A 288,358-nucleotide genomic window follows, 5' to 3' on the forward strand; every position below is an offset into this window, starting at 1 on the left:
CTTAAATAGAACTCTCATTTAATAACAAAATTCACTTGTAAAGACTGTGTTTGACTCTAACATGTCTTGATGATATTGTTAAGGAAGCATATTGTCTATAGACTCTCTTTGATAGAAAGAGTAGACTTCTATGAAACATGTTAATAAGTATTGTTTTTACATTCTAACATGACATAAAAATAATATAATTTTATTCAAACTAATGATATAGCCTACTATAATGTGTTACACAATTTGAGCATGTTCTTTAAAATAACTAATTTATACTTTAAATTATAAGGGATATTATCTTTGGTAGGTAGAAAAACTAACGATTAAATTAAACTAGTCATTAGTTTAGATCTAATGATGTGATTTCTGAGGTTTTCATAAATAGGAAATAAACAAGTCTATATCTTTACATTTTTTAATAAATAACAAGTCGTCAGTCGCCTAATTTAGTAGTCGGTAATGTTACAAGTTCAAGCAAAACGCTACAGTCAGTACATTGAAAGCGCAAAGTAACTAATTTTTTTTACTAACAACTAGTGGTTCAACTACGACTAGTCAAATCAATCAACTAGTCGACTATTTTGGGCGCTAATCAAACAAACAGGTAGCCGACTAGTCGGTTAGCTCAACATTAGACCCATCACTAGTAAACACAAACACAAACAAATATAACCTCAATTTTGATAGTTGTAAAAGGGCATGACAAATTTTCTTGTTGGTAAATATGATTATAATATTTAGGTAAGTTATACAGTTATAAAACATTATTCTTCAGATTATTTATACTTATTTTGTAGTAACATACACAATTTTTGTAATTGTTACAACTTATTCTTCAGATTATTTATACTTTTTTAGTAACATACACAATTTTTGTAATTCTTGCAACATTATGTAAGCTTATGTGTTGTTAGCAGATCTGTATTTTAATTTTGTACTAAATTAGTGATTGAAATGCTGATCTGATCCTTTATATGATTACAAACTTACCTTAGTAACTTAAAGGAAACAAGACCTAAGCCTTTTACTGCCAGCATTTATCTAATCGATAGCGGAGCAATAAATGATGTAATAATACCATGAAAGTATTATACAATAACAACTCAGTATCTACAGTGGCGCACCCAGAAATCTTCTCTAGGGAGTGTCCGGAATGCCGTTGAGTCGGTGGTATGTAAACACAGAGTTTTTAAAGTTTGCAGTAAAACCACTCTACCACCAATCCTCAGTAAGCTTATACTGAGTTAATTAAAATAATCCACAATAAATACAGTTTATGTGGTTTGTTTAACTAAAACAAACTTTAATCAACATTAACAAAATATTAAACTAAATAATTTTTAAATCAGAAATCAAGACCATAGCTACCCTACTCAGATAAAAAAGTAGGTATAGATATATGAAAGTTGACTACAAACTAAGTAATAGAGCTACAATAACAGGAGTCTTATTAAAATTTAGCTTGTTTTATATGCTTTTCGACATATAAAACTGTTTACTAACAATAACTTGCAGTTTTTATACCGATGACAGCAACAAAAATATTGCAACCAATTCGCAATATTAAAAATTCATAACTTGGATACTTGTGATTTGATTATTTATTAAATGGGTAAATCTTAAGCTCAGCGACTACCGCTCCGATCGCCGTAATTTTTTGCATTCTAACACAGGTTAACGTAATTTCACCGAAAAAAATAGTCCCGATTATCGCCGTAGCCGTTTACTCCCCCCCCCCAAAAAAAAAATTTTGGAAAAAAATAAAATTAAAAAAACCTGACTGACAGTGCATTTATTCGTTTTTTTTTTGGTGTTATTAGTTCGTAGGGAACGTAATTTCACCGAAAAAAGTAGTCCCGATTATCGCCATAGCCGTTTACTCCCCCCCCAAAAAAAATTTTGGAAAAAATAAAATTTGAAAAAACCTGACTGACAATGCATTTATTCGTTTTTTTGGTGTTATTAGTTTATAGGGTAGTAGTCCATATACTAATTCTAGTATAAACTCGTCTTATCTTATCAGTAATAAACGCGCGCCGCTTATCTTTTGCCTGTAATGAAACCTGCGTTAGTTCTGTCTGAGTGTTGTGTGTGTAAGCAGTCATGCGTGATCTAGGCTTGGACTTTGCAAGCTCGAGTTAATTTTTTTTCTAAAAGAGCAAGCAGCGCGAAGCGCTGCGCAGCGGGCAAGCATCGCGTGATCTGAATTTTGAATAGGCAAGGTAGGGTCTTTTTAGCGTGTGACAAGAACCATCGCAAGCCATGTCAATAACTTCACTAATTATTCCTTGTCCATATGGGTTTGTTTGTGTACGTCTGGCGGTCAATCGAAGCCGTCCTATAGGTCACGTGACCCGTCCGGCCAATCGGAAATCTTCCTGTTTGTCACGTGGCTACTGTCAATTCATCAAAACGTCCATGGTCGGCCATTGTTTTTAGTTTGATAGTCGAAAATCTTGTTATTTATGTGTTTTGTATTGCCAACATTGTACTGCCGTAAAACTTGTTTTTATATGTTAGCGATAATCGGGACTATTTTTTTTCGGTGAAATTACGTTAACCTGTGTTAGTACGAAAAACCTTACGGCGATCGGAGCGGTAGTCGCTGATCTTAATATTTACCATTAAATGTTTTTAAAAGATATATGCAAGTGTACTGTAACTGAGCATGTATTTAAAAAAAATTTTATTATAGTATGGAAATAAAGTTGTTATTAAAATACCATATATTAACTTTTATTCTTGACTGGGTGGTCCTCAAAATTCGGCATTGGTCATGTCGTGGAGCCCTTGGTCATTATCTTGAGCATGTAATTTTTGTAAACCACTATTAAAAATGTTTAAAAGTTTGACACAGAATTAATTGAGCAGGCTTCTTAATTTACCGTAACTGGCAACTGCTCATTTTAACGAGCAAACTGTCAGACTGCCCAGGGCGGTGTTGCCTTTTAGTAACAACCTGAATGACAATAAATTAACACAATTCAGAATTGCTCAGAGCTTGGCAAAATACTGACAACTGATCATGTCGGGACTACTCCAAAAGAAGCTTAGTATCGGGTACTCGTCATCCTGAGAGTACAAGTTACAGCAAACCGAAAGAACCCGGTACAGATTACTTTTACAATAAATACACTTCTTTAAATGTTTACCACCATTCCTGGTACAAAGTACTTGGACTCGTTTAGCAGTAACAGTTACTGAAAAAATGTTTGGAGTACTCTGTAACATATGATTTTAAATCAGTATGAGTACATTTTGCACACGGTTACAGGTAGTAGCCACAAGAACTAGTAAGAACTAATCTCACTTTCGTTGCTGCATGGTGGTGAAATATTTAGTGTTTTTAACTAAATTAAATTATATGCGCTGTGCTATACGTATTTCATTAATTTAGATAGTTATAAAGAAATCTGAATTTATACATTATTATAACTGAATTCAAAGTTCCAACATAAATGTTATTTTTATTCAAATAAAGACTATTAGGCATTCGATTATTTTGAAAAAATGCTCTTGGTGAACAGCTGTTCTCCCCTCCCCTCCTTCCACGGGGCGCCCCTAAGTATCTATATACATTTCCCTTGAGATTAGTGTTGGGGTAATCAACTAGTTGTTTCTTCAACTACTCTTTAGTGTTAAAAGTAATCGATTAGAGTGTTGATTTGATGAGTCATAGTAATAGAACGACTAGTAATTCAGCCCAATGTTTACTTTATCATTACCTAAGGCGATATAAAGCCAGTTTGGATGAAGTGTAATAAGTGGCCACCACGAAAATCAAATTAACTATCAATTAGAAATATCCCGTCTTTTTCAACCTCTTCTCCCGCTGATGTCTTCACTTACTATGCAAATGATTTTGCTTTGTTTGAATTAACTTAATTTAAACAATATTGTTATATTGTAAAATAAAACAGCTGGCAATTATTAATTATAAATATCTATAGGTCAAATGTTTTTATATTGGACGGTTTTGATATTTCTAATCGATATTTGATTCGATTGTAGTTGTGGCCGCTTATTATCCTGCAGTCAGTATTTTAATTATAGGTTATAGATATATCTCAATTAGTTCATTGATCTAGAGGAGTCCAAGGAATTAGAATTTCTAGGTGGGGTAAGATAACAAATTAAAGAGGAATAGGTAGAGTTTAATATGGTCAACATTCACACAAACATTTGAGCAAGAAAAATCTACTAACTGTATTTGAAGGTAATTTAAGAATTTTTTTTGTCATATTTGCCACAGTTTGTACCTCCATGGTGAAGATTATTAATTTCTTTTGTTATTTTGATGTTGTTTGCTGTTGTGCAACCTGTTTGCACACCTCAATGTTTGTTTAGATTTTGTTGTGTATTAATTTATAAAAATAGTCGTCTTCTCTCTTGTTATGCTGATTTCTTTCACTTGTAAATGTTTTTTTTCTGCATATTCAATTTAAAAGATTTTGAAATCAATAAAAAACATCAAATTTTAAGTATCAAATAATACTTATACATAAACGAATATAAAAAATCTTGAAATTTTACACATATGCAAGTAAAGTTGCCTAATGTCAAGTCTAGAATATTTTGAAATTGACAAAAGTGCAAAAATTAATTGTTAAAATACATACTATTAAATGGCAAAGGTGTTTTAAGAACAAATTTATCATTTGATAGAATTTAAACAATCTTACTTAATTACATATAAATTAAGTATGAAATTTAGCCCCTGAGGTAATTTTAACACATGCTAATTTAGTTCAACTGTGTGTTTTATGTTTATTTTATTTACCTTAACCTAGCACTTGAAGATGAATTCTCTGAATTTGAAATTGTATAGTACAAATAAAAAACAATAAGTGTTACAGTTGGTTTACACTTCTTAATTTAAAGTATAGTCTATTTATTATTGTGTAAGAATGGACAGAATACACATTATGTTGTTTTAGTTTACTTTGTAATGGGAATTTAAATTCTTTGTGCACTTCTATTGTCGGCCATTGCTTTGCTACGTAGAATAATATGGTCAGGTGAGTTTATAATATTTTTCGCTCTCCAAGCATTAGTGATCAGCCTTTTAGAGTTTTATATTTTACTCATCGGTACTATCTTGTTGAGAAATGATTTTCGTTTGACGCCACCAGCGTGATGGCTGGAGGCATTTCTGTCAGAACTTTCAATTACTAGTTCCTATTACAACTTTTTTTAATTGTAGGCCATTCCAAAATTTAATTGATTTTAGTTGTATTTTTAATTTACTTTTTAACGATTTTCCTTTTGAAAAACAACAAATATTGTGAAGTGGCTAAAGTAAAAATGTACGATAATTTGTCCTAAAGTCTTTGGATTTTACAAAGTACTATTTTATTAAAGTCTGCTCCTACCATTCTTGTACTTAATGGCTATTAAATTTAGTTGACATCTAGTCATTTAAACTTTGTAGATCTAAAATTAGTAAATTATTTTTAGCTAGTATTTCATTCACAAATCAAAACTATTCTGTCATAACCATAGTTTACAATAAATTACTGTGTGCTATGTCAAATGCCAATCAACTAGTTCCATGATTCATGTTGTCTTAATTGCTACGTATAACCAATGATTATACTCTCAATTTGTAGTTGTGGAGTGATTAAGATAAAGAAACTAGCCAATTCCAATTTATAAAGATGTACAAATTAGATATATCAGTTAATATTACCCAATTTCTAATAGAATTTTGAAATTAACAGTAGCCCACATACATTTCTAGTTTGAACTAGATTTTATTTTATATTGATTTGTAAACATGGCATATTAACAGTATTTGGGACAAATCTACTTCTTCTGTCATTTGTGCCTTGCCCATTAACAGAAAGTTTCTCTGAAGAGGCTAAAGCAGCTGAAAAACAATATTTTATGCTAATAATAAATTTTTGTAACAATGTACTGTAAAAATTAATAAATGCTGGATGTTCCTTAAAATGCATATTCTATTTTATGCATTCAATGGCATACTCATGTGCTCACCTTCTTGCATAATTAGTTTTGTGCTCATTCCAAGATAGTTTATTTTACAGTTTCACACCTAGAAATATTACATCGGGTTCATAAGGATGTTAGGTATGTTCATAATCTCCTCTTTATTCTTATTAAAATTTATCTGGACTGTCTTGGATGGATTCACGACTAATAAATTGTTTAGCAATATCTGAAGGCTGCTTTTTAAGCTGTTGGGGCATTTTTAAGAATTTCATCTGCTGTGTTGCTGATTATGAGTGGTGTGTAGTCTGCGTACATCAAGCTGGCGTTTGAATGTAGTCTGGATTATAATAATATGGCAGTCCTTTACATCACAAGGGTATTTTTAACTTACCAAGATGAACAAAATACTTTGGATAATATGGACTTACACAATATTAACTAGTAATTGGTAATTTTTGCAGGTTCTAAACACTCAGAGGAAACATCACAATCTTGAAGACAACACAAGACCAGTAAGACATCGCTTTAATTTGAGGAATAGTATACCGATTACTCAAACATTAAGTGCCTTTGAAAGGAAGACAAATACTAATATAACGAAACTTAAAGAATTTACTGCACTATTTAATTTTTGTGTCATGGCCTTACCATCAACTAGTGGAACTGTGTCTTCTGCATTAACATTTAATATTTTAGCGTGTTGTAACTTGTCCATGGCTAGAACAGCTGTAATGGGACTTCCTCATTATGAAGTTGAAACTCCTGTTTTTATGCCAGTTGGAACTCAGGTAAACTATGATTGTTAATTATTGCATATAAATATATTTCATATACATGTTGGCTAGAGTAAATGAAGAAGGCAATAACATAGTGCCTTTCATTTTCACAACTATGAGCAATGTGGCTTTATAGTGTATGAATTGTATTGATTGCTTCTAATCTTTTAAATCATAGCAAGCTAATTAATTATGGTAAAGAAAATGTATCCTCTGAAAAACTTGGGTCATGTGTCTTCTATCCATACATTTAGCAAGAACAGTTTTGGAACGAGAGTCAAGACTATATGTTTACCCTATATACTTTGAATCATCGAAAGCAAAAATTTGGCCCTAATTTTAAACTAGGGTCTTGAAACTATGCTAAATATTTTAATAAAGATAAAATTTATTTAATATTCATAACATGAATATAAGTTGTAAAACTGTGGTTATTTAGTACAGCCGACTCTCGATAATTCAAACATTCGATAATTCAAAATTCTTGGTAATTCGAACGAAAAGGCCGGTCCCTTGAAAAACTCTCGCTATTTCGAAAATTTTTCAATGCATTTTGATACACTCGGTATTTCGAACTTACTGCAGAGGCAGACTAATTTTGAACACGCAGTAATTCGAAGTCTTGTCGGCGGAACTCTCTATAATTCGAAATGACGTAAACGAAATTGAGGTTAGGCCGATACAGAACACGCAGTAATTCGAAGTTCACTCGGACAGAACTCTTTGTAATTCGAATTGAGAGTCGGCTGGTGGGAAACACGCATTTCAACTTATTCCTTTCATAACAAGAAACTTTGCATCCTGTGTCCCAGAGCATACTCTTTGCAGTGTTGGTTATGTTTGCGCCGTGTTGTGTGGAAGTCGTGTTTGTTGTGTGTAAGAAGTGTTTGTCGTGATGGCTACTAAGCAAAAATATAAATGTCTTTCTCTTTCGGAAAAGAAAGAAGTGATCGCGGCGCGGCGGTAGAAAGTGGTAAAGCGAAGTCGGAAGTTGCAAAAAACATTTCAAATCCCTGCGAGTACCTTGTCTACCATTCTAAAAAATAAACAAAAAATAGTTGAAGTGAGTTCCGTAGCAGGAAGAAAATGAACGACAAAAGGTGAATATCCTAGATTAGAAGAGTGTTTAATCACATGGCTTAGTCAGTGTAGAGATTAAAAATGTTCCTGTTGGAGGTTCGCTTTTAAAAGAAAAGGCAAAAGGCATATGCTAAAGAGCTTGACATCCCCAGCTTTGCAGCAAGCGAAGGCTGGTTGACTAATTTCCAAAAAACGTAATGGTATATTTTTTAAAAAGGTTTGTGGGGAAAGCGCTAGCGTTAGCGACAGTGTGTGTGTTCCGATTGGCGTGCAGAGTTGTCCAGCTTAACCAGAAAGTTATGAACCACACAACATTTTTAACACCGACGAGGACCGGCTTATTCTTTAAATGCATGCCGGACAAGACACTTACATTTAAAGACGAGAAATGCCACGGAGGGAAACATAGTAAGGAAAGGTTAACTCTTCTGTTGACTGTTAACATGGATGGTTCCGAAAAATTAAAGCCCCTCCTCATCGGGAAAGCAGCAAAACCTAGATGTTTTAAAGGTATCCAGTCATTTCCCGTAACCTACCGCTCGAACAAAAAGGTGTGGATGACAACGGAGTTGTTTAACGAGTGGTTAAATTCATTGAACAGCGACATGAAAAAACAAAATCGTGAAATCCTCTTATTCCTTGATAACTGTTCAGTTCATAACAAAACCTCCAAATCTCTCGAATGTGAAACTTCACTTTTTTCCACCAAATACAACATCCAAGTTGCAGCCTCTAGACCAAGGCATAATTCAAAACTTCAAAGCATTTTACAGACATGAAATAGTCAAGATTGTACTGGATGGAATTGACAGTAATGAAACTCCAAACATCTCTATTCTCACAGCCATGTTGATTGTTGAAAAAGCATGGAAAAGTGTGAGTCAAACGACAATATTTAACTGTTTTTCGTAAGTCTGGATTCTGTGTTAACATACCCGATGAAGAACTTCAAGTTGTGCAGCCAACACCTTGGGAATCTCATCCTGTAATAGGGAGATGTTCCATTTGAAGATTTTGTGCAAGTTGATGACGAAGTTTGCAGTATGGGGAACCCTTACTGATGCTGACATCTTGGCCGCTAAAGATGAAGAACACAAACCTGATGTTGATAACGATGAGGAAGACCAGGAGTTCCCGCCCCGCCTGTCACACTGAAGGAAAGCCAGCACATCCTTAGAAAAGCTGCGCCATTTTTCTCTCCAGGTAAAAGCATCGCAATAAACTACTGTAGTTAGCCTATCAATTTGTTAAAACTGATTTAAGAATGCCACACTGCAATTTATCCATCATTTTTTTTTACTTAATTTGATGTCCGAAAGTAGCGTAGACTTTTTTTAACCTTAGGGTCTTAGGGCTGTAAAAATCAGCTGTTTGTTTAGTTTAAAACTTCAACGTAAATACTGTATGTCATAAGTTATAATACAACCAACAAATTACGTAATTTTCGGCATTTGTTACGAAATACGCTGTGACAGTTGTTTTCTTTCTTTTCTTTGCAGACAGAAGTTGGGCCGGAAGTGTTCGACGCACTAATTTGTGTTAAACAAGGTCGTCGATGAGGCACAAATCAACAAGAAAAAGCAATCAAAGATAACAGATTTTTTTCAATTATTCATTTAGAAATGAATTTTCTTTAAGTTTTTGTTAGTTTTTGCCGTATGACATTGTGTGTTTAATAAAAAAACTCTTGGTAATTCGAATAGTTTTCTTTTCCTCTCAATAAATCGAAAACTCTCGGTAATTCAAAACTCTCACTAATTCGAATTTTTTTTGCATGTCCCGCCAATTTCGAATTATCGAGAGTCGATCGACTGTATAAGGAAAAAACTCAAGTTTCACATAATTTTATACAACCCAGTTATTTACACTCAATTTTTATATCAATGAAACATGTTGTATATGTACAGAATGTTGGTAAAAAACCTCGTCAAGAATTTTAAATAAGTAAATCATAATAAAATAAAGAAAATATTTTCTATTAAGTTGTTGTGAAAACTTTGTTTTTGTCTGTCTGTATACCTATATTTTTTATATTAAAAATTTATTTTATTATCTATTAATACCCTTCACACTAAAATTTTGAACTATTCATATACTCTACTATATTTTGTTGTCATTTATGAAAAAATATAAAATGTTTCTTTTTCATTTTAAAATGGTTGACATAATAAATATTTAAATTAAAATGGCATAATAACTATTCTTTGAGCTTGAAATTGTCTGAATTGGCACAATTTTACCTTACTCTTAATTTACAATCATCATTTTAATTTTATTTCTCTCATTGTGACAGTATTTTTGAAACAGGATTCAGCTTCTTCATTAATTTTGATTTTCAGATTTTATAATAAATTTGTAATGTATGTGTAGATCTAATAAATTAATTTTTTAGTATTTTTAATAGTTACTAAGTTGTCAATATTTAGGTCTAATGTGCTTGTTTGAAACAGGGTACTTTGAAAGGACTTTTACCTGAACAGCTGAAAGCACTAGATTGTCAGATCATCTTGGGAAACACTTACCATTTGGGTACTCGTCCTGTAAGTGTACTAAAGTATTTACACAGTGTTCTTTTACAACAAAATAAGTGTTTACAATTGTATAACTGATCTTACACATACATGCTGTAGTAGAGTTTTCCTTGTTTCCACTTCAAATATATTTACATGGTCTTTACACTATTATAGTAAAAAAGTGTGTACTTCCAACCCTTGTAATCTTCACCCGGTCTAAGTTATTCCCGGTACCCTAGTAACGTTTGCATTGATGCCCTGATCAAGATCAAGGAAATATATTTGTTGGTTTGAAAAGTCTTATTCATTCAAAAAGGGTATATTCCCATTCATTATAATCTACATCCGGTGCTGTAGTAGTGTTTCCATTGTTGCTCAGATAAAGTTAATAATAATTAACTTTTGTCTGAAAAGTCAACTCTGGTAAAAAGGCGATTATTTCCGCTCATTGTTATTAACTTCTGATCTGAAGTGTGTGTGTGAGGCATAGTTGCATTAGCGTTGTGGTCCCATTAAAGAAAGTATATAAATACACAGGTCTAAAAAGTTTTCCTCAGTCAAAAAGTGAATACTTACATTTAAAATAATGTTCATCCGGTCTTAGGTATTTCCGGCGCTATAGTAGCATTTGGCAGTCAAGGAAGTTGGTCTAAAATGTCTACTTTGGTCAAAAAGTGACTACTTCTGGTCATTGAGACCTACTTTCGATTTTGTGGTAGCAGTTATATTGTTATTTTTTAAATCTAAATACATGTTTAAGTTTTCATTTAGTGCATATAGTCAGTCTTGGCAAGTATAACTATATTATTTATGATTTTTAATTATGTAAGTTCTTCATATATTTTATGTATGTTTTGTGGTTGAATGAGAAAATAAATACATTTATTATTATTATCAAAATAAAAAATAAAGTTCTAGGGGTTGTAACCCCATTTCAACCCCTTTGTGTGGGTGATTTTCATGACAAATCGTTTATTTGTCTGCTTGGAGCATTAAAGATGTGTGTGTCAAATTTGATCATTTTTGAACATTAAGGAGTTAACAAACAAAATATAGTTATTCTAAAGGTTGTAATCCCATTTCTGCCCCTGTGGATGTCCGAGTTTGACAGTTGACCTTAAACTAACTAGGAGTTAGTTTATATAATTATTATATAATAATTATATAGGGAGTTATATTATAATTTAGTTTGTTTATTTCTGCGTTTTTACATATAAAACTGTTTACTAGCAGTAACTTCTAGTTTTTTTAACCCAGCAGGGATCACTTCTGGCTGGTTTATACCTACCAGTTGAACCCACCACTGGGCACAGCAAAATCCGATGTGCCACTTCAATCTGGGCAACCTTATGGATGTCCAGTAGCGGCACATCACTAACCGCAAATGTTGAGATTCTGGGATTCATGGGCAATTCAATAGGTCTAGCCTACTGTGGAGGATGGCTGTTGGAGTTGGTGGGGTTTGTTCCCTTACCTCAGAGGCTCTTGTTAACCTCAACAAGGTGTGGCACCCCCTGCCTACTTTGACTGGAGAGAGGCTGGTTCACAGCTGGCCTCCCTTCTTCCGGGATGACTTTGAGATGTAGTGCCCTAATTCTTCCTCATGGATCTCGATAGGAGGCGGCCCCTACTCCCTAACCTTACCCATCCTGAATATCCTATCACTCCGGAAGCAGCGCAAAGGTCCTTACAGGACTAAGTGCAATTTATAAGCTTCTTGTCCTAAGAGAACAAAAAAAAAAAAAAAAAAAAAAACTTCTAGTTTTTATACGGGTAACAATGAAAAAAAAAAAAATACTAGTTTATGGTGCTTTTCAACAAAAATGTAATTTTGAAAATTCATAACTCTAAAACTTGTGGCCCGAGTAAGACCAGATTTTTATACAAGATAGATACAAGTGTACTGTAATTAAGTATCTAATTATAGAATAGTATAAAAATAAAGTTTTTAAATTATCATCTTAACTTTTATTTAGATGATTACCCTGGCAGTAATCTAACAACAAAAGAAAAGGTACTATGACAATTTAGGTCATAAATATAACAAAACACCAAATATTGGTATTTAGGTTACCGATCTCTGAAAATCCGTTAACATGATTATCTACAGATGAATAGTTATACTAGACCACCATATAATGACTAAACAAAATACCTGATCATGCTTATTTTGTTGCTGGAAATGAAATGTTCAGGAAATATCAATAATATCTCATCATTATTTTCCAATGATATTGACTTTTAGTTTACAAGCTCTAAGAAAGCTACCCTTCTTAAAGAGTAAGCATTAAATGTCTTCAGGGAGCTGGTAAATAACAAAATAAATTTACAAACCCCCTCAAAAACGCTGTCTGACTGGAAAATCAATCATCAACATAATTCAATAGTTCAGGATATTGCTTAGGACTAGACTAAAGGCATTTTTTCACAATTTTAGCAAAATCTGCATAATACTGTTTTGGTTTGTGAAGTTTTTGTATTTATTTTTTGTGGCTGAAGACTGCTTCTTTTCTCATCCCAACCATTACCATCTTGTTTATATTTTTAGATAACGTGTCACCAAGCCAAGGAAAGTGTAAATATTGATTTGTTTCTCCAATCTACTACCTTTTCTGGTGTGTGCAGCACTTGTTGTATTGTGCAGAATATGATTTGTGTTTCTTCTGTGCGCTTTGGACTTTCAGATATATGTTGTTAAGTTTTACAACGACTTTGACATATAATTTTCTATTTTTATAATATACATTGTTGATAAATGCCTGAAATCCTGTTATCCTTTTAAATCTTACTCATAAACAATAACCTTAGAAGGAAATGTGTATTGTAGTATGTATACAAAATAAGCATGCAGAAAAATCCAAATTTGGGAGACTTACAAGAATACTAAAGAATATATAATCAAACTACAAAAATCTTGCATAGTAATTATTCAATAAGAAATAATTCAAGGAGTAATATGTTACTCATTCCATAATTTATTTTAAAGAACAAAACCTAAAAAGCTTGTACCACCATTGTTAAGTGAAGATAACAATAGGTAAAGAATGATCAATTTAAAAATTAGCTCTGCTTTTAAAATATTTCTATAAAGTTTTCTAACATTTTTTCCCATACTCTCAAAATGACGAATGCAAGGTATTTTATAACTGAAAGTCTTATAGATGTCTCTGTTATTGTTATTTTTACTACTTCTGAATTAAAAAAAATACAATACATAAAGAACTATGCGTAAAAGGTTGTAGGTTATGATTTAAAACAGGAAATGCGCTGGTAGAACTACCTTAGAAAGATATTCTTGTCATATTACATTTATTTTCAGTACTACATTATGGCTGGAATATTTTTTAAGATAGTGGAAAGTGGCTCTGAGTTTAGTAGTACCAAAGGCAAACATCTAAAAGATGTCTCGTAGGCATGTAAGTCTTTTATTGATTATCTCAAAGCTGTTGAAAAACTGTTACTTAAATAATTATTTAAGTAACAAATAAGTATTTAATTATTTATTTTTAATTTATTATTATAGTTGTCCCATGAGTACCAGCTTGGGTGTAGCAAAAACATTTCAACATTGAAAAAATCATAGATTTTCAATACTTCTAAAAAAGCACTTCATCAATGAAAATTTAATTTTTATAGTTGGTTTCCTTGATGTGAAACTGGCTTTTATTACATTCTGGTACATTGAACTTCATTCTGTACATAATTTTTCACTGTATAAAAGGTACCTATCCAATGATGATGTATTGCTAATATAACAATAATAATGTTTTTATATCTTGCAGAGTTCTAGCACCACAAAGCAATCACTTGAATAATAACAATATTGTTCCTCTGTTTCATTTTGTCAGACTTTTAATAAGATCTAATACCATTTACTTCTTTAAAAAAATTAAAAAATTAACTATCTTTCAACAGAATAGTGCTTTTGTAATCTACCATGTCATATTTATTAAATAAATATTTGCAAATTAAATTTGATGACTTTGGTACGGTACTGACTGATTTAAATTTAAATTGAATCAAGAACCCCAACAAGGTAGTTTTATTTCATTCTGGTTTTAAAAATAGGCACGCAAGTTATTACTGCAGGGGTGATATATTTTCAATCTGACAAAGGCGTGGCTGTCTTTGAATATCTCAAAAATGGTTTTAATTATCTAATAACCTAGCTTAACTATAAGTAGAAGGCATTCTGAATCCACATTCTTATAGCTAAATCTTAAGTTTTTAGTAAAATTATGACTATTGTAATTTAATTTTTAACTTTTTATAATTGTTTTATGTGTTATTAATATGATCACAACTACTTTTCCCCAATACTTGTTTTCCTAAAATATTATTTGAAGATGTAAAAGAGATTTTGTTATAAACTCCTCAATACTATTAACATTGTGTAGGGTCCAGAACTGATCAAGAAAGCTGGAGGACTTCACAAGTTCATGGGTTGGGACCGAGCTTTGCTCACCGACTCCGGAGGGTTCCAGATGGTTTCGCTCTTGACACTTGCTGAAATCACAGAAGAAGGTGTTAAATTCAAGTCTCCTTTTGACAAAGGTAATTTGTCTGTGTAGTGAATTATGTTCCATAATTTTATCAGTCTTTTTTTAAAACTTGTAGGGCACTTGGTGCTAATTTATTAGTGGTGGCATTTTGACTTGAAATACATTGACTCGAGACAACTATTGCTTGGAGTGTTTCTGCTCGTTTTGATTTTTAACACAACAAGATACAATGTCAGGATAGCTATGTAGTCTAAGAACAGGGGCCGGTCAACAAGCACAGGCTTGAAACTTGATCCTTGCATTTTTAACACAACAAGATACAATGTCAGGATAGCTATGTAGTCTAAGAACAGGGGCTGGTCAACAAGCACAGGCTTGAAACTTGATCCTTGCATTTTTAACACAACAAGATACAATGTCAGGATAGCTATGTAGTCTAAGAACAGGGGCTGGTCAACAAGCACAGGCTTGAAACTTGATCCTTGCATTTTTAACACAACAAGATACAATGTCAGGATAGCTATGTAGTCTAAGAACAGGGGCTGGTCAACAAGCACAGGCTTGAAACTTGATCCTTGGATTTTTAACACAAGATACAATGTCAGGATAGCTATGTAGTCTAAGAACAGGGGCTGGTCAACAAGCACAGGCTTGAAACTTGATCCTTGGATTTTTAACACAAGATAAAATGTCAGGATAGCTATGTAATCTAAGAACAGAGGCTGGTCACCAGGCACAAGTTTAAAACTTGATTTGACTTGTATCAGAACAAGATACAATATCTAAACAGTTATGTGGTCCCAGAACACTGAGACTGGTCACCATACACAATTTTGGATCTCGACCCTTGGATTTTTAAGACAACAAGATACAATGCCAGGATAGCTATGTGGTCCAAGAACTCTGGGGCTGGTAACCAGACACAAGGTTGAAACTTAATCCTTGGGTTTGTTGTGATATTACTTACTGTACATATATGAAGGTCGGGTATATTTTAAGGCCTGTGAGAAGGCTCATTAGAATTGTACTCAAGAACATAAATTCAAGGAGTTGTTTTATTATAGTAAGAAACCAAAAAGGAAGGTATGAAATAGGGTAATATGATATATTATATATGACTATACTACATGTCAAAAAGCCGCATTACCTCCTAGTGTTGATTCAGCGCTGAAATACAACATAAGCATATATTTAAATTAAACCATAAAATAAATAAATTGTATACTATTACATGTTATGAACCATATTTTTGAGGAAAACAGTGAATTTTTTCATGTAAAAAATAAAATTCAAATTTTTTAATTTTTACTAGTTTACTCTTAAAACCTTAAAAGATTTGCTCATATAAAACAATTAAAAATAAAGAAGATGAAGTAATTGATTTTATTTTGTGGCAGATGGAGAAACACTAATGCTAAGCCCGGAGCATTCAATTAAAATACAGAATGCAATCGGTGCAGACATCATAATGCAGCTAGATGATGTAATCAAAACTACATCAACAGGACCTAGAGTAGAGGAGGCTACTTACAGGTAAATTCAGGATGTTATAGTTTACTGTGAACTACTGAGAATAGTATTAACCCTGGATTGGTAAGGTGTCATCTTAATGACAACACAAAACAGCAGTTTGTGTGAACCGCGGCAACGGTTATTTATTATTTGAAATCTCTTGTCAGTGATGACTTGGTTGACCCTGATCCGGTGCGTGAGTGGAGGGTATAGGTGCTATCGCTATTGTTTCAGCACGTTCTGTGGTGTAGTCACTCCGACAAACCCTTACAGGGTACATAACCTTTATGCATATATTGCTTAGACCTGTTCACGAATACTTACTTGTTTCATTGTACATTTTAGTGATCAAACAGTAATTTGTGTGTTTTAATTACGTTAACAAAACGATATAGTGTTCTTTTTAAATTAAATGTTTTCAGTTGTGTGTTAGTGCTTTTTTTGTATTACTTTTATTCACTTTTCACGATCAATCCATTATCAATTAACGGGACAGGTTAAGGAGCAAGAGAAAATGACATTAGTCTTCCCCTCTCTGCGACAGGTGTCAGTTACAATAAGGGAGCTTTCACTTATTTTCCACCAGAACATCTGTGGGATTCGAACAAACAAAGACCTCCTAGAAATACACCTAGAGAGTGACCACCCTGAAATAATTTGTTTATCTGAGCACAATCTATCGGAAATACAGTTCGAGTCCTTCTCTCTTTTGGAGTATAACAATGTGTCGGCCTTTTGTTGCCAATCTCGGCAAAAGGGTGGAGTATCCTGGCAAATAGTAATGTGGTTTGTGAACGTGTTGATGTATCCCAGTTTTGTTCAGAGAGTTCTTGTCAATTATCTGCTGCAAAAGTTAAGCTTTGGAACGGTGAGAGTATTATAATTATTGCTGTCTACAGAATTCCTGGATATAACTGTGAAGAATTCTTCCGTTTGTTTGGTGACTGTCTTGATAGAGTTGTTCGGCGGAGTCATAGACTTGTTGTTGTTGGAGACTTCAACATAGATCTATTGAGTAATCAAGCATCCAGTAGACATTTCATTTATATCATGAAAACATTTGGTCTTAGACTTACCATAACCTCTTACACCAGGGAGTTTAAGGGTTCAAAAACTGCAATCGACAATATCTTTACTAACATTGATCCTAGCTTGATAAATAGCAATTTGGTGATAACTGCGTTATCAGATGATCATGACCAGGAAGCTGTAATCGTCCTCCCAGCTAAGACCATACCTTTGCCTAAGTTTAGAATGATGCGAAGGATAACATCCTGCAATATCCAAACATTCAGGCATTTTCCAAAAAATGAAACATGGAGGAGTGTGTTTAAATCAGGGGACTTCAATGATAGATTTAATGAATTTACAAATCTAATTTCTTACTACTTTGAAGCAACTTTTCCTCTGACAAAGACAAGAATACACCCTCTTAATTCTTCTAAAAAGATCGTCACAAAGAGTCTCGAAATTCTAAGACTCAAGGATCAGCTACAGTTTTGGTATTCCTTTACGAAGGACTTAGAATCTTCACGTCCCTCCAGATTAGCATATAGAAAATTAAGGCGTTCCTATAAAAGTGCAATAAGGAAGTCTAAGTCGGATCAACTCCTGAGTAGGATCTCTGAATCAGCAAATAAGACAAAAACCATTTGGACTCTCATTAATGACACCAAGCCTTCCAGAAAAAAAAATACTGTTCTCCCCACTTTGCTTGATTCTGATGACAATGAAGTTAGGGATCATGTCAGGGTTGCCAACATGTTTAACAACTTCTTCTCGACTATTGGTCAATACCATGACACCAGTGGAAATATTTCTCATGGCCTCAGTCGACATGCGAGTCAACACAAACTACTACACTGCAATCTGTAACCAAGTCGTTGTTCTTGTCCCCCACCACAGAGCAAGAAGTATCGCGTGTGATTCTTGCTTTAAAACCTAAGCCTTCTTGTGGAAGTGATGGACTATCGTCTAAGCTTTTCAGGCAGATCCATGATTTAATTTCTTCCCCACTCGCTTATTTGATTAATTTATCTTTTTCAGTGGGTGAATTTCCTAATTCACAAAAACACGCTATAGTCCACCCTCTGTACAAGAGAGGAGCGTGGAACGTTTGTAGTAACTTCAGACCTATTTCGCTGGTTACAACTTTTTCTAAGATATTTGAGAGAATATTTCTGGATAGATTGTTGTCTTTTCTGGTGAGAAATGGAGTTCTTTCTGCAAGTCAGTTTGGTTTCATTAAAGGAAAATCAACCACTGACGCAGTTGACTCTGTTATTTCATTTTTGGCACAGGCTCTGGACTCGGGCAATTCAGCTATGGGATTGTTTTTCGACTTGACCAAGGTCTTTGATATGGTTAATCACAAAATTTTGCTAAAAAAACTCCACCTACTTGGCATTAGAGGTGTATCGTACTGTTGGATTTCATCTTACCTACGTGGGAGGACGCAATCAGTTCAGCTTCCTTTTTTGGACAGCTATAGCTGTCAAAGAACAGCCTCGTCAAAACCATGTGAGGTAACAAGAGGAATCCCGCAGGGTTCAGTACTGGGACCAATCCTGTTCCTCTTGTTTGTGAATGACCTCCCAAACTGCATTTCTGGTCCCAATGCCAAAATTTGTCTTTTTGCAGACGATACATCCCTCACAGTGAAAGCCCCAAACCACTTGGACCTCATGACTCTGACTTCTGAAGAAACACAAAAAATATCCCAGTGGTTTCAGCATAACGAGCTCGTAGTAAATAACGAGAAAACGCAAATGATCAATTTTTCTATCAGAAGTTCTCAGGATTTGGAGCAAATTACATTCCGTTTGGGGGATGAAGAGATTTCATCTGGTAAGTCGCTAAAGTTTCTAGGCGTTCAGATTGACAATAAATTAAGCTTCCTCGATCATATTGAGCTCGTCTGTAGGAAACTAAGCTCGGGGATTTTTGTCATAAGAAACCTATCAAAGTTTGCTGATACCAGAGTGACCTTGGCTGCTTACTATGGGCTTATCTACCCCTTTCTCACATATGCTGTAGTCATTTGGGGATGTGAAAGTGTACATACAAAATTCGTTTTTAAACTCCAGAAAAGGGCGTTGAGAGCGGTTTTTGGGAAAACCGTGTAGAACTTCTTGTAGGTCGCTTTTTAGGGAGGCAAAAGTTCTAACATTCCCATCAATTTATATCTTGTACTGCGTGACATTTGTTCACAAAAACCTCTACCTTTTCAAATCTAAAAATTCCCAACATCGTCACAATCTACGTCACTCCAATATGATTACCATGCCTGCCCATAAAACAAGTTTTTTTGAAAGACATTTATTAATCAGCGGCATTAAACTATATAATGCACTCACAGACTCTATGAAAACAAAAACAAGTCCTTCTTTTGAGAGGGAGGTCAAGCGGCATTTGGTACAGCGGGCTTATTACAGTGTCAGGGACTTTGTCAAGTGCTCTGGTCAGACTAGCTTATATTAAGCTTTATGTTAAGACTAGCCACCTATGTAAGCTTTAGTTTATTTTATTTTAGCATTGACAAAAACTTTAATGCTATTTTAATTAATCTGACATTTTTTATATTTAATTTTATTAGGCTATTCTGAAAATCACTTAATGTAATTAATTAACTATTACATATTATTGTTGACGCTATTTTTCAGTGTTGTACTGTCTGACAATAAAGAATTTCTGATTTCTGAATTAGAAAAGCAAAAAATCCAGAAATAATTTATTGTTACAACTCTACAAAAGAAGGGTTGAATTGGACAAACAGAAAAATAAGGTGCTGAATTCTCTGCAACTTTTATAGAATGATTAATATCGTTTTGATTAATTCCCACACGACCTATGTGCATAAAAAGGCATCCGAAAGAGAGGTCCTCTTACAAGAAGATAAATTGCAAGGAACTCAACTGTGAGCGTCGTCGGCTTTGAATGTAACATCGTTTGCAAATGCCCAGCTTGAGCAAACCTCTTCGGTAAACCATTGCGAGAATTCAGTAGAACTAGCAGCTCATTCAACCCAGACCAGCAGTAAGGACGAAAAATATACAGCTTCCATCCTTAAAAAAAACACCAGATGACAACCCACTGCTGTTCTTGAGTTATGTGTTGAAAGCATTTAGGACAATTGTGCACGGAATACACAATCTAGCGTAAGTTAATAAAAAAATGTGCCCAGTATTACATTTAAAAGTTTTGTAAACAATAAAGCTCATTTTTGTGAAAAAAAATTGTTACAAATATTTATGTCTTAAAGTAGTCTCCCAGGCAAAGCTGTACCGATAATGGAAGTTTTTGGAACCTTACCAATCTAGGGTTAAGTGGTTGCATCCAATATTGCATTATAATTTAATATCTAAGTAACCTAATGACTAACTGTCTAAAAAATAGTTTGCCCATAATATTGTCAGTTAAAATGTCTTAAAATGTTTGGGAAAAGTAGAAAACATACTTTTGAAAATTGAATGTCATCACTGCAAACCTATATTTCCATACTTTTGAAACAAAGACAAGTTAACACGTTTACTGGGCCTCTATACTGAATGATCTTGTAATCTAACTGCACAGCACGCACACTATGCACCTACTGCAATAAATGTATTAAAACAGTTTTTTTGTGTTGTAAGATTTATAAAAACCCTTTTGTTTAAGTTACAGATTATTAAAACTCAAAACAAATAGATCCTGACTAGGAGGACCGTGTATAATTTACAGAGTACAATTAAAATGAAAATTAAAGCATACGAATTCGGCTCCATTGCCAATTAATATTTTAGAGATTAACGAGTAGAATAAACTAATAACAGAGCAAAACGCGCAGATGGAAGGGAGGGATTAATAATAATTAATTATAATAAATGGACAGAACTTTGAGAGAGACCGACATCATTCAAGTGTAATTACAAACAACGCATGGCTAACAGCTGAGCAGTGTGGTCGCTGAAAGTTTGACATGCTGCCAGGGTCAAGGAGAACATGAAAAACCTGAGTTTTTCCGTTAGAGGTGGTGATCGTAACAAGTTCAGCGTTATGGTGACTACTTTTAGAACAATAAGGAGGGTCTTTACTCTGAGAGATGCACGCCATGATGTCTGAAAGGGAGACCGTAGACCTTGAGGGTCATTAGGTGTAAAGTGAGATGTCTTCTCTGACATGTGGTGTAAGAGGCCTTAGAGTTATATTCAGATATAAAGCGTGTACCTGTGCATGAAACACAACAGTTATGGGCCTTCACTGTATTGTGACGTTCACGAGGTGTATGTTAAATGAATACAGAACAGGTGAATACACAGTGACCCGGTTGTTTACAAACAAAGCAGGAGGGGCTACCAGAGATTTCCGTCTAGCGAGAGCTCCGAGGGGCGGAATTGGTGAGCATTGTCACGTCTCTAGGAGAGAAATGGACCTTGTGGGGTGAGAGCGGTTTGGGCCTAGAACAGGAACCTTTGTTTTTATGAGGTATTGAGTGAAAATTAGCATTTTCAACTCAAGAGCATTCAGTGTTTAGTAACTGTATAATTTCCTGAGAAGAGTGGAGAGTGTGAACATCATCACATTCACTTAGTAAGTGTGGGCCGAGAGTTTTCAAGGTTTATGATGAACCTGTGATCAAGTTTTTGCAAGAGATGTGCAGAAAGGAGAGTGTTGTTTACAGTAATATCACACTGCAGGGCTTTAAGACCTTTGGTATGTTTGTAAAACGAGTTAATAAAATGTGCATTGGCATAATAGCTCCATCTGACACTCTAGTGTGGTCTAGTACGTGATTCAGATGTAGGGTAGTGAGGCATCTAGAGTTATGATAGCATTCACACAATAAGTTATACTATCAAGTAGTAAGGGGCAGTGAGATTTAGAGATTTCACTAAACTAATAAATAAATGTATTTATTTTCTCTTTCTGCCACAAAAACATACATAAAATATATGAAGAACTTACATGATTAAAAATCATAAACAATATAGTTATACTTGCCAAGACTGACTATATGTACTAAATGAACATGTTTTAGATTTAAAAAAAAAAATAACATAACGTAACTTAAAAAATAACTTAACATAAATTTTTTCAGTCTCCTTACATATAATATTGTTATAAAAAAAACTTGTAAATATACTAGATTATATAAATATCAGAAGAGAAAATTTAGGGCCTCCAAGGCACGTGGCCTGTTCGGAGGTTCCAAATATTAAACATTAAACTTGTTTTACAGCGTCCAGATTGTGAAAGAATGAATATTTTATTTAAACTTTTTCGGCCAATTTTCTTCTTACTATCAGTGCTTCTTTTCTTTGTTGCATGATAAATTATTGAAACAAAAATAATAGAAAATATGTCATATAGAAAATATATATATATATATATTTTTTTTTAGTTTACTGTATGTAAAAGAGCATCTAAGCGAAAAAGATGGAAAATATTTATGGTATACAAACATAAATGTTATTGCTGAATTTGAATCAGAAAGTCAATGTGTTCCAAAGTTAGCAGCCACTCTCTAAGTCTTTTCAAAAATGTGTCAATATTCAATAATTCTTTAATATTGCTTGGTAATTTGTTAAAAATTCTTGGTGCTATAAAATTTAATGTTCTTGTAAAAAATGTAGAATTTGGTTTAGGAACTGTAAATTGATTCCCGGATCTTAATTTTTGCTTATATTCTATATTTTTTTTTGGCATATTACCACTCTTGCAAAAGAAAATTTTCAGAACTTTATAAACAAAAATATATTTCAATGGTAAAATTTTCAAATCCAAAAAAAGCGGACGCGAATGGACTGTCTTTCCTTTATTTAATATTAACCTTACTGCATGTTTTTGTTGAACATATATTGCATTCAGATAAGTATCGTATGTACTGCCCCAAAAGATAATTCCATAATCAATTCTGCTCTGTATCAATGAAAAATATAGCATACGCATAACTCTTTCATTACATAACTTCCTAAGAAAATAAAAATACCTTAAAATATTATTAATTTTGTTTTTTAAATGATTTATGTGAATTTTCCAATTAACCTCGCTATCAACAAAAATTCCTAAATACTTTATATGCGTTACTCTATCAACTACAGCACAACTATTCCCAATACATACAGTTTGAACATCTAGACACTTAGCACATTTGTAATAAACTTGATTTTCGAAGTTAATATCTTTTTTGAGGCTGAAATTTATATATTTAGTTTTTTCTACACTCAGCAGCATGTGATTCATAGTAAACCACCACTGAAGTGCTTCCAAATCATTTTCCATACTGGACCTTATACTGTTCCAACTAGATTCTGAATAGCAGAGAGCTGTGTCGTCAGCAAAAGAAGTTATTTTTCCTTGTAAACTACCATTGCATAAGTCATTTATGTAGACAATGAATAATATTGCTCCCAGGACAGATCCTTGGGGTACACCTTGCTTTATTATTCCAGAGTCACTTAATACAGAATTAACTCTTACACATTGCTTCCTATCTTCCAAGTAACTCTGAAACCATTTGTATGCAATTCCACGCACTCCACATTGATGTAATTTATCCAATAAAATGTTATGATTCACAGTGTCAAAAGCTTTTGTTATATCGAGGAAAAGACCACTAATACATTTACCCTCATTCACATCTGTCTTGAAATGCAACAGTGCATTCTCTGTATTCATACCAGATCTAAATCCAAATTGATTATTACTAAAAAAATCAGTCATTTCAAAAAATTTTAACAATTTTTGTTTCATTAGTTTTTCAAAAATCTTTGAGAAGCATGAAAGCAAAGATATAGGACAATAATTACTGCTGTTCAAATCAGAACCTTTTTTAAATATTGGTATTACTACTGCATTTTTTAACTGCGTTGGAAAGACTCCACTGTTGAAACTCAAATTAATTATGTACAACAAGACATCCATGATTTTGGGATAGATATTCTTAATCGTGAAGGAACTAATTCCATCCAGACCCGGTGAAGTATTATTTTTAAGTGATTTAATAACGCTCACCAGCTCATGTGGTAGAACTGAATCAATAAAAATTGAATTTACTTGGTATACTTTTGTAAAGGAATTTTTATAATGCAGTAGAGGAAAATTTTTTTATTGAGGATCGTTTAAGTTTAGTTTACTCACTATATTTAAAAAGTAATCATTAAAATAGTTTGCAACAGAAAATGGATCAGAAATCAATGTGTGATTTATGTCTAGTGTTATAGTCTGTTTTATTTGTTTAGCTTGACCAGTCACTTCTTTCAAAACTTTCCAAGTGCCCTTGGAATTTCTATTGCAATTTTCAAACTTTCGTTTATAAAAATTATTTTTTTGTTCTTTTATGTATGTATGAAGTCTATTTCTAAATTTTAAGTAATATAGTTTCAATTTGGTATTGTTTGGGTGGTTCTTAACCAGTTTAAAAATATGGTTCCTTCTCTTAATTTTTGAACAAATAAAATTAGTAATCCACGGTTTCTTTAATTTATATTGATTTATCTGTCGTAATTCCACTCTACTTTGTATTAAGAAACTTTGTAAAGTTCCCACAAACTCATCAAACGCCAAAGACGCATTTGCCTGATTATAGACAAGAGACCAGTCTGCGCTATCCAACAGCTGATCGAGCCGAGTGTAATCAGTGCGGTAGCGGGGCAAGGACAGCAAAGGCTTGCCACCCTCTCCCCGCGCACCGCACACCTGCACGCTCACACAGACCATGGAGTGGTCTGTGATGTCCGCGTGCATCACAGACGCGTCTACAATAATCCTGTTCTTACTGGATACTCTCATATAAGCATGATCGATGCAACTTTCAGACTGTTCTGTAATTCGTGTTGGCTCCCGTATTAAACTCTCAAACCCGTTTACAGCCATCAGAGTTTTATAACTATCTACAGACGCACAGACATTGTCCAATAAATTTATATTAATGTCTCCAATAAGTAAAAAGTTTGCAATATTTTTAAAATTACAATTTGACTTATTAAATTGGTTCCTCAACTCATCGATGAAAATATCAGCTGCATTAAACACAAACCTATATACAGCAAGTAAATAAAATGTTTCTTTACAAAAAACAAAAGATATCAATAACGCATCTGCCGATTGTAACTCAAATTGGATACAATTTACATTGTTGATTAAATCGTTAATATAAACCGCCACACCTCCAGCTCTATAATTATCATTACATTGAGTTATTAAATTATAATTTGGTATTTTATAAAATTCAACTTCGTTTGTACTTATCCATGTTTCTGATAAGATGATAATATCAGGAAAGATACAATTTGCCTGCAATTCAGAAATGAAAATATCAAAATTCTGTCTCATACTTCTAACATTTTGATGAACAACTAAAATTTTATCGTTCATTAACTGAAGAAAACAATAAAAAAAGACATTTTTATCTATACATTTTAAGAAAAATTAAATTAAAACAAAACTCATAGTTATAATTGCTACATAAAATCTATAAAGTAATAATTAAGTATTTCACAAACACTTATCTATAACTGTATCAAAATATACATGTCATAAATCCTTGCACATTATCATACTGTTCAATTAAGCAGTTAAATGAAAATTTTATTATTTATTTACAAAAATCTACACAATCTTTTAATATGATTGCATTATACTTTATTATAAGATAAAAATAATTCATATTTCTATATAAAATATTTGTTAAGTGTTATGCAAATACATATGAATAAATATATAGCCAAAATAAATATTTGTTCCACATATAGTAATGTAAAAATATATATAAACAAAAAATTATATACAAAGATAAATAAAAATTATAAGTATACTTCTTTCGTTTTTAGGCAAATAAAAATTACAGTTTACTTAAGTCAGCTTGGCAAGTCACCTGAATTACATTGGTTCCATCGTCTTTCCTTAAGAAGATTTTGCCGCCCCTCACCCAGAGGTGCTTGAAGTTCTTTTCCTTCTTGATCTGCCGCGCCGCCCCCAGTAGCCGCCTCCTCGCCGGTGTCAGGGCCTCATTGACGTACACCATTTGGTCCATGGGCATGTTCATGTGTCTGGTAGATAGGTTTCGCTTGACACGACGCTTCCTCATGAACTCCTCCTTGTCCATGCGCCTAACAAACTTGACAATGATGCCAGGCGGGGGGCCGCTGTGACCGACTTTGCTACCAAGACGATGACAGGCGTCAATCATGGAGTCCGTAACGGTTAAGTCCAGAGCTTTTCCCACTTCCTTCACAACGCTGACGACGTCTTCGTTTGGCTGCACCGGAATTCCCTGTATTTCTATGGTATTTGCCCTGGAGTATTGTTCCATATCATCAATCCTCTGTTCAAGATCAGCGACCTTCTTATTTAAACTTTTGTTTTCTTGCATCAATTCATCAATTATTTTTAAGCATTTTTCCATAGACAAATTTTGCTGCTTCATAATTTTTGTATTTTCTTCAATTTTTTCAATAAGAATTCATAGGATTTGTTAAAATTTTTTTCTTGGGTTTTTTGGCCTTCAGCTATTTCCTCGATTTTTTTCATTATATCTTCGAGTGAAAGTTTCCCTTTCTGAGCTGCGGAGTCAAACCTCAAGCTCTTTCTTCGTGTTTCACTACACGGCTGACACCTCCAAGTTAGTCCATCGGCGGTGATGCAGTCGAGATCAGCCTTGTTCATCCGCATGCAGGTTCCATGAAACTCTTTGGAACAAACATTACATACAAGCTTGAGTTGTTTCGAAGTGATAGACTTTGTACAAACATCACAATTGGCCATTTTTAATATATAGAAAAGGTATTTTAAATTTGAAATAAGTAAAATTTAGATTGACCAAACTGCCAAGATAAAAACCCACAAAACACAAAACAGAAGCACAAATTTATAATGAAAAACACACGAGCTCAACGCGAACTTAAAACGCTGTATAGATTAGGCCGGAGCACTATCGCTTGTCGATCCGTCTTATCTGAGCGGCTTGACCGTCTTAACTGAGAGGCTTGTGCAGACAAGAGATACTGAAACTTAGTTACATTGTGAACTAGAGCTCCGGTGGATAGTAGAGTTGTCAATTAATAAACTAGATCCATTGTTGTGGGGATCTGTAAGTGTTTTAAGTCTGATTTAGGGAGTTTTACATTAGAACTAAATGTGACAGGCAGCTCATGAACGTGTATGAGTAGAGAAGGAGATTAAGCAATAGGCTCTATGAGAACTTCGCTAACGCTCGAGGTTTGCATGTATACATCATTAATATAATCCACATCCTGCGAGAGTGCTGCACGTCTGCAGTTTTATTCAATCCTAAAAGTCTTGCGTACATGGCCTCAAAGTCACTGTGCCTCTTAGCCTCTTCCCGCATAGCGGCACCATACGGTGCCACATGTTTTAGTTATCATTATATCTAGGTTTTACACAAAAAAGTCTCCTTAAATGCATGGTGGCATCAGTTGGTGCCACTAGAACAGTTTACAAACAATCAGCTGACTAAAAGTCTGCTTTTAGATCTTACTTTTTTTTTTGCCTCCATGGAAACACTGTTTACCATATTGTTGGAAGTTGTCAAGTTTTAACTGATGTTTATGACTCTTGGATGGTGTCTATAGGTAAGTAAAAAATACTTTTCTTATGTAATGGAATGTGTAGTTTAAGATTTTATAAGTTACTTGAACTGTTTGAAATTAGTTTGGTATGTATAAGCTAAAATGTAAGTGGCACCATATGGTGCCACTATGCATTAGGGGATGTCTTTTCTTTTGAGGTTATGTTTTAAAACTTTCTCGTTTTTTGTAAAAAACCACTATTTTTAAACTGATTTTTATACTCCTAAATCGTTTATTTTGTTAAAATTAGTGGTTAGTTTATTATAACCATACTAATTGGCTAAAAAAAACTTGGCAACAAAAAATGCCTCCGCTACTTCAACCTGCCTTATAGACTTTTTATTAGCTGATGTGTGAATTGACTATGTATTTTTTAATTTACTCCAATTCATAAAAAATACAGCAAACAATTTGTAAAAAATTCTTATCTTCATTCAACATCCTAACATTCTAATTAGAAACTTTCATATGCCTAATGTTTCATTGTTCAAAATTTCTGTTTGGTTAAGCCATTGTTTATTTTAACATTTCCTTACTGTGGTTGCATTTTTTTATATCTTATAGCCTTTCTTATATACGATTTGTTTTTCAGTGGTGTTTTCAAAATGGATAGAAGAGTGCGAGACGAGGATATTGCTTTATTACTCGAAGCAGCTGCGAGCGAACTTGAAATACCATCTGACTCCGAATTGAGTTATATTGGAAGTGGAGATGAAGATGATGACGGGATGACTGACAAAGAAAGAGTGGAGCTTGCAGAGTTCTTATCTGAGGAAGCAGGTATTCTTGAAAACACTGAAGATGCAGGTAGGCCAGATTACAATGACTTTGATTTGTTTGGAGTAGCAGAGAAGCAACCAGAACCAGAGAGGCCTGATGGTTTTGAAAGTGAAAAAAAGCTTACTAATACTAATAAATTTAGGCTTACTAATAAATTTAGAGTCAACTACTGGTAGCCCTATACCTAGTACTTCGTCAAGGCTGTCACATTCAACTACCAGTAGGCCTACCCCTAAGTTACAAAGTAATGATCACTTGTACTGTTTGGAAGAAAACAGAATATTAGATAATACCATACAAAAAACTAAGGCAGTGTCAAACAAAGCTTGTGGTCGCTTAGCCAAGGAAAGAGGCCTAAGTAAAAAAGAAAAGGTTAAAACGAATACGTTCAAAAATAAGAAACTTCCATTTTTTGGACCATCCATTGAGTGGGAGGCTGGAAAGGACAATGATACCCTGAAAAATCTTTAGGAGTGAGTGACAGTATCAGTGAATGTGACAGTAATTTATATTTTTTCAGTTTACACAAAGTTATAGTATAGTTAAAAGTGGACTAAAAGTTTGGTATAAGTATAAACTCTTCACAGGGCAATTAAATTTTATTTATATATAGACTATGTAAGATTTACAATAAGATATATGCTACTCACTCTTCTAGGAGATAAAACCACATGGTTGTAAGCAAAATTTTTAATAGTGAACTAAAGAGTTTTGGGACAGTCCACAGTTTAACCATTTACAGTAACACTCACTATTTTAATTGTAATTGCTATTTGAAAAGTAGTTTGTGAAGAACAAATAATAATAATATTTAATAATCAAATGGTTACTGGCAGGAAGTGGCCTACTAACATGACTCCAGTGGTAACAAGCAATTTGTGAGCAGAGTATAATAGATTGCATTATCGGTCAGCTGTGCCTGTCTACCTAATCTGTCTGCAGGTAGATCTAGTAGACAGACAATAACAGTTCAAGGTCAACTACTATTATCACTATCTTTAACTGACCGCCCACCAATACAATATCTCTGATTCATTGATTTATTTGGTGTAATACGTTGAGGCAGAATATGGCTAAACAGTGTATCATGCTTTACTGGTGTTTTTCTAAATAACTGTGTTTTTTGTGACACCTGCCTGTAAATCTGAAATCTGAACTATTATCTTTTCATTAAAATGGTGGTAAAAAATACAAATGACTTAAAAGAAAGGGGATTTTGTGTTTGCTGCTGTCCGTGGTTATCCTCCTTGGCCAGCTCAAATAGATAAAATTGAACACAAAAACAATAAATATAGATATTTTCGTGTAATTTTTTTTGGAACGAACGAAACTTCAAAATGCAATCAAACTAACATTTATCCGTATGAGGAATTTAAAAATAAATATGGTATCCAGAGAGAAAATAACGCCAAATTCAACCTGGCCTTGGATCAAATTCGCAAAGCCCAAAACTGTAATGGACAAAACTACCCCGAAAAATATACAAACCAAAACAAGTGGAAGCAAAAAAAAAGTCTTTGTCTACACCTAAGTCTCCACAAACACCTCAGATTTTTAACAACACCACAATGGAAACCAAGAATTTAAATCAAAAACACTTTCCTGACACACTACCTCTTCAAAGTACAGTAGTTGAAGATTCAGCTAAAATGAATAATAAACCATAACAACAAACCCAATCCTTCAGTTTCACAAAATGAAAAAATGAACATCTGTGAATCTTTGCTAGAGTCCGAATGGGTATCAGATGATGCGGTTCAAATCTACTATGATCTCTTGAACAATGCATTCCAAAATGATAAGTTTTATTTTGTCAGTCCTGTAATAACAATAGCAATAAAAACTCTTGAAGACTACAGAGAAATTATTCAACCCATTTGTTTGCAAAATAAAGACCTTATTTTCTTTCCAGTAAATAATTCGCCAGAAATTCAAAATATTGGTGGTTCTGGATCCCACTGGAGCCTTTTAGTGTTTGATAAAAAACAAAAGAACTTTTATCATTTTGACTCAGGAAGTGATTTGAATCTTGAACATGCAAAGAAGATCTCTAAAAGAATCAGTACTTATCTAGACCCAACAACAGTCTTTCCTTTAATCAAGGGGCTGACACCTCAACAAAACAACAGCATTGACTGCGGTGTATACATGCTCTTGGTAACTGATGCTATTGTTTTCTGCCTTAACAGGTGAAGTTTTTGCTTTACATCCTGAGATCCTAACACAAGCCTTAGCACTCCCACTGAATGGGAAATTTTGACAAAGCGTGCCCAGCTTGCATTAATAATTCATAAGAATCGGTACCTGAGTTTGAGTAAATCTGCCATACAGGAGCTGATAATCTCCAAATTTAGCAATAAAATCTTACAAGATAATTATGATAAGATACTTCTGAAAAACCAAGAGCTTGTCTCAGAGATATACAAATTAAACACATAACACTACAGATCTCCTTAAAAATCAAGTACAACATAAGTCACACAAAAATCATTCAGAAAATAAGTGGACCTTAGCAGTTTCTAGAAGAAACAAAAATAATAATGGTACTAACCTAAAAAAGCTACCTCAGCTACAGAAAACAGCAATATCAACTTCAAATAATTATCAAATCTTATGTAATCATGATTTACAACAAACTATAGAAAAGAAAACATTCAACTTACAAGAAACAAAAAACCAAACGAAATTTAAAAATAAAATAATTCAATCAAGACCAAAAATAACTTTTGGGAAAAAAATTAAATTGGCAGTTTATTCAGACAGCCAGGGGCATGAAGTGGCTCAAGGTATTGAAAGGGCAAATCAAAACGAAATCAAAGCCGTGGGATGTGTAATGCCGAATGCTCGTCTTCTCCAAGTGACAGAAGCAGCATTGTCATCAACAGATGATGCCATAGTTCTTTTGGGGGGAACTAATGATGTTCTACAAAGTGATGTCTCCTCAATATATAAATCACTGGAAAGTGATCTAATTACTTTAAGCAAGAACAAGCCTGTAATAATGGCCACAGTTCCAAGAAGATATGACCAAGACATATTTAGCCCAGTACACAACACTATTGACCTTCTTAATAATTACATTAGAGAACTGGTGTTTCGTATCAAATCTACCTATCTTATTGACTTAGACAGACTAAAACGATTTCATTTTACCAGACATGGCCTTCACCTTAGTGGCAGAGGGAGGACTAAGCTAGGCTATTTAATTATGGACATTCTGAAAAATGTATTTCCAGAAAAGGAACAGCAGAGTTTGGAAGTGCACATTGGTGATTTAAAAGGTGTTATGGCAAACACACATTCTACTGGTAAATCACACAATCAAGTTGAATCCAGTAACAAGTCAGTTTGTGAACTCATCAATGTAATTGAGGCTGACATGAATGACTTAATGGATGAGTTTAGTCATGACCAAACAGTTGGCTTTGCCCACTGTATCTCCGCTGAACCTCTGTGATGATAAACAGATGAGTGCAGGGGTTGCGCTGGTATTCAGAGACCGTTTTGGGAAACCCACCCAGTCACATTGTCTCAACGATTTTTTGACTTATCAGACATCCAGGTTTGGAGCATCTGTTTACGGTCTGGTGACAAAAAAAATATATCATCAAAAGCCAGAAAAGTGTGATTATGATACTGCTTTCACTAAAACTAACGGAAGATTTTAAAAGAAGAAAACTAAGAACACTGATCTGCTCTCCAATGGGATGTGTAAGGGATCACATTACCATAGAACATTTTGTGGCTAATCTTATTCTCTTCCAGAAAGCTTCAAATGCCTGTGTCAAGATAGTTACAACTGACGAAGCATCTGCTGGTAAACTTAGAAATGGACTGATGCACTCTGATTTTGTTGCAAAATTGAAGTGTGAAATTTCTTTACACTTGACTCAAACCACTACTAAAGACTCTAATGCTCTAAATACTTCTATATCAAATGATGTGCTAGAAGTCAATGTGGCTGATACTACACTGCAAGACACGTTTCGGAACATTTCTTCTGTAGATAATAGTTTAATACATTTAAGTAATCATGTCTTTTCACCTAACCCAACTATTAATAAGTTACCAATTTAGCCAATGTAAAACAGGAACTAGCTCAATCACTGAACTCCGCACTCTTTCTGGAAATCCATCTAACCAGCATTTCATAGAGTTTAACATAATATTTTTAAATATACAAGGTTTAAAAAATAAAATTGATGTCTTAGCAAGTTTTTTTATTAGTATGCCTAATGTGCATGTAATCTGCCTGTCAGAACATTGGCTTGGATATGATGAAATTAAATTATCATTTCCGGATAATTATTACTGTGCAGCTGCATATTGCAGACAGAACCACATTAGAGGGGGGACATCCATATTTGTAAATGGTAAATTTCAATCTAGGGAGTGGGACATTAGTGGATTTTGTGATGAATTAAACTTTGAAGCCTCTGCTATTTTTATTGATGATCTTAAAATATTGGTAGTATCTTTGTATCATTCTCCAAATGGTGACCCCAATATATTTTTATGCACTCTTGACACATTGCTGTCATATATTACGCAAAAGACTAATTGTGATATTATATTGGGAGGCGATGTTAATATTTGCTTTGATGTTACAAAAAACACTGCAACAGTTAGCAAACTGCTTAATATCTTAAGACAGTATGATTTTTACTATTTAAATAATACACCAACTAGAGGAAAAAATTGTCTAGATAATGTCTTTATAAGAAGACATTCTCTCAAGACAGCCTCAGTCAGTACGTTCAAATTCCCATTCTCTGATCATGATGGCATCACTGTCAACATTAGGATGAAAAATAGAACATTTACTAAAAACGATTACAATAATTCTAGAACTGACTATCCCATTAAATTGTTTATCCCTCAATGTGATTTTGAAAATCTATCTTCAAAGCTAGCTACTTATGACTGGAAAAATTTAATATATCTAACTAAATTCAATGGTGCGGAATACATGTTTGAGTCTCTGTTCACTGTTATCATTAACAATATAAATTTTTTTAAAGTATTAAAAAAATTAAAACCGAACAATTATCCAAAAAAAAAGAATAAAATGTGGTATACTGACAATTTAAGGAAAATGAAAGAAAAATTATTGTTTCTTAGTGACTTGATAAAGGGCAATCATAATCAAAATGTTTCCTTAAGAGATAGGTATAACGAATTAAAATATCAGTATAAAAAAGTCCATCAAAGAAGCAAAACTAGCTAGTAATGTAAATTATATAGAGCAAAGTAGTAATAAATGCAAATCGGCTTGGCATATTATAAAAAATAATAATGTTCAAGTTAATAATTTCAAAACCAACATTGATCCTGATACTTTCAATAATTATTTTGTAAATTCTGTAAATGAAGTTAAACGAAACATAGAATCATCTGTAAATAATGTTCAAAGTCATGAGTTGCTGCCAGCTATTGTGTCCAACCAGTACTTTTCTTGGAAAAATATAACTCCAGAGAACGTTTTGAAAGCCATTAAAAAAATGAAAAATTCTGACAGCCTTGATTTTTACGATATGTCAAATAACTTATTAAAAAAAATAGCTTTAAGTTTGGTAAATCCTCTAGCAACCTGTATCAACCAATTACTAAAAGAGGGGGTGTTTCCTAGACAACTTAAAGTTTCCAGAATTTGCCCAATATATAAAAAAAGGGTCCGAAGGATGAGCCTGGGAGCTATCGTCCTATTTCTGTTGTTCCAGTCCTATCAAAACTAATTGAAACGCTGGTCTACGAACAGATTGTTGATTTCTTGGAGAGCAATTATCTTTTAAATGCATCTCAATTTGGTTTTAGAAAGACTAAATCTACTGTTGATGCAATAGATGATTTGATTAGACAAATTAATCAGGTATTTGAAAATAAGGCTTTTGCTCAGGTCACCTTCTGTGACCTTAGCAAAGCCTTTGATTGTGTTAACCATTGTGATCTTATCACAAAGCTAAATTATTACGGGTTTTCAGATCCTACATTGAAATTTTTCAAGTCTTATTTACATGATCGACAACAGATAGTTACCATCAATGGGGTAAGGTCCAAGGACATAACAGTAAAATATGGTGTCCCACAGGGCTCTGTCCTTGGACCACTTCTATTTTTAATCAGTATAAATGATCTACCTTTCTCAGTGACAGCTAAAACAATACTTTACGCTGATGATACAACTTTTATTAACATTGCAAATAACATTGGAGAACTCTCAAAATTTTCAGATGAAACCTTAATAGGTGCTTCCCAGTGGTTTCGATCTAATGGATTTCTATTAAATGAAGAAAAGACACAAAATATAATTTTTAGCTTGAAACCTTATTTGGCCCCTCTTGATAACAGTTTTAGCTCCAATATAAAATTTTTAGGAATGTATATAGATAACCAACTAAACTGGAACCAACATACAGAAATATATAAGCAAAAGGCTTTCTAGAGTTATTTACCTGTTAAGTCGCCTTAAGAGTGCTGTTCCTAAAAACTATGTGAGGACTGCCTATTTTGCGTATTTCCAAGCAGTTTTTCGATATGGTTTGATATTTTGGGGCAACTGCTCAGGAACTGAAGACATCTTAATTCTTCAAAAAAAAGCTATTAGACTAATGACTAATTCTCAACCGCTGGAACATTGTAAACCACTTTTTATTCTGTTAGAGATTCAAACGGTTATCAATCTATATATATTTGATTTAATTAACTATATTCTAAAAAATCCAAAATTTTTAAAATTTAATAACGAAATTCATTCATACAATACTAGAACTAAAAACAATGCTGCAATTGGTTATCACCGCCGCCTCAGTAAAACCTTAAATAGTCACATGGTAACATCCCTGAAAATCTATAATTTTTTGGAACCTCTGGTAAATAAGTATCCACATAAAACCTTCACTAAGCTCTTTTATAGTTGGCTTTTGAAAACACCCTTTCTATAGTTTAGACGAGTTTTTAGAATTAAAAAAACATTACATTTTAGATATATAATAATTTTTATATGTAAATTTTGACAATTGTTTATTTACTATTTAATTTATATATCTAGGCCTAGTTTATTTTAAATTAACCTTCACTGACTAATTTATGCTACTAAAGCACTGTTTTTTCTTTTTTGTATGTTAGTTTAAGTTTAAATTATTTTGATAAAATTGTTTTATTTTGACCATGCCCTAGGCTGCAATATGACATTGTCAATGATTGTAAGAATTCGAACGACAAATAAAGATTTATTTATTTATTTATTTATTTATTTATAATGAGTTCACCTACAAACATCCTCCTTTCAAAGGTCAGGTTTCTGTCAACATTGATGGGGAATCGCCCATTGACTTTTTTAGTAAACTGTTTCCTGACTCATTGTTTGATCTAATTTTAAATGAAACAATTAGATATGCTTTTCAACAAGGAAAGATGAACTTTAAGCTGTCAATGCAAGAACTCAAAACCTTTTTTGGTATCAATATTATGATGACGTATATCCGATATCCAGAAAGCAGGATGTACTGGTCATCCATCTCAGGTCTACGAATGGAGTTTATTGCTAACACAATGTCCTGTAACCGTTTTGAAGAAATAAAAAGATATCTTCATTTTTCCAACAATGATGATGAAGAAACTTTAAAAAATGACAAATTTTGGAAAATTAGGCCTGTGGTAGAAAAGTTACACAACGTTCCATAGTGCTAAATCTGTAGATGAAAACCAATCCATTGATGAAATGGTTATTCCTTTTAAGGGGCGCAGCCACTTGAAACAATACATAAAAAACAAGCCCAAAAAAATGGGGGTTTAAAGTTTGGGTACGTTCCAGTTCCACAGGCTATGTGAATTGTTTTTGAGTTGTATTCAGGCAAAGAAAACTTACCAAGAACATATTTAGGCCCAGTTGGAGATATGGTACTGCGTCTTTGTCATGGCATTCAAAACTTAAACATTAAACTTTTTATGGATAATTTTTTTGTTTCAATTCCTCTTGTTAGAGAACTGAAGACACAAGAAATATTTGTTATTGGCACAGTCAGGCTTGACAGGATCCCAAATGAAGCAAAACAGTGCTTAGTAGCTCCAGAACTACTTAGTAGAGGTCAAATGTCGATTGTCACATCATCAGACAATGTTACTCTTTTGAGATGGATGGACACAAAAGCAGTTCACACAATTTCCACATATGCTGGGTCTCAACCAGAAGACACAGTAAGTCGTTGGGATAGGTCGAAGAAAGATACCATTGAAGTAAGTCGTCCTTATGCAATTCAACAATATAATATGTTCATGGGCGGAGTTGATCTTGTAGATCGGATGATTGCACACTACCCCCATGGGTTCAAGAACAAGAAGTGGTATTTAAGAATAGTCTTTCATTTCATAAATATTACAATTGTGAATGCTTGGCTCTTGTTCAAGGTCAGGACCAAACAACCTACTTATCCACTTTTGAAATTTAAAGCTGCCATAGCCACATCCCTAATGGCTCAAGCCTTCGCTTCCAAAAAAACGGGGAAGACCTTCAACTGACTGTCAAGAACCGGTGAAGAAGAAACAAGCTCCACCTAAGATGGCTGTTGAGGTTCGGTATGATGGAGTTGGCCACTACCCGAAAAAAAATTGATACCGTTCATCCGCCAAGATGTCACGACAGAAGCTGCAAAAGCCGAACACGATTTTTATGTGGAAAATGCGATGAAACCAGTGTGTCCCACATGCATGGAAAAATTCCACAGAAAGTGAAGATGATTGAGTATTGCTTGTAATACAAAATAAATGCAATTTTAACCTCAAAAATTGTTTAATTAAACTTTTACCTAATTACTTCAATTATTGTTATACTATGTGGCACCGCACGGTGCCAGTTTTCACAGGTCCCACCATTTGGTGCCAGATAAAAATAATAGTTGTAATGAAATATTTTTTGAAAAAAATATTTGTTTATAACTAGAAAACATGTAATTAAAAAATTATTACCATAGGATTTTTTTTGGAGCCCTAGAGAAATTCATGCGTGAAGAGGTTAGAGATTTCCGAATTGTAGGTCTAGAGAGTGCAAAATTGAACTTGAGTAAGAGTGGGTGAGGTGATACTTCAATTTTCGATATAACTTTGCTAATTTTAGTAAGCCATGCTTTGATAGAGTCATTCGATTTATGATAAGATTACAGTTTTAGTTCATGAGGCATGTTCAACGGCTTATAACCCTTTCAGGGCCAGGACCAAATATGAGATGTTGCAAAAATTTTTTCACATATCATATCCGCTTGTGACTAGTCAAAGGTGCCAGGCTAAATTGGCGATTTTGCAGTCTCTTAGATAAAAATTTATAACTTTTCATAAAAATTAGAGAATGACCTAAAAGTTGCACCAAATTATTCGTATAGATGTATACTATCTACAAAAAAAAAATATATATATGTAGTTTTAAGTAATTAAAAAAAAATAATGTTTTAATAGATTACATAAAAAAAATTTATTTTTTTATTTTTTTTGTAAATAACTCAAAAAGGAAAAATAATTTTAATGTGGGAACCTATTTTATTATATTGTACATTTAAAAAGGAACAACCATACAAAATTTTGTGTTATTTCTCTCATAAATAAATTTTTTATGACACATTTTGTATAAATATGCATAATTGTACTTCACAACAAGTGATAAAGCAACTGACTCTTAGACTGCAAGAAACATAAAATAAATATTCACATTATGGACCTACCGGTAAACAGATGATTGTAGGATCCATAAACAGTTTCAATACAGTTAAAAACACTATTTACCAAGAAATATTTACACAATTTTATTTGAAATTTATTTACACTTTTTCTATTTACAAATATGCAACTTACAATTTTACTCCCGTGAGATCGCAAATTGTCAGTTATTGTAACTACTACACACAATAGCTAAGCACGTAACTACTAACACTACTAATATTTACAACCACAAAATAAAATAATGAAGAAGAATCCAGCATACAATAGTACGATTACACTAAAGCATAAAGAATTAACAACAATAGATCGAGTCAGCTGATAATGTCACGTGACAATTACGAAATAAAAATGCATAGACCTCCAATATAAAAATGATATTCATATTAATTATCTAAAAATATACCAGGGAATAAAAAAACATAAAACTTTAATCATTTGACGTCGTATTTATTTAAGAAAACAACGAATATCAAGGCAACTATATATTGCCGCCTGGCGCTTTTCGCGTATGTCACCGATGGCAATATATTGCCACCTGGCACTTTTTAGACGCGATCTATGGCGGCAATATATTACCGCCTGGCCCGGAAAGGGTTAATACAATAAAACACAATAAAGAAAATTAACACTAAACAAGATAATATATACACTGTATAAGGCAGGCCGGTATATCTATCACAAACAATGAATAAATTCTAATTATTTAAAAATTCATAAAAAATAAAAAATTACAAGAAGTTTACAAAATAGAAAAATATGTCTAATTAGTAGGCTTAAAAAGAGTTGAAATTGCTTTAAGATTGAGTTCAGCATAACTAGTTGTGCAGCAAAATATCATTGAGTTAATTAGCCTCAATAGTAGACATGAGTAGCATTAAGAGATAAGTGTTACAAATAGAGAGACTAAGTAGCCTTTAATAAACTATTGATAAATTAAACTATTAGTGAATATGATCTAATTAAATAGGTTTCAATACTTCAGAGTATTTACATCTAATTTAAACCGAGAAATGTAAAGATCTAATAGTTTATTCAATTTGTCCTAATTACAGAACAATAAATTATTTTAAATCTTTAAAAAAATCAGAGTATATGTTTGAGGTGATAAATTTTGTAGCCTATTAAAACAAGTGCATCATCAGAGTGAGTGGAAGAGATAATAAATTCATTTCATAGTAACCTGGGCACGTGAAAATATAAATATTCGCTAGCTGAGCCTGTCATAGCACAGAAAGCAGTCCGAGCACTCACTTTAACCTTGCTACCATCATCAGAGTGAGTGGAAGATATAATAAGTTCATTTCACGGCAACCTGGGCATGTGAAAATATAAATATTCGCTAGCTGAGCCTGTCATAGCACAGAAAGCAGTCCAAACACTCACTTTAACCTTGCTACCATCATCAGAGTGATTAGGAAAGATCATAAGTTCACCTCATAGCAGCCTGAGCACGTGAAAATATAAATATTCCCTGGCTGAGCCTGTTATAGCACAGAAAGCAGTCAGAGCACTCACTTTAACCTTGCTACCCCATCGTCAGAGTGAGTAGGAAAGATCATAAGTTCACCTTGTAGCAGCCTGAGCACGTGAAAATATAAATATTCCGAGGACTTACTTTTACCTTGCCTACCCCATCATCAGAGCAAGTGAATGGGTTATCTGTTTTGTAGCTAATACAGTCAAAGCTATCACTAATGTCTTTAATGGAAATATAAATTTTTCAATAGACTTTTATTCACTTATTTTTAAATTATTAATTTGTACCTATTTGTATGTGTTTTTTGATACAAAAGTGATTAATATCTAGTGATTTAGGTTTCTGTATTTCTTGTGGGTTTTGACATGGATTTTAACACAGACATAAGATAACGACAGGAAACTCTAGTATTTTGGGCATAACACTCGTAATTTCTCTTGTTTTTTTATTATTATTACTTAAACAAATAAGCACTTAAATATAATATTGTTAATACATTTTTATTATGTTGTTTGTACTTACTTGTATGTGGGATTAAAGACTAGATTTGTACGATTTTAGATTTTTATCTGTAATTTATCTTTTAGAGAGTAAATGATTTCCAAAAACTAACAAATGTTTAATGTCAGAACAACAAGGTGGCTAGACAGATGTTTGGCAGCCCACGAGAATCCAGAATCACAGAACATTTTCCCGATCGTGCAGGGAGTGTTGGATAAACAACTGCGGGTTGAGAGCGCAAAACAACAGATGCAACGGAATGTCAGAGGTTTTGCCATTGGTGGGTTAAGGTGAGCAGTTTAGTTTATGCATAATTTACTATCATTTAGGCCTAACCTTGTTTAACACAATAAAGAAAAATATTTAAAATGAAATTGAATAATCTTAGTTCTTAGGATTAGGCGACATTTGCCATAACTTAAATTTAAATCTTCCATTGCTTTGCTTTCATAATTAAATTCTTGACAGATGTCAACACCACTGTGGACTAATATATCAAAATCTACAAAGAGTTTTGGTTTAACATCTGTTGGTTGAAAATGGCTTTCCATAGCACGGCCAAAATATTTCAAGAATTTAATTATGTGGTCAAATGTTTCAACACTGTGAATCAGAAGACTTTAATGTTACAAATGTAATAACCCCACAAAAACAACTGTATAAATGTGAATTTTAAGTAAATACATAAATAAATAACAAAAATGTTAACTACAAAATATTTAGTAAAATTAATAAGCATCTCAGAACACTGTTTTTTTCTGTAGATTTTTAATAGAGTAGTGAGTTTTTTTAGTTTAAATCCTATTATAATGTAACGACATGATGTACCGAGCCGGCCAATGAAGTTAGTCAAGATATTTATAAGAATTGTTAATTACATGTTTCGTAAATGTTTTAACCAGAATACTTTTAGTTTTTTCTCTCTGTTCTTAAATAATATAGATGTGAATTTTTGTAAAGTTTAAGTGGCTGCAAAAACGAAATAGCCAACAAACTTAGCCAAGATATTTAAAAAAAACCAATTTTCGTACCAAGTTTCAACTTGTTTGGGACAGTTATTGTTTCCACAAGCCACATTATTTATAAACTATTACACAGGGGTGATTTTGGGCTCTAAGGGTTGTGTTTGATGAATGTACACATAAATGTTTGGTAAGTTCTATCATAAGAACAATTGTTACAAAATGTAACTAAAATCTCTATGTACCGAAACCATTTGCAAAGAAAATGTTGATAGTAAAGGAGAAAGCAGGTTATAATTGTTTCTACCTACATGTTGTTGAGCACAAAGTACTGCAATTGCTCTTCTCTTTTGAAAAAAAGCCAGTCCCATTTTAACTTGACTTTGTTGACACTATATCTGTACAATATCAGTATTTTGTGCTAAGTCATGCAAGGCAATGTGCGGAGGAATAATTGGATGTATGATTACAAATTGTTAAATTAAGGATGCCTTTAAAGAAAGAAAGGGGTTAAGTAATCTTCGATATCAATAATCTTTCACAAAAAAACAAATGTTTCAGTTTAAATTAAATGTTAAAATCTTATCCTGGAGACTTTTTGAATATTGCATATACTTTATATTTGAAAGAATATAATTTTTAATTCAAGTTCAAATAATTATACTATTTATAAGTCTGGACTATATTACATTCATCAAGTACCTAGTGTAATTTTTTAATTGAGTCGATAACCCAGAATTTGGACAATTTCTATTAAACTACCATTCATAAGACAATTTTAATTATTATTAGTCCATGCATTCTATTTTAAGCAACAAATATGTCAACACTCATTTTAATTTTATACCTCAACATTTACACTTAAACCTGTACCCATAAAAAAAAATAGCTACGTCCCAAATTTATTTAGAACTTCATCATTTGAGGTTTCAAAACTTGAATTTTAGAAACACAAAATATTCAACGTACGACAAATGACACTTACAAAGTGATTGTCTGCAAATAATTTGAACTCCATTTGACGCATCAGCTGGCACCACTAGCTTGGGGCTACATTTAAAATTTAGAAAGATAACATATCTTTATTCGACCCATGTCAAATTGTCAAACCAAAAAATATAAACAGTTATGAAAGGCGAACAAAATTTAAATATCAACTGAGTTTTGTAATCTAAATTTAAACATTCTGTTGCAATTTATAACTTCTTGGTGTATTAAAAAAAGAGTTAGGAAATAGCCTTATAGTTAAAATTAACACTAAAACAACTTACTGGAAGCTTAAAAGGTGCATAATGCATGTAATATAATTAATTTTACATCAAAATATAATTAGTTTAATTTTTTAGATTTTTTTCTTATTGGCTAGTATTCTTACAATTTCTTTTAATTTTTAACTTACATATTTTAAGATGTGAGTCGGTTAAAAGTGTAGTTATAAATATTTTAACAGATAAGCATTTTATGCAAATTTTATTTATTTTGCATAACCGATAATAAATAACTAATGCTGTAAGTACTTATACACATACAAAAGGCAAGTCACCTTCAATGATAGTCCCGAATTAGGGTGCTAATTTGTGTGTTTGTTGGAAGATATGTGTTATCACATCATACTACTTGTTGTTCTGTTGATTGGTAATAGACTAGTTTCTCTTGAAGCCAACACTTCAGTAGTATTTCCAAATGGCAAAAGTTTATATATGCTTACAATATATTATTTTTACCCAAATATTTGTATATACACCACATATTTTACTTCTGATTAAATTTAATCATATTAAAATGGTGATAAAAATAAGAAAACAAATGTTTTTAATTTTTTTCATACGAGCTATGTTATATGATTTTTTGTATATGCTGTGTACAATTCACATTGTGTTTAGTTGTAATTGTAACATTATTAACCTAACAGTGTTTTTAAAAGGTATTTAAGTCAGTTCAATGTTTTATTTTTCTGGACTTGTGGAATGGAAATAATGTGCACTGTATATTGATAAAAGAAAGAATTTTCCTTTCCTTTAGTGACATCATAAAAAATTAAGCATTAAACATATATAATTTAAATTGATGTACAATAATTGAACATCAAACAAAAATAAGCAACTGATATGATGCCTCAGAGTTTAAATTTTGTGCTTACATGATCACAGTTTTTACCTAGCTTGATTACTTTATGTCAGCACCTGAGTGTATGTTAATGTTACAATGGCAGTGGAGGAGAGGCTAAGGATGACTTCTGGCGCATGGTCCACCTGTCCACTACCCAGTTGCCACGTGACAAGCCACGCTACGTCATGGGTGTGGGATTTGCAGTGGACTTGGTGGTGTGTGTAGCACTGGGAGCAGACATGTTCGACTGTGTCTTCCCTACGAGAACCGCTGTAAGAAATTTGTGTTTGCTTAGTTATTAGCTTTAATCTATAATTTACATCATATTTTTGAAGTGAAAACTTCTTTAGGCGCGTTGAGCGTTTTGGTAGAGGGTAAAATCCTCGGTTCGCGTCACCGACATGCTAATGATACTAACCTGCATGAAAAAGTCAGTCTCGCTGTGTTTTTTAAAACCGTAGACTTGGCCGCGGACTACTAACCTGCATGAAAAAGTCAGTCTCGCTGTGTTAAAACTGTCCCGGCGGAGTATGAAAACAGACTGCGAAAATCAGTGACCTTTACGGCTTCCTCTCGCGATTTAAAAGTGAAGCCAATGTCGTACAATTCTGTAAGATGCGTCAAATTAAAGCTCTTAATATTGGCAATCTATTGGTTACATTTTTAAATATAAAAAAAATTTCAAAATAATTTTGATTATTGTTTACATTTTACATAGCGTTTACAATGACAAGAAAAAAGTAGTAAGCGAGGATTTTTTTTATTTTTTGGTCAGACAAAATTTGTCAGCGAGAAAGTTGTGTGAAAATAGATGAATATTTTTTTTGTAATTTATCATTTTTTTATTGGAAGTTTAGTTTAGCCTGTAGTAGCGTATGAAGTGATGAGTGAACGTTTCTGCCGGAACTGTAGTTGGCGCATTGGCTCACTGATACCGTATTAACTCAATAAATTAGTTTATTGTGCAATAAAAATACCTTTACGAAAGAACCAAGTTAATTTAACTAATTTATTAGTTTTAAAAATATTGTGGGTTTAATTGTTATTGCAATTATATACTTTATCCGTAGCAATAACTGCATTATTTACAACGGTGTTCAACTCACTGTTGTTCACTCGGTGTTTACTCACTTGTATTCTATGTTTATTAATATTTAACCTCTTCATCATGAAATGAGTATTATTACGGTATAAGATTTATCTTACTAGCGTGGTAAAATAGATTTCTAGTTATTTGATAATATTTTTTCGTGGATTTTAAAATTGGAAAATTAAAAAAATGTTATAATAATTTTAGATTTTATGAAATATGTTCATTTATTGTTTTTATTAAGATATTGTTAAGATAATTGTATATTAATTATTTTTTCAACCAATTTGTATTTATATTTTGTTTATGATTTGTTTAACCCATCATATGTAACTAATAAATAAAACATAAAAAATTTCATATAATTTTTGCATTTAGTTTTAATTACTCTCAACTTAATAGTTCCGTTTTCACTTCTATCGGCAGTCCCACGACTGCTACTGTTTTTTTTACTGTCCTCAAATTGCTGTGCAAGACATGGCTGGATTTGCATGAAGATGGGATCGGAATATTGAGTTGTATCAATAGAAATGAATAACGTGAGTGAGTGAGATTTTATACAGTTCAACAATACAGTGCCAAGTTTTCCCCTTCTAAATTGCTTTCCTGCAAAAAACATTGAACCAAAACAAAGGAAGAAGTGCTGATAAGTATTTAGAATAGACAGAGATATAACATCTTACTTTGTCAATAGTAATAATCTAAATAAAAATAAAAATAACAACTTACTTTTTTAATGTGTAGGAAAGCACATGTTTTCTTTGCACAGGAAAAAACTGCCAAATCACAGTTATAATAAAGCACTTATCGCAACAGACAGTAACAACAAGCTAAGCAACTTTTGGTAAAAACTTAAATATCCATCAGTTTACTGTATAAAATAGTCCCTATTAATTTTCAAGAATCTAGAGGACAGTAATAGTAAACCTGAAAATTGAACGCGGTAGTCACTTCCTGTTGAGAACTGTTGCTCCCCACCACCACCCAATCAACCCAACACAGCAGCAGCAGACTTATCTACCAGCTGTCAATTATCAATGTACTGTCAATAACTGACCCCTGTTGCACTGGTGATGCGGGAATTTTGATGAACGATAATATATATATATATATATTTAATATTTATTTATTCAATAAATACAGTATACCTTCTCCAAACTCAAAATGCCCTCAAGGTTTCCTTGTGGCTCCTGTGCAGTTGGGGTCAAATTCTCAGGAATAAAATGCACCGGCCCCTGTAATAGGTGGTACCATGCTGGCTGTCAGAATGTTCCTGATAAAATTCTGAAAAGATGGACAGGTGATGAAATAAAACATATGGAAATGTAGTATTTGCAGAACCACCACACCAACTAATTCCAACTCTTCTACAAGCCCAGACATCCTGTACACTTCTCTAAATGAACTAGAAAGCAGCCTGAATGAAAATAATACCCTAAATAATTTAGAAAATAACGATGAGAAGTTGCAAATGGCTGCAAAAATAGGAGCAGCTCTTCTGGAAGGAAAATAACATCTTAAAAGAAAAAAACATTAGACTAGATGCTAAACTAGAAATGTTGGAGGAAAAGATTGAAAAACTGGAAAATGAGGAAAATAAATACCTTAAAAAAATAGAAGATCTACTACAGAATGTTTCCGAGGTACAAGTGCAACTTGAGAAGGAAAAAAAACTTCGCTTAGACACACAAAATATTTTTGAAGAACACGACAGTAAACAGGGGCAACTCATCGATGACTATGCAAAAATTATAAACTGCTTGCAGATCACAATTAAAAACCTTGAAAAAGAAATGAGACCTCAAGAAACCCAAAAATCAGAACTGCCTACATACATGAGCAATGAAACCCAAACAGAGGCACTCTCACACTGCACCCCTCGGACCACAACCTGCTCCTCAAACTTACTAGTTGAAATTGGTCAACTGAAGTCAAAACAGGACAGCCCTGGAGAACGCAGTTAAGGATCTGACATCACAATTTCAGAGTATACGCACGGAAATACCCACTAACTCAGAAAACCAAGGCACAGTTATAACACAGAGTCATAACTCAATCACAAACAATATGCAGGTTAAATCAAACAGAACTTCATCTGGGAGGGGAACCAAAAACTGTTTCAGCGTCGCACTACAAGTGGCCAAACATCATTGTAGAACCATACAAGGCCTGGGACCTATGACAAGCAATAAGCCAATAAAGACCAACGTCACTGAAGAAGGAAGCTGAAGCTGGCAATGAGAACTGTCCTCTAACGGCCCAAACTACAACACTGAGAGACACTGGAGGCACCATGAAGCCTCCCAGTTTCTGCTAAACTCCTAGCACCCAATGAAACATACTTGGACTTCTTCAATAAAAAATGCAGAACACTACAGGGCAACATCAAGAGCTGCAGCGGAGGCTAAAGAAAATGCAAGAGAAATTTTCTAAATCTCAGCCAGCTGATAATGGCTTAGTTACTGACACGTTACTAGCAGCAGCACCTACGTCAGGACAGAGCCCCGCCTTTTTTAGACAGAAGCTTCAAAACAAAAAAGCCGCTACAAATCACGGCTTATCCTAAATTCAATGCTGAAGGAGCACATAAAACACTAACAGTATTTCACCAGAATGTGGACAGGATGACAAATAAAGTAGAAAGAATAAACCACGATTTAAGCACCAGGAAACCGGACATTGTCATCCTCACACTGAGCACGGGATGAATAAGGACTGTCTAGAAAATACTCGACTACCGGGGTACTCCCTCGTCAGCAACTTTAGCAGAGTCAGCCACCAAAAAGGAGGAGTTGCCATTTACAAAAGTAACGAACTGGGAAATGATATAACAAGCCTTAATATTGAAAACCGCAGTATGGAACTCACATGCGAGATCGCATGCATAAGTCTTAGAGTAACAAAAATCTAATTACCTCTATATTCTTGGAATCTATAGGACAAGTAGCCATCTAGACACCACTCTGGAAATCCTAACAGACCTGCTGGATGACCTCCTAACGCAGAACAACCCAATACTGATCATGGGTGACATCAATATTGACTCCATCAAAGAACATACCCAGAAAACCAAATTTAATGAACTCCTCGCCACTTACAATCTGCACAGACTGACACTCCCAGCGACAAGGATTACCCACAACACTGCAACCTCAATTGACTGTGTCTGCACAAACATGGCACAGCATGACATTGATGTGGAGGTTGTCCACACAGGCCTCTCAGACCACACTGGGCAATACTGCAGCATGGCAATACCAACACAGGCAAAAAAGGACACTAATCTCAAATCGCAGACACTTCAACAACAGAAATCTTGAGAACCTTAGGCAGCTTCTATCGGCTCAGGACTGGACAAGTGTGACCTCAGTGAGCGGTATCGAGGAAACCTATACCAACTTCTCCAACATTATGACTTCAGCCCTAGATATAACATGTCCATATAAAAGATCTCGGGCAAGGCACAGTACCCAACGAGGAATAGTAAATGACACAGAGGCCCAGACCTTAAAAAAGAACTTTTTCAAACTGCTTGGCAAAAGTACATTCAAACCAGCAGAGATGAGGACAAAAGGGATGCTGTAAAAATTAAAAAAAAAAATATGACTTGAAGCTCAGAACCCTCCGACACCTGGCTAGCGAAGAACATATACATCAAGCCAATAACAAGAGTAAAAGCTCTGTGGGACATTGTTAATGGCGAGAGAAAACCAAAAGGTGAACATACATCAAACCTGCAATTGCGAATCAGAGGGAGATTAGTAGACGACCCTAAAAAAAATAGCTGACCACATTAACACCTACTTTGTTAATGTTGCTAATGAGACCCTTAAGCAGAATGACAGTGTAACTCAAATGCCCCTAGACATGAATGACGTCCCAAGCTTACAAACCATGTCATTACATTCAACTACGCTCAAGGAGGTCCAGAAGATCATTGACTCACTAAAACCCAAAACCTCAGCTGGAAATGATGAAGTGTCAGCGAAACTAATTAAAATACTGCAAAAATGAACTATCTCCCATTCATTGTTCATATAGTCAACAAATCTTTCGCCCAAGGAATCTTCCCTTCTGGCTTAAAAAAATTCCAGAGTATATGCCAAACACAAGCAAGGTGACAAGCTAGAACTTTCAAACTACAGGCCAATCTCACTGCTCTCAACCTTCTCTAAAGTAATTGAGAAGGTTGCCCTCACCAGACTACTGGAACATCTAAAGTGGAATGGACTATATTAACAGACAGGCAGCATGGCTTTATTAGTGGCAGATCAACAGCGACAGCCCTCATTGATTTAATTGAGCGCACTGTAGACCACCTGGAAGCTGGGGACACTGTTATAAGCCTAATACTGGAACTTTAGCAAAGCCTTCGACTGCCTGGACCATGACTTGATAATAAAAAAACTGAATGCCCTTGGAATACATGGAGTGGAGGCTAAATGGTTTAAAACTACCTCAATGGAAGAAGTCAGCTGGTAGAAGTAGAACACACGCTGAAGAACACTATCACCTCAGTCAGATCAGACCTGCTTCCAATCCAAAGAGGATCCCACAGGGCTCAGTGCTTGGCCCCGTATTGTTTTGTCCTATTCACAAATGACTTACCACAGTACCTCCAAGACTATGCGTACAGTGTAATTGTATGCTGACGACACAGTGCTGCTAACAGGAAAGAAAAACACAGAAGACCTGGAAATTGACTCATATATTGCACTGAATGTGGCTGCTGAATACTGCATAAAAAATGACCTTGTACTTAATGAGTCTAAGACAAAGCAGATTGTTCTGGGAAGAAACAGAGAGAAAGTCTCTGAACTCCCCAACATCACAGTGACCAGCGAAGTGAAGCATCTGGGGATCATCATAGATGAAAAGCTATCCTGGAATGGACACCTGGATAGGCTTTTGTCAAAGACTGAGCTCAGCCATCTTTGTAATAAGGAGGATTAAGACCATCAGCACTCAAGCAGCCAGCAAAATCGCATTACTATGCACTGTTTGAGTCACACCTAAGGTACGGCATTGTGGTCTGGGGAGGCTCAACAGCAAGAAATATACAGCGTGTACTGATCCCTACAAAAGAAAGCCATAAGAACAATATCTGGGCTAGGCACAAGAGACAGCTGTAGACAGGCTTTTAAGGACTTAGGGATCCTCACAGCACCCTCCCTTTATATCCTAGAGACAATACTTCATGCCTCTTCTCGAAACCTTCCAAGACACTATGATAGGCATGCTTACCCAAACTAGAAATGCCACAAAACTATACATTTACCTCTACACAGGTCAGCACTCTATGAATCAAAGCCTACATACGCTGGAGCAAAATTTTTTAACAACCTCCCAGAAGCACTGAAGAGTATCAGCCGCAATCTGCTTAAGAAGAGACTGACAACCTGGTTGCTGGACCAATCATTCTACAGCCTGGAGGAGTTCCTGAATTGGAGAGAACATTAACCACAACTGCCTAACCTGGAAACTATTATTGACAAATTGTAGAATGCTTATACTGTTTGACACCAATTCAGATCTTGATGATCTTGTATTAAGTTCTATCCAATAAATCAATAAATCAATAAATCAATAGACAATAGACAATAGACAATTTTCTTTATTTCACATATTCATAGAGAACAGTACAATGCGTCAATACATGAGATAGTTAAAGAATGTTAATAGTTGAGAGTTACAGGATTTAAAAATTCTTGAATAGAGTAGAAAGGTTGCTCCTGGAGCCAGACTGTGAGATGTTTCTTGAGGTGGCGTTCTGGTTTTTCTCTGAGGTGGACTGGTAGTTGATTGTAGAGCAAGGCTCCCTTATAGGAAGGCTTGCTTGTAAAGAGTGTTAGATGGTGAGGCGGCAGAGCAAAATCTGAAGCATGGCGTGTATTTTGGTTGTGTATGTCTCTTTGTCGGGTTTGATTGGTGAGAACAGCATGCATGATTGCCTCTTGCATGTAGAGCGCTGGGGCCGTCAGGATCTTGAGTTCCTTGAAGGCATCACGACAGCTTTCGAGGTAGTTTAGGCCTGCTAGACATCTTATTGCCCTTTTTTGAAGTTTTAGGATTCTTTGCAGGTTGGTAGCAGATGTTCCGCCCCAGGTCACAATTCCGTACCTGAGATGAGATTCAAATAGTGCGTAATAGGCTATCTTTGCAGTTTCCAGATTGCTTGTGTGTTTTACCCTTCTTATTACATAAGTGCTTGAAGAGAGTTTTTTACAAAGTAATTCTATGTGTGCTTTCCATGTGAGCTTTGAATCCATTGTAATGCCCAGGTATTTGACTGTATCCTGAGCTGCAGTTCCAGGGATTGGTAGAGGTAATTCTTTGTTTTTTGTGGTGAAAATTAGCTGTATTGTTTTTTTCTCATTAAGGGCAAGGTCATTTCTTAGGCAATATTGTTTTGTGTAACTAAAAGCAGTGTCAGTAGTTCTTTTCAGGGTTTGAATGGATTTATTTGCTATGGTGAGGACTGTGTCATCTGCATACATTGTTGTTTCACAGTATTCCTTTAGGTAGTCTGGAAGATCGTTTGTTAGGAGGAGAAATAGTACCGGCCCCAGTACTGACCCTTGTGGTACTCCTCTGGCAATGCTTGTCATGTCAGAATAGATTTTTTTCGCTTGTTTTGTTCTTCATGCTCAATTTCAACTATTTGCTTTCTGTCACTTAGGTAACTATGGAACCATTCTCCCGTCTTCCCATTTATCCCTAGGGACTTCATTTTGTTAAGGAGATGGTCATGGTTAAGGCAGTCGAATGCCTTACTGAAGTCAAGAAACAGGCTAGTGACTGCATGTCCGTTGTCGAGTTGGTCAATGATGTACTCCGTTAACTGTATTAGAGCAGTAGTTGTTGACCGTCCCTTTAGGAATCCATGTTGCTGGTTGGTCATTAGTTTGTTTTGTTCTAGGTAGGATAATAGCCTATCTAAGACAATTTTCTCATAGATTTTTGAAAAGGTTCAAGATCGGTCTGTAGTTCATTAAGTCATTCGTTGATCCACTTTTATGTTTCGGGTAGACCTTGGCTATTTTTAGCATAGTGGGGAATATTCCTTGTTGAAGCGATTTATTTATTAGAGCAATCAAGGGTTTAGTGAGTTTAGTGAGTATCATGTATGTATGTTAAATTTTCAACCAATAAAAAGGTAATGGAACTTTTTTATAATGATGATTGAATTTTCTAGACTATAAACCAGTAACAATGGTCAGAATTCATAACAGTCACTTCTTGATTTTTATGAGTACAAAATTAATGTTAAATATATTTTCTGAATAGAGTGTAATGCACAATAATAATAATTTCACAAAGAGAAAAAAACTTTAGCAAAATTATTAAAAAACCTAAAGAGTATGCTGGAATTTTTTTATTAAAAAAAAAAGAATAACAAAAGAAGAAATGTGTAATTTTTTACCATAACATGTAACTTCTCTGTTAACACATTGACAGTCACTGCTACTATCCCGGCTGTCCTAAAGTCGGTATATGACAGGTGTTGCGGGAAGGTATTAAGCATATCTTCTGAGTATAAGGGTGGTATACATTGGTGTTAACAACACAATGAATTTTACTTTTATACCAATGAAGTTACGAGTAAAACTGAATGTTTTTAGATATTCAAGTGAATTATGAAGAGTGCCAATAAGATAAAGATTAACGTGCAAGATATCAACAATTATTCTATCTTGGTACAATCTCGTCAGTCAAGTACAATCACAGCTGAAACACTACTTCCTTACCATGTCAACAGAACCACAACTAATTCTGTTTTAATTAAATACTGTTGCTTCTACAATCAGCAAAACATCTATCATGCAAAACCTATTATGACCAGTTATTGTGAAATGTTTTAAGGACTTTCTAAAGATTTCCCACTCTTCCCCTTATACCACTAAGTAAATTTAAAAAGCAAGTAGATTTTTTTTTACTGAAGTAGGTTTTTCGAGACCTGCATATATATTTTGAAGAAAACAGGATTTTTCCGGACATTTGCCACCATTCAGTGAAATAACAAATCAGTAGCACCAGTAACAAAATTGTGTATCACTGAACAATGGCAAATGTCCGGAAAATCCTGTTTCCTTCTCAATCCTTCCATTGTCAAAAACATACTTCAGACAAAGAATATATATTTTATTCATCAGGGCAAAATGTGGCACTTTAAATATACTAGACCAAAATGAATCTAAACAGACTGAAGTACTCTTAATATGCTTTCTGACCAAAGTAAGCTTCTCATTCCTATGTGTGTATATGTCTTCTTCATCAGGACAATAAGGCAAACTCAACTGTGACACAGGAAATATGTTAGGCCAGAAGTAAATTACTTGGGCTGGAAGTTGACGCTTTTTAACCAAAGTTGGTTACTGTATATGTTTGTATGTTTTTTTATCAGAGCAAAGTTATCTGTGATGTAAAACATAATTAATTCAAATTAGAAATGCTCCTACACATGCAAAACTTAATACAAGAGCCAGTCACAATTTCACTTAACATCTGATCCTCTTAACCGTAAACACTGAAATAATATGCCTGATTTATGCCCTTCTGTTAAAATATATCATAGAGCACTCCATGATATTGTATTAAATTATCAGTGCTTTCTCACGAAAAAGGCTACAGATTACAAATTTGAAAATTGTGTGAGAAGCCACGGATAACTGCTAGTTTTTTTATATGATTCTACTGTTTGTAAATGATGTAACGATTTTGTTACATAGAGGTTCGGTTGTGCACTAGTGGACAATGGGCAGATCAACCTGAAAAACAAGAAGTATGAACAGGACTACCAACCGTTGGCAGAAAATTGTGATTGTAGTACATGTCGCCACTACACCAGAGCGTACCTGCACAGTATTGCCACTCAGTATCCTGTTTCCTGTCACCTGCTGACGGTTCACAACATAGCTTATCAGGTAACTAATAGCTCCTCAAAACTATTTAATTCCTTAACTGTCCCAACCACTGTTTGACTACACCAGACGGTCATCATATCTGTATGTGATAATGAGCAATGTACAAGGGTCGTTTTTTGTTTATTTTTTTAAATTTTATTTTGTAACACATAATTTTACATAATGATGGCCCCAACAAGTCAACATGACTTATCGGTGAGGTCCATAATGAAACTTAAAAAAAAGCAAGTTACAAAATTCCATTATAGTTTCATTAATTATTGGTTTTGCTCAGTTTAGTTCATGCTTTTACAAGAAAATGTTATGTTGCTCTTTGTGTGGCTGTGGTGCTTCTATAACTCCAGATTTTTAAATATTGGCATTTTCTATAAAATTATGGGGATAATACATACATTATTCAGAGTATAAACAAATAGTAAATTATATAACTGGATAGCAATATATAAAATATTGCCCATCAACAAATAGCATTCTATAAATAGTTAAATATAAGCAACAAATCTCTAAACATTCAACAACAATATTAATAAATAACAATGAACCATCAAACAACAACAACAATAACAATAATATGTAACATTATATACATCCTAGTTTTTAACAAAATCTGATTGATCGCTGAAGTAACTAAAATTTGCCCACTCGTTCACTTCATTTGTCTATGCATGTGCGTGTGTGTGTTTAGATGTTAGTCTAAATGTAGCCTAAGCTAAGTAGTCAGCTCATTTTGTGTTGTGGTAATCCATCTCTGCACTGCCTCTCTAAAAACCCTGAAGTTTCTCAAGCTTTCAATTTCATCTGGAAGTAAGTTAAAATAATATGGAATATAAAGCTCTGGCAACCTCTCACCAAACTTTGTGGCCATTCTCGGTATAGAATATTTTGTGGTGAGTCGTGTGTTGAAAATCCTTGTCCTTTTTATTTTGTGTCCATTTTTATTAAAATTATCTATAATATTTCTGTATATATATAACTGTTTGGGATTCATTAAAGTTTTAACCATTTCATTGTTTCCAAATAGTATTATCAAGCATCTATTTTGCAAATTTTGTATAATGTTTAAATGGGATGTAGCAGCTGCACCCCAAATACCAATACCATATCTAATGTTAGATTCCACCAGCGATTGATATGCAACCATCTTTATCTTATTATTGGTAACTTTATCACTCAACATACATATAGCAGCAACACAAGGATTGAACCTTTTATGAAGATCGTAAATGTGTTCATTAAATATCATTTTCCTGTCTAGTCAGTCCCAAGTATTTGAATTTTTCCACTACCCTTATATTATCACAGTTACAATTAACGTTAATATTAGATCTATGTTGACAGTCACAGCCATGTAACTTAGCAATAATTTCTTCATTGGCTGACATGTTCTGGGGGCAAAAATGCATCATGGCTGTCTTCTGTCCGTTTATAATAAGTTTTTTATCATGTGCCCCCTTTTAGTTAAAATTTTAAAATCTCTATTTAGTTTCTCAGTTGCACTGCCTAATTGTCTATGTCCACTTATAATTACTATATCATCAGCATAGGCTAAAATTGTGCAATCTGTTATCTGCTCAAATAAACTATTTAAATAAATCAAAAACATTATTGGTCCAAGTAAACTACCTTGAGGCACTCCTAATGTTATGGTTTTTAATTCACTATATATTGATTTATATTGGAGTTTTGATGTGGACATACATTTTATTTTGAAACCAACACTAAAAAAGAGCCAAAATGGGGGGCATAAACCTGATGCTAAATAGCATGAAAATAAAATAACCTACTTCTATAAAAATTGACTTAGAAAATATTTGAGTTATGTAACATGTTATAACATTGTGTAAGGAATACACAATTAATAAATTATTACAATTAGACTAGGATTAGGATAGTCCACTCTTTTAGTTCTGGTCTATTCTTAAATTCCTTAGTTCCAGCAAATTATAAAAATAAATAAGCCAGTATGATACATAGTAAAATACAATATCTCATTATATTCTGTTATATTTCCATTTTGAAATAATGTAAAAAATAACATCAAACTATAACATACATAAGATATTGGAGATAATATTCTTCATTCAAATAAATGTTAACTGAAACTAAAATAAAGATAAATTAATTAAAATTGCTAGTACTTTTAGAAATGTGGATTCTAAAATTATTAACTAACTAAATAATTTTTTAAAATTACATTTTATAAAGAATAAAGTAATTGTCTCATTTATGCGTGTTAGGTTCATGTCTTGTTATCACATATATTCATTTTCAACTTTCACAGTAAATTTTATGTTTTTTAAATATGATTCAAACCAACTTAAAAATATTCCTGTTATACCTATTCCTTCAAGTGATTTTAACAGTTCTTTGTGTTTAATTATATCAAATGCTTTACTTAAATCAATGAATAAGGCGAGTGCATGGCTTCTACTATTCATAAAACCATTTACTTTGGTTGCAAATGATTTTAAAGCGTGTTCAGTTGATTTATTTTTTTGAAACCCATACTGGTTGGGGTTCAATATGTAGTTTTCTTTCAAATATTTATTCAGATAATTCGAGACATACCTTTCACATATTTTTTCGATGGTTGGTAATATAGCTATAGGTCTATAATTACTAAACTGTTTCTTATCTTTACTCTTATATACTGGCCTTATTACAGAAATTTTTAGGCTATCAGGGAATACTCCATTTTGTAATGAGGTGTTTATCATTCTAGCTATCACGTGTGCAATTTTTTCAGAAACATATACAACATCTTTAGCTCTAATTTTGTCACTACCTGGGGACTTAATTTTTATAGTATATATTATATCCTTTATGGTTCTATAACTGGCAACGGGTATATAAAGATATTTATTTACATCATGATCTGTATGGCTTATCTCGCTATTTGGCCTATGGGGGCATGTATGTGTTAGGTTTACAACTCCATTTAAAAAGTAGTCAGCAAAACCATTCACTATATCATATTTGTTCCTTGTCTTGCTCATAGCATCCATTATGACTTCATATACGTTTTTCTTTTTTTTCCTTCCAAGCAGTTCATTCACATCGGACCATAATTTTGTGGTATCCCCTTTAAAATGTTAAAATTGTCGGTTATAGAAACGATTTTTTTATTTTTAATAGTATTATTAACTTTATTTCTAAAATGTCTATATATATTCCTAATTCTCAAATTAGTCGGGTCACCTTTCCACAACAATAGCCTATCTCTCTCTTGTGTCATTTTAATTAAATGATTATTCATCCAGGTTTTCATTCTTTTAGGTCTAGTGATTTTTAGGTTGACCTCCTTTTTAATTAAACAATCATTATAAACTGAAATAAATTTGTTAGTCAATACTTCAAAGCTATGATTTATGTTAACAATTTTATCTGCTCCTATCAGCTCATTCCAATTTACTTTGTTTAATTTTGATTTAACTAGGGCTTCATTGTACTTGTAAACATGCTCTCTTCACATCTCTCCCATTCTAGTTTCAATGTGATTGGATAATGATCTAACATTTTTGACAAGATGATTCCAGTTTGAATTAGGTTTGCGTTGCTTCTCATATATATATATATATATATATATATATATATATATATATATATATATATATATATATGGTCCAGACATGTTGCTGTTAAATTACCCGCTCTCACCTCTTCTTGAGTGTTACAGAATATGCCTCTCTGTAATCCTAAGGTCGACAAAACAGTCTCATACTGCAGTGTGCCATACATATTATCATTTATGTCTATGTTGGTATCACCTTTAAATATTAAATTGCTGTATGATTGTAATCTGGTTAATACTGTTTCAAGTTCATTCAGTGTTGTTGTTGTCTGTAAACTGTGTGGATACAAAATTTATCTGCGGATTGTGTACTTTTAAATTCTAATTCCAGTGTTAAGGATTCATAAGAGTTTCTATGAAAATTTATTGGTGTGTATTGTAATTTTTTTGAATTGTAAAAAATCATCAACCCTCCACCCACTTTATTATGCCTTAATTTGTAAATCAGTTTATAATCCAGGTAATCTAAACTGAACAAATTTACTTCTGATTCATTACAAAAAATTTCGGATAATATTAAAACATCAAACATTTTTATACCCAAGTTAAATTTCAACTCAACTTGAAGACTATCCCAATGCTTCCTTAAAGACCTAATATTTACATACATTACAGTGATATTCTCCTTTCCAGAAGTGCCATTATCAATTGATGTTTAGAAAGTAAGTTGCTTTAATAAAGAAAAATACGCATAACCTCTACAACTTTTGAAAGAACAAATCTTAAACTGATGAGTTTATCAGTTAAGAGCTTTGGTACCCATTAGACATAAAATTTACGATATCCAAGTTTCTCACCCACAGTTTACCAAGCTAGAGTTTACAATAAAAACTACAAAAACTGTTGATTGAAATTTGTCATTTTTGACCAACGTAGAATTACAAATTTATTTGAAATTTAAATGAAATTGGATACAGATATACATGAAAGAGTAATAGATTTGTGACAAATGGGATGTAATTTCAAAGTCAGGATCCTTTACACTTAAGGAGCAATACCCAGAGTTCAGTGGAAATGTAGCTAAACTCAACATCCATACCCAGTGGTTGTAGATGCAGTTGAATTTTCATTGTCAATTAGATGAAGTTCCCTATTATCTTGTCTGCTGCAAACTACAATATTCTGTATCAGTAGAAATTGGATTCTATCTATCTTGAACCGAAAGGCAATTTTCTTAAGTCAACCCAGCAGGGATCACTTCTGGCTGGTTTATACCTTCCAGTTGAACCCACCACTGGGCACAGCAAAAACCGATGTGTCACTTCAATCTGGGCAACCTTATGGATGTCCAGGAGCGGCACATCACTAACTGCAAATTTTGAGATTCTGGGGTTCATTGGCAATTCAATAGGTCTAGTCTACTGTGGGAGATGACTGTTGGAGTTGGTGGGGTTTGTTCCCTAACCTCAGAGGTTCTTGCTATCCTCAAAAAGGGTTTGCCACCCCCCCCCCCCACCTACTTTGACTGGAGAGGCTGGTTCAGAGCTAGCCTCCCCTTCTTCCGGGGAGACATGACTTTGAGATGTAGTGCCCTAATTTCTCCTCATGGATCTCGATAGGAGGCGGTCCCTACTCCCTAACCTTAACCATCCTGAATATCCTGTCACTCCGGAAGCAGCGCAAAGGTTCTTACAGGACTAAGTGCAATTTATAAGCTTCTTGTCCTAAGAGAACAAAAAAAAATTCTAGTGGGTTATAGATTATGGATTCGGTTTAATTATTTGGATTTATCTCTACAACCACTGGACCTTTTTATTTGAATCACTTAGTCCTAATTACATATTCACAAGGAATTTTCTAAAAAAACTGTAATAAATAAATTTGTAAAGCAGTATGTTAAATGTGACATATAATTTTTTCATGAAAGTAAATACGCATTTCACAATCATGTGTCTTGGAAACTTTCCGAACAACCCTAGTACTTTGTTCTAATTCAAATTAAGCCTGAAACAAAGTATGGTAAACTAAAGTACTGCAAGATAGTATAGAAAAGTGAATCGCTGTAAAAATATTATAGTAACTTATAAAAATACAAAAGTAAACCATCATAGAGAAGTGAGCTATTAAGTTGGTTAGTGTTATACTAAATTTTGGTACATTTTGGTCGATTGGTTGTTACAACATTAACCTTTTTACTGCCGACGTTGCGATTTGTTCGAAAACTGCCGACGTGCTTATTTGCGCACGCTGCCGTTTGTGCAAAAATCGCCGACGTGCACTATAAAAGCCGTCTCGTATTTGTTTTATACTGGTTTTCAATGTTGTCCAAATGCATCGAAATTCAGCTGTGTTATTCATTACTATATGGATAACACACAGAAAACAGGTTTTATAATCTATGGAAGCCATTTTTGTTACTGAACGTCTTTTGTTATAACTCGAGTTTGGTTTGATGAGGTTATGGTCGATCTCGTTAGTCGTGAGTTCCACTTGTGTTGTTTCGTGTTTTACACTTTATTTGACATTTGATTTTAATGCATACCTTATATATAAAAAAAACAATTCTGGTAAACAGATGACACGATTGCAGTTTACAACAGCTATTGTGGAAGAACTTGCTACCAATTGGTTGAGGGAGAAGAGCGGTGGTCCAATTTTTGTAGGAGGCGGAGGTGATGCGCAACCTCAATTTGGACTTGAATCTCTTCCTGAAAGAATGCTAAAAAATTGCAGTGTTTGTAGTAAACAAAGTACAAGTACTGGAGGGAAGAGGAAGAGAACCAGGACTGTCTGCAAAAACTGCAAAAAAGGTGTTCATCCCACATGTTTTGGGGAACACAAGTGCTAATCAGCAGGCCTATGAACCTAAAAATGTATATATAAATTTTTGTAAATATTGATCAAAGTGCCTTTTAACTTTAATTTTCTATTATATATTATATTTTCATATCAATGGACAGTGATTTATGTATTATAAAGTGATATAGTGTTATCAATAAGTGTTATCTTGAAATTCGAGGATATTGCACCAATTTCAAAAATTCATCACAGCTTCAGTATTTTTCAAGGTATGTTCCTAAAACTTTTTGGGAATGTTTATACATAATTACCATGCAATAAAAATTATAATTATGGTGGTGGTTTAATATTTAAATATAGTTGTTAAAGTGCAAACTCAAAAAATAATTTTTATTTATTTAAAATTTTTGTTTCATGACATAATATATATATTTTTTAATGACAGAAAATGTTTAAATTATTTTTTGTAGCAAATTACAACTTATAAGGAAAAAAACAAGATAAAGTTTATAAATTTATGATAAAAAATAATGAATTCATGATTTTTTTTTTAATCATTTTATTTTAGTCAATTTCAGCCCAGCATTTTTAGCAAGTCAGTAAAATTAAAGTCTGGCATTTTTCAACAAACTAAAAAAAAAGTGTCCGGCAGTAAAAGGGTTAACTAACCAATCAGCGGATATTAAGTTGGTTAGAGGATTAAGAATAACTGCCTGAGCAAGACGTGTGTTTTAGTAATCAGCTGTTTTAAAATAAACAAAAATCTCATAAGATTGAAATTTTGGAAGGCTTAGTCAGATGGGTTTCACATTTAGAGTGTAAGAGTCTTCAGTTGATACCTAATATTTATATAGAGAATAATTTTCTGAAATCTTCACACAAAAATCAAGAAATAATTTTGATATTGATGTGAACTGAAATAAAACTGGCCAAAGTCAAGCTTTGAAATGATTCAGCAGATCATTCTTCATCAACAATAAGATTACATATATCTTACACATATATTTATTTTCAGAGCTTGACCTTGACCTTGACCTTGCCTTGCCAGTTTTTTTTTACTATGTTCATATTGTTGTTAATTTGTTGCATATCGTAATATTGGCGGAACCAATGTTTGGAGGATTTTAATTTGATTGTTAAAATTCATCCACATTGGATATATGAATACTCACCCTGACAGAACTGGGTTGTACTACAATCAATGATCATATTAAGAGTCACCGAATTTGTTGTGAACATATAAACTTAATATTCAAAATACATGAACAAAAAAACAACATAACATGAAAAAGACAGTTAATAGTTTATATGTCTAAGAATTAATTAAATTTATCTTATTACAGATGAGGTTGATGAGAGGAATGAGGGAAAGTATCAAGGCTGGAAAATTTCCCGAGTTCGTACAGGACTTCATGGACAAAATGTACAGTGATGGGCAATACCCCAAGTGGGTGATAGATGCTCTCTCAGCAGTCAACATACACCTGCAGACCAGGCCGCAGGAGCATACAGAGACATCCAATAAAAAACCATGTACTGAAATATCTGTAAGCTGAATTAGTAAACTATACATTCATAAACAAAATTGTTTGTATCTTTACTGAACCAAAAATCTTCAATTTGAAAACAATATATTGAGAATATTTGTTACTTTCTTTTAATAGATATGGATTTTTTATCTTGTTTCTTTGTTAAATTTTTATCCCTTGATCCTAAACTTAGGACTTGTTATCAGGAAACAAAAATTGATTCAGAAATTTTTAATGACTATTTTATTAACTCTGTAACAATATCAAATGTAAATAATGTAGCGAGTAACTGTAATATAGCTGCCATCCAGTTTTTAAATAGGTATATATCTAACATGAATACCGTATTGAGAATAACGTTTTCCACTGGAAGCAGATTCCTTCAAAAGATGTGCTCAAGTATGTTTCTAAATTGAGTTCATCACAAAGTGAAGATGTTTATGGTTTCTCCAACAAAGTAGTCAAAGAAATAATAGATATTATTCTAGAGCCCTTAACACTTCTTTTTAACATGATGCTTGAGCAGAGTGTTTTTTCCAGATATTCTTAAAGTTGTCAAAGTTGTACCTATTTTTAAGAAAGGAGATAAATTGTGCCCCTCTAACTATCGCCCGATATCATTAGTTCCTATATTTAGTAAGGTCTTTGAGTGCTGTATAAAAGACCAACTGTACAATTACTTTGCTGAGGGAGAACTACTATGTAAGGAGCAGTTTGGTTTTTTACCTGGTAAAAACACTATCAAAGCAGTTGAATCAGTTGTTGAAAAAATCTTAAGAAGTTTTGAATGTAAAGATATATTATCAGCCACTTTAATTGACTTGTCGAAAGCTTTTGATAGTATATCTCATGATCTGCTTTAAAAAAACTTCATTGTTACGGTATACAGGGTAAAGAATTGAATTTAATGACCTCCTATCTAAGTAATAGGAAGCAAATGGTAGCTCAAGGTTCTGACGTATCAAAGCTCAAATCAGTTCAAATGGGTGTCCCTCAGGGCTCGGTCCTGGGGCCTTTTTTGTTTATTGTAGCTATGAATGATTTTGCTTTTAGTGTACCCTGTATGTCCATTTTATATGCGGATGATACAACTTTACTCAATTCTGGTAAAGACCTGATTAGCTTAGACTTGGTGCAAGGTAATGCCATGAGAGTAGCTTGTGATTGGTTTAGAGCAAATTTCTTAAATGTAAACAATAGTAAAACAGAGAATATTTATTTCAGTTTAAGAACTGCTGTAACAAGTGGAAGTAAATCAGTTAAACTGTTAGGGGTACATTTGGATGACAGGCTTAGTTGGGATACTCATACAAGTAGTCTATGTACAAAGCTATCTAGGGTAACATACTTATTACGTAAATTAAGTTTATGTGTAAGTAGAGAAATGTTAATAACATCATATTTTGCCTTTTTTCACTCACTCTTGTTATATGGAATACTTCTTTGGGGTAATAGTAGTGGAGCCCAAAGAGTTTTTTTGTGGCAAAAGCAAGCTCTAAGATTGATTAAGAATGTGAAGGGTAGGGAATCTTGTCGCCCGATTTTCAAAGAGTTCTCCATAATGACAGTACCATTTATGTATATACGAGGGGGTACCCAAAAGTAACCGGAATTGTATTGCTGGCAGCCGGCAGCGTGTAGTACACATTCCTGCCGCTAGACGTGTGTTGCGCAACCCATTGCGAGCTCAGTGACCCCAGTTCCGTTGTCCTAGTGCATTCTGTTCGTTCGTAGTGACTGTTTTCGCTAACCCTGTTTTGTTCTTGTTTCATTTTTTGTCATGGCAAGTTTAAGTGAACAAAGTGCAGCTGTGAAATTTTGTTTTTTACTTGGTAAAAATGCTGCAGAAACTATTTAAATGTTGAATACAGCTTACAAAGATGATGCTATGGGGAAAACTCAGGTCTACGAGTGGTTCGCTCGATTTAAAAATGGCGACATGTCGATTGAAGACAAACCTCGTTCTGGACGTCCATCAACCTCTCGAACGGACGAAAATGTTGAGAAAATTCGTGAACTTGTGCTCACCGACCGTCGACAGACAATTGAGGAACTATCAGAGAGTAGTGGGTTAACTTGGAGCTCGGTTCAGCGAATTTTAACAGGAGATTTATGACTGAAAAGGGTTGCTGCCAAATTTGTTCCTCGACTTCTGACTGACCATCAAAAGGCACATCGAGTTGAAACTTGCCGCCTTCTAAAAGAACATCTCGAAAATGATCCCGATTTTCTGGAAAAGGTGATGAGTCATGGTGCTATGGTTATGACCCAGAAACGAAGCAACAGTCAAGCCAATGGAAGTCGCCATCTTCACCTCGTCCAAAAAATTGTCGGCAAGTCAAATCAAACATCAAAACCATGTTGATTTGCTTTTTTGATGCTAAAGGCATTGTTCATTCTGAGTTTGTTCCTCCAGGTCAGACTGTCAACCAAACATTTTATTTGGAGATTTTAAGAAGATTGCGCAACAGTGTTCGCCAGAAAAGACCCGATTTGTGGCAGACTGGAGACTGGTTCTTCCACCACGACAACGCACCGGCACACACAGCCATCTCAGTTAGGCAGTTTTTAGCCAAAAACAGCATGGTTCCGCTGCCCCACGCACCTTACTCGCCTGACCTCGCTCCATGCGACTTTTTTTTATTTCCACACATGAAAAGAGACTTGAAAGGTCAACGATTTGACAGCGTTGAAGAGGTTAAGAAAAAAACGAAGCTCGAGCTTGCAGCCATTTCTAAAGATGACTACAAAAAATGTTTTGATCAATGGAAATACCGTTGGGACAAGTGTATTAGTTGTAATGGAGATTATTTTGAAGGAGATAAGGTCGTATTGTAAAAAATTTGATAATATATAATTTTTATAAAATAATTCCGGTTTTTTTTTGGGTACCCCCTCGTATATTGTTGCTTAATGAGAGTTAAAGAAAATCTAGACAAATATGAGGTGCGTCAAGACATCCATAACTATAATACAAGAGCTAAATATATGTTAAATTTAATACCAGTAAGACTTGAAAAATTTTAAAAAAGTCACTGCTTTATGGAGGTGCAGTTGTTTAATAAATTACCTGATAGTGCATGGACAACGAGTCTAAATAAATTTAAAATAGTTCTTAAGAATTGGTTTAAGGTTGCACCTTTTTACTCTGTGGATGAATTCTTAGTCTGTGATACAAGTACCATAATTTTCTGATAGTCTGTTTTAAATGGTCTGATACAGCTTTTTAACTATAAATGTTGTTTTAATTTGTACTGTTTATATGTTAGTTTTAATTGTACCAGTTTGAAATCTTTTAATTTAAGCTCAGCATTCTAGTCAAACTATTTTAATTTGTTATATTCATTTGTCAATGTAAATTTTGTGATAAATTATTCATTTGTGTTTCCTATTTGTAAGTATTTAAATTTTAGCACTGGTGAATATTTATTATGCAATTTTTTTTATAGTTTGAGCAAGTAAACCACTTATGTATAAACTTACTACAGAAAAAAAATATTTATTACTGTGTTATAACCACCATAGAACTTTAATAGATTATATTTATATTGTCTGACAATGTCTATTGTACCTTTGTGTATTTAATAATAGAGCTTCTTGATTCTTGATTCTTAGCAACTGGGCCTCGGAGGTCTGACTATCTTCAAACAGCAACTCTATTGAAAAGCAGTATTTTGCAGTCAAACGTTATACCACTGGATGCTTTAAAGAGCAAAAGTCTTAACTCTTTTAAGAAAGAAGTAAAAGAATATTTGTAATCATAATTAATTAGTCTTAATAATTTGATTTCTAGAGATTGTAATATTATAATTGAGAAGAGCTGTCTTGAAAGGTAGCACAATTAAGAAATTTATTTCTCACTAGGAATTGTAATTTTAATTGGTGTAATTTACTTTTTACAAGATTACAAGTGTGTTTTCCATGTAGATAAATATCTGCACAATCTATTGCGTCAAGGCAAATGCAGAATTTTCATATGCACATTAGTCAGTATTGAATATTTTTTATGGATATTTCATTGCAAATGACTAATTTGGAAACATTGTAAATTTAAACCTAGCTGCTTTCTTTTGATATGCTTGCAATTCTTGGCAAATGACGTGTCCTAATGAAAATCAGTTAGCAGAAAGTCTTACTGTGAACTGTGGAACTCTTATACCTACACTGGATATGTCATGTACAAATTTATAGAAAACCAATAAATCAAATCAGTCTTTATTGCCTTTGAACAACATACAATATTTTATAGCAACAGTCATTAGCCTATCTCCTCATTCACACACAATCATACGTACAAAAAGTTCCTCATCCAGACAAACATGCAATGCCTATATCAGATCCTGTTAAAACGTGTTTTGATTTTAATTTCCCAGGCGGCTTCCCATGAACTTACCTACCGTGTAAAAAGCACCTGACACCAATAGGCGTTTAAGACGAGATTAAAATTTTTTGGGTATCTGCCAATGTTTTAAGATCCTCAGGGAGCCTATTAATCAACCTAACTCCAGCCTGCGATGGCAAATTATGAGACGCCACCGTTCGATGGGGTTGACTGTGATAGTTGTCCCTGCCTCTTGTCTCGTACTGGTGAATGTTCCCTCCCTGAGCCAATGTGTTCTTTGATTTACAGAACACAGCCACCTTGAAGATGTAGAGGCAGGGCAAGGTCAGTAAACCAAGCTTCATAAAGGCATCCCTGCACGACTCCCTTCTCTTTAATTTTGAAATGATTCGTACAGCTTTTTTTTGAAGGCAAAACACTTTCCAGTTTGTTGTTTGCACAGCTGCCCCAGAGTCTTACTCCATATGCAAGGTGCGGATAAACAAAGCCAAAATAAGCCATTCTCAGGATGTCGTGAGAACAGTGTTTTGCCAGATTCTGCAAAGCATACAAACCTGAAGTTACTCTGGAACAAACACTTTCAACATGATTGTCCCAGGTCAGACCTTGATCTAGGTTCGTCCCTAGGAATTTGATGGAGTCAGATTCCTCTAAGAGATTGTCATCCACCAGGACACCAGGTCGTGCACTACCTTCACGCTGTCTCAGACAAAAATCAATTGTGTTTGATTTTGAGCCGTTTGTTTTTAAATTTATTTCAGAAAAAAAATTGGCTACATGAATTCACTGTAACAAATTAATTAATTTCAAGCTCCTGCACAGAATTTGCAGTAATGCAGAGAGTCGTATCGTCAGCATATTGAATCACCTTTCCATTCTGGATCGATGAGTTCAAATTGTTAATGTAAATATTAAAAAGCAATGGCCCAAGGATCGATCCCTGAGGGACGCCATTTGCCATTTTCCTGACATGACATTTGAAATCTGTACACACTGGTCTCTATCCTTCAAGTAGATCCACCTGTGTGGCAGACCCCGTATTCCACATGTCTCTAACTGATGCATCAGTGTCCCATGATGCACGCAGTCAAAAGCCTTAGAGAGATCGAGAAATATGCTGAGCACCTTATCCCGTCTCTCAAAACCATCGACAACAACATCCAAAAGACTTAAAACCGCATCAATTGTTGATTTGTTTTTACTGAAGCCGAATTGTTCAGGACACAGTATGTCAAATCTTTCCAGAAAACTTTGTAGTTGATTCAAAAACGCCTTTTCAAAGATTTTGCTGAAAATTGGCACAGTTGCGATTGGGCGGTAATTTTTGGTTTGATGAGGATCTTTTTTCTTAAAAATCGGGGCAATTTTTGCTGTTTTCAAATCATCCGGGGAAACTCCAGATTGAAATGAAGAGTTTACCACTTTTGTTAGTGGAGTCAAGATATGCTTGGAGCATTTTTTGACTAGCCACATGGACATACCATTGTTGTCACAAGATTTCTTTGAATTTAGTCTTTGCACAATACCAGTCATATCAGCCTCATCGACAGGGGTCAAGATCATAGACGATATACCAGTTCTCTACCGAGATTGCGGGAGAGGGGTTCAGTGAAGCACGGATCACATGAACCAACTGAGGCAAAATATTTGTTAAATTCGTCAGCAATTTTTTGAGGGTCATCTAAAAGTTGGTTTTCAACAAATAGTGAACATTGTTTTGATTTTTGTATAGGATGTTCTCGTTTTACGGATTCATTAATTATTTTCCATGCTGTTTTTGAATAGTTCTCAGTATTCTTTAATAGTTTGTTTAATTCATAGGCTTTAGCAGCTTTTATAACTTTCTTATATATTCCTCTATAATTTTTTTAAAATCTTTGGAAATTTTCATTGTTTGTATTAATAAAAATGTAGTGATAAAATTTGAGCTTTTCACGAGATGTGAGAATACCTTGTGTAATCTAAGTATTCTTATGTCGCTTACTGCGTACTTTGAATTTTCTGTAAGGACATGAAATATTTAAGTAATTGAAAAAGCGTTCATTAAAAGCATTGTACATTTAATTTGGACACTGAATGTTACTTAAAAAATTCCAACTTTCTCGCTTAAGGCGATAAATTAACTAGTTAATATTTTGAGGGTTTAGAGCTCTTTTGACCGTAATTTCTGTAGGCCCAATCACCGGATCAAGTCCATTAATCACAAACTCCTGAGCGAAGTGATCAGAGATGGCAGGATTGAACACAACAACGTCAACTTTCGGGATGTTGGTGATAACGTTGTTGATGGTTGTACTCGTCGTGGTACATACTCGTGTAGGAGAGTTCACTGACCAATTTAGACCAAAAGATTGAAGAAAATATTCTGCAGCCGCCGGGTGTGGGGATCAGTCCAGTGTGTTTATATATAAATCGCCAATCGAGAGAAAATGTTGATTGTTTGAAAAAATTAGTTAGCAGGCTCTCTAGTTTTTCAAAAAAGAATGAAATACAACTTCCGTTGTTGTTTGAACGGTATATTCCGACAATATTAACTTTTTTGGATGAATTTAAATTGATTTTAATACCAGCAGCCTCAAAATCAAATTCCAGAGTATGAATTAATTTAATTTTTTTCAAATTTCAAGGGGGTTTTTACAAAGATTGCCACACCACCTCCCTTAAAATTGGAACGAAGGAAAATATGTGCTAATTCATAATTTTGTATTTTGAAAAATGCTGATGTTTCGGTTGTAAAACAGTGTTCTGATATTGCAATAATATCAGGTTTTCGCTCATCGCACATGAGATCCAACTCTTCTAACTTATTGGTAGCGGATTGAGCGTTAAGGTGAATAATTTTGAATTTCAAAATTTTTGGAAAATTTTGAGTGGTTTCTGAAAACGTGTTTAACAATTTTGATGTTCTTGATCAAAAACACGATAAAAAGCGTAGTAATACAACTAAAGAACAGTGCAACAACCACTTGGCAACAAACTGCCTAGTGAGTGGTCGCTCACAGCTGACTAGCATAGAGAAACGAAGCAATCTACTACGTCTTATTTATTATATGTTCCATACCACCGGTAATATACTATATATAGTAAAGAATATAATTTAATTAGAAAACACGATTCTTCACAATCTTTTTGGTATATCATAAGTGATAATTTAACTATGTTTTATACTACATAAATAATCTTTTGTGAACGTCTGTAAATATGGACACGAAGATTTTATACAGATACCAAGAACGTTTATATACATATATATATATATATATATATATATATATATGGATGTTGGGATTGAAAGGGTTAAAATGCTTAGCAAAATCTTCACTCATTTTACTATTGCTTTTAACCCCGACCATTATATCAAATGATGTGCCATATGTATGAATTATTTGTCAATTTCTGGTTTTTTTAAACGCTTAAGCTATTATTATGGTCATGATTCAATAAATGCCTCGTAAAACATAAATAAATTTGTTTTTTATTATATAGTGAAGACAAAAAATGCAAAACAAGTGTTTTGGTTCTGGTACACCTATATAAAAAAATCACTGATTCCATCAACTTCCATCCAAGCCAACCATCGTTAATTTATAGTGGGCTCACCCACACTTCATTGACTCTCATAAGTGTACATCAGACGTCAGGTGCGGGAATAAAACCCATAACTCCAAGACTAACTCCGCCCTCCGAGAGTAGTGCCTTACACCTCACAGCCATCCTGACTTGATGTCTTTCATGTGCAGGTAGTTCACTTAGTGAGTTCTCAATCACAGACTGACTGATTTGGTAAAATAATAAAAAGTGCATGTCCACACTACACAGACGTTGACTCCATTTTTACGATGCTCGTAAAATACAGACATCGGGGTTAAAAGGGTTAGCTCAGAAATCACCATGAAACCAAGAGGCAGAAAAGTTACAGATTGTTTCATACCTTTGGTTACAAAGAGTAACTTCACATGGTGTACGCTGAGGGGGTGAAGGTGAAATTTTCAAACAATTCATTCTTGACATATTTTAGCAACCGTTATAGCTATCTGGAAGCCCTGTTACTTTTTTATTATTAGCCTGTTAACCCAATGAGGAAGTATTTATTGAGGCCTTTGCAAATACTGATAGTAGCAATTAAATTGGGCAAAAATGAAAGTCTTTGGTCAAAGCTAAAACAAAATCCATAAAAAGAGTCTTCACCACTGTCTTTACAGTAAAATCTTCATTTAACATGCGGGATATTATATTTGTAACAAAATTATTATTTTAAGAAATTGTTAACTTTGTAAATCTTCTTATATCAGTTTGTAAAACAAACATTGTTATTATTTTTTAGCAACTTTATAACTAACTTTATCTAAAATATAACAGTTTTTTTACATAAATAAAACTTTTATGCATCTATCTAAAAATAAAATAAGAAAAATAATGATATGGTGATCAATTTAGTGCTGCTAGTAACAAAACAAAATTAAATTCATTTTCCTTGTAGTTAAACAACCCGTGAAGACCAGCAATACTTGCAGGCATTTTCAAAACTAGAAGCACTCATAACAATAAAGAATTAGATGACGAGACCAGCTCGTAGCTCGGCATTCATTCTAGACCGTTCTGTACGAAACCAGCTCATCTGTCTTCCCCAACAGGCGGTACTGTGGGAACTGGTAAAGTTGTAATTTATGATCTTTTCCCACCGTGAGTATGGACTTTGGGTACTATTGTGAAACAAATGGATTTTGTATTCTTAAAAGCTATTATTATGGTCATGGTTCAATAACTGTCTCATAGAACATAAATTAAGTGGTAGTAATAGGCCAAAAATTGCAAAATGGGTGTTTTGTATCTGGTACACTTATATAAGAAAATCACTCATCCTATACATTTCCACCCAAGCCAACCAACATTAATTTAAGCTGGGCCTTTACCGTAGACCAGTAACTATCATAAGATTACACCAGACTGCAAAAATCACTAGCGTCAGGTGCAGGAATCGAACCCGCGACTCCAAGCCTAACTCCCGCGTCTGAGAGTAGCGCCTTAGTCCGCACAGCCATCCTGACTTGATGTCTTGAATGTGCAGATAGCTCACTTACGATATCCGCTGTTGCTTTTCGAGTTAACTGAATTCCATATCAGTTCTAGGGTTAATGGTAAAGCAGTTTGCTCTTGCTGTGTGAGGGTTGTTTATAATAAAGGTATTGAATGTGATGATACTTGTTTCTTTTGGTTCCACCCAGAATGTATAAGGGTGAGTTTAACTGAATATAAAACTTATACTAATTATACAAGCATGAAATGATTATGTGGGAGACTTGTTCATCCTGCAACTAACCAGAATACAACTATATCAATTAGTATCTCACATGTATTGAACAGAACAAAATCGCACTTTTAGGTACAAAAAAGAAATTCAGGTCAAAGATGGCTGATAATAAAGGAGGTATGGAGTGTGGCTACCCTATCTTCACAATGCTCTAGCCTTGAACTAGAATCTGCTGCAAAGAACAGTATTAAAACATTAAAGGCCAGGTCTTATCAAAATCGGAAAGAAAGCTTGAATCAAACTAAAGCTCTATGTGATGTCATCATCTTTAAAGTTCCTGAATTTCCTAGTTTGAAGCAGGAAAGAAAGAAATCTCATGATAAAGCTAAAATTATTCATAGTATTACTAATACATACATATGACTTAAATATTCTCAGTAGTTAATAGGTAGTTCGTACTTTTTAGTGTAGGCAACAGCATGGAAGGTTAGGGCTTCCATCCTCTGAAGTTGGTGCTTACTCCTAGACAAAACGAATTTGGAAACTTTCAATTGTTCAACTCTCAACAAACTAGGCAAGTCCAAGATCAAGAGAGGGAAAGAGTGATGAAATTAAATTTCACCTTTAACTTAAATGAACATACGAAAAAAAATGAATAAAAAATGCCTTCATTAAAGAGGCTGAGTTAGGGCTGTACTACTCAACCTCAACAACAAACGTTACTGATCTTAAAATAAGTGCTGCGTTTACTGCCCAAAGCTTAGCCACGAGTGATAACTGTGCTAATCTAGAGCTGGAAATAGAAAACATAATATAATGCAAATAAAATAACAAAAAACCCACTACTACAGTCCTGTCTTGGTCTTGATGCGTGTCTGTGAACCATCGCAAAAGTGCGCTCACCTAAAACTGCTCATCACTATTAGCCTCCTCTACCTTCTTCTTCTATGGGGTGGCCTATTGCCATGCACTTCAGTCTCAAGGCTTTTTGTGCACCTAAGAAGCACACCTAGAGGCTGACCAGTCTACGATTTGAGCAGTTATACAAAAACAACTGAACAGGTCCTCCTGGGGAAATTCGCCACCCTTGTCCAAACTACCAAAAATGGCATACCACTCCTTTGCTATTGCAGGACAGTCAAAGAGCAGATGCTCAGCAGTTTCCTCCTGCTCGTCACACATTCTACAGATCAGTTCCTCCCAAAGGATGCAGACTGTGAAGATGCTTCCTCAGGTGATCATGTCCCGTAATCAGACCCATAACCCGACAAGACATTGATATACTTTGCGAGGATCAGACGCAACCCTAGGCAAAGGCAACTGTAGAACCATTCTGCTCATTCTCAGACCTGGATGCAGACTCCACATTCTCTCATGTTGAATGTAAACCTATTTCGAGCCAGCACCAAAGGATTCACACCTAGAAATTCCACAGAACGATTGAGGTCCCATCATATTAGACACTGCCCAAGTTGGCCAGAGCATCAGCTCTTTCATTCCCAGAGATCCCCTAATGACCAGGAACTCAACAAACAGTCACATTGTTGATCTAGCAATCAAAGAAACAACTTGAAAGCAATTCCAGACAAGTTTAGAGTTGAATACACAAGAGTCCAACTCCTTCAATGCTGCCTGGCTCTCTGTGAAAATGCTAATCTTCTTACTCCTGTGCCGTAGATGAAGATTCTCACGAACACACTCCATAATGGCTACAACTTCTGCCTGAAAGACTGTGGGATAAAAACTCATAGGGACCACCAACTCCCTACATGGTCTCACCCCCACAATACCGGCACCTGTGGCACTATTTGTTTTGAAGCTGTATCAGATCATCTGCAGAGCATTCCCCTCAATCAGAATGCTAATTCTGCAGTGCCTCCTACAACCCGAGGCCGACCAAAGTCCTGCCTGCTGAAGATAGTAAGGACTCCTCCTGGCCATAACCCGAATGACAAAATCCTTTAGGGAACTGTCTAGAGCTGCACCTGGTACACTTGGAAAAGCCCCAGTGATAGCGATAACCCTTTCCGGATGGGGTCCCCAGTCCAGGATCCTATCAAGGATTATGCCCAGGTACTTGATCACAGACTTTAACTCAATAGAAAAGCCTCTCAGTAAGAATGAACCAATACCCTCCAAATGACGCGCTCTTTTAAATGCAACCACGGCAGTCTTGGTGGGGTTGACACTAAGGTCTATCCTATCGCACAATTTCCCCACCACCTTCAGAGCAGCATTGGTCAGTTCTGTAACTGTTGTGTTGAACTTACTGCTCACAAGAATCACGTCATCCGCGTATCCCTGCACAGACAACACTGCTGTTCAAACACACGAGTACGTAACTCGCAATTAGGTTTCACAGAAGAGGAGAAAGGACGCCACCCTGGAGACAGCCCCTCGTGTCCTTGCACTGATGCTTGCTCCCATAAGAATGGTGGTAACCACCCCGTCTGAGAGTAATGTCCTTATCCAGTTACATATTTAACCATCAATACCACGTCTCAAAACCGCATTGACAATCGCCAGAGTGCCTGTATTATCAGAAGCTCCTTCGATGATACAGAAAGATACCTATGGCTACTTCATTCACTGCCAGTGCCCTCTCAATCCAGCTTGATGCAGGGCTGAGTAACATGATCTTCCTGGAGTGTAAGCATCCTGATTTGGACGTAGAGAACTTATTTTCTCTACCTTACTAATAAAAATAATTATATTTTGTGTCTGGTGTATTGCTTTGTGATTCTACTTGCTATAGTCTAAGACACATTGCAGGTGCTTGTTTCCTCAAATTGTAGTCACAGAGCAGTTAGCTGAATCATGTTAATGCCTAGTATCTCTGTTTTTGTTTCTTCAGTTACTGTAAATATGTGTTAAACAATATCTAAGGAAACCAGTTTTGAGTACCCTACATGTACACATTTACAACTGGGTTCATTAGGTAAAAGTTCAAAATGGTCCAAAATAAACTTAATTGTTTTGATTTCGTTCTTACTGTCATCTAAAATAAAAATTAGACAATACTATTTGTCTAGTATTTGGATCACATTGTGACAGCTGATAATCTTGCAAACGTAAAATACTGGAACACTGTGGCACATAGCATTCTGAGACTGATAACCTGTCAAAAATATTAACTATCTTTACAGTAAATCTATTTTCTTTTCATAACTTTTAACCCTTCAACTGGTAAAGTAAAACGTAATGTACAACACTTTTTCCCACAATGAAAGAGTATGTAATTTTCAATACGTCATCTGCCATATGTAATGTTGTGAACAATTTTCATTCAAATCGAAATAAAATTTATATCATTGTAATCTGTAGATTCCACACTTTTTTTAATGGTCAGACTTAATTTTATACATAACAACTTTCTTTATTTTTACTGACCACTAAAAGCTTAAGTTGTCACACTGTAAAATTTTGACAGCTGTTGCTGTTCAGAAAGCTGGATTCTGTTCTGATTAGTTTTTTTATAAGTAGACATTTTCATAATAACCATAACAACCCTAATCTTTTGTTATTTTAAATTTTTAAATTGAAGGTGTTTAGTGATTTCTATTGGTTGCAGAAAATATGTTTTAGAAAATAAAAGTTTCAACTTCGGAGCACTATACATACATGAATAAACCCAATTTTGATTTCTTTTACAATACACTGTATTTTATTTTGAATAAAGTTATTTATATAACACTATGTTTTGTGTAGTAACTGATATTGCGGTTAATTTTTGTTTAATTCTGTGCAAGGGGTTAAAAAGCTGGGCCAGTTAAGTTAATGATATAAAATAATAGTTAGTGATATAAAATGCATGCCAGTTCTACAGTTAACCCTTTGCGATCGTGAGGCCACAACCATAACCAAAACTTATCTCTCGCTCAGCTCGGATGGTGAGTCAGGTGGTGGTTCTCTCAGCACAGTGGCCGGCTGCGTTCTGCATCACCACTCTGCACCTGCGTAACCATCTACATTACTTTGACTCGGATTTAAATGGCATTATTTGACCTTCAGCTCTTTAAATAACTCGGATTTAAATGAAATTCTAAAATAATGTATAAAGTTTATTAGCTTCAAGGTTGAATCTTAATCAATTGGTTATTTATTATTTGCTAAACGAACCAAGTAATATGTAATTTAAGTTATAGGTTGATCTGTTATGATAGTATTGTTATTTGCAGGATAAAAACATAGTTTCAAGTAGGTCTCTAGTATCAACAAAATATGAACTTGTTGAGCTTGATATTTTGAGCTTCGCTTTTACCAAATGCACTAGTATTTTAATAAATTGATAGGATGCACTATAGCAGCTATAATGACACTGACAGTCAGATAAAAAAACCATTCTGAATGATGTTCACTATGGTATGTGCTGCAAATAGAGAAATATTAATTTAGTTACTTATTTGACCGAGAGATTGTAGCACTTTCTAATGAGCTACACGTAGTGGCCTGAGCAGCTGATGAAGCAAAACATCTAGGGCCACTAGGTAAGGCCTGCCAAGCCGATAAAGCAAAACAGGGTAAGGCCTGCCGAGCTGATAAAACAAAACAGAGTAAGGCCTGCCGAGCTGATGAAGCAAAACAGCGAGGGCCACTAGGTAAGGCCAGCCGAGCCGATAAAGCAAAACAGGGTCAGGCCTGCCGAGCTGATGAAGCAAAACAGCGAGGGCCACTAGGTTTGGCTATGTCTATGTTTTAATTCCAAATAATGTACATGTCAAATTTCTCCAAATCTGTAATCTATGTTTGATGTGATTAAGTATAAAAAAAATCCAAACATCTTCACAAACTTCAACATTTATAATATTAAATTGGATTATAGAAATAAAACCGTCTTATTGTTCAAGAATTTTTAATAGATAAAAACATATATCACTTACCAATGTATTTAAATTAATATCTACATTGTATTTACTTATCAACTATAATAATAAAATAATAGTTGCTTTATTTAAATTAAAAGTACAAAGTTCAGAAAACACAATTTTACATTAGTATTTATATAACACATTGAAAGTAAATATACCAAAATGAACTTAAAGAAGAACACAAAACATTGTTTTATTTCAATAAGTAAAGACATTTATTTTACTGTTCGATCAGTGTTAAGAAACTGACTTTGGCACTGGTCTGACACTATCACATGAAATCATCTGAATCATTTCCGTCTTTATTAGAAGTCATCAACTCCGGTTTCATAAGTGTAGTGTAACTCCTGAAAAACAAAAACATTTATAATGAATATTATTTAACATAAAAGTAAGAAGTGTTATCTTTATAGCTTTATTGAATTTTTAAAAGCAATTCTTAAAAAAATAAAAAATACTAAGAAAATATGACTATACTTTGATAGGACTTCTCTGTGCCAATGACAACAATAACTGCATGAACGAACGATTGTAGAAGTTTGGGTAATGTGCTGGAGATAGCTTTAAATGAGACTAGCCTGTGGTATCTGTCAAATGGTCTTATGTTAAATTAAAACAAGGAAGTTAGTAAAGTTCACAGCTAAACCAAACATTAATTTATACTCTCAATTTGACGAAATCACTATGGATTCTTTCTTAAAATTGTTTGGACTCATAGTAGACAGTAGTGTTAACTGGAAGTAGCATGTATCAGCAGTTACAGAGAAACTTAGTTCTGCATGTTTCACACTGAAAGTTCTTACCTTTTCTGTAAGTCTGGTTAGATTAAAAACTGTATATTACGCTTATGTACATTCGAGATATGGCACGGTTCTTTTGAGATCATTCAGTTGACTCAGATAAAGTTCTTAAATTTCAAAAACGAATATTTAGACGTTTGTTTATTCAAAACAGAATTCTCATCCTACCATCCATTTACGGTCTCGAATATTTTGTTATTAAAAGGCTAATCCAGCAAAATTTCATTTAAACCAAGTAAAAGATCAAATACTTCATGATGTAGTAAGACATGTAATACTTCACTATCCAGTTGACTGACTTAATATTTATCAAGTGTAAATTTGAAGTCAATTTTATAATTTATTTAGAAACAAGGGACTTCTTAAGTGACATTAAGACAGTATAATAAGCTCCTAATGAATTTAAAACTCTTCAAGAGTTCAGATTTTTTTATATTTAAGGCAAAATTAGTGCTTATTTTGTAAAATGATTTTAATTTACATTCAATGTTAAATAATGCAACCGTTCTTTCTGTTTTTCTAGATTGGAATTATTTTTAGTTATTTTAGAACTAGTACATTTTAACTTAAAAGATTCTTTCAAGTTGATTTGAAAAGTTGTTCATTTAGTAAGCTAAGTATCAAATATATATGTGACACTGAATAAATAAATTAATACTTTATATGATAGTCCTTAGATGTGAAAAATCAAATGGTAAAGTTTTATAGAGTAACTTATGGACAAGCAGAATACTGTAAAGCATAAAAGCTAAGTGTGATATTAATTTTAATTTTCAGAAAATAATTATTTTTCATTGTACCTAAGTTCAGCTTCTTCTTGTTTTCTTTTTTCTTCTTCTTTTTGTTTCTCTCTCAGAGCCTTTTGTATTCTCTTTTGGTCTTCTCTTTCCCTCTGATCTCTTGTTTCTCTTTCCGCTCTAAGATCTACTTCTTTGGTAGTTTTCGTTTTATTTAGCCTGTTCACTATTTCATTTACACGTTTGGCAACTCTCATTTTTCTTACCTGAAACATATTTAAATTTTAAAAACTAAAATATAGAGATTATTAATCATTTGTTGTAATCATTGACTATGTAGTAGTTTTTATTACATTGTGATAGCAGATAAATATTTGTCTATTACAAAGTGTTGTCTAACAACACTCAAACCTAAGTTCGATTCAATGCAATTCAATTAGTAGTGCAATTATTATTAACTCTTCCAATGCATATTACAGGAAATCTCATGTAGTCAAATTTGTGTAAAACGCGCATGACGGAAATCTTGTAATCTAAGTTTTTGTTTTTTGTGCTCCATTCAATGTTCTTTGCTTCCTGTTATCGACCCAAAACAAGTTTTGGTTGCTACTATCCGGAACTTGACTCTGGCATGTTTGACGGGTTTTTCCGTACAGGAAGCGTGCCAGTGTACGATATATAAGCTTTGTTCATGTGTAATGTTGCAACTAATAGGAGTTTATTTCTTTGAAATATTGATTGTATCTGTGTTTGCAGTGAATTCTGTATAGTTTTATATTAAATTAATTATAAAAACAGCTAATCTAAATGATTTTCATCTGATCAATTCGTCAGTAACATTTTAAAAAACATACAAAGAAATCTAAAAAATTAAAGTTTTATATTTTTTGTCTTACAATAACTTTAGAAACATAAATTAAAATTGAACTTTAAAATAATTACTTTAACTTAAAATAATTGTTATGTATTAGCATGTTGGAGAAGAAGGGTGTACAGAATTTTATTTTCAGCGAACGGTTAGGTTTCAAAATAAAATTTATGAAGAGACTACCACCAAATTCTTGAGTTAATTTATGAATTGAAATATTAAGTCATTGACAACATAATATTTCAAAAAAATATCTCACACGTTATTCAATTAAATGCAAGGCTCAACAAAGTATTGAATTTTAATGCATTGTGTTTATCTGAGATATGGTAATATTATCTAGTTAAACAGGCAAAAACATTGTTCCATTTACAAGGATATGAGTTAATAGAAAAATTTGTATTTTGTAAGAAAAAGCTAAAATGTAATGGGATTACATTATTTTTAAAGTAAATGATTTTAATAGTAATTTTAAACTATTATCTTTCTATCTGATGTTTATAGAAACATTTATATTTACCTCCTTGTCCTTATGAAAGCTGACCTGACCAACTTCCATGCCATCAGTTTTTTTCAAGTTTTGCCACATGGTGTACACAACATCGATGTCATTCATCTTATTTCCTGTAATGCTATTGGCCTTGACTAGCTGTGCAGCATCTTCCAGTACTGCTGATGGAATGTCATCAATTGTCTGTCCCTTTTAAATCAAATATTACAAACATTACAACTCAGTACAAAAAGTCTGAAATTTTAATGAATCCATTAATCCATATAATCCATTTAACCCGTAACAGCCCAGTGCAGCCATATAGACACAGAAGTATGAGCACCCTTGTGTTTTAAAATCTGGACTGTTAAGGGTTAATAAAACATCATTCAATGTAATGTTTACTTCATCAATTAATAAATCTTTTTTATTGTATTGAACAGCTTGTTGGTCATTAAGCTCAATAATTGTGGTGATCAAGATACCTACCTAATGTGGCTTACTATATAAATGATACCCTTTTACTTTTAATTCCAACGATAAAATTAAACGTTACGATCATTAACAAATGTATTAATATTTTACACTAACTTTATAAAAATACACTTCTTCCTTTGCCACAGCATATTTTTTGCCTAAAATGTTTAAACACAAACCAACTTACAGGCTTAAGTCTGAGATAAACATGCGCAGAAGACAGCTTGTCTACATGGAACCAGACATCTTCAGGCCACCCCCATTTTATTAGTTCTTCATCTGTAACAATATTAGCATACTGACCTAGTACCATTACAATGTCACTTTAAACTATAGATTCTTCAAAATTTCTAAAAATAAACTGTGTGATAGAAGACTAATTTCACTTCTTACAAAATCCAAAACTCAACCTATACTTGAGATTCTCTGTAGACGCAACTATAACCAGGCTTATCTATAGTAAAATACTATATGTGGTGCCATATATAGTAGATGTTACATAATACTAATTGATATATTTGCTTGCAGTTCACTTTTGGAATTTCCTATTCCGGTAGAAACTGCGGAATTTATATGCAGTACATACTTCAAGTTCTTTAAGTTTTTCTTACCATAAAAACTTAATGTGGATTATTATAAACATTCCATAAAAAGATAATTTTGATTATTATTAACATTTTAAAATAAAAAATAATAAAATCATTCCAGCTGTTCTATAGTGACGTGCTTACAAACAACAAATAAATGTCATTTCTCTTTTATTTATACATACAGAAATACTGCTTATCTCACTGATTATTTATATGAATAGTAAGAACTTGAAAAAAACATGTTTAGTTATACAATAAAAATTATTTGTATTGGCTACAAATTTTTGTTTCACACATTCAATGCAAAATACAACACTCGCTATAAAAACCAACACTAAAATCAATGACACTCAATCTTAAAATTTCAATTTTTACATTATATAAATAAAAATTGATCTGTGTTCAACACATATTTGAAATGTACATATAAAACAACTTGAAAAAAGGATGTGCTCACTCTCACTGGCAAAAAAATAAAAACTAAGCCCCTCCTTTTTATGAAACATCCAAATATAATTTACTTACTTTCATACTTATCCAGACCCATGAAAAGGGTAACAGGTGGGGAAACGACTGAAACAGAAATATCATTATGAGACTCTCTTATTTACAGATACATTACAGAATACTCAATTACATTTCAAGGGAATACAGAGTTGTTGAAATAGAATATCTTCACAATATCATGTTGAGTGTATCTGTCTCTCGTGATTTTAACCTACAGTTTAATTTGATGTATTATACTGAAATAAACCAAACCTGTTACTATTTTAAAATTTTGAGAGAGGATATTTTAACCTAAAACTTAATATATTTCAAATTGATGAAGCAAAGTCAAATAAAGTATATTTTACAGTACAAAATGTGTAATATAATATAAAGGGCATTGCTAAATTATCAGAGAGCTGATATTTGTATATAGTGTATAATTTTGTAGTTCAATGAAATACAGAATGTATTTTAAAACAAAATAAATAAATTATTACCCAAGAAATTCAGTAAGCCATGATTTCTTAATAAAAAATATTATTTTTTAATATTAGGACATAAGCAACCCCGTAACATTGAACTAGTAAAGCAAGATGAGCATGAGAATTTAAACATGTAAACACAGTTGGCAGTTGTCAGTCATAGTGTGCTGACGTATTTCAGTGAGCTCCGTTATCTACTCTGTTATAATGAGTGATTGTGGCCAGTGTTTGGATCCTTTACCAGATGAAGACGATTTTGCGATCTGTTCACTTTGTCACATACAATATCATTTTAATTGTGCCGAAATCCTGGAGTCTACATGGAACAAAATGGGACAGAAAAGACGTGAGAACTGGAAATGTAAAAACTGTCTCAAATTCCTAAAGATATTATAGCTAAACTCCAGGAGGAGTTTTAAAAGAAGATGGAGGAAACTATTTCATCCCAGTTCAAAGAGTATAATAGCAAAGTTAATAATCAAATAGCAGATCTTAAAGCAGCTGTAGAATTTTGTTCTGGAAAAATATATGAATATGAGAATAAACTCTCTGAAGTTACGTCAAAATTTAAAATTCTAGAAAAATCACAATTTGAATTAAAATTAGAAAATAATTCTCTTAAACAAGAAATCAATAAATATCAGGTACAGCTTGAATGTTTAGAGCAATATAACCGCAATAGAAATATACAAATTGAGGGCATCCCAGAAATTGACAGTGAGAATATGATTGAAATGGTTCAAACGTTGGCACAGTTTGTCAATGTACCGATTGACTATGAAAATGATATACAAGCAGCCCATAGGATCCCAACTAAGAAACCCAAAGAACCACGACCAATAATTATACAATTCTCTGACAGAAAAAACGTGATATAACATTAAAGAAAAGCAAAAAAAACGAAACTGGTCTCAACGAATTTTTGCAGTAACGTGCCGGTATCCAATGTTTATATTAATGAACATCTCACTCCATATACTAAACATCTCTTCCATACCAAAACGCTGAAACAAAAAGGATTTAAGTATGTTTGGACCTGGGAGGGTAAAATCTTTATCAGAAAGGACGATAACGAAGAAAAAATACGTATATCGATTGCTGAAGATCTTTGAAAACTTGGTATTAACATCCATGGAGGAGATTTAGGTGCAATTAATTAAATTTAAAATAAACTTTAATGTATATAAGTTCAACGTATATGCGTAGTGCAACTAAAAAGGATGACTTAATTATATTTTGCCTAAATTTAAGAAGCCTGAGGAAACACTTTGATGAACTCATTTTGTATTTGTCCACTCTTTCGGAAAAAAATAACTATGTTTTGACTGAAGTGTGGATAAAGAGTGGCGAGGAGGCGAAATACCAGATGAAAAGCTACAATACGTTTCTGCAGGACAGGCCAGACAACCAGGCCGGTGGAGTCGTCGTGTACGTGGACTCTGCACTGCGCTGTGAACACCGCCTTATCTTGATGCCTACAGCCGAGGTGGTCAACGTCCTGATTGATCAAGCTGATTTTTCTAAAGATAGAAAAATCCGTCTACATAAGTAATTATCCTATTTTTATTAATTTTCATTCACTCAATATTTTTATTTGTTTTTGTCTACTTTCTCTAAAATATTGCTAATTATCAGAATTCCTAAGTCATATCCATAAGTTATTCTGCTTCAGATAACTTCCTTCAATTAAAATATTTAGAAAATTAATCTACACACTACTCAAGATAAAATTCTAATCTTAACAATTTCAACTCGAATCTACGCACAGGCCATGAAGGCCCATGTAGGCTCTTTTCCCATATTATTTTATATTATTCAGAAATTAAGTAGCAAATTTAATGCTGTTTTTACTAGGTATGTGTGTATATATATATATATATATATATATATTTTGATTTTTCTCTTTATTTCATTACATGGATTTATTTCTTGTGATATGAGACTTCTTTATATTATTTAGCTTTAATTATTTAATGTTAATTATTTTGAAGCGTATTTCTAGAATACTTTTGTATAGTTTGCATTAATTAGATATCCAAATGCTACATTGTTATCCGATTCAATATAAAGATTTACTTTGTCTTTCATTTTTTTATGGAAATAAACGTGATTTGATGTCAGACTTAACAACATCGTCACTAGGCTGTCCCTGTACGGTATATATAGATAGTGTAAATTTATGTATAATCAATTTGAGGATAATTTTGTAAATATTTTTAAGTACTACTCTAATGATCCCATAGTTATTATTGGTGACTTGAACATATGCATTTTGAAAGATATTACATGGTTCTGGTACAAATTATTTAAATTTTATCTCTGCACATGGTTTTGAAAGCCTAGTTAATACTCCCACCACAGTTGTTGATAAATACTCGTCTTGTATTAACCATATTCTTGTAAGAAACTCAAAATAACTTGATTTTAAATGTAATGTAATGGAACTTGATATAACTGATCACTATGCAGTACAGCTGGGTATTTCAGGTTAGAAAACCAATTTTATTAGTTCAGGTTTTGTAAAAGTCTTGATTATAAAAAGATGCAAAGGTCAAGGCCTTTTATAGTGTGTATAATTTATGTTACGAAGCTTTGTGTACTTTACAAAAATTAAATTGTAGAAATAAAAAAAGAAAGGAGTGGATATCAGAGAAATTGATAGATTTGGTAAACTGGAAGAATAATTTGTTTAAAACATATAGTAGGGATAGATAAAATGTAACTTTAAAGAGAGAATATGATAACACGGCTAAATTCATAAATAGATGTATTAAATATGAAAAATTAAATTATTATTCTAGGTTATTGGGTGATTGTAATGGTGATTCTAGAAAATACTGGGGTGTGGTAATCTTGAACAAAAAAAGAAAATCACTAGCGACCATAAAGGTAGGTGATCATTTGCTTGCGGTGACGGGAAATGAAACCATTGTAGCCAATGCCTTTATAATTATTTTACAAAAGTAGAGCCATCCCTTAAGGAGGAGGCATTCGGATTTGATATGTTTCCTCAGGAACATATTGAGGCTGATGTTTTATTAGACTCATTTAGGATTAATATTATTGATATTTACAGAGTAATAAGTCAAATGAAAAATAAGAACAGCACTGGCATAGATGGCATAAGCATTGTACTAGTTAAGACAAACATAATTTTTTTTGTACCGTTATTTTATAATATTTATAGTAAGTCCTTAGAGCAAGGTATATTTCCTGACAAGTTTAAAATAGCCATGGTGGTACTGTACCTATATTTAAGGCAGGCGACACCACAGAAATATCTTCGCCCGATCTCTCTCATAAATACTATGGCTAAGATTTTTGAAACATTGATTAAAGAAAAGTTACTGGACCCTCTTTCAGCAGTATAACTTTTTTCTAGTAATCAATATAGATTTTTAACTAATAAGGGAACAGATTTAGCCTTAGAGAAACATGTAACTTGTATTACAGATCAGTTAACTCTCACAAATTTACTCTAGCTATTTATTTAGATTTTAAAAAAGCTTTTGATGTTTTGAATATAGATATCTTAGTACATAAGTTCAGAAGGTATGGGATTGGAGGCTCTGCATTGGCTTGGTTAACATCTTTTTAAAAATCCCGTAAGCAGGTTGTTAGAATAAATAATATCAGAGTGACGCCTTAAACCTATGTTATGGAACTGCTCAGGGGGGAGTACTTGGTCCACCATGTTTCTTGTCTATATTAACGACTTACTGGATATTGACCCCAACTCTTCCATATTTGCATATGCTGACGACACAGCATTTGTTTGTTCAGCTAGCAGCAGAAATAAACTTAAATTGAAAATTGAAAAAGACTTAGTGAAAGTATCTGAATGGTTAATTACTAATAAGTTATTGATAAATGCTTCAAAAACCAAATATGTATTATTTTTTGATAACGATAAGCCTAAATGCGAGTTAGAGAGAGAGAGAGAGAGAGAATATCTTTATTTTACAATCTTCAAGATTGAAAATGGTGTCACTTAGTACAATACATTTGTTATGGTAATTTCAGTCCAGAACTTGCTTTACATAGTAAAATTTGGCCAGTCCAGAAATTCATTTATGGTGTAGAACGGTCGTTGGAGCAACCAAGCTTGAAGTTTTTTCTTTAAGATAATTGGGTCAGCTCTCTTGATTGTGTCAGGAAGGATGTTGAAAAACTTGGCTCCAGCATATGAAGGCTTTGATTGAAAGCGACTACTGTGGTGAATCGGCAGAGCAAAGTCTGTGGCATTCCTGGTTTGGTAGGTGTGAGTATCCATGTGGCGCTGCAGTTGTCTTGAGGATGCCAGGTAGATCACTTCCAGCAGGTAGATATTAGTGACTGTCAATATTCCCATTTCTTTAAAAGCACACCTGCAGCTGTCTCTCCAGTCAAGATCAGCCAGTATTCTTATAACCTTTTTTTGAATGATGAGAACACGCTCCAGGTTGCCACTCGCCGTAGCGCCCCACAAGACAATGCCATATCTGAGATAGGACTCGAACAGAGAGTTGTAAGCTATTCTCACTGTATCCTCTGTGCCGACATGCTTGATTCTTCTAACTGCAAAGATGGCACTACTCAGTCTGCTGCACAGTTTATCAACATGGTCCATCCACGATATTCTGTTGTCAACCACAACACCAAGATGCTCCACTGAATTTACAGAGTCAAGGTTGGGGAATCCTGGCAATTGTTCTTTCAAGCTGCCAAGAGTCATTGTTTTCGTCTTTGATTCGTTAAAAACAAGGTCGTTCACTGCACAGTAATCAACAGCAACATTCAATGCAATGTATGACTGTACTTCAAGTGCCTCTCTATTCTTTCCAGAAATCAAAAGAACCGTGTCATCAGCATACATTATGGTGTTACTGTAGGGTTCCATGTATCCTGGAAAGTCAGATGTAAAGAGGACAAACAGAACAGGCCCTAGGACAGAACCCTGTGGTACACCTCTCTTTACAGGGAGTCTATTGGATCTATACAAGACTTTTATTCCTTTCATGCTCAGCTTAAGTTCAACCAGTTGGTCTCGATCCTTCAAATAGTTTGCAAACCATGACAAAGCAGTGCTCCTAAAGCCCAAGTACTCAAGCTTAGTCAGTATCATTGCATGATCCAAGCAATCAAAGGCCTTACTTAAGTCTGCGGTGTGTACAACAGGAGACGGTGATGTCCGTCCCAGTTGTCGACACACACCCGTCACTCGGAGTGTTACCCCACCGGGTCAGGGGGAGTCCGACTAAGTAGAAACCTACGACGCTTTCACCCTCCTCGATCTTATTTATCATGTGTTCTACAAGATCTACGAGTGCAGTTGTAGTAGACTTTTGCTGGATGAACCCATGTTGCCCTGATAAAAGTAGGTTATTGGCCACCAGATGGACCGATATTCTTGCCAATATTATTTTCTCTATCAACTTGGAGAATGTAGGCACCAACGAAATGGGTCTGTAGTTTTCTAACCTGTGTCTGCTGCCCTTCTTATGTAGGGGTACAACTTTAGAGGTCTTCATTTTACTCGGAAATAGACCCTGGTTAAGGCTGAGATTGCAAACATGTAACAATGGAGTCAATAATTCATAACGGCAGTACTTGAGCATCAGTGAAGAGAAATCGTCCAGGCCAGCAGATGTCTTGCTTTTCATTGAAGAGATAATCCCAAGGAGCTCTTTCCCAGATGTTGGTGCCCATGTTGATGTGGGACTCTCCACCTCCCAGTCTTTGAACTGAAAGCGATGTCCACCCTCTCCCGGATTCGGCTTCAATGTCTCCTCTGCAATAGTGGTAAAGTAGGAGTTAAATTGGTTGGCAATATCAACAGGTTCAGTCAACGATAAATCTCCAAACTCTAGGCGTCTAATGTCCGCCGGCTCAGCTTTGCCTTTCCTCTCACTGTTGATCATTCTCCAAACTGCTTTGGATTTGTTGTCAGAATCAGCAATAAAAGCAGCACATGCCCCTCTCCTGAGGGTCCTGAGTTTTAAGTCATACAATTTCTTTAATTCAGATGATATTTTTTTGTCTTCATTTCGTCCACTTAGTGTATAAGTATCTAGTGCAGTAAGAAATTGTTTCTTGAGGTGACTTGCTTCAGCATCGAATATATGCTTTAGTGAGCTGTTTGGTCTCTGTCGGAGTTTCCTTAATGGACAAGTAGTGTTAAGAGCTAGGGTGATAATCATTAAAAATACACCATATGCTCTATCCAAGTTGTTACATTCCAAGACCTCTTTCCAGGACTGCAACGAGAGGAAGATCCTTAGATTTTCTAAGGAGTTGCTATTTATGCATCTGCCTGTTGATGAAATTGTAGGTGTCCTCTTCATCTTGAAATTTAATGTACATAGTTGCCCAGTGTGATCTGAGATTCCGGTATTAGTGATTTGGATATTTACATAATCTTTATGCTCAGCAGAAATGCAGAAGATGTCTATAGAGGTGCTGCTGGTGTTAGTAATTCGTGTAGGAGGGAGATCCAACCTATGGATGTTGTAGGTCGCCAGAAGTTCCACAAGCTGTCTTCCTTCAGGAGATGGGATGATGGAATCTACGTTGAAGTCTCCCATGACAATAATAATATTATCCTGAGATATCCACCTGTCAAGCACTGAGGAAAGAGTACTCAGCGCAGCAGTATAAGATTGTTTGTCATTTTTTGGAAGACGGTAAATTCCTAGTAGGTTAATAGTTTCCCTCTTATTAAGTTTGATTGTGACTGCTGATACCTCACATATTAAAGGAATGCTTATATTTTCAATTTCCAACGATTCTATTTCATTCTCCAAGCTGATGTGTTTATAAATAGCCACTCCACCCTTTAGGATATTCTGCCGACAGAAAGATGAAACCAAACTGTAGTCACTAAGCCTAGTGTTAGCCATCTCAATATTGTTCTGGCCATGTTCAGTAACAATTAGTAGATCAGGAGACATCGTGTGAAGCAGATGGTTGAGTCTGTCAATCTTATTTTTTATTCTATCTGTGTTTTGATGAAAGATTGTAAGCCCATTTCTGTTTGTCTGTTTAAATTCGTGAATAGCCTCTCGAGTACTACGCAAGTTCAGAGGTTTCACAACCTGTCTCAATTGTTCTTCTCTTAAGTATATGTTCTCAGTGATGAATTTACTATAGTTCTGGTGTTGAATATAATTTTGTCTCTTGATTTCTTTGTCTGGCGATAGAATAAAAAATGAGATGGTGAGTTTCTAGGTGCGTGAAATGCAGCTTCATCTGATTCTTTAGACTGGATCTGAAAAGCTTCCTTAGTAGTTATTTGATTAGAGCTATTGGTCCAGGAGGCAGCTGTCTTCACATTGTTAATGTGTTCTCTAAAGAAATCCTCGTGTGAGTGCCCTTTTCTTAACTTAATGGCTGAGGAAGGAGGCTTACACTCCCTTCTAAATGCTGGAGCAGGGTGATGAACCTGAGCCTCAACAACTATGATGTCATAATCTTTATGATCACTTGTAGGAGAGGGGTTCTCCTTTGAGTAAGTGTCTTTGGTCAATGAGTTAGTCTGCTTTATTGCCTGTAAATTTGTCGTGTGGATAAAATCTTGTTCCACGTTTGTTAAAGACAGTTTTTCTGTCGGGGTTTGACTGATTCCCCCTGTCAACCCTGTTGCCTGAAAAGTTGTCTTGTGGCTAGAATTCTCTGTCAGAGTTTTTAAGGACAGTTTTTCTGTCGGGGTTTGACTGATTCCCCCTGTCAACTCTGTTGCCTGAAAAGTTGTCATGTGGCTAGAAGTCTCTGTCATAGTTGAAGGCAGTTTTTCTGACAGGGTTTGGCTGGTTTTCTCTGATAATTCTGTTGCCATTAAATTTGTCAGGTTGTTAGAAATCTCTACTATTGTTTTACTTTTTGCTACCTGCAGAGAGACACTGAAAATATTCTCTTTTTTATCAGATGTTTTAGGTTTAATTAACCTAGGGATTGCCTGGACTTTTGGTTTTGTTTTACATTGTTTTAATTTTCTTAGGTCTAGGTCTAGACTAGAAATTTTACTGTTTTGATCATGTTCAGTTCTGAGCTTTTCACTAAGCTGAGCAGAAAGTTCCTTAATCTTTAGTTCCATTTCATCTTGCCTTTTACCTATAGGTAAACCGCTAACAAAAAAGCCTTGGTTGATTTGAGTTCATTGCAGGGTGGGGTATATCCCTCCGCCGCCCCTCTCCAAACATCCCCACCACTGCTCGGCGCTCATTCAATTTCAATCTAATAAAATCAGCTGACTAATCCGGCTGAGTTGGTATCGTTCACTGCTGCGATACCCGTTCAGTTGAACCGGTCAGTACAGAGTTACTAAGCCTTCCCGCTAGAGCGTGTTTTTACCGGTCATCGTGTTGACTGAACAAAATGAACGAGCAATGAACGACTGGATGTAATGACCAAGTGAACGAAATGATCTGCTTGCAAAAATGTGCTCGGATAGAGGAAGAAACAACATATTTTACATTGAATGGATAGATATATAACAATAAATGTATTGTTTCAGGAATCTAGTAAATGTAAATATATATTATTAATAGAAATGATTAACAAAAATTAACTGTATGTTACTATATGCATTAATAAATATTTTAAACGTTAATGCTTAAGAACAATGGACTTGGTTGATTAATATGCCTTTGATTTATCATAAGATTATTTCACTACAAATGTTTCAATAAATTACTAAATATCAAACAGACACATTGCATTGTTTTGAAAATAATTTTATTTTTATAAATAACAACACATTTTAAACATTTAATCGATTAAGTTACCACCACTTTTCATAATACCCAGGCTGAGTCATTAAAATAATATTACGCGCACTACTGCACAGAACGCCTCCTCTCAGATCGACCTGCACATCGCACCTATATCGACCATGTGTTACCACATTATAACCTTTTAAATGCTAATTGGCAATCAATTTTTAACAGCGGTATTGTAAATGTTTTTAAACTATAACTTCAGAATATTATTACAATTTCAATAGACAATCGAATAAATTTAAAACGAGGTCAAAAAAAAGCTAAAACCATGGATTACTTCAGATTTAGTCCATGCTATAAGACAAAGAGATAAAATTTACATAAATTAGTGAAAAAGCAACCATTGAATGTGGAGCTTAAAACCCGCTATGTCAATAGCAGGAACATTTTAAGCAGAAATTTAAAACAGTTTGAGAGGAAATTTCGCTCTTGGACACGATTCAATACCTGCAAGTATATTAAAAAAAAATCACAACACATTCATTAAAAAAAAAAATTAAATCCGCAAGTACATTTTTGCCTTAGACAACTACGATAAAGTACTCACAGATAAGGAAATTAAAGTGGTCTATTTTGCTTTCGTTCAATCCCAACTTTCATTTGGTATTTATAGTCCCATGGTTCTTGAGCCATTAATTTTTGTACAAAAAAACAATACTAAAAATAATGTTCTTTAAGAGTGGTACAACATATTCTTTTAGAATTAATTTTCTTCGAGGAAGAACTAATGACTATAAGGAAATGTGTTAATCAAAACTATTCTTATTAACTTATACATTAATTTTATACTATTTTAGCGTTGAGAACTTATACTCATAACACACGGTACTCGTAACGAGTCATTCAGCGTAATAAATTTGTATAATATTTCTCAAGTTTTGTACCGTAACGTGTGTTTGAGTTACAACTTCGCTTCTGTGTTGCAATTACCTAATCTTTACTGGTTTAAAAAAAACCGCATGAAGGATGGGTTACTATTGTTAGATGGCGAAGAAGTATATAGACTTATAATCCCTTGTTATCGCTGAACTTCTAACCCTTCCTCGCTATTTATTGTTATTCGGTCTGTCCTTCACTATAATTACCATAATTAATACTTCATACGACAGTGCAGCAAAACTGGATCTATACTCGGTTACGTATTATTATCAATGTGACTCATCAATTGCCTGCGTGGTCACTGTTGTCATTGCCATCCAGCCGGATTAAAAATAAATTCTAAAACCATTAATAATATAAAAAATTACCAAACTACTATTTTTTAATTATAAAATCATTTGTTCTATTATTAGTTTTGAGTTCCAATATTCACGACCAGAGCCTACGCACAGGTCCTAGGCCCCATGTAGGCTCATCCCGGTTATACTACTCTTCTTATTTCAAATTTTAATTGAATTTAAATAGAATTAATGCAAGGTTTATTATAATAAGAAATAATTAAGTACGTATAAGTACCGTATTGTTACACTCTGATACATGATTTTCAGACATTGTATATATTTGCTTACTTTGTTGCAAAACGTGTATAGTATGTGTTTTATTGTACTATGTTTAAGAAAATAAACCATTTTCATATCATTTTTCATTTCACCTGATTTGGAAAAAAGTATCAAATTTATTCAGTTGCCAGGCAAAATTGAACAAAACTTTCAAAGTGAACGGGTCTTTTGAAACACTCCGATCCGGATCACTCGTTCACCTGACTGACTCGTTCGAATTGAACGGTCCAAGTAAGTAACTGCAGTATAAACAATATGGCGCGAGCAAGACAAGATTTAAACAGCTGACAAGAAGATGCTCCGCCCACACTCGCCAATCCCCCCCCCCCCCCGCCGGAGGGGGGCCCCCTCCTGCGCTGTGCTGCTCAAATATTTGCTTCTGCGCAGGTTTTTCTTTATTAGCGGTTCACCTATAGCTGCTTCATTTCAAAGAGTAGGGGTATGGCTGACACAGAAGCCAAAATTCCGTCATGTGTTTGGGTTTCTACTGTCTTGTAATATTTTGGATTTTTTGTTTCAGTACTGAAAAATAAATTATTTTCTTCATTTTTAAGTTTTTTCCAGATTGCTTATCTTTGCTGTATATTGTGCTAGCAGTTTAATTTGAGACTGATCATAGTCCTCAAAAATATTTTGTAGCTCTACCTGGTCTTGTTTACTTTTCTCTAGCTGTAGAAATGTGTCTTGTAGTTTATCTTGAAGTGCTTCAATTTTAGTTATATAGTTTTCCTCACTTGTTAAAAGTTCTTCCATTTTGGCTTCCATGCTGGCTAAATTGGCTTCTAGGGTTGTCTTATAATTATGTATATTTTCGATATCTTGCTTCAGTTTAATATTTTCATGTAATAGTGCATTTCCCGCCTCTGCAGCTAAAGTCAATGAAATTTCCAAGTCATTTTCATCTAGTGTTTCATGGGCCCATACCTTTGACTTCACTCCTTCCAGCTCTGAGACCTGGTCACTGCTCTTTGATTCAAAAGAGTTATTATGGATGGAAGATTTTCCAGTAATTCCATCTGTTTTACAGTTATTGCAAGACCAGGTCTCATCTAACTTGCACATCTTTGACAGACTTTTATTAGATAATCCAACACATAGTGCATGAAACCACAGTTGACAGTTACCCTTACACTGTATCCCTGCATACTTTACTCCAACGCTACATACACCACAGGGATATTTAGTAGTTGGCATTTTACACAGTAGAGATGTATTATCAGATATTTAATTTGAGTAGAACAGACAGTTTCTGTAAACTTATGAAATCAAGCAGTTTACAGTACTATACTAGAGGCAGTGTAATGAACAGTGAGCAGATGTGGAAGGTCAGTTACAGCAGACACACTGTCAGCACTAGAGGTTAATGCTCCTGGCACTGCCTGATCTACTTATTCCAGCAGTCTGTCTGTCACCTGTCGCTCTATTGGTGTAGCGTTGGAAGCTTAATAGCAGTGAGTTGGCTATTATGACGTCACACCAGATTTGGTGATTTTCAACAACTAATTTTGTAGTAGTAATGTTATTGTAAAAAAGTTATGTCAATGTAATTGGATAAAGTATTTAAATAAGCTTTAAAAGAAATAATTGATTAATAGTTTTAATTATTACTTAATGTGATAAACTCTTGAAAAGAGTCTTCTTGACTTGCATGTGAAGATTTTGTTTTTTTCTGTATGTTTGAGTAAGTATTTGTTATATATTATAATGGAATAAACTTACAGTTTCTTAGTTACAATGTTGTGAGTATTTTCATGAATATTTGTTGGTTAAAACACTACTAATACTGCACATTTTTAAGAGGTCACTTTCACTTGAATGTTACTTGTCGGCCATCTTGAATGAATACATGTTAAACATGTAGATATGTTTAACATGTTTTGAGATAATCATAAGTGTCTGTATGTGTGTAAATGTCCAAGTGTGGAAATAGTTGGTTCAATTAAATACTTAGGATTTTACATAGATAGCCATCTCAAGTGGAATGACCATATACAGTTCTTGGGGAAAAAGTTAAGACAAATTATTAATCATTCTTTATACCATATGAGAGGATTTTTGAATAGCCAATTTTTAAAGTATTTGTATGTCTCCTGGTTTGAAAGCGTGATAAGATGGTATCATACATTATAATGGCACGTATATATACCATACTGAATCCTATAATTATGTGTCAAAGAAATGCAACGAGACAGATTTTTGTATTGGGCATATGGGTAGAATAAGCAGTTTTTTAATGATAATAATATTCTTACATTTTCTCAGTTGTATAGTTTATGTGTATTGATGTATATTTACAAATATTTAGATGACTATCCAAAAAGACAGACATCTCGATTAACGAGAACTGCTCAATATGATCTCCTATATGTGCCAAATTATGCAAAAGAAAAATGTAGACACCAGTTTTGTTTTGCATTGTTAACTTTATTTAACAGGCTTATTAGAGTATATGATAATAGTGTATTTCTTGATTGTAACCCAAATTTAAAATGAAAGCTGTGCAGTTTATATCAAACCTTGATAATTTATTCTATTTGTTATATTATGCCCGTATATTATGGATATGCCTGTTAATGATTTCTGTGTTGTATTTATTATTGTTATTTATTTATTAGTTGTTGCTGTTTAAATTCATGCTCAATATTGTTGTTTACTATTGTCATTCATATTTATTGAAATATTTATTAGTATCTTTTATATCTATTAGTTATAAGTAGTATGTATTTATTAAAAATTAGTTCGCATTGTTATTGGTCTGCCAACATAAAGACTAAACGTGTTTACTTGTAAACTGCATTCCCGCACGCACCTTGCAAGGTGCCTTGGGGTAGTACATATATGTTAACCCTTTGAGTGCCACGTGATGTGGCGGAGGTCGTGCAGCCAGTGCCAGTCATTTGTGACAGGCCATTCCCCTCAGTGCCAAGCACTATTTTTATGTTACTGCAGTATTTTACTAAAAAATTAACACCTTCCTTAAATATTAACATAATGGGACACTCTTTGCTTTATTATTTAGGGCAAGATACGGGCTACAAATTGGTATATATACATTTTGACCATAAATAAAAAAAATATATTTATATATGTATAAGCAAAAATAAAAAAACCAAAAAAACACATTTTTTTTGTTTAAGATACAAAAAGTATTTATTTATTTTTGTTTTATGAGTTTTATGTGCCAATTTTATGTTCTCCATGTTAGTTGGAATACATGTACCAAGTTTCATAAAAATACATTTATATATAACTGAGTTTTGAATTTTTTTTATATATTGCTGCAAAATGCTGAAAACCTGCCCCAGCATGCACGCTTACTCTTGTTCATGTAAAATATATTTTACTAGTTTTAAGAAATTAAATCAAGGTAGATTACACAACTGTTATTTATTTATTATGAACAGACATAAATTAATTACTTTGGGCTTATTTCATTAGGCCTATTATACTAAATTTTTCAGATGAAATAACTGAGTGAGTGTTTTTATCATAAGAATAGATTAATGTATTTTCGCGGTCAGATTCCGTTATATTCCCCCAACGCTTAAACTTTTTTCAATGAACTTAGAACGTTATAAAACGATGTAGTTGAGTAACAGAACTAACATTCCATCAATCAACAAGCATTTCCAGGTATTGCGATCGGTATTGTTGTCGCTGTTATCTTATCTTACTCGAGAATCCCGATTACGGCAGGCCGCGCGGCATCACATGATTATTTAAGTTTAGGTTAGTTTAGTTAAATTAGCGTTGAGGGCATAATGTTAGTTTTGTTACTCAACTACATGGTGTTATAACGTTCTAAGTTCATTGAAAAAAGTTTAAGCGTTGAGGCATATAACAGAATCTGACATATTTTCGCTTAAGGGCGATCTGTTCCTTTTACTCATTTCGGCAAACTATACCTTATTCAATAATGAAATTGAACTGAAGTAATATAAGTAGGAAACTTTTAAAACATTAATCAAAATGTCAACACAGCCACAATAGACAGCTAGCAAATTAAAACAACTGAACGTAAACAAAACGACTGCAGCGTGACAACAGACGGTTCGCGCCACAGGCTTCTAGATATCAGCTACATAAAAATATTGTATACGATATATACAAACTATCACTACTTGAATTATGTCGTACATTTTTTGGGCTTTAATTTGATACGTTTTACGATATTATACGTCAATATTTAGCAACAGGATGACCAATATTGGAAAGGCCGATCTAGTCGGCCCTTCGCAATTTTCGTCAATACCATCGGGCCGATTACATCGGCCCTTGGCACTATGCGGAAACGTTGCTAGGCCGATTAAATCGGCCCTTGGCACTCAAAGGGTTAAATGTATTTTTTCTGAATAAATGAGTTTAAACTTGAACTTGAACTGACCTTGTTTCAGTACTTTTCATCATTGGCATTATTGCTATTATAGAGAGACGTAATATATAATTTGTACTTACTAATATTGTAGCATGTTGTAGCTCTGAAAATAACATACTGAATTGCAGACATTTATGAAACATAGGGATAACAGACAAAAATATATGGTATTTAACAGTATAATACAACTTTACCTAACTTTAACTGACTACACCCTATCCTGGAACCAAAATATAATATGAACTCATTTTGCTAGTAGTTTTAAAATTATATCGAATGAATAAAAGTTATAATTTTGATCAATATTAATCTAAAATAAAGTTTTATTGGCCTAATAGATACGATTAAATATATTTCAATGAGAGCTATAATTTTGAATGTTTTCAATCAACAGAATAGTATGAAAATACAATATTGTGGCTTGATATTGCCGTTAAAACATACCTCCCAATTTATTTGTGAAATTACTCCTGTAAATTTAAAATGGTATTTAATGTTATAATCATTAAAGATCGATTTTGTAAACACGGAAACTCTAAAATAATTTAGTATGGTTTGAATAAAAAAGACCTTATTGACTGCCAATGTAATAAACGTATCATCAATGTATAAATTAATAAATGTATCATTAATTAATTAGTAAAACTACAAAACCAGCCATCTAGTATCCAATATCTATTATAATAAGATGATGATTACTGTTGTAATAAGATTAAATTATATAAAATTTAGTGTTTTCCAAAGCTTGCCTGAACAAAACACACCGCGCAGTGGATATGGGAAAGAAATAAATTTGCGAAAGTGAGCATTTACTGGTTTGAAAGTATCCTGACATTTACTTATTTTTTGTACATTTTATGTAATTTTATGCATTTTTTGGTATTTTTATAGGTTTTTTTTTTGGATACTTGAAATAAATTTAGCTCAATCCAGTTGTATTCGTTTATATAGCTCTATTGAGCTGTGCAAACTTTCACAACAATCGCAACTCTGTATTCTTATAGACTAGCAGTACTGTCTGTATATGTACTTATCCAAGCATAGCTGTTGGAATTGAAATTTTGATTTAATTTGAAAATATGCCATTTGAACAATTGTTTTACATTAATTACATATGTGACTATTAGAAGTATTACCAAATATAACCGAAATTAAGTGTTGATATTTAATATTTCATATGTTTGCAAAATAAAAGTTTCTTAGTACAAATGTAAAAAAAATAAATGTTGAAATGTAATTACTTTTGTTATAATGCCAATTCCCCATTTTTACTAGTTATGTACTCGAATATATGTCTATTAAAATATGGCCGAAAACTTTCCAAAATAAATCATTCATAATTAATATGTTTGTAATGCAAAATGAAAGGTTTTTTTAAATATTAATTTAAACAAAATAATTTTGAAATGTAAGCCAATTCTCCATTGTCGGCGTGGTGTCGGCTGTGTTGGAAACTAATTATATCGATTTTTGTATTATAATCAAAGTAATGAAATAAATAAAGATCGTAAGTATGGCTAAATAATTTAATTGCTGGCAGGAGATAATTGTTAAACACTAACAACACGGCAATTTAAAAGGCAAACTAATTAATGTTTCGCGATAATAATAATCTGTTGATAATAAAATATTCTTTAAAATAAATAGATTGATATTACCTTGTTTAGTAATAAGTGTAGAACATATTCAATTTAGAAAAGTTATGTAATGTTGAATGATTTGTTTTAGGTTCTATTAAAAAAATTTATATAAGATTTGGAAATGAAGTATTAAGAATTTAGTTAACCAAAGATTTTGAAAACAGATGTAACATAATTTGATTCAATAAAATTTATAGTTTTCGCTCTGCTACCAATTGTGACGATTTGTATGGGTTTTTGGAAACAACGTGTCACCGTGCAGGACTAGGCTTGTAGCCGCCTGCACGATGAAGACCGTGGAGCGACCATAATCCTAATTACACAATATCCTCCTGCCAGCTTTGATAAGTATTTAAAGTTATAATTTAAGGACGAATCAGTAAAAGTAAATCGTAAAACAATTTATTAACCGCCAAAGATAATTTACTCATACCGACACCAACCCCACGCCGACCTCCCATCACGACAAAACCCGCCCCGACATACTAAGAATTTACAATGACCCCCTATAATTTTCCGGCACCTAACCCCCCCCCCCTGATTATTAAATCAATCCATAGTGTAACACGCAATACCAAAAACAAATAATAATTAAGACTTGCGACAGGTAAGTAGAATCTCCGTCACCGCCACTCGCCGATTAGACGTCCTCGCTCTTCCGTCACTCAATCTAGACTCCTCGTTATCAGACCACCAGTCCTCCATCCGCACGCGGCTTATCAGAAAGACCGGTTCTAACCGTTGATTCGGCGGTCTGATATATGTGGTGGGCAGTCACCACAGTGTAGTATTGAGTGTCACAACAAAACAAGAGGAATTAAGTGATATAAAAAATGACCGTGGCCTAAAGTAATAGGTGTACCGCAGTTATTGGCCGGTTTTTGTAGTGTGCTGTGAGAAAAAAGTTTGGGAAACACTGCTGTAATAGATGGATTGTTTGACATATGCAGCTGAGATTACAACGGTTATGTTGAATGCGATAAAGTGGTACAGGTGATGTGACTTTATTATAGGTAGTTTTATAAAGTTAAAGTTCCAGTGTGGTGATGGGAGAATCTAATACAGAATCGAAAAGTATTCAAATACAGCCCAGGTAATCACATATTCGAATACTTCAAAATAAATTTGAATACTTTTGAAATAAATACAATTTCTCTGGAAGAATCAAATTCAAACCAGGACAGTATTCATTCGTTAGAACTAATAGTATTTGAATAAAATATTCAAGAGCTGTACTTAAACAATTTTAATTTTTTTCAGCATGTTTGTACATTTGTTTTACAACACTAGAATTCAACCGATATATGACTTATTATATATTATTGTTTTGAGGAAAACTAAAGGAATAATAATATTCACACTTAGGCCTATTATTGTTGCTATAATTTTTTCATTCACACAAAATTTTACCTAGAACAAGTCTGATAAGGAAGCCGGTTTCAATTCAACTAATAGTTCTCTCAAATCACTTGATTTGTTCCGAAAATTAAGTGTAACTTTATCAGCTATATTACCAATAACCAAAACAAAATATAAACTAAAAATAAATCAATTAGATAGACACCAAAACACAATGACAGCAGACGTAACTAATAAGACAGTCGGCCCAATCAGCTGGTCACAGTCAAAACAGTTGCTCGCATACGTTTCTTCGGTACTTTGGGATTATACCGACCACACCCAGACATGAATCTTTATTTGACATTTTGCTTCTACTGATTACTAGATTAGTGTAGAACAATATTTCATCAATATAAAACAGGAATTGTCTTATCGAAAACCCCTCCCCATCCTCAGACAGGGGTCAAAGTCGAGCAGTCTAGTAGATAACATGACTGCAGTCTCGCCGCCCGTTCTGATGGTGTGCCGCGACCCGGAAACCGGTGCTAATACTCAACAGGTTGAGCGAATGTAGGGTTCAGCTAAATGGCGTAATAAAAAACAAAAAGGAACAGCACGACACCATCTTGACTAATACCTAGCTGAATACATGTGGCGGTCGGCAGTTGCGGCTGAAGACGGAAATCCACTACACTCACTCATCCTTGATATTGCTGCATTCTGGGCGTCACAGGAAACCCATTAACAATTAATAATCATTGTAAGTTTGTAATTTTGTAATTAAAGAGTTGTTTTTTCGTTCTATAATGTTTGTTTCTATACATTTATATTTTTGTTTTCCTCATACTGGTGTGGTCGGTATAATCCCAAAGTACCGTTTCTTCTAACTATAACAGAGGAATAAAATTTTATTTATTGAGTAATAATATACCTCAATTGATAGCTTGATTATTCTGTCAATTGATGTTCGGTTTTAAACTGAAACATTAAAAATACACAAATAATAACCGATTTCCGAAAGGTCTGCTTACTGCTGTATATACGGCAGTGCCAGTATGCGAGCACCATGAATTACCAGTTAGAGGGTTAAAAAAGGAATCAATTAATTTCCAAATATTTTAACAGCTCACGTAATCCACACTCAAACATGTAAATAACTTTTAAAACTAATTGACGGCATTAGTGTTAATGTACCGCAGTAGAGTAATGGTCACCATACATGATTATCCGCAAGGCAGTGAAGGCTACTGATCAGGACGGTTGTTGATGCTGTACCAAGCTTTTCTAACTACAGAACATTCAGATAAGCTATTTGAGGCAGATAATGCTGAAATCATAGATAACAAGAAGCACAGCACACAAATATAACCACAAATTGATATTTCAATTATTAAAAAACATAGTTATTTGTCATCTCCATCTCCAAAACCACATAATGTTATGTTCAGGGGAATGAACAGAATATGTTAATAATGTTAAATTTAAGATTGGTAACTCTGGCCCTTAACAATTCACTGATACGGACAAAACACAATAACAATGGTTGGCATAACACCTTACTTATCATTTTAGCTTAGGCCTACTTGAACACTCAGGGTTACTAGGTGTTAGTTGGGACTATTAGCATTTTGTCTAAATTGATTGTTTTAAATAAATGTTTACATTAGTCCCAAACATTTCAATGTGACAACCATGTGCTACTATGCAATTGGATTTGAATCAAAGGAATTCTCTGTTGCTATTTGGTATACCTAGTTAAAATTGTTCATTACACAAACCTAACCTATAATGTTAACAATTATTAATACAATTCGATACCACAAAAAAACTACTTACCATTACTCACAAAATAGAAGACCATTTTATTGTTTTGATTTCAGTTCAAATCTTAATCATATCACAGTGTTAAATAACTGTTATTTATATATTTGGTTTTTAACCTCACCACTGAGCCATACACACACAAACAAGATTTAGCAGACTGACTAAGTCTGGTGTGACTCAGAGAAGGGATAAATCAAATCCGGTTTCTTTTCTTACCATACCAATGTTACCACATGGTCCGACCAACCACCGGCAGATGCTAAAACCAAACACTGTCAATCCTTGTTGAAGGAATTTGGAAGTCTGCTTTTTTTAGCTAATTACTTGGCCTTTGACTGTTACAGGGACATCTTGTCATTAGATGTCGACACACATAGACACATAACATCAACCCGCCACAATCTAAAATTAGTTTACGTTTGTAAATATTCGTTTAATTTATTACTGACGCAGTCTATCCGTCTCCGCAAGTTTTTAAATATTATTTTTATTTGTTGTTAATGCAGTTTATCTGGCTTCGCAAGTTTTTCAATGTTAGGTTTTTTTATTGTTAACGCACTATATCCAGCTTCGCTGATCAGATATGAAGAAGGAGTTATTGAGTTTGTATGACAATCCGTCACACAAGTGAGAGTAGTGTATCTATCGGTGTATCTATGTATCTATCGGTGAAGGGTAGAGTAGATGAGTACACAGTCATGATGATGTATCAAAATGGTTACACGCTATGTAAAGATGTAAAACAAGTAAATGACATAACCAGTAATACAGAAAGAATTTAATTAGTTATCACTCAAATATAAAAATAACATATTATTTTGAACAATAGCATCATTGTCTAAATCCAATGATATTAATCCAAACAGCCGTAGAGCAAGTTCTGTTTCTTAAAGTAATTATAATAACAATTTTATTTATATTATAACATTAAGTTGTGTCACCAATGTCAATATTATAATACAACAATTTTTAAATCATGATTGGAGGATTTTCCAGATGACTTATGAACTGTTAAACAATTTTTACTACTTTTCAATAATTAGTAAAAGTTGTAGAATATAAGTTAGCAAACTAGAAAAAATACCACTTGGCTAAACACATCCTTTTTTATGTACTTTCAGAAGTTTACTGGTTATCAGCTCCTGCCTAAATCTCTTTTCAAGCCTGATTCATAGATTATAAAATCCTTAACATTTTCTGGTGCTAATGAACGTATTGGTAGTGAGTGGGAATATCGATTTATTAATGGACTTCCCTAGTAAAAATCAAGTCTCCATCATGATTCGGCATAAATATAATTTTAAAATGCTTGGTAAGCCTTCTCTCATTTTGTCATTGTTTTCGGTCTAGAAATCCTCATGTTTGATTAAATTACAAGTGAACTCATACCTTCGGTTACTTTCCATACAATATAGCTGATGTAGTTTGAGAGGCGAAATTTTCAAATAGATTATTCTTGATGTCTCTTTAGTGGTTAAGCGGTTCTGATGGTTTGGGTAACCTGATAAATATTTGTACTCTAATGAATGACTTCTGTACTCTCACAATAGACTTAACATGAGTAATATTAGTACTGCCCCAACAAGACAATAGCTTAATTTTGAGTATATAAATGCATGATAGATTTGAGTTAACACTTTATTTGAACAAAGATATCTCAAAAACATAAAAAAAAGGATTTTAAATATTTTATACGATTTTTCCAGAGTAAATTTTCATCCGCATTCAAACCAAGATATTTAACACTGCTAGTTTGTGTTACTTGCCTGTAATTGCAATGATCATTATTACAGTTTATCTTATGATACTTTAGGGGTTGCATGAAAGTAAATGTTTCAGACAGTGAACAATTTAAATACATTGATTTCTGTGCAATTAGTTCTAATTTATTTCTTATAAACCATAGTCTAATATAATTAAGGCCTTGCTGCATTTCATTCTTCAGTTGAAGTGTAGTGGCTGCTCCATATGAAAGACCAGTATCATCTGCAAATCCATTTAGTTATCCATTAAAAAGGCCTCGATATAGATCATTAATAATTATTAAAAACTATATCGGCCCCAAAACTGAGCCCTGAGGTACACCAATCTCTATAGATCTTAATTTATTATTGAAATGACCAACTGAAAGAAACTATGCTGTCTATTAGTAAGGTACGACCTAAACCATTGAACAGGAGTTCCACGCACTCCAGTCTATTCCATTCTTTATATTAGTAATTCACGATTTACTGTGTCAAATGCCTTTTTTATATCCAGAAACTAGCCAGCTGCATTATTAGATAGTAAATTATTTTAATTTAAATACATTTGGGAAACAAAATATTGTAGTGCCATTTCAGTATTACAATCCTCCCTAACTAAACTGGGAAGGAGAGAACAATTTTGTACTACCAAAATATCCAATGAGTCTAGACTTGATAATGTTTTCTAAAAGCTTTGAAGAAAGTGACGACACTGATACAGGCCTATAGTTTTCAATTGAACTAGTGAGGCCTTTTTTGAAAATAGGGAATACTTATGCAATTTTTAACTTTTGTGAAAATACACCGTCACTTAAGCTTTTATTAAAAGCGTATAATAAAACAGAAGTAATTTCCAAAGTCACATTCTATACTAATATGTTTGTAACCGAATCCTGGGCCAGGAGCCTTATATTAGTAAGCAAAGCAATCAAAGTTATTACTTCCCGCTCTGACACTGGCAACCAAATAGTGAATTACCAGGAGATGCTATTAAAAAAGTATTACTGTAAATATTAATTTCATTTGCATTAAGATCTACATTGGATGCAATCTGAGCAGGTACATTTGGAAAAAAAGGTTCTTGAATTCTTCAGCGACAATCAATAGGTCATCCACGATCACGTTACCGAACTTAAACTTATTATGGTGTTTCGCCCCACCAGTTAATTCGTTTATTACTTCCCACTGTTTTTTAGATTTTTAAAATGGTTACTAAACAAGTTGTCATAATAGCGAGTTTTTGCTTGTTTTATCCAATTATTTGTATATATGTTTAACTGTAAATATGTTTGTTCCTAGTATCTCAGGGATTACGTCTAACTTTCTTAAGAAGTTTATCCCTATTTGCCAACACTAGACATAAGCCTTCAGTCATTAATGGCCTTAGCTTTTTACTATTATTGATCTTGTATTTCATTGAGGAATTTAAAATTAGATTTATTTATCCTGCAAATTAAAATTCTAATAAATTATCCATTCACATCCAAAGCAGAATAGACTTCGCTCCAAGATTCACATAATAGTGTTTGTTTTAAAACAGTGTAATCAATTTTATGATTTGATTTGAAAAAAAGATTAACAAGGGAAGGTTTGTTTAAACGCACAGACAAACAGACAGTTCTATGTCAGTGAATAATTATTCTATAACAGCTGATACAGCAGGAATAGATTTATGGCCCTAATTTAAAAGTGATCAATGCAAGTAGTACTGTTTTCTGTGACACGGGTGTCGATATCAATACGATTTTTGAATTTAAAACTACTTGTGATCTTTAAATACTTATCCACTTGTAAATTATCCAGTTTTATGTTTACATTAAAATCTCCAATACATAATATATATTCGTGTTATCGATTTTGTTCAGACATGTGGAAAACTATTCAAAGGGTAGGCCAAGCCATCTATACAATAACACACATACTGAACAATAACTGATAATGAAAAATTTCCCACTCAAAGGAAATTAACCCCCCAGAACATCAACTAAGTGTATTTCACACTCCCATCATTCATATATAATGGTATCTTTATTCTTTATAATATAGAGCTATTAGACCTCCACCTCTTACATTGCTACCAGCTGTCACTATCAAATATCCCTCCAACGAGTACAATTCAGCATCCCTAGATTCCATTATCCAAGCTTCAGATAGTACTATAATATCAGGCTTAACAGGCATTTAAGAAAGAAAAACAATAAATGAAATAATGCATATATTTTATTTACACTTCTGATATCCTGGTGCAATATAAGAAAATCATTGCTGTTACTAAATTGTAAGTTATATGATTCTACATTATAAAAATACTCTGCTTTTGTCAATGCAATATTAGAAATTATTGTATCGTTGTTCATATATTAGGAAAAGTAAAATAAATAAATTTAATTTAAAATCTAATATTAAGACTATTATTATCCAATTGTAAATTTAAATTGCATCAATGATTAATAAACCATCAAATTCAATTTTAAACGCTGTTATAAAAAGTATCTTATTGCTGTGAATATGTGCACATAAGTTAATCGAATCTGGTTAGCTCCCTTGACATTTTGAATGGAATTGTTACTGTAGTTATAGAAAAGCAAATGCTAACATACTCTTCCCCTTATAATAGAAGCATATGCCCTTATACATATTTCTTGATAATTAAAAACATCAAAATCAATTCAGCACCAGATATTAATCTAAGTTGGATTCCAAAACCAATATATGTAATCATTTTCTTTGTTGGTGGAACAGCATAATTCAATTGTGGAACCATATAAATAAATTAGGGCGGGAGTGAATTTAAACGACCGAAACAGATTAAGATTGTCCGCAGAGACGTTTTAGTTGTACGATTACGATATACTTTCGTCATATGGATAAATATGTAACTATAATGCTTTAAATATCTTAAAGTATTGGTTGTAGACGATTATTGACCCAAGGAAATCTTGAAAACGAACATATGTATATATTTTATACATCAAGTAAATAAATTAGACCGTAAGTGGATTCAATCAGACGGACCTGACTCTTTGTGACCGCAGTAATGTTTAAATAGTACGGAACAAAGAGGAAAACTATAAATGTCACTTTAAAAATTTTTGATCGAAAGTAAATTGAAAGAGCCCAAAAAAGACGCTGTATAACCGAAGTTGGTTTCCGTTGGTATATATTATCTATGTATAGGAAGTGTGCTGAATTATGTATCAACGAAAGAATGACTTTCCTCTACGACATCAGGGCTGGTGATCAAGTTGTAAAAATTTCCATAAGAAATGCAATGCAGCAAATACATTTTATTTATTAAAAGAGCCTGCAATAAAGTAAACTACATTATTTCTGGGCTTAACAATAGATGCTGACCTTTCTTAGACTACTCATGGTGACGTACTATGTAAGAAAGTTAGCTCTGGAGTCTATTTATTTCGTAGAATGAAGTGTTAAGAGGGCTGATGGTAGCTAAGACAGCGTATCAAATCTTGCTGGAATCCATCAGATGTGGCCTGATTGTGTGGACAGGTACCTCTGAGCACAACCTCAAATGAATACTTGTCTAGAAAAAAGCCAAAAGAGCAATTGCCAATTTCATCCCGATGGAAAGCTGTAGAGAGGCTTACAAAACTCTCACAATCTTGACAGTCGCGGCTCTGTATATTCATGCAGTGGTTGTTCATATTGATCAACTGGAATTGCGAAGAGGTAAGGACACCCATGCCTACAACACCCGAAGAGCTGCTGACTATCAACTTCCTCCTCATCATACTACTAAATACACGAAAAGTATCTTATTGAGGACGGAAATTCTACAATTCTTTATCAGAGAACCTCAAACGCCTACAAGGAAAAGCGCTTCAAAGACAATTGTACAACTGGTTGTTGAACTACCAGTCTACACGATTCAAGAGTTAAACTATTCGCTCTGACATTGTAAATCAAGAATTAAATCTATTTTATTGTAAACCAGACACCATTACATTTCTTGAAGATTTTTTGAATACAGATTGTCTGATTTCTGATAATTTTGTGCATACCATATAGTATGCATAATTTCATATTATCATTACATGTATAATATTAAGTGGTAAAGTGGAGAGTTTTTTAATGGTATTTATAGTCTTCAAAAAGAGCTTAGTGTCAATACACTGAAGTTTATCTCTTACTGAGTCGTATCTTTTATAGTTGCACTTTTTTGGCTGTAGACTAAGGATCAATCGATTTAGGATTAGTCGATTTAAACAATAAAAAAGTAACCATTCTAACCCACTAAAATATATATTTGCTTCATACAAGATTCAACGGGGAAAATTAGGAACGAGTATGCGTAACTGCTTCTTCAAAGACGTTTCATCCACCCCCGTTCTTCATTCCTTTTAAAGTATTCTTATTTTTAGTTGCTTGTCTGTGTGCAACCTGTTTTTTTGTATTGTTTGGCTTGTTATTTACTTAATTTTTATATTTGAATAGATTGTAAATAAAAGGATATGCCATAAGTCTTTCCTGTTGCACACCTATTATAATGCGTTACTAATATAGCTAACATAATTTTACGTATACGAATTATTATAATGAAACTATATGTTTTAATTTTAGTTGGGTGTGGTAGTCTTGTCCGATTCTCTTTGGTAATGGTGGGGGAAGTGGTCCGTCGTTTTTGTTCTATTCTACGACGACATCCGCGTTTGCCATTTTCTCTTGCGCTCGGGTCGTTGACGTGTAAACATGTTTTGTCCTTTTCTTACGGGATTAATGATTTTCTGAAAATCGTGTTGTACGTTTATAGTTTGAAACTTGATCATTTAATTATTTAATTGGTCGTCTTTTCCAGAACATATTTTACCGGATTATAATATCTTGAATGTGAAATTATATGATTATTGTAGTCGCATTAAATTGAAGACGGCTTTTGCTCTCAGCTTAGGTTTGACGTTTATTATCGAATATATTAGTTTTCCTGCTTTATATTGATAATTTTTGCGATGTACATACTTTCACATTTAATATTTTACCTATTGACCCAGTCCTAGTTGTGTTGACGTGTCTCGCCCTTTACCAGTCGGGATTTGATCGCCATATTGGAGACCAAATTACAATTTCGTAATTGGTCGAATAAAACAAAATTATATACTTCAAATACAATGGTAAGTTTTATATTCAGTGAAAACGAAGAAACTTATTTAAATGTAATGTCAACACTAAGTTGATGATTTTAGCCGTAAGTTTGGCCACATATAATGTGGTAGAGGTATTCCATTTATTTTTTATTGAACCTTGTAACGCTGAGACTCTGAACTAGAATAAAAGTGGCATGCTTGAATTTGAAGAATTACGAGAATCTTATTACTGAGATGTACAGCATTGAGCGATATGATTTAATAAGCAGCCCAAAATAATAATAAGTCCAAATCCCCCATTTAGTTTGTGCCCAGATCATAAAGAGTGGCATTAAGTTTAATTTAGTTTTATAGGGTGAGAATTAATACTGCATGAAAACCAAACTGGCAATACGGAAAAGTATGCTGAGGTTGCCCTAGTAATAGAACTTGTTTTGTAAAGACCTTCAGGTTACTTGGGCACACCCTATGTGTTATGGGGTATTCTTACCGCAGTAATTTTATAATGAGGTAAACCTATCTACTTCAGAATTAAATGTATTTGAGGGGGCTGTTTAAACTTATTGCAGATTTTTAAATTCTATTTTATTTATTGCCGATGGTAATGATAATGAGATAAACCTATTCCTTGTAAGCTAGGGACCTACTATTATATTGAAACAAGCATTGTTGGATAAGTGCTATTTAATTGTATTATTAAATGTGGGAGGATAATTGGTCATAACATATATTTTTAAATTCGGAATATCCACAAATTATGAATTTGGTTATGTACATATATTTTTAAATTCGGAATATGCACAGATTATGAATTCGGTTATGTAATTTTGAAGATCATGACCAAATTGGCCCATTTGTTATTAATTGAAAATAAACCTTTTTTGAAAGAGATAATACAGAGAGCTTATTAAAAAAATGTGACCTATATCCTATTAACTTATAAGACATCTGATTTCAGCACCTTTGTGTATTATGGTCTTCCCAGAGGGGAATAGGCCTATGACAGGATCTCTTAGAATTTTGTGGATGTGTTCAGTATTATAATCCCATTAGTACTTGCTCATTAAATTGTACCATATTTAATTTAAGGATTTGTTATATATTGTGCGTAGTTTGAGTGATTTAATTTTTTAGACTTTATTACCTTTGTTTACTGTTATTGACCTTCCCAGTTAGGTAGGCAATGGTTTTTATTTGTGGACTAGAGGTATTAACGGCCGAGTTGTTAATCATAAACAATGTGGTTGATGTTTTTTGAAATGTGGTTTTAGTGAATGGAAATCACAAATAGGCCTAGCTGTGCTATGAAGTATTGGAAATGTAAATGTCACGTTGTTATATATTTTGGGGGGACTTAAATAAGTGGCCTACACTCGTTATTTGGTTGTTTTTATTGAACATTTCGTATATTATCTAACTTCGATGTGTAAAAATCGTACATAATAAGTTTTAATAAATTACCTCATTGGCCTACATTACAATTTTAAAACCATAAATTTAACACTAACATTACAAAACCAACTATGACCTAGACTTAGATATCAAAGAAACCTTACAATATTTATAACTTGCTCAGCTTGATATCGATGAGTAACTACTTCTGTGAAATGGAGGAAAGAATTCTCCCATGGGTTACCAGGAGCCAAACCCACATGTTGAAGCCAGCTAACCAAATCTCATCACTTGTGAGAAATAGGCCTAGCCTATCTCACATATTTCCCTCATATTTATTGCCATTTTCAAAGTCTCATAATATTAGTTACTTCTTGCTGTTTATTGTTTACATTAAAATTACTATAACTAATAAGTTGAAATCATATGCTAGGTTGAATAAATTGTAATATCGAATTGTTATTTTAAATGAAAACATCGAACCATTCGATAAAAACGACCGAATAATGTGTAGTGCTTATTAAAGTCAACCCTATATTTTAAGTGTTCTGTGCTTCGTGTTATCTATTAACATGTACCCAATAACTCAAAAACATTTGAGAAAAAAAAACATTTGTTGCAAATTTATTTGTAACAAAATGTTTAAGAATTGTTATATGCCTTCCAAAATACTGTTTTCATTTTGTCTAGGTCCGTAATAGGCTTACTTTGGCAATCATCCTGCCACTATTTTTGGAACAGTTTTTTTACCAGGGAATTAAAAAAGTGCATTCTTTAAGAGAAAAGAATTTGACTTCCTTTCAAAATCACGTGTCATTATGACGGATCGGTTCTTGTTTTCTGCCTCCTAAAAGGAAATGATGTCGGTGAGAAGTAGGCTACTCTGTCTCTATCTACTATTTATTATTGTATTAAGTTTTATCTAACGTTTATAAGTTACATACGTATTGAAAGAATTAAAGTTAATGTCAACATTTATGAACGCTCAAAAACGATTTTAGCTTGAATTTAGGTACTATCTTAACCCTTTGAACCCCAGACCAAAATATTGATGGTGGGAAAAACGTACCAAAACCATTTGACCTAAGAACTGCAGAGAATCCCTGGAACAGAAACAGCTGTATTGCATACTGTTCGTAAAAAAATTAATATTTTTGCTATTTTTTATGCTATTGTCTTGTATTACACACCAAAATGTCCAGAATGAAATTGTGTACACAGAAAAAGTTTAGTCTGAAGTATAAAAAATTGTTTAACAACATTAAAATAACTTTAAAATATATGTTTATAGATTTTTAGGTAATAAAATTGATTTTCATATTTTTTAATTCAAAAATAAGAAAAATTTTTACCATGAGCACCCACATTTTATTTTTCTCAATTTAGTTTTATGTATGTACAAAAACAATTATATTGATATCTCTAAAGATAAAGATTTTGCAACTATGATCTCACTGAGGCCGGTTGGTCATTGTCCGGAGTAGGTCTAGCGGCGGCGTTACCGCGAGAAGTAGATAGCTGACTAAATGGCATTTCTTCGTCATCTGAGTCCGAGATAGTTGGCCTATAGGTAGGATCAATATCAGTGTCATCACTGTAAATTGACGAGATGTCAGACCAATCCTCATCTGATAGGTCAACATCCAGGTGTCTGTCCAATTCACTCGGGTGATTTACAATGTTGTCACTCATTGTTCACAGAACTGATTATTACTATAAGATTAAAACTATAGAAAAAGTAACTAAAAACAGTCCTCAATTACAACATTTAACTCAATTCATACGCACAAAGACAATATACGTAACATTAGACCGCTTTGTAAACAAATACAGCTGTAGCAACAAAGAGTAATATATTTTTTTTTAGCATAGATGTTATTTTAAATACACTATATTACTAACAAAAAAATTGTATTTTACTAAAATACTCATAAATATGTATTGATACTTGTAAAATAAGTATATTACGGTTTCAAATAAATATGTATTAAACGCATATACCATGGCGACGATATTACATTGTCCGGGGATTCTTGCATCTTCATTGGCGATGATACATCGTCGCCGCGGGGATCTTCGCATATTTTCTCGGTGACAATATTTTGTCGACTGGGGTTCAAAGGGTTAAGGGATATTTTTTCTTTTTAGCTAGGAGTATGGGGAAGTGTCGAACCCCCGTAGCCCGCATTGATAGCAAGGGGCATTTCCAATTGTTACATTGCCATCCTCAGATCACATACGAGATTGTCTTAACGTGATTTAATGTCAGAAAAGTTAATGATCTGGGACATGATACCAATTGTAAATCGGGAATTTACCAATTGGAATTCCTTCGGCTAACAGTGTGGGCTTCGGTGGCAACACTCTGCACTTCTGGCGAAAAAAGAAAAACATCCCTTGAGATAGTGCTCAACTCCCGTGAGTGCTCGTTAAGGTTATCTTTAACTTTGGTACTACTAGTAACATATTTATGATAACCTTATCTAAACCTACTTAAATTGCATAATTGGAAGTAGATGGGGCCCTACATCTCGCTGACCTCTTCTTTTTGGGGTTCGGAAAACAAGAACCAATAATTATAATGACATGTTATTTTTCACAGTATGTCAAATAAAGTCTGTTCTCTCTAATAATGTATTTTTTTTAGTCCCTGATAAGATAAACTGTTCCACAAATAGTAGCCTCCGGATAATACAAAAACTTCTGACAAAGTGTGAATTACCAATGGCTAGGTTGGATGTTTTCAGCTTAACATAAATTTATTTGCAAATTTAATTTATTGTACTAAAGCAATGTATAAACTTCAAAAGATGCCTGTATATATACACACATACACGCTCTAGACAACTAGCGTAATTCTGTAAAAAGAGAAAGTGGGTTTTATAACAGTCTTTTAATGTATAGTAAAAATTAGATAGTAATTAACTTTGCCTTTTCAAAACCTTCACGATGAAGTGTACCCCATTGGGTACACGTAATCTTTCACAACTACCGTTGGGTACACACAACTGGCTTTCGTAAAGCGTATTGTGTGCTCGATAGGGTACTCGTTGCTATGCAATTCCTTACTGTGTTTTTATTGTTTGCCTGTTTTTGTAGTTTCTAAATTTGGTCCTGTGCTTAAATAAATAACTTGGAGAATTGTGTACCCTACCGGTCACATAATTGTTTAATTTTTAAGGTCTATATTTTGTAGAGACCTCTTTAGGTACAAGGAAAAACATGAAAAAAAACCTTTTTTTTGCCGAAATTGCAATAAAAGCCTACATACAATTCTCTTTATACCTTAACGTTTAACGTAAAATAAACGAATATGTTTTTTGGCCATTATTATTGAATACATCGACTAGCAAATACAAATGTCCCAAAATAAGCCGTTGTTGTGTACGTGTTAACTTATATCTGTATTACAATACTGACAAAGCACTGCATACTTAGCTGAAATGTACAGTTAAACTATATTTTTACTAAAACTAAATTGTATTATCTGGGTATTTTCCTACTCTGTGCCCAAGCATAACATGTTGAAATTAGAATTGTTTCTATCAAAATTACTCTTTGCTTTCAAGATTATGAATATAAGCAAATCAAAAATTGGTGGTTTAATTAAATAAACATGGTTGTTCTGTCATTGGGCAATGTTTACATATTTAACAGGCTCTTTCAATTAATATTATTTTGTCCTGTAGTGCAACTTTTTCGCAAGTTTACGGATCAGTGGGATTTAGCCTATAAGGTTTTTGAAATAAGAATGGGCCTATATGTTAACCAGTGTCGCTAAGAATGTCCGTATTAAATTTCATAAAAATCGGTTGCATAGTGTATGCATGAAAGTGTAACAAATAAACACTTTAATGTTTATGGTATTAGTTAGGATTAATGTTTATTGCCCATAATGTATTCAAATTATTACAGTCCATTCCAGTTAGACAGAAACCATTTTAAACATGTTTCATTCTAATTTCATTACTTACTTTATAAAGTATGCAAATAGATGTTTTGAATTTTGAAATTTTATATAAAAAACCAATTTATTGGAAAATAAGGTATGCATTATTTTTCAGTTCAATAATATACTTGTCATATTTTATTTTATTATAATTTTCTAAATTAAAGTATACTATCTTTTGTAGGTTAAAAGTAAAATTTTGTATTGTTAGAATTTATTTTACTTTTATTTTGTGAATATTTCAAAACAAAATGAAATAGACAACTAAACATTATGTATTCTTCAAAACTTCACCTTTAATTTATGTATTTACATGACTGTTACTCTTTATGTTACTTTTTGTCACAAACAACTTTTTAAGAATTTTGGGGAATGTGCTTGCATTCTCTCTCAAATCTGCCTGCCACCAAGCAGTTTTTAACATTGCCAGTCGGAGGATTAAGGCTTAAAAGAGGATAGGCCTCTTCTTTTTAAATAAACTAGTGAAACATGCACTTGTTACACACATCAATAAATACTGCAAATATGGTTCACTTCAGATATTACCTGGTGAAATGGATTATGAGATATCATTTTAGAATGTCTCTTTCTTCTTGGTCTTCTCTTCCTTTTTGGACATAATGTGTCTACAGTGACTGTTGCAAGCTTCTTCAACATCTCATTTGTCCAGTCGTTTTGTCCAAGAATATATTTCAAGGGTTGTATGTTGTGCTGGTTGAAGTTCCATGTGATGAAGTCCTGGTTCAAACACATGCTGGTGAAGTTGTAACATTAATCTCTGCTTAGTGGTCTGATATTTCCTTTAGTGTAGCCTGTACTATTAAGTACTATTAAGCCATGTAGGTTTGCAACATACAGTCAATTTAAAACCTGAAACATACAATTACAATAGGAGGAACTGGGAATTGTGTTTGATTGGTTCCTCAAATTGTTGAATTTACAGCCTTAAGTTGGTATCTGTATATAGTGCAGTTGGTTAGGCTGACCCTTAATTAAATGTCTGGCACTTTACAATGACTGATGTTATGTATTTTTTTAAAGACAAATTTGAACATTTTTCTATTTTTAATCGCCATCTAACTAAAAATAATTAACTTTAAACTTTATACTAAAGTATTAGCCCCTTAATGCAGTAGTTTTCACATGTGTGTTTATTTAGCCAGCCATGGGAGTTTGTCGACCATCACTGACAGCGAGTCAACTACATGCACAGTTAATTGCTATTGTATTACAATTTTAAAAATGTAGTGAAAAAAATTGTACCTGAGCTGTTCATAACAGCAGGAAACACTGTGCTCTAAAATGTTGAAACGATCAACTAATACATTCAACAACATATATTAATGACAAAAAGATAATGACTTGTCCTCTATCTAATGATACAAATATTTAATTTCCTGAAATATTTCTCGCTGGCATCAATAGATTGCATAGGAATACTATATGTACTAAAACATGGTGTCCACATAAAACCATTGCAGCTTGCGGTGAGTTTGCCATGTTAGTGAAGCCATGCTTAAAGGTAATGGAGGTAAAGAACCAAAACATGTGAATGTGATTGCCCATCAGATTTCAAGTTAACCACACCACTAAATAAATACATATATTTAAGTATAGGCTGCACCCTTCTTGAGCTATTGCTGGATACAGGATGTGATTATGAGCAATTGTGTTTTGAAGACAATGACGCATCATAAGTTGGTTGAGTGTCAGTGAAGCCTACCACTTGAGGGACCAGGAATTTTCATTTCTGTCTGCATGTTATCTTCGCAACAAACTGATCTATAAACTTGAAATTTTTAATGAAGCTTCATTTTTATATAGCCAACATCAAGTTTGATGATGGTGCATGTCACTCCATGTGATTCAGCCGAGTGTTCAATTAAATATGCGTGCAACCATGTTGGTAACCATGGTTGCAACAAGAAAATCACAGATTAAAAAATTTGTAAAGAGCTGTGAGGTTGATCATAATGGCATTTTAACATGTGACAGTAGCACATTAGCCTAACTACCCAAATCTTACAGGACCAACCTAGATTGCTGAAATTCCTAAACACAAAACGCATTACAATATAATAATATTATGGTCATTTTTCATATTTAAATTTGAATGAAAAGATTATATTTAAAATTGAAAATTAAATTTTTATCACTCTCTTTACCGTAACCCAAGTTTATGAGATTTTTTAATTACCAAATATTTTTTTATTTGGGCAATTACTGGGTGGGTTGATGTCAATATTTTAGTATTAAAATCTGAAGTAGCCCATAAAAAATAAGAAAATGAAGTGCTAGAAAACATTGTCAACATTGCTGAGTGATAGAAGGTTCAGAGCACACACATTATTACTGGAATGTGGGAAGAGTGAAAGTTCTGTGCGTGATGGCTAAGAATAAAGTAAGTTATGATGGGAAAAAAAATTGTAAATTTATTCTTGAAATCTTAATCAACGTAGTACCAATTGAGATTGAAGTGCTAACGTGGTCTTCTGAGCTTGAATTAAGTTTATTTTTAAGGGATATATTTTCTCTTTGTGCCGGCAATGTGCGTAGCACAAGAGGTGTCACCAAGTTGGCACTGATTAATTGGTATTTTCTTTTGCTAAATCGTTCAGTGTTATTTGATCATGGAAAAGTTTTATATCACAAATTTCCCTGGCCATAACAGGTTTCAGCGCTATCCAGCATCGCTGGCTGAAAAAGAAAAACATCGCTCGAGATAGTAACTAAAATCAAACACGTTTCTTTTTTTTTTAAGGACTGCCTGGTTGTCATACTAAAGTATGGGTACTTTGGGATTATACCGACCACACCCAGACATGAATCGTTATTTGATATTTTTCTTCTACTGATTACTAGATTAGCGTAGAACAATATTTTGTCAATATAAAACAGGAATTATCTTATCGCAAACCCCTCCCCATCCTCAGACAGACGTCAAAGTCGAGCGGTCTAGTAGATAACGTGATTTCAGAGTCTCGCCGCCCGTTCAGCTGGTGCGTCGCTTTGTTGTACTTCCGTGTTTTACCCCTACATTTCTCCAAACACAAAAATTCAACAAAAACAAACATTACCAAACAAAAACTAAACTCTTTATTGAAAAAAACACTCAAAACTTGTTTTTAGTCTTGATCACACTCCGCCACCCAAAATGCGAGTGCCTCCGGCCATCAGCACGGGCTTCGGCAGCCGAATAGCTTTCCGAAGCCCGCGCTGATGTCAACAAAAGAAAACATCCCACGAGATAGTACCTATCAGTAAAATATCAAATTCTAGAGGGGCTGATCAGAAATATAATGGAAAGGCAATCGTTTCTATAAATTTATATTTTTGTGTTCTTCATACTCGTGTGGTCGGTATAATCCCAAAGTACCAAAGTATGAAATAAGTTTATTTTGATCCATTAATTGCTCATAATTATGAAACTTAAATATTTGAAAAATAATTAAAAAATTCAGAGGTAGTTTCTAAAAACTCAGTTTTTAAAATTATTTTATTTTTATAGCTATTAAGTGGACGTTGGAATGTTTCAGCAGGATTTCATGTCTCATACCAGTCCTCTACCTCAGGTGTGAATAAGAAAACCTTTACAAATGTGGCAATAAACTGTCACTTAAAGTTGAAATAATTATTAGGTGGTATCTGATGAATGGTGTGATATCCAGACTGGAGAGAATCGGCCCAAACAAGAAATGGCAATGCATTACTTCACCTTTGTTAGTTAGGGTGTGACGTATTTGTGCTCTTTACTCCTATGTAGTGACATCGTAAGAAATAACTTTTAGGCTGGTTAGTGACTTTTTACATCCAATGACGATGGTTCACATGTTCATTAAGCGTGTATAATTTTAAAAGGTTTGTATAGTATAGATGATTACCACAAATAGCACTTACAAAGGTTGATCCATTACAAAGATGGCAGATGTTTAAAAATTTTCTTAGTTGTAGACAGACATTTTTGGTAGCCATCATCTAAGCGCACTAGTAAATCAATCATTTGAAAAAATGTTAGCATCAATTGAATACTGCATTATGCTGGTCATAAAGAGTATATTATCAAGTTGGTTATCAACAAGGATCAATAATTTTGGTAGTTATTGATGGGTAAACCTGTTATCAGTTACACCAGAAAGTTCTTATCTTTAGGTCACCTTTTGGTCATTACAATTAGCCACATGTGCCATTCAGTATGCCAAATAACAGTTACTTCAAAAATTTGATTATTAGGCGTAATACTGATGTACCAAGTGTTATTACTTTATTAGTAATTGTTCAGAAAACATTAAGCCAGTGGGCGACTTCATGAACATCTACACTTATTTATACACAATTAATAATAAATTGTATATAAACTGTAACAGAGCTAATATGAGACAATTTTCATATATAATCTGTAGTCTATAACAAAACTTACTTTTATTTGCTACAATTGTGATTCACACACACAACAAAATTACATTACATTACATTTTATAATACAATAATTAAATTATCAGAAATGTCATTTTATGTCATTAATTATAGGAAAACGCATAAAAGCTCATATATATATATATATATATATATATATATATATATATATATATATATATAAAACAGAACCAACGCAACTGTATTGGACTGGTGGCCAAGTTCAATATAAACACAACCTTAGAAACAGGTTTTTAAAATTGTAACAATGATGTCAGTAAACAACTTAAAAACTGAAGCTTTTAATTCAATGTGAATTGAGTTGATAATTTATTTTTGTACTGTTCTCTTTTTGACACAAATTATAGCTTTTGAAATGTCAAAATTAATGGTCCTGAAGGAGTAATGAGTAACCTGTGTGGAATTGATCTCCCATGTGCAATAACTAGCATAGTTGAAACCCTGTTATTGTTGAGATACTCCAGAGAAGTTTTAAAAGTAATTAGTTTTATGAGATCAAAGTAAAGTTTTACCAGAAACAAAAGATACTTGAACCATGACACTTTTTTGTTTAATGCAAGGGATAATTATTTTACTTTATTTTAATGTGTTCAATAAATTGAAACAAATCCAGGAGGAGGTATCAACCCTAAAATATATCAGAATGCAAAGTGGAATGCGTCCATTTATTAGTACCAGACACTGCAGAACAACTACTGTCTTGTCTACAATTGAAGATGAAGCAAACTTGGAGTTGATAGATAGAATAATGGTTTGTTCTTATTGATAGATGGGTCTCGGGAATTAGTTTACTCTTGATATTCTAAGGTTTAAATTAAACATACAGGCTACGTGAACTGAATATTCTGAGCTGTTCTGTTTTTACTATATTTGAATTAATAATAACTGCACAAAATTTTATGAGTCAGATAAAGCAGCAATTTCACAACTTTATGATAATAATGGCTGTGTTTCATCGGATAAAATGCTTCTTATATTTTGCAATAATAGCTGTTGATAACATTTTAAGTTTAAAAACAGACTCTTGTCAATAAGTATATCCTTGAATTTTATGAAGAGATTTAGTAGTTTAACAGCTCAAGTACATGCAAAATAGCCTGTAAATAAGCCTAAAAATTAAATAGCTTGTTTTCTAGGCCTTTAAAAAAATCTACAGTATCAAAATAGTATTATCCAAGGTATAAATTAGAGAGCATTATTCATTAAAGGGACTTGTCTTAAAAATATGTTTTAAATTTGGAAAAAAGATATGTTCTCAAATTAATAATGTCCTTTGGTTTTGCTCTGTGAGTGGTATTTAAAAATATGAGGATGTGTTTTAAGGTTAGTAATTACTCTTAAAAAATGGGTCTAAATATTTTACTTTGATGTGATCTATTAAAATTGATACATAAGTATTTACCATTGCCTTTTATCAGCAATTACTTGTCGATCAATTACGTAGGATTGTCTATTAATAATTTTGAAAGATTTAAATTGCTAGTATACAGTTAACTCTTTTCAAACGGGTGTGGTTTTACTGTTACTTATATTTTTACAAACAGTTGACAAAAATTAAACATTATGGAAATATAATAAAACAATTTAAACATGTGAATTTAGAACCTTTTAACTTTTATCCCTCACAACTGTGGTAAGGACATGAGGAATTTTATGATATCGTATTGACTTAAAGGATCTTTTTATTTTTAACCCTTCAGCATGCTTTCACATAATAACCTCAGTCCACAATTTATTGTAGGTGATATTCCTATGCAATTTATTAGCAGCAGTTAATTATCTCACCATATAGAGGACAGATCATTCTAATCTTTTGTCATGGCTATGTTTGTTTTATACAACTGGTTTTTTTTACCAAACAGATGATTTATATTAACTGGTCACTTCAACATTATTGGAACGTAAGTTTTACTGGCGTTTGAACAGCTCAGAATTACATTGCGTTTTATTTCACAGTTTAAAACACTTATTTACATACACCAATACAAGTAAATACATGCAAGTTGTGGGTGGTGTTCTTTATTATTCAGGTGATCTTTGGTATTGTGGCAAGCAAACTAATAATTTATAAATCACAATTTCAGTGCTTGTTAAAGAATCAACAAAGGATCTAACCAAGAGGCATTATAATAAGTATTTAAACAAGGCAAGAATAAATGAAGTATCACTGTTAAAGTCAATACAAATTATTGTAAAAGTCTAAATGTTGGTTATTGTATAAAAAGTGCAAAATAGCATTCCACAAGTGCTGCAGTTGGATAGGCTTAGTTATAACAATTTAATTTTTTTATTGTATTAAGTATTCCTATCATTGTTAACCTTTATTTTTACTGTACTTTACAAATTAACCATAAAGTAATGACAAATGAGAATAACTGGGTAGCTGACTTAATGTTAATGACAGTAGGCTGGCTAACTCCTGCAGCTGACAATAAGCTGGCTCATGAAAATTCCTATGAAGAATTGTTATAAATTATTTAGTTTCAGACATCTTTGTAGACTACATGAATGACATACATATGTCTTAAGATACAAAGTCATGCAAATGTGCATGTTTCTTTTGTTCCGTATTACACTTGACTATTAGACTGATACTTCTTCCAGGAATTTGAATGAAATTTCATATCAAATAATGCTTTTGGAGATGATGAATTAAAATAGGCTGCCTCATGAAAACGGACTATTCTATCTTTATTGAGAAATAAAGATTAGTTAATTTTATAAGATTGTGAACCAGGCATTTTATTATGTAAGATCGGTTTACACATATAGAGAAGGCAGGCAAGTATTTTCTGTGAGTAAACTTCCCATGTACAGAAGTGGTTGTGTTTCCTTCCTTTTCTGCCTGTTAGGTATAAATTGTGCAGTCAATTTAAACCAACCAAGATCTGTGGAATGGTAAATATTCCAAATAGTCATGTTTTCAACACATTGCAGTCTTATTAAATCACACCCACAACATTTGCACTAATTATATGTTGCACTTTTTACACAAGATTTAGATCACTATTACATCAATAAATAAGATGTAAAAACATGATTTATTCAGGATAAACAAAATTTGCATAAATATTCTATGTACAAAACACAAGTTTTTTATAATAGTAAATGCGCAGAAGAAAATTCAAGGTATAAAAAAGTTAATACAACTTAATACGTAATATAAATTTGTAGTTTTAACAGATTTAGGGTCGACAAATGTTTTAGGCATATCATTGGTTTCAAGCATCAATGATTCATTTGTTATACTCCGTGGTTGTTTTTTTTTTTTTTTTTTGAGGTTTCTATTTTTAGTACAATCTGGATAGAATTATGAATCGGCTATAAGGATTAGATATAATACTGTACTCTTTTTTAGTTTGCTTTGAGTTGTTTTTTTACTTTGGTTTAGTCATTTGTATGATTATTCTTTATAATGGAATTGAGATTCTTTAAAATATTCTTTCATCCATCAACCCCTGGATCCTAGGTGACAATTGTGTACAATAAATGTATTCTACTAGAACATCACCTGGACCTGAGTACTAAATATCTGTATTGTGTAAAAGTTTTAAGTTAAATTAATAATATCCTTTTGTTTCAGCCTCGCATAGATCCGCAACAACTGCTCAAATGTTTGAGTGTCCTCCTCTCACCAAAAGGAGGAATTAAAAGCAAAGATGAGGTTCAAAGGCTTGCCAGGTAAGAAGAGCCAGACAAGTTACTTATTGTCTAAATAAGCCATTAATATACATTTTAAAATAATAAGGAGTCATGCACTTATGGTGGAATAGACATGACTTTACATGTACATCATAAGTGATAGAAGAATAAAAATTGTAACATTTTAATGTTCAATTATGGTGTTAAAAATGATTGCTTTTGGTTTTCAGTTATAAGATTCAATTTATAATAGAATAAAAAATGGCGTTAGCAAATAAATGTTTTATCTTGTAATTAAAAAACTACTATTTTAACCAATATAAATAGTTATATTGGTTAATTTTGGTTTTCAGTTATAAGATTCAATTTATAATAGAATAAAAAATGGCGTATAGCAAATAAATGTTTTATCTTGTAATTAAAAAACTACTATTTTAACCAATATAAATAGTTATATTGGTTAAAATAGTAGATTTACAAGTTTGTAAGAACTTTTAACATTAATCAACAATACTATAAAATCAATTTCTTTAATAAATGTTTCCATAAGCTTCAAAAAGGGTTGGCTGTATTATCCTTATATATCTCAACAAAACACACGTCCTTAGTTTTATTTTGCAGCCTGAGATAATTCATTTGTATTCAAATTATACCAACATTATAAAGGTAGTCGGGAGTTTCAACCTTACTACTGCCCACTGAAGAAGTCATTTCTGCTCTTGAGAGTAAATTGCATTTTTATACCATTAAAATATATAAGGAATAAAAAGAAATATGGAGAAGTGTTTATATTTCAATATGAAAGTCTTCAGGAAAAGATAGTTAATATTAAACAGTTCTACAAGAACACATACATCAGCACAGGAAAACATAAGTGAAGTGGATCAGTGTGTCCAAATTGGTTACAATTGTTAACGTCTGACTTGAATTTTTAAGACAAACTTTGTTGACTTACTATAGTGAAGGGCTAGAATGTCATTTCGAATTGACATCTTTGATTTAAATTGTGTTATTTATCTGTCTTATACCCTTGCAAACCGTAGGAGTGTGCTTAAGGAACCATTCATCAATTGTTAGTATTTCTGTTTACACCAAAGTGATTATGCCATCTGTTTATTAATTTTGTTGAGTGCTGTAAGATTTCTGCTGGTTAGTTAAAAAAAAAATTGCTGGGAGCTATGAGTATACCATGAATGTTGTAGGCTATTTTTGTGGACTGCGCTTTCTGTTTTTAGTTATTTGTGCTTAACACAGTGACTGTCGGATGCCTGAGGGCATGATGTTGGGGAGGCTTGTTATTTTCCACCCTCTTTCAGTCAAATCGAGCAGAAGACAGGTACCCTCTCATGTTTTTAGGTCAACAGCAGTCTATTAACAGTAAGGGAGCTCTGACAACTCTATGCTGCTCCCAGTGTAGGATAAACTGGAAGGTATAAACCAACCAGAATTTAACCTTTGTCGGGAACCCATAGAGGTTGAAATTTGATTGCAACGTAAGTGGATTACAAAGCCGGCAGTAGGACACTCATAAAATAGGTTTATGAAACCTACATATGTACATATTTTCTTGATTAGGGCAATAAGGCAAATTAGACCAATAGCACTGGAAATATAATTCATGTGAACCAGAAGTGCTCCTACATGTGCAAAATAATAGTCGTGTCACAATTTTGCTTAACCTCTAATCCTATTGACCATAAACACTGAAATAATATCTACGTGATACACTCCTATTCCATTAAAAAAAAATAGTGCTCCATCACATTACATCATAGGCGCTTTCATGAATTTGAAAATTATGTGAGAAACTGCGGTTAACTGCTAGTTGCATTGTAAAACTGTTAGCCTACCGTATCGGAGATAGGTTTTCTTTCTTTTTATGTAATTAAAAATCTAATATTATTTCTAGATTACATGAATTGTACAAAATGTGTAATAAACAAAATAAATACTCATTTAAAATTACTAATTTTATTAATACCACTAATTTTGATGTTTCTGTCCTGCTCTGTTGTTTTTTGATGCTTATAATCATAAAAACGCACAATAAACATCCTTTGTTCGAAGTTTGTTTTTGACGATTGTTAAGGAAATTGAATTTTCCTGACATTTCGCATCGTTCAGTGATACAAATAATCAGTAACACAACATTTCGAGATCTGTAATCTGATCTTTTCTTCAGGTAAATAACTAATCTAAAACGTAATTACATAGGAGGTTAAAATAAACAAATTATCCCAGAGCATTGTGACATGCATACATCAGGAATCGCAACCACCATGTTGTGTGTCAGTTTCACTAACTCTAAAACATGCACTTAATAAAAAACAAAACAACACTGATTGATAATTTGATCATATAAACTGAAATACAGAATACAGGTCACAATAGATGGATGGCAAATGTCCGGAAAAGTCCTGTTCCTTCAAAAAACATCATTATTTATAAAATATCCATTTACAAACCTTATAGGTTCTAATTCAATAAAAATATTTGACTTACTATATAGCCTTGTTTTTTTGTGTTACATTTTTTATGTTATAATTTTTTTTATCATATATTATGATTACAGTATTTTGTTAATATAAATTTGAAGTTTTTAAGTTCTCATTACTAACATTTTTAACTGGTTGATTTAATTATTTTTTACATAGTTGAGTTAACAAAACTGTCTGTTAATAATATATAATTTTATCTATTTTCTTTTTCTTTTGTTCCAAACATTACTAGGCTTTGATCCTATTTTTAAGTTAGCAATTAACATTTTAACTCTTAACACGTATTTTAAAAATTATTCTGCCATCAAAGTGTTTATTTTTCATCCAAATATTGTTAAAATACTACATAAATACATGAAAAACACCAAATTTACTTACATACGAGTAGGTGCCAGTTAAACTTTGATCTATGACTCTAATGCTAGATATTTACTCTTCTTTTGTCGAATTGGCTAGTGACTACATTAAAAACGCATAACTTTGTACATCATAATTGAACATTTCTGTTAAGCTCTCATATAAAACAAAAACAACAAATATTGTATGTGATATATTTGAATTTTGAGATATATTTCTATGGAGTGTCGATTTCGCTGAGTGTTCAGCAAAGCCTCTCTTGCCAGTTGGTGGTCAAATCTGATTTTCTGTCTGTCCATGTGCATTATAACGGTCAATCAATTTAACTGGAGGGTTGAAATTTGATGTGAAACTATGCCTACTGTGGCTATATTGGTATTGAAAATGCATCGGTCATTTGGCAGCCCCGATTTCTTTCTGTCAAGGAAGTGATAGTGGTTTCTTTTTAGAAGTATCCATGTTGCAGTGATAAAAACAGAATAAACAAATCTCTATGTGTAAAAGGAGATATCCTGACTGTCATCAATGAACTGTAAAAGTCATGAAAAAATATATTAGGTACATTGGGTTATCTCCCGCCGTAGAGACTCACTAAGGTAGGATTTTTCCCTCTAACCTCAAAGCACCGCCCTACTGTCTTCTAAAGTTTCATAAACTCTCATAGGAAATACTTTGCTGCAAGTACGTTATTAACCCACTATGAATCACATATATGTTTCAAACATCCCTGCATAAAGTGATCCAAAGGGACAAGGACGTGCTGTTAACATCATCCATTTTCGTGCTTGTGGCCACATAAGAGTGTTGAGTGAATCTTACCTTATCTTATAAGATAAGAATCTGCACATTATTCTGTTATTTGGCTGTTTGGTTTTCAAATTAATGTTAGTTAGGGACAACGATGACAAGCGAAGTGTTGTAATTCAGCTTGATTTGGAGTTTTATATTTCTTCAGTTATAGAGTGGATTTACATTTCTCTGAGGTTGACCGTATCTTATTAGGGAGTGGTAGTGATCGTGACGCAAAGCGTTAATGTGATATTGTCAAACTTGTCTAATATGTCAATGATATGGAAACCAACACCTGAGGAGGGTTGGACTAATTTGCTATTTTTTGTTTAAAAAGTTAGTAATAATCCAAATCAGGTTTTCATGAAAAGGAAAATCAGAAAAAGTTATATGCTTGGTATTAAAATTTGTAACCATGTTAATAGTTTGAAATAAATTGTACTTTTTTGTTTTGTACACTGAAGTAAGACTGAATATTTTTTTATATATTAATGTAAATTCCATATTTTTGTTTGTGAATTTTAACCGGACCCGTAAAATTGTTTATAATTTATAAATAAGGTGTAAATTCTTAATGCTAAGTTGAAGTTTGGCAAATGCTTTTTTTAATTAATATATACTTAAAAGCTAAAATATATTTATTTTTTTATGAGTTTTGTATTTATGAAGGAAATTATTTGCAATACTTCATAAAATACACAACAAATGTATGTGTGTATGTATACTGGTATATGTATATATAATGGTATAATGTACAATGGTAGCACATTCACCCCAAGTACTTTTTGTGATTCATTGTTTATTGAAATTAAATTAGGCTATTGCCACTTATACAAATTTTATATATATATATATATATATATATATATATAATATATATATATATATATATATACACACACATTCATATATATGAATGACATGATTTTCATTACTTTATAAAATGCACACAGAATGTGGAAACATTATATTTGGACACATAGTTGTAAAAAACTTATTTTTAAAGTTATAATGTAGAACATTTTAATACTATTTCTAATACTAAAATTCTTTAGAAAACCAACAAAGTAAAATATACAGCTCCATAATATTTAAAACTGGTTTGGATGTTTTAGACACTTCTGTGGTCTAAGGTTTGTCAGGTATGGAACAGGCTGTGAGCATATAGCCTGGAAGCAAAAAGGTTAAACTCTCTTGGTACTAAAACTATATTGCATTAAAAAGTACCTGAATAATCTTAATTTATGTGGAAAAAGTACTGGAATTCTTTAGCGAGTGAAATAATAAAAACACTTAAAGATATAAATTGTATGTAAATAGAAAAAACAATGTAAAATATTGCAGTAACTGAACTAACATCTGTTTTGCTATTTAACAAATAAATTAATCTGACAAAAAAATCTAAACTGGAAACAAAAATAAAATACCCGACGTTAACAATCCATTGACTAATCAAGTTTACAACCAAGCCTCCCTTTAAAAATTGTAGACCTAGTCAAAATTCTTATGTTAATAGGAAATGGCCACTGGTATTAATTAGTGTTATTCATGTTAAATTTTTAAGATCTGCTCTTTAACTCACTTCTCCTTAAACAATTCTCATATTCCTGATTTGTTCAAATTTTATTATTATTTAAGCCAATATGGGGCAAAATTCTTTACCCTTCATAATATTTTCCCTTTCAGATCTTTTCAAACAAATTTCATACTAAAGTTAAAAGTTTAAAAGTAAGCCAACTTTGACATTTTGGATTCTGATATTTATGTAATTCATTATTACTTAAGGCTTCTAGCCCAATTGCAGTATTTGATGGGTTTCAAACTATCAATAAATACGAATTTCATAATTTTCTTTTCTCCTTAGTCTGTATATTATAATGATTATGATCTTGTTCTCCATCAGCTGACAGCGGTTTTTAAAGAAGTGTCGTCCATGCCATGTTTGTTTGTTTCTTTACATGCCTTTAATAGTAAAGAGACAATTAATTAGTGTTGATAATTATTCTGACTGTTCCTTGTATCCTAATGTGAAAACAATAGTTTTTTACTATACTATTTTTAGCTGTGTATTTCCTGTTGTTATATATGTTATATTGTTATAAGTTGTTATAATAGATGAAAAAACTTTTGCTGATTACAACAGTTTGAGACACTTGTCAAATATTACCTAATGTCTCCATTTTTATTAAAAAATAAATAAATAATGCACTTGATTAATAAAATATACTAAATATATTCCGATTCGCTGATTTCAAAAATAGAAATGATTAGCTATATAAATATAATCATTTGTTTACATAAAATTCTTAACTATATAAGGTAAAATTTAATGTTTCAATAGAACCATAAAAGTATATTAATCATTAAATTGCTCTATCATATTATGGCATAAGGCAATGTATTACCTTAACTTTTCCTGTAAGCAGCTTTTTGAAATGGGCTTAATGAAATATAAAGCATTTTCCATCATTTAGGGAAGTTAACATTTTTAAGACAATGTATTGCCTTAACTTTTCCTGTAAGCAGCTTTTTGAAATGGGCTTAATGAAATATAAAGCATTTTCCATCATTTAGGGAAGTTAACATTTTTAAGACAATGTATTGCCTTAACTTTTCCTGTAAGCAGCTTTTTGAAATGGGCTTAATGAAATATAAAGCATTTTCCATTATGTAGGGAAGTTAAAATTTTTCTGTTAACCTTCAGCATATAGGTTAAAAGAGTAATTATGATTAACCCATTAGCTACTCCGTACTGCTGCAACTGTCCTCCTTGTTCAAATCCAATGAAATACAAAACAATCAGGGGCAAAACTCACCAAAAACAAATTTTATTGATTAAGGTTTTTATTTTTAGCTAATGGATTTAGACTACAATATTCTGTGGAAATTCTGGAAAGTAAAAAATATTTTATTATAAAAAACTGTTTTTATCCATGTTTCTGTTGTATTTTTGTAGAGAACTTAATTCTTTATATAAACATTTTATTTCTATAATCTATACTAATTATTTTCAATTTTTTGTAATTCCTGTAAATGTGACTTTTGAAAAAATATAAGTTCCAAACATCCAAACAACTTGCAAACCTCTAAAACATCTTATATATAGTTTTTTTCTGGTGTTAATGCATATTTATGTGTATAGTATATATGGTTTTTTTTTTAATTTTTAAATAAACTTTAATTTGAGCCCATATTAATGTTATATATTTAATAATGTGTGTAGTCATCAATCACTGTGCTGTCTCATGAGTGTTTTTGGTGCCACTTCGATCATCATGTGATTATACCATGATAAAAGTTGAATGGGTTAACAGAGTAAATTAGGAGATCAGGTTTTGAAGGTCAAATAAAATGCAGTGGAGTTATAAAATACAATACTTTTAATAGTGATAATTAATTACATGAAAGAAAGATCCTTCCTCTGGTTTGATGCCAACAAATTAAGCGTAAACGATGAAAAAACTGAGGAGATTGTCTTTAGTCTGAGCTCAAAGGTGGACAGTAAATCTGTAAAACTGCTGGGCATAAACCTGGATTCGAAGCTGAATTGGTGGGTTCACATAAACTCTCTTTGCTCTCGCTTATCGAGGGTTATTTTTCTATTGAAAAAATTAAAGTCCTGTACAAGCAAAAATCTAGTTATGAACGCTTACTTTGCTTTTTTTAATGCTCACATTACTTATGGCACTCTCTTGTGGGGCAACTCTGCTGGTGCAAAATTAGTTTTTAAGACTCAAAGAAGGGCATTACGAGTTATTGCAGGTATTGGTGAGAGAGATTCTTGTAGGCCTGTCTTTGTTGATCTAGGTATTCTTACCCTTCCATGTATATTTATTTTGCAAAGCCTAATTTTCCTTAAAGAAAATCTTAATTTATATAAATTTAGAAGTTATGTCCATAACTATAGTACTAGATCTCAGAACTTGATAGACCTCAAATACTTTAGATTAAGTAAAACCCAGAACAGCTACATGTACATTAGTGTAAAACTTTTTAACCTCCTACCACCAGATGCAGTTACCACTACTTTAAGGAATTTCAGAAGTTGTCTTGTGAAATGGCTGAAGCAGAAGGCTTTCTATTCAGTAGAAGAAATACTTTTACATGATTTAAGTGACCTTAAATTTTAATAATGCTATGTTTTAATTTTTAACATTTATTATTTATTGTTTTTATTGTTATCTGTTGTTTGTTAATTCTATTATTAATTTATTATTATTTATTTTAGCATTAAGTTTTAATTAATAATATATTTTGACTATTTTTTAATTGTATATTTATTTGCATTTCTCTATAGAGATGGTGTTCTTGACTGTTGATGTAATAGTACATTATTGTAAACCTTATCTGACTTTGTCAATGCATACAACATATGTGGGACGACAATAAATGATTCTTGATTCTTGATTGATTCTTGAGTGCCATTAAGGTTTTAAAAGCAAAACTAATAGTTCTAAATAACAATAAGGTAATAAATAAAATTACTAACTTGAATTTATCTGTTTCAGTTTGATGACAAAGTTCTCAAAGAAACTGGTGAGCAAATGTATTTATGTCTCCATACTGAAAGCCACTGAGACAGATCTTCTTTCAATGTAAGTAATTTGTCAATTTGTTGTATTCTAAATTACTGAAAATGCATGAGCTTTGAAGATAAATTGCCAATATTTAATACTTTGTTTAGTAAAACCTCGTTGGTGAAGTTACAGGAGGCATTTAAACCCAAATCTAGAAATTAAATTAATCATTGTTTTCAGAACTTTACATGAATAATTAAAGTGATCACTAAAGACATACACATTGTCGTTAATGTGGCAAGAAATAACATTGTAGTTCATTGAAAATATTGCAATTTATTTTACAATTTTTTAACAAACTAGTGATACCAAATTCCGTTTAACTATTGAAATGTATGTGCATTGAAATGCATGAATATCTGGTGTAAAAAGTCTAAGTATGCATGCACTATATATATACATATACACAGGACGTGAATGTACTTGCTTGATTACACAACATGTGAAAAAGTAAATATTCTCTAATCTCATTTAAAATCATATGGAACAGATAAGAAATACATATTAGTACTAGCTTTGTCAAGGTTTATCTTAAGGTTTGCCTCCTCTCATGTTTGTTTCTCTAAAATTCTTCCTGTCAAGTATTGGGTGTATCTATTATATTATAAATAGGAATTGTTTATATAAATTAATTTGGCTAATTTCTGTACAGAATTATATATTAACTCTTTTGGGGGCCACAGATCGCTTTGCATGATGATTCATACTAGTTCGAAGAGTTCTGAAGTTGTTAACATTGACACTGCAAAATAATGTGTTAATTTGTTATTTTCATTATTTTATTAAATTGAAAACTGCAAGCAAAGATGCGGGTAAAAGGTATTCATTTTATTTGCTCTGGGTAGGGTAGATTTGAGATACAGGGCATGGCAAGGAAATATGTGAATTTGGTATGATAGGTTAATACACATGTGGGTGTTAAGATTCTCTTTTTCTTATTTTGAAGTGAAAACATTGTGGTTTATATAATGCATAAATACTGGGATGTTACTAAATGTCGCACATGTGCTTAAAGTAGACTGGAAGTGTTTCTTGACATAACGACTGAAAAGTATTCTGGATTTATTCCATCATTACTCCATAACTCGGCTATACTCAAATGAATACTTTTTTATTAACACTAACCATATACAGTGTTCTAATAAAAGCTTTCATCTCAATAACAACAGTTTGTGGCACATCTTACATGTAAATGTTTGGTTTCTGTAACACACTTTATTTTCAATAATATTGTCTGGAAAGTAAACCTCCCCCACCCCAATAATATAATTGTATATTTTTATCTTGCCACATTTTATTCGGTAGCCTAGCTACTATATTTTTCCGCCTACCAGCACCACTGTGATCTCCTGTTCTGTAGGTCTACATGCACGAATCAGTTGGTAGGATAATTTAACAACCTCATCTGATTGTTCTGAGTTGTTAACTTCTTGATGTTTGGGCTAAGCATCCCTGTCAGAAAATACCTCAGGTAGAATTGTGATTATCTGTATTTATATCTTGTTGCTTTCTTCCAAGCATCCCAATATATGAAAACCCATTTGCATGTTCCATTACTTAAAAAAATTAACTAAATCACCACTTTTATATCATCATAACCATTAAATAAAATCAATAACAATAAAAGTTAAACGTGTAACTACTTGTGCGGTAGAGAATATCTAACACATAGGGAAACATGATCACATGTGTTAGATTCACACTAACAAAAAGGTCGTATTCCACTTTTCACAGTCTTTATCCACTCCCTCCTCTCATTACCGCCTGTTCAATCATACCTCCTCACATTGAAATAACTGTACATAAGATATAGATGAATAATAGTGTCACAAGTTTAATTATTTACAAGCTAACATCAAAGTAAAACTTATTTAATGATTAATAGGACTAACTATACAAACTACTAAATTATGATTGTCACTAAGCAATCGGTGCCTAAATCATAAAATTCCTGTTATGAATAAAAAGGTTTGCTCAGCAAGTATGATTTTAATTTTCTTAAGAACATTATCTTTTTCAACTTGCATTTCCTGTGGCAAGTTTCTAAAGAACACTGCACCTTTATAACTAGTTTTTTTTTGTAAATATCTAATATGTCGTACAAACGACAACCTTGTTATTAAAGTATTAAGCTGTTGATGAATTATATATTTTTCTGTTTTGAAAATATAAAGATTTAAACTGTCAAAATGCCAATTTCAGAAAACATATATCTGAATTGTTTTGTTTTAACTTGCACATAATTCTAATAGTTTTTTTTTGCATGAGAAGGATTTGAACAAGTTTTTTTTTCTTCAAGTGGAATTATACGAACATAGTATATCATATAGGAGTATGTGAAAGAATAATAATTGTTGAAATTAAAAGTAAATTGTTTTTGAAGTTTTCTTTAAAATGTATATTTTTTCTATTTAATCTACAGTCAATATTCAAACCTATAAATTTTGTAATGGTAATTTTTTCTATGATATTCATGTGAATAGAAATTGCATGATTGAAAAGAAATCAACGACGCTTGCCTGGTTGAAAAAAGTTTTATTTAAATCTAAAAGCAAGTTATTGTTGTTATAATGAAATTCTGTAAATTTAACCTTTAGATCATCATAGACATGAATCCTTGCAAAATACATACTTGGCCTCTATATCATTGACACAGTTTCCCGCAAAATGCCTTCATCCCTTGCACTTTCTACAATGGTCTCCCAACGTTTGGCTGTAGCAGTTGAATTTAGACCCACCATTACTACTTTATTCTTATTGTACACTAGCAGTTACCTACAGCATCGCACCCAATTTTATTGTTAATACCAGGGACACCATGAGCGTACTCTTTTTATATGATATTCCAAACAATCCTGAGATAAGTGATAACCTAGTCACTGGAAGATATTCCAATCCCTTGATCCATTTTAGATTCAAGTTTAATTAAATATGGGGCCCTGAAGTCAGAGAGTGTAATTATATTTTGTAACCTCTGAAATATCTCTTAATTTCTCTCCAGTATTTCATGATATTTTATTGAATAGCTCCAATGATTGCAATAACAGTTAACCTAAAGTAGAAGTCCTTAGATTTTCAGTTAACACACTTATTTATGATGTAATAAATTATGGAATTTTACTGTAGTTGATTCAGATCCCAACCAAAACAAACCCAGACAAAGAAAAGCTTCTCCACATAAACTGACATTTGTAAAATGTAACTGACTTTTACAGATGAATAACACCAAACATTTACTATCTGCTAATAAAGCACAGTCCTTAAATATAATGGATAGTGGTTGTTAAGGGAGTTTTCATAAAAAGTGGGGTGTAGCCCGAAGGGATTAAAAAAAAAGAATAGGACTGTGTTAAGTGTTAACTAGGGATCCTCAGAATGGCCATGTAAAATTTCAGTACATTTAGTGTAGATAGTAGTTTTTACGTGACTGAGTAACACATACAGATGCCATTGGATTGTTATGTAACAGTATAGAATTCCATTAAGTAGTACTTTTATTTACATTAAAAAGTATTTATTTAAAAAATTTCAAATTGCTAGTATTTAATATTTTTCAAACCTTGTTTAGTAAAATAAATATAACAAAATTATTCTAGGATAAGTTTTAGAGATTTGTAACAAATAGTTCTTTTTAGATACCTACATACATTTTCATGTATAAAAATGTCAAAAAAGTGTCCAAATAATTTGTATGTTTTTTACAATCTTTTAGGCAATGCAAAAGTTGAAAGGAGACAATAATCTACCCAAAAAATCATAGCTTCCTTTAAAAAATCTGATACAGTTCAGCATTAAATAAAATTATAATACTTAAAATGTTCTTTGATGTGATGCACATAAAAAACATAGTGAGGATTTTGTTATAATTACAGAATAAAGGGAAATGTACAATGCCCATACTGATGATAAATGGCTGCAATCACAGACAGGGTTCGAGCAAATGTTATCTCTAACTCAGACTTTATCCTCTAAATGGCCGTCAGAATTTCCCTAGGTGGCAGGGCGATTTTTGCCTTTGTGCAGAGGTTTACTAAATTGTTTATAGTTTGCTTATAATATGCTAAAACCCTAGAGTGTTACATATTTTTGTAATCTGTAAGTTATATTCCGTAGATTTTGAATCTGAAACAAAGAAAATTTGTTATAGTCAATGTTCAAAACCCAAATAAACAAAATATTGTTTTTCAAATGTCAAAATCAGATGACCATAAAAAGTAGTACAATATTTCTAATTAAATCCAAGATATACTAAAGTTTTATATCTGATTTATTTCTACTTTAATCTGTAGATTAGTACTTTTTTGGTCATCCAGGCCATGTCGATAAGCCTAATCTGAGATAATATGCTAATTACAAAATATTCTCTGTAACATAAATGAAATATAAATAATAAGCAAATAAAATGCAATAAGCAAAGGTCAGGCCGTAACAATAATCAATATATATTTACAGGCAATGTCATACTCTAACAATTTGTTGTAATAAAAGAAAGTGATGTTTTACTGTTATTTCACAACGTTAACTAGCACACGACACAATGAACAAATCGTGCAGATTCTGGAGTTCCCACAGCAACCATGGTCACTGTTGGATGACAATTATTACAAAGATAGTTAATCGAGAGTATAGATTTCACATTTAGTTTAAATGATATTATTTAAAACTGTTTTATATCATATGTTGAAATAAAGCAATGCCAGTCTGTTTTCTCACTGATAAAAATTTGGTTTGTTTGTGATTTCTCAAGTAGACATAATTTAGAAAATCTGTTGTATGGAATTTTTCGAAAGTACTAAGTTTTTTCTATACAACTTTTTAATTGCTGCAAATGCGACTTTTAAAAGTAACTGTACCTTTTCTTCTACTATTCATGGAAAAATAAAGAATGGACAATTATGATTTATATATGAAAATTAAATTTCAGAATCTCGTTTTTTCATTGGTGTATATTAAATGTATTTATAAATATTACATTATGAGAATACACAAGTACACGATCGGAAAACCAACAAGTGCACTTCACAAAGAAACAAAAATCGTTGGAAATCCGATGGATGCCTTATGGGTTACAGTCTGATGGCTTAGACAGAACATAAATTGGATCTAACAAACTCATCACCTCATTTTGTTCATTAAAAATAGTCATTGCGGTTAAACAATGTGATTTTGTCATTCCTCTGTGTTTTTCCTTAACCCTAGACTGGTTCAAAGTTGAAAATGATGTAAAAGGCTTGCTGTAAAAAATTATAAAAATAGAACACTTACTTAGTATATATCTTGCTTTATACAGTTTTGTTTTATCAGAAAATATAAATTATCGTAATGATAAATAGTATTTGTTGAAAGAAAGGTTTTTATAAGCAAATGAACATTTTTGTTTTATTCATATAAAAAATGCAACTTTAGCTCTTTGGGACAGTAAAAAAGTTTTACCAAGAAATTCAAAATAAGCAGTACGTTCACAATTTACTAAGGTATAAATAAGATTATGCAATTAGTTTGGTGCCAATTTTGCTACAAACAAACACTATAAAATTTAATTTCAGTTAATTTATAAAATATAATATTTGAAAGTGAAATTATTTTTATGCTTTATTTCATTTCTTTCTTAATAAGCAGTCAAAACCTAAATTTATACGGAAACCAACAATTTTGTACAAAAATATTTGTAAACGACCTTGAAAAGTTTATTGCCTTATTGCCACGTTTTAAAATTATTTCCTTGTAATTATTGTACTTGATAGCCTAACATCAAATACAAAATATGTGAAAATAACATGAAAGTTCAAATAACCACCATAAGTAAATAACTAAATGAAAATGTGTAGAATTTTCTTATTTCAGTTGTTTGACTTCTGGTTAAAATTAAATTACGAAATTTTGGGCTTTTTATGATTCTGTATGTTTGTGACACAATTTAAGGTAAAAGTGTATTATGTGTTATTACAGGCTAACAAATATAATGAAGTAATAATACAAAAACAACAATTAAAAAAATAGTTATAAAACAAGCCAGTTGTAACACATGACAATACAGGTTAATAATAAATTATTTTAGTTTTAAAATAGTGTTTATTAGTATTTCTTGTATAAAATAAGACACCAAATTTACAAAATTCGGTAAAGAAATAAATTTACAATAAATAAGAAATCCAATTGTTTCCATTTCCACTAGTTTAAATATTGGGATACCTTTATGTCAAATTCTTATGGCAAGGGTTTTCTTTCTTATTATTGTTTAATGCTTTATACTATTGACTCAATTACTATTAACACACCAATGAATAGTTTAGCAATGTCAATTAACTAAAAAACTACTGCATTTACTATTTTTTTCCTTAAAAAAAAAAAAAAAAAAAAAAACGAAAGTATATATACAACATTTTGAAGTACATCTTTCACATTTTTGGGCGTAAAAATAAACCCTATTTTTATGGCATGTCGAGGGAAAATATGGCAATGCAATATTATTTTGGCTTTAATTTTACGGGGATATTTTTACTCAACTTATTCTGTTGTTAAAATTTAAAATTTCAAGAATATCTATAATGAACATGTTTAAAATATTTTTGGAAATATTACCAATAAGTTGATTTTTGCTTTCCAGTTGTCTTATAACCCCTAATACACTTGTTTTGCTTCTGTCCACTCGCTAACTTAGCAATAAAAACAAAAGTTATAGCAATATTTAAAAAAATATTGAGTTGTTAAATTTTAGTCTGAAATCCTTTTTAAATGCAATATCTTGGATTGAGACTGATTTCCTATTTTTAAACACAGATAAAACTTAAAAGTGTTTTGTGTCTTTAAGAGCAGCTGTAAATGTACCAAATAATTATAACAATTTAGTTACCTTGTTAGTAATAAATTTTAATTCTGATATTTCATGAAAAAGCCACATTTAGTATTTGCAAAAAGTTTTATCATGGCAAAATATGTCAACATTTTTATAAATACTTTAAGAAGTATGGCATAACCATGGTACTTGAAATAATAATAAATTAGAATTGTCACGGTATGGACTAACCATAACTATGAGATACCATTAATATGTAGATTTAACATTGTATCTTTCTGTATCACGGTAAAATATAACAGAAAAAATTAGCAAAATTTGTTCATTACTAGAAACCTTTTCTATAAATTGGGAGAATATTATAGAAGTATTAGAGGTATAAAATTAAATTTTGTAAATGCAATTTTTTTTATCTGGAAAGAGTTATATTGAACTAAGAAACAATTTCATTAGAATTCCAACAGTAGTTGTTTCAACAAAAATTTGTAAATGCATAAGCAAGCATGACCACTTTAAAGATAGGCTTGCACAAGCCGGGATCAGCAAAAATTTTTTTTTTTATAGGCATCAGTTATAAAAACTTTACAAGGTGCCAACTATTTTAAAATATTTATAACATTTCTATGGTACTTTCTCCAACAAAATTCGTCAAAACATAAGTGATCATAGCCACTTTTAAGATACGCTTGCACAAACCAGAAGCAACAAACAACTGATACCTCTCAACTATGACGTATTTGGCGCTCCTGGCTTGTTCAAGTGTATCTTTAAAGTGATCATACTCGCTTCTGCAGTGACGTATTTGTTGCAACAAGAACCATTGGAATTGCAATGAAATTGCTCAAATACTTAATTTCTAGTAAATGTTTGACGATTACATTATTATTCCTGAGTTACCAGTATGTTATTTTTGATAATTTTTGTAAAATACTCTCACTCTAATATGTAGTATTGAGAGTTAACTATCCATCATGACAGATGTTTCGTAACTACTTTATGCAGTGAAAAGTATACTTATCCTTCTACATAGGAGATAGAACCCCTCTGTTTACAAGATCAACTATTTCAGTATAAAACTTGGGACTGAATGAATTTGCTAATGGTTAATGTGTTATTTAGGCGGTATATATATTCCAACATTCTTACTGGTGAACACACTTCATTAATTATGAATTTTATTATATTTTATATATCATACATAAGCATAAATTTTAAGTGTATGTTCCTATTTTTGTTCTAGGTTTATGTCAGCTGGAGGGTGGGATCTTACCTTTTCTTGGTTATCTGATGGTGTAGGAGCCAAAAATTGGCCACTTGTAACAGAGCTTGTGGACTTGTTACTTATATGCCCTGTTGATATTGACAGACTGAAGACAAATGCATGTCCTAAGTTAATAAAAACACTATCAAAGGACATAACTGCTGATGAAAGTAAGTTTGAAAATAGTTTAACACCTACATTTTGTCTATGAAAAATTGAAAATTTTTTCAAATTTACACTCAAACTAAATTTATTGTTATCTGTCACAATCAAATAGTAAATCATATTTATTTAATTTGGTAATTATTTTAAGTATCAAATTGGTTTAAATCAGTTAGCTAAAATGTAGAGAAAATAGTAACTCTTAGATAAACTATCTTATGGAATGTAATTGAATTAAAGAGTTATTGTATTATATGGATTTTTAATTTCACGTACATTAATGGACTTCCGTTAATTTGTGGTTTTTTTTTCAGAGGTGCGGCTGCTGGCTTGTAAATTGGTGGAACAATGGTTAAGAATTGTGAGGGGTGATAATGATGCCTCCACACCAAAAGTGGGAGAACAGACGGCAGGAGTCCCACAGCAAGTTTCAGTGTCGTCATCCCCTGTGTCTAGTGCCGGAGAAGCTGAACACTCAGAACATCCAGTGCCCAGTGGCGGTGTAGACGGTGCAAGTGATGGCCACCTCCCTGTTTATAAAATAACAATTAGAGACGGTAAACAAGTGCTGGCAGAAATAAGTGGTGATCGTAGATCCAGTTCTGAAGTAACCGAAGAAGATTGCAGTACTGGTGCTGAAGATGTAAATCAGGATGAAGAAGAAGATCGTGAAGAAGAACAAACATTAGGAGAAAGTGAAAGTGTTGTGAATGACATAGCTGATGATGAGGATGACGAAGATCTTATAAAGCCAGTGAAACTCAAGAAGAAACCTCAAACAAAGGCTGCAAAACAGAATACAAAGAAGCCAGCAAAAGTACACGCCAAAAAAGATCGTGAAAGTTCTGACAGTAATAGTAGTGCTAAAGCTGCAAAATTACAAAACAAGCTCAAAGATAATGTAAAATCTGATGGGAAGAAGGCAAAAGTAGATGTGGCTAAATCAAAGACTTCACCAAAAAGTAAAATAGCGTCCAAGATCAAAGAAAATGACACTACTAAAAATAGTGTTGTGAGTAAAGATGCTGAAGAGTCTTCTAGCATTAAACCAAAAGAAAAGCTGAGTTTGAGTTTGAAAAATAAGAAAACTTCTTTACAAGGAAAAGAAAAAGAGAAAGCAGAATCTAAGTTTGACAAAAAAGATATTAAAGATAAAATGAAATTTGATGATGATTTGTTAACGGAAAAAGAAAAAGAAACATTATCAAAGTTTATAACACCTCCCATCAGTAAATTGGGTAAAATCCCTAAAAAATCCTCGTCTAATAAAGAAGAAAAGCTCAGTGAAGAAAAAAATAGAACTCTTAAAGATGAAAATATTGATGTTAAACCTGAAATTAGAAAAGTTGTTGATTTAAAGAAACCTGATATTAAACGTCCAGAAAAGAATTACTCGATATCTGTGGAACCAAAAAGATCTGTCCAAAATGATGCTCGCCCTAAAACTGTCAAAACATACAATTCAAAGTTTAGATCAACAGGATTAGAGGAAGAAGTGAAACCTCCACCTCCCAGATTAACACCTAAGAAGCCTCTGCCCTCATTTACTCCACTTGGATTACTTGAGAAGAGTGACAAGAAATTGGGGAAAAGAACATCTCCTCCACCAGAAGTTCATATACCAGAGAAGAAACCCAAACCTGAATCTCCAGTAGAAGAAAAGAAGCCTGTTGAAAAAGTTGGTGGAATCAAACTTATACCTCCAAAACCAAAACGTAAGTGTGATTTGTTTTCTATAATTTATTTAAATATTACTAATATATTTTTTTCACTTTCTCAACACAACCACTTAAAATTATTGTTGAGTAATATTATATAAAATTTTGCTCAATCTGGAAACTGATTCATAAAAAAACTAAACAAAACTCATAACAGTTCAGAAGTGAAGGTTTGGAAATATAATACTAGTAAAAATATTATTAACTTTTCTGGTGTTAGTTATTTTCAGGCTGTCAGTGGATTTTCTTCTGCTGAGTATCTGGGTGTCCTTCCTTCCCCTTGGAAATTCCATCCCAGTGTATTATTTACTCTGCTTTACATTTTTTTGTATGTCTTTAATGATATGATTTTCAAAAAAATATTTTGCATAATTTTTTGATAATTTAGTACTAGTAGTGGTGTGTGGTATGAAGTGTTCAACCTCTGCATATACCTTGTCGTGAAACAAGCAGGATCGTCAGTGCTTACCATCTTTGCATCTTACCTCTGCACTTGGATCATTGGCCTCGTTAAGGTAAGGTTAAGCTGTTACCTACATTTTTGTTTTAGGATATTTTTTATTGCTGTGAATTTTAATGTTTACTTTTTATAAGTGTTATCCAAAAAGTAAGTTTCCCTAATTTTGCTTCCCAATTAAGGATTGTTATTAATTTTGTTCAATTACAATTTTTTGCTCCCTTAACCCTTTTACTGCCGACGTCCGATATGTCGGACGTCGGCATTTTTGCCGAAAACGCCAACGTCCGATATGTCGGACGTCTGTTTTTTTTTATTGTTACTGGCTACTGTTATGTTCAAATGCCGAAATATTCGGTATTTTGGTTGTTTAGGAGGAAAGGATAATGAAAGAAGCCATTTGAAGAACTTTGGATTTCTATTTTCGTCGTCTTTGACTAGAATTGACGAACTACCTAGACAGCTGTCAAAACCAGATGATCGGGTTAGATTACTGAAATCTTCGTTCATTGTTGTTGTTTACAATGTTATCGAAAGTTTTTTGAAGTGTTACTTTTGTTGATCAAGGATAAAATGAGTAAAAGAGTTACATCTAACTCTCCTGTGAGTGAGGGAACAATAATTAACAGTCTAATCGATGGTGGTGTACAAGAGCAAGACGAACTGAGTGACGATTTCCTTCAGAATTTGTCAGATTCATATGCCGATATTAGTGTTAGGGCTATTGATGACAATCAAAGTGATGTGGATGACACTGATGACGATCCTGACTATCTTACCATCAGATAATGAGGAGTTATTAGATAGTGAGGGGGATGTGGCACAGATAAGTTTACCTTCAACTTCCACTGGTAGGCCTAGAGGAGGCCTACCAGTTTTGGGAAAATCCTCATAGTGCAGCTATGTTTCAAGGTAGCACCTTCAAATTTGGTATATGTTCTAAGCAATTGCTCTAGTTTATAATGATATCATGCTCAAAATTTTAGTATAATTTTAAAAATAAATTATCAGATGCCAAACACAATTTTTATTTTTTTATTTATTTTTTTATTTACATAATTTTTAAAATTAAATAATGAGTTTGTTTCAAATTAAAATTTCTTTTTATTATTTAAAAAACAGCATTTAAATACGAGTAAATAAAGTAAAAATTCATGCAAATCTAATGAAAAATAAAAAAGATACAGCATTTTTTGTAAATGAATGCACAACAGCGATTTTCCCCCTTGGCAATTTTGACTGGTACGATAAAAAAATGGCCGGCAGTAAAAGGGTTAAGGTACAAGTGAGTGCTTTAAAAGATCTTGTGACCTGGAACCCCAACCAACTCATTCTATGTAGACTCCACCTTGTGTTAGCTGTTGTTGTAATTTACCATAAGATATTTAATATTTATAATAATGAAGTAATGTCCACTCAGATAGTTTTGTCACTGATTGGCAGTTTTTATTAAAGGAAGGGAAAGCTTTTCATAAATAGTGGTTAGCCAATGACCCCATATCAAGTTAACACCAACACTGCTGTTTGGGATATGCATGCTACATTGTTAATAAGTTTTGAAATTAACAAGTCTAAACTTCATAATATAATAGTTAAAGACCTTAGTTTCACAAGTTTGTGCCAGGTTGTTGCTTTGTCTATTGTCAGATACAGATAAGAAGCACAACGTGAAGAAAGTCATAACAATTTTTAATATAAAGAACATTTGTAGGATTGTTACACAAGATTAACTCCGTTGAAACATTGAATTACTTAGGCAAAATTGCAGAGGGCAGTTTGGTAACAAAGTTGCGGTGAAGTGTATTAAAATGTTATATTTGTGGGATTTACAGGAAAGTAATGGTGGCTACACAATAATTTGAAAATGTCATGATTTATTGTTGTTGACTACTTGCCAAGTGGCATGATGATATACAAACTCAAAATATTGTTTGAAAGTTCTCGGCAAACTCTGCTAGGCTATACAGAATAAGCAAAGAGAATTTCTATCAAACAAAGTTTTTGTTTGTTTATACAACGGCGCTCAAGCAACTTATAACATTCTTTTATAGGAATGTATAATGGCAATGTTTTGTACTGTATAATGGCAAGATGTACTGTACTTAACTGACTTAGTTCTAAGTGATGTTAACATTTTCCTGAAGCTCAAATGTTACATTTACAGTCAATGCTTTGTCATTGACAAATTGAAATATATATAGTGGATATTTAGCTAAAGCATTTTGCAGTGGGTAATTTTTTATGTTTGAGTAAAAATCTTGTTCTTCGAATAGTAAAGACGTGTTCAAGATTCATGTTATACCGTTAATGAAATACACCACAAGACATTTAAAATATACATTTTACAAATATTAGGTTTTTTATTATTTAGGGAAACTTATTTTTGGACATCTCTTTTACTTAGATTCTGTGTGTTTTTATTTAAGATGCTTTAAATTTAGAACTACATATGTCATTTAATGTGCTCTTTTAATTACGATGAAGCGCTACAAAAACTGTCATAATTATGTCCACCATCTTCACTTGTAACAAAATATGATATATGATAACGTGTCTTACTTTTTTTAATTGTGAGAATTTTTCAAATTTTAAGTTGATTTCATATCTAATTAATTAATTGATTGTTTAACCACATGGTTCTTCGTTAAAGAAACATCAAATATTTAAGTATGGTAAATTCATAATCATTGATATTGTACTTTATTGTTGATTGTAATATAGCTACTACTATAACAATATGATATATACACACTATATATCAAATATTTTACAAAACACTACCAACTATGTAAAATTGTTTAAATGCATTTTAAGAAGTTTAAATACTAAAACAGTCAGAAGATGCATTTGCAATGCATTCTGCTTGAGTTTTTGCTATAAGTAAAGATGGTGGATTTCTGAGTAAACCATGTACTTCCAGGTGTTGTCAGTTGTAGTTTTTTGTTCAAAAGTTGCATAAATCAGCCAGCTCTGTTGTGGAGTGCTTAAACCATTTTACTCTATTCTTTAAACTCAATCGTTTAATTTTAAAAATAAATCTACAAATAGCAAAGCTGTTTTTTGATTTTTGTTTTGTTTAATTAGTTGTTTTTTTTTTTAAGCTTCATAACGGGAAAAATTTTGAATTTGTATATGAATAAAAGTAATTATATATGAAAAACTGATTTTAATACACATAAATCATACTTTTAAAGTAGTACATCCCACAAAACTACCACAGAATATAAATGAGTAGAACTATTTGACAATATTCTTGGAATAAATTCAAAAATAGAAAAATAATATTACAATAATCTAAAAAAAATCTATAGCCTAATTGCTTCATGGTAAAATTAACCATTTTTAATAAAGGATCTCATGTACAAATTTCAAATTTTCTGGGTATTTTTAAACTTTGATTTAATAATCCTATTTTTAGTATTTTTACATAATTAGTAAAAAATTTAAAATTATTGTTTTATGAACGGTAAAAATTTTTCATTAACTAATCTACAGTAATTTATATTTATTAGATTTTTCCATATATAAAAGGTTACATTTTATGTAAATCCTTTAATTTTTAGTTTTAATTTAAAAATTCAACACATTTATGTTTGTTGGATTTTAGGTGTATTTAATTTTTTTTATTTAGAAATATTGTCATTTCCAAGATTAATTATTATTAGCAGTCATATTTATTTTGAATTGATCATTATTTAATTGAAATTTAATATCTAATATTATTTATTAATAAAAATACAAATTAATGAATTGTTCACATTAGCAGTTGGCTTGGTACATAACTTTATTCTTGTGTATCTATGAAGCATGAGGTTTGGAAGCAATTTAAATTTTTAAATCATGTATAATAATTTTAAGATTCCATTTTTGTAATGGGATTGCATGAAAGTTAGCTCAGTATTTCTTTGCATGCTTGTTTTAACATGGTAGCCACAGGTAAGTGAGTGTGTGAGGATGCGAGGCAGTGCAGTCATTGTCACAACAGAAGACATCGATGTGTGCTGTGAACAGTTCCCAGTCAACGATTGAACCTTCAGTGTCAATGAGACTTCACCATATAACAGTAATTGAAGAAGTTTATTTTAGGCTAATGCGCTAACCCTATAATTAGACGTACTTGATGGTAAGAAACAACAAATATCCCATATAAAGATCAGGTAAATAATGGGTACTATATTACATACCCAGTAGCAAAAATATATTGTTTGTATGTTACGAATAGTGGGTAAGGATACAAGACTAGAGATAAATTAATGAAAAAATTCATTAAAATAACTGATAAAAACCTTTTTAATGAGCTATAGTATACATTTTCATAATGTGAGTACTTCTAAGCTCTTATAATGTTAGTGAGACAAATTATCAATTTAATTTTGTACCATGAGCTTAGATGATGGAGAAAAGTGTTTTCTCTCAATTAATTTCATGTATAAAAGTTATTTCCTAGATATTGAATAATAAATAATAAATTTCAACACGGAAAGATTCGTCTCAAGTTTAGTGCATAAAATGACAAACAAAAATGATATTTCATTAATTCTAATATTGTGTAAACTTCTAAGGTAAACTATCACTTTATTATTATAAGTAGCGGTTCACTTTCAGTTCCAAGCAGTTACACCAAGATAGCTAATTCTTTTTAGCTATGTGTAAAATTGGAAATTTGTTCTTCTTTTTTATGTATACAATTGCATTTTAAAATTCTTTTAACACTGTACCCATAATTGCTATAACATAGTCGACTAAACATAAATATTAGCAATAATCCTTACTCATTTAGGATGTATAATAGCCTTCCAAAGATATTAATAATACAAAGTATTTATATTAATTAATGATCATTATTAAAAAATCAAATGTATTATCTAGTATATCTAGGGAGTACTACCTCACACCACAAATATTCATCCAGTGGATGGATAGGCAAATATCTTTGCAGCTTGTCTTTCATTTGAGCTCTGTCAGGGTAAAATTGAAATAATGGCATTCAGTATGTCTTGGTGTAACATCGTTTTTGTGAGAAGTGTACCGTGAAATACTGCTGACAGTTGTAACAGTGATGTCGAAAATACAGTCCTACTGTTTTAGTGAAATCAACCATTTGATAGCAGATTTAGAGGGGGGGGGGGGGGCAGAGACATTCAGGTGATATTTTAGACTAAGTAAGAATGATTCAAAGAGGTTTTGAAATTTATAGAAAATAATATAAAGATGGAAGACGAATTACAGGAAATCAATCACAAGCAGAGGATGGGTAGCTTTATGCTTGAGGTAGGCTTTTTTAAACTATAAAAACCAGCAAAATCCTAAAGTAATGTTATAGTTAATATCGGCAAAAGCATAATTTTATTCATTTATCAAAACTCAAAATTTGTATTTTGCTTTCTGCAATTAAAAAATTATATGTAATTTTATTTATTGCATCTTTTTCACCGTGTACTAAAATTACACATTGAAAATAGTGTTTCAAAACGTTGTTACCAATAACAAGAAGGCTACTTATATGCCAAGAAAAGAGATGACAATCCGAGGATCTTTAAAATACAGAATTAATTAGTAACACTTTCATAGGTTCAAATCAGAGACCAGTAAACATACCATGCGGCGAGAAACAGCTAGATGGTGTCCGTTGAAGTGATACTGTGCGCATGCGCAGATGAAAACGTCCACGTGGACGCTCGGTGAGAAATTCCAAAACATCCTTATCTCGTTATGATGTTTTCTATATATATATATATATATATATATATATATATATATATATATATATATATATATATATATATATATATAGTATAAGATTACAAAATGATAAATATCTGGTTTTGATTGAGGAAGTTCATTTTTGTATCGTCGGTAATACGGCCGGCTCTAATCCCCTGCACTTCTGTGCGTGTGTGTGAGTGTAAACCTACCTAGGCCTAGCTGCAATCCCAAATTGATAATACTGTAGTGGTTGACCCGCTCGTATGTGTCCAAGTTTAGTAATTGCTTTACTTGCGAGCCAAGTGCACTTTCTATTAGTGCGATATGTTCGCTGGAGTTGCAGTATAACGATGTTCATCTAAATTATTTCAACTAAGATAAATGCCAACAAACCAGAAGCAGCTGTCGTTTTCGATTTATTGCATATATCTGAGTAGGTAACTTCCGTCCTGTCCGTGGGCCGTTAGACAGGAATTAGCCGGCCCAGCAACACGTGCTCGATTTTATTACGTTAATTTCGTATTGGTTTGTAAAGAGAAACTAAACTATTGAATACTACCATCTGACCATTTCGAGCCGTAACACGAAAGAAAGGTACTAAGTAGTACAAGCGGAACTCTTTAACAATAAAGTTATAGTGGGACAAGATGTGTCACACTGTCGACAAGTAGGCCGTATAAGTTTATTGCTGTTCAGATGGATCCATTTTGCCTTTTACACTGTTTCTATTTAAACTATCTATATTGGAGTCGTACATATTTATCAAAGCAGCAGATTGCCAGGGAACTGGTTTTAACAATTCCTTCGTTTCCAATATTATATATGCCCTCCTAAGTTCCTACAAGGTACGTAATCACGAATTGTCGTCGGTGCAGGCTGGTTAGGTTGAGGCAGTGAAGGGTAATTTCATACTGTTAGAAGCTGTTATAAATATTCGGGTTATATTATATCTCTGGTTAACAATCATACGTCTTATGCAGCTGATGAGTAAAACATGTTGTACGATCAACTTTAAATTGATTTTCTTTAACTTTATCTTGCTTTTTATGCATTAAAGTTCTAATTCGAAATAAAAAACACTTTCTACTTAAAAAAATGTTTCCTGTAATTATACAACAGCATGCTATAGGAAGTTTTATGACGTGCTAGAAGTTTGCACCAATAGCAAAAAAGCAAGTTATTGCAGTTTTTGCAAGTGTGAGAGCTAGGATATAAGCACAACATAAAGATGACTTTGTGTAACATACAAGATAATGTAATCTTAATCCTATTTTTTGCTACAGCGGGGAGAATGTTATCATTCGATCTGCTCAGAGCTCATGCCTATGATACCGGAACTTGTAGGCTCTTTCCATTCATTGAAGCTTGTTGCGCGCGTTCATTCCTCTGTCGCTTGTTACGCAATGCGCTCAGTTGACGCAATACTACATTCCATTGCGGCACATCGTTTTGTAATGGAATCAGTGCTTTTTTTACCAATCCGCCGTATGCAACGTACGATTTAGCCTTGGTTACATACATTTAGTTGAGCGAATACTTGTAAATCTTTCCTCGTAATCCGCGAAAAAAGTAGGCATAACTCACTCTGTGGGTAGCCAAATAATCTTAACCCTCCGACTGCCCTTATTTTTTTCTTTAAACGCCAAGCCTTTTTCCCCAGTGTTGTAAGCTTTCTTTCTAAAATCTTGTGCCTGGAAATATTGTCAAGTATATCAATTTCAAATTTCAAGATAGCCTAAAGGTCATAAAAAATTTAGTCTAGTTTCAGAAAATATACAGATTTTTACTAGCCTTTGGTTAAATAAATTAAGTTTAGCGCAAAAACTGAAAGTAGTACAAGAAGTTATACATTGTTGTGAACTTGTAAACCTAAATATGTTGGTACAATTTTATTTACAATAAACTTTCACTCTAATAATGAATATTGTGAGAGAACTCAAGGTTTTTACGTTTAAAAAAGAGATAATGACCTGATAAAAACAGTAATTCTAATAATGCTTTGCGGTTTTGTAAAGTTTTATAATAACCTAAAGGTCATAAATTTAGTATATTTTTAGTTTAGTATGGAAACGTCCTTCTAAAATTACTCCGCTGTTATAGAACTATAAAAATACCAGTGCTGTGTTCGGCAACTTTTTACCATTTCCAATGGTATATGAATCACGTCGATACTTGATTGCTTACGTATTATAAAAAATTAGATTACGCGGACGGGCGAGCCCGCGGGCCAAATCAACGGATATCCGTTGATTGGTAGTCGGAGGGTTAAAAGAACATGATCATACTACAATTTTCAACTGTAACGAAGTCAATAAACTACCAATATTATTTTTTATTGAGTGAATTAGTCGTTTTGTAAGGAGAACTGTTCGGTTGTTGGCTTACAATTTATTCACTTGTTGAAGAGCTATTCACAAATTGTTAACGAGTTATTGTTCGTACAATTGGAACTTCTCGCATTTATCTTTAAAAGTTCGTCATAAACCTCAGTGAAGGAGAGACAAAACAAATTACATTTATTTTATTACAGAGTGAATCTGACATTGGATATAATAGGAATAGTATCGGTGGGCCGATTCGGTGGTGACTTGTTGATACATTACTAACAGATTTCCCTAACCCACACATCACAAGACTTTGAATTTATTACGTGTTCTACATTATTGATTATGCCAAATACCTTTACAGTGACATCCTAAAAAATTAAAATCGAAGTTGGAAATGTTAAATGGGCACTTCTATAATTTAACAGCCGATTGTAGTAAAATTACTTTAGTTTCTGCTCCGTAAGAACAACGTTAAACCTCGCGCAGTCTTATGCCCTTACTTTTAGTCTTAGAACTATGGGAGATGTCGAATTCTAAAGACATAATTCGTATTGATATTTTAATGTTTTATTTAGAAAAAAATAGTTTTTGTACTTTGTTAAAATATTCAACAAGTTAAATCTTGACAATAACACTTAAAAGAGCGTTTGGAGGCGTATTAATAGTTCTACAATTAAAAATAAGGGCGTAAAATTTAACGTAGTTATCATGGAGAAAACTCAAGGTCATTTTACTGCCGCCATTTCATAAATAGTCGATTTTGAATACACTTTTAAGTAGATGGCCATAATGATTAATGTTCCTAAACTTTACATAATTTAGAAACTTGAACATAATTTTGTTGCTGAAAAATGTGTTGAATTATTTGTTAGAGTAAATAATGTTTAGAAATGTTACAATGTATTAGGAAACTACCATATACGAGAGCAACTATCGATCTTTTAAATTTACCAAATTATAAATATGTTCTAATTTATATGAATTTATGCGAATGCTTTTCCAATATTTCCTATAAATCATTAAAACAGCTTTCTTCGAACGACGTGCATGGCTGATACTCAACATTTAAAGTTTGTTATTTTGTGATGCCAAGTCACCGAATCTGTTGGTGTAACCAACTACACGTAGTGAGTGACTGGCCAGTGAAAGCGAGCGTCACTTGGTCTGGCGCCAGGACACTTGGTAACTAGACTTATTTAGCAAGAGACAATTCACTTTAGAAGCTGGGCTCTTTACATTCACTGGCTCCGTAAATTCACACATTCTGGTCGTTGATAAGTAACGTACTACTGAGGATAACTTGAAATTAATAAGAATAGTTTCTTTAAAGGTTAAAACATTGAATTGCCAACTGTATGAATATAAAAACTCCATATACCACCAGAAAACTGTACATGAAGCAAATTATATTTTACCTCGGAGGAAATAAATAAATAAAATTCAAACCAAACAAACTTAGTATAAGAGTACAATTTGTTTCATTTCTTTCTGAAACCCCGGGAATATGTAAACGAGCTAGTATCAACCAAAAGTGAGGGGTTATTGAAAGGGAAAAAGATTATATATATATATATATATATATTACTAATTTTAAAATATTTACTTTCAGTTCCTCCGTAATAAAATACAAATACAGTTTGGCATAATAGTATATTGAGTGTGTCGCTGAGTCTAAAAATTAGACTATTTACGTTGCTCTCGGATCAGAATATGAAGCAATATGTTTCCAGCCTCAAACTCGATATATTCACAGTGAGGATGAAGATGTAATAGTAAATAGAAATTAAAACCAGGCTCCATTAAGCTCATTTATTAGAGATAACACTAATAGATTGCGATTATAGAACACTACCTGAACCTGGAGTTATATATCTCTCTTTAGGTTGGCGCCTCTGTGCTATTTTCTAGCTAAAGCTTGACGATCATCTTACTGAAATCACATAGCCATTAGCAGAATAGTAGATCAAAGATGTGTTGCTTTTGAAGTCTTTAACTTTGAGTTTGTTATGTCACTGTCATTGGGTTAATTGGAAATGAGGAAATTACGATTTATGCTATTGAAGACTTGAGCGTTTTCGTACTACAATGGGATTTCTTCTGATAATTCGCGAGACTAGAATCTGAAACTTGAAGGTTGCTTCGTCTATAAATACACTTCTGACGTCAGTGCTTTCTTGCACGTAGGCGACAATCGATGCAGAATCCAGTGCTTCTGTTCTAACTGATGCGTATTAAATAAAAGAGCCAATTCCTTGAATTATTCGTTTTCCTCGCCTTTGTTAGATATACAAGAAAATCAATTGGAGGATGCCGTAAAGTAATGGGTATTTCATAGTTCGAATTAATAGTATAGAGATAGGTCTATACTGTTGCTTGCCCGCTAACGTGAAATCTGTATAGACTAGTAGGGGTTTCATGTTCGTTTCAAAGATATCCCCGAATTATGATACAATTGATATTGACAATGGTAACCGTCCAGATCTAAGACTACATAAGATGTTTAAGTTGAACTTGGTTATCGTTCGAAATATGATTTTTCACGAAAATGTGTTCTGTACGAGAAATTATCATGCCCGGCGCAAGCACTGTGTGTTTTTTTTTTTGGTTGGACTGTTTTCCATAACAAAACTCCTATTCCCACATCCATTTATGTTCTATTGTTTACACTCGTCCTCAATTAAGAACTTCATTTAGAAGACCATGTATCGCTCTGACTTAGTATTTTGATTTTGTAATTTTGAAATGAATAGAAAATAGTTGTGGCTTTCCTTGAAAAACTAAATTTAAAATAAAAGTGTTTGTATATTTTCAAATTTTGATCAATGCTTCTCCTCAGAGCACACAACTAGATAGATGTTCTCCTTGTATGAAGAGATATTTATGCACCTATAGACTACCTAAAACGTGCTTTTTATAACTGACTTTGTACGTAAAGAAACAAAAGCAAAAAACAGAATAGTATTTCTTTTATCGACAATGAAGGTAAAATCTTTCACAATTTTGTTATCTCTGAAAAGTATTTTTATAACTTCTTTGTCATATATTTATTTATGTATACAAATTTATAAAATGAGTCGTCTATTTCATTTTCTTTATACACTTATAACAAAGTTACGTGGTTTATAGTTGACTAGTGTTCTCATAGCTGCCCCTCAAAACGTTTACATGGACAGTTAATAGTTATGTACTGTATTTGTTAACTGTGATAACTAAAGCTCCCTAACACGTTACGTCATGTTCAGAAAAATACAAAGTGGAATATGCTGTTAAGCTCGTCTATCTAAAGTTATTGGGCACCCCAGATGCTGTTAGTAACTTAGCGCCGGAAATCGAGGTGACATCGCAGCGCCGCCCTTATTGGTAGGGGACGAGCACGGACACGTGCTTCGAGGTCCCTTTTGTGTCTGTCGGCCTTTGTCGTGGCAATTTCACCGGCCTACCTGCTTGTATTGTACTATTGGGTCAGGTGAAAAGATGTAACAGGACTTGAAACATGTATTGTGTTCCTCCTCTATTCTTGCCTTCCTAGGAAAAAGTCCAGTTGTATTTTGTGGATTTAATATTCAACAAGAGAAAGAAAGCTGATCATTCGTTTCATATAACTGTTTTTACTATTTCTGATAAATTTTCAAAAAATAAAATTTTTGACAAAAAGTGAAAGGCCTCATGCAAACAAAGATGAGAAATTGTGCTCGTGGACAAAGTTAACATCTTCCATCTTAAATAGCTCAATCAGTAACGGGTTTTGTAAGAAGTAAGGCCACCACAAGAACTGTTGTCACGTTCTTAAGCGAGTTCGTTCCATAAGTTGTATGGGTTAGAATCCACGATCTCGGAAAATAATGTCGCACGTCGTTACGTACGTACGTCTGTTGTAAAGAGCACGCTAAACACTAAACGTAATATTTTTGTCTCGAAAATATTCTTATAGTAACCGGAAATCATGTTTGAAATCATTTTTAAAAAATTTACGATTCGCAAAAACCAAATTTACTTTCTTAACAAGTTGAACTAACTTGAATTTGCGATTATGCAGTAGGATTTAGATAGTGGACAACAAAAACCACTGCCACGAGAAAAAAATGTTACATTCTTTATACAGTCGGTAAACATGTTACATGACAGATTTCAGTTGCATCGTAAATAAAAATGCAAGTCTTGGGCTTACTACGTTATCAAGGTAGCTGTAGTCGGCAGACACGATAATTTTGTTATATTGTCCGGGTGATGATATTTCGGTTAAGGAAGTGCAACGAACTTGAAATGTTATCCTAAGTGTACTTTTGAACCCGCTGAAAAATACAAAATGGAATCATAATAGGCGTCGTAATAGGAATCTATAATAAAAAGTAAATTAAGTTTATGGCTATATATGCCACGTAATGATATTCCTTAGATTCTATCTGTTAAACTAATCTTAATATTTTATCCTTTATTATAAATTTATGTTCTATCGCTTACTCTATAGAATTTTAAATTTTGGCAAATCAAAACGAGTTATCAATGTCGCTATATCGAGCTGGTAAGCGAGGTGTATCCATTTTGTATTTAATTTTCTTGGTTTCGTTTAAAACTCCATGTCAACATTGTTTGGTAAATTTGTACTATGGAATTTAAACTGCACAAGAAAAGCAAAGCACTCTTTATTAGTTTTAATTTATTCATACATATTTGTATTACGTGCATTAATTTGCCAACTTTTAAATTCTGCATGTAGTAGATATAAATATGTATTAAACTTAAAACTATAATTAATATGATTATTGTTACACATAACAAATTGTTGTGTTTGTAATGATTGAATCTCGTTGTTCATCAATAAAGATTTGGTTGTTTATATACTGTTGTTTGTGTTTTCCTTATCAATGTATTTTTAGTGTTGCGTTATTTGGTTAGAATATTTACTAGTGGCCACATTGTACAGTGTTTATGCCACTTTGTAGGAACATTGCTTATAAAATGAAGGACAAAAATGACTGGCTATTTTGTATCTCAAAATATTAACAAAAAGTTAACAAACTACAATTTTGGTAATTTGTTTTGGCAAGTTACAGGCATTTAATGCAAGCCACAAATTAAAATTATTCTATCCGTCGTTTAAAAATTGTGTACGTCTGATAAAAAGAATATATTCTTTATCTATAGTATTTGTCTTTAAAATGCGTCAAATTTGTTTATACAATACACGAAGGTGTTGGTATCGCGCTTAACTAAAGCCCAAATTTCGAACATACATTCGTGGATTTTGTGCGGTATTTGTTGTATTATTTCATAAATGGACGTTTCTTCTCTTGAGCCAGTATCTTGCTGAAGTAATTATGTGGTTGACTTGTTTTAAACCTTTTTGACGCCAACGTCCGATTGATCGGGCCGCCGAGGTCCGGGCTAAAACTGCTTATCGATTGAGCGGGTGATACTTCAAACTGCATTTATAAACTTTTAAAATGTGTTTCGGTTAGTTTGATTTTGTTTTGATGTAAGTAATGACTACCTTTATAAATTTTATAGTTGGTATGACTGATCTTGGCACTGCTGTGGTTTTACTCTCATTTTATACTTCACGTTTATTATAATTTCTTGTCAATCGAGTCTTCGATAAACAATGTTCTGCAATTTCGTGTAATGAACCAATATTTTTCATTCATTTTAATTTTGTCAATTTCTTTTTCGTAGTCGATACCAAATAAGTATATGCAATTTTAATTTACGTTTGATGGAGTGTGGCCAATATAAAAAGATACAAAACAAAAAAGAAACATGAATACAAGAACAGTACAGAACGTAACATTTAAATTTTATGTGTTCAAAATAAGTCGAAGGCAATTTTGGGTAGTACTCTCGGGCGCTGGCATCTAAAAGGTTAAACTTCTAATTATAAATAATTCTGCATTATCAAAACTATCTGAAATTACATCAGACGCAACAATTAGTAGCAACATGCATTTGGTTGCCCGAAGTTTCAAACATCGCATCACGAACGCTCAATTGTTTTTATTTCTAAGAAAAGGTGACTATCAGAACCTGTGTGTACAGTAAGCGGCTCAAAGTAATGCGCGCAACCTTTACCAGTTATGATGACGTTGACCGGTAGTCGCCGCTTCTACAAACATGCCTCCTGGTGCCTCGCTGTATCATAATTATATTTTCCCCTGTTTTGGTTGCGCGGCACTGCTATGTCGTGTATTGTAACTATGTGATGTAATTTTCTAAGTTTCACCTGCCCTTTCACATTGCTTTTATTTTGTTCTCTTAACGTGATTAAATATTCCATAATTCATTGTTCTCTCTTGTCGCAAACTGATGCTTTGTCAACGTAATCGAATTCAAATTCTGAACATATACTTGGTTTTGTAAACCTTGACTTTTAATATAAATTCAAACAAACAGTACCTGTTTAACGCCTCAGGCGTGTAAACATCGTTGTAAAGTTGACAAAAGCAGTGGCATGTGTCTGAAATGGTTATAACCAACATACTTCAACCGACCTTGATCATTTCTGAATGTCAGCAATTCTTTGTAATCTATTGAAGAATTTTTAGAAAAAGCATTTGTTACGATGGTTAGTGTCTTTGAGATGGCTAGTAAAGCGAAGGCTGCGTGCCACTTAGCGTGGTCGATGTGTTTAGAACGGCTAGTACTGAGGCTGCCACTCGGTTCAACCATCAACACCGCCCGCGAGTACTTATCATTATGTAAATATAAAATATTTATTTGCCAGTATAGATAATAATCGGTGTAAAATTTCGATAATTTATTCATCAGAAAGAATATTTTGGTATGTCATTATATTTTAGCTTGTTCAATAACCAAAACCCGCTAAATTACGTAATTAGTAGGTTTGTACTAAAATTAAATAAATACCATAGGAATAACGTTTATCAACACGCTATATGTATCATGCAATTGAAGATTATAAAATAAAAGATTATAATTCTACGTAAAGTAGAGTTTATGCCGCTCGAAAGTAGCTGAGCGCGTATAGACCTGTCTCGACGTCCAACCCTTGTAATCCTTCCGTCGTAAACAAAACTTTCACATTGTCAGCCCAACATTGTCCTCAGTTGGACAGAAGAAATGCATATTACCATTGAAAGAAACGTAAATGTTAATACATTTATTCTCACACTTATAAAACCATTCTGTCATTGAAATGTAATGTACCTAAATACTTCCAACAGAAAGAACGATACATACAACTATATGAATTAATTAATTTGGTGTTCTTCAATGTATGGGGAGCGGCTTAGACAAATTAAATATTAATCATTTTAATTCACGAATTTCGCAAGTTCGATTATGACCTTATATAATTTGCTTGAGAATTATTCTAATTAATTCTAAACTATCAGTTATATATTTAACAGTTATTTGGTATGGCCCTCGGCATTCTCCAGTCTTCAGAAGCTGGTGGTTATGTAACATTTCTGTTCTAAATACTTCGTTTCTGTTATGTTGGTATATAATTTTATCGCACAGTAGGAGAGTCTATTACAATGGTATTTATTATAAAATCGTTTCTCGTAAATGATAATATAATTCAAATGGTCACCTTTGGACTAGAGTGTGCATAGAAATGGTTAATTGTTTATATTTGAGGGATTATAAGGTTCCACCGGTGGCCCAGTAAGGTCATTAATTGGACCAGTATTAATGGTTCGTTTTGTCAGTTTGTATGTGGCACTGGAAATATAATCAAATAGTTAATAAATGTTGGACTGGTAATAATCAGGAATCTAATTTAAAATGTCTTCTTAATAAAATGTATTTCTATCCAATTATCAATTATAGCAATTTCGTCTCGGTACAAACGCGTTTCTGTAATTTACACATACACATATGGACAAAAATACTGAGCATATTTGATCTGTTGTACATTACGGATTTTTAAAATGTGATTTCCGCTATTTTCTCGGAGATAATGTTTGTTTTAACCAACTTAAGTTAGTTATTATGCTACTTTTGCCGTTAATATAATTTCAGTAATGGAATTCTGTGCTACCGAGAATAGTATAGTAAAGCAAACCGCTGAACGTAAACAAGAAAGCATATCTCAAAGATCTTAGATGCGCATGCGCATTAACATGTAGACTGTGTAAAATTTCTTCATCGCGTCTTTAGTTCGCTGCCAATAATTTGCCATGGGTTTTAATTTTTAAAGTTTATTAGGGACTCTCTTTACGCAGGCACTAACAATCAGTTGACTGCATTTGTTTATTTAGTCTGACGCGAGCGTGCCTGTCTCTTTTCACGCAAGGGAGCAGAAACCTTACATGACATAATTTAATAGATAAATTGAGTATTATGTAACATACAAATTAAATAGCTAGTGTCTTGATAATAATTTATCATTTATTTTTTTTAAGGTTATGAAGTCAAAAAAGTTGATAATTTGTTGGAATCCGTATGACACGTAACAATTGCTTGCAGCAATGAAAATTAAATGTGGACAAATGAAACTTCATGTTGAAACGGATGGGCAGTTGGTCATTTTTGACACCTATTCCAAGCGAGTGGCAGGAACTGTGTCACGCTCTACTTACATGTCAATGACCTCCGACTAACTTGCCGTCGGTATTGGCACCGCTACCGAACGTTGGCCAATCACTGAGGAGTTTGCCAATTGTGATATATCAGTAAAATATTTATTTATTTGTCATATCTCTTTAGATATTTAATGCCTTCGACTATTAGACGCTAGCAATAACGAATATAACAGTAACGTTTTATAATATTACGAAAATTGTGTCGGAAATGATCACATAACTGAACATGTAGTTGTATTAGTCTACACCGCCTGAGTTTGATTTCTTTTAATATACCAACCTGTAGTCGATTTTAAAAGCCTAAAACAGTAACATAATTTTTGTGGTAAAAATGAATCATTTCTTAAAAAATGTAAAATTAATTTTATTACAATTTACAGAAGCAGAATAGAGTTGGTGTGGGATGTATGCACACTAAGCCCCGAGAGCAATTATTAAACTTTAAAAATAGAAACTTCACATTACCCTAAATTACTATCAAGTTTAGGGTAAACTTTTTATCTTCCAAAGAGTAAGATGGTGTCTGAATTTAACTTGAAAGTTAACATGTTTTTAGTGTAAGGGGTTGATGAGGAAAATACTTAATTAAAACTATGTTTACTGATAAAATTGATTTCCTTGGTGCGCATTCGATGAGGTGACTTGTGCAATCAGCTGTTTTAACGCGCGAGTGTTGGAGCTCAAATAACATATCTCGTCATCTCAATTGATGTTTTGTTTTTTTTTTTTTTTTTTTTTTTTTTCAAACATTGATGGCTAAAATAAAGATCCCAAATTTTTATAATAGTTGCCCTGCATGTATTTAATAATAAACAAAACTGTTTGTTAATAAATATTACTGCAGTGGGTGGGTTTTGGATTTAAATCCCGGCCAATAACAATTAGCCTACCGTAGTACCTTGAGTCGAGGCACGCGGGGCACGGTCAAGGCCATGAGGAGGCGGAGGTGGACCTTGTCAATTACTATAGTGGTGGTAGGTCAGGGTCAGTCACAACATCGGTATTCTCTGCTCGTTTAACAGTTTACATATTATAATTGCTATGATTAATATGCTATTAGTAGCAGTTTGAGTTTAATTTCTTCACAGTAACTGAATACTGCGTTAAATGCAAATTTTAAATGATTGTAGGATTATTGTGAGTGTGCGTTCTGTGTTAATTTTTAACGTAACATCATTACTTCTGTATGCAAGGATGTAATTATCCCGTGTGCCGAGCAGGCGCATGCGCGTCGTGTACTGTTTTGACCATTCGAAATGCCATTAAACCGAGCTCGCTTTATTGAAGAACAGTTTCTATTATCCCGCGACTCGCCTCTAGATGGTAAGAGTGGGGGAGAGCACTTTCCCTATCTGTTCTCCACGCCGACGTTCCAACAGATTACGCACACCCAGACAACCGTGTTGCATTATCTCGCGATTTACCATTGTCACTTGTTTTTATTTTATTGTAGATATTTCAAATTGGACAGAATTCTTTTGAAAAGGTTGTAAGCTGTTTTGGAAGGGCCTTGACCGTGTTTAGAGTAGATAACTGAAGAAAAATTGAAGCTTACTAAATAAATCATCAATATTGATGAAGTCCCTTACAGGTCTTAGACGAGTGTTATGCGCCGATTGTATTGAATCAATGTCGAGTTTTACTACATGAACAGTTAAGCTTTTATTTTTAGTTGTAGACTTTGTAGAATTGTGGAAGTAGGCCTATATCTCTATTTATAGATGATTGAGATTGCTTCATATGTTAATACGCATAATAAATGCATTTATTGGAAAATGAACACTTATAAATGTTTAGGGTATGATGTAAAAACCAGTACCTACACCATATATTTATATTTTTTTACTAATATAAAAGTCTTTTGGATGCGCATTAATTATATCTTTAACACCGATCATATCGGATAATCATACCAGCAATATTAAGAGTGTATGAGTGTTTCAGGTTTTCCAACATCGTTTGTAGAAGAAAGTCAAAGTAGCCGCTATTATAATTACCGAATTGCGCTCTTTATGATGTAAATAATAACAATAACGGAAGGGTGCGGGAAGAGCCAACTGGGAGTGCCGGTATGCGTATACTGAAGTTGTAGCGGTTTTCAGTGGCGTAACTAAAGCTGACTTGCGGGGGGGGGAGCTTATGGAATAAATCAATATTTTTAGTAGATATGCCCAATTCCAAATAAAACATTGGCTGTATTTCGAAGTCTGTTCTGTTAATTTTTGCAATTTATTATAAACTATAAAAAGTTACCCAAATGAGTTCATGAGATAAATGACAAAACTAAAGGGGTTTTTCTATATTGTTAGGTGTCAAAAGTGAGAGGATGGAATTGAGTGCCAAAAAAATTCCCCTGTAGCAGGTTTTAACAACAGAATCGTCAGTGTGGCCTTGGTTTACATGAATTGTGTGCAAGATTATAAATTAAGATTTCTCACCTTTCATCCATATTCCAAGTAGGTTGTATGTTACAGCCTGAGTATAGAATGGGACCTCTGTCTACCTATTATTTCATGACAGTTTCTACCCAATAATTACAACCTGCTATTCCAAATTTTCATAACAACATTTTTCCGTATGCAAATTTACATTGCAATTTCTTTGCTGGTATATTTTGTTAATATAACATTTTAAACAGGATAAGTAGGATATTAGTAATTTTTAAACTAAACTCTTTTTACTAGTTGACTTCAATAGTTTGAAGCCGTTAACTGTTGCTATTAAGACAGTATACTATTATTGTTTTCTAACATTTTGTCTTAATGAGAAGAATTAATTTTAAATTGTCTTTGTTAAACAGGGTGATGGAGATCCAAGCGATCAAGGCGGTGTTGGTGGTAGGAGATCTTGCGGTGCACTCTTTTCATGGACCAGTATTTCATATGTTAAAATGTCTCACTGTATCATTTCAAACGTAAAGCTAAGATACAATTAATCTAGGAACAAGGTGATTGGGCAGGTTGGTTCTATTATTTTTGGACAAATATTATAGTTTAGTTTATGCAATTTACTAGTGTTGTTTAAGTGCATTATGTTGGAATACACGTACTGGTCCAAACATTATTATTTTATTGGTAGTAAAATATTTTGCTATGAGTATAAAGAGTTATAATATGCAATATAAATGTATTTTTTCTATCTCACTGTTAATGATCTGAATCAAATTCTCTTTTTTGATATATCATTTTCATTATAATAATACATGTATTTGATTTTTTGAATATCCTTTTTGAATAGTTACTTAAAAGAAATAAATACACAACATTCTAGAAATGACTGAGATGTTAATTGAAAATAAATCATTACAATTAGTAGAAACAATAAAAATGTGAACTATAATTTACTGTGTGGAGATTAGATTTTAGAAGAGGATATTAATAGAAAATGTGAAGTGTTGATATTAACATATGAAATACTGGTACCACAAGGGGTAAGCTGAAATAGATTTTTCATTACTACCAATACCGTTTTTAAAAACACAACTAAACTTCATAACAAAATATAATATGTATGTGTTAAACATTACTTAAATTGCAATACATCAAGTGCCAGTTATCTTTGTATTAAAGGTGTGAATAGCTTAATGCGGAATTATATGTTAAATAATATAATTTTTTATTCATAATGAAAATTTAAAATTTAAAGATGGTCTATAATTAATTTACAAACATAGTTTTTGTTTTGTAACAAAGAAATGTTTTGAAAACATTGATGTAATTATAACTGTGGAACTAAGGGGTGAGATATTGGAATATCTTGTTTCTACAATCATGTGAAATACCTCTGTTGATAGGTGTAAGAAATAACAAGGATAGGATTTGCAGTGTTCTATGTTATGCTGAGTTGCGAGATGTTGACGAGACTGCTGCAGTGTCTGCTGATGAGACTGCTGCAGTGTCTGCTGATGAGAGCTGCTGTTTCTCTGTTGAGCTGCCTGGGCAGTCACCAGAAGGACGTCGAACACTAGTTTTAAGTAACACACCAAAGGTCATTTCTTTCATTCTTGTAACTTCTATATCTGGATGTGTGAAGGAGACCAATTTAATTAATTCTACGCTCAACTGATATATTTTATATTCACTATTTTTTTAAGCATGTGTGTACAATAACTATCATGCTAAGTAAAAGACAAGTTCCTCGCAATTTGATATAAATATCCAGCACTTGACAAGTACTGTATCATAAAACGCTAAAATTAAACTTCAAAATAAAGAACTTGTATTGCAAGTGTAGGTCATGTTCGAAAAATGGAGAGACAAAAGAATACCTCATCTAACTTTTAGAAAAAAGTACATACACATACATGGTAGAATAAAATTCCAAGGCTCAAATTTCTATTAGTTCATGAAACGAATGCCTACAAATGGCCTTGTGAACCATATTCTGTAAAGTTAAAAATATACAAGTTTACATCCATTGCTGTTAAATAATATGAACTTCAATACTAGAATGTCCTTCTAAAAGCATAAAATTAGTATTCATACAAAGTCTCAGTCATGGGATTCTATAGGGATCAGCACATGAGGTGGTGACATTTGGACTCGTTCAGAATACTTGGCTTTTCATAGTGAATTACTACTCCTTCCCAGTAACTTTGAAATAATTATTTTATTTTATAGTTTTGCAAGATAGCAAAACTAGCTATCCTATCATAAAAGTATGTGATTGCATAATAAAAAATTACATTTATTGCAAATGATAATGCTCTGAAACCAGGAGATATTCAACTTTAGCGAGTTCTTTATTTACTTTCTGGCAGACCATTATCCAGGCTACTAATTCAATACAGATTTTTGACATTTGGTACAGTCATATGAGATCTGTAATATGTTTGATGAATTAGAAGTTCAACAGCATCCTTTATGGGGATTTGATTGATTCACCATTGGACATTTTTGTATTCTTATGCATATTATCATCAGTATATGAGTTTGTATTTGTAAGGGGAAAAGAGTCTTTGCCAGTTTATTAAGACACATGAATTTTCTCTTTTAGCATCCTCAATACTATCCATCAAACTGAAGTGTTAGCCTTCCACTTCTATTGCGAACTTGTACTGAATGATAATTATTAGTGAGTCATCAAAGCCTAAGCAAGGACTGAGGCAGAGCACTACTGTTTAGATATGGATGAAAACTTTTATGAAAGCTTTGCTACTTACGGGAAATAGGTTATGAGCCAGAGGTGAAGACATTTTTAGTCCATTTGTTTCTACAACAGTTTCAAAGATTTCATACCACATGATTGACAATACAAGACAAGAAAAGCAAAGTAATTAATTATACTATTGTTTTTTACTACAGAATACGGTTTTGTTTTGGTTAAGTTAACACAAACATAGTTGAGATCCCTTGATACGGATCTTGATTACAAAGGTTAAGAGGAAAGAAAAGTACGTCTGGGGTTAACTTTGCTATCTAATCTAAAGCAAATGTTATGATCCTAAGCTTTGACTTTACCAGAGAATAGACCTTTCATCCATATGAGGACTGTGCACTAGTAGTAGTTTTTTGTTTACCACCACTAGATAGTGCACAAATAAGAATGTATCAAGATGCATCAGATTTTAGCTGTGGGGGACATATCTTCTCATAGACCATTAGATTATAAAAGTCCTAAGTTGACTCAAATTTGGATGAAGTGAACAGAATCCCAACCTGGGGAAGCAGATCATACCAGTGCTGTTGAGGCAGTAAAACTTGGACCTCTCCAGTGACAGATACAACTATACTTTGATCTGTCATTTTTCTTTCACATACTAACAGTTCTCTACTGTTATTCATATTGAATGAATGTTACTCATATTCGTTATGACGTATTTAAGCATATTGGAACTGACCATGTTTAACAGAATGAAAAAAATTAGATAGACATTACATATTTATGACATGCCGATCTCAACTGTAAAAGAATATCATGTACGATTGAGATACTCAGTCTCAACCGAGCCGATGGTTGTACCCGGCACAAAAGATCGTGAGTCTGAATGCATTACCAAAGTGAATCTAATCATGCAGAAAGTACTGAGCCTTGACAATGAGTAAGTTTGTCACAACAGGAGTTTGGAGGGCGTATGCGCAAAGCTGAAAGCTGGTGGTCTACTGTAGTTAACGAAACAAAACAAAACAGTTTGAGATCCCTGTAATGATAACTAGAGTGTCATTACGAGAGGCCTCTTATTATTAAATACTATAGTAACAGTTTATTTTGTAAATATAATGAGGATGCTCCCAGGCAGTGTTATAGATACACATCTATCTTTTAAAAAGAAAACATATTGAGATGGATAGTTGTAATGGATGTAACAAACATAATTTGAAAGTCCCAAGAGCTCAAAATAAATCCAAATTTTTTAGTTGCCCATTAAAGTTTAATAGTAGGTATCCTAGATAGGTGAGCCATGGTTATGGTATGTTTATTTAGAACAAAAAGTTGACCTCATTGCACTTGGTCCTAAAAGGACCTTTGTGCTACTTCAGCAGTGACAAATATTCAGGATGGGTAAGTTTGGGGTAAGGGCTGAAGGGTTGTCCCCTATAAAGGTCTCGTAAGGAGGGATAACATGCACTATCTTGGTCATGTGACATTGGAAGAAGGGGAGGTTTTATATATTATACAGGGTGATTCATGAAGTTCTCCCCCCACTTCTACAGCACATTGTACTAGTAAAAATAATGAAAAAATGTTATATAAACATGGGTCCGAAAACGCTTCGTTAGCGAGTTACAGCTAGCGAAAGATTTCGCCTGAATTCCTGGGTAAAGAGTAAAATAAAGCCATACTGAACTTTTGGAAAGGTTAAATAAGTAAGAAATATCGTAGATTCTTATGTATGTTTACCTGATAAAGCTTATAAAATAGGTTTCAGAACTGTACCTGTAGTAGTTTTTGAGGGATTCAGGGTTAAATGCAAAAAATGGGGGCACGAAACAATGTTTTTTAAGTTTGATGTACAATAACTTTGTTAAATTGGTAATAAATACATAAAATCAACAAACATTATTTGTAGAGAATTTATATTTGAGAAAATTGATATAATCAAAGTCTAAAATAAAACATAAATAAGTACCAAAAAATCGATTTTATTCAGTATAATACATTACTAGTTTTAAGCAAAATTAATCAGGTTGGGCCAACCGTACGCACCTTTTTATAATAGATGTTCGAAAATGAGGCCATCATTATTAATACATTTTGCAGCACTGTTTGTGTATTGCTTTTGTTGCGTTTCTTAATTTTTCAGGACTTCCCTGTATCTGCACAGCCGAATCCATAATACGGGCAATTAATTCATCACGAGAATTCACTTTTGTCTTGTATACAATGTCTTTCATCCATCCCCAGATGCAATAATCCAATGGAGATAGATCTGGTGATCTTGGTGGCCAAGGCCCTCCACGACCAATCCAGTGTCAAGGAAATTGATGATTTAAGTAAGCAGAAACGGCACGTGAAAAGTGGGGAGGTGTTCCGTCGTGCTGGAAGTACAAATTTTGTCTGAGATGTAAAGGAACATTCTCTAACAGCTGCGGCAACTCTTCTTGAAGTAAATGCAAATAGAACTCAGCATTTAGGCGTCCAGATAATATGAAAGGTCCAATCAGCTGATTTTGCAAAAGGCTACACCAGACATTGACGCTAAATCGGTGTTGAAAGTTCTGTTCCACTACCTCATGTGGATTTTCTTCTGCCCATGAGTGTTCATTGTGCAAGTTATTGACACCATCCCGAGTGAATTGTGCCTCATCCGTAAACAAAATACGCTTGTAGAGTTGATTATTAATATTCAAAAAGTTGCAAAACTCCAAGCGAAGCGGACCATCCCCTAGCTGTAGATGTTGAACCTTTTGTTTATGAAACGGATAAAATTTGTTTCGATTAAGTGACCTCCACACCGTTGACTGCGAAACTCCTATCAGCCTAGAAATACGTCGTGTACTTACACCTGGACTGCGATGAACAGCATTAATAACAATATCATCATCAAGTTGGACAGCTCGTTCATAATTGGTTCTAGTACTTGGTAGTGATCCTGTTTCCCGAAGAGTACGAAAAGTTCCTGAAATTGTTTTGGTATCTGGAATCCTCCTATTAGGGTAACGTAGTTCATATTCTTCTACAGCAGCTCTAGCATTACCATTACAGTAACCCAAAATAAAAACCATATCAGCGTATTCCTCTGATGTAAATAAGTAAGGCATTTTTTCGCTGAATAAACAATCGAATTATAACTCACAGAAAAATTGCATTTAATAACACGATTCACAGAACCCGATCTCGTGCTGTAGCTTGCAAAACACCACTAATACGCAGTTCTAACGTAACAGTACAGAATACCATTGTTGATAAGCTGTTATTCGTGCGTTACCAACTTAGAAATTAATAAAACAAAAAACTGCATTTCGATGATTAGTAAACAATAATTGGAAAATGTTTGCTTCATTTATTTTCGAACATTAGATGTACATTTTTATAAAAAAAATACAACGTAATAAAACATGATATTTTTATTTACAAACAAATTTATTTAACAGTTAATCTTGTTTTCTCAATTTATCTCATCATTAAGGAACAAACATTTAGTTTTTGTTTTATTTTAACTAAATACCGTACGGTATTTCTTTACAGCTAGTAATGTATTATACTGAATAAAATAGATTTTTTGGTACTTATTTCTGTTTTATTTTAGACTTTGATTATATCAATTTTATCACAATTACATTCTCTACAATTAATGTTTGTTTATTTTATGTATTTATTACCAATTTAACAAAGTTATTGTACATCAAACTTAAAAAAACATTGTTTCGTGCCCCAATTTTTTGCATTTAACCCTGAATCCCTCAAAAACTACTACAGGTACAGTTCTGAAACCTATTTTATTAGCTTTATCGGGTAAAAATACATAAGAATCCATGATATTTCTTACATAATTAACCTTTCCAAAAGTTCAGTATGGCTTTATTTTACTCTTTACCCAGGAATTCAGGCGAAATCTTTTGCTAGCTGTAACTCGCTAACGAAGCGTTTTCGGACCTATGTTTATATAACATTTTTTCATTATTTTTACTAGTACAATGTGCTGTAGAAGTGGGGGGAGAACTTCATGAATCACCCTGTATATATACCGGGTGAGTTTTTTAAAGTGATCCAATAGCTAATTTTTAATTACACAACTTAGCACCATACTTTAAATTTCGAACTTGCTCAATTTTAAGTTTCACTCAGGAATACACTTTCAAATTTTTTGAAGAAGGCCGCCATTTTCCAATATGGCGGCCAACTTTAAAATCTTTTATGCAACACCCTGTATTTTATGTTGTTTTTAGATTCTACTCTACTAAATAAGACATTTTTGCTTTTGAGAGTTTTTCAATATCTCTAATGGTTCAGGAGCTAGGTGGACTGGAAGTTTTCGGATTTTTTCAAACTGATGATGAGTTCCAAATTTAAAGTGTGGTGCTAAGTCGTGTAATTAAAAAGTTAGCTATTGGATCACTTTAAAAAACTCACCTGGTATATATATAGTTTTTCTTGGTAAATATTTTCAGCAACATAGTTTTTTCGTGCCATATCTACATGTCCTATGAACGATTTACTATTTTTTGATTTTTCAATGCGAGAGCACACACACGCTGTGAGCTAATTGCAACAATACCTTTCAAGGGATCTTGAATATTGAACACGTAATAAATTTACTTTTTATTTACTACAACAGAAAGTGTATAGTAAAATATACATTATATAAGTGCATTTTGGTATACGTATAAATACAAAAATTAAATCAAAATTGAGTTCTAAATCGGCTAACGTAACCTTTAAATTGAAATGGTGATTTGGTATAAATAACTAGGGTCCCCTCTACCTATGTAAGTGGTGCATAAATAGAAGCTTGTTAGTATACCTGTGGAGGACTTGATGAGAGATTTAGAGTACGATCAGCTTGTGTTTAGAGGAATGAAATTCACCAATGTCCATTCCATTTAGTTCGTCGTTATATATCCTCAATGTTTTTGAGGACAGGAACCTATTCTTTTCTTTAGGCATACAAAGGCTTAATACCTAAATTAAGAAAACATAAATGAATATTTGGTAATGAACTTGCCAAAGTCAAGAAAATTAACAACTCAAAAAGTTGAAGCGAATACCTGAGCTGCTTGGAGAATTGCAAACCGTAGATTGCACAACACAGACACATTATGTATAACATGCTACTTGAATCTCGTAATATGAGAGTTTGATGATGTTAATGAGAAATATTTCTGAACAATCTGTATTGGCTTTCTAAATCAAAGTTGATAGTAATTACTACGTAGTGTCTATTTTGTGACTTCATATTTTGAAGGTCTTGTTGAACTGAGAGAAAATTCATAAGTAGGGATCAAATTGTGATTATCGAAGATTTTTATTCTTACTCTTGTGATATTGATCACGAAAAAAAAACTACAAAAAGTCAGGTCACATGATGTAGACCTTTAAGGCATATCACTGAAAAACACATTATTTTATGACATACTTTTGAAATTAGAGTACTCTGTTTAATACAATACATAATAGTAAAAGTGTGTTGATGTAATCATTTTAAACTGTTCAGCAAAGGGGAAAAATGTTATATTAGGGGTAGACGCAAAAGATTCCAAGAATTGGTACCTATATTCTACAAGCAGCAGTTTGCTATAGGGAAAATTTGTTTCCTGCAACGCTGCTAGTATAAATGCCAAGTATTTTGTCATTCTTCATGTATTTTTATCAAACTGTAGATATCTAACAACTTTTCAGAGTTTAAATTTAATCTTTGATTATTGTTAACAAGTTTTTGTGAGCTTTGTAAAGAAAGCGCAATGTATCACATGTCGTAATTTTAAGACATCAATCATGTCTCCAGACAAGTTAACACTTTGTTTTCTTAAAGAGATAATATGTTCAAAATATACCTATTAACTATTTTAAATCATTAAAAAGAATTTTTTTAACAATCCTAGGTTAAATCTAAAGCTTGTTATCGATTAAATCTGAGTGGCAAAAGCATTTATATTGACTATTTTTGCGCACATTTTCTCGGAAGTCAAATAACAGTTTTTAAGGGGTCGGGGACTAGAGAAGATGATGCTAGGTTTTAAATACACATTTTAAATATAATTTTGGAAAATATTCTGAAATTTTTATAGTGTTGGAGGAAAAAATAAAAAATACCTACAGTTCTAGAAGATATTCATAAATGTAATAGAAAAGTGAATTATTGTTAAGAACATTCTCATAATATATATTTCTTGAAAATAATCTCGGAAAGAAAAAAGCCAACCTGCATACAGCATTCTAAGTTAGTGATGGGAGAATCGAATACAGTGAATTCAAATTCACCCCTGTATTCGAATACTTTTGCTCAGCTGAGCGTTTCTAACAGACATGTCTCTGGACCTGTCTTATTTCTTTCCCACAATCCATTGTTCCTCGGTTATTTCACTTGTTTGTCACGAATTCACCCCTGTATTCGATTTGCTTTTTGTGCCTCGTATAAACAAGTCATACCCATGATATACGAACTTCAGAAGAAATATTTTTGTTAACCAGCTACGTCAGTTCCGTCTGAAAGACTATTTTCCGCAGCTTGTCTTGTCACTAATGACCGTAGAAATAGACTGAAGCCAGAAAACCTCAATAATATTTTGTTTTTACACAACAATATAATATAAACATTCATATTTGTCTTTATTGCTTACAACTGTAACTTTTAAATAATATGTGTTCTTTAATTTAATAATTATACATTTTTCAAGTATTAAAATTTGTAATTATTTTTTCAAATTATCAATCTCCCCTAAATTATTCTTTTCAGTCTCCATATATGTATTCATTTTAAATCTCATATGAATACGAATACAGCTCTTGAATATTTTATTTTAATACTATTTGTTAGAATAAACGAATACTCCAGGTTTGAATTCAATTCTTCGAGAGAAATTGTATTCATTTCAAAAGTATTCGAATTCATTTTGATGTATTCGAATATGTGAATACTCTGTCTGTATTCGAATACTATTCGATTCTGTATTCGAATACTATTCGATTCTGTATTCGATTCTCCCATCACTATTCTAAGTCTAATGGTGTAACCATTTCTCAAAAAATTTAAAACTTTTAAAAGAAGAGAATTAATATGGGATAAAGTGATAGATTATAGGGATTGATTATAAAAGGCTCGAAGAGGTGATACTAAAAAGGAAAGAAGTGAAGGTTATTGTACAATCCCACATAAATTGCAAAAATTACAAGTGAGCTGGCTGTTGTGAAAAAACCTTGAGTTTGACCCCATAAGAGCAGTGCTTGACCTCAAATCTCACACTCTCTTTTTCGGCTGTTTTGTCAACAGGATTGTCTCATATTAAAGTTATTAGTATACATCCAAGCATTGTTTTATTTTTTAAGTTTATACTTTTCAAAGACGGTATTTAAACAATGAAATACAAAAACCGGTATTGTTTTCCAGAATAACAGATAAAAATATTAAAATAACTATAAATGCATTTATTTCTATGCATATTAGTTATATTTTATAAGTGCTACATCTCCTGTAAATCTAGGCCTTAAAAGTGTTTGAGGTTAAACATTGTTCTTATGAGGTTAAAAACCAAAGATGGCCACCAATAAGTTTAACATAACACCTGAAAAAATAGTTCACTCGTTACTAAAAACTGCTTGGGATTTTCCACCTGCTCAGTAAATGCCAGTTAGAAATCAGAAAAATGAATTTAATATACACAGATTTAAATATGTTTAAAATTTTAGCAAAAAACAATTATTAGCAGTAATATCACACCTATTTACCCATCATACTCAATAATACAAAAACTTTTTCGCTTATAGGTTATTTTGATTTAATATTATTTGTCTTTAGACAGCCTTTGTCAATGACCAGTTTAAGCAGTTTGTGTCAATTGATTAAGAAGTTAAGACTGTTTTGTTTTTTTTTTTTTTATGAGAATAGTCTCTTCTATCAGGCATAGCTAATAGTCAAATTTTGATAAGAATCTTTTACCGATTACATGTCATTATTAAAGTAACAGGGTTTTATTCATTATGCTAAAGGGCTCCTCACTTAAAGGGTTAATTTAAGTGACCCAATTATATCAACATAGAGATACATCCTAGCCTAATTTCCAAACTTTACATTGGCTACTCACTGTATTTTATCAGTTGAAATTTTAACACACTCAATAAAACCAATGGACATTATTTTTCTTTATTCTCAAATTATGAAGCTCGTATTAAAAGAAACCTTTTTAGCCAGCCAGTTTAAGAAGAAACTTTAGATACCTCTCGTTGTATATTGCACATGTTTATCCAGATATAGTTTATTCCATCTTTAAAAATTTAAGTGGCTACAGGTGGTGACAATTTTATTAGTATCTACAAAACTTTTCAAATCTTCCTTTTACCAAAAATGCTAGATTATTTTAGGAAGAAGCAAACATTATTAATATCAATGGATGTAACATTATGCAATGTTTACAATTTTTTTTTACTTTTAAATAAAGGTTTCCTGGTAATATTTATAAATGCTAATTTTGCAACAGCATTCAACATATTAGTTTGTGCTATTTATTATAATAAGAATACTTTGGGCTACAAATAACAATATTTCAATAGAAAATTTGATCAAATTTTAGAAAATTATAGATTTTCTGGATAAATTTTTGTGTTTTCATTAATAAATAACTAGCATAAATACTAGCATGTCAAATTTGGTTAATACTTATACAGGTTGATATTTTAGCAAAACCTACTTTTTTGAGAACTCTGGAACTCAGCTGGTAACTACATATAGATTTTCTTTTGCAACACTACTCCAAGCATGTATGAGTACAAATTACATTTGTATATTTATTAATCTACAAATTACCAAGATTTTAACACATTTATTAACAGTTTAATTTACTCCAAAAATTAAGTAGATATTTCTAAAGTACATTATACAAAGTTTAGCTTTACACCTTGTGTCAAATGTAAGAAGACAAATTTATGATGGGGATTGGAGTGATAAGTCAACAATTTAAAAACTATGAAATGGAGTCAAGAGTTTGGCTTACTCATAAATATTGAAAGGGCATGGAAATCAAGACCACTATATATCTAAATATCACCAACATTTTGGTAGGTAATATATGTGTTTATGGTTATCAGATGGATAAGTTTTACAGTTGTCATGTCAACGGAGCAAGAATTAGTTATCAATGACCATGTCCATTTTGGATATATAGATGACTCAGGTGAAGTCCATGAACTGACATCTGTTATCTGAAAGTAGATAAGAATGTACTGTAGTTGCATTCAAAAATGTGATTTTAATCTATGGCAGAATGAAGGTGCTAATTTACTCCTACCTTGAAAACGTCCTTATGGTACTTTATTGAAAGCATTTGTGAATTAGGCTAATAAGGTAGAAGTTAGAACTGAAACAAATTTGTGAGTAGCAAAGTGGTTTTCTTCTAAATATGAGTCCTTCAAATTTAATCTACACACATATGGCCACTTGTTTGTAAAGCTTCAAAAGCCCTGTTGCATATTAAGCTATATTTAAAATAATAAAATACTTTACTATCTTGTATTGAGGTGCTATAATGGTTATAAATAGGATAGAAAAGTTTAATTTATATTCTTATTTTGACTAACCATAGTTTTTTTTACAGTAAGTTATTCTTCAGAAAATATTGTAATTAAGGTAAGTGTTATTTATTCATTTAATTTATTTAACACATTTTATTTTTACTAATAAGAAAAAATTTTAAGGATAATGAATGTGGATAATTACGTGTCCTATATCGGGTGTTTCATGTAAAGCAGAGTAAAATTCCCTGTCCTCCCTCCCAATCCATAACAAATTGTTGTTGTTTTTCCAGATATTAGATGATATTGGTGTCATCTACATGTTCCAGATGTCTTCTGCAGTTTTCTACAGTCATTATTATTAATGTTATGTTTCAGGATAATCTAATGAAATGCATGGAATAATATTTCTTCACCACGTAATTCCTTAGTAATTCTGTATTTCCTAACAAAATATTCCCTTTCCAGCAATGTTCCTGCAGGAGAGTGATGTGTTCATGGACGCCATGTTGGCCGCCAACACAATGAAGGAACCCCGCAAACGTAAACGTCGGGCAAGCACAAGTAAGGATTCTGGCCCTTCAGATCCAAAGAAGGAGGCAGGAGGAAACAACAGCCCCAGCCATTCCCCAAAAGCCGAAGACACTTCTCCCTCCTCCGTTAAACCAACTTTCAAGGTATTTAGCACACATCATTATATCATCAGTTCACATTTTCCTTTTTGATACTATGCTTTTTATTTAGTGTATTTATTTTCTCTGAATCTTTGTTTCACTATTTAACTGTTGTAATAACCGTTCAGTAATTGTATGAAAATTTAGTATACATAAATAAAGTATTAGGTGCAGAGAATATTTACTTTTTATTACAGAGAATTCTATATTACCTTTGTCTTGTAGTGCTGATGTCCAATAATTTAAAACAAATTAAGTGTTGAAAATGAATCCAATATATTTTTTAAATGAATCGTTAAAAATGAGGTAGTATAAGTGGACAAAATTATAATATTCTCAAAAATCTGTGTTATAGAACTTCATATTAGTGTTGTTGTTGCAGTTCTATCAGGATACTCTGGACACGTCGACAGAAGAGGATAAGGCTGACATTAAGATGGAGGACTCTGAATCTGGAGATCCTAGTGCAGATGACCTTGGTGATGATCAGAAATGTAAGTGCCTTGTGTTCGAGTTGATGGGTTATAAACTAAATTATTTGAGTTTTCAAATAAATCATCTGTGAAATTAGTAGATATTTGGTTCATCACCCAAAAATTGAAGAATATTATGTTTATTTACATGCTTGAGTACATCGAAATATTCTTTTGGAGAAAAATATTTATGTATGTAGGATCCATTACTTTTGGTAATATTATTATATTAGCTAACTTACAACTTGAAGGTGAATTAGAATATTTTAATATTTTGTAAAATAATGGCGGTTTCAGGAGCCCTTACTGTTGGCTATAATTTTTAAAATGTGTATTTTAAAACGATATTCAAATGTTAATAAATCACTATTATATTACTACAAATTTATTTATAAAAAATTATAATTAGCAGTGTCAGCTCAAATTGATTGAAGCCAAAATATTTTTTTTTTAATAGGACAAATACTAAGTACTTACTCAAAATTGTTCAGTGTTTCCATTGCTAATACATCAAATACTATTTTCAATTAATCCTTTTATGTTAAGTGATTACCAGGAAAACAATCAATTGTGTCACCTGCTAAAGAAACTGTAACGCCTTCAATTTTAATCATTGTTACTGTTAGATAAGTGTTAACCTTTTTTTTCCATTGCAGCAATGTCTTCAGAGGATGACAAGGCATCAATCAAAACAGAAGGTGGAAATGGTCCTGTGAAGGGAGTGCTGGTGCATCTTAAGTCTAGGCGGCAGAAAAAATCAGTTTCTTGGAAGGAAGACGCACTGGAGTGCATAAAATACTTTGAACTGGATGAGACTGAAAGAGGTTAGCTATTTTCTATAGTTTAACATTTAGTTACATGTATTTTCTCTGGAGTTATTTAACATTTTTATTTCTCTTTTGTTATGTTTTACTTGCTCTCAAATGAATATATTTTTGCTACTTATGAGATAACAATTCTGAATTCAATGTTACATGTCCATGAACAATATTCATGGTTTTTAGTTTAAACAATCAATAATTTGCTTATCAATAATTCTGTTTTCAGTGAACGTTACAAAGAATTTTGCTGACATGAAAAATATGGAAAGGGAGCACGAAAGAGAAAATCTTCAAATTGCAAGAAAACTAGGTAAGAATTTTGTTTTATGCAATATGATTTCAGTTATGGTGGATATACTTTAAATCCGTTGTCAAAAATAATATCAGAACAAGTTAATTAAATGCAACTTATTTTAAATTTACATTGGTTTGTAATAAGTTTTTTCCTTTGATTTTGCATCTGTAGAAAAACAATGGTATAATCAAGTTCTGGTTTTGAATCGTACTTATTGCAAATATGACCGTGTCTATTGTTCACAGCTGTGGACGACATCATGGAGGAGCGGACACGGTGGAAGGCCCTAATACCTATCGACATCGCCGCACCAGTTGTCGCACCTGGCAAGAATAGTCAGGAGAAGGACATCCAGTACGCAAGGGAAAAGACAGTACCTGCAGCAATATACTTCAATAAAAGGACGTAAGTAGAGTTATTGGTTATAAGTTCTAAGACATGAATTTATTTTTTTAACAGGAATATCTGTCTATGAAAAAATAATTAGTGCAAGATGAATTTTACTCTTGAGATAATATAGTAGATAATGAGGAAGAAAAAGAAAAAGATACACAGATATGTTTTATTATTGGTTCAGCTGTATGTTTTTGAAAAATAACAACTAATCACAACTCGATTTATTGAATTTTGGTTGTATAATCTGATTTTTCTTGCAGCATTCCAGACTCAGCAGCTGAACCGGACTTGGAGATCCATGCCACAACTGACCCTGCCATAATTCCACTGGATGACATCACAGGCACCACTGATTCCATCAACGATTTCACCAGCACGCCATGGCCAGAGCCAAAGGGTCAACCCCCCACCCCAACCCCTCCACCTCCCCCCGTACAGGCTCAGGCTCCTCCAGCCTTCCCTACCGGGCCAGCTCCTGGTCCTCCTGGTCCTGGACCAGCACCCTTCCCCCCAGGTCCCTTCCCACCCATGGGTCCCTTCATGCCAGGCCCTGCACCACCAGGCATGCCTATGGCTGCAGCTGGAGATTGTTGGAGGGTATGTCTATTCACTTTATTTTACATGTCATATTAACAATGGACAACCATTAAATATATGAAGGATGTTTTGAGCATGTACCATTTTAAGTGTAACCATAAATAACTGAAACGCTAAAGTTTGAGTATTGTTTTTTGCTTTCTTCTTCTGGTAAAAAATCTAAACGTAAGGTTTAACATGCAAAACATTTATAAAATCAAGAAACGTTGTGCTAAATACACTAACTACTGCTCCAGTAAGAGCTGTATATAGTACCAGTACCAGGGACTTAAAACATGGTATTTCAGTTCTATTTACAGTACAAAAGTGATGATTGGTCTTAACACTTGTACCTCATTTAATCATTTATTGATCTATTTTCATAATACATAACTTATTGTTGGTATTACATGAGTTAATGAGAACAAAATTATGTATATTTGCATTTTGTATGTATTGTTGTTTTCTTTTAAATCCTAACTAAATTTATATTTTCAGGGTGCAGATGGAAAGGTGGTACCGATGCCTCCAGAAATGTTCCCCCCACAAGGCATGATGCCGCCACCTGGTATGCAGCCAATGGGGCCAGGACCCATGATGCTCCCACCAGGGGTCACACCAGATATGCCCTTCCCCATGGGCATGCCAGGACCTAATCCTTCTCCGGAGGAAATGGCTCACTTTGGAGGAGGAGGCTTTCCACCAATGGGACCATCGCCACCCCATCAGATGTTCAACCCTCCACCTCCTCCCCCTATACCCCAAGGTCCTCAGGGTGGCAACTTCCAGGGCTCAGGTGGCAACTGGCAAAACTCTGCAGGTGGCAGCTGGTACGATAACGAGCAACTTCCTCACAACCCGGGTTCTGGCCGGTACCAGGGCAACAACAACAGTTGGCGCGGAGGTCGTAACAACCGGAATCGTAAGTACTGTAAGTTACACACAGCTTTTTTTCCTTCTGGTGACAGTAGATTTGATGACGGTGGTGGGCTGCAAGGCATCAGCATGGTAAGCTTAGGTTCAAGAGGTGTGCGAGAAATACTGTTAACCCAAATGTCAATGCTAGGAAATCAAACCAGTCCCAATACCCATACAACTAGTGAGCAAGGGACAAAATAATACAGTGTAGTTGCAACAAACATTTTCCTGTCAAATTTAATTCTGAGGAATGGTGAAGAAATGCAATGTTCCCAATGTAGTTTTATTTGTCGTTTTGAAGAAATCTACATTTGTACACTATTAATTCAAGCGACTTTGTGGCATAAATGTATTGTAGATGTTTATCAATTAGAATGTATCTATGTCCTTCTTATAAACGGCTTTACATTAATTTTGTCAAAATATTATATAGGCAACTTTTGATTCATTCATTTATTCCTCATGACAGCTATAGGTGATACTAATTCATTTTAAAATTGATGTTTATGTGCCTTGCTGATCAATTTAAACTGTTAAATAATATTTAAATATTCTTTTAAGCATTGACTCCGACAGTCATGTTAATGTGTCATGGTCATAATCACTAAATAGAGCAGCAGAAAAGTGTGAACTATATATATATATATATACTTACACGGTTAGAATACAGTAGTTTTACATGTTTTCAGTAACAAAGGCATTAGAGTTGCAGTGAGGTGTTAATATATCATTTAACACTTAAAATTTAAAATCATAATCACAGGACTCTAGTCAAACTAAAATCAAAGTTTTGATAAAATTAACAAAAAACTAAAATTAACTAAAATTGATAAATTTAGTTTCTTTTATTGTGAAAACAATAAAAATGATCTTTAATTTCAGAGACAGAGTTAGGATTGATGAGTCCTCTCTACCACTCAACCTCAAAACAACACCAACAGTTACAAGAAACATAAATCAATTTAACAAATTCCTACAACACAAATTAAAAACTGAAATTGGTACTGAAAAAAAAACTTACGATATAATCTCAGGAATATTAGAATATTGAGATTACCAAAGTAAATCTGGTTAATAAATATCTTAATTTTGATTGTTAATTAGTTGAATAATATACTTTTAACTTTCATATACTAGGGTTGACTTGAAAATTAACACTCGCACATGTCTACTATGCATGATTTTTTCTCTGTATTTGAATCATATTGTGTAATGACATTGACAGTTAGTTATCATTAACGCTAACATAATATAGTTGATATAGTAAAAGAGGAATTTTTATTTCAAATTCACTAATCATTCTTTCAATTATTTAAAATAGAAATCACTTTGAAATTGTATTTTTTTTAAATTGTTAATATAATTGTAAATATGAAAATAATCAAAGATATTTATCATCACCATTAGGTTTTTGTTTATTATAAATTTGTTTACAGATATTTTATGAAAGGTAATTAATTTTGGTCATAAAGCTGAATGTATGATATGTCAGTAACACATTATTATCACATGTTACAGCTGACAACTGGGGAGGTGGAGGAGGCGGCAACAATCGCACAGCAATATGTAACAACTTCCTGAAACGTGGGTTCTGTCGAAACAACAATTGTAGGTTCCGGCATCCCAGATAGGCATTTTGTTACTTATTAAGAAGATTATTTATTGAAGATTTTGCAATTATTTCTTTGTAAATAAGAATTTAACAGAATATTTTTGTTGTACATAATTAAAGAACAGTTTTATTGTATATTTTTACTTCATATCCATTACCACTCAGTCCGTAGAGTGCTGTATGTGGTATGCTGGTGGTACTGTTAGATTTGAGAGGTTACTCAGAGAGAACTAAGTTCAGTTCAATTATTGTAAAGTGACAAGTTTTGTAAAGAACTTTACCAAATTAACATAATGTTTTATATTATTTTTAGTTTTCCTTAACAATAAAATAGTTTTATATCCTTTTAAGATATATTTGTAAATAAAAGCCCTTAAAATGTTAAATAATAAAAGGCTGTGAAATTTATATTAAAATATTACGTTGCATTGTTTTAAATGCGTTGTGTAAATATGAGCATGTGTACCATGTACATTGTACAGCTTTTATACATAATTAAAGTACTTGCTTGTTAGAGATATGGATTTGTGATTTTGTTGTGTCAAATATTCGTGTTGTACACAATTTTTTATGTTAATAAAATAATATTTTATTATTGTGTGTGACTTTATTTTCATTTTTGTCATGATGGTCAACCATTTATTTCTAGAACATATATTACATTTGATAAATTAGACATAGACATTTTTATGTCATTCTGAATTTTTGTTTGGTGATGAGAACTACCACACAGTGCAATAATGTATCTGTTAACCCTGGAACTGGCAAGTTGTACTTTATAACACATTTTACCTGTTGTGAACTAGCACAGTTGTAATTTGCAATATATTAAACATCATCTGCTAATTATGTCATTTTTTGAATAATCTTTGTTCAAATTGTAATAAAAGTTATATTATTGTAATCAGCAACTTTCTTTTTGAGTACTTACTTTATTATATTGTTCTGGTCATTAAAATCTGAAAGTGTCTGATGTATTATGCAATCTTGACAGTGTTGCTTTTTATGAGATGAGTCACTACATTCTGTTCTGTATGGTGATTGAAAATGGATTGTGATTTACCTTATAGTGACATCTGTGATTTATTATTCAATGGTAGTGATATCTCCGACAGAATGGGACGGGACAGAATAGAGCCCATGCTGATAAAGATGATGAGGAATAGACATATTTTCACGTGTCTTGTGAACAAACAGTTTGGCTTTGTTTTTTTTAAATTTCGTTTCTGAGCATAGTCTTATAAGTAGAGATTATCTTTATCAGCATAAAATCAAAGATATTTTGAATATGATTCCTATAGAATGTAATAAATAAAAAAAACTTCTTAGAAAATAAAGATTTCAACTTCGAACACCAAACATCTTGGAATGTAAAGGTAAACTATTTTTATTATTTTTTGTAAGACAGTTTATTTTATTCTGAATAAAACGATACACATAATATTTTGCTTAGTAATTGATTTTGCCATAAATTTTTTAAACTCTGCACAAATGGTCAAAATGCTGTGCCAGTTATGGCTAAAATGAATGCCAGTTTCAGGGTCGAAATAAAATGGATTTTAATATATTTCTTTAACTAATTTTGTATGTGAAGGAATGATAAAAATGCTATTGGCCAATTGATTTTGATATACTAATGACTGGTTATTATATAACAAATAAAAATTATTCTAAAATGTTTTTGTAACCTTAACTTAACACGTCATCCCTAAGTGGCATACTGTTACCAAATAACGAAATTTCAAATTTAATCATACCATATTATAGTAACCAAAAATAAGTAATAATTCTGTCTATCTTGGTTTACAAACATTTCAGTCCAGTTGAGCAATTGTTTTAAACTGTACTACCTTATAAATAAATATACAATATCAAATCATAACAGCTGTTAAAAAGTTAATAGAACCAAGAACATTGTGAGTATATCATAAACAAAGTTTGCAGTACATTAAATTAAACATGAATAAACATGGCGATGTGTATAAATCTTACTTAAAGTTATAACTCAACAACAAGAACTATAAAGAATAACCACTTGAATTTATTTTTAAAGCTGATATTTTAATATTAATCCTGCAGTATAATATATCGGTATTATAGTATTCTTAGCCAATCAGAAACAGAGTAACAAGACTAGCTCTCCTTTCGGTGTGGTACCCAACTAGCAGCCTTAACCAAAGAAGAAGTTATGAATCTTCCTCTGTAACCATATTTAAGTTAACTGGTCCTGAACTGAACTAAAGATTTTTTGAATGCTGTATCTCTAAATTAGGAACACTGCAAAATTTACTGAACAAATGTGAGGAAAATACTATGTATTGACGTGACAACGTCTTAAATTAGGTTGCGGCTCGGAGTCACTCATGAAAAAGTATAACGCCCGGTAACGTTACGATGCCCGTCCATGTCCAGATAACTGTGGGTCCGCCGCACGGGATAAAGCAGATAACTATGTTTATTCGTGAAAATGTGGAGTGCTTAGATTCGTCATTTACAACAACTACAACAATAAAGGTAAATAATTGTACACTGATATTTCATTATTACCATTTTCACCATCTTCAGCTAACAAAAGTTGAGAAAACTGAGTTTATAGGTTTTTGTAAAATTGAAGATCAGCTGTAGAATAAGCTGCAATCCCTGCAATAAATAACACCACAGTCAATTTTTTGTTTCTTAGGACAAGATGCTGAGGAAACCCCCCATTGCACTTAGTCCAAAAAAGGACTTTTGCACTTGCTTCATGATGGGTAAGGTTGAGGATAAGGACCACCTCTTGTCAAGGTTTCATGAGGAGAGTAGGTGGGGGCATATCTCAGCCATGCCCGGGGCCACTGAGAGAGGGGGAGCAAAGGCTAAAGCCTTGCCATGTAATAAAAAGTTCTAGATAAAAAAAGTAAATTTATTTAACTACAAGTTAGTTTTGGATGAAAGAGCAAATTGGATATATTCAACACTGGTTGACACCACCTCATATTGTTCTTATGAGGAACAGTTATCTTTTATTCTAAGATACTTGGTAGAAAATGGTGATATCAAAGATAGTTTCTAATTTTGCCAAATCTAATAAAAAGACTGGTCACAATATTAATAATGAAATTACGAGGTAGAAAAACATGATATTCAACTAAGATTGCAAAGGTCAAAATTTTGTTAATGAAGCCGATACAATTAGTATAAGGGAGTTTATATTGTTATTTCAAATATTAACCCTTAAGCCATGATTTTAACTGCTGTACACAGTATGTTTTTGAGTCAATGCAGCCGAGTATTGTCACCTTTATGGTGTAATCGATCAACTTTATATTTTTTTCAAAATCAAATCAGAGGTGGAAGATTTCTTGAAAATGAGATTCCTTGCTCACTTCTTCATAAACTATCTAACAAGAGATGGTCGCTAATGGTAGATGCTCCTTAGCAATAAACGTACCAGGTATAAATGTGTAGTTTGCGAATGCACTAGCTTAATGGGACATCAGAATGCAAAAGCAACTACCATCATTTAAAAATACCTTAACTCTTTCAAACGTGTTTTAATGGTTCCAATTTGGTTTAAGATTTGTGTTTAGTTTCAAATAAGAAACAAGTGCTTCAAGGAATAGAATACTGGCCGTAGAAATTGAAAACAAAAATTTAATTCAGGAAATGAAGGAATCGAGGAACAATTTTTCCTTCATTTTAAATGAAGTAAGACTCATAACAGAAGCTACGGCAACAAACCTTTCTACGGCTAAGCGTCAAACCAAATGAAAAAAATCCTTAATGAATCAGCTGAGGAAAGTGCTGAAGACTTGGAGTTGTCAGCGAATGGTGTAATGGAAACAAACTTCTTATTGATGTTTAAAAACATTAAGTTGTTATCAGTATTGAATACAAAACATTTTAATCTAGACTTGTTTTCTACTATCTTAATATTGAAATAAATAAAACTAAATATAAATGAGTATAATCTTGGGGTTATTCAAACAGTTGATGGTAAAATTGCTTAAAATTTATAAAACGCTAATCTTAAATTTAGAATTTAGTTATTTATATCATGTTCCAAAAATTCATCCACTGTGTAGGATGCCGTGGATAACAAACAAATTCAGGTTTCTTACCAGTGATTTGACATTATTTTCATTCTGAGAGTTTGTCACAAAATCTGACTCGTGATTGAAACGGAAGGTTTCTAAATAAATTTAGTCTGTGTAGTTGAGGTATGTCTTTCTCTTTTGTAGAAATAACCTTACTCTTCTAGATTATAAATGTGACTTCTCTGTGCTATGTACAAGCTGCAAGAAAAGAAACAAAGGGTCGCAAATGAATGTTGTAAGTTGTAAGCCACATTCGCTTACTTAACAGAAAAATAAACAACAACCAAAAGGAATATCGAAAATTACAATGTTGATAATTGATTATTTCGACACACTCAGGTGTTAAATTGAGCAAACTTATTGTGCAAATAAGAGTTATTCAATGGCTCAGTTAAAACAATTGGACAACACCAAAGGAGCAAAATCTGACCACCAAAACCAGTTAATTTCGGCCTTTCCCCTGTCAGCAGAATATTTAACTTCTTCCTGTATCATCAATTACTGCGTTGAGTCATTTTTCACTTGGATTAGTAACTAGAAATAAACTATTCCTCTATTTCATTAATGTAGAGTTGTTACAACCCCCCCCCCCCCACACACACACACACACACACACACACACACACACACCACACACATATATATATATATATATATATATATAAAAGTGCAATTTTTTCACCTGTTTTGTTATTAGTTTATCTAATGGCCTGTTTGTCCCTTTTTAGTACAAATAAATATTGAAAATATGCTTGTAAGTTAGGCTCAGCTGGTTAGATTAGTTAGGTATGAAAAAGAAAAACCAACCAATTTATTTATGCCGTGACGCGGTTAAGTCGGGTTAGTTTTGTTATCACTATTAGATTTCTTGTTAACTTTGTTGTAAGTTAAGTTCAGTTGTACTTTGATTACTGTAGTGTAACTATTTATAACAAGGCCTTGGTTGTCTAAACTGTGATATGGTTTATGAATTGTAATATTTAATTAGTTTATATAGAATACAATTAAATGATAAAATAGTCTAAATGCACAAAAAGAACATCGATGAAATAATAGAACAACACAAAAACATATCACCGATTTACATGATCTGGATGTTATGTTGGTGTTAAGATGAGACTTCACGGACGGCTGGTTTGATGTCTAACATTAGTAAGTTGTAGGCATAATTCATTAAAAAAAAGTACAAATGTTAGGCTTGTTAATTTCAAATCCGGCAAGTTAGGTTTATGTTTTAATGCAGTTCAACATTACATTTATTAACGATACATCCTTCCTGTTTTTAGATTGAGTTAATTTTGCTGAAAACCATACAATTTTTAGACCGATAAGATCGTGCAGTAATTTTGCTGAAAACAAGTTCTAGTCTGGTAAGATAGTGCAGCTAGCACATTATCTTGACGCTCCTTACAACTTTTAAATCTTTTATTCTGTAAAAATAGTTATTAATGAGAACATAAGTTATTAGCCTAGAAGACCCAAATTGCATTTTTGTTGTTGATTTTTAAAAAAATGTGCTTAATAAGTGACTAGGCCAATAATATTAATTAAGAAAGTGAGAAAAGACTTAAGAAATATAAAAAATCCCAGGAAAAAATCCTTGCAGGTAGGGTGGTTAGGTAGCTATTGGGGAGGGCATTTAGGGTAGGTGGTTGGGGCTGCGGTACAATGGGTAGAGTAAGATAAGCAGATCCGGTTTTTATATTGTTTAGTATAATCGTCGATACTTAATATTCATATATTGAATACGTGTCTATAAATCATGTCAACATATCTGTAGTCTTAATAATAATCATATTAGAAATGAAAATAATTGGAAAAACTCCTAAATTATAATGAAATGATATCATTTAACATTTATAAAAGAAAATATCCTCCACAAGCATAGGACTGTCGGCTTTTATCTAAAAAAGAAAATACGTTCAGTATATCTAAAAGTGTTTATAGTTGATACAAATTGGTTATTGTTGTGTATCGGTTGGTTATAAGTAAGTACGGTAATATCGATATAAAAACAGGGTATGTTTATTCTACTCTACCAGTACAATGGCAAAGTACACGTGTTATTTGTGTTACAAGCTGTCGGACACATTTGTCCTTCAAAATAGTAAAAAGTAACTACATTTTACCATTTTTGTTTGTTACATTGGCTGCAGTATAATAAGCGTTCAACACTCGAGTAATCGATAAAATCGAATAATATTGATTTTCAAAATAAACATTTTCTTGTTTTTAATGCAAAATCCCAAGTTTAATGTAGCTTGTATTTTAAAGCTGTTGGTGCATCAAATCATATTTGAGGTAGGGTACGATAAGCGGGCCCGGTTTTTTATATCGAAATTGACAAACGACATTACTTAATCATAACCATCGATATATAATCAATCGATACTGATTAATTATTTTGAACAATTAACTTTTAATAATCTGTATCAACAACTGTAAACACTTTCAAATAATACTCGTAATGTAATATTTCAATTTATATAAGTAGGTAACATATGATTATTAAAAATGGCAGTCAATTTTAGAAAACTACACGACATTGCTTTGAAAGATGATAAGACATTTTTTTCGTGACTTCAACATGTGGGACTCGTACCGAAAAATCCATTATGTGAAATTTGTGGGAAAGAAACAGCTCTGTGAGAGGAGCAAATATGGTCATCTTCATTTTCCTAATTTTGATTATAATATTTTGTTTGATCACTGTAAATATTAAATTCATATTTTAATTTAAAATATATGATGTTATTGAGGACTATAGATACTTTAATATCGATTGATAGTCTAGGATTTGAGATGCGAATATTAGGTATCGATGATTACATTCTTCAATATAAAAAACCGGGTCCGCTTATCGTACCCTACCCCATATTTGTTTATTGAATATGTGTACCTCAACTTATTTCTTTTGTTTTGCAATATTTGTAGTCTACCTCAATAAACTATAAAAATAAAATTTATACATATCCCTATTGTTAGGGCCATAACTTTGTTAGGCTATGTACTTACATACCACGGTAACTTCTGATGACATAAATTTTTTTTCTTGATTTAAAAATAACACAGGATTAAAAAAATGAATTTACACTCTCTCTCTGAAAAAAAAACACAATGACCAATTAAAAAGGAATAAATTAATTTCGTAATATTTTATCTGCTCATGTAATCTACAATTGAAATGTTTTGTAACTTTCAAAACTAATTTTATAACTGTATTAGAGCTAACGCGCCGTGATTGAGTAATAGCCACCATTGTTATTGAAGAGGCAGTGGATCATACTGAATGAGATGGTTAATTGTGCTTGACTAAAATGTTCTCACATAGAACACTTAGAGCAGTTAACGCTGAAAATCATAAATAACAAGAAGCACAGTATACAAATATAACCACAAATTTACATTTAAATTATTACAAGACAAAGTTATTAGTTATTTCCACCTACTAATCCACATATATCTTTGTTAAGGAGGATGAGCAGAATACATTAACCCTTTGAATGCCAATGTCCAATTTCACTGGATGTGCAGGGAAAGAAATCAATAATAAATATCATATAAAATTGTTTGGGAAGAACTGATTTTGGTAGGGTACGATAAGCGGACCCAGTTTTATATATCCAAATTGGCAAATGATATTACTTAATTGTGACGACCCCCAGCATATAGTTCTAAGACCAGACCAGTAACATCGTATGCGGTCTTAATCAGCCGATTTAAAATATTAAATTATCAGTAATATATTTTATTTTTATTCAGCATAACATCTAATTGTAGTAACGAGTAATGAATAAATGCAGTCATACGTATTAGGTTAAGCAGTGCAGGTGGAGAAGATATATAGTTTAATTCAACACATGAATTGTAAGTCCAGGTCTGTCACCAGTAAGCCTGATAACTTTCCATACTCAGAGCAGCTGCGCAGTTACTGGGTGGTAGACAAGCAGGAATTTTGCTGAGGTAGCGTCTGGTACAATGCTGCTCCCTGGAGTTCGGTGTGTAGAGTGGCAGTCGTGCCGGGTTTTTGAACGCGTCAAGCTCACGTGAAATCGCTCTCTTGCTCTCTCTCCCGTTCTAAATTTGTAACTGTTGAACTGGTTTTAAATTGTGTAACAAAACTCAAATTGTTTTCACAATAAAGTAAATTGTTTTATTCGGCCAACCGAAGAGAGCATTTTTATTACAACAACCTGATTGATCCGGCTAGTTTCCATCACCGTGTCCGAGTTAGAACCCGAGAACATTTAAAATTGAATTACGTGGGGTCGTCACGCCACATAATCATAACCATCGATACTGATTAAAACTATTTTGAACAAGTAACTTAAATAATCTTTATCAACAGCTGTAAACACTTTCAAATAATACTCGTAATGTAATATTTCAATTTTATATAATAAGAAACATTTGATTATTAAAATGGCAGTCAATTTTAGAAAACTACACGACATTGCTTTGAAAGATAAGATATGATTTTCGTGACTGGCACTTAGGTGCATCCAATAGAAAAATACCTGGCACTTTTCAGTACACCCACTCAATAAATACTTGGCACTCAAAGGGTTTCAATGTTGAAATTTTGATTGGCTACTCAGGTCGTTAAATTAATAATTTTTTAGGCATATAAACAGCTGAACTATACTGTACTTTGAAATACCTATAACGTAATTCAGTTCGATATATAGGCTGTTAGGCCCTCGATTACGGTAGAAGGGGGTAGAGTACAATAAGTGGACCCTGTTTTTTAAATCAATATTAATAAATGATATATAATTACATCCATTGATGTAATCAAACAATACTGATTTAATAGCTTAAGTCATTTGTTATGATTAGATAACTTGTGTCATAATTATTTTTTGGTTAAAACAGTGTGTATAACTTGTGTCATAATTATTTTTTGGTTAAAACAGTGTGTACTGTAATAATTTATAGGTCTATCATAGGATGCAGTAGAGATTTTCTCTACAAAAATCTTTCCCCTTTTTTGGAAAGTTGTTTTAATTGTTTAGGTATTTCCTCATTTAATTTAATTCATATTACTATCTTATTCATTTCAGAAATTACATTCCATTTGAAAAATCAATTTGGTTATAGATCAAAATATATAGATTATATTAACATATTGACCAATGAAGAGGTGAAATAACTTTATTATGTTAACCTTCTAAAATAAGGGTTATTGCATCTTCAGTTTGATACTTAAGGATTCCAGGATCATATAGAATATGCCTGTCTTCCAGTTGTGCCAGAAAAGGTATTTTCTTAGGGTAAAATCACAATGGGAGTCACTGTAGGATCATTCTTGTCTTTGCATCTACTAGACAAATATATATCTGTATAGATTGTCATATACACTTTGATTGATTGATGAAGTTATGAGTTATATAATAAAGGGAATTACATCATTTTGTTGTTTGATAACAGTGTTCTTTTGGTTCTTTTTGGCCTTTTCAAAATTTATTTCTTAACTTAATCGATTTATACCTTCTGAACACCAATCCTTTAGTTTATTTGATAGTTTAGAGATTTCTAATATTTCTATCTAAAAGTGAAAAGATTCAAAATAATTGAGATTATCTCAGCATCTGCAGACTACTAAAGAGGATCGAAGTCTTAACGTTTCCTAGCCTATAATGTGACTGACTTATGGTTTTGCAAACGTGGTTATAAGTTTGTTTGTTGACTTTTTATACAAAACCTTCAGCTTAGTTAAACCATGTTTTGACACAATAAATCTGTTTTCTAAATATTGTAAACGAAACCTTTTGTGTTCAGTCAATATATATAGCTACAATTTTTGAATTTTTGGTCTTTCTATCTCAATGCTTTTTTTAGTTTTCTTGTTTGTTTTTCTTTTTTACATTTAAATTTTACAATATTTTTACTATCGTGTCTAAATTTACGGTTAACATTAAGATCTCTTTTTATGTTAACTGTGTCTAGTCATGAAATCTGACGTGTTTATGTAAGATGTCATACAGATGCGTCATTGATAGTAAAGGTGCTTTTATTTAAATAATCTACATAATTTAAATCCATTTATGAGTAGGAGTTTCTGAGTGATTTATGTCATACATAAAACAGACCAAAATTTATCTATACGTAGGCCTAACTTCTTTTTAATGCAGTGAAAAATATTTATTGGGAAATAATTATGTATATTACTGTATATGATTGTTCTACATAATACTATATATATGTAAACATCTAACATAAAAATTAAGATAACATTTAATATGGTCTAATGAGTGGGCTGAATTTTTATAGTAAAGAGACACTATTTTGTTTAGAGACACGTTTGATAAATATGTTGCAGTTAACAGCTCAAGGATGGCATTTGACGGACTGAGAAAGAGACTGAATAATAGTAGCATATTGAAACAGGATGATTATTTTCCCTCTACTTACATTGTGCTACAGTTTGCCAACAATGTACACATTGAAGCTGTTCAGTGGATTATATTCAAAATCGAAAGTGAGAGGAAGGATGGTGGAGCTGAGCTTCTTGTTCGCAAACAGCCGGAAGTACCTGGAGAGGTATGCTCGTTCCAACTGTGACTATTTCTGATAAAAATTTAAACTTGTTAATTAATATTTACTGTTACACCCAGTTTAAATTTGAAAACAATCAGTCTTTTGAGCAATTAACTGAAGATTTAATGGAACTTAGAATATACCCTTACATCATTAAATATGTATATGTTACCTTCATCTAAAAATTATGCAGTTTCTTTATATATATATATATAATACAATCACTATTTTTAGTAATTAAGTATCTTAGTTTTTAACTATTTTGTAGAAATTTCTAATGAAATATATAATCTTGCATGTTTTAGAGAGCACGAGATTTTGTAATGCATATATTGTAAAACAATATTGTGGATAAAGCTTTTATGATTTTCAATTATTTGTTGTTGATGAGGTATAGGTACATTATTTATCTGAGTCTCTGAGTTATCCAGATAGATTTTATAGATTAGAGAAAGTCTAATTTTTTAGTGCACAATTTTTTAAATATTCATCATATATTTTAACACTTGTTTGACATTCAGAATAATGAGAAGAATAAAATAACAAATTAACAATGTTGTCGTAAGCCTATGAGAGAGAGCTTCATTGTAAATTAGGATGATGTAAATTATTGACCAGACGGACAATAGCATGAATGTGATGACCACCAAGTAAAGTGTATTGATGGATTATTCTTCAATGGTAACAGAGGACAGTGAAATCTATTCTGATAATGAACAAACAAGGCTCTTTCTGATATCATGGGGTAGCTCAACTGACTGATGCTTTATTTTGAGTGATATTCTCTTACTTCCTCAGCGGAAATGATGGCCCTAAGAATCTTGAGGAAAGTAAAAGAAAGAAACTGGTTGAGTTTGAACAAAACTATAAACATTTCTTTTTCTTTTATATTTTATTTTGTTCTCTGTAATTAATCTTTGTAAAACAAAATAATTGCTATTTCTTTACTGTTATATTTGTAGCAAATATATTCCTTAGTAGTCTTTAATATTGTGTTTTACTGTATTTCCGGTTTATCTGAATTTTTGAGTATCTAGATCACTTCCAATCCTAAATAATCTTGATAAATGAAGATGGAATGTGTTTAATTTCTGCCTAAAAGGGTGGAATGAAAACATTTATGCTTAAAATAAAAAAATAGCAAAGTTTTAACAAAAGTGTAGTTTTTAAAATATACAGTAATCTTTTAAGTTAACACATTTATTCCAGTGATGCGCCAGTGCTCGGATTAATTTTTTGTTTAAGCCTGCAAAACAACCATATTTTTTTAAATTTGTCATTTCAATCAACTTTGCATTCAACACATACGTTTTCCCAATGTGGAACTTTTAGATTTACCCCTTGTAGCTGGGAACATCCTTTTCAGAGCTGGTCTTTTTACTATGATTTTGTGCTTCATATTGTCTTAAAGGTTAGCATAGTGTTCAGCATATATGGTCCCATCCTTTTCAAGATAATCTAGTAAGATGCCTCTGGCTTGGCAGAGAACTGGCCAAGAGAAGATTTTTCATGTTAATGGAACGCTGTTGACTTTCTTTGGAGTTGGTTCTCCCTTCTGTTAAATTATTTGTTTGTTTCTGGTATATAGTGGTGAATTCAGGATTCATAAACTGTAGTAAGGTGGTACAAAATATTTGTCGGACCGGCTTAAGTTATAGAATGTCAAGCAGTCCTGAGATTTTGAAACACGTTCTAGCTTTTGGTCTGTTGTCAGCCGATGCGGCACCCACCTTGCTGACAATTTTCTCATACCTAAGATATCATTTAATATTTGATGGATTATTAATACTCTCTCTTTTGATATACTAGTAATCTCTGCTTATTGAATTAATTTCAATCAATGATATTATTGATTTGGTCAGTTGATTTAGATATGGGGAATCCAGAATATTCCTGAGTGCTTGTATAGTCATGTATAAAGCCTGCAACCCAGGTTATTTTAGTAGTGTCGGAAGAAGTTTTCTACTCACCTAATGTAGAATGTAACTGTTTTAATTAAAAAAGATAGATTATTATTGCTCTTGTTTCAGTTTATTTCCATATTTGAAAGAAATCAAACTTGAAAGTTTTAAAAGATCACACAATTTAAAAATATATTAAGTTCACATAAAATCGTATTGGTGCTAACAGTGCAATTTCATGTTGAAGCCTCAAATGTTTCATATAACAGTTACTATAGGTAACAGTGCATTTATATCTTAGCTTATTAAGTGTGTACTATAGAAAGAAAACCATTTTTGGAATTTATTAGTTTATAGTTTTTAATTGTAATAGATTAGATTCCATAATCATAATAAAAGTAAACCTTTTAATTCAGATTTCTTAGGCAATTTATTTTAAAATTTAATTTTCACTGCTCAAACAACTAATAAACTGTATAAAAAAGGTACACAGAAAGAAACATAAGAGTTTTAGACCTGTCTCGATAATTCCCAATTGTTTCAAAAGTGTTTGAGGTAATAATAAATAGGCAAGTAATTCAGTATTTTGAAAGTAACCTATTGTTATCAGATAGTCAGTTTGGTTTTAGGCCTAAGAGAGGAACACTAAATGCTATTGTAAAATTTATGAAGAACTGTATTCATGGTGTAGATGATAAAAAAGTGGTCATAGGCAAGTTCTTCGACATGTCTAAAGCCTTCGACACGGTAAATCATGAAATTTTGTTAGATAAACTTAAGTATTATGGTTTTTGATGATCTGTCCTTTACAATTTTTTAAATCATATCTCCAAAGTGAGATATCAAAATGGTTGCTTTTAATGGAAGCTCTTCTCAATACAATGCAGTTACAGCAGGGGTTCCACAAGGAGGATCCATTTTGGGACCTGTATTATTTATAATTTATGTAAATGACCTGCCAGCCTCCATAAATAAACAATGTGACAAGATCATACATGTTTGTGCAGACGACCTAGCAATCTTACTGAATTGTAAAAATCTTAATGTAGTAAATGATTTTTCTACTAGTCGCTAACTCAATTGTGAATGATTGGTGTGCGGCGAAACGTCCTCTGTGTAAACCATGAGAAAAACTCAGGAGATTAATTTTAATTTACAAACATAAACCAAACCATGATAATGTAAAGTTTCTAGGTGTTCACCTCCAAGAGAATCTGAAATGGAACACAGGCATATAGAAGTTTTATGTAAAAAATTAGCAAAAGGCATTTTTTGTGTTGTTAAGATTGAGATTAATTGTAATATTGAAACATTAACTGCAGTATACTATGCACACATCCAGAGTCATTTGTCCTATGGAGTTATTGTATGGGGGCAATGATCCTAACACCAAAAGACTTTTGATATTGCAGAAGAGAGCTATTAGGATAATGTGTAATGTAAACAATAGAACCCATTGCAAACCCTTTGTTTAGACCAATTAGAGGTGTTGACTGTTGCCTTCTATATTTGTTCTGGATGTATTACTGTATGTTAAAAATAACTTGCAGACAATAACAGTAAATAGCTCTATACATAATTACTTTACTAGAAAATTGTTCTAATCTTAGAGTAAAACTACTTGTACCTACCAACGTGTACCAAAAATAGTTTTTGTAGAGAATAGGTATTAAAATTTATAACATGTTACCAAATCATATTAAATGTCTAGATTTTATTAGGTTTAAGAAATGCTTAAAAAATAAATCTTAGTAATCTAGCAGCATTCTAGACTAGCAGCAGTTATAGATCATATTGATATAGATCATATTGAAGCTAACATAGCCTAGTTATGAATTATTTTACTTTTATAATACAATTTGTTTTGTATGTGATGACGATGCCATGCATACCACATTTGTAACGGCAATAAAATTCTGATTCTGAATCAATATTTTAACGCTTTCAAACAATATGACCATACACTCAATTCAACTTACATATAACACATATGTTTTCTATAAGTTTACTTACATAACTCAACTATGTATTATTAAATAAATTATATTTATCCCTTCATTCATGCATTCAATCACGTCTTTACTATGTTTTAAAATATATTTTTTAATCTAGTGGATTTTTTATATTAATAAAATTTGTTCTTTTATATTCACAACATCTTTAATTGTACTTTTATATAGGAAGGTTTATGAAAGAACTTGATATTAATAATTGATTAATAAATATATCAACCTATATAATAGATTAATTTTACTAATGAAAGACTTGAATAACATATCAAAGAAAATACTTTATGAATCATTTGTCAATAAATATTTTAAATTCATTTGTATAGCTAAATATTTTTAGTAATGTATAAGCAACATAATTTTTTCTGAAATATTTAATTAATATTGAAACATTTGAAACAATAGAAACATTAGATATTAACCCATATAAAAACCAAGACGTAGAGGACTTTACACACCTCTGGCCCTTTCTGCTGCCCCAATGTTGGAACTATGGACACATGAGTTAACGCTTGTAGCTGCATGCCATGTATACATGCCTAAACAGAGAAACAGTTCACCTGAAGTCCTAAATGTTAACTAAGGTAAAGTTATTTATCGCTTTAATTGTAATTAGCTCATTATAGATGAACTACAATTTGGGCTATAACAGCCATGTACGATTTGTAATATAATTACTGTATATTGTCTTTTTCTCCATAACTTTTGAGTACAGAAAGAGGCCTAAAGAAAATTGTGAGTAAATATTTAAATATTATACATTTTCTTTACGCCTCTTTCTGCTCTGAAAATCTACAAACAAAAAAGTTGTATTACAATTAATATTATTTATTATTCTATAATGTATAAACTATAAATGCATGTATTTACATTTTTTTCTTTGAGACATTTTACTTTCATCATGTATTCTGAGGTGCAGTGTAAAGTATTCTTCTCTTATTAATTTAAATAATATTTGTTACATTTTCCAGAAATCACTCATATTCCATGTATCTGCAACTAACCAAAAGCTATTAGAATTAGCAGAGGAACAGAGCATTCGTAAAAAAGACTTGAAGGGTTCATTAAGAGACTTCACTGTGGTTGAGCAGTCCGAGTTTGGTGGTGGATCGGACATACTGTCAACGGCAGAGAAGGAGTATCTTGTGCGTCATGAGCTGGAGAATATCCGAGCTCTAGAGAATGAAAAGGCAATTCCTGGATATCCTCGCATTCTCCTATATGAGGGCCAATCAATATGTGAGTTTGATATAAATATTATCATTTGGCATTCTTAAACTTAAAAAAAATTCAATTGTGTTTTTGAAAATGATTTATCTATACATGAAGTTTCAAATAGGTGAAAAGTAATGTGTGGCTGATTTTATTTTAGAATGTTTAAATACAAGGTCTAAGTTTAAGAATAAAGATGTGAAAAATACATTTTGGTTATCAGGAGAAGTTTCTTTAAATTGAATTATTTATAATTGTTAGTAAATAATTGCTTCTGTTGTGAAATAAGTTTTATTATACAATTCCTAGCATGTTTCTAGGTATTCATTCTATAACTGAATTGGAAAGACCTTAAAACAGCAGGGGTTTCTGTAGTTTGCAAGACAATTTTTTAAAATTACAGAAAATACATTTTAGGACTAAAGCCTACAGTTTCTTCTATAAACCTATCAACTATGCTTGTTGTGGCACGAACGGGTTAGGAGGACTGCAATGGGCAAACATTTGATATATTCAATGTCAACCACAATTAATTTTGGAGGACCAACCAGAATCTTGTGTTTGTGCTTTTACAATTTTTTCTTATTTCATCTGTATTCTTGAAAATTTGCTTAACAATTTTTAAAAGACCTCATTTTGAAACTATTAACAACATTCTTTTTCTTTAAGCAAAAAGTAACGGTCTAAAACGACATACAAACATGCAAAATTACAATAACATAACTTGTTATTGAGTATTGATTCTTAACATTAGTGACACAGGTAGACAGTCAGCAATAAAGCGAAATATAGTGTTTCCAAAATACCACTAAGACAAACAAGGTGCATATGAACTAGAACAGAACAGAAAACTTTTTGTGACTGCATATCAAAAGGGGTAAAGCATACCTATAATTTGTTTTCAGTTGCAGCGTGTGTTCATTATAATTTGCTACAACAACTGTTTCCTCTTCATGATGAAGATGTTTTACGAAAGTTGGGTCACAAATGGTATCTCTCCTTGTTCAAAAAACAACCATTTGGTAATTATATTAGGGTGAATTCTTACATTTCCTTAATACTTGGTTTTGGGGCTATTAACACTCTTCCTCTGACATTTAGTTCCTCTGCATTTTGTCCTCGGACATTTTTATATTTAGTTCACCTTTAGATTATTCTTCTTATGTTTGATTAATTATTATGTTGATTTTGTATTAAGTAAATGAAATCAACAAAGTTTTAGTAATGAAAGTTTGATTTTCAATAACTTCACAGTTTTCTTCATGCTAACTTGGTCACAATTTTCACATTAACTAAAGTAGTTTGCTTACTGAATCCACATTATTTTGCCTGTTTAGAATAACTCATTTTGTCTTGTGTTAGTAATTTCTAGTAGGAGAATTATATTTTGTAAAAAAGTTAACTAGTATATCTTGTTCATTTTGTGAGATGCCCATCCTTTACTATATAGTAGAAGCAAGAGCCGATATTTGCATAGTATAAAAGCACAATCTAGTTTTTCATGAAATTGAGAGAGGATTTTCCTGAAGAATATTTGATTTTTAGCCATGATCCATCTTAGTGAGAAGCAAAATCAGAAGGTTAAAAATAATTGTTAAGTATACATCTTTTGAGGATTTGTGTTTTTAGCTAGAAATACTTAAAATTAACTGTCAAATAGAAATAATAGTTATTTATGTCAACTTAGGCAATAAGCAAAAAAGGCTGAAAGATTGTAAAAATGAAAACTTTTAGTCCCTTTATGTGTTTTGGGCTGATTCTGATTGAACTATTACACGTCTGATGGTTGGTTTTACTGTGTTTCAAGTTATAAACATATGACCTGGGAAAATATTTATCGTTTAGTATTTTTAAAATTATTTTGCTAGTTTTATTTTTTTTATTTCCGTCAAAACTATTGTGAGAGATGATTAATTCCTCTATTTTACACTAGGCTGTGTTTTTAGACTATACAATGCAAATTGGCTCTCGCCTACCAGACTAATAGTAGAACCTTGATTATGCGATCATGTATCAACTGATAAACTTGACTAAATCTAAGTCAACTACTTACGTATTCTACTAGGTGCTGCAAAACTAAATGTGTGGCTCTGACAGGACCAAAGCCCAATCTGTTACATAGAATAAACAATTAACAATGTTTACAAATATCTCAAATAATGTCAAATATTACCACTATCACACAACTATCTATGAATAAACATCGGAAAACATCTCATAAAATATCAACGTAACCATTCCCAAATTCGTGTACAATAAAAAAAAGCATGTGGTAGTAGTTTGAGTGATGTCCACAATATTGCACAACTAACTGGACAACTATCTTCAAAATAGAACACCAAGTAACACAGTATACAAAACAGGTGATAATAAAAATAAAAAAACTGATAATATGAAAAGAGCATATCTTGGGTGTGGCCATTAAAAGGTTAAAATAAATTTTCAACTGAACTGTCATGTTTTTAGTAACACAACATTTTTCAATTTCATCCTCACAGTAGAATTTTTTACAAAATAAAAAAAGTTTTCATTTGAGTGGTGACAAAAGTTTTTAATGCAATAAATAAATACATTTTGTTTTATAATATTTTTTTTACTGTTATGAAAAGGAGATTGAACAAGTGCTTTTAGCGTTGTTTCAAGTGATTTGTTTACTTTTGGGTAGAAATTGGTAATCAGCAATAAACGATAAGGTTGGGAGAAGCAGTAATTTAAGTAATTAGATTATAATATATATTATATAAGTTTTGGACTAAATTCTTTTAAACCACAGCACAAGGTATCCATTTATATGCATTTGAAGTGGGAACATACTTCATGAGATTGTATACTCAGCATTGCTTAACCCTCTAAGTGGCGGTAATATGTTGCTGGAATGGCGGGCTATTTTTCAGAGTCAAGCAGGACTATCTTATATTTTAAAAATAAAATGCAAATTCTAATATGAGCAATGCTTGTTATATATCAATCTTTTCGTAATAAACTACAGAATATAACACAGTATAGTTATTTTTTACATGCCTTAACCTTTTTTTATGATATCCACACAAATGTAAAAAAAAAACGTTTTTTTCTCCACCAAACTTTTCATTTTTACGTTCTGTAACTTTAAAAATGTCATTCCTAGGAGATTATGTTAAATGCAACCTTTATTCACAATTTAATTCTAAACAAAAAACCTTCAATAATATTTTTTCTATTTACAACACTGTAAAAGTTATATGGGAAAAACTGAATCTAGAAAAAAACACTTTTTCTAGTCAGAATCGCTAGAACTTGCTTGCCTTTTCCTCCCTATCCCTCAGTAAAAAAAACAGACCGTGGGAGAAAACTTAGGATTATTGGTACTTTGGGATTATACCGACCACACCAGTATGAAGAACACAAAAATATAAATTTATAGAAACAAACATGATAGAACGAAAAAACAACTCTTTAATTACAAAATTAAAAACTTACAAGCATTTCCAGATATTGTAATCGGTATTGTTGTCTCTGTTATCTTATCCTTCTCGAGAATCCCGATTACGGCAGGCCGCGTGGCATCACATGATTTGCACGGTACATAATTGCCTTTCCATTACAATTCAATTTATATTTCTGATCAGCCCCTCTAGAATTTGATATTTTACTGATAGGTACTATCTAGAGGAATGTTTTTCTTTCGTTGACATCAGCGCGGGGCAGCACCATTTTGGGTGGGTGGCGGAATGTGATCAAGAATAAAAACAAGTTTTGAGTGTTTTTTCAATAAAGAGTTTAGTTTTAGTTTGGTAATGTTTGTTTTTGTTGAATTTTTGTGTTTGGAGAAATGTAGAGGTAAAACACGGAAGTACAACAAAGCGACGCGACTCTGCAATCACGTTATCTACTAGACCGCTCGACTTAGACCTATTGTTTTACGCTAATCCAGTAATCAGTAGAAGCAAAATGTCAAATAACGATTCATGTCTGGGTGTGGTCGGTATAATTCCAAAGTACCGGATTATTTCAGTTAGTACCATTGTTTATTTCATCGTGATGTTGATGATACTATATGAAATGTATTTGAAATTTAGTGGTGAACGCAACTGTGCAAACTAGGCGTAAAAATAATTATCGGTTTGCCTAGCAATAAGCGGCAATGTGAAGCGACTTCTAAGACGTCGCTTGCCACGTCACGGCGTCGTAAATAGAACGTCTCAGACGTCGCTTGCCACTTAGAGGGTTAAAGCATTTTGGTATATGATAAATCTAAAAATATGAATATTAAAATAAATTATTATCACAAAATAAATAAATTGACACAAGTGCACTACAATGTTTGGTGTCGGATACCATGGCCCTGGACTTGGAGGGTGAAAATACATTTAGCTCTAGGGTTTTATAAAAATGGAGACTACGATATTTCTATTTTGACTTTATTGTAAAATATATTTACTGTGCAATGTGCATCAATTCATCAAAATCATTGCAAGTATTGCATTAATTATTGTATATGTATATACAATGATTCTTAGTTAAAGAAAAAATATACTGAGATGTGGTTTCATTGTCTAAACAAAAGTATTAACTCTATAATGAAACATTAATATTTTGTCAACAATGATCATATAGAAATAAGTAAAAAATGTTTAGTATTTTTACTTTGATTTCATTTTGTAGAAGAAATCCGGGAGTATTTTGGAGAGTCAATAGCGTTATACTTCCAGTTCCTAGGGTACTACACGTATGCTCTGATTGTACCCATGGTGCTGGGCTTCCTGCAATTGTGCCTGGCTCCAGAGAACATTGCGCTGTTCTGCATCATAAATGTTCTTTGGGCATCAGTCTTTATGGAGGTATATTCACAATAGCTCTATACTTGTATTCCCTAGGGTACTAAACACGTGCTCTGATTGTACATAAGGTGCTGAACTTCCTGCAGTTATGACTGGCTCCAAAAAACATTGTTCTGTTCAAACTAATTAAACATGTGTACATTATTAATTTATCGATTCATAACAAAAATTCAATTTTGTCTTTGTTCTTGTGTTGGAAGATATTACAAAAGTGCTCATGATATCGCAAAATTTAAAAAATATTTGGCAAGAAGTTAACAGAAAGATAGTTAATGTGGACAAAACAAAATGTATTAATTTTAGCCTTTAAAATTACAACATTCTTTTCACTTTAAAATTTCATGATTATAATATTGTAGTTGCATTTAAAGAAACTGTCAATAGATAGAATAGGTCAATACATTAAATACTTAGGTTATTTAGTTAGTAGTCTTTGACAATAGGTTGACATGGGAAAACTTTATAAATGACTTTCATAAGAAATTACACATGTCAATAAGAAAGTTCTATTAAAAAAAACCTGTGATAAGAACTATTATACAATAAGAATTCTAAAAGTGAACAAAGAAATGTTTAGGCATTCTTTCCAATACCTTGCTTCTAAATATTTTTAAACTACCAATTTCTTTTAAGATTTGCAATTCATTTAAAACAAATTGTGCTAAATTGTTGCAACTGGCTTTTGTTGCAGGGAGAAGTTTGATTTTTAAATTGGGTGCTCAGATAAAATGTAGTTCTTAGCATTTTAACTTGAATTTTTATATTTAAATATTATATTTCTATATAATTGTTATTTCATTATTTATTTGTTACATGATATATTGTCTTACTGTTATTGTTAAAATGTTTTTGATATTGCTATTGTTATATGTTTAAACTATTTTAATTACTGTTGTTGAGTTAATATTATAATGAATATCGGCATATATACATACCGTATATGATTTGTATTAAAATGAGTTAGTATATTCAACAAGAAGAAGGAAAACGTTAGCTTACCCGGTTAGAAGTTACTTATTGTTAACACATAACACAATCACTTGTATTAATTTCCACAACACAAGCACTACTATTAGTTTTCACGATAAAGCCGTTTGTTGTAGTTTCAATAAAATATAGGAAAACACCATGTAAAATGAATAGCAAATTGTAAATGGATAGTTTGATATGTCATTTTGCTGATGAATTGTGTTACTGAGTAGCCAGAATAATGCCAGCTAATGCGTGACAGGGTGTGGCACAGTTTTGAAAAATTGCTGTTAACACGTTCAGTGCGGGCCCCGCGGATCCGCGGGGCGTTGCCATAGTCTCGACTATTGCTCAGTGTGAGCCCAGCTCTCGGCCGGGACGGTTCGTACTCGTTGAGTGTGGCGTGTGGTTCCGAGTTGACCTTGACTTGTACTTCGTTTCTGTTTCCCGCGTTTTTAGCATGTGCAAGGTGACGTTCTTAGTGAGTTGTTTATTTATGTGTAGTGACATTGTACTATTGTATTATACAAGTTTTATATCGCATTTCACCATGTCTGCCAACCGTGCTACAGAAAATAGTGCTACTGACGATGAAGCATCAGATGTGGATAGTGAATCCAGTGGAAACACTGCTGTTGACAGTTCGGGTAGTGATAGTGAAGATATTGTAATAAACCCTTCATGGGCTAATAATACAAATGGACTAAGACAGATCCCTTTCACCGGAAACAATAGATTGCTAGTAGATGTACCAGGTAATGGTTCACCGATTGACTGGTTTTTTATGTTGATGGGAGTCTTTTACCCCCAAAGCAGCAAGCTCCTCTCATTACTCCGCCAAGATACCCAACCCACAAACTTGTACAAAATGAAGAACGGGATAAAAAGAGTGACAGAAAACGTAAAGATTGTAGGGTATGCTACAAGAATGAAAAGAAAAGGAAGATGACAACATATACATGTTCTGTTTGTCCAGGTAAACCAGGACTTTGTGCTGTCAATTGTTTTGACATACATCACAGAGGCCAGCAGTAAAAGCCATGCCCTCAAGACCTTGTAAATATTGTATATAGTTTTATTTGTTTTTGTTTTGCACTATATAATGAAATAGTTTCAAATTGGATTGTTTTTACGGTAGCCACTCGTGTTATTAGACTTTTTAGCCGCGCTCTGTGCGACAAAACTCTTTCCGCGTGCTGACCCCGCGGATCCGCGGGTCAATCTGTGACGTCATGTAATCCGCCATTTTGGATCACAGACGTTATTATCTGCCCATAAATCAGCCTCTGATAGCAAATGGTAAGTGTGTTAATAAATATTAGACTTTAGGTTCTGGGGCAATTTACATGTATTTGCCGTCAGCAGTCAACGTGTTAAAAGGAAAAACTTAACTGTGCTCTCTGAACTGAATAGGTTGGACAATCAAGGGAAGTGAAATCACTATTAGCCAGCATTATTCAATATTTGGATATTCAAACAAACTTTTTAGTATTCTTTCACGTCAATAGTATTTTAAATAAAAAAATAAAAACTACAATTAAAGGCTCAGTTTTAAATAATTATATAAGCGTGCTACTCTTGATTAAGTGTCTCAAAACTATTACTAAAGTGGTCAGTAAATTCCCAAAAAAGTTTTCATTAATTGCTATGAACATGTTTGTTCCATCTTAACTAATGTCAGTCTTCCGGTTGCAAATATCATCCATATGGTATAGCTGAACTGCAAGATAGTTTTTTCGAACTTTAAACAATTGTCAAAGAACTCATATGTCATATTAGTTTGAGAATCTGAGGACAGTAATAAAAAGACACTGGCTACAATTAATTACCAAAAAAGTCATTTGCAAATATTTACAACAAATTCATGTTAAGTGCTTAAAAAAAGATACTGTGAATAACTTGTTTTGAATAAAATTCAGCAAGATAAAATTCCCAGAAGAACTTATAAAGACCTTTGAGTAATTGGTAATTTCATTAAACAAAAAACCTAAACACCAATTTGAAAATGGTTAAAACTTGAGATACATCACCTTTAGAAAACTTGGATGGTATTACTAAGACACAGTATCAAATTAAATGTAAATTCTAACCACTGAACTGCGCAACAGTAGGATGAGAATGACTAGAGTGGTTAAAGGTAATAAGATTTATTTGTTCTCATCTATCAATCCTAACCTCCCAGACCAGCCAGTTTCAATCATAAACATTCATGAAATCAAATGGCTGTGCACACTGTGACTAGTCTAAACCTACCTCACTGGACTAGAGGTGACCTAGCTGAGGCTGGGGTGGTTACAGTACACAGTTTCTTATTCGATTGTATGCATTTTGACATTTGTAAAAAAGACTATGTGGCCCAGGTAGATCACTGTACTATACGAGGTCCAATCAAAAAGTATCCGATCTCGTCGTGTCCGCTGCCAATAATGAGATAAGATTTGTTGCGACAATAGTTCCTACTATGATAAGGAAAGGTACAAAGTCTTATCTTGATCCCCTGACTGGTTCGCCGGAGACGGGTCAGTATGTACTGATGTCAAGTGCGCGTATCGGTTTTCTCTAACTGTGAAGATGACGGAAAAAGTGGAACAACGTTATTGCATTAAATTTTGCGTGAAACTCGGAGAAAAACAAAGTGAGACCATTTGGAAAATTCAGCTAGCATTCGAAAATGAGTGTTACGCAGAAGAGTGGTATTACCGTTTCAAAAGTGGTCGAACCTCGGCAGAAAGTGACTCGCGTTCGGGTCGACCAAAAACAAGTCGAACTCCGGAAATCATCGAGAAAGCAAAAGTTTTGATCTGTGAAAATTGTCGAATGACTGTGGAGGAAGTAAGTACTGAGTTAGATGTCAGTTTCGGATCAGCTGAAGCAATTTTAACGGATGACTTGGGATTGCGCCGGGTAGCCGCAAAATTTGTGCCAAAATTGCTGACAGACGAGCAGAAGCAACGGCGATTGGATGTTGCCGAGGACATGCTGCAATGTTGTGAGGATGATGCGGACTTTTTGACATCGATAATAACTGGAGACGAAAGTTGGGTCTATGGATATGACCCTGAGACCATATTTCAGTCATCACAATGGCAGTCTCCCCAGGGTCCTCGGCCAAAAAAAACAAGGCAAGTTCGAAGCAATGTCAAAGTGATGCTTACTGTTTTCTTCGACCACTGTGGAGTTGAGCCATATGAATATGCCCCTGAGGGTCAAACTGTGAATGCACAGTACTATTTAAGTGTCCAACGTCGTCTCCGAGATGCGATTCGCCGCAAAAGACCTGACTTGTGGGCGTCTCAAAATTGGCGGCTATACCACGACAATGCGCCAGCTCATTCTTCCCAGCTCATTCAAACTTTTTTGGCGAAACACGGCACTCCGCAAGTTCCTCAGCCTCCGTACTCTCCAGATATGGCTCCATGCGATTTTTGGCTCTTCCCCCACCTCAAAAAACCATTGAAAGGCACCAGATTTGAAAGTCGAGAAGCAATTATGAAAAAAACGACGGCTGATCTCATGGCGATGCCGAAAAGTGATTTTCAAGAATGCTTCCAGAAGTGGAAACGTCGCTAAAATCGTTGTGTTGCTTCTCAGGGTGCTTATTTTGAAGAAAATTAACGCCAGCTTTTTTCAGGTAACTTCAGTTTTTCAGGTAGGATACTTTTTGATTGGACCTCGTATTGTCTGTAATGCTGAGCTTCTTTGAGCTATTTCTACCTGTACAGAACATCGCCCTATTTTTCATAGTTTATATGCTTTAAACACCAGTATTTAATGTCCACAATATGTACATTTAGTTCACATACAGTTCTATACAAGTTTACTCCATGATCAAGTCAATAATGTCTGATCATTGCCTTATTTTACATTATCTTTCTTGGACATTGATCTAAATGGGAGCATAGCCAGCATTGTTTCTACTAGATCTTAAAATAACTATCAGTTTACATTTGTTGTGTACTTTATTGAATTGCAATGAGAAGGAGATGCATTTTTCATTGTGGATGTACCTTGCTTATTTGTGGAGATTATTCCAAACACTCTCACTGACCTTGTCTTACCTGTTCTTTGAATCAAAAGATTTATTACTGGTGATTACACTTTATGTGTAACATATAAACTAGAAAACAACACTAATCATTTTTAGATAATGAAAGTACTATTGCTGACTCGGTGTGGTTAATGTTGCAGCTATGGCGTATGAAGTGCTCGGAGCTTGCGTTTGTGTGGGGGACGATAGGGATGGCCAGTAGTTTGGACGAGCCGAGACCCAACTATAATGGTGTGATGGGCGTCGACCATGTCACTGGTCGTCTGCAGCCACAGTGTCCTCGCTGGAAAACTCAACTCAAGGTCACTTTTTTAATTATATATTCAGGAACAAGGGTGTTTTGGTATTTTATACTTCTTCTTTATTCATGAATTGTACGTGTCATTTATTGCATAAACTATTATAACAGTTAGTGATGGGCCAAAGCCAAATCTTGTATCCACCGAACCTTAAAAAGAATTTGTATTCGATAATGAAATCTGTGGAGATCTGCTTTGTCATTAATTATCAGCTGATCAACAGGACAAAAATTATTGATTGCTAAAAGATCTTTTTGCTGTATTTGGAGTTTTCAAAACTGCAAAATACATTACGTAATTAAATAACTATCTTGCTTATATAAAAGTAAAATTATCCAAATGTCTTAAAAAATGTCTCCCTTTGAAGCAGTCAACAAGAAATATGCTAGATGAAATTTCGCTGGACTGTTCTTTCTAAGTAATGTACCAATTCCAGCTCTAAATGTTCTAAAATATTTTAAAACATTTACTATAAATTTAAAGACTGAATAAAACCCCTCTTAGTTCTCTTTTGACTGAAGTGGGCTTCTCTGATCCATGTTACATATTTTCTTCATCAGGATACTAAACAAAATCAACTATGGAATGAAACCTACTAAGAACAAAGTAATTTATAATAGCCAAAATTATAAATTTTTGACGTATTTTCTTGATCATGGCAACGAGGCAAATTCTAAATTGGCATCGGAAATATAATTTACTTGAATCAGCAGTGGCGATAAATGTGCAACACCTAAATTGCTTGTAAAGTGGCTGGTAATGCTAGCAGTACATATATAAGAGACAGTGTAGTCTAACTTTTATTATACATTTAAAGACTTGTTATAAAATCTATCTAAGTTGTCTTTTAACAATAATAGGCTTCTCAGAGCTGTATATGTATATATATTTTCTTCATCAGGAGAGAGGCAAAATCAGCTTTGGAAAAAACTACTAAGATTGGAGTAAATTACAATGACCATTAATATACACTTTAAACATATTTTCTTGGTCATGGGAAGAAGGCAAACTCAACTTTAGCGTTAGAAATATAATTCACTCAATCCAGAAGTGTTCGTACAGGTGAAAAACCTGAGAAATTGTGTGCGAAGCCGCAGGTAACTGCTAGTAATCTGTTAAATTAAATTAGGAGATAAGGGATATGACTTTGTTCTTAAAATATACCTATTTCTCTGAACTTGTGCATATGTCTTTACAATAGGGTGGTATTCTTGGATTACTTTTTATATTATCAGACAGTTTCAAAGGTTTAAGAATGGCAGAAATTGGACTTGTGGTGATTTAAAAAAATCATACATAGGTTAAAAAAAGCTATTAGGACTCGAGATTCACAAATTCAGGATTCATCCATCACTAATTGAAGTTTAACGTGTCTAGCATAGATAATGAGAAAAAACATGGAAACATAGTAAAGTACTTGTGTGGCTTATGTAAGCACGTTGCCACTGTGAAAATTAATTGAAAAGTTTTCTATAGAAAACTGAATAAACTGCCCAACAGCTATTCTTGAGCACAAAGGAGTAACATAATTTGTTACATTTAAAACATTTTTCTATTTAATATTTTAATCCTTATAGCAGGATTTATAAAAAAAATGAACTGCCAGAAGTTCTGCCCTTCATCGATACAATACATGTGGTTTGTAGGGCTCATTGAAGGTAAATCAAACTTTAATCAATACATCACATAATGTGATAATCAGCATATCAACTTGTTCAAAATAATGGTTAATAACTACATCATAATTATAGGGAAATATTTATTTCTCCCTTATAAAGTGTTTTTATACTGAGTATATTGTGATATATTTATTATTATACTTGGTAGTAGAAAATATAGTGCCAATATATACATTTTCAAAAAAAAATATGGGAATAGAATTATTTAGATAAATATTTGCTTTTTGCCAGCTATCCTAGTTTTCTTATCTGTAGAGTTTGCGCCTGGGACACAATGAAACCAACAGAGTTGAACAAATGGCTTGGCACACCAACCTAGAGTTGTTTGCCATATATTATTCCTCAGACTATAAATAGGCTGTGAAAATCAATGTTCTCTTTCTGGACCAATTTTGTCTACACAAGAACAGTTGATGTATCAGTGAACCAACTGAAACAACATACTGAGTAGTATTAGGAAATTTAAACATTAAATAATTCCTGAATCTTGGTTTGAAAATCTTTGGTTCTTTATTTTGACCAATGTTTTTAAGAAAATGTTGCAAATACAATAATGTGACGCCTTCTTGGTATTTTTATAACCCAAAATTGTTAAAAAGGTTAAAAATTTTTAGGACATATTAAAGTCCGATCTTTAAAATGTAATAACAAGTAGTCTAGTTGCTATATTTTTTTACAATGCTGTTGTCGCTCAATTAACACCTGCTTGAACAAGCTTATGCAATATTGGTTTTTCAGATGGAAAACTATGGATTTTGTTCAGCTAAATGTCTTTAATTTCTTATTTCATACACAATAGTTGTGGTCTTTATAAGTTGTTATTATGTATTTTATTTTAAGGTTTCAATATGGCACTCTATTTATCCTTTAAATATATGTATATTTTGAGTGTAAAGGGTTAAAACAATTTTAACTATGTTGTTATCTTTATGATTGTTACAACATTATTTTGGTAAAAAATATGTCAAAAGGCATTATATTAGAATAAAATTGTTAATTAGTTTTAATATTTTCAAAAATTATGCCCTTCCGAGCATATTTTAGTTTGCATATTTAAACACATATGTGACATAAACCATCAAATACAAAGTAATTGAATCGTAAAAAGTAAGGGCCCTGTGGTGTAGTGGTAACATGCTCGACTGGCAAGTGAGAGACCCAGGTTTGAATCCCGGCGGAGCAAGTACTTTTTGCGATTCAATATGTATTGACAAATATTATATATATATAATATTATATATATATATATATATAAATACATATATATATTTAATATAAGATCACATTCTTTTAACCCTTTATGCTCAAAAAGCCAGCAGCACTGGCTACACCAAGGTTACAGACAGCTAGCATTAGTTTCGCCGTTGTTTGTCCTCGCAACTAGTATGGCCAGTACAGATAGCCTTTCATTGACAGGTCGGTGGCCATATTTGTTCTTTGCCTTCCAAAATCGATATTATTTCTCAATTTCCTCTGTATTATTTGCATAGTAATTTGAAATGTTTAATGAAGAAATAAACAATAATTTAAAATTTATTTTTAACCCTAGAGTAGACGGGCAAAAAAAGTTACGTATCAGGACGGGCTGGGTCTGACAGACCCAAATAAAAACAATGAAAAAAATATGTTTTAACCAGTTTATTAATACAAATTTATTTTTACATTAAAATACAGGCATGACTGTATTAGTATTGGCTAGTTTTAATGTCGTAATTTAATGAAGAGCTTTTATAAAAAAGTAGCTAATTAGATCTTACAAATTTACTTAAAATATTAAATGTTTTAAAAAACACGTTATCCTTACCATGATGTGTATATAAAAATTAAACTATACATATTTTTGAAATAAGAAAGACCTAAATAATAAAATAAAAATGTAAAATCTTTCTGAAATAAAACCGATTTCTTATTATATAGGCGTAAAAAATCTACTTTTGCAAATGTACATTTCCGTATACAGAAAAGCAAAATGAAGACAAGTACTGTTCTTACTCTACAAATAGATATTTACACAATAAAACCTTTCATTTTATCACTATAACTAACTTTAGAAGGGGGAAAAAATACTAAATTACTTTCACAATCATAGATACAAGCTGTAGGTGTCGGTTGTATCCTTATCTTTTAGATCTACTCAGCGCAATCCCGGCACAGCAGCTCCGCGTGAGACAAGCACAGCCACGCTTTACACTGCTTACAAAAATATTTGGTTTTGCTGTCTTTGCACAAAGAGCACCTGTCTCGTTTTCCTGGTTCAGGATTTTCTTTTGCAGGAATAGGAATTTTGCAGCTAAGGCTCGAATTTCCCTAGGTAAGTTGCCTTGTTGTGCCCGAAGTGACATGTAAGGTTGTAAGAGTGACCGTCCCTTCCTGTCACTTTCCTCTTCATGTTGTTCTGCTTCACAAACTTCATCCAAATCGAATTCACTTTCTATATCATGGTCACTGTATAAGTTTGAATCAGCGTTATCAGATCCACTCTCACTGTCTCGTAACAATAGTCTGTCAATTTCACTGCTTCTGTCAATATGTCTATTAGCCATATTTATTTAAATGGTCTAAAACTTCATTACAATAAAAAACAATTGTATATAAACACTTTTCCGATGTAAAATAGGCGATGAAATAAAATAAGAATAATTCGAAATATCTGTAAAAACGTGACGCCAACGGACGGGCTGGGCCTACCAGACCCAAAACGTAATCAATCACTTACTACGCAAAGACTGAGACGTGGGAAACAAAAACAATTACGGCAGAGCACTATGTGGAGTGTTTTGGAAAGCTACACGGAGTCTCGCCACCGTAAGTCACTTTGACCTTGAAGCTCTGAACAAAACAAAACCGCCTGGGTCTCACAGACCCAGCCCGTCTACTCTAGGGTTAATGAATTTTTTTAATACAGAGATAAACGTACAGTTGTGAAATTGAACTTGTATATGTATATTGTTAACAAAGATATGTAAATAAAAAAGTAGGCCCTTACAGTTATGTTATACTCAGACAGGAACTATTTTACATTTTTCTCAGTCTTTAAATTTTTTATGGAATAAAACTTTTAAAAATACATACTTATGTGTAGTCAAGAATAGATAGCACATGTCTTCTGGTAAAATTTTCTAGGTTTCTATCCCTTCTATCAATTCCATGTATACGCCCACTTCACATCATTTGTCTTATTTGCACAGTCAATGTTTAGAGAAGTATTATAGGCTAATTAAAAATTTACTGCTTTACTTAAAAGTTGATTTAAAATAAAGCTGCTCGGTAGGTCTCAGCACTGACCATTCATTATATAAAAAAGAGAATGTTAGAAAATAACTGCTATGTTTAGTGGCCAGTGGTGCTGTTTTTACGAGCTATGGACATATTATATTTTGGCCAGTACAGCTAGCTATACAAGCTGATATAACATTTCGACAAAATTTAATCTGCACTTCTGACAAAATGGCGGCGGCCAGTAGAGCTGTCCATATGAGTTCCAAGGACAAATTATAAATACTGCCTTTGAGTGCATAGGGTTAGTAATAAAAAAAAATAAATAAAAAAATGGCGTATATCTGCTAAACAAAGTGGTAATTGGAAAAAAAATATTCTTCCTTTTAAGCTTAGAATCGCACATACAATCAGAAAATTCTTAACCAGCTCAAACCTTTTGTTACACCCTGTATATATATATATATATATATATATATATATATATATATATATATATATATATATATATATATACACAGGGATATCCCACAGGGTGTAACAAAACTATACCAACATTTCAGGTATTATTCCTGGATAAAAAAAAAACAAAATATCGCATTCAAACTTTCAACAACTCAATAATTATCCAGACACCATCTGTATTTTTCACTCAACTATTTTTATTTTGAAAACGGCTTGTTGTAATTAGTTGAAAAATTGCAAATAGCTTTATAACCTAAAGGTCTAATTACTGGAAAATTACAATTTTTTTACAAGCTTTATTTAAAAAAATGGTGGCTTCTAAAAACCTTTGAGTGCAAATATTTTAAAAACAACACATAATAAAAAGTTACTTTCATTACGTTCTTTTACTTACAAATACAATGGTACCAAGTTCAAGTAAAGTGGTTAATAAATAAGGGAGATAATTTGATTTAGAAAAGCAGAGTACTAAACAATATGAAGTGTCTTTATGTGATAGTACTGCTTGGGAGCCCAACAATCAGCTGTTTTAATTTTATTAGCTGATAATAGCTTTTAATTGTTGGTTGTTTTATCATAATATCTTCACCTACTGGAGGCCCCAAAACCTTGCTCACCAAACTTACTTCAACTATTCTGATATGGTTCAGGAAGATGGAATATTATTTAGTCGCTGCAAAATAGGTCCCCAGAAAAAGTACATGACTGAGTTTTATTTGGCAGGAAATTGCGCGTGAAGCTGCGAGTAAATGCCAGTCACTTCTAGACCATTATTTGGTAGTCCTGTATTTTTGTTTTTGATGAAGGTATGTCTCACAACTTTTTTCTTAACAAACTTACCTACTAGCAGTTGTTCACAATTTTGTTTATGTTTGTAGCAGAGACACCGTAAGCATCTCTGATATTAGTGATGATCACTGAAAGAATTCATATTCTTACCTTCTGCCTTACTGGATGAGGCCTGGAAGCTAATGAATGACCCTTAACGGGGATGTCAATGGTATATGTTACTTTTTACACTGAGAAGTCTCCAAACATTTCTTAGGGCTGTGAAGGTCTCAAAGGTTAACTTAAATACTGAGGATTTATTTCTTTTTTTAGCCTCAGAGGACATTATTCTTAAACTGATGCTGTTGAGTGTGAAATTTTATTCCAGTCAACTAGGAATTGACATTTCAAATGGAATATGTAATGGAGTGAAGCTTACAGTTGGTATATACTAATATCATGTATATTGCAGATGTATACTGTCTCCATCCCACTGGTAATACTGTGTATGATACTTGCATTCTTCGTCATGCTGATATCATTCTGGGTGGAGGAGCAACTCCGTGGGTCTCCTGACTGTCCGCAGTGGCTGTACCTGGCACCCAGCGTCGCGTACGCAGCTCTCATCTATCTCATGAACATGGTCTACCGGCGGTTCGCCAACAATCTCACAGAGTGGGGTAGGAATTGATTTACTACCCTAGCATGATTAATTAATCGGCTAAAGAAACCAGTGCACTTGATTTTTTATCTGCTTTCATCAATGTTTTTTTTCACAAGCAACTTTTTGACAATGCGATATATGTGACACGCTGGAATTTATTAGAAATTTGTATTTGTCACAAATTTGAATTTGCCTCACAAAATTACGTTAGTAAAAATACATAATTGTAATGTGCCCTCTACACCATATACATACATTCAAATGTTTTGATTCCAATATTCCACAAACCAGCTGATATTTAACTACTTATTCTTTTAAAAAAATTGAAAATATTTGCAAGTTAATTTAAAAATTAAAAAATGACTTAATTGTCAGTGTTGCAGTGAATTTCAACTAGCAGTAAATATAAAACTGATGCAGTTACAACACAAACACACTTTGTGTAAATGATCGCCCTTTTATCAAATCAGTAACCCAAAATGTAAGTATTTATGGCATTTGAGACTTTATTTATTGAATAAATGTTGTTGGATTAGAATCATTAACAATTCTTTTGGATTTATATTGCAGAGAACCACAGAACACAATCACAGTTTGACCGCCACAGGGTCACGAAGCTGGTGCTGTTTGAGTTTGTGAACAACTTCATGTCCCTGTTCTACATTGCGTTCATCTACCAGGACATGGATATGCTGAGAAGTGTTAGTTAGTTCTATTATGCTTTCTCAGTTGGGTTACCTACCATTAGGCACAGTTGTTGTTATTGAGCTGAATTAATTTAGCTGGTGTGCTGTGGGAGAACATTTTGTAATTGAATGATATCTAGCGAACATTGTAATAATTATATGATTGGTTAGCGTTTTGAGGTATCTTGAATCCTTACAATTTAAGTACATTTTGAAAACTTATAAACATGTTGTAATAACAGCCCTTTGTTATGCCAGTTTTCCCACTTGTGTAAATAAAGGTCCGGATATATAATAAATTTTAAATGGAATTGTTTCTTCAACTACCTTTTTTAAAGTTTATTAACATACAATTTGCACATTAATTGACTCCAAAATGAATTTAGGATTAGATTTGTATATAAAAGTGGTACAGACATCTCCTTAAATATCATTTTCTTCATCTTGGGCTAATTAAAAAGAATTTAAAATGTCTGTACAGTTAAGGTTTCATTTATCGAGAAAGTTCTATCAACACTTTTGAGAATTTAAGATAACTAATTTAATTATTTCTATTCCAGCAATTGGCGACACTGTTGATAATTTCACAGGCTATAAACAACTTCCAAGAGGCCCTCCTTCCACTCATTCTGCAGTATTATAGCTCCAAGGTATGATGCTTGAAGTTTATTATTTGAAATATAATTGAGCAATTTGTCATAAAAAACAAGTCACATTTTTTGACTCACTTAGACATACCCACAAAATCACAAAAAATCATCCAAATTCTGCTTCATAAATGTTTTTAAATATAAATTATAAGAAACTTTAGGAACAACTAACAATTTTTTTAATATTTAAATTTTGGGTAAGCAAAGCTGGGTCTTTTTGAGACATAACTCTTATGGCATTTAAATTTAAAGAAACTGACAGTCAGATTTGTTCATACAGATGGCTCAGCTGAAGAAGCGCAACAGCTCCAAGAAATGGCAGATGCCGTCGTCTTCGGTTGACGTACAAGAGCTGTCAGGAGATGATCCTCGGATACTGCAGGCGTTGAGGGAGAGTCGATTGGACTTCTACGAGGTCTGTTCACTTAACAGTTAAAATGAGAGAAAAACATTTGGAAATTCAGTATTGTTTAATTCAGTTCTATGTGATTAATGTTTCATCAAACTCATCATTATAGTCAAAATCCTTGTCTGAATTATTTAATTTTCTCAGTTTTATAGATTAATCAATCAATCTAATTGCTTAGCAAAGAAAAATAAGGAACTAGTCAGTAAATACATTAATATTTAAGTTTCAATAATTTACATAGCTACATGAAAACAAACTTATCTGTATATGATATTTATTTGAATTATATTAAAAGAATATTGGCACCAGTGACCACACCTTTGGAAATAATTTTCAATACTTCTCTAGGAGTATTCTCTATGCTGTTAAAATTATCTTATCCTAGCCATAACTAGTACAGGAAAGAAATAGTCTGAATAATGTTTGCTCTATTGCATTAGTTCCAGTGTCATTTAAGACAATTTTATCCATTTTTTTATTCACTAAATGTCATGCTTAAAAATCAGTAAGGTTATTTAAAAGTTAAATCAGTCTGCAATGCTATAAATTCTTTGGTGTTATTCATAATTTCTGTCACCTGAAAGGCTTGACCAGAAAGAGCACCGTTGGTATATTTTGTGACTTAGGAGAAAAGTTAAAGTCAATAAATCTTTATTTGTTTTAGTTACAATGATGTAACATTTGAATATTGTAACATTTAAACTAACTAAACACACCAATATAAAATAAGGCTATAATAAAACTACCTGATTTGCAAATCAAAATATTCATCTAATGAATATATAGCCTTGTCCATCAAGTATGCTTTAAGCTTTCTTTTAAATATTTTATGATCTTGTTTCTAGCAAGTGGAATGGATTGAAGAAATTTGGATCCAGTCTATGTTGGTTTTTTGTGAAAAAATTTAGCCTATGGCAAGGTATTAAAATATCATATTTATTACATGTATTATACAAATTAATTAGGGTGGTCATATCAGTTTTTTATTTTAGAACACATAATTATTGTATCCATTATGTATTGAACGACGACAGTTAAAATTTTTAATTCCTTAAAATATTCTTTTACAGAATCATTTATTTTTAGTCCTAACATAATTCTCAGAGATTTGATCTGTATCCGGAGGATTTCATCCCAATGGAGATTTTCATCAATATTCAGACCTAAGGATTTAGTACTCTGATTTTTTGACTAGTTGGTTATTTACTATGATCATTGGCTCAATTATTTCATTTTTTGGGGGTTTTAAAAGATATATAATTTGTTCTATTTATATTTAATTTTAAATTATTTTCATTTAAAAAAGAATTAATGTTATTCAATTCTAAATATGAAAGCCTGTATCTCATCTACTGACTCAGATAGTTTGAGGTTTGCATCATCTGCATATAAACAAAGGTTTTTCCGGGGAATGTGTTTTAACACGTTCGCTACCACCATGTGAAGAAAAGTCGTATACCCATAGACCAGCCGGCTCAAATATGAGCCGCACGGTTTCTACCCGTGCACCGGCGTCCCAAATATGCGCCGCTCGGGGCACCTCAAATAGACTGACGTCCCATAATTGCGCCGCTGTTTGCATGCCACTATTATTGCCTTGAAAATTCACTGGTCTATTTTAGAGGCTTGATACTTTTTGTATTGGTCTATGGGAATGTCTGGCTCACATGTGGGACGCTTGGTCTCTTGATATCTTAAAAATTACGTCCCGCATAGTTGATAAACTTGTTCATTGCAGCCTACACTGTTCTTGTTGTAAACCTCACACCACGGGCTTCTTTCTTCTGAACTAGGGTTGAGGTTAAGTTTTGTTAAATTTTTTTCCACCTGCTAGACGTCTCCCTGTCGAACGGTGTCTACATTTTCTCAAGGCTTGCCACCGAAACAACCTACATGAAGTTCAGGGACATCGTAATAAAAAATTACATTCAGATAGAGCCCATGCCAAGGAATCCTCGCTCCAGCCACTCTTCACAGTCTGCCCATACTCCCGTGAAGCTGTACAAGCGTCTGAGATGCCATGTTTGCAGAGAGAGAAACCAGAGGAGGAAGCAAACATTTTATACCTGCTCCGTCTGCAGAGACTCAAATAACAAACCGTTTGGCCTATGCATGCCAACTTGTTATAACCAGTGGCACAATAATTAGACTATGAGTGTGTGAGCACTTAAATATAATGTAACGTGGTACATTCTGAATATGTGTGTAAATTTAATAACTTATATAAATGTTCACTTATTTTGTAAGATAGTTATAAGATATGGGTTAACAGTCGTGTATTATGTATTGTAGAGTAAAAAGAATCCCATTTGTGTTTTGGTACCACGAAATAAAATAAACTTTATTTCTACTTTATTTTCTTATATGCTACTTTTTTATTTCTAAAATTTAAATTCTTGTAGGCCTATAGCCGAATAAGATATGTATAATAATACATTAAATGAACCTATATTTATATGACTCTGTTGTTTGAGCTTTTGTACCATGAAATAAAATACTCTCATAATAAGATATGCATGTTTGATTGAAACTTACCCTAAAACGTACAGTAACTGAGCAAATAAATAGTGGCTCATATATGGGACGCTTGGTCTATGTTAAGATTTTGATGCTATAGACCGAGCGTCCCACATATGCGCCGCCTTAAAATTACGCAAATCAACAATATATCAAATAAGAACAGTACAGACGTACATTTTAGGTTATTTTGTTGAATTATAGCTCAATTCAACAATATTTTATCCTTGGTCTGTGGTTAGTCTCACACCAATTATTCTCAGTCTGTGTAGAACAACCACATTTTGTAACGTTGGTCTGTTACGGTGACCCGGGCGGCGCAAATATGCGCCGCCTGGTAGTGAACGTGTTAAACTAAAATGCATATCTTTCAAGTAACACAAGAATAGCAATAGTCCTAAAATTGATCCTTGCGGAACTCCAAAAATTATGGTTTTAAGTTCGGAAGATACTCTAGACATTTTATTTTGTAAGGATATTCTACATATTGAAATCTATTAATAAGATACGATTGAAACCATTTTAGATTTGTTTAATTTATTCCTGAATAGTTTAATTTATTAATTAAAATTGAGTGATCTACGCTATCGAAAGCCTTTGAAAGGCCCATAAAAATACCTAGTGCATGTTCCCCTTTATCAACAGAATCTATTATCTACTCTAAATATTCTACTGCTGCACTTATTGTCGATCTACCAGTACTGAATCCATGTTGGTTATCGTCTAATAGATTATGTTTCTCTAAAAACGCTATTAGCTGAGAGTGAACGATTCTTTTATAAATGTTTGATGTTGAGGAAAGTAGAGATACAAGAGGGTAATTTATTTTTTGTCATCCTTTTAATGTATCGGAAAAATATTGGCTATTTTAAATTTATCAGGGAAGACGCCAGATATAAATGACGAATTTACTAAATGTGCCAGTATTTCACACAAATATTCTTTAGCAAATTTCAAAAGTATAACTGGTATTTCATCCATTCCACTTAAATAGTTATTTTTCAGTGAGCTAATACATAATGGACATCCCTAGCAGTCACAGGTTTAAATCTAAAAGTTGGTTTTCTTAAATTATCGTTTGAAAATTTGTTAAATGTCTCATCAAGGCAGACATGCTGGAGACTATATTGGCTAAATAAATCAATCATATTTACAAAATAATCAAAACTGTTCGCAATGTCTGTAGGTTCTGTCAATGTTTTATTACCTACTTTAATTTTAAAGTTATCATAATGTTTTTGTCAGTGTTCGTTTCCTACTTCAGAGTTAATTATGCCCCATACTGTTTTTACAATATTTTCCTGCTTGAGAATCTTATCATTATAAAACGCTTTTTTGTTTCATTAACGTTTGTTCCTGTAATCCATCGGTTTTCTTTTCAATTTTTTGTGTATCTTTATCTTTAGATTGTCTAAGTTGTTTACCTAATTAAACCAGGTTGGGATTTTTCTTCTTTTAACGTATATGTTATCCATTTATTATTTGAATTTCTCTGTTTAATTGTTTTTATGAGAAATGCTTGATTGAAATAGAATTTGAGTAAGTAATCAAATTGATCATATTTTTCCTAAACTGAACAAAAATATACATCATACCACGATTCTTTTGGTACAAATATGAAAAAGTTCGTAGATTTTCTTTCGAGTAACGTTTCTGAATAGTTGTAAAAGTGCTTTTACTTACGGTATGTTCCAGGCATCCGAATTCCAGAATTTGCCCATCATGATCTGAGAGACATGTTACACATCCTTCTACAGAAATTAAATTTGGTAAACACTATTTAGCAAAGGAATGATCAAAAGCGGTTTCTGAAACGTTTGTTACTCTAGTTGGAAACTTGACTAAATGTTCCATATTATGACTAGCCAACTTGTTTTCCAGCATTGTCTGCTCTTTAGAATTTAGAAAAGACTTTGACACTGTGAATCATAGTCTTTTGCTTAGTAAACTTGTGGCCTGCAGTGTAAGAAGTAAATCCCTTAATTGGTTTGCTTTTTATACAAATAATAGGAAGCAAGTGTGTTCAAGTAACCCACAAAAACTTCAAAACTGTTTCAGACTTGAATGAGTTCAGAACGGGTGTCGATTTTAGGACTGTTACTTTTGATCATACATGTTGATGAATTTGGCACATTAAGAGTCATCTTGTCCTTATGCTGACAATACTAGTGTTCTCTTGCAAACACACAGTCTGGAATCTCTTCCAGGGAATGTACAAAGTACCTTGAACCAATTTCATTCATGATTTTCGATCTGTAATCTTCAATTAAATATTGATATGATTGTTAAGATTCTTATATTCAACCTGTTGAATAAAGTTCAGGGAATATTGAACTACAATGGAGTTTTTCTTGTATTTTCAGCTTAATTTTTAGGTATTATAATTGGTTCTGACCTATTATTCTATATATTTATTTAAAATCTTCTGGTTATTCTTGATTTTTTTTAGATATTTGCCGAATCACTGTTTCTACTAATCATTTATGGGCATGTGTTTTCTTTTGCACAGGACCCGTATGATGATTACCTGGAGTTATTTGTCCAGTTTGGGTACGTCTTCCTGTTCTCGTCTGTGTACCCAATGGCGGCTTTCTGGGCGGTGGCTAACAACCTGCTGGAGATACGCTCAGATGCATTCAAACTGTGCTGCAGTTACCAGCGACCCATGGCTCGTAGGGTCAAGGACACTGGAGCCTGGCAGGTCAGATACATCAACTTGTGATAAAGGAAAGGAGTCCAGCATCAGTTTCAAATAGGCAATCCTGTAGCAATATATCCAGTAGGCAATGAAATAGCTAACACTTGTTATAATTTACCAACGTTTTATACAATTGTGTTGCTGTTGAAAATAATTACATGGTGGCTGAGTGTAAATATTGAATTATAGTTATATTGCATTAATGATAAAATAAAATTTAGCTTTTATTTTCGTGCTAAATTCAGACTAGCTTAAAATATCTAAAATGGATTCATACGTTACTTTTCATAATCAAACCAGTTGTAAGGAACTACTCGTAGGGAACGTGCAAATTGACCTAAATGATACCGTAAAATTAACCATTAAGTCATAATAAATATTCATATTTGGTTAGTATTACTGGTTTCCTCAGAACAGGTCAGAGAGTAGAACACTAACACTGCAAGGTAGGTTATGTTAAACTGTTGTGAACTAATCTGGTTACAAGCTAGAGGATTCAATATAAGCAGATGTGCACATCTTGAAACAATAACATTGTAAAATGTTTATTGAATTGTGTTAGAATACATTTTCTTCAATTAAACAAAAATGTGTGAACTGGTGGATGTAAATTATATAGGTATAATGGCTAAAACCTTTTCAATTCATTGTCCACAAAAGACAATTCAGCCTTAACTGCAATATTTTGACATAAGTTCAAAAAAATAATCTTAATAAGTATTTATTACTGGAAGTACTCAACCCCAAATTAAAGCATAGTTTTCATTTAATTTTCTAGTACAATTTGCTTAAAAAAATAATATTTTACAACTGGGATTTTAGAGGGCATTCCAAGCACTCTGCACATTGTCCGTGATTACCAACTGCGGATTCCTGTACCTGTCACCAGCCATGCGTGCAGTGGCACCTGATGCCAGCCCAGCTGAGTGGATGATGGTATTCGTGTTTCTGGAACACGTGTTGCTGGCCCTGCGCCAAGTACTACACTACGCTATTCCGGACAAGCCGGAGTGGGTGAGACTGGCATTAGCACGTCAGCAGTTCCAGTCCAAACAGGCACTCAAGAAACAGGTAATAACTGGAATATCTGATATTATTGCCTTTATATTAAAATTGTATTATACAATGTACAAGTAATCATGTAATTTTGTGTTTTCACTCATGTGGAGATCAATCTGCTGATAACACAACTTCATTTTGAATATAAGGATTTTAACTGAGATTTCTATTATGTGTTAATACTCACTAACAACGGGATTAGGTTGTATAACAAATAAAAAAGTCATATTTAACCCTTTGAGTGCTGTTGGCATTTTCCCCAAGTCATGCATAAAGTGCCGGGCTGTTTTTTCCATATTTGTAAGCTTTTGGGAAAAAAGCTGTTGTAAGATAACTATCCAACTGGTTTTATAATTTTCTTGTAGTTTTTTTTTTTATTAAATAAATATGAGACATGACATTACAAACAAAATTTGTTTTATAAAATATAAAAATTTCAGTTTTTACCAAAAAAGTTTAAATTTTTTTATGCAAAGTTAAGTTTGAATCTAATTTGGGTGTATTCGGTATTTTTAAAATTTCTTTTCTTTATATATTCTTAAGTTTATTTTGGTTCCCGAAAAGGAAAACTCATCTTAAAATAGAGGCCTCTGGATATGGTTGATGGTTCCTAAAATATATCCATTTCCCCGAAATTCTAAAAATCCTGATGAGCTGGGTATTTCTGGTTTACTTGTAATGTAGACTGGTCTCAAAAGGGTTAATGATTGTTCACTATAAATAGTGCAATTTGTATGCTTTGTCTGCTGAAGATGGATGTATCGTCAAGCTTGTTCTGAATGCCAAATACAGGTACAAAGATGAGATTTTCCACGTCTATTGCTGTTGGAAAGTATGAGGAACATCCGTTTCGCCACAATCTGCCACAGCACAACTATCAGTACTCTTCATAATGTGCACTTGTTCCTTTAGTTTATTAGCTCTACACTAATGCTATTACGATTGATTATTCGAGATTTGGTTATTTTATTCAGTTTTTTGTTTAATGCAGTAAATAGTAAGGTGGGTGGAATGTATGATCAGATTATTGATATTTGAGTTTAAAGTGCAATGAGTGATGGAATAGTAGTGGGTTAGGCAGTGCAATGAAGGATAGACAAAACATTTAATAGGAGGTTGTCTATGGGGTGTTTGTTAGAAGAGAGAATGAGACAATTAAGGATATACAATTCACAATAATAATGCTTTCAGATGAGTTTCCACAACTTTCAAGAGCTGTATGCATAAGAATGTAACCAACTGCTTAACTCTTTGTCTGTCATCCAATTTTTAAAATCTTTTCCTGAAACTGTTCAGTGTTTTAGCATGGGTCATAACCAAAGATGTTCAGCTCAGGGTGTCCATTTTGTAGGGTTTTACTCAACAATTTTTAACTGAAAAGATCATGATATTTGCTTAAAATTAGTTTTGTTTTTTAGCCCATGAACTTGCATTTAAGAAAAAGCCACTTTTACGTAAAAGTACTGCTGACATAAATTCATATGCAAAAAATAAAAAACAATATAAAAAATAGTGTATTTTATTTAATTTGATAATAGAATATCTTAATAGTACTTATAATTATGAACAGATCCTCAATTTGGATAAAATTTGCATACCTAAAACAATAAATAGCAATTCACGTAAATTTGAAACAATTTTTCATCAGTCACGATTAAAGTCATATAGTCAAGTACAATACATAAAAAGCACGAAAATACTGTATATTTTTGTTTGTGTAGAATTTAATTTTCTTCAAACTGATGTATTTTTTTGTTCATTCTCATAAGACAAGCTTAGACAATTGCACCGTCCTATCAGGACCTGTGCACTGCTTCCAGAGTGACAGGATATTTTGGATGGGTAAGGTTGGGAGTAGGGGTTACCTCCTGTTGAGATTCATGTGGGAAAATTTAGGGCACTAATCTCAATTCATATCCCCCTAGCCAGAAGGAGTAGCCTACTCTGAACCAGCCTGTCCAGTCAAAGCAGGCAGGAGGTGGCACATCCTTATGTCTAGGCTGGCATGAACCTTTAACTGTTAGGGAACAAACTCCACAAACTCCAACAGTCAACTTCGGCAGTAGACTAGACCTATCCAATTACCCTTGTGCTCCAGAATCTCCACATTTGCGGTTAGTGATGTGCCGCTCCTGGACATCCATAACGTTGTTCAAATTTAAGTTACACATTGGTTTTTGCTGTACCCACTGTGGGTTCAACTATAAGATATAAGCCAGCCGAACCCTCCTGGGGAAACTGGTATATAAATAAAAAGAATTACATTACCAGAAGTTTACTGCGCAACAATGATATAGGATATCAATGGGAAACTGTTTTTGGGAAAACACTATCAACACTCAATCATTGTGAAACTGTTTTCGGTAAAAATATGAACAACAATAAAATTTGTGGAACAGCCAAAGGGTTAAGCTGTCACAAGCTGTGTTTCTACTGGGTTGGAAAAAAATTCTCAAAGGCTAATTGAGGTGTTCAACTGGGAGCAGTTATTCCCCTCCCTCTTGTACAGCTTTGACCTGGCACCCTCTCACTATTGTTTCTGCGAATGAAACGTAAGTTTGCTAGTAAATCCTTTGAATGTAATTATTATACACCAATAATGGAAGATGGAGTTTGGAAGATGTTTTCAAAACACTGGTGGAATTTATTTTTTTTGTGGAGGAATTTCAATAAGTTCATCATTTGGTAGATATACCTGAAACTATGTTGGAAAATAGTAGAAAGCACAATCAAAAGATGTGTTTTGTGTTTTTGCTTTCTTTCCAGACATGCCTCATATTAAGATATTCTATGGCGTGTAGGGGGAATGACTATAACCGAACATATATCATAGATTGTGGCTTGCATCTATGCTTCATATGTTGTTTTGAGTATATCCATTTTGTAAATCTCTGCTGCTTGAGATTTCCTTATTTTTCAACTTTTCTTAATCTGTGATAATTTGGTTTTTGATTAAGTCACAAATCCTTTATTCGGCCAAATGAACAAATAGGACCAGTTTTAAATATTGGAGGTCTCATTGATATTAAAATTGAATTCAGTGTCATTGAATCATAACATATTTTACTTTATTTCAGAGAATGGAGAAGACCAAGTGAGATGATCTCTAATGCTTCATTAATCCCGTGTGATAACCAACAAGTGCCAAAAATCTCAACCAATTGTAAACCTAAGGCTGCATTTACCTGTAGATAGCTATATTATAATTTTATGTTTGTGATTCTAATTTATTGTTGATAATAAAACAATTAAATGCCAATTTACCTACCTAAGTGTTTTATTATCTTTAAACACAGTATTAGCTTGTGTATTAATTAGAGAAATATTGGGATGCAATTTTGTAAGCTTTTTTGACCCATTCATGCCTTAAAGTACTGCACCTGCCTGCCTCCCTGGATACATTTATTGAAAATGCAAAAAAGTCAATAATTTACCAACATTTTATTATAAACGTGTAAGTTATATTCTTTAACATCCTCAGACTCATATCTAAAACTCAAAAGTTTTAAAGTAATATTTATAGTAAATATTAGTGAAAAAAAAATTAATGTTATTTTTAGGTACAATTTTGAAATTGAAATTGTAACCCATAGCTTACATTGGGTCATAATTCAAAATGATCCACTTATGGATATTCCTTAAAGTAGTTATATGACTAATGTACAAACCAAAATATACGCATTTGGTATCAGAGTTTTTGCGCGACTGACCTGATTCAGGTAAATTGTTCTAAACAAACGTGTTGGTGTTTATTTTACATAATAATATTTGTGTTTTTATACTGATTTACATCATTGTTAATTTTTCAATCCCTTTATTTAGATAATAATGTACATTGTTTGATAGAATAAAAAACTATAATTAGTGATTGCTGAAAGAGTATTTTGAAAGATCTAGAAAAGGTTTCTAATCTTCGTAAACTGCGTTAGCATGTTGTAAACATCCTATGTTGTTCAGAGCTTCACAATGTGGCGAAATGCCTTGACGATCAGTTTGAGGACAAATAACAGGAAGAAAACAAAAACAATAGAAATGTAGATGAAAAACACGAAACTGCTGTCATGCGGGAACAAGGATAAATGGAACGCAATGAGATGTTACAATATATAACTGCAAACATAAATATGTAAATGTAAATAATGTTGTGTCATGTACTATTCTTACCAAAATAATACCTGTTATAAATCATGACTAATCTTAGAAAATAAATTAAATGAAACAGAGACCCTAAGAAATAAAAATATTTGAAAAGTAAAATATATTATTGTTCTTAGCCGAATTAATAAGTATATGTTATCAATCCTGAAAATAATAAAAATATAATAGACAAACTAAATACAAAACAAAACAAACAAATTACACACAGATAAATAAATACAGACTATATCCATATAAATATTTAAACAAGTATTGAATTTACAATATTATCTTCTAGAAAAAATTTAAAATGACATTCACGTTACTTTGTATTTTTAGGAATCTAATAAAAAAATGCAGTCACTCTTGAACATAACAGAGATTGTAAAGATAGAACAGCGCCAGGAAGAGACCAGGATGTGAAAATGGCTGCCTGTTGTTGCCACGTCTGGGATGAAAGTTTGTCGATGCAAAAGAAAATGTCCCTGTCCATGTCAAAATTTCAACAGATTTTAGGGTTCATCAAAAATTATATTTTAATCACAAAATATATAGTTAAAACAATCAATCCCGTCTTAATAAGAAGTGCAGGTAAAGTCACTGCAAACCAACAGAAAGGCCAGTCTGCTGGTATCTACTTGTTCCCCAGAAGAAAATAGTGCCTGGTGTAGTGCTACATTTTATTCAAGCACTCCAGAGACATCTGGGAGAATTATGTAATGTGCAGCAACTTATAAGTAAAAACATGAAAAATCCAATGTAGAACATTACTAGTGATAAACACTCATGAATCTATGTTAAACATATGTAGTGAGACTTTTAAGAATGCAAATGATATATGTAAGCCAGGCACATTGGGATGGAAATTCTTAAAGATAATCAAAACAAAACCCCAGTTGCGACATCGGACACAATGTTCAAAACCAAGGTTTTGCATCATAGCAGTAATATTTAATACTTAGCTGAATTGATTATAATACTATTCAAGAATATTATGTAATAGTTGTGTTACTGTAATTTATGCCATAGCAATAATGTTACTGTTATTACCGTTGTCCCAATATATGGTTATGCCAGTGTAGTAACTATATAATCCTTTATGAAGGTTAGTAAACCTAGTCCATAAGCCTATAAGCCAAAATGTACATTTGAGAAAATTGAATATAAAGATCTTCAACTGCTTTAGCTTGTTTGGTAAAAGTATGTCCAAATTTAAAAGTAGAATGTTTTTACAAATGTTATAATAAATACATACAAAGAAATACTTATACTACACCTTTTCTTGATCTGTAGATATCTTTTAATTTCTGACATAGCGCATTGGCCTTTCTTATATGGAACTGGTCTTTTTGAGTAGAACAATATATTTTTAAGTTATTGGGGGCAGTGATCTTAACATAAGAAGAAAAAGGAACCATGCCAAATGTTGTTATCCTTATATTTTATTTATAAAACAAATAAAAATAAAATGAACTACTATTAACCAAATACAAACTAAGGGATTTTTTTTATAATACAAAAGAGTTGTTCATTTATATGTTCATCAATAATATAATCAGAGTCTTCTCCAGTGTTTCTGGTTGTATCCTCAGTATTTTGATTCAGAATGTCCTTATCAAACAAGTCTTGATAAAACTTACAACTTTCTTCTTTTATATATACAAACAAAGACTTAACAACTACTTTTGACTCTTTCATGGGTTCTTGAGCTACTGGATCTAAAAAGATTTCATTCGATTCCAAATTCCTTGAGTTTTACTGTCACATATTTCTGAATGGCAAATTTTACTTTGTTTCCAGTAGGCTGTTTGGAAAAATAATGTGGTAAGCCATCACTTCAGTTGGAAGATTTTTGCATATTAATTAACTCTATTGGAACTAAGCATTGTCAGCTTCTCTTTAGTCTGACAGCACCTGCTACAAAATCATACTGAACTTGTTGAATTGCCGGAACACCACTTATGTTCTGCCCCAGATGTTTACACTCAACAACATAAATTTTTACGTTGGAGGTACAAAATCCAGGTGAGTTAATTGCAGAATTTATTGGAGCCCTCCGGAAGTTAACTATTACGAGCCAATTTACGTATGAAAATCATGAATGGAAAACTGGATTAACTTGAACCGATCATGTTGAGCATGTATGTGCAAGGGTTGCTTCAGGCGTTTTTGCCCTGAGGAATTTGGCACAGGTTTGCTCTTTTGACGTTCTAAGGATGGCCTATTTTGGCCTTTTATATCCCCATTTGACCTATGGCATACACCTTTGGGGGGGATGTTTTTCATAAGGTTTTCGGACTTTACACTGCCTCTATATCTTGGATGTAGTTCTGTATTGCCGATTCCGATGTGAGTTAGTGCGGGGCAGAGACGTCCACAGGTATGATACTAGAGGTGGGGACAGCTACAGGATGCAACATCATAGAACACTGGCATCTGAACAACTTCCTTCACAAGCTGGTGTCAGATTAATTAATAATCTCCCTGAGAGCATAAAAAATGTCAACAACCCAAACCTGTTTAAAGCTCGATTAAAGGACCTTTTAGTGTCTGAAGTGTTTTACTGTGTAGATGAGTTCATGTTACGCCGCTGGGACCACTAAATTTTCGTAACTTAGTACCGATACTGAAGCCATGTATGAATGAGAGGGAGAATGTAATTTAATGTATGTATGCAAGCAATGAATGAATCTTAGAATAGCAAACTGCAAGATTTTTAGCTTTATTTATTGACGTTTGCAAATGCAATGTAAAATTGTTTGAAAGCAATACAAATATGATTGATTGGTTATTGCAGATTTAATTATCTATAACATTAGTTTATTTGTTAAAATAGTGTATCTATAAACCAATTGTTAAAGAATTAAATTCCCTTCAAATAAAAATAATGTTTAGTACTTTCCTTTACTTTTCCATACAGTATTGAATGTAAAAACATTGTGGTGATTTGGATGACTGTGGTGCACGCTTAGCTACAATGGTAGTGGACTGACTGTTTTCCAAATTACTTGAAATTTTTAGGATCTGTTAATAATAACATTTATACATTAATACAAGATGGCGGACACATAACATTCTCTGTGAAAGTGCTCCCCAATTTTAGTAGGTAAAACAACACATATACTTACTGAATTCACTCACTACTCAAGCTTAAAGTTGAAACTAAGAAACTTTTATAAGGAAACTGTTGAAGAAAGAAAAGACAAGTAACAAGTGGTCTCACGTATCATATGCCACATACACACACTTAAACAATAATTTAAACCTATTTCATCAAGCTATCACCACTCTTAATACTTTCTGAAGTGTATAATATCTTAGAACTTTATGTAACAAAACTAATGAAACACCTAAAAGAAATTAATATAAAAGACTAAAAAATAATCAAGACAGCACAAAGTAGACATATTGATGACAAGTGGGATACTGCTGACAGGCACTGCTGACTGCTGACACTGCCAGCTGTGCAAATTCCATCACTGACCTTTCTACTGGATGCATTACACTGCATAGTTGGATACTGCCAAATTAAGCTACCAATTTATCAAATAAATTTACCAAATACCATGACGGATACAAATTTTAAATCAGGAGATATCGTTTTTGCAAAAATAAAAGGATATAGACACTGGCCAGCTAAAATCTCTCGTCATCAGAAAGGAAAGTAACTCATTAAAGTTCAAGATATCATTTTATGGCGACAATACAATTTTAGAAGTAAAGGAATCCAGCCCTTTTTTCTACTCTGAACATATTCATAGTTTTGGCATCTCACAACCAGACAATTTTAAGAATAAACTTTTTAACAAAGCTCTATCAGAGCAAGCTTTTAACTGTATAGACAATAACCACTCAATAGATCAAGTAGACTGCAGTTCCTCAAGTAACCAGCAGGATAACGTAGACAGCTGTGCTATTGCCATTGATTGATGAGACTAGACACTGTTGAATATGTTGAGAATAAAATCAAAAGTATTGAAAACATTTGTGACACAGACCTTGAAAGATCACTTACTTTAGCAGCAGAGGTAGGCTCCACTCTCCTTGCTGAAAATAGTAAGTTTAAGCAGGACCTGTTTGAAATTACTTTAAAAAACTCTGAACTAGCAAAACATATTACTGAATCAACCGAATTAGTCAAGATAAAGTTAGAAGCTCAGATAGAAGAACTGGAGAAAGAAAAACAGAGTTAATAGACAGAACCATTTATTTGGGTGATACCATAAGGCAACTTGAACTGCAGCTCTTGAAAGAAAAGGGATTATGTAATGAACTAGAACTTTTGTATGTAGATCAAGACACTGAGAAAGAGCGGATTATTCATAATTATGAAAAAGAAATGGCTCATTTACAGACCCTTATAAACCAGCCAAAAAACTCAAATATTAGCAATGTCAATCTTAACAAACCCTTAGAGACAGAAACACAAACCCTCTCTACTGACTCATACAGTATAAGTCATCCCTCATCCATCCTGCTCTAATTAGCTGAGCTTAAGGTTTGCCAGGATCAACTGGAGCACCAGCTGACTGTACATATTCAGATGTACCTTGTACCCATGCCACATCTTACAACTCGACCGAAGAAGTCAGCCAAATCTGTGATAAAAACACTGAACTTCCTCTGACCAATACCAGAACTCACCGTAACTTGACCGCAGAAGTCAGTGAAATCTGTGATAAAGACACTGAACTTCCTCTGACTAACAAGTTTGTTATTGACAAACAAACTACGCAATGTCTCCTGACACCAACCACTAAATCTAGTTTTAGTAAAGGGCCTCCACACACTGCTAAGCTGCTAGGAGAAAAAGAAATCTATGAAGAGTTCTTTGAAAGAGAGATCAAGAACTATGATACAGACTTATGGAGACGGACTTCTTTTTTAGAACGAACAACCCTAACTGTCTGCAAGATGAAACAATGACTACAGTTTCTTTCAAACAAAAAAGGGTACAGCAGAAATTGACATTACTCCATCAGAACGTAAAGAAACTTGAAAATAAAAGGGACCGTCTTGATCAAGTCTTAAGTGAAAAAAACCCTATTATATTAATACTCACCGAACATGGTCTAAAAGAGGCCGAATTAAAAGCTACAGGACTACCAGGATATTGTTTAGTTTCACACTACTGCAGAACTCAACATGCTTATGGAGGTGTAGCATATTTCTAAAGGAAGATGCTACTTTACAGTTAGAACCAGTAATTGCTGAAGTTAACAGTAAAGAACTTGTCTGCGAGCTTGCTAGTGTCACAGTTAAAACAGGATCCACAAAACTGACCATCATTGGAGTTTATAGACCTTCTCATGGAAACCTGGAAGAAGCTTTAAACACTCTATCTCAGCTAATCGATGGACATCACCCCCATAATAAAGGACAACAATCAGCAGCAGCACAACAAATATTAAAATCTGACAACAAATCTAAGACAGTTTGGCAAATAATAAACCATGAAAGGGCAGCAAATAGAGGGATGAAAGAAACTCAACCAATGAAACTGGTTTCAGCAGGAAGAGAAATAATCAAGCCTGAAGAAATTGCTGAAGAATTAACACCTACTTTGCTAGCATAGCAAACAACACATTGAGAGAAGCTACACAGTTAAACCCCAACACAAAAACAGTAATAGCAACACAAACTCCAGTTCACCAAAACCTTAGTTTCAATATAACTAATGAAAAAGAGGTAAAATACATAATATCTTCACTAAAGAATAACACCTCTTGTAGTGTTGATGAAATATCAGCTAAATTAGTAAAATACTGTGTAGATGCTATCCTTACACCACTAACAGCTGTAATATACAAAACTCTCCAAACTGGCTGTTTCCCCTCTGCACTGAAAGAAGCTAAGGTGTACCCAAAGCTAAAAAATAATAGAAAAAATCGTATTGAAAAGACTGATGACCTACTTAATGGAATTTGACATTTTAACAAAAAGCCAGCATGGATTCATAAAAGGAAAATCCACAACCACAGCAGTGACCGACCTCATTGAATTTATTATCAATCACCTTGATGACAATAAATTTATGACAGCTATAATGCTTGACTACTTAAGGCGTTTGACTGCATAGGGCACAAAATCATCTTAGACAAAGGCTCTGAATAAGGGGCACTCCAAATAACTGGTTTAAGAGCTACTTGGCAGGGCGGAGTCAACTGGTAGAGCTGAGTCACATAAGTAATGGAGTAATACAGACAGTTAGGTCAGCCCCACGTTTAATAACCAGAGGTGTTCCACAGGAGTCCGTGCTTGGTCCTGTTCTATTCATACTTCTAACAAATAACTACCCTTACTACATAAACATCACAGCTCTGTTGTTATGTATGCCGATGATACAACCCTACCCTTCAAAGTGACTCTCCAGAGGACCTTAGCATAAAGGCATACATAGCTCTAAACATGATATTTGACTACTGTTTCTCAAATAACCTGGCTGCAAACCCTACCAAAACAAAACAAATTAATTTTGGAAGAAGAGGATAAGTTTCTGTTTTACCAGACCTAAGCTATGAAGAGGAGACAGTGCTTCTTGGCCTAACTATAGATTCTAAACTAACCTGGGGTCCAAATATCGACACCCTTTGCAAAAAATTGAACACTGCCTTATATGTGTTGAAAAGAATAAAAAACATAAGCAACAAGGAGACGGCAAAAATTGCCTATCATGCTCTCATGGAAACTTACCTGAGATATGGGGTCATTGTGTGGGGTGGTACCTTAGCTTTAAATCTCAAGAGAGTATTAACAATTCAAAAATCAGCTGTGAGATGTTTAGCCAATCTGGATCATCGAGACAGCTGCAGGCCTGCGTTCAAACACCTCAGAATCAAGACTGTCACAGTAATCTATATACAAGAACTCATACTCCTTGTGGACAAGTTAGGACTCCCTAGAGAAACCTGACTAGATAATCACAACACCAGGAGCTCATTGATTATCCCACCAGTACGACATCGCACACCACTACATGAACGAAAACCAACATCTCTGGGGGCACGTCTTTTTAACCAGCTTCCAGCAAACAACAAACAGATGACAGGGAAGGAATTGAAGAGGAAACTTGACACCTGGTTGACTGAATATCCTGTGTATTCTATTCAAGAATTACTGAAGAGCTCCAGTTTCAACAAAGACACTAATCACAAACTACAATTGAAACCTGTTCTAAAATACTTTATATGACGCATAACTGTTCTCTATGCTCAAGTTAATAAACACAATTCTATTCTATTCTATTTACTTTTTAGATATTCAACTATCGTTATAAAACACAAATAAATAAAATAAGTTTTAAAAGTACAAACTAAAAAATGTATTCCTTTTCATATGCTTGAGTATCTTTTTATCAGAAAGATAATTATATTATCTGAAGAAAACCAATTTCAAGGAAATATCATAGTATATAAAAAGAAACAAATTTGTAAGCAAAACACTGCAAAAAAAGTAAATTTGAGCTGAACAGATATAGGTATCACACAGGTCAAAAGTCTGAACATTTTTGGAAAAAAATTGTTGTGAACAGCCAAAGGGTTAAACTATTTTGACTTGTACATTTTTTTCTGGTTCTACACATAACACTTTCTAGGTTTGCACATTTACTATTTGAAATAGTTCCGTTGGAGAGAAAGTTGTTCCCATTGTAAAAATATTTTTAAGTATTTGTAAAAACAGGAATAAAACACAAATATAAAGAATAGAAAATGTGTAAATGTCCTAGTAATAAGTGTAGTCAAATTAAAACCAAGCATTTTGATAATCAATATGTTAAGTTTCTATGGAAACAAACATGTAAAACTGTTTACTAGATTTTTCACAAACAACATACCTGGTCCAGTTTTAGACATACATTTGAAGATTTTATATATAGAGGTGAAAAGTTTCACAACTAAATATTTAGTTGTAGGGTTAAATACAGCCTTGTGTTTTCTATAATTTATATAAACTCCTTTTAAATAGCATGATATTAATTCTAGTTATATATTTTGTATTATGGGCCAATTTCTAAAGGTTAAAAAATGTCATAAATTGGTTTGATTATGATTTCATCAACATCAAACTTGGATTTAAAAACCTTAGATTCAAAATTTGAAAATTAGTTTTTAAGATTGTGAATCAGATTTGACCATAATTAATCCAAGTTAACTCTAAACTAAACTATGGTGCCAATTGTTAACTGAAGTATCTAAACATTATTCCTTGTAAGTTAATTAGTTTATGAAATCACAATATTTTTAAAAGGGTTCTTTATATGCCAATGGCATTTCAATTGAGCATATTAAACGTTTTTACAGGAAAACAGTCCAAACCCACTTACAAAAATTTACTGACCTCCCCGGGAATCGAACCCTTGACTTATCGGTTAAAGAGGTGCAGCTTTACCTCTACGTTAAATATTATATATTTAGTAAATAATAAAAAAAAACTATCAGAAGTGATTTATAATTTTGTCTCATTTAACTTGTATTTTTGTAATAATCAATTAATTCCATCTATACATAAAACAGTCAAAATTCAGGCATTGCCAAGGTATAGTCATATGAAAATTTGTCTTCTTAATTTTATCCAGATAAAATTTTGAAAACATTAGTTATTGCACTTCAGTGCAATTGTGTGTGACAATAAAGTATAATAGTAAGGACTTGCCCTGAGGATGGCAGAGTTTACACAGCAGTATGCCCAGTCAAAAGACAGTGAGAACTGAGTTGACCTTTAGGTGCTGAATCTCAGGTAGCTGTAGTAGATTGATAAACATACATATGCAGTGATTCATTTATAGAACTAGAGTTGGAGGAACTATAGCCTCCTGAGAGTCTCTGAGTATGGAATACTTCCCACAAGAGAGGAGGATTCGGAATCCCTCTCCAGAAAAATGTTGAAAATACAATGTCTTAAAACTGTTTTATGCATTTCGGAGATGCAGAGAAAGGTTTCCTGTATAAACCAAAAGTCTTTATTTTTAATAAATACTGAATTACTGTAATTGTTTCATAGTACTTTCACTCAAAAATACATTTTAATGTTATACCAGTACATTAAATCATCTTTTGAATTGCTACTTCTAAAGTTTGATGTGTTGTATTAAACTCACACTTAGAGTCTAAAATTATTTTAAATTAAATTTTCAAAACTATTCAATATTGAATAGTTAATAACTGGAATATCATAATTGAATTTAATTACCATCACATACTATGTGGTAACGGTTTCATTGCTTCAACACCTTCACTGCTGCTCTATCTTGGGCAATGATAAGTATTTTAATAAGACAAAAAATGCACTAGGGTGTCTGTCACAGTCTATATGTTAAATCACTGTGCAATAACTGTCTAACTAGAATACATGTAGTTAACACCTTTACTGTGGCTCTATCTTGAATGATGATAAGACAACAAACACACTAGGACGTCTGCCGCAGTCAATGTGTTAAACTTGAAAATTTTAAGTATGACGAACAGTTTATTGTCAGTCTTCTCTGTTGGTGTTGTATTTCAAATATTTGACCCAACTCAAGGTTGATAATTTGACAAGAAGCCTGTCATATCTAACACAGATTTAGCCTTTACTTTCAGCTGTTGATACAATGCTTCTTCTGTGACACTTGGATACATAGTTCAAGGTAAGTCAACCCAAGTAGTGCATGTTTGGGTAATATAAATTTACTTGGCACACTAGTGGCAGTGGAGAACGGAAACGTCTGACGATGATGATGATGATGATGACTAGTGGCAGTCTCTTGTCTTTAAAACAATATTGTGTGATTGTATGACTTGGTCAAAAAATAAAACTAATTTTGACAGATGATACTGGAAATATCTAATTTGTATTAGCCTACACAAATTAATCTAACAGAAAATGTATCTCTTGTAAAACAATATAATGCGATTTGTGTTAATTGAGAATTCAATCAAATAGCATTATTTCATTACAAATAATCACTATTGTACAGAAAATGGTGTATAGAACTTTCCTCATTTCTAAAAGATAAAACAATGTTTATTTAATTTCACTGATAGGCCAATCAATGTTTGCCCTTTACATTATAATTTATCTACCAACTTCTCTACAATAGAAACGCATGGTGAGTAGATTTCTTACATTGTATAAAGTAGAAAATGGCTTTGATCAAATCATCTTTCGCTATCTGACCTCAGACTCCATCCCACTAGCTGAAAGTTTTAATGATAAGTGAACTGAATCCTCAAAATGCTGAGTTTATACATGTTTTAAGATTAGTTTTAAAAGATATAGGTTGTAAAAGAAGGGTAAATCAGTTAACTGTGATGTTTCAAACCTCTGCGGGCCATTTGTCATTAAATTTGCTTGTTATATTTTACATCATTACACTTATTTATCAATGAATCTCAATGGTTCTTTCACAGGTTTTTTAGCTAATTAAAAACAATTAATAAAAGCACATATGAAAACAGTTTTCATGTTCTTATATTAATTGGCAAGAATATTTATACTTGCTTTCACTCAGAGCTGGTCTGAGAGAAATGAATGGACAATGTGTAGTGCTGATTTGCCCCCTCCCTCCCCCCAAATTGCACAACTGTATAACAATCAATTAAATGAAAGCCAAACCTTTAAATTATCGATTCTATAAATTTTACTAAACATATAAATATAACATCTTTATGTGTCTGTGAGGTTTAATTCGATGGCATAATCCGATGAGTGAAGATGTAGGATGACATGGCCCTGGCTCCAGCTGAAGAAAGTTTCTAATGATAATGTCTCTGTGGCTGAGATAAGTCAGTTTGGTACTTAGCTGTGAATTTAGGTGCATTATTCATCAAACAGAAAAAAATCTTAATGTACTAGCGCAGATTCTGCTATTTCATATCAAATGTTCTGGCCTCTTCAAACCATGTTTGTGTCCATAGAATTTAGTTTCATTCTCTGTTACTAATCACTCAAGTTAAATCACTCCGTAGTTCCTGTGAAATGATTGATCTTAAATAACTCTTGAAAACCTCCTTATTGTAAGGAGAATTTTTAAGCTAACAATTTTGTTACAAAATGTTTCAACATATGAATTCAGAGTTACATAAGACAATGTCTATTCGATTGTGCTATTTTTTGCCACCATAGATGATATAAGTAGAATCTTATCTATTAATTCATTTTTGTCTATATTACACTTGTTCTGATCAGTCGGAACTGATTGGAAATTTTTGTAACAAAAACACTTCTTCGTTATAGACTAGGAACATCATACAGGAACTTTGCTCATGTGATTTTGCATTAGTAGAAATCTTTCTGTCACGGAATTTATTGTTGCATCTAAATTGAAATAAAAAAGTAAACTCTAGAGTTCTTTTCTAGTTTAGTATGTTCGTCTTCTCCTTCATAACATAACAGTTTCTCCACTTTTCTTGGTTGATCCTAGCTTCAGTGGAGAACTCTTAAAATGTTCAGGAATGACACTGTTTAAGCCCTTATCTGATCTCATATTTTTCAAAATGACTACATTTTCAATCAGGTCAATAGCAACCTGATTAAGTCAACATTTTCCAAAATGCTCCGCCTGTGTGAAGAACTTGAAAAAAGTTGATCTCTTCATCGATGTTCAAAATTTAGCAATATTGGACAAGAAAGACCAGCATCATTGACAACTAAAATTAGAGGATGGTTTCCACACAGATGTTGATACTCATTTTAAATGTTTCACTATTCAAGAAGTGAATGTGAGCAGTTTACTCTCCTCAGATACTCGGCCAATACAAAATCAAATTTAGAAATGTGTTCTACCTGTTTTAAAAAGTTACCTTTGTTTTCTTGAAATAATGTCATTGCTACCGTGAAAGACTAGCCTTAGAGTGTTAAAATATTGAACAGTATTTAGATGTTTCAACACTTTGTACCATAGTATAATTTATGCTTCAATTATTCTGATTTTCATTTTCTAGGGGTTTCGTTTTCACCTACACAACCTACAGGAAAGATCCCACTATGATTGCAACATACACTTTACATGAGACAGTAACTTTTCATGCTGACATAATGAAATGATTCTTTGTAGATTCCATTTTCTGTTTACTTTCTCACCAATCCGTAACTTTCTTTTAAGTTTTAAGGAGTGAACCTTCTCTGCTCATTTGTTAACAGAAAAATTACTATTTGTGATTTGTATAGAGCATCTTTCAAGTATTTGACACACTTCGTCAATGATCTAAGCTGGCCATTCCCTGATCAGATGATAAGGTCATATTCAGTTTAAAATGTACCAGTACAAATATTACAACTGAGCTATTTAAATGATCTCTTATAATAACTTAATGTAGCCAGTTGGAACTTCTAAAAATATTTCGAATACAATAGAAATAAACTTAAGACAGCCAAATTGTTTTAACAAACTTGTATTTTAATAATTTAAAGCTGCCAGAAAGGCAGACCGACTTCCTCTGCGCTGTGGCTTCAAAGTTCACTGTTCACCTGGTATAACAAGAAGCACTGGCAACTTCAGTGTTTGCGATCAGATTTCGTTGGTCAGTTGGAAAAAGTAAATGTTCCCCCTCCCCACCCAGTTATGGCATCCCTTGGGCTTCGGACCGTCCCTGTTTTTAAATTCTAGTACGTAAAGTCTGAAAAAAGTTGCTGACTAGCAAATTTATACTTTTCATATAATGAAACAAAATATTTTACCAGGAACTTTTGTATGGTTTAATAGTGAATACTGAAATTGCAGAAACTACATAATAAAATGAAGAGTTTAGACATGTATGTTTTTTCACACATGCTAATTAAAAATGGTTTTGCTCTCCAACTTGATAGCTCTACAGCTTTTTAACTAAAATGATTTGAAGTGTTCTAGAGAGGTTGAGATCACTTATCTCAGAATTGCTTGTATTAAAATTTCACATTAACAAGTTTTAGTGGTTAGTAACAATAGGAACAATCACAAAATCACCCTAGAATACATACTAGAAACTAATTAAACCATTTTTCTAAATTTTCTGCTGAATTTACAGTTTAATTTTAAAATCTTTAAACCGCCACCATTTTGTAACGGATAAAACTTTTGAAGTGCGGTTTACAGCATACTTCTTTGCTCTACTAGCCTTTTAAAATGTGCATATCAATCTATTACATTTTAAATTTCCTTGTGGACCGTTTCCATAAAAGAAGAGCAGAACACCGAGTACATTTAGGTGTTTGTGTATAGTAATCTTGTGTGAAATTTTGTAGCTTCATCTGTTAGGCTTACAATAAAATTAAACAATTCTTGAACTTGCACATAAGATCAATATCAAAACTTTTGAGCGCCACCATTTTGTTTAAGATTAACCTTTTATGGTCTAATTTATGGCATAATATTCTATTCATTAAGACCTTAACAATGGTATGCACATCGACCTATGCTTACATTTAAAATTTTCTACTGACTCCTTAACCATCCCCAGGGCCATCCCCCTGAGGTGGTGAAGAGCTACTAATTGCATCAAAAAGTCCAATTTTGTGCCCTATGAAGCTGTGCAAAGTTTAATGTTTGTACGTTTATAAGTACAGAAGATATTAGACCGTTTCAAGAGTTCAGCACCCCTGTGTATAAAGTCGCATGTGTAACTCACCTCACTGACTGACTGATTGGGTGTACAAACTTTAACCCACTTGCGAAAGTGCTGGAAACACAAAATTTTGCACCCACATAGCTTTTACCTTGAAACCACCGGGAAAAATTTGACAACCATTTTTACTTTTAAACCTCTCAAAAACATTTGCAAACTTTTGCACTTTTTTATTCTAGCAGGCCTTTCTTTGAAGCTCGATAGCTGGTGAACCACTACATCTAGCTTAAATCTGACGGAAAATCGATAGTCAGGAATGAAGTGAACTATAAAAAAAGTTTAATGACTTTTTGCTCTATCTTCATCAGTATGGCCGCAACGTGATTATGTTGCAAATTTTTGAAATTTCCATGTGAGATAAATTTCTGGGCCTAATAGTGGCCAAACCGTTAGTCGTAGCTCAAATTTTCAGTGGGAATTAGGAAATGACGTGATCTGTAAAAAAGGTTTAGTAAAGTTTTGCCCTATCTCTATTGGTTTAGCTGCAAAACACGGTTAAAAACAAAAATTGTTATGTTTTACGTGAGAATTTTGTTCTGAGTGCAATTGCAGCCTTAGTTTATCATACAATAAAAATGTTTTTGTAAATACAAAATCTGATTCACAAAAGTTGTTACTTTTTTATTTATTTTCATCAGTTTGGCCGTAAAACACATTTAAATGCAAATATGTTGTAATTTTTCATAAGAATTATGTTTCTGTGCTTGATAGCAACCGAATCCTTGGTCAGGGCTTAAATAAAAAATTTTTGCTAACTATGTCTATGTTAACTAAAAATGATGTCAACTACAAAGAGGGCCAAGTGCTATTTGGTCGTATATCCTTCCGTAAGCCTAAAAAACATTCTCAATGGCAAAATCTTTGTTGTGAATTGGCAATTTTAAGAGTTTCAAATTTCTAAGTGACTACAATTTGTGCAACTCAATCTGGTTCAGACGTAAATGAGTGACTTGTATAAGTTTTTCTATGTCGATATAACCCATCTGGTACTAAATATTTGTCTGTCTATACGATTTCCGTAGGATATCTGGAAAATGAACTAAGCTATTGACTTGAAATTTTGCACAACACATCGTTACTACACTGAAAAAGATTTTCAGATGAGGTCCACGTACCTACATAGGATTTGTCTGAGTGTTAGTGTAGTTTACTGCTCTGCGATATTTCAAGAATGAATTAAGCTATGAACATGAAATTTTGGCGTGTTACTTTATTTCCAAGTTAACAAGACATAGTTCAATGACGGTCTAAAATTCCCCAACGGGAATTGGTTGTGTTAGCAAATCGTAAATAGTAGATAGGGACAGAGTGCTTGAATTCATTTAATAATATAGTGGTTCATGGTCAAATCTCTTTTAGAGGAAATTCATGTTCTTTGACCTCCGGTAATCTTACACTCCCTGAGAATATTTTCTAGGCAACATAAAACAACCTGATCCACTTATTCGGCTGATGAAGATTACCGTCTTTGGTTAAGTATTCTTAAAGTAATTAAAAACATCTTTATCTTTAAACCCACTGTCATACTAAGTTACTTAGATTATACAAAGTCAAGCCCACTTCCTGATATACTAGAAACTTGAAATTTTGCACAATTATAGATATCCGTGTAACCACGAGAAAATGCTTGAAAGCCAGTAACTTCTTTTAAATTACTCTAAAAAATTCACAATGGCTGACCAGTGCAGTTTTTTTTCCCAAGCTCTGTAGCGGGTAAACCAGAGGACAACTTGATGCAAAATTTTTAAGCCACAAAATGTGTTTTAAGTCAAAAACATTAGTTAAATCTAACAATTTTCCATGTTTATCTGTGTTCAAAAGCCAATTTTGATCAATCTAGAGGCCAGAACACAAATCTAATGCAATATGACTATTGGAAATTAAATTATCTTTAAAAAAGTCTTTTGGTATTTCCTCATATCTATATTTGTCGATCCAAAAATACCCCTCAAATTCAAAACCAGTAAATCCTTGTAAATTTCATGGTTTAATTATTCTGTTACTTTGTTATACTACTACATTTCGTCTCATTACATTTGGTCAGGAGATTAAGTTCATTATTCTATGAAATCCACTGATTAATTTTACATATTTACATAATTTAGCTGAGTGTTAGCAAAGCATTGCAATCTCACAATTCCCAAGAATGGATACAGATTTGAACATGAAATTTAGAAACCTGACCTCCGAATTCAAATAATACCTAATTCCTCTTATTCCTGAATTTGGCAAACACTCGGATAGGAGTCTGGGGCATAGCCTCCAGCGAGTATATATATTTTCAACATGACCGATACACCTCGTAGGTACATTCCTATTAAACATTCCACTTCTATGATGGTATCACCTACTATGAAAAGAGGTCGAGCCTCAAGTAGTAAAGAACTAAAATTTCATGCAATCAGTTTCTTATTGTTAGTTTTAAGATTTGCATTACAGAGGTACTGAATAGAAGAATTCAGTTCAAAAAGGTCTGTCACACAGTCTTTGATTTTCTTTAATGCAGAATCATAACTGTCTTAGCATCCTTGGTTGATTGTCAAGATCTTTTATATACATTCAAAACAATATTGGAGTGATAGTAGTGGTCTTATAGAACCAATGGTTTAACAGATCTTCAAGATTGACCATTAGCAATCTCTATGCACTGACTGTTACTGAGGTAGGATTTCAGATGCTCAAGTGGCAGGCTAGCAGGCTATACGTACCCATACCCCACACATTTTCCACGCCAGAAATACACCTAGCGTTTTACCTGACCCTTCTGATTGTATCTATAAACTTTGTATTTGTATTGGTGATCGATACATTTTTACGACATCTAAACTGATTTGAAGATAAACTGGCAATTCTTTTAGAAAAGTTCTTAAAAAAACAGGTTTTGAAGATGTTATTAACCCTTACAACGTCACAGACGCCGTATGGCGCATAGACAAACTATTCTCCAAAACGCAAAGACGAGGTACGGCGCATCGACACAAAACTGCGTCTATAGCAAATTTAGAGTTCCTTTTAAAATCCGTTCAATGTCTACTAACGGTATGCGTCAACCATGTGTGTGGGTTATTGACCTATGTCAAGCGTCAAAATATAGCTGTCGCGTTACATTGTTTGAAACAATAGACGCGGTGGGGATGTCTAGACACTCTCCCCGCCACACGGCACAGACGCTGTACAGCGCGCGCGGCTTTTGTTTGCAGTTTGGCTTCAGGTAGTGCGTGTCTAACCATCGCTGAGTCGGTTTCCTTTCGTCGTGTTTTTCTGTTTATTATGGTGGTTTTTATTTATTTGTTAAAAGTATTGATATCTTAGTTTTTAGTATTCATTTAGTATTTTAGATGTCATTTTTAGTGTTTAGTGTCACCTATTTAGTGTTCATTATTAGTGATAAATATACATGTCTCGTTAACATTGACGATCCTGAGTAAAGTGACTTTGTTAGTCATCTTATGAACGCAACCTTAATCTATACTTATGGAGACATTGTTTTCAAGTGATGAAGAGAACATTGAAGATAATACAGACAAAACCACAATAACTACTACGCCTTCCTTCCCAATTGGAACATTACCTTCTACTTCTGTCGACCGCTAATGTGCGTATTCGTACTGTTATCTCGAAAAAAAGAAAAACGTAAACAAACTGTGTCAAACAAAAGACAAACAAAAAAAGACCAAAAACCCCACGAACTGTTTCCCACCCCCAGCAAATGGAGAAAATGGAAATGTGACTTGCCAGCGACCCCGGGCCAAGATAAGAACGATTCCTATCTATAATATCAATCAAGGTACAAATTTACCATCATTTTTTGACAAAACTACTCAGCCTATATTGAATATTTTTTTTTTCTCTTTTTCAATAACGAAATAAGAGATTACATTTGTAATGAAACCAAACTTGAATGCTAACGAAAATAAAAAATAAAAACCAATTTCCTAATTCACGGATTAGACAATGGAAAGACATTAATGACACTGATCTCAAAGCCTTTTTAGGGACTGAAATCAATATGGGCTTGATAACAATGCCATACCGTTGAATCTTATTTCAGCACAAAATGGGAAACAAGTATAACCTATGTTTTTTTACAACAAATATTTTCCCAAAGAGATTTCCTAAATATTTTTTGGAATCTACACTTTAACCATGACGAAACACCCCGTATAATTTCTGAGAGACCAAAAGGGTTCCTTATAAGGCCCCCTAATCGACCATATAAAAAAAATGTGCAAACTTTTTTACTCCCTGGTAGCAGATTTGTCAATTTATGAAAGTACAGTGGCCTATAAGGGAAAGGTTGAATTCAAGGTATATAATCCCCTAAAGCCTAATAAGTTATGGCATGAAAGTTTTTTGTTGCATCAGATTCGGAAAATGGATATATATGTGAATTTCATCTTACTTTGGAAAAAAGGAGCTTATCCAAATTCTCTCCGCTCTTGAACGGACGACACAGGTCGTAAAAAAAACTCACCGAGTCAGTTGTCTTGAAAGATTTGTCAAATCCAACAACTGGAACACATATTTATTACGGATCGTTACTATACCAGCCCTGAACTTGATGTAGAACTTTTGAAGCTGAATTGCCCATCTGACCGGAACAGTAATGACAAATCGTATCGACATGCACCAAACTTGAAGACCAGGACTAAACAGTCGGGCTGGAGAAAAGGAGATACTTGTCAGAGAGAGACAATAATATTCTTGTCCTTTCCTGGCGAGGATAAGAGAGTGGTTACAATGCTATCAACTAAATGGAAAGGGGGATATACAAACACATGACTTGATGTCCCAAGTAAATGGCCTCATCTTGCAACAACCCCCTACACCTAACCTAAACCAAACGTTATATTGGATTACATCAAACATATGGGGTGGCGTCGATAGAAGTGATCATTTTATTTCTACATATACAGTTTTTTAAGGAGAACAAATAAATGGTACAGAAAGTTCTTTTTTTTGGCTTTTAGAAGTAGCGATGATAAAATTCTTATCTTCTTTATAAAATGATGCAGATAAAGTTTATGACAAAACCACTCACTGCACCTACAGTTCCGGAGAAGTCTAGTTCGAGATCTTGTTGAGGACCGAGTTAGAAATACACCATCAAGAAAGAGGAAAGGTAGACCATCAGAAGGACCTCTCCTTGAAAGACTCAATGGAAAACATTTCCTAAAGAAGAGGGATAAAAAGAAATCACGCTGCGTTGTGTGCTCAAAGAGAGGCCTACGGCGCGAGACGCTGCTACTCTCCTGCAAGACATCACCAGGAGAACCAGCCCCTACAATCCAGAGGATTGTTTTTCGAGGGACTACCATTCAAAGAACACTATTAGTTAGTTGTATATTTTACAAAATGCATTTCATTATTTATATTTATCACAAGTGTAATTTATATAGTAATTGAGTCTGGTGTAATGTTTATAGTTTTTTAGCTAATAAAAATGTTGTGTGCCTTTTATGAAAAACATAAAAATGAACTTTACACATTAAAAATTTTTTTTTTAATATTGTGCCGTTTGCTGGAAGTTGTGAAGAAGGATATACTGACGTTATAAGGGTTAAAATTTAGGCGATAGTTAATTGCTTCTTAGACAAACATTTTTCTTCTTGAAAACTATGATTACTTTCCCCCTCCAACTGTTTGTTCATCAAAATTTTGAATAAACACAACCCAATTATGAATTGTTGTTCATCAAAATTTTGATGAACAAACATTCCCTTGCATAATCACTCATTACAGTTTATTCCGCGGCAAACGTATCCGATTCGATTCATGCACCATTGGATTCGGAGGAAAAAAAAGCCTAAGGAATACTATAGTTTTATTCCCTTTTTTGTAGTGTAGTTTGCAATGTACCAAGTTCGTAGTTTTGGAACGTAAAAGATGTGACCGCCATGTTGTCGATTTGCCGTCTGAGTTGTTGATGTGACGAGTCGTGTTTATTAGTAAGTTTTAGTAGGTTTATTTGTTTTTAGTGTTGTGTTTAGATGTGTGGTGAATTGTTAAATATTGCAGTAGTCCAGTTGTTCCAAATAAATATATTTTAGAATAAAATACATATTTTTTCGAAAATTTTTTCGCAAAAGTTTTGAGTAATGACAAAATGAAACTTTTTTCGACTCTCTCAAAAAAAAAGTTATGGAGTTTATTTTACTACTGCTGTATAGATTTACTTCATTCTGAGTAATCAAATATGCAATATAACATGTATTGAAGTAAAACTGTATTAGTAAAACTTTTCTTAGCAACTCTTACATATACACCCTATTTTCACAATTTATGCGCATCGCTGCATTTTTGTTATATAGTGTGTTATTAATAGTTTCATAAATTTGTAAAATGCTTATATTGTGTTTCTGGAAACTAGAATAAATTTGACATAAAATGGATATCTCACTTTTTTATAGTTTTCTTACTATAAACTGGTTTTATACTAGGTATAGGTCCCCCCCAAATTAAAAAAATAAAAAAAATGTAAATTTTGAATTTCATGGAAAAAAATGTTTAGTCAACATTATTTTAAGGCCAAAATAAAATACTAATATTATTATATGTTTAATTCTGAACACAAAAATATATACTTTCTATATATATTAACTTTTAATTTATATTTTTAATAAATTTTTTTTTAAAAACCCTTGCACGAGGCTCGAATAAAAACATGCTGCCACTACAGGAAAAAAATGACTGCCAGTTGGAGGTGTTATGAAAAACATAAAAATGAACTTTACACATTAAAATTTTTTTTTTAATATTGTGCCGTTTGCTGGAAGTTGTGTGAAAAGATATACTGACGTTATAAGGGTTAAAATTAGGCGATAGTTAATTGCTTCTTAGACAAACATTTTTCTTCTTGAAAACTATGATTACTTCACCAGTTTTTCAAAAGACATACTGACTGATTTAGTACATTTAAAAAATATGCCTCAAGTAACCACCTTATAATTGATATCTCAAGGTTTCTTTGTGATACTATTATAATGTGATACTATAATAATACAGATATTATTGAATATTTGTATTACCCCTTTCATATTATTTTCCAGAATCAATCAGTGTTTCTATGGAAATACATTGTTCGTCAATAATCACTCTGTTTTATAGATCCCTGGTTAGAAGCATTGTTGAGTATGATACTGTTATCTAGAATAGAGATCAGAGTTACAGGAGACAACAGTAATAAAAGCTGTAAACAGGAATCCCTTCTGTTGATGGACTGGAAGTCTCTTGAGTTAGCTGAAGTAGATACGTGAAAAGAACTTTGACTTCCTCCTCTTTAAGCTTTTAGCTCATACGAATTCTGCATCATCACAACATGACAGCAGAAAATATAGGTCTAGGGATTCTAGAATGCATTTTTCATTTGAAAGACCTGTTCAATAGTCCATATCTTGGGTTATGAAAACTGATAAAGTACCAGCATTGCATACTCCTTTGAGAGTTTAGTCTTTGGCAAGTTTCATAGAATGTATAAATGACATGAAAGCTATTACAGTATGGCATTCTTGCAGTTGGCATGTTTTAAATAAGGTCTCAAATGTAGTATTTTTTCAGGGTTGTTTTTTGAACTTCATCTTCTTTATAGTTTTACTAGTCGGTCATTAGCCAGTGGGAGAATTAGTGAGATGATGTGGTGAGTTAAATTTTCCATACAAAATATACATATATAATGTGTGTGTATATATTATTATATTCCAGAACTCTGAATCGTAATATCTCTTAAAACTGATCTACTGTGTTTTAGTAGAATGGAAAATGTTTCGAACATTGAGTTGGCTGGCTTTAGAGATGTGTATTTGCAATTCCTAGAATGTATTTCTAGACTTAGCTATAACCTAGTGTAACTGGCCGATGCATCTGTTCTTAATAATATAATTATTTTAAAGAGTTAAACAATCCTGATGTGAATCTTTTGCATTCTAATTTGTAGTGTATTGTCATAATATAATTAATTTGATTTGGTTTCAGGGAAATGAAATTCCACATTTAAAACATTTGTACAAAAACAGTTTAATTACTTTTAAATCAATAATGTTCCTAAAAACGTTATCATGGAAACTTTAACAAATTTTATCATACTTTCTTTATTAAGGTGAAATAGTGAGACATTGCACGATGGGAAATAAATAGGTTGGCGCACGAGGCTGTATCGGTGTGGGAGTCACGCTCGCTTCGTATCTGTAAGGACTCTGACAATGCTGCCAACACCACCAATGTTGTAAGCCTTCTCGTGCCACAGCAATAGGTGGCCGCTACTTCCCTCCGAGGGGATCTCAAACCCTCGATAGATGTACTTCATCAACACATCCACTAGGTCCCGGTCTAGTGCCGCTACTGCTTCCTCGATCTGTGAGGATTTGATCGACAGCAACACTCTCAAAGCTATATTTAGTGCATTGTCCTGAAAAATAAAATAATATTATATAGTTACATTATTTGGTAAAACTGATAGGAAATATACTACAAAAAAGATACAAAACATAACCAAGTTTCAGTGAACATAATATTCTACTTCGTTTATAGTATATAACTGTAAATAAGAATAATCATTTCCTATGGGAAGAGTACAAAAGTTTCTACAAAACATGGATCTTACTTGATAAAAAGGTGACTACTTTAAAAGAGAATTAACGAGTAGAACCTGATGATAGAAGACAAACATATCTCGATTGCAACTTATCAAGACTGCTCATGACTGATACACTCTTTGAAATAAAACACCTCAAGAAACTTATACTTGTTAAAGGGATCATAATAAATGAGGTAAAAAAGAATGATGACAACCAGAAAATTTGAAGATAAGAAATATATATTGAGCCAGAACTGTTTTGAAAAGAAATCACAGAATTAAGCTTGTTTCTCATTACAATAGAAGACAACAAATCATCTGAAGAAATGTCAGGGGTACCAAAAAATAAAAAAGAGAATTTTTGATTCTTTATTAATTAAATTGAGATTATACCAATGAGTGAAAATAAACAAGCTTCATATAGAACACGCCAGTATGAGTAAACAAAGAACATGAAAGAATAATGTTAGCTTGTTCACTATCAAACTGGTAGATCTCAGTTTATTATATAAAAAGCTGATTACAGAAAATGTGTCTTCTCAGCAACGATTATTTCTCTATTTGTGATTATTTAAAATAACTCAATGATCAATATTTAACAGGGTCCTGTTGTTGCTATGAAACAAATATAGTGTGTAAGGAAACAGAATGGAAAGGATTCACCATCTTTCCAACATAATTTTTGTTCTCACATCATCCAAGTTAACGTACGATACCGACCTCCAACAGGATCTTGTGTATAAACAATAATGACACTGTCATGTTCGGCTGGTGGGGGAAGGAGATAGAATTAATCTTCTAGCAAGCTCTGAGGCTGGGGCAATAACTTTGTAGGGGAGCATGAGTACTTAATGTACAAAAGTACACACTGGTCTAAAAAGAAAACTTATACATACTAAACAACAACAAGACTAGAGGAGGCTACAATGTCCCATCTTATGAATTGCACTATTATGAATTGCACCTGGTTTTACAACTGGTAATAAACACATTTTATCAATTCTACATGTAGTGCAGTTATTGAAGCGAAAAAATCCGGTCTTACCTCCGAATTTTTTTTACTGGTGAACCGATTTGCATGAAATTTTGGAATTAGGCTCATCTTACCCTTAACTTCAAAAGTGAAATTGATCTGAAAACTCCGCCTATTATTTTTAAGGGGGTGTAAACAACCCCTTAATGGAAAAAATTGACATTGAGCCATTTTATCGCTAGAAAACATATCTAATAGTAAGTGGTGACATTGTTGTAAAGTGTTTTCTAACACAATTACCTCATATTAAATTCATTTTCAACCCCTTGAAAATCTTACAACCCTTGCAAACAACCCCTAAATTGAGAAAAAAAAATCACAAAAAATACTTTGGTATGACATAAAAAAGATGTAAGTATAGAGTAAGTAATATTTTATATTCTCTATAATAATTATCAAATTTTTAACCCCCTTTCAACCCTTGAAAACTGCCCCTTGATAAAAAATTGTTAAACTTTTTTTATTAAAATGAAAAGGATTTACATATTATTCCACACTCACGAAAATGATTATAATATTCTTAAATTTTTCTACTCTTAAAACTACCCTAAATTAAAACAGTAAATATATATATGATTACATATTTAAAAATAATTTAATTTAGAGTAAAAAATATTGCCATTTATTGAATAAAATATTATTACATATTATATAATTATATTATATTACATTATATATTATATATATTACAAATTATATAAAATTCACTCAAATGTGTGAATATACATATAAGAACGTTGGTATGTATTCAACGTTCAAAATATATGAGCCATATTATGTATATATATATATATATATATATATATATATATATATATATATACACACACACACATTACAATAGTTTTGGGTCTCTATTATACTGCGTACTTTCACCATTGCTCCAAATAGTCACACTCCGAAATTTTCAGTTACTAAGTAGAAAAAAATATGATAAGTTTTTGGACCATAACTCCTTCAATTTTCATGCTATCAAAAATTTATAAAAAAAACATTGTAAAGGTACTTAAGAGAGCTACAACATCCTTCATTGCAATATATAGTAAAAAAAAACCTTTTTTTACAAACGGTGATGGGTTTTAAAGGGCTTTAAAAGAGGCTGTGATTGCGCTGCCACGCGCTCTTTAAAACAATCATATCTCCGTCAACTTTTGTTTGACAGAAAAAAAAACCAAAAATACAAATTGTTTTGTCAGAAAGAAAGATACCTAAATTTTTTATGCATACACTTTTATACGTATCTGTCGTCATTTTTGAGATATTATGAAAAAAAGGTGGTTTTTAAAAATTTGAAATTTTTTTTTTTAATCGTGACTTTTTTGAAAAATATGTGTCCTGAAGCATCCAAAACTCATGCAATCTATCATAATCTTCATAATAAAGTTAATTCTAGGCGGAATACGATTAATTTTAATTTTGGTGGAAATGGAAACGTATGAAACCATTGATTTAAAAGAAAAAAAAAACATTAGATGCTCCTCTTATTTGCAATACAGCTCACTTATTTTACGTGCAAAAGACTTTTAATAGTGCTCATTTTAAAGCCTTATTTCAAGCACTACAAAACCCTTTTTTTTTAGAATGCTTAAAATGCATTCTGCTCGCCGCTAGATGGCATTGACCACATCGATTAAATTTCAAACAAAATAAAAAAACGGATTTGATCTTTAATATCTAGCTTAATATTTCACTTAGAACACTTTTGTAAAAACCTAATTGTTTATTTTTCTACCTGCTACAATTTTGTTCTCTATAAAATTTTTCGATAAAACGTATATTTTTGGAGGTATTTGCAAAAAAAACCGATGAAAAACGTGAAAAAATTGTGAATTTTCAATTGCAATATCTTGAAAATTATTGGATTTTTCAAAAAAAACTTTATAGATGATTTTTTGCTTAAAATTAGGCCTTCTATCGAGATCCGAGATTATTTTGAACAAAAAAACAATTCACCCCCGAGAAGGTGTGGCAAACCACCCCAGGGTGATTGCCATGTTCAAATCATTTTCAATTTTGAAGTCAAGGGTAAGGTGAACCTAATTCTAAAATTGTATGCAATTCGGTTCACAGTAAAAAAATTCGGAGCAATAATGCTTCAATGACTGCACTAATGGAAGATATATCTTGTCCTAGGACGTCAGGTTACCATATGATAAATGTGTATTTGAGGGTATATAAATGGCAATAGCCTTATTTAATTTCAATAAACATTGAATCACAAAAAGTACTTGCTCCGCCGGGAGTCGAACCTGGATCTCTCACTTGCCAGGTGAATGTGCTACCATTACACCACAGAGTGCTTAATTTTTCCGATTCAATTATTTTGTATTTGGCCGTATCTGTCATATATATATATATATATATATATATATATATATATATATATATATATATATATATATATATACGGCCAAATACAAAATAATTGAATCGGAAAAAGTAAGCACTCTGTGGTGTAATGGTAGCACATTCACCCGGCAAGTGAGAGATCCGGGTTAATATATATATTAATCAATCATTTTGAGACAAGTAATGCGTCTTGTATTTTATCTATTTGAATTCTTATACAATTTGAAGTTTAAAACATACCTATTAAGACTGTAAAGGTTATTTTTCCCGTAACACTCCACTTTACTGTATTTTTCCACTTTACTGTTCAGAAGTGCCAGCCCCTTTGGAGTGTTTAGGCTGTGCTGCACTAAATTATAAATATATTTTGGAATAATTTAATTTTTTGTTTCTTATTAACTATGTGAACTACACGAATAAAAAGATCGGCAAACTATTCCTGCACAGTTGAATAACTGTGTTAAAAACATAAAATGTATACATTTGTACAATGTTTTTACTTAGAACTAAAAATGGAGCAAATTAAAATATATTTTAAGTATGGGGATACTTTTATTTTAAAATATAGATAATTTTAAGTAAACTGGTTAATTTTATTCAGTTTTGGTTGAGATTTGATTTTGAAAATAAATTTACAGCAAACAATTTGTATTGCACATTTTAAATTACCCAAACAGACATGTTCTTGTGTTTATAAATAATGATGAAAAATATGTTTTTATCATTGAGAACCCATAGCTTAAAAGAATGTTACAGGATTTTAGCTCCATTAATATGTGATGTTGGGATAAAATAAATGTGCAACATATGGTCAAACAGGCGTCAACATATTTAGGTACCACATCTAGTGTCCAATCAATTGGAAGTCAGCACTAAAAGGGCTGGTTTGTTTGTGTTCTGTAAACAATACTTTAAATAATTCTATACATGTTTTAAATCTGTTAATAAATTACTAACTTAAATTATTACCTTAACTTGTTGATTTTTTGAGCCTAGTGGTGCATTACGTAGTACTGTTTTCAGTGCATCTACGTAGCGACCTCTGTGTTACGCTGTTGAGGAAAATCTTAAGTTCTATAATATATGAAAAAGTGAGTAAAAATATAACCAAATGTCATAAAAATTATTTCTACATTTTGTAGAAACTCTGGTATTTCATTGGGTCTTAAACACATAGTGATTAATCTAATAAAATGTATTCATTGATATACAGTAACACTGTGGCTCAGTCATTGAAACACAAGACAATTTCTGCCTACAAACATTTAAAGCCAGCTTTTAATACTACAAACATTAATCTTCATAATTCCTTTTAAGATTTTACTTGTATTAAATATATTCTTTACAATCAATCAATAATTTACGAAAACTTCTAAAATTGTAGACATAAGGAAATAACTTAAGTTAGAATTCAAATTTAAACACACACGGTCCTTGTGTTTAGTCTAGTTAAGAATGCTGTACACTACAGTGCGTGGAAGCATGCCGTACTGCCCAGTTGTAAGTTCAGCTGATTTTTTTGGTAAGGTAAGCACACTGCATAGCCACGAGCCAACACAGTGACCTCCACAACTCTTGCGTGTGGTCACTAACTGATCGCGTATTTTGGTATTATACTGACAACATCCCTATTAGGGGAAAAGAAAGTGTTCTATATATAAACGAATCATACCGCTCCTACAATTACCTAACTTCAATTTCTGAGGTTGAATTATGTCATCTGAGCTTGAATCTAGGTACTACCTCAAGGAATGTTTTTCTTTTTCTGATACCAAAGTCTGCTGCACTGTAGCCAGGAGATTCCTGATCGGTACCTTCCTGAGCTCGGATTACTCATCATTGACAAACACTTGTACAGCACATGGAAAAGCAGTGACTTAAAGTACAATATTATAACAGCGATAATTGACCGCTAGGCCTTGACTAAGTTAATGGAAGGGGAAAGGTTTGCTGACAGTCATGGTAAAAATCTGTATGACGCAGTGCAACCACTAGTACCAGTTTCTGAGGTTTTTGTCAATGCCTGTCCTGGAGCCCCAATTAACCCACATACTGCAGAACACTAACGCAATGTGTACAGGACCTCACAGACCAGGACGTGGTTGTAATAATCGGAGGGGCTAATGATATGAGCCGTGTTACCTACAGAAACAGTCGAGCTGCACAAGTAATTCCAGGTCAAATACATCGGTTTTGTCAGCAAAATAACCATACCAACTTTATTTTTTTGTACCATTGTTTCAAAAGACACGACTGGAGAAAAAACATTTCATTAACAAAGAAATTGCAATTTTAAACGGTAAACTGGAGGAAATGGAGAGCTTCAATGTTATTGATGGGACTGAACTGAGAGGACAGCATTTTACTCGCCATGGAATGCATCTGAACAAGATGGGAAAAAAAAAATTGCTTGGCAGGAAGATAGTTCAGGCTATTGGTTAGAACTTCAGCGACATCAAAGTCTGATCCTGACCTCTGCGGAGAAATACCTACTCAAGAGCAAACCACCAGCCCATCTGTGATAGAGGTCAGCCCAAGGATAAGCTTGGAGTCAACTCTGGAGGAGCAGTCCATCTCAGCAGTATTTCAACAGACATCACCAGTGAAGCTGACTACTGACCCTACCGTGACTGAGTCCCTACAGACACCACCACCTGGACACTCCACCAGCCCTCACCTGTCGGGAGACAATGGGACTTGTCTACAGTCTCCAACTCTAGTGAAGCATAGCTCTTTTTCTATTTCTTCACCTTTTCAGGGTTTTTGAAACGCCCAAAACAGACAAAAGAGTGGTGTGTCTCAACAATTAGTGGATGAATGTAAAAGAAATATTACAGTAGAACCCCAAGGTAGAAACAGTTATTTTTTAAGAAAAAAAGTACAAAATGTAAAAAAAAACCTTAGTTGAAAATAATGGAAAAAACCCCTTGTCTGTTTCAAAATTTAACAACCTTTTAACAATGAATCTAGTTCACTCATTGAATCAAACTTGCACATCGGTCTTAACATTTTACAAATTAATATCCAATGTCTCCGTAATAAATTATTAGAATTAGAACACTTGTCTAAACTTAAAGCATATAGATATTATAAGCATTTGTGAGCACTGGTTACTAGAAGAGCAGATATCTTTATTTACACCTCAGGGCTTACAAAGCTGCAAGTATGGTGTGTCGCAAAGCCTCAAAAAATGGGGGTGCTGGTATTTTTATAAGAGATTCGCTTGAATATAGTGAACTAGACCTAAGCAAATTTAATCTAGAGCAAAATTTAGAAATTTCAGGAATAAAATTGGCCAATTTAGAAGTAGCAATAGTTTCTCTGTATAGATCACCTTGTGGTAATATGGACTTATTTTTTGATAACTTTGAACAAGCTATTAAAAGGTTTTGCAGCATACCTCTAAGTTAGTCATTGGAGGTGACTTCAACATACCATTCCATAAAACCACTGACACAGTGTCAACCACCTTTGTAAACATCTTACGCTCTCTTAACTTGGTAGCTATAAATAAGGCTCCTACAAGAAATGATTCGTGTCTCGATAACATCCTCGTAAATTTTTCAAGGGATTGTTATGAATTAAAAGTTTTGAATGACTGCATTTCCGATCATAATCCTCTTCTATTAAATCTAAAACTTGATAGATCATGTAGACCAAATGAGACAGTCACATCCTCAAAAAAAAATGTATGCGTAAGCAAAATGAGACAAAAATTAAATTTGCTTGCAGAAAGTTTGGAGAGTGAAAGGTGGGAAATAATTGATACCTATAAAAGAAAAGAGATTGACATTTGACAACTTTATTTAACAGTTTTCTAAAAACATATAACAATATTTGGTATCTATCATCTCCATTAGTTGGTGTTAAAAGCAAGCAGACAAAGAAACTTTTGTGGTACAATGAAGATTTTAAAAAGAGGTAGAGAAATAATGCTAGGTTATTTTGATGTTTTTAAGAATCTTAGAAAAAACTGGGTCTCAGCATAGGGGAAGCCGCATATAACCTTTATAAATTCTTCAAAAAAGAGTATAGAAAAAAGCTCAACCTAGCAAAAAGGGCTTGTTTTGAAAATCATATAGAGGGAGCTAGTAATAAATGTAAGGCTGCCTGGAGGTAATTTCCTCAGAAAACACAAAACAACACAGGTGTGACACCAACAACACTTGATCCACACCTAACTAACCAGTATTTCATACAGTCCGGTGGCAGACATTCAAACTAACATTGATAACACTGACATATTGGCAAACCAACCTACTGGCTAACACTTTAACTAACTGTGTACCTCAATTTACTTGGTCATTAATCACCCCAACTGATGTAACTAAGGTAGCTGCTAAATTGTCAAACTCTAAAACTTCCGACTTTGATGGTATATCTAATTATATTGTCAAGAACACAATAAAAACACATCAGTTCACCATTAGCTTTCATCTTCAATCAATGCTTATTACATGGATATTTTCCTGATCTTCTAAAAAATTTCCAAGGTATTGCCAGTCTACAAAAAAGGGGACAGATCTCTGCCCCAAAGCTATCGCCCAATTTCTATAGCCCCCATCTTATCAAAAGTTTTTGAATCTATAATGTATCATCAACTTAATCAACATTTTGAGTCCAATAATATAATCAGTAATAACCAACATGGCTTTTCGTACCAATAAATCTACAACTTCTGCCGTTACAGAAATAGTCGTTAAGGCACTTCATGCTTTTGAACAAAAGGAGTCAGTTGCTTTAACACTCATTGATTTAAGTAAGGCGTTCGATTGCGTGAATCATGGCATCCTCCTCGACAAACTTAAGATCTATGGTATATCAGAAAATTCCATTAATATATTGCAGTCATATCTATCGAATAGAGTACAATATGTTTCTGTTCAAGCTCAGCAGTCTACCACTCTTTCTGTGGCCACAGGTGTACCACAGGGCTCAGTTTTAGGACCATTCTTATTCATCATTTTTATAAATGATCTGCCCTCTAATGTGTTGTCTAACATTGTTATTTATGCTGATGACACCACTCTTTTTTCATCTAATAAGCAGTTGAATACTCTGAAAGAAAACATGGATGCATCTCACAGCTTGGCTTTAAATTGGTTCACTTCTAATAGACTGATATGTAATCAGGAGAAAAAACGCAAAAATCTGCTTCTCAGCTTATCTGAAAATTATGAAGATCAATCTGTAAAATTGTTGGGTTTTCATCTTGACAGCAAGCTTAATTGGAAATCACACATTGACCATGTATGTAGAAAAATATCTAGAGTCTTGTATCTAATGTGGAAACTGAGGGATTTTGTTAGCTGTGAATATTTGAGAGTGGCATATTTTGCCTTTTTTTCAATCACACATTTCCTATGGCATTGTTTTGTGGGGTCACTCCAATGCTGTGAATGATATTCTTCTCATTCAAAAAAAGTAGTTAGAACCATCAGTGGAAGCAGCTCTCTAGAACATTGCAAACCACTTTATATCAATCTCAAATTCATGACAGTTATTAACCTTTACATTTTTCATATACTAGTCTATACAAAATTACAAATTACAGATTTCAATACCAGACAAGATTTTCATCAACACAATAACCAGGGTAAAAAAACAAATTAGATCTCCCTCAGCACAGGCTAGTCAAAAACCGGGCAACTCTTTTAAATTCAATTGCATAACTTTTTATAATAAGCTGCCTGCATCTGCTACAATGACTCCTTTCAATATTTTTAAACTAAAGATAAGTAACTGGCTCATATGCAATCCATTCTACTCTTTAAAAGAATTTTTAGATTCTGACATAAATATCATTTTTTGATTAGTTTGATTTGTAGATTTCTGATTTTTCTATACTGTATTAGCTATAACGTAATTAACAACCATGTGCACACTCTTCATAGATTATATTAAAACCTGTTACTTGGTCATAAAATTAGTATAATTATAGTACAATATTGTAATAACTAATTTTGTTGTTGTAAATATCAGTGCTGTATATTTTGACGATGCCTATTTCATATTGTTGTGACCATGGCTAATAAACTTCTTGATTCTTGATAAGAAAATTCCTGATGATAGCCACTAGAGATTGCTCTACACTACTCTAGTAAACAGATCAACAAAAATTTCACATGACATGCACAGTTTAGTTGGGATAGTACCAAAGTACCGCTGGTTATGAAGATTGAATTTGGTTTGGCAGTTTAGTATGCCTCGTGAATACATTATGATATGACCAATTCTGACGACTGTTTCTTTTTACTTTTACTCCAATCGGAGAACGAAAAGAAATTACAAAAACATATGTGGATTCATCCAATTAATGTAAAAAGAGACACATGGAGAGCATCATCATTTGTTTTCTGATTTATTGAAAGATCACTGAAAGTAGGTACTGGCTCAATATATTCTAGAAAGTCAAAAACAGATTAAGGGATATGTAATAGATATAATAATCCCATGCAATAAAAGTTATGATAAACCATCTAAAACTTATATATTTAAATTTAAAGCATATACAGACTGAGACAACAATTTTAATTTATCAGGTATGTTTCACAATATAATAAGACTTGTAAGCCTATTTTGGTTTTAATCGTTTTGTTACATTTAAGTTTAGTTTCTTTGAACTTTCAGTTTATAAATAACACACTGTAAATTATTCCATGAATTTTTGAGTTATTGAATGGTAAATTTAGAATGTTCAGAAAATTCTTATCAATTAATATTTAATAATACCTGAATAACTATTATTAAGAAACAACTTTTCCAAAGTCTGCCAAGCATACCTTGGGTTTTCACTTATATAACACCTACTTAATAATTTCAAATAGCCTATTAGTAATTATCTTTTTACACAATTAGTAGGTATACTTTTGGTACCTGTATACACTTAGGATATCAACTTTCCATACTAGGACACGTTATTCATAAAGGAATAAATATTTATTAAACATTGGTGTTAAGTGCACGGAAAGTCAATTTATAGAATCAAACCTTTCAATCTACTGACTTACGTACACAGGAATGTTATGGCCATTTGTAGTCTGATGGTATGCTTTAAGGTGAATCAGTGGTTTTTGATGATGTTGGCTCATCCCACACTGTTGACAAGACATTCATGATCAAACATGGAATATTTATCTGTTATGTGAGATGAATATTCCTAGAAGGTTTAAACATGAATGACTGTGGGCTGCAGCAGCTCTTGTACTGCTAGCGATGAACAAAAAATATCTCTCTGAAAGATAGTTTTTAATAAGTAATGGATAGCCTAAATATATTAGAGTCTGATCATAAACACACATATTTACATTTTTATTTAAGTCCATTGGTTACATTTAAAAAAGGAAGTAAGATCTAAAGTAGCAGACAATATTTTGAAAACAATGACAGTAGGCTAACACTTCTGCAGATGGCTGTCAAATAAAAATTTGCAATATTTTCTCAAGAAATATTTTTGAAATTGAAAAAAAAAGCTGTTAGGTTTATAATATTTCTCATATTTGTTAAGAACAAATTATGTAAACCATGTTTCATTTAGCATTACCATTACATCTTTGTGATTTTTGTAAAGCAAGAAAGTGTCCACCTGTCTGGGGAGAATTCTTCCCTCTATTTCACAAAGGCGCTCATTGATATCTGGGCAAGCTGTAAGTATTGTATAGTATCTGATATGTAGGTCTAGGTTAGAGTTGGTTTTATTGTTCTTAATGCTTTTGTTAAATTACTTGTGTTATTTTAATGTATTATATATAATTCGGCTGCAGTATAATAAGCGTCCAACACTCGAATGATAGATAATATCGAATCATTGATATTCATGAGTAAAGAATCCTCGATATAACTACTTAAACCGATTTACATTATAGGCATTTAAAATTAAGTATAAAAAGTAATAATGTTATGGTAAATAAAAAACAATCTAGGCTATGTCTATTTAAAGATAACAAACAAAACAACTGGGCTGTTACTGAATAGTGTTCTCTTAACGACTTTCTGGTAATAGGTTACTCAGTAACCAGTAATAGCCAAGGCCATTTCGTGTAAGGAATAAAGCTAGGAATAGAAATTTTACAGTATATTAGTCTTATGCGTTATAATTAGGTTAGATTAGATTATTGTAAGTATTTAACTAGTAGTACCAAAGTTAAAAATAACCTTGTAAAGTGCTCGTGTGACCTGAGTTTGAATTTGGGTACTATCTTGAGGGATGTTTTACTTATTTCGCCAGAAGTATTACCTATGGGTACTTTACCAATCTTAGTTCGTCCTAAATCGTACAACGTGATATGACGTCGGAGAAGTTGCAGGCTTCAGTGACTCTGAACTTCTGGTGAAATGAGAAAAACATCCCTCAAGATAGTACCCAAATTCAAACTCAGGTCAAAATATCCGTCAAAATGGTACCAGAATTCAAGTTCAGACTACAAGAGCGCTTGCTATGGTTATCTCTAACTTTATAATACATACTTATGTATAGCCTAATAACAAATAGTAAATAAGGACTTCATAGTACCCAATAATTGTGCTGTATATGTATTATATCATGAAAAAAGCTGATAATGATTAATTTTGAATATCTATAAGTAGTTACCAAGATTGAATCAGCTTGTTACAAGGCTATATGAATGTAATAGCTCAACACATTATTTTGTAATAGGCCTAGGTACAAAGCACATTATTTCCCAGCTCCAGCAGCCATTAATCAAATACCTTACACATGATTCAACATGGTTTCAATTACTTTGGAACAATAATGTCGAACTGAATTACGTTATAGATTAAATTTTAGAAGATTGTATTATAGTGAAGCTATATTTTTATATGTCAAGGAAATTATGTAATTTAAATTAAGAAAAATAATATAACTTTGTTTATCCTAAGTTTGAGCAGCGTATTACTTACAATTATTTAACAGAGTGAACACCATGTTAGACAGCATTTAAATCGCTTTAATTGATGACTCGATATTATCGATCATTCTAGTGTTGGATGCTTATTATACTGCAGCCTAATTGTATTATTCAATTTTAAAGAGTTGGCATAAATTAATTATAAATGTTTTTGTATTCAATAGTTTAAGTATTTCTGATTGATAATTTGGGTCCCTAATTTGATTGTAGTGGTGTGGTCGCTTAGGTATACTACAGCTAAATATTCTTCAAAAGTAGGCCTAAAATATTGTGCTGCAACAGAAAATTTACACTCTACTTTTAGGGTAAAATCAATTAAACTACTAAACATTATCAGGTAAATATTTTGCCACAAAATTGTATACAACTTTTTACAGTGTTGTCAGTAGAATTTTTGACTCAGAAAAATACTACAGGCCTGGTTACATTACTTAACAAGTTATGAGTAATCATTACACAAGCAGTGATTTGTTTTAGGTAGCTACTTCTAATCAAGTATTACACTAGTTAAAGCATATAATCATAGCCTGACCTTTAATTATGTCAACAGGGGGTTTAAGAATAAAGTTAAACCTAGCTAATATTTTAAGAAATCTCCATAACACTGTAAAAGGATACTGATTAAGGAGTGAGGTTACTTCCGACTCATCTGGACCGACTGGAGGTGATTGAAGTTCACCCGGTTCTTCTTCTCTGTATAAATCTTCATTGCACTGATCAACATCTAGTTTCCTAAATGCGGAACTTGAAGTGTTTTTAGCCATCGTTCGTTAAATAATTAAAGAATATAACTCATAAGATCTTATAAATTGGTTGAAGATAAACACTTTAACCACAACAACTCTACTACGGACGACGTCAGACTCTAACTCAAACTGGCGAGTGACGTCTGTTTCTGAATTCTGACAGGCCCAAGATTAGGGAACAGCACAACGGCCTCAAAGTAGAAAGCGATTGGAGAAAAAAAACAACACCCGGGAAAAAGGTTTAGACATATATGTGTATATAGTACAGGTTTAGGTAAACATGTCTTCAATATATTTTTATAATAATGTTCGAAATGATTGTGTAAGAACATAATAAGCTATTGACAGTTATAATATATAAATAGCTGAAAATTGTGTTTTAACATTGATTTAGCATAGTAGAAGTTTAAGATGATCCGTATTATGAGATGTTTCGAAAATTTTCACAGTACTTTTTAGTTGTACGGAATACTAGTTATACGCTCATCTTCATGTATTTTGAAAACTTACAATATAAATATACATTGACTGTTCCTCAGAAGTACTACAAAACGTTAAATAGGATTAATCGCTATTTCGTTTAATAACTGTCATTATTTTAACCTTGAACTCTGAAATAATATGTACTGTACCTTCTTCCATTTGAAAATTTCATTCGGCTCCATCATATTACGTAATTAGTAATTTTACTGAAATGACTACAGTCTGATCATGTCAAACGCCTTGCTAAGATCTATGTAGACTGCATCAACTTGGCGCTTTCGGATAAAAGCCTTAATAACCTAACCTTGGAATATGAGAAGATTTGGTGTGGTAGATTTCCCTGCCATGAAGCCATGCTATTCATCAATAATAATGTTCTTGAAAAGTGGCTGGAGAATGTCCAGCACCAAATCGTCCAATATCTTGTTCAGCATTGGGAGGATCTCAATCGGCCGATAATTAGCAACGTCCTGTCTGCAATTAGACTTCAAAATGGGTACGACGTAACTCTCCTGCAGTATATGAGGAAATTCTCCCTTGGCCAGGCTTAAATTGAACATATGGAGAAGTAAAGGGGCTAGTTCGGCACGGCAATGCTTCAGGACTCCAGGAGCGATGTTATATAAGCCACATTCCTTAGAAGCGTCGAGAGTTTTCAGCATTTTGTGGATTGCTTCAGCAGTAAATGAGGTCTCGGATAAGGTAAAGGACGTGCTATACGCCGTTGTTGGCAACTACTTGTTAACAGCAGGCACATGTACGGAAAAGAAGAATTTGCCGAAAACATTACACATCTACCTTGGGTGGAAAAACACTGGGTCACCCAATTTCATCTCTCTCGGCTTTGTCTTATATCATTGACAAAGCTCCAAAAGACTTTTACGTTTGAATAAATATCCACAAGGTGCAAATAGTTAGCTTTACAAGCTCTAGAGAGTATTCTGCACTGGTCACGCACTATGCTAAAGGCACAGTAGTCGAAGTCTGTAAAGGTTTTCTTATATGGTGTGTGCAATATTTTATTGAGGACAGAAACTGGAAAAGATGCATTTCACTTAGTCAATTGTAATTGCGCCACCCAAGATGCTATTCTTGACGTTCTTGAGGTTACATTTTCTCACATCATGAATATATTGAGGACGTTGAATAGGAGGATTAGGACTGCACATAGTGCCTGTGACACAGAGAGCTGGATGACAGTCTTCAAATGACAGAAGAGGATCTCTAGCAGGTGTAACAGAGACTATTGCTGAGTGGCAAAAACTAGGTCCAGCTGAACACATTCTGCTATTCATAACTTCACTTATCTGCCCAATGCCAAACAAGGAAACCATATTTAGTATATATCTGTGCGAAGTATAAGTAGCCTGTGGAGCAGCAGAAATCCAGTTAAACCCACAAAGACTGAAGTCACCAATTATAAGGACCGATTGAAGTTTGCTTTAGATTACCACAATATCTTCAGGCATAGCAGAGAAATTAATATATTCTTGAGAGGGCGACTGAGGAGTTATAAACGCCTCAAAAAAGTCTATTAGATTTTTAAAGCTCTAACTTTACAAATACAGCTTTATAAGTTGAATTAATATATGGTATTTCATTAGATTAAAATTGATTGCAAATAGCCACCAAGACATCACCACAGACCCCCTTGAGGCTAGCAAGCTCAGACCTGTCTTTGCGGCATATGGTGTGATGAGTGAAGCCAATTTCGGAAGAAGCAACGTGTTGATTGAGGTTTGACTTCGTAAAGATAATTATGACATGGGTACATTGAGAAACAGTTTCAGCTAAAGTATGAGTCTTCAAGCGAATGCCATTTACATTTTGATATAGGATTGCAAGTAAGAACCAAAGCGGCACAGCAAAATCAGATATTGTTACTTACATTTAGGCAACTAAATGGATATCCAGATGTAGTAAATTACTAACCGTATTGTCGATACTTTTCAATCTTTACTTTAATGACTTAATATTTAAAATTAGTTACTTTATTCCTTTCTATAGGTCTAGGTTTGCCCAAGGCTGAGAAGGAATTTACTCACTGGCTGTCAACTTTTGAAAGTTTCGTAGTTTGTTTAACCGAATTTTAGAATAATCTGATAAGTTGAGATTTATTGCGAATTCAATTTCATTTAATGTTTATGAGTTTAGCTGTACAACTTACAAATACGCTTTCGATAACAAAGTCTACTAAAATAAAGAAGAGAATATGATATATTAAGTGAATATATATTAATAAGAGATATTTGCACTACACGGTCTGCTCGCAGTACTAAAACAGCAAACGGAGGAAGTCATTGGTGTGTATATTCAAGATTTAAAAATTAACAAGAACTATGATTTTACAGCTGCTACTGCCAACCAACATTTTGATGAATGTCTAAGTGTCTTTGATGAATCCGACGGGAAGTGAGATTTTTGAAAACCGAAGGGTACGTCATAGTCGAACTTGGAGTAGCGGTGCATAAGTACAATGGATGAAAATTAAATGCTATGAAGGAGCTGTGTTGATGTTTCGATTGGACGCGATATATCGTCAGAAACTTCAAACATATTAATGGGATTTGGTGATATTAAAATTTCCTTTGTTCATCAACAAGGAACATTTATTCGATATATTTTCTGTCACTAAAGTCGAAACAGCTCCTCTCTTTAGCTATACATATTGCAAAATCAATATGTACTGATTGACAAAATCTCGTCGGTACTGTGATGCCAATATAAAGTTCATTGACAATGAAGACAACCGTTTTTCTTTAGGAAGAAATCATTGAGCTAATTCAGTTATGAGAAAGCACAGGTGCATGTTGTAGAAACTGAAAAAGGTACATGTTGTAGAAACTGAAAATCATAAGAAGCATGTTGACGTATATTGCTCTAAACTATAAATGAGTTTATCCAACTGGATGCATAACAATACAGAATCTTGATAGCAAAGTTACAGTCGAGATTCTGGGGTATAAGGGTAATGCGATAGGTCTAGTCTACTGCGGGAGATGACTGTTGGAGCTTGGTGGGGTTCGTTCCCTATCAGAAGTTCTTGCTAGCCTCAACAAGAGTCTGCCGCCCCCTGCCTGTTTTGACTGGAGAGACTGGTTCAGAGCTGGCCTCCCCTTCTTCCGGAGGACATGTCTTTGAGATTAGTGCTCTAATAGAAGGACCCCCTCCTAACCTTACCCATTTTGAATATCATATCCCTCCGGAAGCAGCGCTAAGGTTCTTATGATGAAATTTCTAAGCGCAATTTATAAGCTTTTTGTCCAAAGAGAAAAAAAAAACTTTCACATAATAGCGGACTGGTACACCAACAGCAAAAAGTATACACTCGAGCGAACAAACCCAAGCGATGTTATGTTACTGCACAGAATCCAAGAGCATAACAAAAGGTTATATACACATATACCAGTGAAGGTTGAACACTGACGAAAAACCAATGGCGGCATTTCCTGTCAATCAATCAATCAAAACCATTTATTTCTCATTGACATTATCATGTATTGAGAATGGTCAATATGTATAAATAACTAAATACTAAAAATATTCTTATCAAAGTTATTGTTATATCTGGTAAAACTACAAATTAAGAAATATATTGAAAAACAGTACTACTGATATTTTTACTTGTAAGGTTGGGTGGGGCACAAAAATTCAGAGAGTGAGTAAAAACAGTTTTTACAAGAAAGTCTTTTAGCTTGTTTTTGAAAGATGCAAGTGAAGTGCTGGCTTTTAAATAATCTGGCAATCTATTACAAATTGTAGGTTCTAAATATTCTATTGATTTGCGAAATATATATCATTAGAAATATTCTATTTTCTAATAATATATTATATTATTCTATTGAATAATATTATATATTATTACTATGGTGGGGTACTGTTAAACTATTTTTATTTCTGGTGGGATATATATGATTGTGGGTAGGAAAATCGGTAATGTGTTTAAAAGTGTAAATTGAAACGGAATAAATAAAAATGGAGAGGAGGTTTAGTATACGTTCTTGGTGAAACACTTGCCTACAGCTCTCCAGGCCCCTCAACCCAAACACTAAACGAATAGCCCTCTTTTGCAATTTGAATACTCTTTGTAACAGAGAAGATGAAGTAGTTCCCCATGAGATTATGCCATATGACATCACAGAGGAAAAGTAACCATCATATTCAGTGTACTACCTTTCAGGAAATTGGAAAGACACCGTAAGGAAAACAATACAGAGTTGAGCTTAGAGCAAAGGGCCTCTACATGCTGACGCCAAGAAAAACCAGCATCCAGATGAACGCCCAAGAAACATACTGAATCAACCTCAATGATGTCAACCTCGTCTAAAGCAACAAAACCCTTAGAAACGGTCTGAGATCGAAAGTGAAGAATGGATGTTTTGTCAACATTGAGAAATAAATTGTTGCGAATGAACCAAGAGTTCGTTTTTTCGATTGTAGCGTTTAATTGAAGATTTAACGCTATTGAAGAGTCTGCCCGAACAATGACCGTGGTGTCATCAGCATATTGAGTGACACGAGCTTCAGGGACACATGAGCTTAAGTCGTTTACATACAAGGCAAAGAGAAGAGGTCCCAAGATAGAACCTTGAGAAACACCCATGGAGACATCAACTGATATTGCGAGACCTGTGATATTGCGTTGTGTCATCTAAAACAAAAGAAACAGGAAGGTGATAGTTGTGAAGGGCAACCATCTCTAGCCTTATGTTTTGGTCCTGGATATCAATGGTATGTGGACTAATTTTATTGGTCGATCGTTCACATGTTTTAAGTTTCCTAGTTAATTCTATTTTTAATATTTGGTAGCCAAAGTGGCCTAACCTCAACAGCAAGTTAGATTTAGTAGTTGGTGTGCTAATTTTATGTATGAAGAAGTCTCAATAAGTCTGCGTTTGAAAAAAATCTCGTGGTGTATTATGTTGCCTTTATTCCATTTGATATGATTTTCAGACCAGCCGGGTTGAGCATAGCCCTTTGTAAGTTTTCTTCATTCTTTAATTCTCACATATTGTGGTCATTGTTTCCCTATTCAAGAACATGTTATACTGTAAACACGGTGTTTTAGTCCTATGTGACACTTTTTTGTTTGGATTCTATGAGACTTTGCATAAGTGTGTCATGAGTTTTAAAAGCAGTTATAATATTACATTTTCTTATACAAACTCATAAAACAGATTCTTAAAACACTTCATCTACATAATGAAGGTTACTGCCAATTTGAACTACATTTTTGGCCATCAGACAACAGCTTCAAATACTAGCGTGTCTGATCACGGAAACATAAGCCTCGGCCTAAGTCCCAAGGCCTACATATTACACGTGTGCGCTGCATTAAGGGCCTTTTCCTCCTTACAACGATCTTATCGAGATGTGTTTCTCTGATTAGACCTTTATCAAGAACCACACCTATTCAGGGTTACACAAAAGTGTGGAAACTCTCTTATATTTTTTTATTCACTTTATCTAGTACAAATAAACTCTATCCTATTAGGGTAAGAAAATATACTTTTAGGTTACTTTTGATAATTTCCCCTTTAAAAAAATCGTATAGGAGGTAGGGTTAATTCCAATATTCCTTATGGAAAGCCCGACCTCATTTTAAAGGTAGGATTAAAAGAAGATGAGTAGTGATAAAAGTGGAAGAAAATGGTGCTTATTTTAAATGCTGCCATATTTCGTCTACATGCACCAGTTAAAAGATCAACTGATATGGTTCGAAAAAGAATAAATTACTAACACTTCAGTTTTCATAAAATCTACCAACTTCTTCCAACTGATTCCGAAAGACTATATATATATATATATATATATATATATATATATATATATATATATATATATATATATATAATTTCAATAAACATTGAATCGCAAAAAGTACTTGCTCCGCCGGGAGTTATATATTATTATTTATATATATTATTATATATTATTATTATATATATATTATATATATATTTATAAATATATATATATATTATTTATATATATATATAATCGCATCAAATTTCACCATTTTATTTACGAAGTGAAATAAAAAGTATAATTACTTTATTATGAATCGTCATAGTTAATTAAACTAAAACTCGGCTGGCAAGCGTAATAAATTTCGATTTCATAAAACGTAGCTTCACAAATTGGTCTTTTTCTTTTTTTTTGCGAGATAGCCTCGGCACACTTTGAGGACTAGTTAGTCTAATGCTTCTTGCTCCATTCACGTTACATTGCGGGTGCAAATGGTTTTGTCTTGTAATAATTTGTGCCACTTTCAGTGATATTGTAATCATTTAAGTATGGGAACTTAGCCTAAGTTTCTCAACAAATTTAATTTATAGAAATTCGAAACATTCAATAAATTGACTTTACTATCATAAGTTCGATTGAAAGAATACCCAGCATAAGAATAAAATATTTGCGCTTATTCAATGCCTTTTTTAACAAATTATTGCAAATTATTTGAGCTACATTTTACAATTTGGGGTAACTTTACTATTTGTAGTAAATCTAAAACATGATTGTACTGGCTTTAAATAACTGATAACCATCCTTTTCACAACCCTTGGTTCATTAATTTGTAAAATAATTAAAACCCAAGGATATAAAAAGTATATTATATTGTAAATAGCAATGTATATATTAAATCTAGTTAAAAAATTGTAATTCATTTAAAATAAATAAACAAAATAGTTTTGCATTAACAAAAATGATTGTACAGAGTTTTAAAAATCATAAGAAATTAGTAATACAGTAATTAAAACTATACAAACGTACAATTAAGAAAATTCGTAACAATGAAAAAACAATAAAATACCTATTTCAAGCATTTTTAGATTTTTCTTAAAATTTAACTCTCATTTAATTTTTGGGCTCTGGGAATTAAAAAGTTTGATAGGCGAAGAAAGTATTTTAAGACAGTTTTGAAGGTGGCACGCATGTTGTTTTTTTTTCAACCTCCGATCTCACGCCATGACGCCCAGTAACGTGGCAGTTCCACGGGATGCGCACGGGATGTTCTACGACCATATTTGCATTTGAATTATTAAAACTAAATCTAAGATGGCGAATTCAAAATGTTCACCAAAACTCAAAGGTGACAAAACTATGTTTGTTTTGGATCATACTAAAACATCACGGGTAATTTTAAGTCACTAAGAAGATTTTTCACTTATTCCATCATTTTATTGAGACATTTTACTCACTAGTTGAGATTTTCGTTATCTGAAATAGTTTCTTGTTTATTTCAACCACGTTTCTAATGATGTTTAACCCTTGAGTACGACCCTTGTGGTTATTTATGACACCATTACTGGCGCTGCCAGTAACTGGAACTACCAGACCCCCGTTATAGTAATTTTTAATAAACGTACCAAAATACTTTGTTAAATATTAATTTGTTAATTTTATCATAATGTAGATTGCATATAATTATTGCATCACTGTTTGAAGTATATTTACCAGATTATTGTTTTATATTACCTGTATTATTTCCAATCCTCATAATTTTGTATAAAAAAGTAACAGTCTTTAATAAATTGGTAAAAATGAAGATGACACGTCTCAACGTTGTAAAAATGTAAAGTAACATTGAAAATGTATTTTAAACATATTTTCTTTTGGTTTATAATGGTACATTTTTGTTTTACTTAATTAAAATTACCTAACTTTTGAAAACGAAAATAAAAAACACATTCATATATTATAAATTTGTTTAATATACCGAATTCACTGCTTACAATTAAGAGCAAAATATAAAACAAAAATAGTACAAAAAATTACCAGGAAATAAATTAATGAACTTCTTATGCATGAAATGTATAGAATTAGTCCTTACTATGATTCAGTTTTGAGTTTCAAGTACTCTTCAAAAACGGTTTTCATGTGCTTTATCAGCATTGGTTTTGCACAGAAAGCACTTGAACTTTCCTTATTTTCACAATTGCTCTATTGGTGTTTCCTTCCTCCAATGGAAATTGTGCAATCTTTATTGCAGACTGCCGGGTATATATCGTCCAATTTCCTTCCCCATTGTCATTTGTAGTATAATTAGTGTAGTGGTCAGCAGTACTGATATGACTCATTAAGAAAGTTATCACTCCATATCTTTAGAGGTATTGCCAAATACTGGCTTACTTTCTTCTCTTCTGAATCCATTTAAAAAATTGTAAACTCAAAAGAAAATAGCATGCGTGAATCACGTCAAACGTTTAAAGATAACCGAATTTCAAATTCAACGATCGATTCGAAAAATGTCAAAGCTGAAGCCATTCGGCGATTTTTATAGGTGTCTGTTAACGTCTTTGGCTTTCCAACACACCCGTGTAACACTTATAATGTTTTCCGTAAATACGGCATATTTTCCGATGGATTTCTGCTGCAATAATTCCTTCTGCTTACAGGAAAACTCTTTCATTGACATTTGGTAGGAAAATCAATAGAGGCGGCCATGCTTATGCGATTGAAGCTCAGCGCAAACTGCTATTTGAACTCGGCAGTGAACCAATGTACAGTCCAATTTTTTTTAACCGTAGACTTGGCCGCGGACTACTAACCTGCATGAAAAAGTCAGTCTCGCTGTGTTAAAACTGTTCCGGCGGAGTATGAAAACGGACTGCAAAAATCAGTGACCTTTAACGCTTCCTCTCGCGATTTAAAAGTGAAGCCAATGTCGTACAATTCTGTAAGATGCGTCAAATTAAAGCTCTTAATATTGGCAATATATTGGTTACATTTTTAAATATTAAAAAAATTTCGAAATAATTTTGATTATTGTTTACATTTTACATAGCGTTTACAATGACAAGAAAAAAGTAGTAAGAGAGGATTTTTTTATTTTTTGGTCAGACAAAATTTGTCAGCGAGAAAGTTGTGTGAAAATAGATGAATATTCTTTTTGTAATTTATCATTTTTTTTATTGGAAGTTTAGTTTAGCCTGTAGTAGCATATGAAGTGATGAGTGAACGTTTCTGCCGGAACTGTAGTTGGCGCATTGGCTCACTGATACCGTATTAACTCAATAAATTAGTTTTATTGTGCAATAAAAATACCTTTACGAAATAACCAAGTTAATTTAACTAATTTATTAGTCTTAAAATATTGTGGGTTTAATTGTTATTGCAATTATATACTTTACCCGTAGCATAACTGTATTATTTTACAACGGTGTTAACTCACTTGTATTCTATGTTTAACTAACTATTAATATTGAGCAATTACAACAAGTATAATGATTGCATTCAACTTTTTTGCATTAAAATAATATTCTTTAATACTTACAGTACTTTTTTTACAATGGAGCGGCGAGTTCCTCCACATCACTGGCGTCACTATCCTCTTCACTATCGCTGGTCTCAGAATCACCGATGTTTATTATAAAACTTTCGGTTGCGTCATCTACTACGTTTTCCTTCTCCAAATACTCATTTTCCACTTTTTATTACCTCATCACAAACTTTTTTCCATTCTTCTACAGATATAGCATCCATTTTATTTTTACACAACTGAATTGTATCTGCTATTTTATTGGTAACATTTTTCTGGGCTACAAAGTTTTTAACTATTCCCCAAATCATCTCGATTGGATTAAGGTCCGGGTGGTAATGGCGGTAATCGAAGAACTGAATGACCGAATTGATGGAGGAAGTTATCAAAAACAAAAAATTTTGTATCTGTCCTTATGGAGTTTTTATTAGTTCGTACAATTCAGGTTTTAGTAATGAAGAGTCGTATTCAATTTCATGTTCATCCAACCATTTAGTCATATCAGCCTTTTTTCGAGTTTTGAATTTGGAGCTTTATTTACTTGTACGTTGTGATAAGAAGCATTGTCAATGACAACGACCGAATTTTGTGGAAGGTTGGGAATTAACTGTGTTTTTGTCCGTCACAAAGTTTTCATGGTTCATTTGCATGTGATAGTCACCTTCGGTTGTTCCAGCCTTCCAAACTAGACATGCATTGCGAATGAAACCCATGTCCCCTCCTGCGTGGACTATAATCGCTCTATCGCCTTTACTTATATTACTTTTGTAACCCTCTAAGCTACCATCACACCAACCTTTTTCGAGTAACGTGAGTAGACAAAACATAAGACTCGTCCATATATACGACTGATTTGTTTTTCTTTTTCTGATTTCTTTTATTTTTTTCAAATAATCAATCCTCTTAGCTCTTATTTCATTCCGTTCAATTAAGATTTTTCTGTTGTTTTCAATTTTTTTTCCATTTGAATCCTAAATTGTTTAATAATTGTTCGAAGACTTGATACACTACCTTTGAAATTTAATCTTCTGCGAGTGTGTTTTTTAATAACTTTAGCGAAGGAAGTGATGAACGCTCGGATTTGTAAAAATTGTAAATTTTTCTTCTTATTACACATTTGTCAAAGTCGTCAATATCTGTGACGATTTTACTTCTTTTCTTTCTCTTGGGTGTAGCAAATGAGCACGTTGTAATCATCCGTGGTGTCAAGATCTTTCTTCTCTTTACGAATTTTTTCTTCAACTACTCCAACCGAAACCTCCGCAAGCTGCCGCTGTTCTTTCTATACCTTTCTTTAACGGTATGAGGGTTTTTGGCTCAATAGTTTCGTTAAGCATGAACACGCTCACTCGCCAAATTATTTCTCTTGCCTGACTGTGAAGTTTTTTCCCTGAAGTTACCTTCGATACGAATGTTTCCATTATATAGAAGCCCGCACTAACCTAAAACACACTCCAGTAAGCAAAACTTAAAATGTTAAAAAATAAAATTCGCACTAAGTTATAGGCTAAGCAATTTTCACGGAAGCGCTCGTCGAGGTCGCTGCAAGTGCACTGACTGAACTGGCAGGCAGGCAGGCCAGTTCGATATAGGACAATAAATATACCATAGAGTTCTGTGTAACGGTATATAACTTTACTGACAGTCGAATGAGAGGTCCGACCGTCTATTCGCATCTATCCCGCTAGTTCACAAGCGCGTGACCTTGAGCGTACGTTTGCAGAAAGCCCTTTACAATCCACCCGCACCGCACCCCTCGCCTACCACCGCTCTCCCAGCTCGAGTCTACGGTTAAAAAAATTGGACTGTAACAAGGGAATAAGCGTAATCGAATACTACCCACAACGCAGACCACATGGCCGTCATGGCGTAAGATCGGTTGAAGAATCAAAACGGCTCTTGTATGTTGTAGTTCAACTTGATGCTAGTTTTAAATGGGAGAGCAATAAGTACAGAAAATAGGCACAAACTTCTTTAAATTGTATATTGACTCCAAAATGAAAATTGATAGGAAGGTCAGCAATTTTAAAAGTTTGGAATAGGCAGCGTAAGGCTGAGCTTTCCAATTCCTGCTATGACTCCTATAATCTTTTTTGACTTTTAATCTTTTTTGAAATAAGATCTGTGATGTGAATGGTTTCTGATCCCCAAATTATTACTGCATACGAAAAATATAGGTCAATTACAGCATACTATTCAGAAAGACGAATATTCATGTTACGAGGTAAATGTTGAATACCTCAAAAACACTCCAGAAGATAAACAAGCTCAAAACAAATTAAATCTTTTTATAACTGAGATAATATTATATTTCATGACAAACGTCAATTAATAAGGATATCCTAAATTTGTGTCATCCATATTACAATACACATCCATACATACAACTACATCATTCATAGCCAATGAAACGCACCTAGAACAACGGGTCAGTCTTCTAATTGAGACACCAAGCAGTGATTTAGGCGGGTCTTTAACGCCTTAGGCGTTGGAGCATCTTTGATTGAATTGGGCAGTCTGTTGCGGAATTGAACACCCGCTTGCGAGGGCAGGCGTTCATAAACCACCATTCTGTCTCCCAGTTCGGTAGTTTACCCTGCTACGTGTCTCATACATGTGTATGTCTTGGCCTCTGGTTAAGGCACGTTTATTCATACCAAACAAGGTTGTTTCCGATATGTAGAGGCATGGAAGAGTCAACAGATTGGGGCAGTATTTGGTTAAAGACCTGTGAACAAAGATGCCTGAGCAGATTTTTGCGCAAACATGATCAATGTGTTCATACAAAGTCCATCCTCGATCAAGTTATATTCCTAAGAATTTCGAAGAGGTGACGTCTTCCATTGTAGGGTAGGTCATCAAGATGTCAGGTCCACAATAGTTGCTCGCAGTGAGAGAAAATCAAAATTCAAACGTTGGGTTTTGAAGAGATTGTTGTGAGATTGAAGCTGTGGAAGTATTGGATACAGTTATTGAAATGAACAAAAACCTGTTGTTGCAAGACTTCGCTTGACTGCATTGAAAAGAGAGTCGTACCTCTGTGGCTTAAAATGAGCTAAGCCATTTAAGAGACTCGCTTCTAATGTCATGGGACTCAAGCTGTGTAACATTAGTATTATATTTTAAAATTTCTTCCTAAGTGAAACCCTGAAACTTAAATTTATATTTTGCAGTTTTGATACCTTTACATACAATACAATCTGTAACTCTTCTTTTTGAGATGTGCATCACTCTGGTATGTTTAGTTTACTTTACCTAGATTTTAGTTATGTATTAGGTACGTCATTCACCTGAAGAAAAGATCAGAGTGCAGATCTCGAAACGTAGTGTTACTGATTGTATTGCATCACTGAACTATGAAAAATGTCCGGAGAAATAATTTTTTCTTCATAATCTTCCTACCGTAAAAACAAACGTCAAACAAAGAATTCCCAGTCTTAGTAGAATGGTAGCCTTTAGAAAATCCTGCTGTGTCTTTTTATCAGAATTCACACACAAAATAGGATCAATAGTTCACTGTATTGAGCCTTGCAACCTTTTGGAATGAACTAATTGTTAAACTAAGGATATTTAGCCTTGCTAAGAAAGTGAGTTTAAGAAATCGCCATTAATGGTGTTAATTTTTCAACGTAATGAATGATGAATGTACGACTTATCTTCTAAATAACCCATTAGGATTATCAGCTACTAAGTTCTGTATATTTCTTAAAATTTACATTTAAAAACTTATTATTAGTTTATCCAGGTGTCATCTTATTGTCTGTCAAATATTATATTTGTCATCAAATCCTTAAAGGACAATAAATTGAATATAGCATATTATTTAGAGAATAATATATTATAAAATATAAAAGGAGTATTATTTATACTTTTATTTAAAACTGTGTTTGAACTGATTTATAAGTAATATAAAATTTGTTAAAAATATGTTTGCGGTCTAGACAAAATGAGCAATATAAATCTAAGTTATAGTGCTAAAATCCTCATTTATGGAATCACTGCTTAAACTTCACACTTGTAATACAACTGTCAATATCTGACACAATTATTATATGATAAGTTGAAAGTTATGTAATAAATTACCTAATTATTTTTTAAATACTGTATCTACTTTAAAATTATTCAATGGTATTTACCAAAAGAGTCTTCTCATTCCATCACCAATAACTAATATATATACCTATGTATCTCATTGAGCAGCGTTGTACAGCGCAGATTTTAATTGTATTGTTAATTTCATTAATTAGGTATTTTTAGCATTTTATGTGGTCTTTGGAGTAGTTATTTTAATAACTGGTTGAACTGTAATGATACTTAAATATGACAATATTTCAAAATAGTGCTTACGATACAAATCAATCGTAAAGAAGGCAAGAATACTCAACGCCAAATGTCGCGTAACAGACTTCGCTGAGGATGCATGCAAAATTGAGTTGATCATATGTGGATTCTGTGTTAACTTTATTAGCCCCACTTATTGGTCACTATATGGAGTAGAACAATTGTAGTCAATTATTGAGGTCCCACGTTGTTGCATCATATGATGATGTTCAATTTGTGTACATTATTAAAGCCCGCGTTGTTTGTCATAATGATGATGCTCAGAAGTTGAATGTCATATTGATGAAGCAGATTTGGTGTGTGTTGGTCAAATTTGAACAGTATTTACCTCCACTCAGTCTGAGCCATAATTGTGCTGATGTTCAATGTCTATGTAGTGTGATCAACTTTTATACCATGTGTTTATGACTCGTCTGTTCCCTCTTCAACTGTTGCAATATTAATTTTCTTATAAAGTAGACTGATTTCAATATACCCAGTTAAATTTACAAAAAACAATTTCACTACTTGAGAAAATTAATCACTCACTTTCTTCTTTTATAAGCATTCACTGATTTATTGATTTAAAACACCACTTCAAACATCTTATGTCAATTTGTGCACTCAGCATGTGTCCACTAAAACTGAGATTCATTATATTTTCAAATTAAATGAGAAAATGTTATATTTACTTATTATTGCATCACGTTAGATATAAACAAATTAAATTAATTATCACTGTTTAAGATTTCATAAGTTAATTTTGAGATTACATGTAAAAGAAGTGAGAGAACTTAAATACGGCCTCCTCTTACCGTTTCGCTATTTACTCGTAGAAAAAGAACTCAGGCCGAGATCTTTAGAACAACGTGGTCGCTAACCAAACGGGTGTTATAAACCGGAAATTAAGGGAAACCGGAAGCTCCTCAGCCTCCAACCCAAATCAATATGTTTAATTTGAATGACAAACATACCTGTTTATATTTACTGGTTATACGTCAATTACCGCTCACAGGTTATACTTCAATTTTCGTTTACCGTTCTCGGCGCGAACCGTTTGAATTTTAATTTAACCAATATTAATCTGTTACAAAAATCTCAAAGCTATATAAAAAAATAATTTAACTCCCGAGATCTACTGCTGATAGATAATAATACAGAAGAGGAATTTTCACATTCCTTCTTTAAACTAAAGAGGAATTGTGTTGACGTACTGAGTAATAGATAAGCTTTAATGACGCTCAGCCAAATTCCATGCTATACATACACAATTATAAAGCTCACTCTTGTCTAAGCTTAAACTGGTCACACAACTTGTTAAAGTGACCAGTTTAATGTATGTTTGCCATGTTTTTATTAAGAGATATAAAATTCATTTATTCATAAATGATTGGGATGCTAAAAAGTTATTCAAACAACCTTTGGGTGTTGGAGCATTTTTAATTGATCCTGACAACTTATTGATTAAACGAACTCCGGACTGTGAGAACTAGTGTTCGTAAATTACCGTGTTGTGTCTGCACGGTATTTTACGAACTTCTTCCTGAGATATTCACTTCAGTAAACATCTCTTCCTTTTGTGTCATACTTATGTATGCTTCGACTAAGTTTAATGGTTAATTTAGAAATGGAAAGTAAAGTTGTTTAAAAAATAAAGACCAGCACTCTTTTGGCTAATTTTGTCCTTCCTCATGAGCCACTGGCATGTGTGAGGATCTTATCAAACAAAGTTAAGGAGAAGAGGAGAGTCGGAACAGAACAAGATTGACAGTACCGATAAGACACCGTAGGTGAGGCTATGTCATTGACATAGATGAGGAAAATAATTGAACTGAGGATTGATCCCTGAAGGATTTCAAGTAACTTAAGTGAATCGGTTCAGAAATTTTCCTTCAGTTTTTACGACGTGTTCTATGGCTAAGACATTAACTAAGTCTTTGGAAGAACATGCCTCTAATGCCATGAAATTCAAGTTTGCCAAGCAATTTCGCGAGGTAAACACAATAAAATGCTTTAGATAAGACGGTAAAATCATATAATGTGTAATTTCGACCTCCACAGCTATTTAGACTAGACTCACAACTACGTCCGTGGTCGACTTAGTCGCAGGTAACATTTTTAAATTACGGATTTAACATACCAGCTAATTATTTATTTTAATTTTAACAATGCAACTAACAACATAACCGTTTAAGGTTATCATTTGTGACAACTAATTATTTTCTATCACTGGTTTTAATATTTTTAAACTTTTCCTTAATTAACCCATCAACATGCATTCATTATCTAAATCAGCACTGCTAACTGTCATTGAGAATATTTTCCTTTAAATGTTTACTAAATTCAACTTCTGAACCAGGTAAAGTACAGTTATTTTCAAATCCACATTAGTTTGTACTATTTGTTATTTAGACTTCTTCTTACTTTATACCCTTTTCTCTTCAATATTGCTTCCTTTCTTTTCTGACTTTGACTATATTTATAGGTTTGAACATTTGTTTATAGGTTCATATTCAACATCCAATAAGATTTTAGTCCTTGTATTAAGCCGTACAGTTATAGGAGATGTCTCATTTTAAGTATGCAATTAACCCTTTCAGTGCCATAGGTATTTTCCCAAGGCATATGCATTAAGTGCCAGGCTGTTTTGGCATATTTGTAAGCTTTTGGGGAAAAAGCTGTTGTAAAATAACTACCCAACAGATTATCATCGCAGCCCATTATTTTTTGAACGAGTTTTCCTTATCAGGGACCAAAATAAATTTCATTATAAGTTCATTCTTCCATAATTAATCGAAAAATACTCCATGAGTCACACCTCCTATCGCCAAATCGTTTCGAAATAGACTCACGAATGACCTGACATTTTCGAATAATAAAACGTTCTTCTTGTAGTTTTTTCACTTTTTGTACAGTCAAAATTAGCGACGCTGTGGCACTAAAAGGGTTAATATCCATCCAAAAACATTCTAATTTTCTTGTAAAGTATATAATATGGGAATATTTCAATATAAATTAAAAAGAATTTTTAGAAATTTTCTCTTCTGAGCAATAAATTAATAAGTAGAATATATTAAAAATGAAACACGTACCATGGATTGCATGGCCTAAAATTAGGACTCGAAGTGTTTTAAGGTTTAACATTGTTCTTATTGTGTTAAAATTAAGATGGTAGAAAATATATCCGGCTCTTAAGTGACTGACACACAAAAAATTTGTTGTACTTAAATGATTCCATATAGATTGACGAGCAAATATTTCATAACAGGTAATCATGGCAGACAAGACAGTTGTCATAAAGACTAAGCTGGGGCATCTGAGGGGAAGCATCAAGCACTCTGTCCTCACCGACAACAGTTATTATGCGTTTCAAGGCATCCCTTACGGAAAACCACCTCTGGGAGATCTTAGGTTCAAGGTAAATTTTTAATTATTTATTATTTAAATAATATATATTAAATGATTTTGAAATTCAACCATTGTGGTTTACAGTATCTGGCGTACTGTCTTAGAGTACCACCTGAACCCACAGAGCTAAGGATAAATGGTACACATATACCCCCCATTCCTTATGGAATATCACTAATATTCCTAGGAGGTTTTAAGGCTTTATAGTACAGTCTATAGTTTTCCATCAGTCCTTTCTTGATGTCCTCAGTATTGTTAGGCATATACAAACAATAACCTAACGCCTTGTTTTACCCCCTACCAACATTTTTAACACAAAAGGGTTCCGATATACCGATAGCTTTCACAGAATGGAAGCTCATAGAGGGGGGGGGGTGCTGAATTGGGGTTTTCAGCCAATTACGCCCTAATTATACCCTCTTGGAAATATATTTTATTGACCGAAAGCCAGATCCTTTAAAGTATTCAAAAATAGACAAGGGCTGTGATTTGTTTATATAAAAAATTTCAAAACCCAAAGATAAATGCGAAACCTATTCAACGTATAAATGATTGAAAGGCTTCCGTCTCTAACTGGGAGTAATTTCTCTCTGTAGATGAGTAAAATGCAATTGGTTCATCTTTGTCACCTGGATACTGGGGAAAAATTGCTGCACCGACGCCCACAGATAGCTACTACTATAGGTAATTTAGTTTGATTGATGTCAAACAGTCAAATAACACTAAGATTGGAGCAGCCACCACTAATGCTGGTTTGATTTTTTCACTGCCTTTCCACAGTTCATCCGATACAAGTAATTATTTTTTTCCGAAAGGAGTAAAAATATCAGCAAATCTAGAAATTAATCTTGAATAAAAATGTACCATGTCAATAAACAGTTTCTAGTTGTTTGATAACTGATTCAATGTTTACAGGCTTTATCAAATTTACCTATAGGGATTGCAGTAACATAAATGTATCCTAACTATTATGAGCCAAATTTTGAATTTGTTTAAAACAATCTAAAGTTTAAACAATTAGCATAAATATACCTTCATATAAATCAAAGCATGCTCTATTTTTAACTGATCGGATTACGATTTATTCGTAGATAATAAAATAATAAATTACTCATTTTTAAGATTTTTTGTAATCGCTCAGTAAAATATTAATTTGTAATGCCTTTGTTTTTATTGTTAATTGAGGCCCTATTGTTTTCCCTTTGTGTAGGTAAATTTTTGGCATAAAATGGAATTATTGTAAGCTATGTATTGTTTATACCTACATTTGAGGAAAATAAATTATTCTTGATTCTTGATTTTGTTTTAGGCACCGCAGCCTTTTGGTGGCTGGGAAGGCATCAGAGATGCATTAGAAGATGGTCCTGTGGCTAAGCAGAAAATCTTGTTTCATACAGCGGACATGGATCCTGCCCAGTTTTCAGAGGGTGAAGAAGATTGTCTTTATCTTAACATTTATATGAACGAGGTGAGTACATTCTGCTGTTAATGATAGTACATTTGAATAAATGAATAGAAGTTTTATTACCGTGATGTACATGACAATATTTGTAATTAAGACCAGACTGGTAGTGAAAAGACCTTCAGTTTTATGAATAACATTAAACACCGACATTTATACATCCTTACTTTTTGGCCATCAGTAGTATCATGGAAGATTCCCCATTTTAATAGTAATAATAATAACAAGTGAGCAATGTCAATATTTAAAACAATTTAGTTTAACTAAACGTGCTTACTGCTAATATCTTAATAATAAAAAATAAATAAATACAATTTAAATGAGTGTAACCTTTGGGATATCCAAATAACTCAAGATAAAAAATTTTAAAATTTATTTATTATTTATTTTGAATTTGGTTATTTAAATGTATGAGCTTATTTGAGCTTTTGAGCTTATTTTTAAAACTATATAAATACTATGTTCTAATATTCAAGCAACAAATAAAAATACTTAAAATACCTGAGTAACCAACAACAAAACCGAAAAATTTAAAAATCGTTTTTATACACATTATTTATATTTTTTAAATGAGAATGATTCTTTAACTAAAATTAATGGCAACATATGTTTGAAGCTTTAATGGACAATATTTTTAATTATAATTATATATAATTAAAGATTTCCCCAGTCACCTACATAAACAAAATAATAATTAATCAAGTTTGTAACTTATCACAGTTGATTTCTTAGATATGAAATATGTTTTTAAACTTGATTTAGAAACGTACAAATTTTAATACAATAAACATGCATGTTTATTTACATAATTCTTTTACACCTATAAATGAAAACAGAGTACCGGTACAGATAAATAACATTACAAAATTACGTTTTACATATATATTAGTTATTCTTATTAAGAAATAAAAACTGTAAAGGTTTCAGAATGGTCGCAATTATCATCTTTATTTTTTTATATAATATTCAGAACAAATCCTAATAGTTACATTTAATAGTTGTTAACCTTATAGTGCATAAATTACTTTAGTTGACGTAAACGATTATCCAAAAAATGTGATGGTTAGTCATTTTTTTTGTTAAGTTGTTGTTTTGTAAAAAATATATATATTTTTACTACTCTTATAAAATCAAGTCCAATTATGTACGGTAACAGAAATTTAGCATCTCAGCATGGTAGTTAATTATAGGTACAGACTTTAATGCCGACAACATTTTGTAGTTTTTAACGTAGTTAGCATTTTGGTGGTTGATTCAATTAACATTTATTAGTAGTGGATAATGTAATTTCAACTGAATCAAAAGTTGATTTAGGCAGTAACCCGCTAAGTGTTTCAAAAAATCTTTTTTTGGAGTTGTATTCTTTTTATAGCCAGATTTCTTAAGTCTTCCGTTAGTCACGCCTGGAGATTAGTAAATTACTAAACTTTTTGCTGTCTAATACTTGAGAGATTTCACATAAACAAGGCACAAGACTTTTTTTAAGACGATGAAGCTAAATATCTTTACCATAAAATATTTTATTTCAGCTTCCAGACAGCAGCAGGCCCAAGAAACCTGTGATGTTCTCTATCCATGGGGGAGGTTTTATCGGAGGTTCAGGTGGTTTCAAAAGGGCTGGTCCTGATATCTTATTATATGGCGATGTCATTTTTGTATCGCATAACTACAGACTTGGTGCATTTGGTAAGTATTCTCAATGTGTAGTTATTGAGTCCACTTAAGAAAACCCTCGCTGCTCACTGATGTTTACTTATCTATATGACAGACAATGGATGAATAAAGTTATTGTTAAAGCATTACTGAAAGTTAAAAGAGTCATAATCTGTAGTTAAGAGGAGGTAACATTGATTTTTATTCCAGTTCCTCTAACTGACAAAAGATACGGTTCGGAGGAAAATAAATGCTATTTAGACTAATTAATTAATTATATAATTTTCACTTTAAAGGAAAAAAGACTAGCATAAATCAGACAAGCATGGATGGGAAGTGGAAAGGTAGAGCGAGAAAAAGGGTTAAACAGAGGAATGGCGTCCTTCACCAGTCGTCTTCACTTGTCACACGCACAGCACGTCACAGCTGAGATGTCGCATCCTCCTAAAAGACATCGTCACGTCCTTCTCAACAAGGTCGACACACCGTCCGTAGGTGATAGAAGCTTCACTGATTGGTGAAATCACAGGTGGAGTATAAACACAACAAGAATTAGGGCGGGGGGCAAGTATATAAGTAAATAATCCACATATACCCTGGGCAAATTAAGAATTCCACAAAATCTAACGCATTTTAAAGTGAAAGTAGACCAGACCTTGTGTGAGTGAAAATCACGTAGTATTTAAAGGGCGAGTACGATAAGAGAGTTTTAAGAGTCATGTGTTCGGTACAAATAAACAATGAGATGCATCCAAAATTCCACAGAAGAACTCAGATTCACATTTTAGAATGACTGCTGGCCCTGGCAGTAAACAGGGACACCGTTGCGCTCATGTGATGTCAGGTGATGTACTAAAAGGATATTTCAAATTATCTCGGCCAATGGGGAGCAATCACCTGATTCTACGTAATCGTCAATACAGTTCAGTCCAGCCAGCCCATTGAGCATTAGATAGAAAATATAAATACAAATCAAATTAATCTAAACAATGAAATTATATTTTATATTAATGAAACAGAGTTGTAAATATTGTACATCGACTTTCAGAGAATTGTACAACATTCATTGAGTAGGAGATCCATGTTGGTGTTCATTTTAAATATTTCATTAGATAAATGTAATTTGCTAGTCCGACTCATTTATTCAGTCGGTACAGTACAACTGGCGACAAAGAAGTCTTTAATAAACCTATTTACTGCGGTGGTTGTCTTTTTGGCTGCTATAAATATTCCTATACCGATTGTCTCGTCCTCCCTCAGTTTTGCATCTGACGAAACAATGAAAACATAACTTCACTTGGATTAAAGTTTGTGGTCTAGGTGTCTCCGATATCGAAACGATGAGAGGAGTTTGTTCTGAGCTTCTTCCTCGCCGACTGTTTTGGGTCTCTTCAGATGTTTGTTGATACCAGATTCCATGTGTCAAGACTTTCATAGTGTTGGATTTCAGACGTTGCACTAAGTGGAAGGTGAAACGGAGCTAAACTTACTATTTAGCAGGTTTTTATATTTATTTAAAACTGACTTTTGCATTGATTCTATCTTATTAAGATACATAACATTTTTAAACTAAAGCACTCCAATTATTGTGTGTATTACAAAGCAATTGATATTCAAACCAACTGAACAGGTAAGTTTAAAAATTCCGGAGATTTTTATGTTCGCTCGTGTCAGGAGAAGAAGCTGAGGAACCTCTCACTAAACTTAAACATATAAAGTTTTCTGAATGATTTTCGAAGTGACAGGAGATTCCGGATGGGTAAGTGTGGGGCTTTGTGGCCACCCCCAGTAGGTACACCCACCCACCATGGTTGTGGGTTGGTAATTGGTTGTGGTGAGGTAGGTATCCACCTCAGTCATGCCACCTTGGAAGAAGGGAAGTTTTATCGGTCTCAGCATCTACTGGTCAAAGGAGACAAGGAACTCCCTCGCGGTCAGGCTTGCAAACAATTAACGCTGAACCCAACCGCCATCCTGAGCGGTAAACTAGACCAATCGATCTAATATCCCTTTCCTCCAATGTCTCAACACGTGTGGTTAGTTGATATTCCTGCAGATTTACTGGTTTCCCAGATATATAAATGACATAATCGGTTTTTCTATACTCTTTGCTGGTTCTACTTGCAGGTATAGATCTGCTAGAAATGCGCCATTCGGTGTAGGCCAAAATATTTGAATTAGTGTTTGAAACAATGAGTTACGAGCAGAGCTTAATTCCGCATATTATAAAGTCAAATACCACGAAACGGACACATATTCTTCTTAATCAAAATGTTATAGAATTATTCCAAGCGGACCACAACTATGAACTTTTTAGCAGTAATTTAGACTGTGCATTGTTATTACAAATTGACAGGGTCAAATTCTGAAAACCCTAATTATTCTAATTGAAATGCTAATAAAACAAATTGTTTTAACGACTAAATATTATATAGAATAACGACAGTTATATAGAATGTACTGTACATTTTATTGCACTACCAATGTACTGATTCATCCAGTACTGGTCTTGTTCAATATCTTTAACATAATTCGCATTAGGTACCTCGTTATTCAGCTGTACACCTATCCGCAGCTCGGTTGCTTGACAGCGACTAGCTTCGATTTTCATGTATCAGATTTCACTCCTTTATAGAACCACCAATGATTTAAAATTCAAGCCACAAGCACTCATTGTATTGGACACAGTCTAATGGTCTTTAAAATGTTATTTTCCACCTTCATGCAGACAATTTCTATGAGAACTTTTGCTCCACCCTCCTAACCTGCCATTCTTCCATTATTTTACCTCTTAATTGCTCTTTGAACTGTTTTAACTTCCCCAGGATTGATCACTTCTGGCTGGTTTATACCTACTCGTAGATCCTACAGCAGAAACCGACGTGTCACTTGTATCTGGACAATACTGGATGTCCAGGAGCGGCACATCACTAACAGCAAATATTAATATATGGGGTTAAAACTGTTGAAGTGGGGAGTGGCTCCCTAAATACTAAAGGTTTTTCAAACGCTAAACATGAGGAAATATGGACTCCTCTGTTCGCTTTGGCTAGAAGAGGCTGGTACAGAGATTGTACGATTGAATTACTTTAGCCTCATTGTACTTCATAATACTCCCCTTTTTATTTTAAACGTTCAAAATATTGTAACCATTGTATAGCGTTCTTAAAACACGTCAATACAAAATGAAAATGTGTAAAATTGCAATAACTTGAATGACAATTTATGTATTTTTACGTTAACATTAAAGTCGTGTTTCATGTTGATGTGCAATGTTCTCTATACAATTTCCTGCTAGGGTTCCTGTCCTTGGAAAATGAGGATGCTCCAGGCAACGCAGGTCTGAAGGACCAGACCCTGGCTCTGAAGTGGGTCCATGATAATATTGACAGTTTTGGTGGTGACCCCAACAATGTCACCATCTTTGGTATCAGTGCTGGAGGAGCTTCAGTGGGCTACCATCTGATATCCCCTTCATCTAGAGGTGATGTTGAAACTGCTACAGTCAAGAGAACAAATATTATTGCATAGTTTTATATACTTATGGCATGTAAATAGAAGTTTCTTTTAATAAATTATAACATTAAAAAATAATAACAGTGTAAAGTTATGATTCAAAATTATAATTGGAAAGATGCTCATAAGAGCTAAGTTTGCTTAGTATAACTGCAAACGTGGAAGCTTATGGTAGGAATATATGGAAATAAACTCCCTGTAGGGGAGAGGGTCCAAGTTTTCTTGAATTATAAAAGCCATAAAGAGTTATAATAATAATTTTTGAACTACTTATAGGTTTATTCAATAAAGGTATCATGCAAAGTGGGTTTGCTTTAAATCCGTGGGCTATTCAAGAAAATCCACGTTCTAACGCGCTAAGACTTGCAAAACATCTAGGATGTAAATCTGAAGACTCCCATGAAGTATTTCAAACTCTCCGATCTGCGTCTTCTGATGATATCTTAATTGCTGCGGACAAACTGCCCACAGATGAGGTAAATTATATTTAAAATGTAAACAATTATAATTTGTACAAACTTTTTTCTTACAAGCTTTCTAATAATAGTGTATCATTAGAAAAATAATTGTGTGATATACGTTGTGTAGTTAAATTTTCTTAATAATTCATACAGGATCATAGTATAATCTCGCATAAATAACAAAAAATTACACCAATAATTAACATCTTTTGTTATATGCAATAATGTAGAGCAAGTTAGTTGAGATGTGAGAAACTTGGAGTCAACGAAAACTGTAGCTTACACTTGTATTGAAGCGTACTGATACAATTAAACCTCAGTCGATTAAAATTGATAGATCTCATTTATCTTACAATGACTTGTAGAATCTTGGAGCATTGGAAAAAAGGTATTGCACTAGTAAAAAAGGTACTATCACTAGTATAAACAAATACAACATTTTCCAATATAATTTTTATTTTGTGCAAGGCCTTTCTGAATCAAAGATTCCATCATCAAGCACTTCACAAATTATCAAAATCAATTTTATAACATAATAATGTGATAATTTGTGAAGTTGCTTGATGATGGAATCTTTGATTCAGAAAGGCCTTGCACAAAATAAAAATTATATTGGAAAATGGACTCGTTTATACTAGTGATATTACAAATTACAATGTAATTTTGTAATTTTTAAATTACAAAAGTTCCATGTTCTTATTGCTGTTTTGCACAACACGCCTAACTATACCCTTTCATTGAAGAGTCTGCATTTATTCTTGGGTCTGAAGTAGTTTGTGATTTAAAATTACGTTTGGGCCACAGGTTGTGATGAAGAGATTTGGTTTGACATTTGTGCCCTGTGTGGAGACACCAGGACCCGACGCTTTTCTGACCGACAGCCCGGAAAATGTTATGAAGAAAGGCGACTTTGCCAAAGTCCCTATCGTTCTAGGATGTTGTGTCAAAGAAGGTGCCTTGTTTGGCTTCGGTAAGTATTTATGGTGATTATTCCTCATTACCATGTACCGCATCCAGTTCTAATATAACATTGGAACTAGTAAGTTACAAAATAGTCATGACACATTCATATTTCACAAAACGGTTTCACATAATCTATTTGTAGATTTTGTAAACCCGTTATTTGTAACGAAATGAAATTATTCACTTTGCTCAAGCTCCAACTTTTACGATGTGATATTCAATTCTCAATGGATTCTAACGATACGAATCCCCTCAAACCACTTACAACCATACCTGTCAATTGATGGCCAGTTTCATTCTTATTTGATTGAGCATTAAAGGTTGTATAATGTAATAGATTGCATACAAATCACTGATACTTTGGTAAAATTTTTATTATAGCAGAAAAGATCAAAATAGCTTGTTAATAATTCCAGTAAATGTCAAGAAGTTGTCAAGATTTAGTCAAGAAGAGTCAATATGATTAACATTCCTTCCTCCTTTACAGTGGGTAATAACACTTTTGGGCAATGGAATAAATAATCGTAACATCTGGCAAAAAACATCTCTTCTCTAGAAAGAAAAGTCACTTTCACAATATAATACATGTCATACATTGAAATTAGGTGATGTTAATGTTACCACTTTTGTTACATCGGGCTCTATTGGGTGGATTTGTTCACATGCAACAATGAAAAAGCCTGCTTTGATAAAATATGGAAGATGAGGACGTATCCACTTGCAAAATTGTAGGTTGTTTAAAATACTATAAATTTCCACCAAACTTAGAAATACATCTGGGAAAATTTCCATGGAATGTTCAGTAATTTTTTATCTAAAAATAAATTGGAAGGACAGAGAACATATCAGCATACCAGACCTATCAGCATAATGGTCTGGAGCAGAGCCGGATTTAAGCATAGGCAGCATAGGCGCGCGCCTAGGGGCCCGCACCACAGAGCGTCTGCAACCAAAATTACAGTTACAAAATAATATCACTAGCCATGTTAGATTAGTACCTTGTACGTACAGCCATGATACAAGACCATGATTTTGAATAGACAGGTCTAGTGAATGGGTGACATTTGGGAGCAGAGTAAGGGGTTGGCGTGCGTTTAAAGTCTCTCACCGGTGTGAGGAGCGGGCAGCGGGTGCGTACCTGCGTGAGTACGAGCAGGGGTTCATTCTGGTATTTGCGCTCGTTTTAGAAGAAATCAATTTAGCAGCACGGATACTTTGTGTAGGACATTCATTTAATTTGATACTACAAGCTACAACGTTCGTGTACCAAAAAGGACAACAACATTGTGGTCATGTCGAGCTGATGCTACCAAAGCTATTTTGCAAGGATATCAAGAAATATACTGGTACTGGTGAAAATTTCAGAAGATATGGAGGATTCAGGGATATCAAGAGCTGTGTTTAGTTCTAAAGATGAACAAGTGGAGCAGGATAGTATGCCTTTTTGGGACTACATTTTTGGTAAAATAAACAAAACTAGTGAATCTTCACAAAACCCTAAAGTTGCCGTGAGCAGAACCGTATCATTGTTAAAATCTTTGAAAAGTCTGATTCAAAGTTATACGGAAAAGTTTCGAAGAATATGATTAGAAGGATTTATTGAATTAATTGGAAGTCTAGATCTAGAATATGAAGTTGACTAAAAACGTAAACGGAAAACAAATTTAAGTTTTCTTCTTGATTTGTGTACAAGCTCCGGAAGTTGACCTAACCCCATCTGATACATTCCGGACCCCACGTTTCATTTCAGTCTTAGATAAACTTGAAGATGCATTGACATAGAGACTTCAAGCATACGAAGTTATCGATACGATGTTTGCGTTCCTTAACAAAATGGACATGTTCTCTAATGATGAGTTGTTAGCAGCAAGCAAAACATCAGTAGACAGCTAAAACGGAGATCTAGACGCAGAATTAGGCAACGAATTTTTAAAATTCAAGAATTTTTTCAACCAGTTTCAAAATGAATATGAGAAAGGTAAAGAAGCACATTAGTAAAAAAAGTGAAAACATATCAACTTATGTTGGAAAACAACGTAAAAGATAGCTTTCCGGATGTAGAAGTGGAGTTAAGAAAGTACCTTTCCTTGACAAATTGCTCTGCAGAAAGGTCATTCTCTAAGCTGAAGCTGATCAAGAACGGACTCCGGACCTCTATGTCAGAGTCCAACTCAACATGAGAACATCATAAACGGCTTCATTACGGAGAGGATAACTGACGAAGCATTAATATTTTCAGACCAGAATATGCAGAATAGTTATCACTAATTCGCTTAAAAATCATAATAATGCACCTAACTTTACAAAATTTCCTGGGGTGGAGGCTCCCGGGCTTCTTTCATTAGGAGGTATTCCATTCCCCCAAACCACGAGCCCAGGGCCCGCACTACAGGTGGAGCCTAGGGTACCTCTATTTTCTAAATCTGGCTCTAGTCTTAGAGTTTAACATACGCGATTTTTCATTTTTGTTCTTGTGATTCAGTTTTGAGGGCAATAGAATAGTCAATTCATAACAGTAATAAAGCATAATGTAAATGTAAGATTTAATGAGATAGACACTTCGATAGCATGGTTCTTGTTTTCCAAACTAATTGTTGAGTGACATGAGGAGGTAATAGGTCGCCCCAATATAAATTCACCAGCAAGAAATATTTCATAAAATTAGTTTGAATTTAAAAAACTGCAGCACCTGAGAGTTTTAAAAACTGCACTAAAATAGTTTTACCTTCTCATAAGAAGGTAAAACTATTTCAGTCACCTCTAAACCGATCCGTCAACAGCTTGTTTTATTTTTATCTCACTCGCAGACGGTTTCCATTACAAACCACTTTTTATAACTAACTCTAGTTTGAAGGGGTTCGTGGAGGAATATGGACTTTTGGTTTCGTAAGGATCAGGCATCACTTTTTTAAGAACACAGTGAATTTCGTTAATGGAAAACTTCTTGCAACAAGAGTTGATCAGCCTCTTTAATGCATATATTTTATTCTCAACAAAAATATCATCTACTGTCGTGACAGTTGTCAGGGCGGCATAGGGACTAATGAAGTGCAAAATAGTCTAAATGTTTATTCTGTGTTTTTCTCGTTGCCATTAATATAATCAGTCACTCTTTAGCAGTCAGAAATCAAAAAATCCTAATAGACAGTCCATTTTCGAGATAAACTCTTTCGATATTTTTCGTGCTTACAGACAGAAAGAAGTCGGATTTCGTTCATCGGCATCTGGAAAGTGCCACATTGCAATAAGAACACAAGATAAGAGCGTTAGTACACTATAATACTTACTATTAGATTAAAAAGTTTAAAGTCCTTTGATTATTTTCAGTTGGCCTAAATGAAGAAAAATTTGCAGTCGTAAATGAAAATCCCAGTTTTGTAGTTCCGTCATTTTTGAGACTCAAAACAGGAAGTGTGGAGGAAAAAGAAGCACAGAAAGAGATATGGGACTATTATTTAAAAGGAAACCCTATCTCTTGGGACAACCTCTCCAGTTATCTATATGTGAGTGGATTATTTTATATTTCTTGTCATTTCAGATTTTGCTTTTATACTCATGTGAGGTTTCCTCTGTATATCCGCAAGTATACATTGCTATACACATAATTACTACTCAATAATAGAAATAAATGTATACCAATGTGTTAAAGTCATTGTCAGCTTATATTGAAAATTACATTATTACAAAACAATTAAGAAAGTTAAATAGGATCTTAGACGCAATGAATACCCTCACTCAGTAATAAACGAGCGCAAGCGAACCAGACGAATAATTCCTTAGTCAGTAAATCAGAAAAGAGATACATTTACGTTTATGTCAATCCATTTTGTGCCAAGATTATCGGAGTAGGTAAAAAGTACATTATAACCGCATTTACAATACATAGTACTCTTTGAAAAAGCTTCGTGACAACAAAAATTAAAAATGTCAAACCGGATTCCAAAATCTGAGTTTATAGAATAAAATGTAGTTGCAGTAGTGAATACATGGGCGAGACAAAAAGACGATTAAACGAAAGCATAAAAGAACACACAAAAAACACGAGAAAAAGACTAACATAAATGTAAAAAATTGCACATTATTGTTGGCCTGAAGACTAAAGAATTGTATTTACATTACAGCCTATAACCAGTACAATTTTGTGCCTAGTGTAAAACTATTAGGAATAGTTTTGAGACAGTAAACTTACTTGGTCACAGCATACCAAATCAGGTGTGTGCTATATTATCTAGAGTTGTATTTTTGCTGAGACATCTAAAACGTTTTGTACCTAAAGCATACTTGAAAAATTCATAATTAGCTTTTTTTAACAGCATAGCCTACTTTTATACGGCCTACTCTTTTAGGGAATTAATGAGTTTCATTAATACAAAAGAAAGCAATACGAATTGTAACAAACTCAAATCGAAATACTAGCCGTAGACCTTTATTTGTTCAAGTATCGATTCTTACTGTAATGAATCTGTATATGTACACTTGTTTAGTTTATGTTAAGAAGAATTCAGACGGTTAAGTTCTCAGAGATCATGTGCACTCAGGACAGGAATTTAGTAGATATAAGTTACTGTAGGCTAAGCAAAACTCAACAGAATTTTGAATATATGCGTATACAGTAGACCTGAAACAATTTAAACGTGGCTTTAAAAATTGTTTTTAAACAATCTTCAATTGGCTTTAAAAAGCACTAATCTACGCTATGAATTTTAAAGCGGGTCAATTATATATTTTGTGCTATACAAATTTTACCTTGTTATTAATTTTATAGATTTTATATTTGTTGATTGTTATAGTATTTTTGTTTGGTTTTACTGTTAACTTGACAACGGTCTTATTTAATGTTAAAAAATGTGTTATTTATTATAAATTAATTGTGACTTTTGTTTAAAAAGTTTTATATGAGTGCTGTCTGATTCTGTGTTAATTGGCAATGTCCATTGCTCACAAAGCTTAAGGACAATAAATATATTATATCCTATTCTATTCTATTCTAATATTGTACGAATTGGGATGAAGCCAACGTAATACACCGGGAATCTAATTTTTTTAAAGGAAATTAATCTAGGCAATTGGTACATTAAATTTGCATACCAACCGATCTGTCAACCGTCAGTGGAAATTTGACCACTTTGGTTGTCAACGCCGAAAATGAACAAACAAGGAAACCTAAAGTATCAGACAGATTAAGAGAATTGAATATAAGCCAATGCGGAGTCAAAATATGATTCTAAGAAATTCATCTAGAATGGACCAATAATAAAAATGGCTCATAATAATTCCCTCCTATTTTGCCACCATTTTGTTTTTGCCGTAACAATCGTCATTTAATATTGGCCTCCAGTCAGGTCTATTTGGTTGACCGGAGAATGCAGACCTGCTGTCACCTGTTATTCTGTACTTAAGTTTTAATAATTAGTGTTGTTTTTTGTTTTTATTACATGTTTAGAGGTACATACTGGTGTATAAGTATCTGCCTACTTGGTGTTATGTAAATTATATCTAATCTGATACGACATATTCTTGTTTCTATTCGTTAAAAAGTGATGTCTGATTTGAAGATGGAGTATCAAACCCCATGTTAGTTTTAAAATTATAATTTTAATAATATTTATTACATTTTATCTTTTGTAGTGTTTAGGGGACAGTTTGTTCCACCTGGGAATGGAGCAAACTAGGAAATATCTTTTGGAAAGGTCTTCAGAGTCTGTCTACTGTTACCTTTTCACCAATCATTCTAACTGTTTGTGTAAGATCATGAAAGCTAAGTATGATGATCCCGAAGAATTTTCAAGAATTGTTACACCATCAGGTAACTCACTTTATTTTAAAATTATGCATAAGTCAAAATAATAAAATATACTGAATTTAGGCAGCAACAGAGTGCTTTTCTTAGTTGTTATTTTTAATATATCGGTCCCTTTTTGTATAACTTTCAAAGCAAACAAATCAAAGAAAAAAAACTGAATACAGCATCGCCCCAGCTTGGCTGTGAAAAATACACACACCTTTTTATCTTTGGGAAAGGGAGAAAATCTGTAAATTGTGTCTGTGGAAAGCACGATTTCCTCGTATTAGTGCGATGTTGAATGCTTATTAAGTACAATAATAAGGACCTCTTTTTGATGATAAATGAAACAAGTTGTAACATTGCTGCAATACTTTAGTGTAATGTAGTATAATAGTTTTTTGTTCTGTTTCAATTAGAGACATGCCATGCAGCGGATGCAGCTTTCGTCTACATAGTGCACTCCATCCTCCCAGCATCTGATCTGACACCCGCTTCCAAGGAAGCTAGGATAAAACAAGCCAAAGCATGGACTTCCTTTGCTTACAAAGGGTAAGAAATGTAGTTGTCTAATAATTCAAAATAAAACTGTTGAATAATGCAACAGCTTTTAGTGAACTTTAACAAAGGAATGTCAATACATGTCCTGCTAGCAAATTTGAAGTTCACTTTTTACTTTTCCCAGCTCCCTAATTTTTTAATTCAAAACGTTAAATTCATATATGCTATTATATGCCTAATAACTACTTAACAGCTAAATAACAATAATAACACACAAAATTATAAAACAAGTTAAAATGCTCAAAAGGTTCATCAATTATACAGCGTCTTCAAAAAGGTCCAAAAACGGAATTTTATTGTTTAGGTTTAGAGTTATTTATTAATAGAGTAACATTCCGCAAACCTAAAATGGACAATTTACGAAGTTTACTTACTAAACGTTTGCTTTAGTTACAATTAAAGCCATCTTTGAACGGCTGCCATTTCCAGCTCGGTTGTCCGTTGAATCAACTTTTAATTTGATGCGCATATTAATCTATTATTCGATTTAAGATTGTCTTCTGACTCCTTGTGAACTGTCCCCCGTATGAACAAAAAATG

At 32.9% G+C, this 288,358-nt stretch overlaps 6 protein-coding genes and 1 long non-coding RNA gene across 13 annotated transcripts in view; 5 read left to right on the forward strand and 2 right to left on the reverse strand.

The window, feature by feature from the left end:
* Positions 1–589: 589 nt before the first annotated feature.
* Positions 590–61,437, forward strand: LOC124364506 (queuine tRNA-ribosyltransferase catalytic subunit-like). Its single transcript, XM_046820048.1, has 9 exons — positions 590–732; positions 6,405–6,731; positions 10,250–10,339; positions 14,710–14,866; positions 16,212–16,347; positions 40,488–40,649; positions 43,534–43,702; positions 53,250–53,444; positions 61,098–61,437. Exons 2-9 carry the CDS (start codon positions 6,582–6,584, stop codon positions 61,308–61,310), a joined length of 1,272 nt encoding a protein of 423 aa, XP_046676004.1. The 5' UTR covers positions 590–732; positions 6,405–6,581; the 3' UTR covers positions 61,311–61,437.
* Positions 61,438–75,799: 14,362 nt separating this feature from the next.
* On the reverse strand, positions 75,800–100,390 carry LOC124364508 (coiled-coil domain-containing protein 25). The gene is made up of 6 exons (XM_046820049.1): positions 100,125–100,390; positions 80,232–80,279; positions 79,304–79,395; positions 78,670–78,849; positions 77,345–77,547; positions 75,800–76,091 (listed from the first exon to the last, which is right to left on the reverse strand). The coding sequence occupies exons 1-6, from the start codon at positions 100,147–100,149 to the stop codon at positions 76,016–76,018; spliced, it is 624 nt and encodes a 207-aa protein (XP_046676005.1). The 5' UTR covers positions 100,150–100,390; the 3' UTR covers positions 75,800–76,015.
* A 6,117-nt stretch (positions 100,391–106,507) lies between these two features.
* LOC124364509 (serine/threonine-protein phosphatase 1 regulatory subunit 10-like) lies at positions 106,508–176,531 on the forward strand. Of its 3 annotated transcripts, none has more exons than XM_046820050.1 (13): positions 106,508–106,986; positions 120,318–120,415; positions 128,529–128,615; positions 136,634–136,824; positions 137,131–138,531; positions 170,640–170,848; positions 171,228–171,339; positions 171,975–172,142; positions 172,366–172,449; positions 172,680–172,839; positions 173,091–173,427; positions 173,905–174,337; positions 175,843–176,531. In XM_046820050.1, exons 1-13 carry the CDS (start codon positions 106,984–106,986, stop codon positions 175,953–175,955), a joined length of 3,396 nt encoding a protein of 1,131 aa, XP_046676006.1. In that variant the 5' UTR covers positions 106,508–106,983; the 3' UTR covers positions 175,956–176,531. The 3 variants fall into 3 exon arrangements, with proteins under 3 accessions (XP_046676006.1, XP_046676008.1, XP_046676007.1); XM_046820052.1 differs by having other exon boundaries at positions 106,509–106,986; positions 173,905–174,328; XM_046820051.1 differs by lacking the exon at positions 106,508–106,986 and adding an exon at positions 119,256–119,632.
* Positions 142,509–159,981, forward strand: LOC124364510. Of its 2 annotated transcripts, none has more exons than XR_006922621.1 (2): positions 142,509–159,136; positions 159,361–159,981. It is a non-coding gene; the product is annotated as an uncharacterized LOC124364510 (long non-coding RNA). The 2 variants fall into 2 exon arrangements; XR_006922622.1 differs by having other exon boundaries at positions 142,509–158,997.
* Positions 176,532–180,766: 4,235 nt separating the features above from the next.
* LOC124364511 (anoctamin-10) lies at positions 180,767–219,888 on the forward strand. 4 transcript variants are annotated; one of them, XM_046820053.1, is made up of 13 exons: positions 180,767–180,852; positions 186,335–186,555; positions 191,434–191,701; positions 192,580–192,696; positions 196,319–196,494; positions 201,652–201,813; positions 208,411–208,618; positions 209,173–209,303; positions 209,849–209,938; positions 210,219–210,353; positions 215,374–215,565; positions 216,385–216,633; positions 219,699–219,888. In XM_046820053.1, the coding sequence occupies exons 1-13, from the start codon at positions 180,801–180,803 to the stop codon at positions 219,717–219,719; spliced, it is 2,022 nt and encodes a 673-aa protein (XP_046676009.1). In that variant the 5' UTR covers positions 180,767–180,800; the 3' UTR covers positions 219,720–219,888. The 4 variants fall into 4 exon arrangements, with proteins under 4 accessions (XP_046676009.1, XP_046676012.1, XP_046676010.1 ...); XM_046820056.1 differs by having other exon boundaries at positions 180,808–180,894; XM_046820054.1 differs by lacking the exon at positions 180,767–180,852 and adding an exon at positions 180,903–181,164.
* Positions 219,889–242,326: 22,438 nt separating this feature from the next.
* LOC124364513 (actin-related protein 2/3 complex subunit 5-B) lies at positions 242,327–256,109 on the reverse strand. Its single transcript, XM_046820057.1, has 3 exons — positions 255,820–256,109; positions 247,262–247,334; positions 242,327–242,742 (listed from the first exon to the last, which is right to left on the reverse strand). Exons 1-3 carry the CDS (start codon positions 255,963–255,965, stop codon positions 242,503–242,505), a joined length of 459 nt encoding a protein of 152 aa, XP_046676013.1. The 5' UTR covers positions 255,966–256,109; the 3' UTR covers positions 242,327–242,502.
* Positions 256,110–272,037: 15,928 nt separating this feature from the next.
* The window catches only part of LOC124364514 (venom carboxylesterase-6-like), an 18,057-nt gene continuing 1,736 nt past the window's right edge, over positions 272,038–288,358 (forward strand). The window contains exons 1-10 of the mRNA XM_046820058.1: positions 272,038–272,121; positions 273,281–273,430; positions 274,730–274,888; positions 276,412–276,568; positions 279,834–280,019; positions 280,328–280,527; positions 281,317–281,482; positions 284,803–284,978; positions 287,104–287,281; positions 287,677–287,809. Of these exons, the coding sequence (XP_046676014.1) occupies positions 273,287–273,430; positions 274,730–274,888; positions 276,412–276,568; positions 279,834–280,019; positions 280,328–280,527; positions 281,317–281,482; positions 284,803–284,978; positions 287,104–287,281; positions 287,677–287,809 (1,499 nt within the window). The 5' untranslated portion in view covers positions 272,038–272,121; positions 273,281–273,286. The remainder of the gene's footprint in view (positions 272,122–273,280; positions 273,431–274,729; positions 274,889–276,411; positions 276,569–279,833; positions 280,020–280,327; positions 280,528–281,316; positions 281,483–284,802; positions 284,979–287,103; positions 287,282–287,676; positions 287,810–288,358) is intronic.

The sequence above is a fragment of the Homalodisca vitripennis genome, chromosome 6 (genome assembly GCF_021130785.1).
Source record: "Homalodisca vitripennis isolate AUS2020 chromosome 6, UT_GWSS_2.1, whole genome shotgun sequence".
Classification (NCBI taxonomy): domain Eukaryota; kingdom Metazoa; phylum Arthropoda; class Insecta; order Hemiptera; family Cicadellidae; genus Homalodisca; species Homalodisca vitripennis.

Coding starts and splice junctions, on each gene's coding strand:
- LOC124364506 (XM_046820048.1), top strand. CDS start 6,582: ATGGCCTTACCATCAACTAGTGGAACTGTGTCTTCTGCATTAACATTT. Junction 16,348..40,487: donor GTAGAGGAGGCTACTTACAG/GTAAATTCAGGA, acceptor GTTTAATGTCAG/AACAACAAGGTGGCTAGACA. Junction 40,650..43,533: donor TTTGCCATTGGTGGGTTAAG/GTGAGCAGTTTA, acceptor TTACAATGGCAG/TGGAGGAGAGGCTAAGGATG.
- LOC124364508 (XM_046820049.1), bottom strand. CDS start 100,149: ATGGTCTTCTATTTTGTGAGTAATG. Junction 79,396..80,231: donor GGGTCTGGATAAGTATGAAA/GTAAGTAAATTA, acceptor ATATTGTTACAG/ATGAAGAACTAATAAAATGG. Junction 77,548..78,669: donor GCTTTCATAAGGACAAGGAG/GTAAATATAAAT, acceptor AATATGTTTCAG/GTAAGAAAAATGAGAGTTGC.
- LOC124364509 (XM_046820050.1), top strand. Junction 171,340..171,974: donor CCTTGGTGATGATCAGAAAT/GTAAGTGCCTTG, acceptor TTTCCATTGCAG/CAATGTCTTCAGAGGATGAC. Junction 172,450..172,679: donor TCAAATTGCAAGAAAACTAG/GTAAGAATTTTG, acceptor TATTGTTCACAG/CTGTGGACGACATCATGGAG.
- LOC124364511 (XM_046820053.1), top strand. CDS start 180,801: ATGAAAAAGAAAAACCAACCAATTTATTTATGCCGTGACGCGGTTAAG. Junction 209,304..209,848: donor ACATGGATATGCTGAGAAGT/GTTAGTTAGTTC, acceptor TTTCTATTCCAG/CAATTGGCGACACTGTTGAT. Junction 209,939..210,218: donor TGCAGTATTATAGCTCCAAG/GTATGATGCTTG, acceptor TTGTTCATACAG/ATGGCTCAGCTGAAGAAGCG.
- LOC124364513 (XM_046820057.1), bottom strand. CDS start 255,965: ATGGCTAAAAACACTTCAAGTTCCGCATTTAGGAAACTAGATGTTGAT. Junction 247,335..255,819: donor GTAACCTCACTCCTTAATCA/GTATCCTTTTAC, acceptor AGCGTAACACAG/AGGTCGCTACGTAGATGCAC. Junction 242,743..247,261: donor CAAAAAATCAACAAGTTAAG/GTAATAATTTAA, acceptor TTTATTTTTCAG/GACAATGCACTAAATATAGC.